This window comes from Pongo pygmaeus, chromosome 1 (genome assembly GCF_028885625.2).
Source record: "Pongo pygmaeus isolate AG05252 chromosome 1, NHGRI_mPonPyg2-v2.0_pri, whole genome shotgun sequence".
NCBI lineage: Eukaryota > Metazoa > Chordata > Mammalia > Primates > Hominidae > Pongo > Pongo pygmaeus.
In genome coordinates, this window is record NC_072373.2 from 134451916 (window position 1) to 134740273 (window position 288358).

General features: G+C 38.6%; 1 long non-coding RNA gene across 1 annotated transcript; it reads right to left on the reverse strand.

The window, feature by feature from the left end:
- Positions 1-154305: 154305 nt before the first annotated feature.
- LOC129012787 (uncharacterized) lies at positions 154306-158914 on the reverse strand. Its single transcript, XR_008493719.1, has 4 exons — positions 158476-158914; positions 158281-158341; positions 156676-156912; positions 154306-156317 (listed from the first exon to the last, which is right to left on the reverse strand). It is a non-coding gene; the product is annotated as an uncharacterized LOC129012787 (long non-coding RNA).
- Between the last annotated feature and the right edge of the window lie 129444 nt (positions 158915-288358).

Here is a 288358-nt window from a genome sequence, read left to right on the forward strand (position 1 = left end):
ATTTCTCCCCTAATAGCCAAATCATACATCTACTTGCTACACTAAAAATCATGGCTTTCTCCTACGTTGTTCTACCTTTGGCTTCTTCCCAGTTTTTCTCAGGAACTAGTAACAATCACACTTTGAAATATAGATGGGAAAATCTTCATCACTATTCCGAAAACATTTTTACTTTGGTGAGTTCATAAGCAATCTTTTTCTCACTAGTGTATATTTTAGAATTTAACTCATAAATAAATTGGGCTTATTCTAGTCATTTCCACAAAGATTCTCCTCTTGGTCTTCATAATACAGAGTTTGTATGTTGGAAGACAATCCTAATGCTCTCCTGACCAGTCACTTTATTTGCAGATAAGAAGTTCTCAGTTCTTATTTTGCTTAATATCTAACCGAGAGCATGCATGTTAACCTAATTTATATTATCCCTGCTCTGCCTAACATAAAATTCTGAAAATAGACATCACTCATCAAGTAGTTCAATCAGGGTATGCCATTTATGTTCCCAAGTCATTTGATTCCACTGGGCTTTCTCTTGCAGCTGTCAGTCTCTTTAAATCCTTTCTCACTTTCACCCTTGTCCTTACTTTTTTTCTTTTTATTTCATCTTAAAATTTTTTTTTTATATATTACTTAAGTTTCGGGATACATATGCAGAATGTGCAGGTTTGTTACACAGGTATACATGTGCCATGGTGGTTTGCTGCAGCTATCAACACGTCATCTAGGTTTCAAGCCCCTCATGCATTAGGTATTTGTACCTTATTTTCTTTCATATGTAGTCACACCTGACCTTCTCAGTCTTTTTTATTTCCCCAGAGCAACTTCCATTAGGTTCCCCAGCTCTCTATGCCATATTTTCAGCTGCCTTCTTAATTTTTGAATAATCTCCTACCCTGAGGCCCTTCTAGCTTCATCTTCAACTAGCTTCTGAAAGCCCCCTTCTGCTGGGAGCTTCATTATGCTTATTCGCCTGCCAGCTACACTCTCCAGGCCTCATTCTCATGAATGCTGTCCTGGCCAAATCAAAGTGCTGGCACTTTAGGAGAAAGGCGCTGTCTGTTTCTATCTCTTCTAAAGCACCATGTCTGGCTCTAAAAATAACATCTCCCTTCAAAATAATATTCCTTAACTCAGTGTCAGAGCCTATCACCCACGCCATGGCCAGATCTGCCAAGTCAGCTTCCATTTTTCCTTCAGATTCTTTTTTTTTTCAAGTTTTCTAGAAATTCTAGGGCCAAAAGTCTCCCAGAAGGTGAAAAGGAAGGAGAGATATTTTTTATAATAAAAGGATAGGAAAAGCCATTGTGAACATTGTAGGGTCATTTTGTGCTAGCAGCAAAAGGGCTGACTATTCATATGATGTAGAAATGAAAAGATGGGTGATTTAATAAAAAGTTCTGAGGCTTCGCTGGTTTTATCTCCCATCTCTTTCATTTTCAGAGATATTTTGAAGGGAGTTTACGCAATAGTAATGATCTGTTATTAGTTTTGTTCCCTAAAAATCTCAAGTTATCCAAAAGGTTTTTTGTTGTTGTTGTTGGCTTTTCATCTTTAAAAGGAGTAATTACTCAAATATTTTTAAAATTTCTAATCATTGTATAGTATGTGAGCAAAGTGAAATGTGGTATTTTTTATGTTTAAATATATATATGTGTAGAGAGATTGTTCAAGCTAATTTTCATTCCATTTACATTCAGAAAGGAAAAGGTCTCTATATTTCAGGGGTTGTCTATAGTATTTTGTTTTTATGGAAACATTAGAAAGAGGAAGCAAATTATGCAGGACTCCATTTAGTTTTGATTGCCTCAAAATACAAACTGCTGAGGTTTTATAGGCTTGCACTATGGAAAGAAAAATACTTACCACCTAATTCCAGATATTTTGTGACTTATGAACCACTAGACATAAAATCATTGAGTCTCCAGGGCAAGAAAGAACCTAAAGTAGAAACAAGGCAATCAAGCCAGTCAATAATGAAGATCAAAAGTAAAACTTTCATTCCTGAATAAGTCTTTTTTGAAGTTTTACAATATTTGCCTTTTTTTATTTATTTGCTTTGGGCCTGCATACATCTGGTCAGAATCTTCCTATTCCTCATTTCTAGTGGTTTTCCTAACCCAATTAACATTTAAGGTACATTATTTACAAGGTAATGGTAGCACTTGATTTTTTTTTAAAGTTAAAATAATTATGTGTTATTTATTTACTAAACAAAGGTCACACATTCAAATGTCTTCAGGAGCTAAACGGATGGCCTATTGCATTGCACAACTCCAAGGTACTATTAATTTCTGATGTATTCCACATAAATGGTGGAATGCTAATAATACATAAATGGAGCTGGAAAACCCAGTGGACTGCCTACAATAGGTAAAGTAAATGTGTAAAATGGCCCTGAACCAAACTGTAGGAAGCAGAGGGGTCTGTTGCCAAAGGAGGGTGCAGGACCCTGCAAACAAAGCAAATGCATATCTGCAAACTGAATTTTGGACAGTAGGTCAAATGTTTAAGATTTCATTCTATAAATAGATTAGGGAAGTATTTGTCTATGGATAACTAGATTGTATCTCCTATATTATTAAAATTATTCTAGTGCCATGTCTGATTTTCAGTTTTTTTAAATTCTCTTTCAATTACCAGATTTTAAGGAGAATTTAAAAATCAAAAGGCAGTATAGCAATGGGGTCCATGCTATACCACAAGCAGATCGATCACTACTTATACTGTCTATTACTACAGGAATGTAATGACAAATCTGTTTCCACAGCAACACATAATTTTTAGATCCAAATGAAGTTATTATTTAGACATTCATTTATTTATTTGTTTTGGGCCTGCATACATCCTGCTTCTTCGCGTCTTCATCCTGTCTACATCTGTCCAATGATTGTTCAACAAAATTTATTTTTTCTCAATAAGTGGGCAAGGTACTCTGCAAGGCGGCACAGTCCTTAACTACAAAAAGCTTACCGTTTAGAGAAGTAACAAATATGTACACAAAGGTATGTGGAATTGCTATATATCAGTTGTTTTTAAAATGCAGCAGTTGGTACAAAAAAGGGAAAAATTGGGGGATATAAGAAAGGTAGTGAATGTATCAAAGAGATATCTGCACTTCTGTGTTTATCACAGCACCATTCGTAATAGCTGAAATATGGAATCAACCTAAGTGCTCATCAATAGATGAATAAAGAAAATGCGGTACATATACAATGAATTGGTCCATTCTCATGCACTATGAAGAAATACTGGAGACTGGGTGATTTATAAAGAGGTTTAGCTGACTCACAGTTCCGCATGGCTGGGGAGGCCTCAGGAAACTTACAATCATGGCACAGAGGGAAACAAACACATCCTCCTTCAAATGGCAGCAGGAAGGAGAAGTACAGAGCGAAGTGGGGAAAATCCCCTTATAAAGTCATCAGATCTCATGAGAATTCATTCACTGTCATGAGAACAGCATGAAGGTAACCACCCCCATGATTCAATTACTTCCTGCGGGTCCCCCGCCATGACACGTGGTGATTATGGGAACTACTATTCAAGATAAGGTTTGGGTAGGGACACAGCCAAACCATATCACACAAAATGAAATATTATTCAGCCATAAAAAGAATGAAATCCTGTCATCTGTGGCAAAATGGATGGAACTGGAGGCCATTACGTTCAGTGAAATAAGCCAAGCACAGAAAGACAAATATCACAGGTTCTCACTCATATGCAGAAGCTTAAAAAGTGGATCTCATGGAGCTAGAGAGTAGAGTGGTGATTACTAAAGGCTGGAAAGTGGGAGGGGTTGAAGGGGAAAAATAATATAAAGGTATTTATTAACACTAAACTGTACACCTAAAAATAATAAAGATGGTAAATTATATATGCATATTTAACCTCAAATATTAAAATATTTTTAAAAGAAAGGCATTGAAAATGGTCCTTAAAGATGGACCAGTTCAAAGTCATGTCAGAAAAAAGTAGTTGGCATCATGCCACACATAAAGCATTCCATTAGAGAGGATATAAAGGCAAGAAAAGCTGTGACCAATTTGAACCATGTGGGTGGATCCCATGGAAACTGTGGAGGAGTAGATGGAATAATAAAATTATGAGAAAGATAAGTTGAAGTGTTACCTTACTGGCTGCTCCTTTTTAGGCTATTTTCCTTCTCCAGGTCATTCCCTCTTCTCCCCTTTAAATAATACAGCTCAGGCCTTGGACAGCTTCCATTTTCTATTCACAATTGCATCCTTTATGATCTCATCTACTCTTGTGGATTTAAATGCCATCTTTATTGAGATGACTCTGAAATTTGTGTCTCCACTGAATACCCTGAACTCAAGACTTGTACATCCAATTGCCATCTATACATAGAAGCCTAATGGGCATCACAAAATTAAGAGTATTATCTTGGTCTATTTGGGATGCTGTAACATAATACCACAAACCAGGTGACTTATAAAGAACAGAAATTGACTTCTCACAGTTCTGGAGGCTGAGAAGTCCAAGATCAAGGCACATTCAGTGTCTGGTGAGGGCCCACTTCCTCTTAGACAGTGCCTTCTCACTGTGTCCTCACATAGTGAAAGGGACAAAGAGTCTCTCTGGGGCCTCTTTAATAAGGGCATCAATCTTATTCATGAGGGCTCTGGCCTTATAACCTAATTACCTCCCAAAGGCCTTGCCTCTCAATACCATCACATTGAAAGTTAGGATTTCAACACAGTAATTTGGGGAAGACACAAACGTTCAGTCTACAGCAAATACTAAAGCTGAGTTCCTGGTACTCTCCACCAAGCCTATTTCTCCTCCACCCTTCCACATACAAGTTGATTTTCTTCCAGATGCTCAGACCAAAAATCTTAAGGTTACTCTTGACTCCTCTCTCTGATGTCAACAAACAATTATTTTAAAAACCAAAATTTGACCATTTCTCATCATTACCTTTGCTGCCATCACTCTGGACTGAGTCACATCGTCTCTCACCTGGATTTCTTCAATATCTTCCTACCAGGTCTCTTTGCTTCTTCCCTTGCCCTCTGCACACAGAATTCCCAACAAAGGAACCAGAATGGTTCTGTTAAAATACCAGGCAGATCATGTCTTTCCTCAGCACAAAATACTAAACCAGCACCCATCTTGCTCACAGGAAAGTCCAAATCCTTACAAGGACCATACGAGCTTTCCTTCACTCAGCTTCAACCAAGGGTGGCCTCTTTATTTTCCCTGCAGCTTCCACCTCGAGGCCTTCATGGCTAGCATTTGTTCTTCCTGGAGGCTTTCCCTGTGGATACCCATGCAGCTCCCTCACTTTCTTACACCTTTTTGGACATGTCACCTTCCCACTGAGACCCACTGTGGCCCCCGTGTCTAGAATGGCACCCTCCCTCCCCTGATTCCCACACATCCCCTTCTCTGACTCATTGTTCTCCTTAGCCCTTATCACTGTCTGACACATGCATTCTGTATATTTATCTTGTTTATTCTCAGCTCCCTCTCTGATGTAAGCTCCAAGAGGGCAGAGATGTTTGTAGATTTTGTTTACTTTTGTATCTCCAGCATCTAGAACAGTATCTCCTAGGTAGTAAGAACTTAATAAATACTTGGTGACTGAATTAATAAAGAAGAGCCTTAAATGGTTGCAGGCAATTAAAAAACACTGAAGATGTTTGAAAGGAATCTGAAGAAACAGTAATGAGCAACAAATCCCTGCCCAAACCCTGAAAGGTATATGGAGGCAGAAATGGCATTTTGGGAAAATTGTTGAAAAGCAAAATGTCAGAAAAATTCTGATGCTCATGTTCCTTCATGATAATTCAATCTCTGTTTATTTCTGACTTGATTTTATCAGGTCAGCTTGGCATTATGGAAGAAGTAAAGGTATTGGAGCAAAAAAAAACTCTAAGTTTAAATTCTAATTTTTTAAATTTTTTAAATTTTTAATTTTAAAATTCTGATTCTGATTGTGAAGGTCAGTTTCATCCATAAAATGGAGGTTGTAATTAAAATTCATTTTTATGGGTTATAAGGATTAATAATTATTAGTAATGTACATAAAATATACAGCAGGAAACAGGTATTCATAAAATCTTAATCCCTTTGCTTTAACAATTAGGAAAAGCAGAGCATAGCTAGTCTTCTAAACTTATATGCCTTTGCATAGTTTATTCACTAAAATTCTTGCTAACGTTATGGGTAGAAATTATCAACCGACATTTGACTAATATGCTCAGCAGCAAAATGTGCCTGCTATACATGTCTTCTTCTGTGTATCATTAATTTTTCTATGGTCCAGGCTTTCAAATTCCACACCTGTCTTCTAACTATTCCATCAACGCTCAATGTCTTTCAGTATGCCCCATCAAAATAACTTTATTTAATTTAAAATGCATTAATTTTTTTATTCTGTACTTCTCTCATAAAAAAGCTTTGAAAATTAATTTTAAAACTGATTTAAACCAAAAGAGGTTAGGATCACTATATCCCACTCCAAATTGCCTGTATAATTTCTGTATTAGGTAAAGTAGGACTAACTAATCTAGTGGTTCTCAAATATTTTGGTCTCAAGATCCCATTACATTTTTTAAAAAGTTATTGAGGACTCTCAAAGAACTTTTGTTTATTTATGTTCTACCTATTAATATTTATCACATTAGAAATTAAACAAAAAATCTTTAACACAAGAATATACAAGGATACATGTCATTAGCTGTAAGAGCAATGACATTATCACATATCTTAAATCACCTGGAAAAACTCTGCTATATAATCATGACAGAATGAGAGTGGCAAAGGTAAACAACATCATGGCATTATTATGAAAATGGTTTTCACTTAGCAAACCCCACACAAGTATCTTAGGAACACCTGGGGGTTCCTGGACCATACTTTGAGAACCACTTGCTGAATCTTTGTTTAGTAATAAGTAACTCCAGGCCAGGCAGTGTGGCTCACACCTGTAATCCAAGCACTTTGAGACCCCAAAGTAGGAGGATCCCTTGAAGCCAGGAGTTCAAGACCAGCCTGGGAAACATAGCAAGACCTTGTCTTTACAAAAGCAAACAACAACAACAAATAACCCCCGAATTCTCAGTGACAGATAGGCATTGTCTATCTTATAGCTAGACCATCTGGAACATGTGGCTTTACCTCAATAAGAAAAGAGACAGATAAGACAGGTAACTAACTGGCTGTTAACTGCTCAGACTCAGAAGTACACATGTCACTTCCAGTCACTGTTCATTTGCCAGAAGCCGTCACTCGGTCCCAACCCACTGCAAAGGAGGCTGGCAGACTGGAAATCCACCATACTGACCTCCTTTAAAACTTATGACTAACCAGCCTTCTCCAAGTACAGCATAGAGAATCATCAAAGTTGTGTTCCCTTCAGTCTGCTGAGCAGAACCCAGAGTCATGGTGTTTAGACAGGCAGTGACCAGCAGAGAAGTGGCAAACAGATTCAGGATAAAGTTCACTAAGGGAGTAAGTAAGTGATTGGATCCAGTTACAACATCCTTGCAATCTAAGACTTATCTGATTTATATACCATAGTTTCTTTATCCACTTGTTGATTGATGGGCATTTGGGTTGGTTCCACAGTTTTGCAATTGTGAATTGTGCTGCTATAAACATGAGTGAGCAAGTATTTTTTTCATATAATGACTTATTTTCCTTTGGGTAGATACCCAGTAGTGGAATTGTTGGATCAAATGGTAGTTCTACTTTTAGTTCTTTAAGGAATCTCCACACTGTTTTCCATAGTGGTTGTGCTAGTTCACATTCCCACCAGCAGTGTAGAAGTGTTTCCTTTTCAACACATCCACACCAACATCTATTATTTTTTGATTTTTTGATTATGGCCATTCTTGCAGGAGTAAGGTGGTATCGCATTGTGGTTTTGATTTACATTTCCCTCGTCATTAGTGATGTTAAGCATGTTTTCATATGTGTGTTGGCCATTTGTGTATCTTCTTTTGAGAATTGTCTATTCATGTAAGACTTGTCTGATTTAATGAACACTTAATACATACGAGCCAGAGGCTGCATTTTTGGTCTCATTTAATTTTCCTGAAAACCTGATGTGTTACACACAATCCTCATACCAATTTCTAAGCTGGGAAATTGAGACACAGAAAGGTTTAAATAACTTGTCCAGGGTCTTATGGTGAGCACAGAGTGGGCTGAGATTTGAGTACAGATCTTTTGGACTTAAGACTGTATTTAAATGGCTTGGCCTCACAGTACTGCTTGCCTGAGGCATTCTTTCCTTGAGGAAATCCTTCATTATCATAAAGGCCTTTTTGGAGTTTCCTCAAGTTGACTTCATCCCCCAGACTGGGTGAGGAACATGTGACCCAACTGTTACAATCCAACACCATTAGTGTCACTTGGTGAATCAAAATATCTATAAAGGTTGTCTTTGCTAAATTTCATTCACTGTGTCTTAACTATCTCCTTGAGAGTTCCAATGTAATGTACAGGACATGAGCTACTGGGTTCTAGACCCATCTCTGCATGGGATGAGTCATATCACTTTCCCAATTTGTATAGATGAGGAGGCATAGGTGGTGCAGAGATGTGGGAATCAGACAAACCGACTGATGCTAGGATCCCTGAAATGCCATGAACTGTTGCTGCAATCTTGGGCAAGGCATTTAACTTGGCCATGCTTCAGTTTCTTTCTCTGTAAAATGGAAATAGTGATGTGATAATTTAAATACCACAGTGAAATGAGAAGTATATGAAAAGCACCCTTGAAGGTCCATGTACCAGGTACATGTCATCCAACACTTCCATTCAATCCTTCTACCCTGTACCAGCAGAATGTACCAAAAAGAGCCCCAAGATCTGTCCCAAGACAAAAACTGTGATTCTGTTTAAGTCTTTTAATCAAATTAATGCATCTGCAATCCCTCACCAGAGCATTCACCTTTGTAAATATAAGAAAAACCCATTTATATACAACTGTTATATAATATTAATACCTCATTTTATATAGGGTTTTATTCTTTCATACTTTTCAAACACATTGAAACACATATCAAGGCAGTTTTTTCTTAGATGAAATGCATAAAATTTAGTCTGGCAGAGTTTCATTTTGATTTGCTCAGGTTGTCTGCTTCCTTCATTTACGAAGCAGGTATGGGGTCTATATACTACAGTACAGTGTTTAAAAAGGCAGAATGCCAAGAACTGGTGCAAACATTTTGTAAAGCTTTTCAACAATATGTATCAAAAGCCTTACATTACTACAGAAAGTTAATCCTGACTAAAGAAAATGTGAAATTATAAATATGAAAAAGGCTTTATATACAAAGATGTCCAACATGGGATTATTTAAATTAGTTAGAACATTGGCATAATCTAAATTATCCAAAATTGGAAATTAGATATGTAAATTAGGATAAATTCCAATTATGTTATTTTATGATATATATGAAAACTTATAATGATATGATATATAATTTAGTAACACACTCTGCTGAAAATAAAAGAAAAATCTGGTTAATAGTGGATTGAACAAGGAAAGGTTTGTTCTTCTTGCCTAACAAGAGGCCAGGGGACGGGTGGTTGCTGTTTTTTTGTGCAGCTGCTCTGTGATAACGTTAGAACGTGGGCTCTTTCGTATGGTTCATGCTGTCACTGACAACTCTGCGCTTTTTGTCCGTACGCTCATTGCCTCATAGTAGCAAGATGACTGTGGTGGCTTCAGGTATCACATCTGTTCTCAGGACAGGGAGAAGGGGAAACGGCATTATCAGAGATGTCTCCTCTTGCACCTATCTGTTTCATCAGAAAGTGAAATATCTTTCCCAGGCATCCCCCATCAGATTTCCCTTTGTGTCCCATGGTCCAGAGCTGCTTCCGTGGACACCACTAGCTTTCACAGAGATTGAGCAGTGAATTCAGCTTTCCACTTCTATAGTGGAGACAGTAAAGGCAGAAAGCAGTAGGCAAGCAGTGGTATGTAAGGGAGAGACTGAAGTCAGGTTGGAAGAGAGAAAGCAGAATGTGAAAGAGCACAAAGCAGCTATCCTGAAATGTGGCAGCATGCTGTGGAGGATGATTTCACAGTCCTGTCCCAGCAGCATGGTCAGTGTTCACTTCCTCCCAAGGTTGGGTGCAGGAGGTCAGGCTGCCTAGGGGAATGCAGGCTGAGCACTGAAGCTGATGGGAGGCTGCTTCTGGTGCCAAGAAAGCGCTTAATTTTTACAGCACTTTCAGTTCTGTATTTCACTGTGTTGAAGTTCTCCAATTTGTCATGTATCCTGGAAGTGGGATATGGTATAACATGGTGGTTAGGACTAGGATTGGAGTCTGACATAGTTGGGATTAAATCCTATCTCAGCCACTTACCTGCTGTATGACCTTGGGCTAGGTGTGTGACTTCCCTCATCTTTGATTTCCTCATGTCCAAAATGGAAAGACATCAGTGACAACAACAATAACTTTTATTATTGTATTAGTAGCAGTAGTAGCAGGATATTAAAACTTGCCTTACTCTTTTGTTCTCAGAATAAATATAGTCAAGAATGCAAAGCACATACATAGCTATACATTACAAGTCAGCTGATCTTATTTGAAGTGGGTATCAATGTATCAGATGTCAGAGAAAAGTAAAACAGCAGTCTAGGAAGAAAAATGATATTGGCAAATCATACAAATATTAGGAAATAATGAACTGTATTGAGATGATATTGTGTATCAGGAAGTGCTTTATTTGTGTTACCTTACTGAATTCCCACAGTTGATATGGTGGGACATTAGTGAGGATCAGTTAGGTTATGCTTTGGTGACAAAAAACTCCAGTGGCTTACAAATTTCTCACTCATGCAAAGTCACTCTCCAGGTCTGAGCCTTTTGCAGCAGCACTCCAAGCTGCTTTGATCAGCTAGCATCCCCTTATCAGCACATGCAACCATAACCACCGAGGCAGGGGGTATTAACCATGTTTCTAGCTCTGAAAACTTGATGTTTTAACAATGCCCTACATGCATATGCTAGAGATGCCTTGCCCTAGACAACCCAATAATGTGCCTCAGTCACCTTGCCTAAGCCTCCTGCTTCCTTCATCGCCCTGTCCCCAGTCTTAGTCCATTAGAGCTGCTATAACAAAATACCACAAATGGGGTGGCTTCCAGACATTAGAAATTTATGTCTCACCATTCTGGAGGCTGAAAATCCAAGACTAGCGTGCCAGCATAATCATTCTGGTCAGAGTTTGCTTTCTGGTTTATAGATGGCTGTCTTCTGGCTGTGACCTCACACGGCAGAAGGAAATGAAGGGTCTCTCTAGGGTCTTTTTTTAAAAGGACACTAATCCATTCATGAGGACTCGACCTTCATGACAGAATCACCTCCCCAAAGCCTCACCTCCTAATACCATCACTCTAGGAGTTAGGATATCAACATAGGAATTTTAGGGGGCCACAAACATTCAGACCATTGCACCCTCCCACCACTCTCCTCTGGAGTTCTCCTCCTCCCTGGGGGTTACGGTTTCAAATACAAACCCACCAATCCAGAGTGCACACCCTAAAGCACTTCCTTTATCAGGCTTACACTCTGGGCCACTGTAGACTTGTCCTAATCACCCAGGGCCAGACACCAGACAACTAGGGACAGGCGCTGTGCCCCAGAGCCTGCCCAAATCATTCAGAGTAGCCAAGCCTAACCCTGCCTGCCCTGCCTCACCTTTCCTTCCCACCCAGTTCCTTCTCTCCCTGTGCCTCAAGACCTACCCCAGTGCTTCCCATATGCCCCCTGTGACATGGGGTCCCCTTCTTGGGACCTGGGAGTAATAAACTATCTTTTCTATGGCAATTGTTTCCTGACCCTTTGGCCTTAATACAGCTGAGATGATTTACTTATACACTACAGTTTTAAAACACAAAGGAAGAAAGAAAAAACCATGGAGAATCAGCTTTTGTATGCTTCCACCTAGACACACAAGCACCTGCTCATCTGCATTGGGAAGGGAAAGTTCAGTCTTCCCCGTGTGTACTCAGAAAGAAAGATAAGGGGAAATATGGGTTCTCTACCACTGGTGGAGTCATAAAAAGTGAAGTGGTACACAACGGGAGGGGGAGGTGGCAGTGGGTGGATGTCTGAACCAGGGCCCTTAGAAGCCCATATTTGAGCCAGTGGGCAAGCTGGCCCTGTGTTGGTCACTTAGCCATTTTGTTAGCTTCACCAAAATTTACCTGCATCCCAAGAAAGCCCACCAAATCCATGTTTTCTCTGTGACCTACTTTAACACATTTCATCAAACTTTTAAAAATAAAAATTTTGAGCTGCCTTTCCCTTTTCAAATTCCTAGGAACCAAATAGTCTTCCATGAGGTTTAAAAAATAATTGCCAGCTGGCCTGCAATGCCTCTATTCTCTTCTTTTGTGTTCTGCAGTGATTTTCCTACCCTGGATATTCTGAAATGCGCCGCTTCTCCACACGGCCTTTCCTCGTTGACTGTTATTACCTTAAGTATTCTTTTTGCTATTACGCTTTGTCACCAAGCCTGGCTCATAAGACAGGCCAAGCCTTCCTTCCTTTTTCTGTAATTTCATATTTGCTCTTTTCCCCTATTAAGAAGCCAGCCCACCTTTTCCCTTTGTCATCATTTTTTTTTTTCTTTCTGACATACTTCCAAAATGTTATTTATCTCTCCTGTGACTTTTTCCCTTTTACCAATAGCATCTATTTTATGGACCCACCTTTACCAAGTTTATCCTCACCTGTCTTGCTTCTTCTCTGCCACAGTAATTTCTCATGAACATCTTTTCTATGATCCACTTTTCATTTTTATATCGTTTAAAACATCACTCCTGTCTCCACTTATGTTTCTATTAGAAATTATGATAGCATTAAGTCATTAAAATCTGTATCACTTAGCTGTGTCATTTTACTGCCACCCTGCCAGAGACCTTCCAAAATAACAATATAACAGAAAATCACTCTTATGCATGCAGTGAAAAAGGCAGGAGGAAAGTGACAAGAAGAGAAAATGGAGACTGACCATAAAAGTCAATTCCAAAGGGCCTGCACAAAGCAAACAGAAGAATGGAACTGTCAGTCAGTGTATTTCTTTAACCAACGTAGATGGTCAATCCAAATTATTCTGTAGGAAAAAATGGAAGGGAAAAAGAGAGGAAAAAGAAGGGAGAGCAGAAACTTTTGCCCTTTCCATTCCTTTTCCCTTCTGACATTCTTTTGAGATTATTTTCCTGACTGTATCCCCAGAATTATTTCTGTATTTAAGGAGTATTTACTGTGCATTTACTGTGTGCTGAGCATAAATGAGACATAATATCCATTTGCATGGACCCTAGAGACCCCAGCTGAGGTCTTGGCTCCAGCTCCTAGAGGTTATATGGGCAGTGAGGTTCAGAATTACATTCAACTGAAATTTCCAAAAATGATTTTTTACTGGGAAAGCTGTGAGACTGATAAGAGAACTGCATTTGTCAGTGGCCTCCAGGTGCTTCCCTTTGTAGAAAATCAGGAGTCTGGCTTGGTGGGATGGGTGATATGGCTTCCTGGTCCATTGGGCTCCTCCCACAGCCTGGCCAGGCCAACCACTGGGCAAAACCTCACAGTGCTCCTTCAACAGGGGAGGGAGGATTGTTTAACTCACGTTTGTGGGGTTTCTGGAGCAGTTTTTGAGCAAGTGATGGGAGGAAAATAGAGAGGCTTGCAGAGTAGCAGCTGCAGTCTATGTAAAATATGCTAAGAAAGGAAGCAGTGGAGGAAGATGACTTTAGCCATGCATTAAGAATGTACTCTTCTCTTTGTCACTTCCTTGAAAGACCAAAACTGGATTCAAAATACGTGTAATTACTTCTGGTTTCTAGATTGTGTTTCCTTGCACAAAATATACAAAGATTTGATCACACGGGGTTCCAGAATTTATTTGGGTTACATTTAAGTTCTGTGTGACTTTAAGCAAATCATTCATCTCCCTTAGAAATGGTTTTCTCATCTGTAGAAATAGATAGTGAGATGACACATGAGGACTGTTGAAAAGTAATTATTTAATTCATAGATGGTGAAGGGGAACTAGTGGCTGATATCACCACCCACACATCTCTTTGGGCAAGGCTGATGTATTCAACTCACTGGCTGCCCTCCATTGAGATTGTCTGGTGTTCACAGTGTACAGGGCGTTAAATATTTTTAATCCTTGCCTCTGATGATTATTACATATAGCTCCCTGAGCAGGGTGAACTGTCCAGGTAACTACAGAGGTAACTGTATCTAACCTTACAGACAAGGATTATGGCAGGCAAAACTGTTTCAACAGAAGCTTTTACACAATTGTCACAGTAAGGCTGATTTCTGGCTGGAAGTGCTACATATAACACGATAGAATTATTTATTAGTGTGTATCATCTCTGCAAGTCACTTGGATTTCAGAATCAGAGCAAGACAGCCCACAGAAAAGGAATTTGTTTGGAATAATTAGATGGAGTTCAGTCCAGAGCTAGGGATATGCTCTCCAGGGGATGAAGTCTTGAACCCTCTACCCTGACATCTTGGTGGTGAAAGAATTGAATTATGTACTAAATTAGAACCCCTTGCATGACTCGTGGAATATGATGATAGGTTCATAGGTAGAGCTCACATGAAAGTTACTATGTGCCCTTAGCAACCAAAACATCCTGAGTAAAAGTTAACAACCAGCTAAACAACACTGTGAATTTTAGCCTTTCTCACAAGAGAGCAGATATGATTTTTTATCCCTCCCCTGAGGCCACCCAGAGCAGAATATTTACCTGCCAGGGCCCTTCCCGGACTTGGCCTTTAACTCTAGTGCTATCAAGGTTTGCTTTGTGAAGAAATTGCTTCGAAGGTTCATGAGCCATGCTACTCAGGCTGAATAGCCACTATAGAGAAAAGAGGTAGGTTTTGCCCTAAACTGAGGAAAACATCTTGCTTTCAAGTTGACATCAAACTGCAAATTGTCCTGAGAAGCTTGAAGGCAAGTGCTTCTAGATACCCACTGGCATGCTAAGTGGGCAGCAGAGAACTCCTCTAAGACACAGTTAACTCTTCCAAGCCCAGAAAGATCTTGATCTTGCCTGGATGAAGGAGAGTTTTGCAGCCCTGATGATAGAACTGTGCCTTCCATATATCCCTCTATTCTCATTTCCAACCAAGTGAAGGGATTTCAGGAGCCAAGAAACAAACCTCCCTTACAATGTCTTACTCAGGTTGGGGTTACTGTTATCTGCCTACAGGAACACAAAAGCTACAGGTACAAAAATCCCTGTGGAACGATATTTTAGAAACAGAGATTTGAGTACTATATTCAGTTGTCAAAAATCAGATCAATCAAACTGCCTTAGCAAATGGCCATAAAGTACCTGGTCAAATTCAAATGTTTATTTATACAATCCATTCATTTGTTAGACAAGTACTTATTGAGCATCTACTATATCCCAGATACTCACTAAGTGCTTGGGATATGTCAATGAATATAACAAACAACAAATATAACAATAAACACAGCAAACATTAAATTTTGTAGTATGGTAAAAAGTGTTAAGGGCTATGGAAGATAAGATAATGAGATGGGGTGGGGCAAGCTGTAATATTAAATAGTGTTAAATTGAGAAGGTTAAATTGTGAATAGGAAAGTAGATGAGATTGAAATCTAGCTAACGTCTCTTTCAAGACCTGAGATTTTATTTGGAGTCCCAAAGAGGTTCACTTATAAATGACATTTTTAATAAAGGGCAGTTAACTTTATTTAGGGTGGGATTGCTGGAATAAGACATTTCACATGAACAAGGAGTCCCAAGGTGGGCCTCTTGTCCACAGCCCCCTTTTGTTTGCTTTATTAGCAAAGATGTGTTGAGTTGCAAGTAACTGAAAACTTTTTGTGGTCTGTATAAGAAGATGGATTCATTGGTTTACATCACCAAGGGTCCAGAGCAGAGGAATGGTTTGATCTGGACTCTAGGTCTGTTACTCTGGAATTTTCTAAACTCTGACAGAGAGTTGTATGCATATCACAAGTGCCTTATTATCCTGAAAGCGCATTATATATGTGTGTGTGTGTGTGTGTGTGTGTGTGCATGTGTGTGTGTGTGTTTTAATTAGAAAACAACAGAGATATGTATCTGCTAGGCACTATGAAAAATTTGGCTTGAGACTCATGGTTCCAGCATGAGATAGCCCTTTGTAGTGGACAATATCTGTTTTCCCAGTATCTATCTATTCTTGTCTTGGTAATATCTCCAAATTTTACACTGATGTCCATCTTTCTGCCATGCAGTCTATATGTTTTGGAGGAGACTAACTTCACCTGGCCCAGAAGCTGAGCCTATGACTCAGGTCCAAAGCCAATCAGCTTTACCCCATGTCCTGCTCAGTTATGGACTCATGGTGTGCCCTTGGTATAATCAGAACAATGGGGCTGAAGATGCTATTTGGTAGGAATTTCTTGAATAGATCATCCTCATTTTCTCGCTTTCGTATGGCAGGCTGAAATAATCTGGTTAATTGCTTCGGGCATTTTGCTAGAGTGCAGAAGCTGGCCTGAAGACTATGTCAGTTCTAAGAGGCCAAAGCTTAGAAAATTCTAGAGGAACAGACCCAGATCCCAGATCAAATTATGGCTCTGCTCTGGACCCTTGGTTGCATAAGCCAATGAATCCACCTTCTTATATAGACCACAAGAAGTTTTATGTCACTTGCAACCCAAAGCATCTTTGCTAACAAAACAAATAAAAGAAGGCTGTGGACGAGAGACCCACTTTGTGACTCCTTGTGAAACATCTTATTCCAGCAATCCCACCCTAAAGTTAACCTCCCTTTATTAAAGATGCAATGTATAGACTGGATCAACATTTTTTGTGAGTCACGAAGAAGCAAGTTCTTAAATCAGTAAAAGAGATACTTCCAGAAAACTAAAAATAGTAGAACATATTGAATTAGAAATGAAAGGTGAAGATGTTAAGGCAGGCTCAGGAGGATCAATTCTAAGGTAATTTAGGGGAAGGAAATGACAGACTCTCTCAACCTCCAGCATAGTAAATTGTTTCTTGATTCTATCTTAATGAAAATATTGTGCATTCTCTCTTCTCTCCTGCAGTATCGTCAGTGGATATTTTTGGCCTCTTTTTCTGCTTTTACTTTTTGCATAGATTTGGTATTTTTGTTTTTAATAAAAGTGGAGGTGCTTCTGAGAATTTCTATTGCAACAGCAGGGCTTGAACTTCAGGTCAGCTGAAAGGAAGAGTGTGTGCTGTTTCCATGGAAACCATAGCAGTATAATGTCAGGTACTAAGAGACATCAAGAATGAAGGGATAGAATCCGTGCATCATTTTAATAAACACATCCTACTTACCGTTATTTAACCACAGTCTGAGTACATATGCTCTACCCCTTAATAGCCACTCTTCATAAATTTATTTTGACCACATCTAACCTTTCTAAGTTGGTCCTGATTATGCTGCTGAGTAAAAAGATGAAAAGAATGCCCTTCATTAAAGTATTACAAATGCCTTATTATTCTGTAAACTCATTAGACATATATATGTTTTAATTAGAAAGCAATATGATGGGGACTCACTAAGAAGGGTTAACTTAAACCCACAGAGACAGACAGATAAATTAAGAATCAGGGCTTATCTTTTGTCCTTAGTTCCTCATCTTATATGACAAGCCTCATTCTGGGTTATTTGTGGTAGAAAAAAAAGTAAAGAAATAGTTTTTATGTTAACCGTCTCCTCTACCGATGTCTCTCCCCCAAAGTGTATTGCAGAAGTACCATATCTGTGGAAGCAAGAAAACTACCTTCCCAGTCTCTCAGGTAGCAAGGGGATGTAGTCAAGTGCTTTTCAACTCCATCTGAGGGAATTCAGTGAGAAGGTCTCACAGAGGCAACTTGGGAAGAAAATGTCTGTCAACACTTCTCTGTACCATCCTTCTGTTCACTGTCCCCACTTCCCCACAAGCCAGGGATCCTTTGTCAACTGTTCCCTCCTGATCTTTCCTCCATACATCTATCAGTAATCGAGAGGGAAGGATGAGAGAAGGGAGGAAGGAAGGGAAGTAGAAAAAGTAGGAGGAAGAAAGGAAGAAAAGAAAGGAGAGAGGAAGGAAGTCCTGATAGCATCATGAATCAACTTGATGGAAGAAAGATTTTCCATTCAATCAAAGACCCTGAAAGGAATATTGGTTGGGAAGAATGGTTTGTGTGCAGTTCCTCAATTTGGTGTAAGAGAAATTGTGCCAAATTCCAAATAACCTAAAATAATAGTGTCCTAGGGCCAGTGAGTAGAACTCAGAGAGCAAAGCCTCTCTGTGCTGTAGCCTAAGAAATTATAAACACTAAAGGCAAATGAAGACTTTTCTCCCTTCAGCAACCCATAATTGGAATAGAAAGTGGTAGAGCTTGCTAATGTCAGCGAAGTCACAGAGCTGCCCAGGACTAGCTGCCATGGCCAGAGGGCCAGTGGCCTCGTGAGCCACAAGATAAGGGGACTGGAGTGCCAGAAAGGAGCAGAGAGGAGAGGAAGCTTCACAGTAGCAGTTAGGACAGTCACGGGCACTCATTCCTCCTGGGAACTCCCAGGGTTACCTGGACCAGAAAAACAGTGCATGGAGCTGAGGTCCAGCAAGTCCATGATTGAGCAACATGAGCCAGAGCCTTAGACTTGGATCTCCCTTTCTGAAGCATTTCCCTTCTGAGGTAACCCAGCAAAAATAGCAGGCGCATCACTAAATCATCACTAAATCCAAGGAAATCTAGACTGAGAAGCACAATCTCACCCTCAGGAGGTAACAGTCAAGATGCCAACAGGAGAATTCCTTGCCTGATCAGTCAGCACACACACACACACACACACATACACACACACACACATGCACAGCAATCATTTAAACTTACTTGCCCCAGATTTTAAATTTATAAATGACATAAAAATACCAAGACAGCAAAGGTCTACCTACAGCAAAATCCCTAAAGATGACCTGTAATAGTCATCATCATCATAGTCATAATCATCACAGTCAATCTTGTGAAATAATCTCACTACTCTTAAAAGAACAATGAGCTTACATTTTGTGTAATCATTGGATTCTGGGTACAATATTGATATGCAGATGCTAAATATTCCTTTGAGTTTATGATGCTCTTACATCTTGAGCTTATCATGCTCTTGCATCTTGACACCATTTACTGCCAATCGATTCAGACATCAATAATCTAGTCCTTTCATTTGCAATAGTGGCTAATAGTTTGGAATATGCAAATGACCTTCAGATGGGCTTCCCTTTCTACCTTACAGGGAGATTCCTTCTAGAGAGTCAAAAATCTGACTACAGCAGAATATAGTCACAACTCCTGGAGAAAGAGAAAAGATAGTATTCCAGGAGGGATGGAGCCAGCTAGTTAATTGTAATAGCACATTTTTAAATGCCAAGACTTCATTAGAGTTTAATATTTGAGTGAGCACTTTGATTTATCATATTCCCCAATCTGATCTGCCTCAGACAAAAGAGCATGGATTCAAGTACAGACTTTACTAGCTCAAGGAGGGCTCTGTGGGAGAAAAGGATTCAAACTCATTGACTACAGATGCAGAAAATCTTAAATAAATATTTTACATGAAGCCATTTGGGACAGGTCTCCTGCTCCCCACTGAGTCTCAGAGAATAACTTGAGTAGGAGAAAATACAATCTGTATGACGGCTTACAGATAATTCATGGAATTTTATCTTGAAGATAATTTAGAGAGTACCTAGTCCAAGTGTGGCCTAATCTTGCCTAGGGACATGTTAAGATTTGGCATCTAAAACTTAAAATGAATAAATGAAGCCATTTGAATAGGCCCTCTGGGATGTGCACTATAAGTTTTGCTACAGGATTTTAAAGTCTAGCTCTCCCCACATCATTCATTTATTTTATTACCTGCCCAGCCTTTGAAATTATTCACTGAGCTCCTGAGAAAACCAGAAAATTGAGACCTGCATCTGTTAAGTAACTTGCTCAAGATCACAGAGTGATAGAATTAATGAAGACATGTTTGTGGGGATAAGGATGGAGATGGATGAAAACAGGACTGTATCCAAATTCTGTTAGTCCATGAGCCAGATAGATTTGAGGATGGGAGGTCACAGACTAAGGGAAGAAGCATTTCTCTCTCTCTTTCCTTTTCTGTACCATTCCCCCTCAAGCTTCCACAAGCTGATTTACACCAAAATCCTAAAGTTAATGCAAAACCAAACCAGTCTGTCACACTCAGAGTTTAGTAGAAACTCTGTTGGTGATGTGAGAGTCCTCTTTTATTTTTTTTTCTGAAGCAGTGTTTTTCCATTGCAAATATGTTTCTTCACCTCTGGACTCCTCTTTCATGTTGAGGCCAATGAAGGCATAACATAATAAAACCTTCTTTTTAGCCATGGTCATTATATTAGTTTTTACAACTCAGCTTTTTTCCCAATATAGGAAATATTCTGAATCATAGATTATATTAGAGATTTCCAAACTAAAGATGAAAAACAGATCTAAAAGAAATTTTATTGTAAGTACGACCTTAATGGAATTTGCACTCTGACCTCTAAAATCCAAAATTTGGCCTATCGGACTATGCTATTCTTTCTTATTCCACATAGACTTGTCTACAGACTGAAATCAGCTCTCCAATTGCTCTTTCAGGAGGTTCTCCAAGGTCCACAAAACCTGAGATTACAAATAAAAAATTAATTTAAGAAATCAAATAACAAGTATTGCTGGGGCCAGGACAGAGTCTTCCTTTGACAGTCAGGTCTATATGCAGGGCAAATTCCATGCAAAGCAGCCTCTCTGTACCATTAATCTAGTGTGTGTGTGTGTGTGTGTGTGTGATGTGGTATGAGAGAGAGGGAAGCAAGAGGGAGCTTGGATTTAAAAAGAGGGAAATTTCAATTTACTTGAAAATTGTACTATCAATAACGCACTTTTTAAAATACAATGACATTTGCAAGTTTGGAAGAGTAGAAAGAATGGACATGCAGTACTGGAGAATGGAAAACCAGGAGGCTTCAGATTCATTTCCAGTTTAACAATATAAATGCTGTACTGTTTGGGGCAGTGACTGGGCTGTCTCACCTCAGTAATCAGCTTTCTTTCAAAAGAAACAACTTTTTATTTTTACTCTTTACAAGATGTTTCTATAAGAAAAAGAAAATCCAAAATTAAAACTTAAATGAAGACTGAATCAAGTATGAAGGAAATATTTAAGAACAAGAAAAAAGAGTCACTGTTAACAGCAAGTCAGCCCCTCTCCATGGTGGTTCCCACCATGGAAGGTTTGCTAAAGCTTTCCACTTCTCAAATTATAGCCCACATTACCAGCACTTATTTTTAAGTAAGCGTATGTCTTTATTCTCATTATAAATCAGTATTAATAAAAAGTAAAATAACAAGTGAATCTTACACTTCTTGAATCCGCTTAGGGCTTCCCTTATGAGCACGTTTTTTAATATGTAAAGTGACCCATAAAGGCCAAGATTTCATTTTCTTAAATGAATGCATTGTTTAAAGAACCTCATGTTGGTACATAATTGAAACCCAAATGTAAAATTGTTCTTATAAAGGTTTTTCATAACAATGAATCACAACTTAAAAAAAAAAAAAAAAAACCTACCAGAGAGAAGTGGGTGAAGGGTGAGTAGAAACAACTAATAGTCTCCTTGAGCCTTCCCCACATGTAGGGCCACTGTAGAAACAAGCCAGTCACTGGGGTTCCTCTGGATCTCCATCTGACCCCACTCCTTTACTTGAATGACAGCCCACATTGTGGCAAATATCAAAGAGAAACCAGCACAAGTTTGGTATTAGGATTTGACCCAGGAGACTTACAGTATCCTGAATCACATGCCAATTTTATTTGCAGTACTTGGAGTGAGCATCAGATTCTTATCAACCCTTTCTATGAAATGTTCAACATATTATTTATTCTTATATCACTCTGGGTTCTTTATTCGTGTTTTCCTTAAAATTCAAAGTTTGTGATTTTTTTTAAAGATGTAGAGAATAGTTAGCATAGTGGTTTTGATATCAAGCACAGCAGGCTTCAGATCCTAATTCTGCTACACACTAGCTATGTGCCCTTGGGAGACTAATTTCTTCTCTAAGCTTGAGCTGACTTATCTAAAAAGAGTTGGCGATAAAAACCATTGTTATGAGATTTAAATCTGAACAAAGTGGAGAATGCTATTTCCCGGTATTTTTTTCTTTAAAGATGCCTCTTCTGCTGCTGATGGCTCTTCAAATACTGGGGTTACCCAAGCTTCAGCCTGAGCGCTTCTTTTTTCCTCCTATGCAGACTCTGGACTCAAAGATGGTAATTATAATGCAGCTTTACTTTGGTCACCCACTGTCTTGCCAAATTTCCTCTGTGGCACTAGTTCTTCTCCTCTCACTGGAAGACTATTCCAACTACAGATGCTCCTTGACTTACAATGGGGTTACATTCTGATAAACCCATCATAAGTTGAGGATATTATAATTTGAAAACGCATTTAGATGCCTAACCTGCCAGACGTCATAGCCTAGCTTAGTTTAAACATGCCCAAGCCATTTACATTAGCCTACAGTCAGGCATAATCATCTAACACAAAGGCTATTTTATCATAAAGTGTTGACTATCTCATGTAATTTATTGAATACTGAACGCGAAAAACAGAATGGTTATATGGGTACTCAAAGTACAGCTTTTACTGAATGCATATCGCTTTTACACCATTGTAAAGTCAAAATATCATTAAATTGAACCAATAAGAGGGACTGTCCATATTCTCTTGTTTCTCTCAGATAACAAAAAGTCACAAAGTCACTTACATAGAAAAACTCAGTCATATCTATAATTAAAATATCCCATATCGTCTAGTATTCAATGCTCCAAACTCAATTTAGAGTTGCAGTTTCTCGCCCCTCTTGGCTGAGACTTGCAGCAATTTAAAAGCAAAAGGAGGCCATGGTCAACTTTCTCTCTTTCCTCACCTGGCACTTCTCCTCCTCATCCCCTTCTTACTGACCAGGACATCTGAGGGAACAGAGAAGCATGAAGAAAGCAAAGGAGCTGTCAACTGCCTGGCACTCTGTGCTGGGATCTAGCGGCAGGATTCTGTGGACCTGGAAGCTGTTGACTACCCACAGACACCTAAGACTTAGCATGTCCTAAACCAAACTCATGACCTGGTCCCCAGCACATGCTCTTCTTAACAGTTTTTTCTGCTTTGTGCTACCATTTGCCAAGTGAGCAATCTGATCAATCTAAAGTCAGTCATTCTTGTCTCCTTTCTCCCCCACCATGATATTCTATCACCTGGGTTAGCAAATACCATTTAATACAATGGGAACCTCCACCTTCTCCAGTCTCACAGTGACTGCCCTGTTCAGGTTTCTCTTATCTCTTCTGTAGATTACCTTCATGGAATCAGAGCTGGTTGTCCACTACTTCCCATACAACTTCAGAGCAATCTCTTTTTTTCCTTTTGTTTTAATGTTTTGCTTTTTATAAAGTGATCCTTCCTACTGTTGCAGTGATCACGCCATGCTCAAAAACAACCCATTACTCCTTCTGCCAAAGGAACCATCTTCTTTATTTACTTGGCTTATAAAACTCTTCACTTTCCATTCCTTGCCTACCTCCCAACCTCATTTCTCTCATTGCAGCCTGTCTCTCAAGAAACCTCCAACTAACCACATTTCCTCCACCTTCCGGGATCATTCAAGCCTCTGTGTCTTCGCACATACTGTTCCTTCTGTTTAGCATGCTCTTCCCTTGCGTCTTTACTTTGAAAACTCATTATCTCCAAAACAAACTCTCTCACTTCTTGAGCAGCTGTATTAGTTTTTTTTCTTCTTTGTGCCTAAAACACTTTCTTCAAGCACCTCTCTGACAGAAACTAGTGAAATGTTACAATTTCCTGTTTATACTGTATCTTTCTCCTCCACTGGACAATGAGGTTCTTGATTTGGGTAATAAAAATTCAAGAAAATTTAATGAACAAATGAATGTATCAATGAACTGAACAGTTGCATATTAAGAAAGTAGAAAGAATAAACAAGGTTAAAAGGTAGAATGTTCTCTAAATATGACTTTTTGCCTAATACAAACAGGATAAGACTTTATTTAATTATGAGCTCTTTTTCTACAGAAGAACGTTCTGTTCTCAGTTCCTAAGCAAAATTTTATTTTTTTAAATGCTACTATTTATGCTCCTTAGGTTGGAGGACGGAGTGTTCTACATGTTTTTTCTGGTAATTTGGGGTAAGGGAAAGGAGGAATTATACAAATTGCTTTGCAAACAAATGAGCTAACCATTACCCCACAGTGTAAGATCCTGGAGGACAGAGACTGGATTTTGTTAACTCTGTACTCCAAGCAAAGCTCCTGATTCCTTGAAGGTGCCCCAATTTTTAAAAAAATAAATACAAGCAAATCATATATCTCTAAGAATAAGCTCATAAATACTACATTCATTATAAAACTTAGAGCTCCAGGACACATACAGCATAAAACCTAGTTTTTTAAATATGTTTCTGAAAGAAGTGGGTCTTAAGATTAAAGAAAAAATAAAATTACTTATTAGAGGAATAGATCAAAATAGAATAGCTGTGAACAGCTATTTTCTTTTCTATTTGTCTATCTTCCAAAGGTTTCTTCCAATAGTGAATGTAGAGAAGGATGAGAAGAGTAGACATGGTAGAGAGGGTATTGCAGTCTCTGGAGTATTCATATCACATTGGAAAAGGGTGGCCCTCTGAATACCAGAACTATTGGGAAACAAAGGCTGTCCCTAGACATTATGATAAGTATTCTTGTCCTTTGGGTTTGCCCATCACATTTTGTGCAATAGTATTTCCACTAAATGGCTTCCTATAACTCCTCCCTTATATCTCTCCATACACATTAAACCCTGCAGCAATGTGGCACTCAAGAGGTTAACATCATGGGCAAAGTAGCCTCGGTTCCTCCCTTGCGGGTATCCTGGCATTGCTAAGCTAATGTTCTACATTCTGCTAATGTGAACGACAACGGTGGAATTTCCCAGTGCCCAGGAAGGAAAAGAATATCATCAAACATTCCAACATCTCCCAATTCTCTTTCCCATTCAGTGTCTCTATTGCTATATAAATGGCCTCATTTTTAACAGAAGTATGACAAACACAACAATAGCATCATTTTACAGAAGCACTAAAACACATTTTTAAAATGCATTTCATTTCAAAGCCACTCTAATTTAAGCCTTTTGGAGTCTTTATTCTTCTCTCCAGAAGCAGCCTCTGTCCCTGAATGCCACCAGGAGAGCTGAGGAATGTGGATAGCATCTGCCAGGGACAAGATGTGGCCTCCCAAGTCTTTAGCGATTCACAGGTTGTAAATGTACTTTGATTGTGCAACTGTGCTTTTACACCAGAAATTTGTAAATGGGCATTTGCAACTTTCAAATGGTTAGCATTTAATATCACTCCATTTATCATATAGCCACAAATGCCAACATCACATTTTTTTTTAACCATACCATTGTTGATAGGCACAGTTCAAAATTTTTTCTTAGTGTTTCCTTTTGTCTAAATATAAGGAGTAAACACAGTTTTGCTTACTTATACCTTCCCTAAAATCAATTTTAAATAAATCCTTCAGTTACAAATGAGTGTTTTTAGCCTATTTCAAATTACCCCGAAACACTTCCCACATAATGGACATACTTACTTTATAGAACATGCAGTTTTAAATCGATTTTGCATGAAATTTGGTCAAGCTGACAGCTATGAGCAAAATGCTATACAGGAGTTTCTTGTGGCTATTCTTATGACCAAATATCTACTACACACAGCCTAAGGTATCATAAGGATTATAGCTCTAACTGCCACTTTCAATTTTTAAAATATCTCAGGGCAGAAGGACAAGCTGACCTAATGAGAAGGTCATTTGAATAGATTTTTTAGTGCAAGGCACCACTAATGCCTGGTTGACATTCCAACCCAGAGAAATTTTTTTCATCTGCGATTAATGGACCTGACATCCATTTTTCCACTGCTTTTGAAAACATGTATTTCAGGAGTTATTGTTAAATACCACTGAGATCATAGGATACTAAACTCTTATGACTGAAAATATTGTGCCAGAGGCCATAGTTTCTACAAAGAGTTCTGGATCATACTAGGAAGTGTAAAAGTTCATGGTCTTTGTCCACTGAATATCACAATTTCTCCAATATGAGAAACTTTTATTAATGGAAAATAATTGCATGAGTGAGTAATATGGTAAACCCATAATTAGGTGATGAAGTTTAAAATAAATTTTAAAAGAGGAAGAGAACAAGGAGAGAATGGGATGGAGGAAGAGGCTATCTCTTCCTCCAAAGTTTCATGAATAATTGACTCTCCACTTGCTCTGCTTCTACTTAACATGCCAATAGTCAGAAACTGTAAGGATAGAACAGAAGTGTAAAACCCAAAGTGCTGCCGGGCGCGGTGGCTCATGCCTGTAATCCCAGCACTTTGGGAGGCCCAGGTGGGCAGATCACGAGGTCTGGAGATGGAGACCATCCTGGCTAACATGGTGAAACCCCGTCTCTACTAAAAATACAAAAAAATTAGCCAGGTGTGGTGGTGGGCGCCTGTAATCCCAGCTACTCGGGAAGCTGAGGCAGGAGAATGGCATGAACCCAGAAGGCGGAGCTTGCAGTGAGCCAAGATCACGCCACTGCCCTCCAACCTGGGCGACAGAGCGAGACTCTGTCTCAAAAAACAAACAAACAAAACCAAAAAAACCCAAAGTGCCCTTCTCTCATTTCACTGACTTAAGTGATCTAGAATTTTGCTAGTATAGACAAGAGATGTCCCCCTGGTTAGTCTGCCACTACCAGGACATAATGTTAGTTCCTGATGCAGAGCTGTGTGGACTTAGGCAAGTTATGTAACCAAATCACAGATTCCTCATGTATAAAACTGAGATAATTATATTTAATAATACATTCTTAATTGGGTTGTTGAAACAATTAAAAAATAACACTCAAAAGAGCTAAGTACCTAAAAAAAAAAAACTCTCAACAAATATTAGCTATTATGTTTATCAGGAAGTTGAAATCGTTAATTGCTTTTAGAAAGTGAATAAAAACCTACCTGTTCACAAGTCACATTGGACCTAAATATGATTTACCAAATCTGTCCCTTAATATATGCAACAAGTTGGGTATATAAAAACAAATTCATTATGGGTTGGGTATATAAAAACAAATTCATTATGAATTGAGAAAAATTGCAACCCTCACATAGTAGTAAAAGGAAAGTGACAAGGTCCATCTTTTCGTTCATTTGCTACTCTTTTTAAGTGGAGTAGATCTTCTGGATGAAGCCTAAATACTGGTTAACAGTGACAGCAAGGAAGAACAATGAACCAATACATGAAGCTGAGTTCAGGCGATTGTTTTATTGCAAAGGGAAATCAACTGTTACTAAGTTAAACCACCATGTGTGAGTTACAGGTGTCACTGCATGAATGTGTTGACTGTGTCTCTGCTAGGAAATGAAATGTAAAATTTAAGCATAATTTTGGAACAATACACATATTTTTGTTTACGTGCACATTTTTATGCTTCTGTGAAAGCGTAGCATCTTACTTAGAACATTTAAATGATTAGTATCAAAATTAGACATGTAAACACAATGTGGGTTCATTAATTGTTCATTATTTCTGCCTGTTGCTGAATTAGCCTGTGACCAGGTTCTGGCTGCAGCATATATCACATGCACACTACATTAGTCCTTCCCGCCACTCCTGTCCTGGGATGAGGGAGTCCAGAATGGGCACCATTAGCAATTCCTAATGGAGGCTCTAATTCCTACTTAGAGGCAAACAGTAGGAAATTAAATCAATTCAATCTAAAAACATACAGTGGCAATGCCATTTCACAAGGGATGCTGTTTAAACAGTTAACTCAGAGTGAACTCTTCCTGTTCTTTGATTGGGAAGCGTTTCAGACCTTAATTACTGTGTTCTGTGAGTCTGTGACAGATCGTCCCTTTTTTACAGGCTTCTTGCCAGCATAAAGCTGGCTTTTTTTTTTTTTTTTTTTGCTTTTAAGAAGACTACACTTAATTAGTGCTAGCGTAATTAACTCTTTGTGAGTTTGATCTCATTTCACCATTAAATTTTGATTCTAGCTGGAATTATCTGCTTCCATTGTCTTTGTAGTCATTCTTAAAATAAAAACAATTTGAAACATAAATGTATTATCCGTATCAAAGGCAAAACTTTAAGGGTTTTTTTCAGTACAATAAACATGGTTGTAAATTTAACCAAAAACATATAACAGCTTATATAGGAATTGGTAGAAATATAAAGGAACTTATAGGAATTTGTCCACAGCAGCAATAGAAGCAGAGGGAAGAGCCCGGGGAAGCTCAGGCTTCATCATCAGTGTTCCCAGTTAACCACATAAACACAGGCAACTCATCTCACCTCTCTCAAATTTTTCTTTCCTCGTGTGCACAATGGGATTAGTAATACCCGAGAGGGTTGCTGTGACCATGCCAGGAATACATCAGGTGCTCAATAATTGTGAGCCGATTTTTCCTGTCCTCTCCATCTTCCATCATAAAATAAGATACTGTGCGTTTTAATTCTTTGACTCTCTATTGTAGTACACGGCAGAATGGCTGTCAATCTGACATACTTTCAAACCAGTAGCACCCCACCGCCATCCTGCTCCTCAGAGAGTGTCCTTTTGGGTGACACTGTCTGTTCCCACATCTAAGAAGAAGAGATGACAGACTTGACTTAAAACAGGGAAGGCTGGGATATGAAAGGTTATGCTGAATGATACTGAATGCTAGGAGTTGCAGAGAAAAAGGATTCACTCTTCATTAGTGAACCCCAAATAAAAATTGATCACATTAGGCTCACCATGACAAAGAATAATTCAATCAGTAGCTTCTTTTAAGATAAAATATAAAGTTTCTTTCTAAAAGTAAATTTAGAAAAAGTTGAGAAAAATTTTTCTAGCTAAAGATGGCTCTATCACTGTCTCTCTAACTTTTTTAGAAAAATTACTACATAGATTATGTAAAAGTGATACATTCTCATAAGAAAAGCAAAAGTAACACAATAAGGAAAAGAACAATGAAAAGTAAAAAAGAATTCACCAAAACCTGACCATCCTCAAATAGCTGTAGTTAACAAATAGAAATCACTCTTTCAGACATCTCTTTCCTGGCATACATAACAGTAATTTTGCTTATGCTTGAATTAACTGAATGAGAAGTAAAAAATGAAATAAACAAAATTGTTGAATTTCAGATGTTTCTTCAGTGCAAGCAATATTAATTTTTAAAATATCTCTGAAGTTAATTAAAAGCATTATGAAAAATATTGAAAGGTTGGAATTATTATGCATTTCAAACCAAATATTTTAATTTTAGATGGATTCTTTTGACTCCTGCTATAACAGCATAAAATCTGTGCACTTAAACATACGCCTGCTTCTGATTACTTTATTATATTTGTGTATTGTTAAGGTTTACAATATTTGCATTTCATTAAGACATATTTCAAATTTTAGTCATATCTAAATGGATTAAATGCTCCTCAGCTAAGTTCTCATATAGTATTTTTATTATATTTTCTTCATTTCAAAAAATGTCATTTTGATTTATCTCTTGGTCAACTGGATTATGTCATCTAATCAAAATTGGTTTATTTGTTTAGAAATACTATACTCCTAAAGTTCTTGTGCACATTTTTGTTCGTTATGCTTCAAGGATAACCTGTTTACGTGAAAATCATTGAGGCACACATTTTCCCAGAATGCCACACATACCGTTTTCTAGTATTGAGTGTTTAGGGAAAAATCTAATATAAACTTTACATTTTTCATTTGTACGTGACTTGAGTTTTGCCTCAATGGCCATTTTTTTAGCCTTCAAGTTCAGTCACTTCACTAGGGTATATATGAACTGGTATTGATTGCTATCTAATGAGGTTTTCCATAACACCAGTTGATATGAAGGCTCAAATCTTTATATTAGAAAGAAATGTTCTTTTTTATTTCTGTGTTATTATTCCTGGAAATGAAATTAATGTTAGAATCAGATGTAAAGTAAAGAAAATGTGAGACAATGTACAGGAGTATTCATTATACCATGCAAACACTAACCAAAGAAAGCTAACATCGTGGGACTAATATCGGACAAAGCAGATCTTAAAGAAGCATTATTAAAAATAAAGAGGGATACTTTGTCATGTTCAAAAGTTCAATACCCAAGAAAAATAAAATAATTGCATAACTGTATATACTTAATAAAATATTCTCAAAATCTAAACAAAAATCTACAGGAAAGAACTAGATAAATCCATGATCATAGTAGGAGATTTTGACATATCTTTTTTAATATCTGAATGAACAAGTAGATACCAAAATATCATAGAGACATAGAAGATTTGAACATTATTAATAAACTATACCTATGTGACATATGTAGAATGCTGCTTATAATAACTATAGAATGCACATCATTTTAAGGCAAAATGAACACTTACCAAAATTGACAATACACTTGGCTATAAAACATATATAAACACACTGAAAAAGATAGAAATAAAGGGAGAATATACTCTGACTACAGAGGAATTAATATTGAAATCAATGACAAAAAATAACTAGAAAATTCTCAAATATTTGGAATTTATGCAATGTACTTCTAAATGGCACATGGGTAAAAAAAAGTCACAAAGGAAATTAGAAAATGTGTTTAAGTAAAGCAAAATCATCAAAACTTGGGATTTGTAGCAAAAGCAATATGTAGAGGGATATATTTAGCCTTAAAGTATATGTGTATTAGAGAAATAAGGCAAAAAGTACTAAATGATTAAGTTCCCTTTCAAAAAACCAGCAAGTTAAAGGAAAAGAAATCAGAAGAAAGGAAATAATAAAGGTAGGAGCATAAATTAATGAAACAGAAAATTCACACATAATAGAGAAAATCCACAAATCCAAAAATTTATCCTCTTAAAAAAAAGTTAAAATTGATAAACTCCTAGCAAGACTTATCAAAGTTAAAAATAAAATGGGGGAAGAAGGTAAATACTACCAAATCTAAGAATGTAAAAAAGGCATTTCTGTAGTCCCTACAAACATTTTAAAAGGAAGGTATTATGAACAAATTTATGTAAATAAATTTTGGAATCTAGAAGAGATTTTTCTTTAAACATATAGCTTATCAAAGCTGACATAAGAAAAAATGAAAAAAATGAATAATCCTATCTACAAAATATGTTGAGTCCTTTAAAAAATTTTATCAGAGAGAAAATTCCATATGGCTTTATTGATAAACTCCTCCAGCATTTAAGAAACACAGAATAGTAATCTTACATCTATTCTAAGAGAGAATAAAAAAAGAGGGACCACAACCCAAAGTGATTTCTAATTTGGTCAGCAAAACCTTGTTACCAAAGCTTTACAGGACATTGCATGAAAGAAAAACTGTATGAATCTCTTTTAAGAATATAGATGCATGAAACCACAAACACCACAAAGAGCCAAAGCAACCTTGAGAAAGAAGAACAGAACTGGAGGCATCACACTTGCTGATTTCAAATTATATCACAAGCTTTCTAAACAAAACAGTGTGATACAGGCATAAAAACAGACACATAGATGGATGGAACAGAATCAAGACCCCAGAAATAAACCCACACATATATAGTCATCTAATTTTTGACAAGGGCACCAAGAAAACACCATGGGGAAAGTATAGTCTCTTCAATAAATGGTGTTGGAAAGCCTGAACATTCACATACAAAGAGTGAAATTGGACCCCTATTTTACACCACTCACAAAAATTAACTCAAAATGGGTGAAAGACTTAAATGCAAGATTGAAAACAATGAAACTCCCGGAAGAAAACATAGGGAAAAGTTCCTTGACATAGGCAGTGACTTTTTAAAAAATTTTCTACCAAAAGCACTAGTAACAAAAACAAAAATAAACACATGGGACTACATCAAACTAAAAAAATTTTGCACAGCAAACAATCAACAAAATGAAAAAATAACCTACAGAATGGTAAAAAACATATATATTTATAAACCATATATCTGATAAGGAGTTAATGGCCAAAATATATCAGGAACTCATACAACTCAATGGCAAAAATACAAAAAGAAAACTGATTTAAAAATGGGCAAAGTACCTAAACAGACATTTTTCTAAAGAAGACATACAAATGGCCAACAGGCACATGAAAAGATGGTCAATAGCACTAATCATCAGGGAAATGCAAATCAAAACCACAGTGAGATATTACATCACACCTGTTCAAATGACTATTATCAAAAAGACAAGAGAGAGCAAGTGATGGTGAGGATGTAGGGAAAAGAGAATCCTGGGGCATTGTTGGTAGGAATGTAAATTGATACAGCTATTACAGAAAACAGTATAGAGATTTGTCAAAAATTTTAAAATAGAACTACCATATGATCCAGCAATCCCATTTCTGGGTATATATCTAAAGGCCATGAAATCAATATGTCAAAGAGATATCTGCATTCTCATGTACATTGCAGCATTATCACAATAACCAAGATGTGGAAACAACCTAAATGTCCATTAACAGATGAATGGATAAAGAAAATGGGATACATGCACACTCACATACACACACACACACAGACACACAGAGATAATATTCAGCTATAAAAAAAGAAAGAAATTCTGCCATTTGAAACAACATAGGAAAACTTTGAAGGTATTATGCTATGTGAAATAAGTCAAACAGAGAAAACAAACATCTGATCTCACTTATATGTGGAATCTTAAGAAGTCTCATAGAAACAGATAGCAGGAGGGTGGTTGCCAGGGGCTGATTGATGAGAGAAAAGGGAAGATGCTATATATTTTCAGTTATAAGATTAACAAGTCCTAGGGGTAGGGATCTAATGTACAGCATGGTAACTATAGCCAATAATACTGTATTATATACTTAAAATTTGCTAAGAGAGTAGATTTTAAATGTTCTTGCCACACCAAAGAAAAATGATGATGGATGTGTTGACTAACTGGATTGCGTTAATGATTTCACAATATATACATATATATTTAACATCCTGTATACCTTGAATATATGTAATTTTATCTATCGATGATACCTCAAGCTGGAAAAAAGAACATATTGAGCAAACCCAACAAAGTACTCATAATATATCAAAAAACTCTACAAATCAAAAAGACAGACCCAATAAGAATATGGACAAAAGACTTGAAGATGTTTCAATTTCTTATTGCTGCTATAATTGCTGCACACTTAGTGGATGAAAGCAACATAAATGTATTATCTTACAGTGCTGTAGTTTAGAAGTAGGAATGAGTTTCACCCTGCTAAAATCAAGGTGTGAGCATTCCTGCATTGCTTCTGGAGGCTTTAGGGGAGAATCCATTTCCTTGCCTTTTCCAGGTTCTATAGGCTGCCTGCATTTCTTGTCTCAGAGCCCTCTTCTGCGACCTTCACAGTCAGAAATATTGGACTGTGTGCTTCTCACACTGCCATCTCTGTTTCTCTCTTCCAATACCCTTCTCCACTTTTAAAGACCTTTGTGATTACTCTAGACTCACCTAGATAATCCAGGATAATCTCTCTGTTTTATGGTCAGTTGATTAGCAACCTTAGTTGATTAGCAACCTTCATTCTATCTGCAACCTTAATTCCCCTTTGCCGCGTAACTGGACATATTCACAGATTCCAGGAATCAGGAAATAGACATCTTTGGGAAGACATTATTCAAATGACTACAAAACATATTACAAAAGAAGACATACAAACAGCCAGTAAAAATATTAAAAAGTGTTCAACCTCATTCGTCATTAAGGAAATACAAATTAAAATCATAATGATATATCACTATACTTCACCAGAATGGTTAATATTTTAAAACCTGGAAAGGATATAGAACAACAGAAGTTCACAAATATTACTGGTGGGATTTTAAAATCGGTGCAACCACTTTGAAAAACTAACAGTATCTAGTGAAGTATAAAATATACTCTCATATCAGGCAATTTTACTGCCAGATATACAGCCCCTAAAAATGTATACATACATGTACCAAATGACATTTACACAGATATTCAAAGCAGCCACAAAGAAGAAGCAACCCAAATGCCTATATAAAATAGGATGAGTAAGAAATAGATGGGATATTATATAGCAATAAAGATAAACTTCTGCTATGCAGGAACAACAGGGATGAATCTCATAAACATAATGTTGAGTGAATAAAATCAGACACAAAAAGAGATATAGAATTCTGTTTCTCTACATATATAATTCAAAAGCAGGCAAGATTAATCTACTTTAACAGAAATCAGAAGAGCTGTTAGCCTTGCAGATGTTATACTTGAAAGAGGGCATGAATGAAGCTTTGGGGTATTGGTAATGTTCTATTAAAAATATACTGATTTTTACAATACTTTATGTATGTTACATTTCAAGAAAATGTTCAATAAATCTGTATTGTATAGAATTGTATATACTTTGTGTCAAAAACTTGGAAATTTCTTTAGCTTTCAGGGATATAATGAAAACAGATTCCGGATTAAGCAGGCCATAGCACTAAGACAAATCTCACAGTGGACAGACACTTCCTGTCAGAAGAGCCAAATACCAAAAGGCAAGAGGTTAAAATGAATTAAAGTTTATCCATTCTTGAATCAAATGAAAATGTTACAGACCCCAGAGATTATTCTTATATTTGGACAGTTTCAGTGACCTAAAAGTAGCCATTTGAAATTAGTTAAATAACATTATTTTCAACCTTTTGAAATGAGGGTTTTTGCCTTTTTATGAGAAATTGGCATTTTCATCATTGAGGAGGTACACAACCTTCTTGACACAATGATTCATTGGAATGAAACCATTTCCATTTTTGAAAAATTATGTGCTTACCAAAAGCCCAGCCATGATCTGCAGACAGAAAAAGAACAGGGGAAAAAGACAATGCCCGCAGGGGAAAAAGACAATGGAAATTTCAAAACTGCAAAACCAGAAATCAAAAGCATTATAATGAGAATTTCCACAGTAACATGACTAAGCCTCTAATTCCTGTCTTGGTTTTGGCTTTGGTCTGTTTTTATATCATCATATATAGGTGTGGAGAACAATAATAATAAATATTATTTTATTTTTATATGGCACTTCTTATGTTTGTAAAGAACTTTTATATTGACATGTTTTCTTGGAAAATCAGTGTCTTTTGAATCAGATCCACCTTGGTTCAAATCCTAGTCAAGCCCCTTATGAGTTATTTAACTTTGACAAGTTTTTAAATTGTACTTCAATTATCTTACGTGCACATTGGCAGTAACTACCCAAACAGATTTATGAGAAGACTGACTGAGGTAATAAGTCCATGGCATATGTATAATGGAAATAATAATGTAAAGTTCATGGCACATAGTAGGCACTTAATAAATGATAACAATTGGTATGATCGCCTCATTCGACTTCTGCAACAACCTATGAGAGCAGGGACGGTGTTGGTTACCTACCGAAATGCCGACCTCGTAGTAGGCATTCAGTAAATATTTTTTTAACTTTTATTTCAGGTTTCAGGGGAACGTGTGCAGGTTTCCTGTATAGGTAAATTACATATCATAGGGCTTGGTGCACGGATTATTTTGTGACCCCAGCAATAAGCATAGTACCAGTACTATAGGTAGTTCTTTAAGCATCTCCCTCCTAGGCCTTGGTGTCTGTCATTCCCTCCTTTGTGTCCATGTGTATTCAATGTTTAGCTCCCATTTATAAGTGAGAACATGTGGTTTTTGGTTTTCTGTTCCTGCATTAGTTAGCTCAGGATTATGGCCTCAGCTCCATCCATGTTGCTGCAAAGCTCCATCTCATTCTTTTGTATGGCTGTGTACTGTTCCGTGGTGTATATTTACCAGATTTTCTTTATCTAGTCTACCATTGGGTGGGCATTTAGATTGATTCTATGACTTTGCTACTGTGAATAGTGCTGTGATGAACATACATGTGCATATGTCTTTGTAAACCCAATAACATGATTGCTGGGACAAAATGGTACTTCTGCCTTTAATTCTTTGAGAAATCACCACACCGCTTTCCACGATGGCTGAACTAATTTACATTCCCACCAGCAGTGTATGTGTTCCCTTTTCTTTGCAATCTTGACAGTACCTGCTATTTTTTGACATTTTAGTAATGGCCATTCTGACTAGTATGAGATCCTATCTCATTGTGGTTTTTGAGTTGCATTTCTCTAATGATTAGTGATGTTAAGTATTTTCTTCCTATGCTGTTGGCAATGTGTATGTCTTCTTTTGAAAAACGTCTGCTCGTGTCTTTTGCCCATGTTTTAATGGGGTTGTTTTTTGCTTGTTAATTTGTTTAAGTTCCTTATAGATTCCAGATATTAGACTTTTGTCAGATGCATAGTTTGAAACTATTTTCTCCTATTTGGTAAGTTGTCTGTTTATTGATAGTTTGTTTTGCTGTGCAGAAGCTCTTTAATTTAATTAGGTCCCATTTATCTATTTTTGTTTTTGTTGCAATTGCTTTTCGCATCTTCCTTATGAAATATTTGCCAGAGCCTATGTTTGGAATAGTATGTCCCAGGTCATCTTCCAGGGTTTTTAAAGTTTTAGGTTGTACATTTAGGTACTTAATCCATCTTGAGTTGATTTTTGTGTATGATGTAAGGAAGGGGTCCAGTTTCAATCTTCTGCATGTGGCTAACCAGTTATCTCAGTATCATTTATTGAATAGAGAGTCCTTTCCTCATTGCTTGTTTTTGTTGAGTTTGTCAAAGGTCAGATGGTTGTAGGTGTGCCATTTTATTTCTGGGTCTCTATTCTGTTCCATTAGTTTATGTGTCTGTTTTTGTGCCAGTACCAAGCTGTTTTGGTTATGGTAGCCTTGTAGTATAGTTTGAAGTGAAGTAACATGATGTCTCTAGCTTTGTTCTTTTTCTTAGGATTGCCTTGGCTATTCAAGCTACTTTTTGGTACCATACGAGTTTCACAAAAATTTTTTCTAGTTCTGGGAAGAATGTCATTGGTAATTTGATAGGAATATTATTGAATCTGTAAATGGCTTTGGGCAGCATGGCCATTTTAATGATATTGATTCTTCCTATCCATGACCATGGAATGTTTTTCAATTTGTTTGTGTTATCTCTGATTTCTTTGAGCAGTGTTTTGTAATTCTGGTTGTAGAGATCTTTCACCTCCATAGTTAGCTGTATTCTGGGGTATTTGATTCTTTTTGTGGCTGTTGTGAATGGTGTTGCATTGTTAATTTGGCTCTCAGTTTGGATGTTGTTGGTGTATAGAAATGCTACTGATTCGTGTACATTAATTTTGTATCCCTGAAACATTGCTGAGGTTGTTTATCACATCTAGGAGCTTCTGAGCAGATGCTATGGGGTTTTCCAGGTATAGAATCGTATCATCTGTCAAGTGTGGTTGTTTGACTTCCTCTCTTCCTATTTGGATGCCTTTTATTTCTTTCTCTTGTCTGACTGCTCTGGCTAGGACTTCCAGTACTATGTTGAATAAGAATTGTGTGAGTGGGCATCCTTGTCTTGTTTCAGTTCTCAAGGGGAATGCTTCTAGCTTTTGCTCATTCAGTATGATGTTGGCTGTGGGTTTGTCATGAATGGTTCTTATTTTGAGGTATGTTGCTTCAATGCTTAGTTGTTCGAAGGTTTATAACATGAAGGATGTTTAATTTTGTCAAAAATATTTTATGCTTCTATTGAGATGATCATATACGGTTTTTGTTTTTAGTTCTGTTTATGTGATTAATCACATTTGTTGATTTACATGTGTTGAACAAATATTGCATCCCAGGGATAAAGCCTACTTGATCATCGTGGATAGCTTTTAGATGTGCTGCTGGATTTAGTTTGCTAGTATTTTGTTAAGGACTTCAGCATTCATATTTATCAAGGATATTGGCCTGAAGTTTCCTTTTTATATGTGTCTCTGCCAGGTTTTGGTATCGGGATGATGCTGGCCTCACTAAGAAAATTGCTTAAAATCATACAATTACGTGGAAATCAAACAACCTTCTTCTGAGTGACTTTTGGGTAAACAACATAATTAAGACCAAAATCAAGAAATTCTTTGAAACAAATGATAATAAATACACAACACATCCAAGTCTCTGAGACACAGCTAAAGTAGTGTTAAGAGGGAAGTTTATGGCACTGAACACACGCATCAAAGAGTTAGAAAGATCTCAAATTAACAACCTAACATCACACCTAGAGGAACTAGAGAAACAAGAGCAAACCAACCCCAAAGCTAGAAGAAGACAAGAAATAACCAAAATCAGAAGGAAACTGGGACATGAAAAACCACACAAAAGATCAACTAATCAGGAGGTTTTTTTTTTTGAAAGAATTAACAAGATTGGTAGACCATCAGCTAGACTAATAAAGAAAAAAAATGCAAATAAACACAATCAGAAATGACAAAGGGGAATAACAACCAACCCCATAGAAATAAAAAGAAACCCTCAAAGATGACTGTAAACACCTCTATGCATCCAAACTAGAAAACCTAGAAGAAATAGATAAATTCCTGGAAATATACAACCTCCCAAGACTGATCCAGGAAGAAACTGAAATCCTGAAAAGACCAATAATGAGTTCTGAAATTGAATCAGTAATAAAAAGCTTACCAACCAGAAAAAAACCCAGGACCAGATGGATTCACAGCTGAATTCAATCAAATGTATGAAGAAGCGTTGGTATCATCCCTGCTGAAAGTATTCCTAAAAAAATTGAGGAGGGAGTCCTCTCTAACTCAGTCTATGAGGTCAGCAAATATTTTTTTGTAAGTGAATGAAACCATAAATGAATGAATACAAGAAAATAAGGCATGAATCCATCGTGCCAATTTTGTATGAGAAAAGCAAGGTTCAGGTTTATCCAAGGTTCCACTGCTACTAAATAGAAAAGTTGAGTGGCAGACCCACTTTTTCTCACTCCAAGCCCAATGCTCCTTCCTCTATTTCAGCAGCGCTCATGACAATATTTACTTGCCTTGCTCTGAATGTTGGCATTTTATCTTCATTTTGCATGTGCAATTTGTTCTAAGTTAAAGAGTGTCTGGACTCAGCTCAGGAAGAAATTCAGTAAACAAGTTTCACACTTACATTGATAGCATGTGATATTTTAAATATACCTAAACTATGATGAACTGAGGAAGGACTGAATTTATATAGTAGGTATATTTAATACAAAATAAAAATATCACCACAGAAAGTATTGAGCAAATAAATCCTCTTTCAGTATTTTTTATTGAAGCTATTGCCGTAGAAAATTAAACATAGCCAGATAAATGTCTTTCCCAAAGGCATTACGGTAATTCCAAAGTAGCATGTTAGGTCATTTAACTAAGGTTTAGAGAGTTTCCTCAACTAGCTAACATCTGGGCTGTCCATGCACCATGCCTTTACTGACAGAAATGTGTTCGCTGTGGCCAGCATGCTGAGAAACTGATGTACACGTCCATAAAATCATAAAATTGCATTGTAAAATGTCAATATGTTATCTAACACAATATGTGCAGAATGGAATGATCCAGAAGCACTGGGAAGAAAATAATCCTTTGAATAGGAAGAACTTTAAAAGGTAGGAATACGGAAAGTACACGAATACACTGAAAATAAAGCCAGCAAGATTAAGAACACGGGTGTCAGGAAAAAAGAACCCAAACTCGGGCAGCCACTGCTCTTCCCCAAAAATTGTGGTAGGAAGGCCCTAGCCCTAAGTACACATTCAGAGATTCTGCTGCTGAACTGCACATCACCAGGCTGTCTACTGGCTGGAGCTAAGCTAAACACTTGTCTCCCTTCTATAAGTGCAGGAAAGATGGCTTGGGAAACCTACAGAGAGAGAAAAGTGTTTCAACAGAGTTACGATCACACAGTGAATGAAGTTTCTAGAAACGGTATAATGCAGTGAAAAGAGCACAGAACTGAGAGAGTTAGGTTTTGCAGAGTGACTCAAAAGAGAAGCTTTGGTACCAGTCATAATGCTTCATATGTGTTCACTGCTACCATCACTATTAATATTTTTGTTCACAATTTTTTTCTCAATTACATTTAAATAATCATTGCTAATATATAGGAAATCTGTTAAAAAAAAACTCTTATATTTCTTCATATATATGCCCAGTAGTCTTTCTCAGTGCTCTAAATGTTTCTTCTCACTACCCTTAGGACATATACACTCGTTTATCCATAGAGAAATTCTTGTATGTCGTCGGATGAGGCATGTGCTTTCTTACTTCCAGCTTTTGGCACATGCTCGTTCCTATGTTTAGAGAACCACTACCTCAATCTTTCCAAGTACTAACTCCTAAAAATTCTTTAGGTCTTAGGTTAAATGTCATTTCTGGATCATCGTCCTTACCTCTCCCCACCACCACCATCATCCTCCCTGCTGACAAAATCAGATTAAGTGCCTCTACTGCATGTTTGCATAGCAACCACTTTTCAGCATAGCTGCCCTATCATAGAGCTTTTTATGCTTTACTAAAACTGCTTTTTAAATTATCTCCCTGCATAGACTATTGGGTTCTGTGAGAGAAGAGTTCTGTCTTTCTCATTCACCATTTTATGCCCAGCACCTAGCATATAGACCTGAAAACTATTTGTTGAATGGACAGAGGAATGGATAAATGAATGAATGGGTTAAATCTAAATTCCTCAATATAGTTTATGAAGACCTGAAGCCTGCTTACCTCACTGGTTTCTTATCTTGCTATTTAGTACATAACACTCTATCTACCAGCCATTTTGAATTTATTTCATATCCTCAAAAACACCATGGCCTCTTTGCTGGCAAGTTTGTGTATGGTATGCTATTATTTTGCCTGGATTATTCTTCCTGATTACCCTTTTCCTGAACAATTCCTACTCACCCTGCAAGGCTTAATATTGTGGGCTGTGTTTTCATTAATCTTTCACCTCCTTTTTCTCACTCCACCTGGATTAGGTACTCCTTCAAGATAAGACCCTAGAAGTCCTCACTTCATCCATGCTAACAACTGTTAGATTTTTCTGGAGTTTCTGGTCATTAGTTAGCATCTTCCTCTAGACTACAAGCTCTCAGAAGGCAAAGGCCATTGATATCCAGTTTATCATTTTATCCTGGCACAGAGCAAAAATGTAATAAATATTTGTTGAATGCATGAATGAACTAAATAGTTAAACTATCTTTGAAAATAGAAACCATAAAATGGGAAGCATCGTTCAGGCACTGCCTTTCTCTCTTTTCCCACTATGGAACCAATGAATCTTTAAGAAAAATATTCATGTCCTGATTCTGTCTGGGACCTCTTTTTCTTCTGTCAGCAATTGTTGAATGTTTACACTGTAAGTTTCAAGTTTTCAATAACTATATCTCCGTAGCTCCAGCTCATCCTCTTCCTACCAGCTATTGTTCAGACCTGCAAAAGTACTGAAGCAGGAGATTTCTTCTCCTGTCTGTCTTTAGAATGCCTGCTGCCTTTCTGCCTGCAAATAGTTTGTCCATTTTCATTGTGCCTTACCCCTCTGTTAAGTGAATCCGGCCTGTGTCTTTAAGGAATGAATATGTTTGCTAGTCAGTGGACTCTTCAGTTCCCATATTACTGGGATAAAGAGAGTGTTATCTAAGTTAAGCATAATGCTTGGTGTCTCTCATTTTTCAAGCATCACAACATAACCACAGACACTTGGGATTAAACTTTATTTCATGCCCATCGTAAATGGATTACATTATACCTTTATAAAATAAGGTCTAAGGAAGGAGAAATCAGTGCAAACTACCATTTGAAGATGTTGTCCAAGATGCATACTGAAAATAAAGAAGTTGTCTCATCTCTGGTACCAAAAGGTCCTATATCTTTATGCATCTAACAACATCTGTGCTGGTTCCCATTGTCCCAATCATTTGCCTGTATGTTCTCTGACAAATTTACTACCTTTTTCCTGCTCTTCTGGAAATCACAGCAAACAACATTTCTAGGACTCCTTTTGATAGAATCTCTAATGGGGACTAAGTCTTCTCTGTGGCTCTGGAGAAGCTAGATTCTACTAGATAGTCCCTCCTTGCTATGGTTTCACCTTCCACTAGATAGCCCAGCTTCTAGATCCTGGTAACACCAACTTCTTCTGTTGTCCCAGGCCTAGAGACAGTAGTAGCTCCTTGTTCTTATTACTACTTGGGATGCCATACCATCGCTTGTGTGACGTTTGAGCCCTTCTATAATCTGTGAAAGCAATTTTCAAAATTAAATTCTTTCTGTTGAAACACCTAGAGCAGGTTCTATTTTTCCCCCGACTGACCCCTAAGTGATAAACTCAGAAAAAAAAAACAAAACATTCAACCAATAAATCTTCTGCAGTATATAATAGTTTTAACATCTTAAAATCCTTGATACAAAGAACTGTAAATCACTGATATTAAATTTCTTTTTCTCTTCTAACTCCCAGTATCCATTTGGAATCCCATCTCTGTACACATTTTTAGTTAAAAATATGAAAATAAAGTAGTTCTAGTTTATATTTTAATAAAAATCCCAATGAAATTCCATTAAAATGGAAGTCACCAGATTAATCAGGAGAATTTGAGGATAAACAGGAAAACTCAGATTGAAAACTCACTATAACTTGTATCAGAGAAACTAAGATATTATTTTAAGTAGAATGTGATTAGATCTTGACAAAGTGGTTCTGAGCAACTTTCAAATATCTTAGACTCGGTCAAATAGCAAAAAATGTTTTTTCCCCAATAAGCATGTTGGGAAATTTAAGAATCTAGGTATGTTTTAAAGAAAATGCTTTTATGCTTCAAATTTCTTTATATTTAATTTTTTTTATTTTACTTTAAGTTCTGGGATACATGTGCTGAACGTGCGGGTTTGTTACATAGGTATACATGTGCCATGGTGGTTTCCTGCACCCATCAACCTGTCATCTGCATTAGGTATTTCTCCTAATGCTATCCCTCCCCTAGCCCCCTATCCCTGACAGGCCCCAGTTGTGATGTTCCTCTACATGTGTCCATGTGTTCTCACTGTTCAGCTCCTATTTATAAGTGAGAACATGTGGCTTTTGGTTTTCTGTTCCTGTGTTAGTTTGCTGAGAATGATGGTTTCCAGCTTCATTCATGTCCTTGCAAAGGACATGAACTCATTTTTTATGGCTGCATAATATTCCATGCTGTATATGTGCCACATTTTTTATCCAGTCTGTCATTGACGGGCATTTGGGTTGGTTCCAAGTCTTTGCTGTTGTAAATAGTGCTACAATAAACATACGTGTGCATGTGTCTTTATAGTAGAATGATTTATATTCCTTTGGGTATATACCCAGTAATGGGATCGCTGGGTCAAATGGTATTTCTGGTTCTAGATCCTTGAGGAATTGCCACACTGTCTTCCACAATGGTTGAACTAATTTACACTCCCACCAACAGTGTAAAAGCATTCCTATTTCTCCACATCCTTTCCAGCATCTGTTGTTTCCTGACTTTTTAATGATCGCCATTCTAACTGGCGTGAGATTGTATCTCATTGTGGTTTTGATTTGCATTTCTCTAATGACAGGTGATGATGAGCTTTTTTTCATATGTTTGTGGGCCACATAAATGTCTTCTTTTGAGAAGTGTCTGTTCATATCCTTTGCTCACCTTTCGATGGGGTTGTTTGTCTTTTTCTTGTAAATTTGTTTAAGTTCCTTGTAGATTCTGGATAGTAGACCTTTGTCAGATGGATAGATTGCAAAAATTTTCTCCAATTCTGTAGGTTGCCTGTTCACTCTGATGATAGTTTCTTTTACTGTACAGAAGCTCTTTAGTTTAATGAGATCCCATTTGTCAATTTTGGCTCGTGTTGCCGTTGCTTTTGGTGTTTTAGTCATGAAGTCTTTGCCCAGTCCTATGTCCTGAATAGTATTGCCTAGGTTTTCTTTTATGGTTTTTATAGTTTTAGGTTTTATGTTTAAGTCTTTACTCCATCTTGAGTTAGTTTTTGTATAAGGTGTAAGGAAGGTGTCCAGTTTCTGTTTTCTGCATATGGCTAGCTAGTTTTCTCAGCATTTATTAAATAGCAAATCCTTTCCCCATTTCTTGTTTTTGTCAGGTTTGTCAAAGATCAGATGATTGTAGATGTGTGGTGTTATTTCTGAGGCCTTTGTTCTGTTCCATTGGTCTATATATCTGTTTTGGTACCAGCACCATACTGCTTTGGTTACTGTAGCCTTGTAGTATAGTTTGAAGTCAGGTAGTGTGATGCCTCCACCTTTGTTCTTTTTGCTTAGAATTGTCTTGGCTATATGGGCTCTTTTTTGGTTCCTTACGCAGTTTAAAGTGGTTTTTTCTAATTCTGTGAAGAAAATCAATGGTAGCTTAATAGGAATCACATTTAATCTATAAATTACTTTGGGCAGTATGGCCATTTTCACACACACAAAAAAAGATATTACATTCCATATAGATTAATATTTAAATAAACGTTGAATAAATTTAAAAATAAATAAATAAAAATAAAAACTGGACAACCATGCCTGTTCTCTTTGAGGAAGTACATTTGGCATTTCATCATTAATAATAATATAAGCTCTAGAATTTTTTTAAATTGCCTTCGTTAGACTGAGAATTTTTCCTTCTTTTTATTTTGCAGAATTCATATCATGAAGTTGAATTTTGATCAATGCTTTTTCTGCACCTGTTGAACTGTCATACAATTTTTCTCCTTAAATTAATATGTAAATCACATTGTTTGACCTTAATGTTCAACCAAAAATGTATTATTCTTTTTCTATATTGCTGTATTTTATATGCCTATACTTTGTTGAGAATTATTGTGTATATGTTTATAAGAAATGTTAATTTGTAATTTTTTTTTAAATTTTTTAATTGCTATTGAGATGGACATAATTAATCATATTAATTGTGTTGATTGTGAGCTCCATTCTGTGTGAATAGAAACCATATCAAACAACATCAGTACAAATGTGTTTTTATCAGACAGCTTTTGAGGTACTTCTACCTTATGAATAAAGGCTTTCTGCAGTTTGCAGCAAAAAAATAATAATAATAATAAGCTTTTCTGTAGATAACTTGAGGTCTTAACTTCATTGATGATCTTTAAAGCATCATCTTTTAAAAGGAAGTTACATTTTCTAGTATTAAAACCACAAGGAAAAAATGCTGCTAGCAGTAAGCCAAAAGCCCTATAGGTTGTAGTCCAGGGCAGGGGTGTCCCATCTTCTGGCTTCCCTGAGCCATACTGGAAGAAGAATTGTCTTGGGCCATAAATAAAATACACTAACACTAATGATAGCTGATAAGCTGAAAACAAATTGCAAAAAAAAATCTCATAATGTTTTAAGAAAGTTTACAGATTTACATTGAGCCGCATTCAAAGGCTTCCTGGGCCACATGAAGCCCACGGGCCATGGATTAACAAGCTTGGTCAAGGGAATGTAGAGTACTAAAATTAGGTAAACTGTGTTCCTTAAACTAACTTTAGTGAAGGGGCCACTTGTTTACTTATCATATACAAACACCCAAAAGTCATCAAAGGTGGATTTATCTTGAGCCCTGTATAAGGGGAAAACTATTGGAAGTCCCATCAAATACCATCATAACAAAGCTAAGGCGACAAACACACAAATTGCATTGAAGACAATTTTTACCCACTCTCCCAGCCTTCCCCGAATAACCACTCCCTTCAAAAAGTGCTTCCTGGGATGTTAGCTAAATGACCACGCACTGTGAAAGTCCTTCCCTGTTCCTCTGACAGCAGAAGGAATCCTAGGGTTAGAACTGAAGAAGTCAGGGGGCCATGACAAAGTTGAAGAAAGACACCCAGGTTCCTTATTCTTCTCTTCACCAATTCCTTCCAACAATGCCTGGACAGGTCGAATACTAAGTATCATTCTAAAGGGAGCATCACAGCTAGTCTCCCCACTCTGGGAACGAGATTCTTCTCTGAGTCCCACCAATTTCATATATCTACCATAAAAACTATCAAAAAGTGTTTGTTTAATTTCAGTATTTTTATTGAGAAGTTTAGGTGGGAATTTCTCAACTCTTCATATGATCTATTAAATAATGGAAATCTCTACATTGCATAGAATTTCCCTCTACTGCTTCCCAGAGAGATAATGATTTGGCCTTGTTTTCAATGCCTTCAATGATGTGGAGCCCATTTCATTGCTAGGCAGTGCTAATACTTGAAAGCACTTTCTTAAGCTAAACAAGTTCTGTCTTACTTTTAATAGCAACCATTTCTAGAGTCATCATGATGTGCCAGAAACTGTTACTTGAAACAATACTTGTACCCACACTTCACAAAAATCCTACAAGGTAGACATTATGCCACTTCTTAGCTGAAGAAAATAAAGCTCAGGAAGCTTAATTTTTCTGGCTAAGATCACAGAATACTAGCATTTACACCATTCTGGTTTTTCCTAATATGCCACACTGCTTTCTACTTTGAAAGAAATTAAATTCTTAGAAATCTAAACATTTACAATTAAATAAAGTGTCATCCTTTGAAGTGTCATACCTTTGGGATGTTTGCATATGGCCTCTCTTCACACATCTGGAACAGCTGCTTTTAGGCAACAGGGCAATAAATTTTTTGTCCTCCCAGTAAATATGGGTGGTTTGGAAGAAACAGACAAGCTCCTGAGTATTAAAATCTGTCTACATAAAAGGATACATAAATCTGAATAAGGCTTTATATCTCCCTCATCTTTTCTATGTACAAAAGTGTTTACACACCTAGACACCCACACAGCAAGAATTAGGAAGACCTGATTTTTTTTATCCCCATGTAAATAATAAGGTTTCCTACACCCACTTTCCATGGGAGACAGACAGGGTAAACTCCAATGGCAGGGGTAGGAAAATGAAGATGGAGAGGAGGGGGAAGTGAGGAGGAAGGCGTTGCAACTTTGAGGTTCTTATATACCAACACCCACTGCCAGGAGGCTAGGCAACCCCCCAAGAAGCCAAAAGACTGCCCTACACCACAAAAGCCACTAGGTCCCAGGGAGAATGCAAGGTTGAATGAGGCCAGATTCTTGCCTCTAAGGGAGTCATGATTGACTGGGAAAACACGAATCAACAACTCCAATAAAAGTGAGTACACTTTAATCACCTCCATCACTGTTAACTGCAGAGTGCCCCTTAGCAGAGTGGTTAGAAACAAGGCAAGGACATTGGGTTTGAAACCTGGCTCTACCACTAAGCTGTCCTGTCCTCTGACAGAAGAGAACTGCCGACCCCACTCTGCCAGTCAAGCTGTAGTTCCTAAGCTAGATCCTTCTTGTAAACGGATTCTAAATGTGGTTTGTGAGTCTGAATGGAGCTTGTAAAGACCACCAGGTGGGTGATCTCTAAACTATACAACTGTCATTTTACACATTATTATTAGAAAAATCAGAAGCATATCAGTCCTTCTCAATCTTCAAACCCATGTAACTTCCAGGAGTTCAGCATTTACCTGAAACCCAGAACAACATAAAAGTCCAAGACCTGAAATATCAAGTGCCAACTATCTCTGCTTAGAACTCAGGGATTTCCAAGGATGTGGAAACTTCAGTACAAAAATTAGTACAGTCCCTGGGCAAAACAGAATAGTTGGTCAACCTATCAAGACCCCCTCTTGATTTAGCAACAGACTCAAGCCCTTTCCACATATACCGATCCACACCTCCCACTCAATAGGTTTATGAAAGAAGACCAGAGAACTCACTCAGATACATTCAGAAATAAAGCAGCTTACCAGATAAGGGAAAATGGAAGAGGAGAGTGCTATCAGTGCCAGGGGACACCTCAGAAGAAACATTTGTTCCTGGTGCCCTCCCACGCACAGAAAAGAGAGCCCTGCCACGAGGCCTGATTGATGCAGTGATATTCCCTTAGCTTCAATAAGCAGCAGCAATATGTTTCTATAAAGTTTCAACCTTCTCTTCTAAAATGAAAATACAACAATAAATTTCTGAAAAGTTAAGCATATATATCATTCTAGGGCACAATTTTGAAATATAACTACTTTGTGTCCAGAGAACACTGCAAAGGCAAATTAAATTAACTGTCAAAGATGAATATATAAATATTCATCCCTTGAGCAAAATGTATGTTGAGGGCCTACTACATGCAAGACTCTATGCGGGGCTCTGGGGACCCACAGAGAAGTGAAGGACTCAAGTCTTGTCTGTTAGGCATCTTATTTAAATCCTCCACTATGTTCATAACATTCGCTTCCTAGTTTGTGGCTATTCTAACCTGTGTAGACTTGTTCTCCAGGGCTTGGGCCATGCACAGAAAACATTCAGTAATTCAATTGCCTCATTTACCATCACTCCCTGAAGAAGAAACCATAGCCAATGAATTTTTAATGCGTTCAGCTTACATTTTCTTCTTTGGGAGCTTATTTCTGTCTACCAATATAGCTTAGGCATCAGGTAGCACAGATATATTAAAGACAAATGAAGGTAGAAACCCCAACAGGAGGAAAATTATTGTTTTAGCCATTACCTAGCACTTCTTGTATTGAATCAGTACTGACATCATTTTTCCCCTCCTAATTCATTATCATTACCTTAGCTCTAAAGTCTTTATGGCTTTATTCTGCACCTGGAGTAGGAACCACCCTCTCAGAATTCAGGCAGAGAACTGCAAGTGGACCAAACCACACAGATCAGAATAACACACTCCTATCTTTTATCTGACATCTCCTTCTTTTCAGCTAAACTCAGACGCCACTCTATTGTTTTAGCTGATGCTGCCTGACAGGGAAGATGACTGATTCAAGTGACAGAAGGGGTTTCAATAGAGAGAGAAGCCTGTTTAAGCTCTGGCCTGTCTGCTCCAGTAAATCTCTGGTTTTATCAGCTAGGTGCAACTGGCTCATTTCCACTAGATCGGTGGCAGTCCATCTCTTTCAAGCCCCTTGTCAGGGAAGCCTTCAGGTGCCACAGCATGCCAGGGTTGATATGAGTCAAACCTGGTGTGAACAAGGATTAACCTCTAAGATTGCATGAGACTCCCTTTCAGTCTATTCCAGGCAGGGACACGAGAAACTATAAACTCGATTAAACAAGGTAAACTTTCCTGTGTTCTTCTGCAGCAAGCATCTCATTTGCATTCCTTCAGCAGTTTCAATAAACATAACCATTGACGTGGGCAGCTCTTCCTGAGAGAGCCCAGAGCTGGCACACGGTGCGAGGAGGAATAATTTCAATGTCGTCGTGGCAAAACTGGACAGCCTGTCAGAAACATGAAAATGGCTTTTGAAATCTGCATGTCTGTGTGAAGGTATAAAATATTTATACCTCAGATTAAAATATTTTATTGAATTAATATTGATTTACTATTAATTTTTAAATAGATTCATATTTCATGAGACACTCACAATGAACCCACCAATTGGGCCTCAGTGAGTGAAACCAATTACACAAATCGTTAAGGAAACAACCAAGAAAGCAACTCTCAATGCCTGGGGAGAGACAAAAGGAATGTGAAAATCTGGCTTTATGATAAAATAAACATAATGTCTATATGCAACTGAAAGAAATACCTCATCACACTGCTCACTTTTATGTAGGCTTTTTCTTTGTAATGTATAGCAGTGGGGTAGCCCTTGGCCAGTTTTTGTTTTCCTTTTTCAAGAAAGTGATCTACGTTTGGCCTCACATTTGAAAACTTCACGCAGTGACTGTTTTTTTTCAAAATAGCAATTAATTCTTTCCTTCCAAAAGGAAACTGTAATAATAATAGCTACTGAAAAGTGAAGCTTCGTTAAGAGTTTCTCCCTCTAGTATTGGGCAAAGCCCTTCAGGAAAGTGCTGACAGCTAAAAACAAAAGACATTGATTGCTGTGCTCAATTAGCATCTTCAGACACAAAGCGATGGCGGCTGAGATGAGGCCTCCCAAGTGCTTTTGTACCTGCTCCATTTCAATCTGAGTCCAGAAACTTAACTGTTCCTCCCTCAGCTCTGCTATTATGCTTTCCATAATCATACCTGTATTTTTGTTTTGAAAACTCATATCACCATCATTTCACTAAGTTCCCTTTTGGTAGGAAAATGTTTTCTAATTTATACAAGGCCTTTATACAGCCTAGGCAACAGACCCAGTTCATCTTTATTCATCCTTTTCTTTTTATATCTCATTCATGTTTTCCTTTTCTTATTCAACCATTCTAAATTGGGCTGCACTTACACACTTTATTGCAGTTAGTCCTTTTTTTGCACAAAACACCAGTATGTACAGTTACAGGACAAAATAAGGATTATTCTTCATTTTGTGATGAAGGGTTTTACTGTGAGCTAGAAGATTTTAAAAGGCATGGGAAGTCTGCAGGAGATGCTAGGCTGGGTTAGGATAGCCGCATGGGGCTAAAATGATGCCCAGGGTCTCCTAATTAGATAAAGCCATTGTTTAGCTTCAGACAATACCTGTTTACAGTTCAATAAACAACTTGTCACAGTTGCTTGCTCAAAGCAGACCTAGATGTCAATGCAAACAGTTAGTACAGAGGTAGTGAAATAAATTGGTCTCCTGAGTAAATAAATTGAGCAGCAATGTGAAACTGCCTCATCAGTACTGAGGAAGATAATCATTTATAAAGGTTTAAAATGGCATTTCATAAGTATTGACATTTAGAGAAATGTCTTTCCCCATCTAAATGACTTACCCCCCACCTTTTCCTATTTCTACCAGCCACTAAAAGAGAAGAAGAAAATAAAAAGAGAAGATAAAGTATTTCTAGGGTCATTCCATCAAAGTTTTTTTAATGCTTTTATATAAAATTTAATAAACATCTAAAAGATGCCTGGTCTTGAATATAAATTATGAATAAGTATAGCACCTGCCTTCAAGGATTTTCCATTCTGTCATCACAGAATGAAATCAGAAAGAAAGGTAAGACAAGTGGAAAGGTCATTTGGTCAAATGCCGGGGTTTTGTTGTTTCTTATTGATGAGCAATGAAGGAGAAACCAATAGAAGCAAGAACAGAACGGAGGTGTGTGCCTAGAAACCATTGTCAGGGAGGTGAAGCAAGGGTGGTGAGAAGAAGAAATGAGGTGACACTGTTTGGTGACTTCTTTTATGGGGATAATGACTGCACATAATGGCATTCCCTTTCCCAAAGATCTTTGAAAGTCCTGGGAGATTCAGCTGAACAACTGAATGCAAAGATTTTACAACAAGTTATACATACAAATTGAGATGTCTCAGAGACCCTGTCAGAGACCCCCATGCACACATAAACACCAGGAAGCACAGTGGCAAATTCCAATTATTTGAATTTTGTAAGAGAAGAAGGCATTAACATTTACTCACAGGCAGCTTACAATCTTGGCTATGGTATACAACATACTCCAGCGTATCAGAGCAACAGAAAGACTAATCCAAAGGGATCAGCCAACTGACATGGCATTACATGGTTGGGAAAGGGAGAGCTAAATTTATAAATATATTAGAAATCAGAAATCTTGTCTTTACTACATTCTTTCTTCTTCCTTCTCTTTGTTCAACCCCACCTTTGTACCCTACCCCACAGAGCCTAAGTGAAAGAGTTCTTGCCCCCAAAATGGTAGAGCACCCACCCTCAATTAGACTCATGTAACCCTCAGAGCACTTATTTTCCAAGAATTCACTTTACCTGGCCCATTATTAAAGCCTACTGAATTCTGCCACTATGAATAACATTTATTTCCCTTTAACACTGAATTTTTTTAAATGTACACTTGGAGTTTACGGCAACAGAAGCCTTTTTTTGAATTGAGAAAATAAAACCAGAGTGCGGTCAATACTATTATAAACCCCAATGATCCTGTCTTAAGATGCATATTTAACATCTGCCCTTGTAACTCAAACTCCCTGTATTTCTGGCTCTTTACAACTACACCTGCATTTTCAAATGGAGTTCACAAACTGACTGTAAGATTTCTTTCACTGGCATTTATGTTGTGGTCACAGGACTGAGAGCACATAATGCCAGGATGACTGCTGACCTGTCCTCCATGGAAATCTGAGCTCAGTAGTGTTTCTATAAGATGTTGGCTTTCAAGGCTACTCTAGACAAAATTGACAGTCGATGTAGTTTTTCACTTCTATTCCCAGCTTCCATGTTCTGAGACAAAACCTCATTTACTCCATGCTTCTCAGAAGGGCCCAGTGCTCTTAGTCTTCTCCCCTTTTAGAGCCTTTTTATGGGGTGGGCGAAGGGGAGGCTCACCAATACAGAGTGAAAAGGGAAGGAATTGGTATGAAAAAACACAGGTTCCATCCCTTAACGGCTGTGTAACCTTGTTCGAGCCATGAAATCTTGTCAGCTCATATTCCTCATGTGTTAAATAGGGATAATAAAGAGATTTACTTCCTAAGGAGGATGCACGTGTTACCGTCACAAAATAGATAAAGTATTTTGAAACTTAAAGGGTCAATCAGGAACTACTTTCATAATGATTATTAATTCACTCAAAAATTTAATTGAACATCTACTATTTTTGATGTCGATACAGTGATGAATAAGATGAGGTCTCTGACCTCACAGACATAATCTGATAGAGAATGTCATGGAAAGAATAATATGAATAGCATTACATCAGAACCATAACAGAGGTATTAATCAAGTGTTATGGGGCCACAGATATCGAAGTAATTATTTTGGTGGCAAATCCTGGAAACTGGGTTATTATTAAAAATATATATAATTGACAAGATATTAAGCCCTATCACTTAGTAAAATATAGATATTAACTATAGTCAAAGTCTGAAGCTTAAGGAATAAATTCTTACACTTGAATTTTAAGTCTCAACCAGGAAAGAAGGGAAGTGAATGAGGACTACCAAGTCCTAGTCAGCTCTTGTCCCATGCCTTCAAGTCATATGGAGATGGTCACTTCAGCTAAGGCAGACTCCCCTGACTTTTAACTATGGGCTTGACTGGTTGGAAGCACCTTACATCATTTTACATCGTTCCCCTTTCTTCAGCTACATTTTTTGGATCTTGATTCAACCATACCAACTGAAAAAAAGATTCACTTCAGATGATGAACCAATTTCTGGTGTAAAGGTTTGGGAAGTCCTTCAGGGAAGGTATCTGAGCCGACTTCTCAACATCTCACTCATATGTCAGTGATCTCCAACCTCTTCCGATTTGTAAACACCTTCTACCTGAGCTTACCAATGCCTGTGAGGTTAACTGCTGACCACTTATGTGGGTGAACTACCTATGGAGCTCTAACCAGACCACACAGTCAACTCCAAAGCCAAACTCATTTCCAAAACGGCAAATCTGCTCTCCTCCTACCTTTCCTTCTCTCTGTTGAAGACACCATCACCTACTCCTTTACTAAAGTCAGAAAGCAAAAAGTCACTCTTTAATCCTCCCTTTATCTTACCTCCCTCTATCTTACCTCCCTCTGTCTCCCAGACCCATTAACTAAGGCTTTTCAATTTTATATCGTTACCATTTCTTATACCTACACCCTCCCCTCCTTCCTCCTTTTATCACCAGAGTTCAGCCTGCATTCACCTTTTCTCTAAACTTGGAAATAGTCACCCAACTGTCTCTTGAGCTCTCATCTCACTTCCTCTAAGTCATTTCCCAAATGCTACCAAAGTGACAGTGATCTTTAAAATCCAAGAGAGATCATGTAACCTTCCTTCTTAAAATCCTTCAAAGGTTTTTCATAGTTCACAGAGAAAAGATTAAAATTCTTAAAATGACATAGAAGACCCTAAATTATCTAGCCTAGCAGTTGTCTTGACCTCAAAATTTTTACAACTCTCTGACTCTCCTGTGTGGTTTCATAACTTCCTGGCTTTTCTCTTAGTGGATCGCTTTGTCTGAAAAGCCGACCTCCTATCCCCGACCTCCTATCCTAACAAATACCCACTCATTTACCAACACTCATTCCAGACACCCCTTTCCCTAGGAATTCTTTATTTTATCAGACTCCAGAGACAAAACTGAACATCCTTTTTGTTCTCCTCCTGCACTTTGTCCAGATATCTAAAACCTGTTTTCTTCCTCCTGGAGAGAAAGTTCCTTAATGACAAAGACCATATCACTGTATTTCACATCTACAGAACCTAGCACAGTATCTGGCACACGTCTGGTGCTTAATCAATGTTGACTGCATGAATTACACAACCCATTCCAGGAAAAGGAGTTTCATGTATCAAAAATGCCTAGATTATTGTCTGGCATATGGTAAGTACTCAATAGATATTTGTTAAATGAATAAATAGACGAGTCATTTTATTCTTTGCCAGTGAACTGAAGATTTGGTCACTATTCTCAATGCAATCCTTCTTTATATATTTTTTCTCTAATATAACAATGCCCACAGCAGGCTAAGTCACTATTATTATACCACTATCAAATGCTGACACAGATAAGAGACGGCCTTGCTGGCTAATTGTTTCAATACTGAGAGCTCCTTGGGGGCTTCCTTCTTAGTGTCAACCTTCTAAAATATATTCCTAAGGACTTAAAACTAAAAACTGCTTTTTTTTTTTTTTTTACTCAACTGCTGAACAACAACTAAACTAAGGCAGAGAAAATTCTACTAACCCAGGGAAAAAACATCACACAAAATCTATTTTTAGTATGTTTAGATCTCTGAGATTTACATAAAATTCAGGTTTCACCTTATGAGAGTGCAGAACAGACATACTTTCTGCAGGTGAGATGAGTTGTCAAACATTTCCTACTACTGGCATGCTAGAATGCTGAAATTTCTATTCAAAAATGATAACCTTTGACTTCTCAATTTTTAAGAGAATCCTTTTAAAATGCAAATACTCCTAGGTAGAAGCAGGGTTGGTATCTTGCTTATATACATGATCAATAAGGCCAGGGTGGTTGTTTATGGCTGGCATTGGTTTTGATTATTCAGTTCTAGTTTATTACCAGATGTTAAATATATAGCCTATTACCACAGCCCAGAAGGAACCCCACCTTGAGCCTCACCTTCATAGATTTAGAACTGAAAGAGCTTTATAGATCATCTAGTTCAACTCCTACATTACATTTATGAGCTTCATTTTTTCATGCATATATTTATATATTCATTCATTCAACCAATGCTTACTGAAGACCTATTATGCACCAAACACCCCTTTAGGAATTTGGGGCACAGGAATAAACTAAACAGATGAAAATCCAACCCTTCATATAGCTTACATGGTAATAGAGGGAGACATGCAACCAACAATACATATGTAAAATGTGTTTTTACCTGATTGCTTGGGTTTGCCAAATGCTGATTAGTGCTATGAATAAAAATATAATAGGGAAGAGGGATAAGACTTGCTAGGAAGGAAGTTGAAATGGTTGCAGTTTTAATATCAGTGATCAAGGAGGTCCTCATTGAGAAAGTGATATTTGAGAGAAGACTAGGAAGGGAAGAAGCAAACTGTGCAAATATCTGAGCAAAAGGGATATCCCAAGCAGAGACAAAAGTAAGTACAGTGATCAATAATTTGTCTGATTTGTAAAAAAAAAAAAAAAAAAAATGAGTACAGTGAGTTAAGTATAGAATGGGGAAAAGGGAAGAGAATAGGAGATAAGGTTTTCAAAGGACAAGTGAGGGACCAGATCATCACAGAGCCATTGTAGCCACATAAAGACAGGTGTTTACCATGAGTGAGATGGGAAGAAATTGGAAGGCTTTAAGCAGAAGAGTGACATGCTCTGCTTACATTCTTAAAGGATCACTCTGCTTCTATGTTTAGAATACACTGAAGTTGGGGAGGATAGGAGCAGATAAAACAGCAGGAGGTTATTGCATAAATCAAAGTGAGAGGTGACAGTGGTTTGGACTAGAGAACTAGTCATAAGAACTGATGAGATGTGGGCAGATTCTGGATATATTTTAATAGTAGAGCCAATAGGATTTGCTAGCAGTTCAATTATGAGAAATAAGAGAAAGAAAAAAAATTAGAAGAATAACTGTGGGGGATTTTTAGCCTGAGCAGCTGGAAGGATGGTGCTTTCATCAACTGAAATGGGAAAGCTGAGGAAAGAGTACGCTTAGGGGAATGGTGATAATCTGGAGCTCAATTTGGGGCATTTTAAATGGGAAGTACCTATTAGATATCCAAAGAGAGAAGGGGACTAGTCAGCTGAATAAGCAAATAAGGAAATGGATACTCAGAGAAGTTTGAATTTCATCAGGTTATCCTATCACAAAAGCGCCATCAGAGTGGGGTACAAAATAGCATCCACTAGGCAGGGAAGAAGAAAGATCCCTAAAAGGTAAAGTGAGACAGAGACAAAAACAAGTTCTGCCTTCCTCACAGTTTGGCCAGGAAAAGGAAGGCAGACCAGATGAAAGCTCATAAATCAGAAGATAATTGAAAAATGCTGCCCAATTGCTAGTTGCTAATATGTCTCCCACTAAATTCCCAATTGCATCTACTAATTTTTTTTTAGCTTCAAACATTCTTTAAATGGAAGTCTGGTGAGAATGTAAAGAGAGAATGAGTACAAGCTAACATAGCAGAATCTAGTTAAGCTGCTCTACCCACATGGCTGCAGACACTCCCTGGATACCAAATCTCAGAATAGCTTAGAGTTCCCAGTGGTGGCTCTAAGAGTCTAGACTGGGAACAAAACCTGTCCAAGATGTGCAAAACAGGTGGGATTGAATGGATGATACATGAGGGAGCTGGAAGAACTTGCCCATTTGGTGACCTTTGCCCAAAGCATATCTGGGGAAAAATGAGGTTCTGGACTACTCATGTGATGACAATATTCTTTTACAGAAATTTAAGACTGCCCAATTCCAAAGCTGCAAATCTTTAGGAAGTCACTTGGTCCAGCTCTGGCCTGGAGCAAATCTTATATAACGACTATAAACTGGAGCATATTTATCAGATTTGCCAAGCAAACAGGGAAGAGGGGTAGAAAGAGAGAATCCTATGTAGAGCCAACCTATATACAGCCTCCATCCCCACATAGTCAATTGGTCTCTGGGGGTCCAAAGTAGATGATCCCAAGTGATTTCAACTTTCAAGCCTTCTTCCCATTAAAATCCATCAATCAAAAATCTGCATATCTCGGGTACTTTTAAAATACTAGAATATCCAATTCATACCAGGAACCAGCCACTTACAGGGAAGAGGTAGTACAGGGATCTGAACCAGGTATGATCACCCTCCTCATTCAATGGCAAGAATTTAAAAGGGTGATTTAAGAAGTGGTGTCTACAAAAAAAACCCATAAAACAAAATCATGTTGTGCCAGTTTGTTTACCTATTGTCGCTCAGTGCCAAGTCAACCCATCCATACTCCACTCCTTTGTACTATATTTTCAATATTCCCTTGCCAGATGGATTCCTGTTAGCCTCTGTCAATGAAAGGGACTGGTGTAAAATTGAAAGGCAGGAGGAGGAAAGAATAAACTCCCCTTCTATTTACAGTTCCTGTACTTTTCCCTCCAACCACAGAAAACAGCCACAGTACCAATGATGCTTCACTCCTTAGAGGCACAACCACCAGCCTGCTGCGCCTCTTCAGTGACAGAGTACTAGTGACACCATGCCCTTTTCACAGAGCACCAGCCTTATATCATCTCTCCATCAGAAGTCTGAACGCTAGCCACATGGCAGCCTCATTAGAGATCCCCCCAACAGCTGCAGGATACCTGTCACTCTGAGGTCAAAGCACTGGCACACAGATCAATCCCCTGAGCTCCTAGATATACCAGCACCCTTTTATTCATTCAGCCCCAATAGTAACTACTTTCCACAGATACCAATATTGGGCTTACAACGGCATTCCCCTTCTGCTCTTTCAGCCTCCCAAAACCAGTGTGTGATGGTTTTAAAATACATCACAAAATTATTGACATTCTTCTCTCCAAAAGATGGACTCTAATTCATCTCTCCTTGAGTATGGGCTGGACTTACTGACTTGCTTCCAATGAGTAGAATACAGTAGAAGTGATGGTATGTGGTTAGGTCATAAAAGATATCACAGCTTCCTCCTGCTCTCTCTCTCTTTTAGATCACTCTTTTTGGGGGAAGTCAACTGCTATGTCATGAGGACACTCAAACAGCCCTGTGAAGGGGGCCATGTGGCAAGAGACTGGAGGCCTTTTGCTAACTGCCAGCAAGAAACTGAGGCCTCCTGCCAATAGCCATGTGAGTGAGCCACCTTGGAAGCAGATCCTCCATCTCTAGCCAATGCTTCAGATGACTCCAGCCCCATCCAACAGCTTGACTGCAACCTGATGAGAGACTCTAGCCTGCTCCTGGATTCTTCAACGTGAGGAACTGTGAGATAATAAATGTTTCTTGTCTTAAGCCACTAAATTCTGATGTAACTGGTTATACCACAACAGATAATAATAGATCAAGTAACCAATTCCTTCAATTAAAGTCCTCCTTTGAAATATCTATCATGGTTGGTTTCTGGACCTTGATTGATAGAGTACTTGGTACCATGAATGGTCCCAGGAAACTGATCCTCAAAGATAGGATTCTGTAATTAGGTTACTTACCTCTTTAACTTGAACATAGCTATAATCTCCTTGCTCATAGCAAATGGGATACTGTTAATCTGTAGCAAGCAATTGTATCAAGATGACTTCAATTATTACCTGTGGCTGCTTGGAATGAATTGCCTATTGAAGGCAAGACTTTGAGTGACAAAGTGGCTGAAGAACTTGACAGTTACAGTAATAAGCACAACTACAAGAACTGAGATCAGTCATAGAGTACCAGAAAATGTCTTTGGTAACTGTTAAGAACCTCTTATTTTCTGGAGTCATAAAGCAGATATGACTAAAAATCAAACCCAAAATATAATCATGTGAATTGCAGGATTACAATATAAGATGAATTTACAGATGGATTAAGTTTCTGTGTGAAAGTTCAGACGTTATTTGGAAGGAATAGGTGCCTAAGACTTGAGAGGAAGACATTTTGTTAGACTCAGTCAAGTTTGAGTATTTTCAATCTAATATCCCTGTGCCTCACTTATCAGCAGAAGCGGCCCCAAATATGTTGAAAAGAGTAGCTTCCCCTTTCTTGAATATCCTGTGATAACCTCATGTAAGGTTGCTGCCTTCACAAAGGGTGCCTATACTCCCCACTAACTTCACTGCCTGAAGACCTATGACAGTCAGATCTCAACCTGCTCCAAAGAGACAAGTGGCGTGTCATAGCCGGGGGAAGAGAGTTTGTACTCCAAAAGAATAGCAAGATTTTCAAAATATACATTGGCCAAAACATAAGGAAAATCCCTAAAAGGAAAAGTAAGACAGAGACAAAGACAAGTTCTGCCTTCCTCACAGTCTGGCCAGGAAAGAAAAGGACAGACCAGATGGAAGCTTATAAATCAGAAGAAGAATTGAAAAATGTCACCTACTTGCTAGTTTCTAATTTTTTTCCATTAAATTCCTAATTGTGTGTACTAAATTTATTTTAGCATTAAACATTCTTTAAATGGAAGTCTGGTGAGAACATAAATAGATGTGAGAGTGGTTTCTACAGGTATGAGACCCAGAAGGATAAAATATAATGTTGAATCAAATCAAATGTATTATTATGGTTTACCTGACCAGAGAATAAAGGAACCGTGTGGGTTTCCAGCAGGCTGGCTGATTATCTGACATGTAGACTGAAAGGCAACTCAATTCAATTGTGATGAGATGTCAGAACTTCCTCGGCATAAAACAGAAGAAAGGACTGAAAGCTTAGAAAGATAGGCACATTTCAGAGAACCTGAACACCCACCCCCACTGTGTTCCTCGAGAGAGTCCAAGTACAGTCCCTCCACTAAGGCATTAATGAGGGTGTGTTAACCTCCTGGAAGAGCCCTGTGGCTGGTGGCTGCCTTTGGTAAGCTAGGCATAGTAGTGGGAAATGCCACCATTGAAACGGGCTTCCTGATTTTAAAGTAGATAGTAGAATTCCGGAACGTTAGGGGCCAAATAGCGGCATTTAACCACTAAAAACAAGGTAAGCATAATTACCATAATAAGCAATCATGTTTGACCCGCAAGTATCTTCAGTAGTGCCTAACTGATCACGAGGTTTCAATAAAACAAGTAGGCAACCTACTAAATCATGATTATGTACAATATAATTATAATCAGAAGAGCTGCCTATAGGTTTAGTAAGCAGAAATCTGACATGGATCACCACAGTGGTGAAGCACAACTTTTCACCCAGCTCAGCCCTAAACAAGCTCATGAGATCAGAGTTCTTAGTCTTTGCAAAGGTTCATTCAACACTGCCAAAATGATATTCTGGAATAGTCCTCTAAGCCTTCCAGAAGGGTGGGTCCAATTTAATTCTCCTTTTTGGCCTGTTTAATAGGCAAAAGGATTCTCTTTTTGGCCTGTGTAAAAGGCAAAAGGATTCTCTTTTTGGCCTGTGTAAAAGGCAAAAGGATCATGGGTTCTTGTAAATTTAATCAGGAGGCAATTCCAATTACAGCGGCTGCACAAGATATAGTATATTTAGAAGGATACATTAATATCGCCTCTGGATTCTGTGATGTAGCTACGGGTCTGGCAAATGCCTTTTCATCTCTATCAAATTGCAAGTCCCACAAACAAGTAATTTGTTTTTACCTAGCAGGGATAACAATGTGCCTTCACAATCTTGCTTCAGGGCTAAGTCACTATCTGACACAACCTAGCACACAAAGGTCTTACTCATCTTTACATTTTAGAGAATATCACAATTAAATTAGATTGATTAAATCATGCTTATGAGCAGAAACTGGTAAGAATTTTACATGTCTTAGTAGCATGCATCCCCAAAGGGGAAAAAAACACACACACAAATTTTCAGGGATCTGCAATTTAACTGAATCTTTTAGATACCCAACTGGCCTACTGATACCATTGACCACAGAGAATCCATCAAGTAGGTCGGAAATAGATCATCCCAAGTAACTTCAACTATTCAAGCCTTCATCTTATTAAAATCTCTTAGTCTGCTCAAGCTGCTATAACAAAATACCTAAGGCTGAGTAATTTGTAAGTAATAGAAATTTATTTTTCACAATTTTAGAAACTGAGAAGTCAGAGATCAAGGTTCCAGCAGGCACATTCAGTGTCCAGTGAGGGCTCACTCTACTATCCAGGATAGTGCCTTGTTGCTACATCTTCTCATGGCAAAAGGGAAGGAGGGCAGAAGGGCAGAAAGGACAAACTTACTCCCTCAAGCTCCTTTATAAAGGCATTAATCCCATTCAGGAGGTCAGCGTGCTCATGGCCTAATCACCTCTTAAGGGCCCCATCTCTTAATACTATTGCACTGGGGATTAAGTTTCAACATGAATTTTGGAGGGACACAAATATTCAAACCATAGCAAAATCCATATATCCCAAATGTGCATATCTTGGATGTCCTGTATATACAGAGTGAGTCACTAATTCCTACCAAATACCAAACATTTGCTGAGATATGGTAGCTCAAGAACTTGGTCTGCGGGTGATTTGTCTTCATGTTACAATATATAGAATGAAGAAGGGTGATTTGATTGGTAAATTGCAGGGGATGGAGATCGCACCACCAAAGTAAATCAATAGGCTTCATAAACTAAACAGAAGAAAATCTGTTTAGTTTATTTTCATCTGTTTAGTTTATTCCTGTGCCCCAAGTTCCTAAAGGAGTGTTTGGTGCATAATAGATCTTCAGTAAATATTGGTTGAATGAATGAATATAGAAATATATGCATGAAAAAATGAATCTCAGAAATGTAATGTAGGAGTTGAACTGGATGATCTATAAAGCCCTTTCAGTTCTAAAGTTTGTCTTCTCTGCCCTTCTGCCATGAGACGATGTAGCAACAAGGCACCATCCTGTGTAGTAAAGAGTGAGCCCTTATTGGACACTGAATCTGTCTACTGGCACCTTGATGTCTGACTTCCCAGTCTCTAAACTTGTGAGAAATAAATTTCTATTACTTATAAATTACTCAGTCTTAGGTATTTTGTTATAGCAGCTTGAGCAGAGATTGATGAAAACCCTCATCGATTTGGTCACTCCACTCCAGTCACAGCAGCCTCCTTCGGTTCCTTCGCAAGCCAAATGTGTTCTTACCCAGGATTCCTACATTCATTTTTTCCTTAGCCTCAAGCACCCTTTCCCCAGCTTGGAATCTTTTTCCTTCAAGTCTTTACTTTAAGTCACTTTCTCAATTAAGCCCTCTCTGGTCATATTTAAAAGTTCAGTCCCCTGCCTTGCTTTGCTTGTTTTCCTTAGCACATATTGCTATCTAATGCAGCAATTTCTTTTACCATTTTCTTTCCATTGTCTAGCTCCTCTTCCAGACTATAAAATCCACAAAGACAGGAATATTTTTTCCATTACTCTATCTCCAGCCCTTAGAAAGGCATCTGGCATATAGCAGATGTTCAATAAATATCTGTTGAATGAATAAATGGACATGCAATCATGCTCAAAAACATGAGATGAAAAATGTCAGAGAGACATCTTACATAGCCTCAAATCTTCTCCCTTTCTTCCTGAGTCCTGGCAATATTTTACCTTGATCTTAAAAACATTAGATTTTATAATTTCATTTTAAGAATACCAGGTTGTTCTGAGTAAAAAGACAGATAGACCTGATAAATTATGAATGCCCTGGAAATTTCAAAAATTCTATTCCCTGCATTGTTCATAATACATTATACTTTGACATTTATTAAAATGAAAAACAAATAGAAATTAATCCAATCTTTAAAATATGAATCCTATAAATGTTATTAGACTATATTTACATCACACATTTTAAAAGTGCATATAATATTTAGCTTTAAAGTCTACTACTATTTCACAATTTAGAATTTTTATATGAATGGATATTTATTTTTGATAGTCATTAATATTTCTGCAACCAATACATTTGCTAATCTAATAATACTCTTTTATTCTTTGTCCACACTACAAAAAAATTACTAATACTCCATTTTTAACTTCCTCCAAAGGGCTACTTTCTGAAAATAGACTAAGAAATTACAGCAAGCTGTTCGGGGGATAGGATTAGGGAAGTTGGAGGACATTTAAGCCATGTAAATAACCAAAAATATATACTTTTAGTCAACATCGCTGCTGGACCAAAAATTTTACCTGCATGCCTACTGACTACATGCCTGTTAATGAGCCCTTATGGACAGAGACCCTGAGAGGAGATTGAACAAAATTGCCACAAAGAACTCCATGTATGTGCCCCATCTGGAGTGGATTTTGGGAAAAGGGTATAGTGAGAGGACTATTTTAACATTTCAGATGTAGAGCATTTATGGGAGAATGGGGAGCAGGGCTCAAGAAAGCAACGATCAAACCAAATATGTCCCAAGCAATTCGCGGTACAAACATTATCTCCTGGTGATATAAAAATTCAAGTCAAGAATAAAATTTCCTCTTTAGCAGTTTTCAGAGTTGCATTAAGTCAATCTCTGTGGCTCAAAATAAATCACAGATAATTCAAATCACATTAGAGGAAGTCCAAATTCATTGTTTGCTAATTATTTCATGTTAAAACAATGCAATAATTTTCTTTCTCTTTCAACCCCACATGGTTATTCTTTGTTTGAAAACAGACCAGAGAATCTATATCTAAACATAAGATAAGGCAAATGTCTTTTTATAAGATTTTGAGGAGCTAATGCTTACATTTTAATTAAGCTACTGAGGCTTTTATCTCCTTCAAATTTGAAGATCCTGCTTACATATATGACTTCCTAACATATATTTTATTTATTAAATTATTTTTTCTCTGTCAACCCCCCAAAAATGTAGGCTCAAAAGGGTCAGGGATTTTAGTTATTAATGTAGTTTTATTCTTTTACGTATCCTCAGCACCTAAAGCAGTGCCCAGCACATAAAAGGCACTCAATAAATATTTATGGAATAAATAAATGAATGAGTCAGTGAATTATGCTGTTAGTCTCCTAAGTATATACATATACATAAAAAAGCTTAGTAATATTCTTTGTGTAGCTACATAAAGACTGAGCATCATTAATATCTTCTTAAATGCCTGGTTTACACCAACATTTCTTAGAAGACATGATAGGTATCCCTGGCTCTCAGAAATTTATAATTCTATTACAGCAGGAGCCCCCAAGTCCCAGGCCACTGACTGGTAGTACTTGTGGTCTGTTAGGAACCCAGTGCAACAGCAGAAGGTGAGCAGCAGGCGAGTAAGCATTAAGGCCTGAGCTCCACCTCCTGTCAGAACAGCCCGGCATGAGATTCTCACAGGAGTGCAAACCCTACTGTGAACTGCATATGCGAGGGATCTAGGTTGTGCCCTCCTTACGAGAATCTAATGCCTGACGATCTGCATTAGATCCCCCATCACTCCCACGCTGTGGAAAAACTGTCTTCCACGAAACCAGTCCCTGATGCCAAAAAGGTTGGGGATGATTAGAGAATCAAAACTAAACCATGAAATAATTACAGAATAAAGAAATATAAAATAAACCATCAAAATGTTACTATCTATATACTGTTAAAGTTCACAGAAAGAAAAAAAAGAAAAGCAATATGACCTTCATGAAAAGCTTCATAGAGAAGATGAAATCTGAAGCAGGCCTTAAAAGAAGTATAATTTCAGCATAAAGAAAGAAAAGAGCTTACGTGAAGTTTCAAAATCATGATTCATGGTAAGGTACAATAGGAAGATAAGCTTGAAGGGAACTCAGGTGTTCACAGTGGAGAAATTACGGGACACCAAATTATGATACATTCTGTCAGGCTCAGGATTCATGCATTCATTGATTCACCAGAAAATACTTATGAAGTATTTACTATGTGCTAAGAATTATGCTAGGTGCTGAGGATCATAAAGTCAAAATAAATACAAAATAAATACACCCCTGCCCTCGTGAATCTTATGTTCCAGTAGGAGATACAGACAAGCAGTAAGCACATAAATAAGACAATTTGGAGAGCTACAGTGTTTTGTGAGACATAAAACATGAATGTTTAGGATACTTCAATATGTGTTAGGATAGTCAGAGAAGGCCTTCTGAGGCAGTGACATTTGAGTTCAATCCTTTATGAGCATAGAAAAGGGGCAATTAGTAGGCAAAAGATTTCAGCTGATTTGTGACTATGAATAGTGAAAGGGCATGCAGAAGTGATGACTGAGAGAAAGGGACTAAGGAAGCCACATCACAGAGGCTGCACAGAGGGAGTTATAGGTAGTCGGGGAACTGACCTGCTCTGAAGAGGTCTCGTGAGTCCCAGAACACAGACGTGGCAAGGATGAGAAAGACTGAGAGGAAATACGGACGAAACTATGGCGATTAAATGAAACTCAGGAGATAGTATAATCAATTCCAACACACACAGAAAATAATAGCTAAATTTTTCCAAATTTGTTGAAAACCATAAACCCACAGATCCGAGTAGCTCAACAAAAACAATGCAGAAGAAACATGAAGAAAATCACATCAAGACACATCAAGTTGCTAAAAACTAGAGATAATAAAAAGTCATAAAAACAGAAAAAGGAAGAACAGATACATTATGTAGAGTGAAGGTAAAAAAGAATGATAGCTTTCTTCTTATCAGAAACTTTGTAAGACAGAGATAGCGGAGAGAGATTTTATAGTACTAAAAAGAAAGAAACAAAAATGGTCAAACTAAATTCTTTACCTCAACTATCTTTCAAAAATAATGCTTTTTAAGACAAATGAAAAAAAAATTAACACCTTAGATGAAATGAATAAATGCCTTGAAAGACACAATGTAGTAAACTTCACTCAAGAAGAAATAGATTAACTGAATAGTCATCTATTCAGTTATATATATATGTTATATGTTAAGTTATATATGTTATATATTCAGTTATAAATATGTTATATATTTAGTTATATATATATATCTCTCTCTTAAAGTTTTATAGGTAAAACACTTCCCACAGAGACATACCTGGGCCCAGATGACTTCCTTGGTGAAATCTACCAATTATTTATTAAAGAAACAAAAATTTTACACAAACTCTTCTAGGAAGTAGGAAAAGATATTATCCAGTTCATTTTATGAGTCCAGTATTACCATAAATACCAAAACCAGACAGAGACATTATAGGAGAAATATAGAAAAATGTATGTCATGAACATAGATTCAAAAATTCTCAATATAACTTTAGCAAATTAATTATGACCAAGAAGGATTCATCTTAAAAATGCAAGGTTATTTTACCACTAAAAAAATCAGTTAAGGTCATTCACCATATTAACCAACAAAAAAGACAAATACCATCATCATCTCAATAGATTCATGGAAAGTTTTTGACAAAATCCTATACTAATTCATGAGAAAAACTCTCAACCTTATATAAATACTTCTGTCACTCGATAAAGGGCATCTACAAAAAAACTACAGGTAACACTGTTCTTAATGGTGAAAATCCAAATAATTTCCCTCTATAATTAGGAACAAGAGAAGTATGGCCATTCTCAGCACTCATATTCTTATAAGTATTATAATACTTATATTGTACTGAAGGTTTAACATGGTGTAGAAAGGAAAAAAATGAGAAAATGTTTAAAATAGAAAAGTAAAACTTTATTTTTACACAAATGATATGATCATCCATGTAGAAGGTTCTAGCAAATAGAATAAATAGGTAGATTTTAGTAAGTTCACAGGATATAAAATCCTATAAAAATTTATTTTATTTCTATATACTACCAGCAAATAATTGATTTAAAAAAAAAAACAGAGACACTGCCATTTGCAATCGCTTAAAAATATGAAATACTTTGGGATAAACTTAACAAAATATGTGTAAGAAATGTACACTGAAAACTATAAAACTTTGCTGTGAGAAATTAAAAAGACATAAGAAAGAAGAGAGTGATACTCATGCTCATGAGTCAAACAACTCAATATTAACACGTCAATTCTCCCTTAATTGATCTATAAATTCAACACAATCTCAATCAAAATTCTAGTAGGCTTTTTGTGGAAATTAACAAGCTTTTCCTAAAACTTACATGGAAAATCAAAGAATCTAAAATTGCCAAAATAATTTTGAAGAGAACAAATTTGCAGGATTCACATTACTTGACTTCAAGACGTCATTTGAAACTATAATAATCAAGACAGTGCAGTAGTGTTAGAGACAGACAAACAGAGCAAAGAAATCAAATAGAGTGTCCAGAAATAGACTTACATACACATGGTAAATTAACTTTTGACAAAGGTGATAGTAATTCACTAGGGGAAGGATTGTCTTTTTAACAAATGATTTTAAAACTATTAGATATTCACGTGCAAGAAAAAACAAATAAACCTCGACCCATATTGTATATCACACCAAAGAAAAGCTAACTGAAAATGGGTAACAGACCTAAATGTAGGGGCTAAAACTATAATATTTCTATAAAACAATTTAAAAGAAAAATCTTTGTGACCAAGTTTAGAAAAAATTTCTTGCATAGGATACAAAAAAGATAAACAGTTTTTAAAACTGCTAAAATAGACTTCATCAAAATGAAAAACATTTGCTCTTCAAGGCCAGGTGTGGTGGCTCACACCTGTAATCCCGGCACTTTGGGAAGCTGAGGCAGGTGGATCACCTGAGGTCAACAGTTTGAGACCAGGCTGACCAACATGGTGAAACCCAGTCCCTACTAAAAATAAAAAATTTGCCAGGCATGGTGGTGCATACCTGTAATCCCAGTTACTTGGGAGGCTGAGGCAGGAGAATTGCTTGAACCCAGGAGGCAGAGGTTACAGTGAGCTGAGATCGCACCATTGGACCCTAGCCTGGGCAACAAGAGCAAAACCCCATCTCAAAAAAAAAATTGCTCTTCAAAATATACCATTAAGAAAGTGAAAATTTATGCCATACACTGGGGGAATATATTTTCAAAATATATATCTGATAAAGGACTTTGAACTGCTACAACAAGAAGACACACAACCTGACTTTTTTTATTGAGCAAAAGAATTGAAAGGACATTTCCACAAAGTAGATGTTCAATGGTAAATAAGCGCATTAAAAAATGCTCAACCCCATTAGTCAGCAGGAAAGTGAAGATTACAGCAACAGTGAGATACCAAGGCACCTCCACTGAATGTGACACTATTGGGTGATGGCAGTAGTAGGGAGCAACCGGAATTCTCATACATTGTTGGTAAGAAGAGAAAGTAGTATTGCCACTTTAGAAAACAGTTGGGAAGTTTCTTATAAATTTAAACACTTATTCTAATTTCCAGAAATCATTACTGCTAGGTATTTACCCAGGAGAAATAAAACATAGGTTCACACAAAACCCATATATGAATGTTTATAGAAGCTTTATTCGTAATAGCCAAAAACTGGAAACAACCCTAATGTCCATCAACTGATGAATAGATCAACAAACGTTAGCACAACCAATTTAAGTAATACTTATCTTCAATAAATGAAAAAATTATTCACAGTTGCAATAAAACTGATGCATCTCAAAAACAAGCTAAGCACAAAAAGCCAAACACAGAGACTATATACTACATGATTCCATTTACATGAAATTCCAGAAAAAAAAAAAAAAAAACTCTTGTGACAACAAGTTGAACAGTGATTCCCATGGGCATAGAGTGGATGGGAGGGGATCAACTGCAAAAAGGAACTGGAGATCTTTCGGGGCTACAGAAATGTAGCTGTATCATGATTGTAGTAACAGTTACTGATGTAGTTTGGATATGTGCACCCACCCAAATCTCAGGTTGTATTGTAATCCCCAGTGTTGGAGGTGTGGCCTGGTGGGAGATGGTTGGATCATGGAGGAGATTTCTCATGAATGGTTTAGCACCGCCCACTTGGTGCTGTTCTCATGATAATGAATGAGTTCTTGCAAGATCTTATGTTTAAAGGCGTGTGGCACCTCCCCCGACCTCTCTTGCCCCTGCTCCAGCCATGTGACGTGCCTCCTCCCACTTTACTTTCTACTTAATTGTAAGTTTTCTGAGGCCTCCTCAGAAGCCAAGCAGATGCCAGCAACGTGTTTCTTGTACAGCCTGCAGAACAATGAGCCAGTTAAATCTCTTTTCATTATAAATTACCCAGTCTCAGGTATTTCTTTATAGCAATGTGAGAACAGACTAATACATAGTATACAGTTACCAACTTATATTGTACACTTAAAATTGATGAACATTATTTTATGTAATTTATACCTCAAAAATACACTAAAAAATATAGTTCATGTGTCTTTTGTTCAATGCTCTGAACCTCTTGATTGCCAGGACTATGTATCACTAATGCTTGTCATAGTCCTCGAAACATAATAGATATTTAATAAAAAAAGAAATAAGTGAATGAATGAATGAGCAATTGGCACAGAACTCAATGTCCTATGGAACTCAGTCAGAAACCGTAAAAAGAATGCTCTAAAAAAACCCTATGTTTGCCTTAAATCCTGAAAACACTTCTACACTAGGATCACTGAGGTTCTTGGAGGACATTTGGAACTTCATACAATGTCTTACTTTCTTGCCAGTCAGTTCTTTATGAGACATTGTGCTGCCTGATGACAGGTTTTTTCCTTAGCTTTGGCTTCTGTCCAGTAACAACTCCTGGTAAGACTTTACACAACCTAAAGTATATAGATATCCTTATTAAACTCCTAAAATTTCATTTCATTTATTGGTCAGTTTTCTAAATGACAGTCTCCAGGAACTTGTATCATCATGTTTCTTTGGCAATTTTAGATACTTGTTTGGATGACCTGGGAATGAAGTTTGATTCCAAGGTGAATTACTTCATATGTAATTCAATTTTTAATAACCCCAAATAAAGTATTTTCGCTACTTTCTCCTCAAAAAACTAATTTTGGTTGTCAACAAAGCCTGAGCCAGCAACATAGAATCTAGACTTTACTTTGTTTTTTATTTTAAAAAACTTTTAAGCCTTTTTCCCTCACAACAGCGATATATATGTTGCACAAATATAAATCAAAGTTCCAAAGGAACAGCTTCTTTAGACCTATGATATTCTGCCTTTTGAGAGTGATGCACATCACGTGCGCTACTTGGGCTCCTTCAGCCATTTACACCACAGCAATTATTAATGAAGAACTAAGCTGCCAGCAGCAGATCAAGCATTAGTGGCCATCAGATCCATAACCAGACTTACTCACCCCTGGGCTCGTGGCTGAGCACGACTCAACTCAATCCTGCGGGGAACCAAGAGGATGTGTTTTCTGTGGTCACACCCCGATGTATGAACCACAACCATGCAGAAGTGTCCATTAAATGGCAAGTTATAGTCACCGAAATATTTGTTATTAGAAAATCTCCTCTTTTACATCAAAAGAGTAGAAAGCCTGTCACAGATATGGGAGATCTACTCTGGCATAAACTCACATGGTTGTTCACAAAGAAATGCCTTGAGGTCACCCAAAAACAGGTAGAGTGGTCATTTGGGCTGATACTCTCTCAAAGGGGTCATTAAAGTATTGGCCTGTTATCTACCACAAGATACACATGGAGAACCGTGGGAACTGATTTCCAAGAGAATAAGTCCAGGTTTAGTTAACAGGTCTATAAACTTTAGAGGTATGTAACTGAATTGGGGAAGAAATTTGGATCTGTTGAATTGTTCAATAAACATTTAACAAAACCTTTAATTGAAATAAATATGAGGTCCATATAAAATACCCTCCACCTGTAGCTGCTCGGGAGGTTACAATTTGCATATTTCTCTTCCAGGGACATGGGCACTGCACCGTCTCATTACACATGACCTTCTTCGTGGGCCTGAATATTCTTGTATGCTACCCAAAGAAACTAGCTTGGAATGTAATGAGAATCTGGATGCCCAGAAACTGAAGGAGAAAGCAGTAGCCCTTTCATTATTTCAAACTTTCTTAGAAAACTTGGAGCTTTTTACTTATTGGCTGATGTGAAAACAGACTGGACAGCCAAGTACAGCATAACCTCAGCCCTTGAAAGAGCTAAGCTGAACACCTGTTAAACCTCCAAATTTAAGAATGTGAAAATGTTTGCACAGTTTCCTGGAATTTTTCCAGATCGTATTGCCAATAGAAAATTCTAGGTTTCCTGTGTTTCTCCCCAAAATACCTTTTCAACTTTTACTACATTTTTGAGCAATGTTTGCACCAGCTTAAATACTTGCCAAAATCGCATCATGAATCACTGTTTCCATGTGGAGCCTGTGAATAAGATAATTCTCACACTATAGATTCAATCTTCACCAACTTCAACATTCCACATACTAATTCATTTACATCTTACATTTTCTGGCTAATTGCTAACGCTTTCCTATGTCTTTGTAGTTTTTATTTGATTCCAGAATAAGTTCTTATTATTTCATGAGAATTACTCTTTATGTAATAATGCTAAATAAATAAGGAAGAGAAGGCCACTCTTTTAAGAAAAAAAACAATTTGTGTCACGTTCCACACTGTGAGAAGACATATTATAGAACAAAAGGTCACTAGAATCTGAATAGCTGATCATATTTACTTAGTGTCCACTTAATCATTTAGTGTCCACTTAATCATTTTCTTAACGTAGAACTACAGATAGGGACATTGGTTATTTTCCTACAGCAATCACATTAACTTACTGTATAAACAAATATGTCCTCTCAAATGTGTCTTTCAGTTTATGCAGTTATTTCTTCTATTACATAATTAGTTCAAATGTAAAGGTGTGCTGAAAATGAAATCATTAAATTGCATTTAAATGTGTTACATAAAATCTCTCGTTACCTCTTATAGAATTATTTTTAACTTCTAAAGGAAAAAGGGAAAAATAATTTTTAAAATAACTGAGATTTTCATGAATAAAGAAAATTGTTGAGCCACAGCAAATCCACTGGTGGCTGAATTCTGTAGAATTTGCTCAGGATACTCCTCAGCTTAGGAAAGTACAATCTCACTGTTTCAGAACTATTTATGATAAGAGAAAACAAGTAGATTAAAACAACTTAGATCAATGAGCTCCTACAGAAACAGTGCTATTGTTATTATAGCTCTGAAGCAAGACACCAAGCAAATTTGACAAACTGATGCTCTTATTAATGTGTGTTTCCATTATATGAAGGTGGAGCAAGGAAGGGAGGCTCTTTAGAAATTAGTCTCCATTTGTCTTTATTTTCTAAAAGTTTAATTTACTGCAGTACAATTTATATGTTAAACCTCTGCTCTCATAAAAGTTCTGCTAACATCTATTCCTAAACTAGTCTACTCCATGCTTCAACCTAGTAATTGATGAGGCTTAGAATGTCTCCATTTCTACCAGATGCCTGAGATCTTGGGTTAACACTGGAAATAATTGCACTGGAAAACACGCATGTGCATACAAAGTAGTGAAATACAGCAGGTGGGATTATGCTATGACTGAAGTACTCTACAGCCCAGGGCTCCATGTTAGGACTAAAAATTCTTTCCCCCAGCTGTTGTGAAGGTTGTGAATTAAAAACTTTCAGCTGTACAGATCAGCCTCCCAGGAGGTCTCATATCCAATGACTAGCATAGGCCGGCCTATACAAACACAACTTCTTCCCCCAACTAGGTACAATTCTAAAAGGCCAGCCAGCCATGAGCTACCCATGGAGTTGACTGAAGGCTTACTGTGACTATTCCGTAGCCCAACTTATGCCTCCACTCAGGGCTTTGTCCTTCCTTTCAGCCACAACTGTTCATCTTGATGGCGCTCACTAAGGACTGTCTAACATGGAGTCTCATCTTAGAGTCAGTCAACTTCCTAGGGACCTGTGGTAGGCAGAATTCTAAAATGGTCCCCAAGATTTCTGACATCTAATAACCACACCTTGTGTCATCCCTTCCCCTTGAGTGCTACGGGAATCTGTGAGTGTGATGGACTGTTATTCTCATAATTAGGTTATGTTATGTGGCAAAAGTAAAGAAATTTGCAGAGGCAATTAAGATCCCTAGTCGGTTGACTTTGGGTTAACAAGAAGGCATATTGCTCTGTGTAGGCCTGGCCTAATCAGGTGAGCCCTTATTAAAGAGACATTCTCATGTCACTATGCTGTGAGAGAGGCATGTGGCTAGGGCATGAAAGCACCTCTAGGAGCTAACAGAGACTCCCAGCCAATAGCCAGGAAGATAACGGGGCCTCAGTCCAGAGCAGTCAGCCACAGGGCCCTGCCAATAACCTAAATGAGCTCAGAAATGGGTTCTTCCCTAGTCAAGCTTCCAGATGAGAACACCTAACTTTCCAGATGATCAACACCTAAATTTCATCCTTAACTTTAGCCCAGAACCCAGATTTATGACCTACAAAAACTGTGATCATAAGTAGGCATTGTTTCAAGGCACTAAAACTTTTGTAATTTGCTATGCAGCAAAAGAAAACTAACATGGGAACACAGTCTATGAGATTATATTGATAGGAAAAACAGAATAAAGATAACCAAAGACTAGAAAGAGAGCTGAAGATGGCTACAGTAATATATAAAACTTTTTTCCCATAAAACCCCCAGAAAGGATTCAAATTTGAAATCAATCAGTATATAGAAGAGGAGAGAGCTTGAGGCTGAAATCAGGAGGGGCCTTAGGGAAAGGGCTTTGAAAGAGCTGGGGCAGATAGCCCCACCCCTTTCCTGTGTATATAAGACAGCTGGTAGCAGCAGTTTGCCCCAGCTGAATCCTCAGAAGTAGTCTCTAAAAGAGTGTGTTTCATCTAGAAAGGACACAAGATGAGCTAAAAATAGAGAGAGATTATCAGAGACTGCAGTAACCCTGGGCCTCTACCATGGACTTGACCAAGGAAAAGAGAAGACCCCTCCACTCATGGAGAGAGTGACTCACATAAGTTATGATCCAAATCAGTCTCCTTTAGAGAGTAAAAGGGGACATTATTAGTAATTATGATATAACAACAGGAACAAACTGGGAAGTGTGGTCCCCCTACCAGAGAGTAGAATGGGCTAAAATATTTGAGCCCACAGCAAAGTTTTCCTCTGGCTGTTGTGAAGGCTTCTGTCTTGTTAATCCATTCCTCATACTCTACTATCTTTTGACACAATCTGCCCACATATCCAGAGTCTGCAAGCAAAGTCATAGCACTCATGGAAGACTTTGAGTAAAAAGACCTAAAATGAGCAAAGGAAGTACATGTAAGCTACATTTGGTAAAGTCAACACAGTTCTTTATTCATTTATAAAGGAACCAAAAATATTTGTTTTCATGGAAAACCAAGGGCATGAAAAAAAAATTCAAGATGAACAAACATAAGCACTGTCTTATATGAAACAGAAATGACATAATAACAGAAGAAAGTGTTGAAGACATTCTAATCTCAAAAAGATTTAAGAAGCTCTGCCATGAATGAAACAAGAATAAGCGATTTACAAAAAAGGAGCAAGCCATGAACAAGAAAGAGTGCTTAGAAATTAAATACATTTGTGGCCAGGCGTGGTGGCTCATGCCTATAATCCCAGCACTTTGGGATGCCAAGGTGGGCAGATCACCTGAGGTTGGGAGTTTGAGATCAGCCTCACCAACATGGAGAAACTCTGTCTCTACTATAATACAAAATTAGCTGGGCGTGGTGGTGCATGCCTGTAATCCCAGCTACTCAGGAGGCTGAGGCAGGAGAATCGCTTGAACCCAGGAGGCAGAGGTTGCGGTGGGCGGAGATCATGCCATTGCACTCCAGTCTGGGCAACAAGAGTGAAACTCTGTCTCAAAAAAAAAAAAAAAGGAAATTAAATGCATTTGCTAAAATTAAAAGCTAAATAGAAATGCTTACTAAATTGAATGGTTATGAATGACATAGAAAATATAAACAAGGAAATCTATTGGGGGAACCCACCCCCAATATTTCAACATAGGTTCTTTCTATTTTCCATAAGTGTTGGCCAGCTGAGAAATAGAGACAATACAAAGAGAGGAATTTTACAGGGGGCTGCCGGGGGTGACATCACGTATTGGTAGGACTGTGATGCCTACCTGAGCCTCAAATCAGCAAGTTTTTTATTAAGAGTTTCAAAAGGGGAGAGGGTGTAATAACAGAGAGTAGGTACAAAGATCACATGCTTCAAAGGGCAAAAAGTAGAACAAAGATCACATGCTTCTGAGGGAACAGGACAAAAGGAAAAAGCAGAACTACTGATAAGGGTCCAACAAAGATCACAAGGCAAAGGGCAAAAACAGAACTACTAATAGGGGTCCAACAACAGTCACAAGGCAAAGGGCAAAAGCAGAACTACTGATAAGGGTATATGTTCAGCAGTGCATGTATTGTCTTGATAAACATCTTAAACAACAGAAAACAGGGTTCGAGAGCAGAGAACAGGTCTGACCACAAATTTACCAAGGTGGAGTTTTTTTCCTCACCCTAGTAAGCCTGAGGGTACTGCAGGAGACCAGGGCGTATCTCAGTCCTTATCTCAACCGCGTAAGATAGACACTCCCAGAGCGGCCGTTTATAGACCTCCTCCCAGGAAAGCATTCCTTTCCCAGGGTATCAATATTAATATTCCTTGCTAGGAAAAGAATTTAGTGATGTCTCTCCTACTCGCATGCCCATTTATAGGCTCTCTGCAAGAAGAAAAATATGGCTCTTTTTGCCCAACCCCACAGGCAGTCAGACCTTATGGTTGTCTTCCCTTGTTCCCTAAAAATCGCTGTTATTCTGTTCTTTTTCAAGGTGCACTGATTTCATATTGTTCAAACACACATGTTTTACAATCAATTTGTACAATTAACACAATTATCACAGTGGTCCTGAGGTGATGTACCTCCTCAGCTTACGAAGATAACAGGATTAAGAGATTAAAGTAAAGACAGGCATAAGAAATTATAAAAGTATTATTTGGGAACTGATAAATGTTCATGAAATCTTCACAATTTATGTTCCTCTTCCACGGCTCCAGCCAGTCCCTCTGTTCAGGGTCCCTGACTTCCCTCCCGCAACAGAAATCTCCCAGAATATTAAGCAAAAAGGTAAAGTGGGAAATTATGAATAAAAAATAAGATTTATGGGCTGGGTGTGGCGGCTCATACCTGTAATGCCAGCACTTTGGAAGGCCAAGGTGGGCAGATCGCTTGAGCCCAGGAGTTTGAGACCAGCCTGGGCAACATAGACCTCTATCCCTACAAAAAATGCAAAAATTAGCGGAGCATGGTGGTACACACCTGTAAGTCCCAGCTACTTAGGAGGCTGAGGTGGGAGGATTGATTTAGCCCAGGAGGTCAAGGCTGCAGTGAGCCCTGATGGTGCCACTGCATTTCAGCTTGGGCAACAGAGTTAGACCCTGTCTCAAAAACAGAATTGTGGAGGGATAATTCAGAAGTTCCAAAAGCTATCTGATAGCAGTTGCAAAAAGAGAAAACCAAGGTAATAAATAAATAAGGAGGAAAATGTCATTGAAATAAGACAGTGTCCCTGAGCTTAAATACATACTCTTTTCATATTGAAAATGCAATCTGAGTGCCAAGCACAAAGAGTACATATTCATCCTTAGAAATCTTCTGACAAAGTTTGAGAACTTCAAATGCAAAAAGAAAATCTAAAGTTTGGTGATTTGAGGGTGGAGTAGGTTTCTTTACACATGAACTCCAAATGCTTGAAACAATGTTGCAATTCTTTAGAGGTTCTTAAGAAAAATGATTTTGAACCTGCATTTCTAAAACCAGTTAATTATTAATCAAGTGTGAAAACAAAACTTAGACATTTTCTGACAAGCAAAAAATTTAAAAACTTACCTCCCACATATACTCTTTCTTAAAAAACAATTACTTGCATATGTATTTCTGTAAAAAAAGAATGCCATGATGAAAACATACATCTCTTCTGTCAGTAACAAAAAAAAGGAGAAATTCAGAAAAGGAAACAAACTGATTTATCAACAAGTCATTTAAGTATGAATAAAATTATGAGTTTATGAGTTATTGACTGAGTTTAAGAGACACCACTTTTTCTTGATGCTTGGAGCATTCACCACTAAATGTCACATATTTAATGACACAGGATTAAATTTTTTTTTCTTTTGGGGTAAAACGACTCAGCTCTTCAGTAGAAGATAGGTACATAATAAGGGCATTTAGCTTTTCAAATTGACTTATACATAGCACATAGAAAAATTATAGATGAGAAGGTAAACGTTTTAAAATCTTAACAATATAAAAGTAATACAGAAGTCCAGATATCAGAACTGGAAAACAGGATTAGTTGGGGCCTTCCTACAAAGATATTTAATTAAGCATTCTTTGAGTCATTGATTTAAACCTTATTAATTTCACCCTCCCTTGCAACAAATAAGGACAGCCAAAAGTAAATCCAAGTCACTAGGGAGCCCCAGCTGTGGGTACTTGAACACATGGAGAACCAGAAATGTTATTGCAGAAATGATTTACTACACCTCGAATGCTCCCATCCACTCCCAAGACTCTTCCATGACCTCATTTCCTTTCCCTTTTTCTCATACTTTTTTTAAATCATAGCTTCTTTAGTAAACAGCAGTGAATAATTTTTGATTCCTAGATTTCATGGCAGTCTTCATTTGTACAACCAAGTCCATACTTAGCTTTCATAATGATGTATTTCAAGTATGAGCTTTATTTTCTCATATAATAAAAGCACCGGGATCAACTCCCTAAGTTCTTTAGTGTATTAGTTACCACAACCCTAGAATTTGTAACAGATAAACCCTGAAATCTTGCTGGCCTAACATACATAGACTTATTTCTTGTTCAACAGAGGGTGATAGGGCAGCCATTTCACCTTCACTCAGTCATTCAGGGACCTAAGCTAACTGAGCCTCTGCCATCTTCAGTATTGACTCTCAGCCTCAGGCATAGACATCTAGTCAGCAGATGGTTTAAGAGAGAGAGAATAGAGGATTGTGGGAAGATTTATGGAACAGATCTAAAAGTGAGATACATCAGTCTGTCCACACTCCATTGGACGAGACTTAGTCAAATGTCCACACCTAATTGCAAGGGAATCTGGAAAATATGAAATATAATCTAGCTTACTGCACAAGGGGATGGGGAGAACTGGTTTGGTGAACAACAAACCAGTTTGTCACAAAGAATGCTATTTAAAATGTTAACCAAAATCTGAAATACTTGCAGTGTGGTTACCACTGACTCAGCCCAATCTCATCAATTAGTATGTAAGTAGCTGCAGGACAGGATACATGGTTTAAACATCTTTGCTTTCTTAGCACCTTCATTTGCACAACTAGGTGTTAGAGAAAGTCTTGGAGGAATTAATTCACTTAATTATATTCTAGTAGCAAAGACAAATTAATGCGGCTACCAGAGTGAAAAATAATCTCCTTTCTCAATGAAAAAATCAAGCCGAGTATTTCGAACTGATCATATTTTTATTAAAATAACTATAAGACAACAAACCCATAATTGGTTATTCCAAATAATAGCTGAGTTAGTGATTTTCAATATTTGTTTTATTATTGAATGCAAAAGCAATGGTAAAGACTGCAAAATATAAACATTCTCTCATTTTTCTTAAAGGAACAAAAACATGCAGGAAAAATTTAATGATACAATGAATTGGTAACTTCCTAATTTGCTACAAAAGAAGCATTTATCAGGTGATGTTTACATGTGTATGCTGCAACAAGCCATTAAAGTAATACACCCAAGTCTCGTAAATCAACCAAGCAAATAAGTCCGCAAATATAGCAAATGTTATAGGGGTACCTCAACCTCTGATTTGCAGATCCCAATGAAAGGATAAAAGACAGTAATAGCTGGAGATAAAATTTCAGATATAGGGATTTTAGAAATGTATAAATTGTTGGGTGCAGTTTGTGAATCTGCAAACCAAATGAGGGTGGAGTAGCAGTGGAGAGAGCGATGCAAAAGCGATTCCAAAAAACATTCACTGTCTTTGGTAGTTTAATTATGAGCCATTATGGTATCAATTAAACAGAACCAAAGAGCATCAGAAGAAGTTTGATTATGTGAAGAAGTATGTGGGTACAAAAAAATTACCTTTGATAGATACATAAAACAAACACCCATTATCAAACAGTGATTATTTAAACATGAATATCATAAAAAAGATATCAAAAGTGAGGGCCAGGGAGTAGAGTTATTTAAAATTTCAGTGGAGAGTCACAGTTACTAGTAAAGACAAGGTCTATGATATGAGCCTGGGGTGAGTGGCTGAGATGGCATTGAGGACAAGATGGTTGAAGAGGAAAAGACCAGGAACTCAGAGGAAAGGATTACATATGAGAATAATCACATCATCAAGAAAGTTGACAAGACTGATGCTGAAGGACTGACATTGAGCCAGGTACTAAAAATCTCCAAACACAAGGGACTCAGGGCTCCACAGATAACCACAACTCGAAGAGATAATATGTGGGTGGTGGAGCATCAGATCCAAAGTTCGATTTTCCTTTATTGGGGACGGGGTGAGAATGGTTTGCAAACACCGATAAAAACACAAGGGGGTAGAAAAGGAATGTGAGACAAAATAGGCACCAAATGACAAGGCTGGGAGGGAAAGCAGTGTCCCCAGGGAAAGCTAGGAAAATGTAGCAGATTTTGCTAATGATGGACTGTTGTGTTCTCTTCATGTGAATAGACTTGAGTTGATGGAATGCATTCAGTAAAGGTTGTTTCATGATCCTTCCATGACTGAGCAGTACGTTCAAAAGTGCTAACAGAGCAAAACACATGTGGGTCTGCTTTCCTCAAGCTCTTTTGTCCTCTGAGGAAGAAGAGCCCTATAAAATTTGAAGCCTGGACACCCAGGCTTGTAAGTCTAAAGAAAGAAAATGGCATTTCAGAGGCCAATGGTGACATATCACGTTTTAAATTTTACTTGCTTTTGTTTTACATTTGGGAAGTGCTTAGCTTTTTGAATGGAAGTGTGGGGCTCAAGTAGTGATTAGGCCATCAAATGATGACACTTAAATAGATCAGCACACTAGCTGGACTGCTGGATTAAATCAGGCAGATTTCATTAGGATTTCAGAATGAGGCTCACATTTTTGTATTTGAAATGTGTTATAGTTTGCACTGTTATAAAAAGAACCTTGCCAGATTTGAGAATGTGAAAGGGGATGGGGGAAAATTCCCTAACACATTATTTTTTTACCCCAGAAACCCTATAATACAATTTGTCATCATTTTTAGTACTTTGTATCCCTACAAGTTAAATGTGGTTTAGAACATTTCTAGAAAATGATCTTCAAGAAAAACTCAACTCAGGTATACCTTGGGGTATAGGGTCTTTCACAAGTTGAGGCCCATATGCATTTATGCATAATTTAAAATTATGACTTTCAGACTTTATGACCACAATTCAGAGTAAGAAATGCATTTTATATTTTTACCCATTATACATATATATTAATAAATGTATACATTAATAAAGGCACATACTACACACATGAAATAAGATTTTAATAGAAAATATTTATTCTTTGGAATCAAATGCACTATTGTATTTTTATTTTATCTCCTATTTTATATGCTGGTCTAGTAAACTGACTTCGTGACCTACTAATTGGTCACAAATAACAGTTTGAAAAACACGTTTTTAAACGGCAATATGGAATTGCTCTATGCTTTGGTTTTTCTCTTTATTTCTTCAGTCTCTGAAATAGAACAAATGGCACTCTCTTTTAAAAAAAAAAAAAACCAATAACCAGAATAAGTTAAAATTGTACAGTAAACAAAGCAGCTGCTATTTAATAAGGGCTGAGCAGAGAACTAAATTTTTGCATTCATTATCTTATTTAATCATCACAGCAACCCTATAAGGTAGGTGCTTTTTTCAAGGTACACTCCCCATTGTACAAATGATGGAATTGAAGGTGTTAATACAACAGTACACTGTGTTGCCCGTACCACCCCATATTTCCTCACCACAGTTTACTGGGTACTAGTGAGCACAGCAGGGGATAAAACATGATCTACACCTTTAGGAATTTCTGTCACACTATGTTTATCCTCCCACATGAAGCACAGTGAAAAGACTATACAGTGTATGTCATATATTCCAGTTGATCAGACATTTCCATGTTCATTATCTTTGCAACTCAACTTCTTAAGGTAGTACAGCTTGAACTTCAGAAAACTCACACAATAGCTTTCAGAATTCTCATGCTTTTATCTATTTCTATTTTCTATTCTCTGGTATCAGATGGTTTCCATCTCCTCAAAATGCTGCTGCTAGTTATCTAATTTAACACTGTTAGTGGCAGCCAGGGAAACTTTGAGATATAGCCATTTCATCAATTATCTCCAGCTGGGAGGATTTAGTGCTTTTTAAATAGGGCCACAATATCAAGTTCATCTACACTATTAGTGAGGTCTTTATCACTGCCAAGTTCAGAAAGTGCTAAAGCATTTAAAGTGTTTTTTGCCTTTGTATTTTGGGTACAGTTCATTTTCTTGCTCTTGCAGAACTTGGGTTTCATCTCCAAGAGAACCACCATTCAAAATCAAGTCAAGGCAGAACTATGGAATGAATATACCCCAGGTCAAGCAAAGAGTTAGCATTTACTGATTTTCCCCATGTTCAAAGCTCTATACTAGAACCGATAGGAACCTTCAAAGGGAATAGAAGTCTTATGTGATCATTAGTGCTGTTGATGAAAGACTTCTACACTTTCCAGGTATACAGTAACATCACACTTCTCTACCCTTGGAAGACAGGTGTGGCACAATGACTTGCTTCACAGATGAGCAGAGTCACTTCTAGGTAAAGTTTTAAGAGCCAGTGTATGATTCACTATGCTCTCCCTTTCACTCTTTTCTTTCTGTTTATCAGAGGTCATCCAAACAGTAGCTGCTTGGGCCCCAAAGTAAGGCAAAGTGGAAAACAGCCCTGACTGACCCATGCTACATGGATGGTGTTAAGTAATATTAAAAAAAAAAAAAAAGTTTTTGCTGTAAGCCACTGAGTCTTGAGAGTTGTATTAGTCAAGGTACAACTGACCCTTGGCAAACTTAAATCTCTAAAGATATTCTAAAACACCTTTAAAAACACACCAAAAAATGTAAATAAATGGAAAGTACAAATGAACAATGTAAATTATGTAAATAAAAGATAAAGGAGGAAAAAATGACTAAATAAATGAATAGTCATATAGTGGCTGAATATGGGTAGGAATTTCCACTTGAATTGCACAAGAGGCATGGGGAATAGGAGGTGTGCATGAAACGCTGTGTGTAAAGGTGCAGAGGGAAAAATAAAGTCACATGAGCAAAGCCTCAGTTGACTTATTTAGTGGAGCAAAGAACTAAGAACTGAAATACCTGAGAGCAGGAAGAAAAGCCAGTTGGGAGGGGACTGCAAGGACCAGACAAAGGTGTTCAGGCACTGATACTAGCTCATTTATTCTTCACTCCTTCATTCATTCATGGATTCAATAACGATTACAAGCTAGGAACTCTGCTAGCCAGATGCTTGGAAACTGAAGATGAGTGAGTTTGTGATCACCAGTCTTAGATCTCATCATTTTGTAAGGTTCACATAAACAAACAATCGCAACATATTATAGAATTTCATACCAGACATTTGTGCTACCAGAAACACAAAGCCAGAAAGGAGTTAATTTACATGTAGGTTGTTGTAGGGTATAAATAAGAAGATGAAAGAATCTGGCAAGATTTTAAAACAAAACATGGCATTTGAACAGATTCTTCAGAAAGTACTGTTGATCATAAAGATAAGGGAAAAAAAGACATTTCAGTCAGGGAAAAGAGTATTCAGTATTCATTGGGTCAACATGTTTTATATAGGTGTTTTCTTAAAGTACTCTGTGTTTTTGTCTCACAAGAAGACTAATCAGTGTATATTTATCAAACACACACTGTCTGCCAGGCACTGTGCTAGCCTTAGTATATGACAGTAGGGGAGATAGTCTCCCTTTCCTCACACTCTAGCTGGGGAAATGTGAAAGGCTTAATTGAACAAATAATTAAAATAAATTATGATCAGGGCTCTAACAGGGGAAAGCAGGTTGCTATATCAGCACAAAGCAAGGGCACCTAATATGGTCAAGACTACCTGAAGGAAGTTACCTTTGGTTGAGATTTAAAAGTTAAATAGGAGTTAGACAGATGAAGAGGGAGGGGAGTAGAGTTTTGGTGAGAGGAACCAAGCTGTGGAAGACTTGGACATAGAGAGGGTATGTACTACAGAAACTGGAAGGAGTTCAGTACGGCTGAGGCTTAGAGGAGGGAGGACAGGGCAGAGGAGAGACTTGCAGCTGAGAAGGGCAGGAGAAAACTTCAGAAGTTTACATTCTATCCTGAAATCTTAGGAGAGCCTTTGAGACATTCTAAAGAGGAGGGCATGGTAAACTGTGCATTCTAGAACATAGCGAGTGTGACAGACAGCAGAATGGAAAAGAATCAGGGCCAGACACAAAGAGACCAGATAACAGGCTCTTATAGGAGCCCAGGAGAAAGATAATGGCAGTTTACCACATTAGAAACTGTACAGACAGAAAGTCTTGAGTGTATTTGTGACAAATATGTAGGGTAATGATGTAATGTGGCTTTGGGTTATGTATGAAGGGAAAGAAAATTGAGGATCCCTGCAAAGATTTTGGTTCCTAGTCCTGTCAAGTAGACATACAGTAGTGTCATTCAGTGACAAAGGAAACAAGAATTTGCAAAATCACTAAAATTTTTTCAAAAAAATCTGTATGTAGGGAACCAGGTTTACTCAACATCACAAGAAATGTAGTTCTACCTGGAGGGAGGTAAAAGTAAAATTTGACTTAAGTTCACATTATAAAGGCATTTCTATGTTAATGCTAAAGCAGCTAATTGAATGACAGAGCCTGCCAGATTATGAGCAGAAGACAGAAGTGATCTGATTTCATGTAGAAAGATTACTCTGGAGAAAGTGTGAATGGGGGATTGAAAGAGAAAGTGGCTAAGATGAAGCAGGAGATTATTTCAATTGTCCAGGCAAGTGATAATAAGGTCATAAACTTAAGTAGCCATGATGGGATTCAAGAGGAGGAAACAATAAAGATTTAGAGGAGAGAACCAATAGGTTTCTATGATAATTACATGTGATAGGGTGAGGAAAAGAGGGATGCTGAAGATGAGCCAGATATTCTACTTTGGGAAACTGGAGGAGTGGCAATTCCATCAATGGAAAGATATTCTTTAGAGGAGGAGAAGTTACAGGAAAAACAACAAATTTGGTTTGGACATGTTGAGTGTGACATATCTGTGAGACATAGAAGATACTTAACAATGTTTGTTGTAATTATGTATCTGGAGTTTAGGGAGGAGGTTGGGTCGTGGAAGTTGCAACATATATTAGAGTCAAGGGAAGGGATGATAATTGCCCATAGAAGAAGAAAAGAAGAGAAAGAGGAAACCCTAGGGGAAGTCTTACATCTAAGATGTTGATGGGTGGAGGTAGAAATGATTGAGAAGCAAATCACCCTAAGCTCTGAAGTTGGAGATCCACTCAAAGACAAAGAGATTTCAGGATGCTTGACATGTATACACACTAGAATTGGAAAGTAAGAAGCTGGGGAATGGCAGACCAGCTTGAAAATTATAGCAGCAGACCAGGCCCCCAAAATGGTAGATTTCAGCAGCAGTATATTGCAGTATTTCATGCCAGACATTTGTGCTACCAGAAACGCAAAGCCACAAAGGATTTCATTTACATGTGGAGTTGTAGGGTATAGGGTATAAATGAGGAGAAGAGAGAATCTGGCAACACTTTTAACACTTATAAAGATATGAATGAGGATAAGCCTTTGACTATAATGAATAACACAAAAAATACATGTCAAATTAATTCTTCACATAATCTTTTTTCCCATAAATCTGACAATTTTGATTGAAAAAAACCCACTAGATTAAAAAGTGACTGTTCAGTCACTAGTGGAGTCAAGAACTAACAGTAACTATTATTAGTTGGGTGAATGGGCCAGAAAGAATGGAAAAATAACTAATAGTAGTTTGGCTGTTTGAGTACTCAACTGAGAACCTGTCATAAGGCATCAATTTAAGGGTGCCTGCAGCAGTGTTCAGCTCCAAACAAGGTCAGTAAAAAACAGCAAGTGCAGAAGCAAAGAGGCTCCACCTATTTAGGCATAATACTCCCTCCATTTCTATTTGGAGACTCTTGAGACGGCTCTGGTGTTTTTGTTTTACAAGTCCTGACCAGCATATGTATGACATAATGACATGTCAGTGCCTACCAAGTGTCAGTGTAAAGTATTAGTTTTGAATTTACCCAGTCATCTCATTAAAATGAAAAACACAGTGTAAAATTTCAAATGAACCTAAGCCTCTGTCTGGTTTGCTCATAATTCAGGAAAAGCCATAAATGGAAAGATACTTGTCTCTATCCATAGCCAGGGCCCCAACTAAGTACTGCATTGTGAAATGAGTCATTTCCCTGTAAGCAATGATTTGAAATGTGCTATAATTGCTATGCTGCCCATGTCACCCAAGGAGAAAACAAAACATCTAAGTAACATCACTATGCCTTACAAACTGTCAAACATTCATCAATGATTTCATCTCATACTGGTGATGACCCTTCAGTGGTTTCTTTTACAATAACAGACCTGCCAGCTTGGTCTAAGAGAAGAGGAAACTCACAGAAAACAGAGCATTGGGCTCATAATTAATTTCATCACTACCATCCGGGCAAAACCCAGAAGCCTATATTTTAATTGGCTTGCTAATATATTTGAAAACGACGTTTCTAATGAGGTTATTTTTTTCCACATTCAGAAATAATGAGAGAAAAAAGCAACACTTATATTTTAAAATATCTTAATACTTGGTATTGGGAATTTAGAAAGCTATTATCTATTTAGCATAAGTCAACTTGACATTCCACTGAAACTAAGATTTCGCTCCGGTTAAAAAGCACTTGGAGGCCCTGGTATGAACAGCTGGATTAACAAAATGGAATACAGGAAATGTTTGCATTACTTTTCTAGGGCTGCCGTAACAAAAACCCACTAACTTGATAGCTTAAATAAAGGAAATGTATTGTCTTATAGTTATGGAAGCTAGAAGCTCAAAATCAAGGTGTCATCAGAGTTGACTTTTTCTGAGGACTGGGAGGGGAGAATCTATCCCAGACCGCTGCTCTTTGTTTGTAGATGGTCATCTTCTCTCTGTGTCTTTTCATATCATCTTCCCTCTATGTGTCTAGCTCTGTGTCAAATTTCCCCTTTATATCTTTATAAAGACACAAGTCATGTTAGATCAGGGCCCACCCTAATGGCTCATTTTAACTTGATTACTTCTGTAAAGACCTTTATCTACAAACAAGGTCACATTCTTAGATACTGGAGGTTGGGACTCCAACGTATCTTTTTTGGGGAGAAACAATTCAATCCATACCAATAGTTAAAATAATCTTTCTGCGAGTGCAAATGAATTGCTTTAATTCCATCCATTTACATGTTTGCAAATGTTTGCTATCAACTGTCTCAGCTAACAAGATAAAACAAAGGCAAATCAGAGCTACATTGTCACAAAGGTTCATTGCTGAGTGGTTGGTTTGGTAATGCCTGTCCAGTTCATTAGAGACAGATATATCAAGAGTAATTTTCTTGCAGACTCCCACCATTATTGTCACAGTAAAACTGACTAGTGAATGTCTACATGCCTATTCATCCTATATCGTTTATAACCATTACCATTCACCACATTTTTAAATTCCAGTAGCATGGAACCCTAGAATTCTACATTTAAATTTATCTATCACTGACATTCTTAGGGAGTCTAAGTATTATCTCTAGCAAAATATCTTCTTCTCTAAAGCTGAACAAAAGAATACTGCAATGTGACAAATTAAGATGAATTTGGGCTTTGCATCTGAGAAAGTCTATAGAGACTTAGACTCACTTGCACTGACCTGGACTCACAGACAGTTTTATTCTGTGAAGAAGCAAGAATGTTACCACGATATTACCATCATAGAGAACCAAACAGGCCATTTCCAACCCCACTGCATCATCCTGATCAAACTCAGAAAATGAACTATCTTCTAAAGAAATAATTCAGTATATATAAAAAGATATTCATCCAAGAATTATTTCTAGTAGCAGAACTTTAAATGTGTACTCAATCATCAATCAGTAAAGATACCATTAACTATGTTATGTTTACTCTATGAATGATTAAAGTGGCAAACACAAAGATTATATAGCATCATGACCATGTGATTCTACAGCAAAATATACAGCTGAGAGCTCTGTTCATGCCTACAAAGTTTTCAATCAACTTTTAAGGGCCTTCCTCTTAAATTTAAGGAGAAAACCAAGGATAATCAGATAACTGAGGAAAGGTCCTAATGTAAAAAGCAGAGCACAAAAGATGGGGATGTGAAGGAAGCTACTTGGAGGCGAGAGACTATGTAAGAAGAAAACTTCCAAGGAAAACTATCATCTATATCAGTGAGATATGTAAAGTATCATACATGAAATAAGAACAAATATTATTTAAAAATTTTTAAAGAAAAAAATCAGAGTTCAAAAATTTTTGAAATTAAATATAAAGGAGAAGAAATAACAAATTCAATGGGATAATTGGAATACTGAGAAAATCTCCAAAAATTAAAGTAAAAAAATGGAAAATAAGTGGGAAACATTAAGAAAATTGGAGGGTAGTTCAGGCTATCCTCCTGGGTTTCTGAAAAACCCAGAAAATGGAGGGGAGAATATTATTTTAAAAATCATAAAAAATATCTCAGACTTGAAGGGTGATAGTTTTAAGACTCAAAAAAGCTTTTCAGGTACCCACCACAATTTTTAATGGACTTACGGGGGCATATAATTATGAAATTTTGGAATGAAGACAAAGATATAAAAATTCAAGAGAGAAAAAACATTCAGTTACATACAAAGGATCAGGAATCAGAAGGATGCTCAATTTTTCAAAAAACAAAAGAAGATGGAATATAATAGAGCAATGACTTCAAATTTCAAATGATTAATTCCAACTCAGAATTCTATATCCAGCTAAATGAGCAGTTAAATATGAGGGTCAACTCTAAAGACCTTCAGACATGCAAGGTGTCTCCAATTTGGGTTTCCCCAGAAACAACTCCAAAAACAAGGACTTTAATGCAAATAGTTGATTTGGGAACTGCCACGGAGCACTGGCAGGGGAATGGAGAATTGAGAACAGGAAGAGAAGGAGCCCAAGAAAGGATGCTTTATTGGATATGTCATCTCAATGGACAACTGGGATTCAATCCTCCTGAAGAACTGCAGGAGACAGATAGAACATGCATCATAACTATCTTTGCCAAGGGGTGAAAAAACTGTTCCATCACTGGCTGAGAGCTTCTCCTGTGTATGAACCCTGAGAAATTGTCATGTGGAGTCAGAGGTGCATGTAGTCATGTCCACTAACATAGAATTTTAAGCATCAAAGGAATCTGAGAGGACAACAACAACATCTGCTACAGGTCTCAAAACATTTACTTTCTCCTTAAGTTATGCAAGGAGATGTTTCATGGAAATGATGTAGCAAACCAGAAAAGAATACGATACAATAAGGCCAGGAAACAGAGGATGCAATTCAAAAGACAGAGGAAGAGCACCCTTGGGTTAATGGTAAATGGAGATCCAAGGTAATGACCAGACAGCAACCAGGTGAGATTTAAGGAGGTCAGTAAGCCCCAGGAAAGATGTCCCCAAGAACATGAAATGTATAGAGTATCTGATGTGTTTCAATGTATGAGAGCAGATTGAGACAACTGAGGGAAACATCAATGTTGAATAAGTGATAAGTACGAAGAGAATTAAGAAAACAAGCAAGACAATTAGTAACTCAAAGGAAAAACAAAAAGTTGTGTAAAAAAGGAAAAAAATCATAGAATACTATATGAATAATGTAGTGTTCTGAATTTTGTATCTTGACAATATATCGTATCTGTACATACAGATCTACCATATTTTAAAAGCCAAATAATAGCTCCTTAATAAGAACACATTGTAATTCATGTAACAGTCTCCTAATGATAGGCATTTCAGTCATTTCCAGTTTTGTTTTATTACAAATGATGCTGAAATAAACATCCTTGAAATTTTCTGGAGGACATAGTCTTAGTAATGAAATTTCTAGGTCAAATGGTAAACACAAATAAAGTTTTGATGACTTTTTTCTAAATTCTTCTCCAAAAAAGTTTCATCCATATAAACTCTCACCAATAGTGCATAGTCATTTTCTCCCACAATAGATACTATCAATTTGCTTTCTGTGAGTTTTTTTCTTTTTGACAATTAAATCTACAAGAGTAAAGAGGGAGAATTTCATACTTAAAATAATTATATCTATGCATTATTTTAATTTTGTTTCAATGTATTATTTTTAAATTAGACTTAAATAATTGATTAATTGCTTTAATCTAACTAATTAAATCTTCATACTGCACTGGCAAATTTTTCAAAACAAATAACGTCCTAAAGACATGTAACATTATAGTTGTCCTTAATGCTAAATTATTTTCCTCTATAAAAATCCAGTCTATTCTGCCATCTATAAAATAGCTGTCAAAAAACCAATGTAGTTATTAAGAAATTATCTTTAATATTTTTAAAGGATTCATATATCTTGCACTGTTCATTAATCTCAAAACACCTGATGTAAATTCCAGATCTTTTAACCAAGAAGGATGTGGCTGTAAGGAAAAGAAAAATACATAATTCCCATTTCTTAAATGAAGTATAGGATAATTAATAAAAATTAGTGACAACAAATGGGAAATCATATTAAATTATGTGGACGGATGCCTACTCCTTAATTTGCACAGCCTCTTAGCTCTCTACTAAGACATTCTGCCACCCACAGATACAGATCTAACTGTGGTATAAGAATTTTACATACCCGCTCCTAAATTTCTAAGCATTTCTACTCTTAACTTTCTCTGGTGTTAAAAATCTCCTTCATTAAGACAAGCATTGATTTATTTGGACTGAGAATATTTCTGACAGGATTTGAAACTAATTATTTTGTCCTAGATACACAAAAATAGATTCTTATGTCTTACCAACTTCACAAAACCATGGACCATCCTCCACTAAAAAACAAAAAAAACCCAAAAACTTAACTGAGTAACTTAACAGCAAAATCTTATAATCACGAAACGAGTTTAAACCATAGTCCTTTAAACAGCTATTGGCTATAAAAGTAAATAATTTATGCAAAATCACATGAATTTGGCCTTTTTTTCAAATTGACTATTTCAAAATTTTAAATGTCAAAAATCCTAACAGAGACTCTGAATTCACCAACGTCCCAGTTGTGACTTTAGAATAGTTACGGTTCCAATAATTCTTCTAAATTGTATTCTGTTGAAAACCTCCTTAACACAATTGAAAGTATAATCTGGGCAGTGTTTGTATTTGGTATGTGCTGGGAATAGAGGAGCAGAGCAACCTCTCTGCCCATGCAGCGCATTTTGCATAATTTCATTATTAAAGTGTTGCTGATGAGTAAAATGTCATAGATACGGAGGACTGAGGCAGGGAAAGAATGTAAACTGGAAACCTGGATACTGCAAAGAATCACATAGTACATGAGGGCCAGAAGTCCTTTCCCATTTTCTATACAATCAGACCCCTGTTTGAATATTCATTCATCCTGAGCTCCACAGGAATATAGAGATGTTGGAAGGAGTTGGGAGGTGAACGCTGAAGATGATTAAGGGTTGGACTAATAAAGAAATGAACAGATTGCTAAACTTGGAAAAGGAGGGATCTCTATTTAAAAAAGGCTTCTGAGTAATGGGACCAATTAATAAACAAAAATAGAATCTCAGCTGTTTTCATTCCCACTGTGAACAGAATAAGAAAACAGGTGGAACTAAACATGAGAGTGAAGGCTGCCAACAGTTTAGCAAGTCAGGAGCAGCAGTGTCTACAGCAACCAGTTGTGATATTCCAATCCACACAATCTGTAAAGTAGGGCAGTGGTAGAGGTAAATGTGGTCACTGCCACAAGAGACTAAAACAAATGAGTGCTTGAAGGAGGGAGGAAATATTTCTAAAAGCACCAAGTGCAAGACCCCACCTCCAGACTAGCTGTCAATAACTTGTATGGCAGTCGGATGTGTAAATTAGAATAGCCCTGGAGCTGGGCAGCCTGGGTTTGAATCCTGCTATTCCGTTTGCTAGCTTGCTGTCCTTAGACAAGGCACTTAACCTATCTGTTCTTCCATTTCTCTATGTATAAAAGGGGAAAATCAGTGTTAACCTAGTGGATAGTTGAGAGGATTGATGAATTAAGTTACGCGTGTGTGTGTGTTCTCATATATTTGTTATTATTATTCCTCAATCACTAAGTTGTGAGTTGGAGGAATGTATTTTGGCAGAGGATTAATTAAACTTGTTTCAACATCCTAATGTCCAGAATCCTCTATGAACCATCATTTGCAGTAAGTACACTAAATGTGGACACTCATGCTTATGATGACTGAGGCAGCAGACACCATGAGACCCTGAGGTATGAATCATGCAAAATAGATTCACCTTTATCCAATATTGAGAATTTAAAATTTAGTCATCTACATGCATGCAGCTGGAGGCCATTACCCTAAGGGAATTACGCAGGAACAGAAAACCAAATACCGCACGTTCTCACCGGTAGACCCCGGGGACTACTAGTGAGGAGACAATGGGAGAGGGACAACGATTTAAAAAAAACTATTGGGTACTATGCTCACTACCTGGGTGATGGGATCGTCTGTATCCCAAACCTCAACATCAGCCAATATACCCATGAAACAAACTTGCACATGTACCCCCTGAATCTAAAATAAAATATGAAATTTTTAAAAAACAAAACTGCTAAACAAGAATGTCAAAAAAAATCAATTAAAACTTCATTATCTAATTATTTAAGACTAGGCGACCTATGTTTATCTTACACAATAATTCTTTCTTTATAAAATACTATATTAGCCAGAACATATTAATTTCTAATTACCTTACGTAACAGAAACCACTTAATACATAATACATATCACTGAATCAATGAAGGCACTAATTGATTAATTAATCAAAAACTGACTGCAGATCCAGAGACCTCTGGCTAGCTAGCCTGCGTGTTCCCTTTTGCTGGCTTGTGATTTGGGACAGGTCGTTGCAAAACTTAATTTTTGATGTATTTATTTTTAAAACTACAGATAGGCACTGCTTTAAAAAAAAACAATTCAGTGCCTCACCTCTAAGCAATCATAATTTAAAATAAAAGATTATAATCAAAATTACTATATTGGCTAATCAAAATGTCTTTAAGATTCTTGATATTTAGAACTTTAAAAAGAGAACAAAAACAAATCCCTTTTTTCTGTCAGTTTGCTGTGCAATTATGTCAGTTGTTCAATCTCGACTTAAATAAATCATGTTTTACTACAAACTACTCTGTACATAGAAATGCTTTATTCTTCCCTTTCATATTATTATTTAAAGCCATTCCACTCATATGCATGAACACATATAAGATTCTCTATTACAATTTTTCTTTTTTATAATTATATGAAAAAATAAGTTTAATAAAAGTGTCATACTATGATAAAGCAAAAATGTTGCATAATTAGAAGTAATTTCTGTAGACAGATTATCTGAATAAGAGCTGTTGTATCCAGGGTTTTTATTTTTAGGCAAAACAACCCTTTATGTTTTTTTCAGCTTTATTGCGGTATAATTGATACACCCAAAAAAATCTGTACATAATTTATAAAGTTTGATGAGCTTGGACATACATGTATCCTCTTGATATCATCACCATAATCAGGGTAATAAACATACTCATTACTTCCAAAATGTTCCTTGTGTCCCTTGGCTATTTTATGGTTTTGTTTTATATTTGTTTGCTTGCTTGTTTGTAAGAACACTTAACATAAGCTCTAATCTCTTAACAAAATTTTAAGTATATAGCACTGTATTATTAACTATAGGCACTGTGTTGTACAGCAGATATCTAGAACTTACTCAACTTGTACAAATATAACTTTATACCCATTGAGCCCCTGGCAACCATTACTCTAGTTTCTGCTTTTGTGAGCTTGACTATTTTAGATACCTCATATATATGGGATCCTGCAGTATTTGTCCTTTTGTGACAGGATTATTTCACTTATCACAATGTCATCCAGTCCCATCTACATTGTCATAAATAGATTTCTTTTTTAAGACTGGGTAATATTCCACTGTATGTATTCACTGCATTTTCTGTATTCATATGTCAATGAGTGTTTGGGTAGTGTCCATATCTTGGCTATTATGAATACTGCTACAATGAACATGGGAGTGTTGATATCTCTGCAAGATCCTAGTTTCAGTTTGCTTGGATCTATAGCCAGGAGTAGGATTGCTGGATATTGGTTTCTGTGCTTGACCAAAGTGGTGGAGCTGAGCTGCTTCAGTGACAGATGACGGCTTGTGGATGAAGGGGACTGGGTTTCTGTGTGTTCGAGCTCCCATCTCTCCTTGAACAACATATAGCAATAGAGAAGCCAGGAGGTGTTCTATTTACACACCCTGAATCATGTAATTTCTGAATATGAGCATTTTAAACATAGAGATGAACATAACTTTCAATAACGCTTTCACTCAGTGCTCTCAGATCAGTGAAATTGTGATTTATTTCTACATTTGGAATGGACTTCTTCACAGAGCTTAACACATACTTTTAAAAAATATAGCATGATATAATAAGTAAGGCCAACTAAGCAACTGATGCAAAAAAGATTTGCAACATATAAACTAGACAAAAGATTAGTATGCTTAACGTACTCAGAGCTCCTACAAATGTAAGAAGATAAGCAACACAATAGAAAAATGTGTAAATGATATTGTGATATTTCATATAAGAATAAATGCACAGCCGGGTGTGGTGGCTCACGCCTGTAATCCCAGCACTTTGGGAGGGCAAGGCAGGCGGATCATGAGGTCGGGAGATTGAGACCATCCTGGCCAATATGGTGAAACCCCATCTCTACTAAAAATACAAAAAAATGAGTTGAGTGTGGTGGCCGTGCACCTGTAATCCCAGCTACTCAGAAGGCTGAGGCAGGAGGTGGAGGTTGCAGTAAGCCAAGATCATGCCACTGCACTCCAGCCTGATGACAGAGCAAGACTCTGTCTCAAAAAAAAAAAAAAAAAGAATAAATGCATATAATAAAAGATAAAGTTATGAAAAGATATTCAATCTCACTAGTGGTCATTAGAATGCAAATTTAAACAGTAAGATATTTTTCAAATACCAAATCAATTTTTTAAAATTTGCTTTAATAACCAGTACTTAAGAATTGCTGATGAGATGAACTGTGATCAACTACAAGAAACTTTTTGAGAAGTGTACCAACCATACTTACAGAAGTTCTAAGAAGACAAATATCTATCCCAGCAAACTACTTGAGGAAAATATGAGTTTATGGTAGACATTAGTTGTCTCAAGCTCTTAGTATTTGTCTCCTCTTTTAATAACTGCTCGGCAATTATCCTTGGGTAATCACACTTTCATACTTTCAATCCAAATGTTTTGGTAAGGGTGGCCTCATGCTCCAGAGTCCAGAGGGGAGCATGTGGCCTAAACTTGGCAGATAGAGTACTGACGCCCTGGTACAGTGACTGGTTCAGGGATGGGCAACCAGGCCAGCAAAAATCATACCCAGTATCTCAGAAAAAACAACTGGGAAAGAACAGCTTTCTTAACACTGTAAAATGAGATTTAAGACTGGAACTGATGATGACTGTTTTGTCAAAGAGGAAAGACTGCTTGAGAATTAAGCATACAGAGACAAATGCTGAACCAAGACTCAAATGTAGACAGGCTCCTGAGAACATCGTTTCTGTTTCTGAATCTGACAGTATCTGAAGCTTACATTCCTCTTGGCTTTTCAACTACCTGAGCCAATAGAGTTGAATCAATGGTGCATATACATTCTATGGAATATTATGCAACTTTTTAAAAACAATGAGACAAAGCTACACATGTTGAAAGGATGGCGAATTTTTTCTCTAAAGGACCAGATATTAAATATTTTTGGCTTTATAACTAAAATGTGTCTGTTGCAACTACTTAACTCTGCCTTTGTAGTGTGAAAACAGTCATAGACAACACATTTAGCATGGCCAGAGTCAGCCCATGAACCATGGTTTGCCTATCCATGGTACATCATTAAATGAAAAATGATGCCATTTTTATGAAGGAACTTGCTTAAAGAACAATTTATATATAACCATATATTAAAAGTATAATGAAAACAATGTAATAACATATAGCATTGCTGATTACCTCAGGTGGAGTGGTTTTGAGAGGTGAAGCCAGCTGGACTTTCTGGGTCAAGTGGGGACTTGGAGAACTTTTCTGTCTAGCTAAAGGATTGTAAATGCACCAATCAGCACTCTGTGTCTAGCTAAAGGATTGTAAATGCACCAATCAGCACTCTGTAAAAACACACCAATAAACACTCTGTAAAAACGCATCACTCAGCACTCTGTAAAAATGCACCAATCAGCACTCTGTGTCTAGCTAAAGGTTTGTAAACGCACCAATCAGCACTCTTTAAAAACAGACCAATCAGCACTCTGTAAAATGGACCAATCGGCAGGATGTGGGCGGGGACAAATAAGGGAATAAAAGCTGGCCGCCCAAGCCAGCAGCCGCAACTGGCTTGGGTCCCCTTTCGCAGCGGGTTTGTTGTTTCGTTCTTCACAATAAATCTTGCTGCAACTCACTCTTTAGGGTCTGCACAACCTTTATGAGCTGTAACACTCACTGCGAAGCTCTGCAGCTTCACTCCTGAAGTCAGAGAGACCATGAACCCACCGGAAGGAAGAAACTCTGGACGCATTTGAACATCTGAAGGAACGGTCTCCGGACACACCATCTTTAAGAGCTGTAACACCCACCACGAGGGTCCACGGCTTCATTCTTGAAGTCAGCGAGACCAAGAACCCATCAGAAGGAACCAATTCCAGACACAGTTTTAGAGGAAGATTGAAGAGAGATTTTTAATTTTGAATCTTTTTCTTTCAATATTTGTGTTATTTGACTTGTTATAATGAACATGCGTTACTTTTTTATTTAAAAATATCTAATAACCTTAAAAAAAGGGAGGTGCATTTTTTTTATGTAGTCCCTAAAATTTAAAAAAATTTGCATTATAACCAGGCTAGAATTTGGGGAAATCATGAATATTCAACCTGCCCTGATCTTTTAGCACCTGGAGGCCACACTCAGTTTAGTAGACCTATTTTATAGAGCATGCCTAACGAGGTATTGCACCTTACTAAAGGTTACAGAGCTAATTAGTGGTAAATCCTCATCTAGAAATAAGGCCACCAGATTCCTAGTCCAGTCTTTTTTCAGCACATATTACAGGTCCATAGATGTTCTTTCCCTTCCTCATTTGAGAATTAATGCATAGAAAATAGATGCCTCTCCAAACATATCATCATGAATATGTTTATAGCATCCAGCTCCAAGCAGCTCTGCCTTCAAAGATTTTTACACCACAGTCAGATTTTCTCTTCTGTAAATTGTTAGCACTATTTTTAGGAGGCCTTTTCTCTGGCAGATCCAGGCATTCTCGCATTTGAGCCCTGTCATCTCTTCAGTGTGTATTTAGTAGTTTCAGCACTCTGCTCACTGTTTGCATATCATGACACCAGGCAGAGTTCAGCAATACAGAACGTCTTATCCATTTCCTCTTAATCCAGTTTATATTCATCCTGAGCCCATCAGAGCAGGAGATGGAATGAGAGTTTTATAATTACCTTTTGCAAACAGAACATTAAATTATTATACAGTAGAATCCTCTAGTTTCTTGGACATAAGACGGCATTTACTTGCCAGTGAACAGATCTGCCTGTCTCTATAAGTACACATATGTACTTTGGAAATCAGCCCTGTTAGCTTGAAGTTATTGATCAGTTTTGGTAGATTACTGCAATAGATTCTTAAAGTGTTTTAAGATTAAGAAATGTGCTTGGCTTTCTTCTGTCATGTATCTCAAAGGAAAACCATGAGATGAGACACACAATGAAAAACAGCAGGTAATACCATATGAGACTCCTTATTAAAAACATAAAGTGCCTTTCACTCCTGCTTTTATTAAGTCTACTTTTCAAGCTAAATGGGGGGTTAGGTGAGACGATTATAATACAAGTCACATATAACTATTTCATTATCCATGTCCTACAGCAAGATAGTCCCCAGAATGCCTTTGAAAGCTCCAGAGTGATGGCAGCAGGTTGAATATAATGAACAATGTTACAAATGGGAACATGAGACGGCAGGTCTGGTGGGGACGGAGTCTCCTAGAAACTGGAAGGCTGTAATTACTGAACACTGCCTCGGTTTCAGTTGACTTTGAACACTGGTAACCATCTTTGGCGGATTATATTTTTCTCAGCTAGTTAAAATGAAGCCAGTCAGAGAACCTGAAATTTATAAGGCATAATACATAGGCAAAGGCATTGTCTGCTTTTATTACTCTAATTTTTGTCTGGTTTCCAAGCTCATTCCACTATGCACTGTGCAACTGAATTAAAATTGGGTTAAGAAATAGATTTATATTATTATGTCTGAAGGCTGAATGGCTAGAAGTTATATTTTTAAAAAGAATTGAACAGCCTAATTTTTTGGTGGGAGAAAAGAGGCAGACGTGGGATTCCAGCTTTATGTGTCAGCACTTTTTCTTAGTATGTTATTTGAAATAATCACTAAATTAAGAACGGAATGAAGGAAAGTGAATGAAGAGAGACAGAATGAGCGGGAAAAGGGAAAAAGTATAAATGCTAGTTACGATGAAACATGGTAAATGAAACCAGCAAAACCAGTTCCAGTGATTTGATTTGCCTTACACGTTTAACCCAAAACAACAATAAAATGAAAATTGCTGACAATGCCCACTTTAATCTAGTTTGATTTCTAGTCCAAATTTTAGGGGGCAAGAGAGTTAGTATAAATTTATTAAAGAGCTTGAGTAAACTCTGGTAGCTGACCTGCTGCATGGATAAGCCAGAATCCAGCTGAGCATATGCCTGCTTTCTTGTCTAGAACTACCTGAATAAAATTCAATTCAGTCCAATTCAGAGAACACAGCACAGGCAGGGCTAAGCCCAGCAGGGCAGACACAGGCCCAGTGGTAAATCACAAAACAGCCTCTATCCTTACTACCTGTTCTTTGTTCTCTCTCTCCCTGGTAACACAGGGAATCTGGTTAAAGGGAACATCGTGGACACATCGACAGAAAAAGGAAAGAGAGCTATGTCACAAAAGCACAACCTGAGGGGGATGTATGGGAGATGTCAGGATGCCATTGCCCGGCAGTCAGCCTCTGGCCACCAGCCCTGTGCTGGACCCGTGAGCAGTATGGTAGCTGTGAGCTGAAAGAAAAATCACTGCCTCCATTTACCATCTTGGTTTTGGCATCCCCTGAGGGTGTCACCCCACCTGCCGCAAATCCTGAGATCCAAGGCAAGACTCAATGTGCCATGCCCCTGAGATGCATTCTGCCTCTGTTAGCTGCAGTGACAGCTCTCCTGCCTCACATCCATGCAGAAGCAGAAGGCAAGTGAGCGTGTAAGAGTGCCAGCCTGGTTTCACAGAGGATGTTGGCACCCAGATGACCTCAGCCCATCCCAGAGATCCCCTGTAAACAGTCTCCATGCAGGCCTACAGCTTCCTACATTCCTAGCTGAGGGTGTTCTCAGGCTGCGGCAGCAAGCTCAGTCTGGACTCAGGACAGGCTGGGCCACCCAAGAGTGACTTCCAGCAAATGAGGGGCAGGAGTCAGTGGCTAACCATGCCAGCTTCCTCGGCCCTCAGGGGAGCTCTGAAGTTTGCGCTACACAGTCTCTCAGGAGGTCCACGTGCAATTGAGCCCATTTCCCACAACCCTTTGTTGACTTTTCTCTCTTGCCTCATGGTGTGTCCTGGGATCATCTCCTAAATAAACGACCTCACTCAAACCATTGTCTCCAGATCAGCTTTTAGAGGAATGCCTTCTAAGAGCCTTGGCATTACAGCTATGACCAACCAGACCAGAGCTGCTCCTGATGCTACCTGGTTCTGTCTCTCTAGACACTCATACTAAAAACAAGACACTCAGAATAAAAACAAAACCAGTTTGTCTTCCGCATGGTATCTAAAGGTGGTTATCATGGGTGCCCCTCCCCAGGACAAAGCCTTCTTGTCTCTAAATGTTCTCAGCTTTTTTACGTTTATTCTGTTCTATAATTTCTAGACCCACTACCATCCTACTTGTGATCCTCTGGTTGGATTCCATTTTATTAACCCTCCTTATAAATGCCCTGTCTCTTCACTCTCAACTTGACTCTCTAGCACATCTGCCTCTTAAGGCTCCATGTGACGGTCATCCCCACACTACTCTAAGGAAGACGACTGTTCACAGAGGTCCTGACGTTACCTTTTTTCAGATTAGTCACAAATATCCACCTGACATTTGTTACAATCATCTGTAAGAAATCCTAGGGACACCGTCTCTTAAATTTTTCAAACAACCATTAGAATGTAACTTCTGAGTACTCTGAATTAGAGGTTCTAATTCTTGTAGGAGCTTTGAATTCCTTTAAGAATGTAATGAAAGCTGTGTACTCTGCCAAAAAAAAAAAAAATACATATATGTGCATCCACAATTGTGTATGAGATTTGGATGGATTTAGAGATCTTCTGAAGTCCATCTCTGGACCGAGGCTTAGAGGCCACGTTTTCATCTAAACTCTTCCCAAAGCATCCCTCTGCTCAACCCAGAAGCATATTGATTCCATCACTCTCAAGTTCCATTACTCTCCAGGCACAGAACTAAATTCATGACTGTCATACAATTGGGACATGGAGAGACAATTGTATTTGCTCTAAGAGAAGATTCTGCTTGTTGACCACTGTGTGATGAAAGCCTAGATCTTTTTGGTAGAAAATGCTGAACAAAGTCACTCCCTCCTGCTTTTTTGTTTCATGCTATGCAACAATAACCCCCATACCTAAAATGTCCTGCTACATAAAGTGACCTTTCCACAGCACCTCAAGGTGTTCGAATTTTCCTGAAAATTTTCCAAAGTTCCAGTTGGAGTATAGGAGGTTTTTATTATGGAGAGTTGGGTGAACCTGCTTTCAGAAAAAGCTGTCTTTCTAGACAAGATCATTCATCTGGAATGAAAGCTTATCAAGTCTGTGGCTATTGTGCCATTTCTTTTACAGAACTAAAAAACCAACTGATTTCAATCTCCAGTACCTAGACGGGATATTAAAATAAGTTGAATGACAAAGGAGATTGAAAAGTATTTTGGACATTGGTGAAGCATGTGTGCTATGCACAATTGTATAATGTTTTAGCCACCTACATTCATAGTTGCTTATACACATAGACTGGAGGAGACAGAGAAGCTATGATTATTGTTAATGGTGTGGCTTGGCTTTTTTTTAATTTGCAGAACATTTTAAAAGCACATGTGTAATGCACGTTCTTTCTTTTTTAATATTTATTAAATGCCTACTTGGTCACTGTGAGGTATGCAAAGATAAATTAATCTGTGATTAGTGATAATTTTTATATTATCATAGGGGAGATGAGACTGTAAAGCAGTACAATTGCTTCAAATCAAATGCTATAGGTATTTCAAGAGCTCTTTCCCATGAGATTTACCTAATAAATTTGAAAAGCAGATATTATTCTATGTGTGATCTGCAAATACATTGTTTCAAATTCCTTTCTGATCAATCAAAAGCTAAGGTTTTTTTCAAACAGTTAATTTGGGGTACAAAACAATAAATAAAAATAAAATTTACCTCTTCTCTAATTTTAGTAAAATACCCCACCTACATGTCCTAATGATGAAGTTAAGATTCCTCAGCTAAATAAACCAAAATTTGAAAATAAGTAAAATCTACATATTTAATAATCATCTGCAAGCATTGGCAGAAACTATATGAGAACTAAGATCTATAACTAGTCATGTTCATGGGGGGTACAGTTTTTGCCAAATTCATTTCTAATGATACTTGGTTGAATACAAGAAAATTGCAGCAAAACCCCATGCAAACAGAACCCACAGAAACAAAATTTGTATACAATGTGATTGACTCCTTCCTTCTATCTAATCATGTTTTCAGATCTGGTGGGGTTAAAGTTTTTATATGGGAGGTAAGGCATGAAGTGAAATGTGAAGGGAAAGGCAAAGCTTGGTGGAAGTGGCAAAAAATACAAAACAAAACTCTTCTTGGGAGGTACAGGGGAAAAGAGTGGGTCCCTGGTCTCCAGAGTTTTCCTGGCTCAGTTTCCCCCAAGTAAGGCCAATGAAGTGGGCACAAATTAACCAGGAGATTCATGGACTTGCTGCTACCGTCCTAGAATTCCCAACCTTCCCTGGGAAGCTGGATCAATGTCAATGGCACTTAAATCAGAAAGGACAACCAACACCAGGTGACGTTACACTGCAACTGGGATGGAGGCTGACTGGGATCCTCAGACAAACCCCAGAACTGTGGCAGATAGCTGAACAGGCTCACCCCCACCCCATTCCATTAACCTCGTAAAATTGTGAGCTTGCATTTTATAGGACTGGGTATTTTGGACCCCACTTATCAGGTTTTGGCAGGGGTTCACTTGGTGAAATATCTTCTAGGTCATCGTTTTTATCCAAAAACAAATTTATGGAAAGGTCAGCTATAGTTTGAAGGAATGATGAACAACTCAAACAGAAACTGAAATCTGCAATATTTTATGGAAGCGATTTGGAGGCAAGAAACAATATTGAATGAGAAGTGTACAAATATGAAATTTTTCTCAGTATATTTTTGCTCAGGTTTTTAAACCATATCTAAGCACTTCATAAGTTTACCATTTTAAGCTCAAAATAATTAAGAAGCAACCACTGTCTAAAAACACATTAGAATCATGGGGCAATTTTAATTCAACAAAACCAAAATCCCAGATGTCCAAAAGAGATTGTGCTCAGGGGATATACACACAATCAAGCCAGAATTCATATGATCATGAAATGTGACTTCCTGACTTCTGAAATTTCAAAGCATATATTTTGCCTTAGTGATATAACTAGTTAATTCAAAAAATATTTAGGTAGCAGCAATCAAGCTATTAAACATTTTCAGGAATTTTCATAGGAAGATTTTTTAAAAGTGAATGAAAATAAAAGATTATCACTCATGTCAATCCCAATTTGCCTATTGACTGCATGGCATTTCATGTAGATTGCTTCTCTGTCTCCCTCCTCTCTCTCTCTCTCTCTGTCTCTCTCTCTCTCTCTCTCTCTCTCACACACACACACACACACACACACACATGCACACAACAACAATGATGGCTTGCTGCAATAGGCAAAGAAACAAAACAATATCCGAGAATAGATATGGAAAGTGACTAGAGTTCTTTATAAAGTATTACCTCTGGTTTATTTTTTTAAAACTCTTCTGTTATCAAACAATGGCGCCTCAGAGGTATAAAGAAGGACTCTGCTAATGCACAATGAAGGATTCTGCTAAAGTACTAATGAGCACTTTTGACATCGTTAATAAAGACGTCAAATTTTTAAAGAATAGAAACATTTCTTATTAGGGTTTAAAATGAGTGTTTTGGGCAACTGAAACATTTGTACCTCCTCACTAGTTTCCATGGTTCTTGTGACTATGTCACTCAGTCAAAAGCACTGCAAGAAGTATGTGACCACGCTTTTTGCACCATATGTTATACTGCAGTTCTGGGGAAGGGGAGTTAATTGGCTATATCTGAGCAGTCACAAGATTTATAGGTTTGATTACCCAAAATAGATGCTTTTACCCTGATATATATGGAGTTTTTGCTGTTGTATTAATAATAATAAAAGCATGCCAAATGAATGAAAAAGCATCATTATAAAAGGGATTTGTGTGTGCAGTGAAACAGCATGGGTGCCTCGTGGCTTCCACAATGAAGATGTAACTATTTTCATATACAAGTTATCAGCTCAAGTTGTTCTTTATTACACCATAACTTTGCTCCTATAGCAACATGGTTGTAGCAGAAAAATAATTACGCCTGGATGTTACATGCCAGATGTTTTTAAAGCAAAGGTGGCAGTTTAATTCTAAGCTAGTTTAAATGGTAGATATAAGAAGTACCAGAAAAAATACAAATAAAGGCGTTACAGAAAAGTAAGGTGAACTTAATTAGAAGCGTATATTCCTAGATACCTTTTTTCTAAACCAGCACTACCCAATAAAAATATATGCTAGCATGTACGTAATTTTTAATTTTCTGATAGCCACATTTTTTAAAAGTAAAAAGAAATGAGCTTAATTTTACCAATACATTTTAACCCAATGTATCCAAAATATTATTTCAACATGAAACTACTATAAAAATGTATGATGAGTTATTTTACATATTTTTCTCTTGGGTTTTTTTAATCTCCTGTATAATTTATACTTACAGCACATCTCAATTCAGAGAGCTAAATTTCAAGTCTTGATAGCCACATATGGCTGGTTCGTGGCTCCCATAATGAACAGCCCTGTTCTAGACTTTTCTCTTGTCTGCATTTAGTACTATAGCTAATCTCTCCCATCTAGTTTATAATAATACTTAGAGAAGATGACCCTGGGAAGGCTCTCCGGAATCATTAATCACTCTGAAACATCTGCATGTGTACTTTTCACAGAGGGCAGCTGAGTCCTTTCATTCAATCAAGATGATCAGAGTTCTAAGTTCAACCCAGAAAATATTTTTGAAAAAAGCTTCTTCAAAAATCCTGAAGTCCAAAAATTGTGGCTCAATTATGCTGTCTCCCTGTGGAAATTAAAAATATCCAGAGATAGGAGGTGGCAAGCCTGTAAGTGGTGCAGTCCACATTCTTGCCTAGCTGTGGGAGTTGAGGGGATGGAGGTTGCATGCACTTATAGTGAAATTAAAGGAAATAGTATACGGAAAGCATCAGGGCCTGCAATGTTTTCCTAGCAAGGAATTACCAAAGAAGAAAAGACTCTGTCTCTGCCCTCAAGCTCTAGGTCTACCTGGGATCCAGGGTAACAGGACAGAAGCCATGACATGAGAAGAACACAGGCAGAACCCAAGAAGTGGAGGAAATGGGATAAATCACAGGATGGTTCTGAGTGTGTATTTGTGTGGTGTAGTCAGCCACCCCTCCCAATCCTAATCTTCACTTATCCTACTGTCCCTCCTTGAAACATTTGTATATGGATGAAATTTACATGTTTTTTTGTTTGTGTGTTTTTAAGTGAACATCAGCCTTAAAAAAGCAAATCACAAAAGAGCAACTTGCAGTGTAAGATGTAAAGAAAGGGAAGCCACAAGAGAGAAAGAACAGTCCTTTTGGGGGGCCAGGGAGGAGACATGGTACTAAGTTCGCCAATTGTATGTGTATTTTCTTTTTCTTTTTACTTTACCTGACAGTCATCTCTTAGTCTCTGTCTATTCAACTGTCACCTATGAGGGCCGCACGCAAAACACAGTATTGGGGGAAAGGCCCCAGCTTGCCTGCTTGGAAGACTTCTCTGACGGTGATGCAATGCAGAACAAAGGGAGTGTTTGCTGTAGTAAATGGTGCAAATTCAGCTGAGTTAATAAGATAAGGCAGTGAAAGAAGTGAGTCAGGTAGGTTTGGAAAGAAGTATTGGGACCAGGCTCTTGCTGGGTTCTATTATAATTGCATTTCTCCCAGCTACCTGTCTTCTAGGTTAGCTCACAGCCAGGTACTATTGGGTTCTCCCTGGTGGGACAGAACTGATGAGAATTCAATCAATTCCAGTTAGAACATGGCCAGTGGGGTACCATCAGTAATCTCCCAGAAAATAAACTTCATGAGGAGCGAGCCTCTGTTTTGTTACATAGAGCCTAGACTAGTACCTTAAGAAATATTTAAAAGATACTTATTAGTAAATTTAACAAATATTTGTTGAATGAAGGAAAAGAAGGGAGACCAGCCGCTGCCAGTTTGGAGAATCAAGATTGGCCAGCATTGTGATATCCCCAGAGACAAGACAAGATGGCCAATGAAAACCTACCAAGGCCAATTATGAGAACACATGGGAGAGAGGTCCTGGGGTGCTGCAGAAAGAAAATAGAGAATAAAAGAAATTTGGGGGCAATCATTCCTCAGGTTTGAAGTATAAGTGAAGTCAACTCATTTGTGGATCAATTTTTTTTCTACCTTCATCTGTATTGATTTATCACTTCTGTTAAGAGTACCCTGAAACCTAATCACTTTACTTTCAGTAGGCTAATCCTAGATTCACCCTAGAAGTCATTTTTAGTTACTCTTAATCATTACTGTCTTCTAACAAGCCAAATAATTTCTCTCCATCTTTGATGTTTATGCCGTTCAAATATTTGTAGAGCATTACCACATCTCCCATCAATTGTTGCTGAGCTAGGCTTTAAGGATTAAGCACATTTAGATCCTTTAAACCTAGTAAATGCCTCAGATCAATCCTTCCATTACTCTAACCATTTCTGAGGCTCTTATTGAGAGCATCTTCAGAGTCTTTGTACATCTCTACACTACCGAGACATCTGTAGCTCAACTTGATATCCCCAAAAGAGTCTAACCAACATCACATCATGACATATTTTTCTTAAATCACCTGCATCAAAAAATCCCAAAAGTGGATTATTTAAAATTAGATTCTTGGGTCATACAATTAAACCTAGTGAATCACTGAGAGACGGGTTCAGAAATTCAAAATGGTAAATTAACAAGATACCCCAGATTATTCGTAAGCACCTAAAACTTGATGACCAGCTGCAGGAAGTCATTACTGAGAAATCCTCAATATAAACTTTGAATACCTTTTCTATATAGGCACGTAGGCCTGAAACTTTCAAAACATTATACACTATTATTTATGACTGTCCCACAAGTGAAGTCAGCATTGAGAAAGCAGCAAGGAGACATGCAAGAGGAGACAAATGTACCAGGTGCATTACTGGTTCTTTTCTCCATTGTACTGCAATGTCCAGATATTATTTACTTCAAGTTCATAGAATTAGGGTAACCATACCCTTGATTTATGGTACACTTTCATCATTAGTCCATACATGGCTCTTATTTATTTATTTATTTGCTTGCTTGCTTGTTTAAAATATAATAAACACCAGTGATCTCACTACCTAACACAGAAATTAAAATATTCACAATAACTTACACTCTCCTGTGGGATTTTTTTTTCTGTTGTTCCTGTCTCAGCTCTTCTTACTACACAATCTACAAGTGCAAATTCTGGGGCTGGCAGGGAACCTGCTGGGATATTTTATGGGATATTTTACAAGGTTCTTCCTACTGAAAAGAAACATTTTGAAAAACACAGCAGTATGTAGACACAGGATGAAATGAGGAGAAATAATAAATACACTGACTAAGCAGCTGTTTGTTCAACAAATGTCCATTAAAGTCCCTACTATGTGCCAGGTGCAATGCCAGGCCTTGGGGCTACAAAGATAGATGGCTCCTGTCCTCAAAGAACTCACAATCAGTTAGAGAGACAAACAAATAAATTCAGTCAAGTGCTACAGGGGTAACGAGAGAAATCCGTATGAGGGAGAAGTGAGACCCAAAAGATAGAGAGTCAGTTCTACTGGTGAAAAAAGAAATATCAGGAAAAGATTTTACAGAGAAGACAATCATGAAGCTGAGTCTTGACAGATGACTTTGAGAGAACTTTAACTACAACCAAAATTTTAGTCTCAGAAATGAGACTGGGAAAAGACAGGTGTCAGTACCTTTAAATTCAAATTTTACTCAATGTTCACTTGGTTTCCAGAACTTCACTATCATCTGTGTAAGCCTACTGACACCAGGACATGTGATTCAGCCTCAGCAGTGCACAGTCGGCCAAATACTGTTCAGCAACCTGAGTAATATCAAAATTGCTCAGCTATTTTGGACTGTGTTTGAAGAAAATGCATAGCCCACAGTTAATGTTTTTTAAAACTTTCATTTTTTTTTCTCCCGTTTATTTTCTTCAAATGTTGGAACTTGTCTGGTACCATTCTCCTCAAAACTTTCTTAAAAACAAAATAAACAAACAAAAACCTCATCTACATCAGGACTGAGCATTCCAGTTATTCTGTACTTTCCACCTATCTTTCTTATTCTGTATCAAAACCCCCCAAAATCTGGCCTGACAATAGCAGAACACTCCTCAGGGGCCAAGAAAGGCAAAGAAACTATGCAAGGAAAACTAACACCATGCTTTTTAAGATTAAGGGATGCAAAAATCTGAGAACATTCATTGGTTATTTTTGTCTTCAAATAATTATTACATCCAAATATCTACTCTTCTACAACAGTAGATTTGTCAAAAAATATGTATAACTGTGACTTCTAATCAACCTGCTTCCTGAGAAGTTGAAGACTTAAAAAAAAAAAGAGAGAAAATTGTGGGAAGACAGATAAGAACCAGATTGTGGAAGGCTTTGAATCCAAGCAAAGAAACTTGTCTTCATCCCTTTAAGCTGCTATAACAAAATATCTTAGACTGTATCATTTATAAAAAACAAATTTATTGCTTACAGTTTTGGAGGATGGGAAGTACAAGATCAGGATACCAACAGATTCAGTGTCTGGTGAAGGCTGTCTCCCCACCTCATAGATGGCGCCTTCTCACTGTGTCCTCATATGGCAAGAAGGGCAAACAAGCTCCCTCAGGCCTCTTTTATAAGAGCACTAATCCTATGATGAGGGTGGAGCCCTCATAACCTAATCATCTCCCAAAGACCCCATCTCTTAATTCTACCACAATGGGGATTAAGTTTCAACACATGAATTTTGGAAGGGACACAAACATTCAGTCCATAGTATTCTGATCCTGATGCCCCCAAATTGATGTCCTTCTCACATGCAAAATACACTCATTCCACCCCAGTATCCCCAAAAGTCTTAACTTATTTCAGCATCAACTCAAAAGTCAAAAGCTCAGTGTCTCATCTAAATATCGTCTAAATCAGACATGGGTAAAACTCAAGGTACAGTTCATCCTAAGGCAAATCACTCTCCAGGTGAATCTGTGAAATCAAACAACTATGTGTCTCCAAAATATCATAGGCATAGGATTGATATTCTCGTTACAAAGGAAAAAAAATAGGAAAGAAGAAAGAGGTAACAAATCCCAAGTAAATCCAAAATCCAACAAGGAAAACAACATTAAATCTTAAGCCTGAGGAATAATCTTCTTTGATTCTATGTCCTGCCTTCTGGGAGGGGGTGGTTGGGCCCCCAAAGCTCCAGGCAGCCCCATCTCCATGGCTTTGCTGAGCACAGCCCTCACTGCAGCTTTCGTGGGTTGATGTCACCTGCCTATAGCTCTCCCAGGCTGGAGTTGCACTCTGGTGTCTTTACCATTCTCATTCTGGTGTCTTGGGGATGACCCTGCTTCTATGGCTCCACTAGACAATACGCTAGTGAGGGCTTTCTGTGGTTGCCCTACTCCTATGGCAGTTGTCTGCCTGAACCAGGAGGCTCTATGGGGCACCCTATAAAATCTAGGTGGAGGCAGCCATTATCCAACAGCTCATGCACTCTGAGCACCAGTGGATATGGCACCATGTAGATGCCACTAAAGTTTACTGTCTATGCCCTCTGGAGGAGCAGCCATAACTGCACCAGGCCTGCTGGAGCTGAACCTGGTGGGGGGCCAAGGAGTACTGCACTGGAATGCATGCAGCAGAGCCTTGAAGTGGTGCTGGGCAGTAAGACCCAATGTCTCATAGACCCCTTCCTTGAAGTCATTCTGCCCTCAACCAACTGGCACTCTGACCTGTGATGGGAGTGGCAGCCCCAATTATCTCCAAAATTCCTTTAGGGTCACACTTCCATTGTCTTGATGAACAGCACAGGGCCAATCTATACTGATCTTCTTATCCACACTCTTGGTGTTCTTGGTCCCTATTATGGTTTGAATGTATGACCTCTCCAAATTTAAATTGAAAAGTAATCCCCATTATAGTAATATGGAAATTGGCTCAACTTCCCCAAAGAACTGATGGTTACAGTTTTTGAATAAACATAGAGTTGACTGTCCCAGTCTTAAAGCTGGAAACTTACATTTGTCTTATCTGAGTTCCTTTCTCAAGAAACCTCAGGCCTCCCGGATAATATCAAGGAACTGAAACTCACCAGAAGACTGCATCTAGACAATGAGACACAAGGCCCCTCATTCATCATGATTGTGTCCTTATCCCTCAATAATTCCTATTTTCCTGCACGTAACTACTCTCCTTCCCCACTATATAAACCCCCAATTTTAGTCAGTTGAAAGGGAGATGGGTTTGAGGTTTGGCTCCCATCCCTCCAGCTGACATCACTCATAATATAATAAGGCCTTCTTCTCTGGCAATACTTATTGTCTCAGTGATTGGCTTTCTGTGCAGTGAGCAACCAGACCTAGACCAAATGCCCAGCATTTTGGTAATAGTATTAAAGAGGTGGGACCTTTGGGGAAATGGATTAGTGCCTTATAAAAAGGACAGAGGAAACCAGCTTCAGTCCTTTTTTAGCTCTTCTGATCTTCTGCCATGTAAGAACACCTAGATGGTGAGGAACAAGCTTTCACCAGATGCTGAACCTGTTAGTGCCTCAATCCTGGGCACCCTAGTCTTCAGAGCTATGAGAAAATAATTTTTTTTTCTTTTTAAGCTACCAAGACTCAGGTATTTTCTTATAGCCATACAAAAAGATGAAGACAGTCATAAACATGCATTCCTATTTGTTACAATATAGTCAGGATGAGAATTTTCCAAGTATTTAAGTTCTGCTTCCTTTCTGATTATAAATTCTATCTTTAATTCATTTCTCTCTCCTAATTTTTACTGTAAATAGAAAAGAAATGTTATGCCATACCTTCAACACTTTGCTAAAATATTTCTTTTACTAAATATCTATTTCATCACTCAGAAAGTCTATCTTCCAAAATGCATTAGGATTCACACAACTCAGCCAAGTTATTTGCCACTTTAAAACAAGGATGGCCTTTCCTCCAGTTATCAATAGCATGTTCCTTATTTACATCTGGACCTCACCAGAATGGTCTTTACCATCTGTATTTCTATCAACCTTTTGATTACAGCTACTTAGATAATCTCTAAGAATATTGAGGCTGCTCTAAAGCTCTCTTCTTCCAAGCTGTTATCAGAACCATCCTTAATGCACTATTTACAGCATTTTAGGTTTTTTTAGCATGAACTTCCAAACTCTTCTGGTCTCTATTCATTACCCAATTCCAAAGTTGCTTCCACATTTTTGGGTATGATACAGCAACACCTCATTTCTTGGTACCAATTTCTGTCTTAGTCCACGGTTGCTACAAAAAAATATTTGAGAGTATGTAATTTATAAACCACATAAATACGTTGCTCATGGTTCTAAAGGCTGGGAAGTCAAAGATCAAAGTGCCAGCATATTCACTGTCTGGTGAGGGTTCTCTCTCAGCTTCAAAATGGGTGCCTTCTTATGGCATCCTCACATGGTAGAAGAAGAAAACAAGTTCCTAGGCCTCTTTTATAAGGGCATTCATCCCATTCATGAGGGCTCCCAAAGGCCCCACTTCTTAATACTACCACATTGGGGATTCAGTTTCAACATATTAATTTTGGGGAGACACAAAATTGACACATTTAGACCATAGCAGAGCTTAAATTTTATACTTTTATCAGTGAATTAATCAAAGTGTTTTTACAGAGAAACATCTTGGGAAGACAATGCATCAAAAAAAATTAGAGGAGAGGATTTGTATTAGTCTGTTTTCACACTGATGAAAAAGACATATGTGAGACTGGGCAATTTACAAAAGAAAGAGGTTTAATTGTACTTACAGTTCCATGTGGCTGGGAACCCTCATAATCAAGGTGGAAGGCAAGGAAGAGCAAGTCACCTCTTACATGGATGACAGCAGGCAAAAAGAGAGATTGGGGAGGAAACCTGCTCCCCACCCTTATGATACTGTCAAGTCTTGAGAGACTTATTCACTATCACAAGAACAGCATGAGAAAGACCTGCCCCATGATTCAATTATCTCCCACCAGATCCCCCCCACAACACATGGGAATTCCAGATGAGATTTCGGTGGGGACACAGCCAAACCATAACAGTTATTAAGCTACTAACAGTTTATTATTTGTCTTCCTTAGTGTTAGGTATAAATCCAAATACTTCAGGGTGAGATTATTGCTTCTTTTCTCAAAGCATTTGAGTTTGTCAATCACTGCAAGGAAGGACGGACTCCATATCTTGTTTTGTTTCTTAACTTCCAAAGCTATCTTCTACTCAACACCCATTTTACCTCCTTCCTACACTAGGAATATGCTTTTTTCCACACAAGTTGACAAACGAGGCTCCCTTTCTTTGAAGACTATCTCAAAACCTATTCTTTCTACATTCAGAGTAAATAATGGGCATGTACAGACTCTGCATCTTTCTTTTGTTCTTCATGTTTCCATTCATTTCATGATGTCAACTCTTCCTTTTTACATCTCCTCCACTGTTTCTTAAATGTAAATTTGCCTGAAATGTTGATGCCATGTTTCAGAAATACTACTTGGCTGGTTGATAGTAAAAAGAAAAAAAGAAAAGAGAAGAAAAAAACCTTTTCTCTTTTGGGAATATTCATTCCAAACTCGATACCATATTGTAGCTGCTATGATCCAAATGTATCCCCTCTACAATTCTTATATTGAAAACTGAATCCTCAGTGCAACAGTGTTGGACAGTGGAACCTTTGGGGAGTTATATAGGTCATGATGGCTTAATGCTGCCATAAAACGGGCTTGTGAAAATGAGTTCTCTCTCTTCTGCCCCTCTGCCTTGTAAGGACACTGAAAGAAAGCCCCACCAGATGCCAGAGCCTTGATCTTGGACTTCCCAGCATCCAGAAATGTCAGAGAACAAATTTATGTTTTTTATAAATTATCTAGTCTCAGGTATTATGTTACAGCAGCACAATATGAACTAAGATAGTAGCTTAGCCCCAAATATATGAGATTGGCTTTTATCAAAATATAAAGATACAATTATTAAAATTTTTAAGTTTGAAGCAAAAGTGGAACTGATAATTTGGGATGAATTAGAATTCAGTCATCAATACAATAATAAGCTCTCCCTTCTGAGTGAGCTGGAGATGCTTACTTTACTTCTTCATGTGCTCTAGATGTACACCTCACTACAAGCTTCTTTCAAATCTATTGTGACAGTCTCTGTCTTTTAATTGGTAAGTTTAATTCATTTGCATTAAATGATTATTGATAAGGAAGGAGTACTTCTGCCATTTTGCTATTTGTTTTCTATATGTTTTATATATTTTTTGTTCCTCAATTCTTCCAATACTATCTTATTTTGTGTTTGATTCACTTTTTTCTAGGGTACTATTTTTATTTTCTCCTCATTTCTTTTTTTGTATATTTTCAAAGTTCTTTTCTTAGTAGTTACCATGGAAATTAAAACTAACATACTATATCTATAACAATCTAGTTTGAATTGAAACCAATTAAGCTTTAATAGAATACAAAAACTCTGTTACTATACCTTTCTGTCTCCACCAAGTTATTGTCACAAAATTTATACTTATATATTTCATGTCCATTAACATAGAATTTATAATTACTGTTTTATGTATTTGTCTTCTAAATTATATAGAAAAACCAAAAATAAGTTAGAAACCAAAAACACGGTAATCCTGGTGTTTATGTTTACCTTTATGGTTACCTTTGCCAGAGTTATGTATTTCTTCATATGGCTTCTAATTTTTGTCTAGTTTCATTTTATTTTAGCCGGAAGGACTCCTGTTAACATTTCTTGTAGGGAAAGTCCATTAGTAATGAATTTCTTCAGGTTTTGTTTATCTGGGAATATGTTAAGTTCACTTTCATTTTTGAAGAATAGTTTTGCCAGAAATAGAATTCTTGGTTGACTTTTTTTGCTACTAGCACTTTAAATATGTCATCCCACTGCCTTCTCTCCTCCAAGCTTTCTGCTGCAAAATCAGCTGTTAATCTTATTAAGGACCCTTGTATGTGATAAATTACTTTCCTTTTGCTGCTTTCAATATTCTGTCTTTGTCTTTGTTTTTGATTGTTTACTTTCATGTGCTTAGTTAGATTTAGGTTTGTCTCTAACAAGGTGATCCTATAAAAGGCTAGAAGTAAGTGGACTGATGTTTTTAGTTTGTTCATCTTTCATTCTGTAGCAAACAGCAATTCCCTTGACATATACCTGTGTTTCTTCCTTTCTACACTTTTGTCAGAATGGGCCTAAATACTTGATCTTTACCAGTTTCCCCCTAGACCTATAGGACAGCATTTGTAAAGTATGCCAAAATTAATGTTGACAAAAAAAAGTAGTATGATTCCTTTTTCTTTCAGTATTCCAGTGGTTCCTTTTGAGGATTAATGAGTTAAATCTTGCAAACCTCTCTAAAGTATTAGGATATTAGATATTACTGAGAAGAGGCAAGAGCCGTATGTTAAAAATTAATTGCAGGAAACCACTTGCAGATTGTAATAACGAAACATCCCAAGTTCCAAGGGCACTGGGGACTTCAAGTAAACAAGCCCTCATTAATTTGGCTAATTAGTCACTTGCTGTATTTGCTGGTTTGTAAGTAGCACCCTTTTAAGCAGAAAATTGAGCTGTAAATTGCTAACAGCCATATGTGTGGTAAAGATGGTACCAGTATACTTTGGATTTCAAAGCATATCTCATATATTCAAAAATATATTTAGGATATTTGGACATTTCAGACTCATTCACATAACCTAAATGGACAGAGAGAAGCTTCAGGAAAGCAGGCCCTGCTCTATTGGTGGCAAGAAAGAGCAAAGGTTAGGAAAAAACTGAAAGAAGTAACTGTTAAATTTTTTTCTCCAAGGAAGACCAACAGGTTTTTTCAGACAGGACCTCACACACACAGGCAGCACCTTGTGATGGATTACTGTGGAATCAAGAGAAAGAGAAGAGACATCCCTGTGACTGGCAAATACACAGCTCCATATATGTCAACACCTGGGAACCTTGTCCCATAATGATAGTGGAGGAAATTACATATCTCATGTACACTGTGGTAAAGCCTACTGAACCATTCTGCCACCAAGCAGAGCCTCAGTCTAGTGAACTGAATGCTTATGTCCACCAGCTACAAGGTCTTCCTTCCTTAAACTGGCCTAAAAAATACAGACAGTCCTCAATTTCCAATAGCTCAGTTTACTATATTTCTATTTTATGATGGGTTTCCTGGAGTATTAAATTCATTTTCAACCTATGATATTTTTGACCTATGATCAGTTTATCAGTACATAACCCCATTATAAATTGAGCATTATCTGTACTGGCAAAGTCTTACTCTCCATTTCTTTCCATATCAACTTACAGTAGCATCATCAATTCCATGGCTTGCTGATTGGCAGCTGGAGACTCTGGTTCAGATAGCATCACATTTACAAGCCAGCTCCCAGGGTGGGTCAGACCTACAGATGGCTAATAGCATCCATCATGTGTTCAATTTTATTAATTTCAATCATTGAAAATTTTTCTTGAACTGGTTCTCAAGGTAATCCATTAATTAAAATTCAATTTAAACATCACTGAACACATGTTATATACAAAACCACTAAATTATAGATTAAAGAGTACAACGATGAATAAGGTATTTTCTATTTTAAAGGGCTTAAAATTTGCCTCTGCTATGACCAGTTCATCTGCAAGACAAAGAGCATGTTACAGGTAGTCAAATACAATGGCTGACTTCTTGTCATCTAGGAAGCTGAAAGGTTCTTAATTCTAGAGTTACTTTGAAATTCATGATTCAAATGCATTAATTTAAATGATTTCTCATACAACTCTCACACCTTCCACCACTGTGTTTGTCCCAGGACAGCTCTCCATCTGCTTTCAAAACACAGTTCAGGTGGACCAGAGCTGCAGAGAAACTGTAGGCATAAACAGGGCTTATTTAGTTGATACAAAGAGCAAATGTAAATATCCCTTTCAGCAGGCAAAGAGCTAGAATATATTTTTGAGTGTTGCTAATGAGTGGAAGAAGCAAGCTGCTTTTATCATGCAGTGGTGCAAATTAGATATTTATGGGTTTCCTGTGGTGTTCAAGGTGTTGCTCCTTGCCAGTATTTTAGGAAGGAAAGCTTTGTGTTCTAAGAATAGCCTCATTGATGATTCTCCCTTGGGCACAAAAGTATTCTAATCTGGAAGTAGTAAGTTTTATCTGAAGAGCCTGAATCTCTTAGGTAGTATAAAGTGTACCTTAGGCTTTGGGAGCTTTTTTAGTGTTTTTTTTAAATAACTTTATTAAGATACGTTTCGCACACCATACAGTTCACCCATTTCAAGTGTACAATTTAATGACTTTTAATATGTTTACAGATTTATGCAACCATCTCCACAGCAAATTTTAGAACATGTTCATCACCTCAAAAAGAAATCATGTACACTTTAACTACTACCCCTGTATTCCCATCCCCCACCACCAAGCAACTACTAATTTACTTTCTGACTGTATAGAATTATCTGTTCGGGAAACTTCATGTGAATGGAATGATATATGTGGCCCTTTGTGACTGGCTTCTTTCACTTACCACCATGTTTTCAAGGTCCATCCATGTTGTAGCATGTATTAGCATTTCATTCCTTTTATGGCCAATTCCATTGTATGGATATGCCACATTTTGTTTGTTCATTTATCAGTCGATGGTCATTTGAGTTATTCCCATCTTTGGCTATTATGAATAATGCCATTTGTGTACAAGTTTTTGTTGAGGCATATGCTTTCATTTCTCTTGGGTATATATAGGTAGAAACAGAATTGCTGGACCATTTGACATTTAAAGCAGCTGCACCGTTTAACATTCCCATTTACATTCCCAGAAGGGTATGAGGATTGTTTTCCATATATCCTTGCCAACAACTTGTTATTGACTTTTTAAATTCTAGCCATCTAGTGGGTATGAGAGAGTATTTCATGATTTGATTTGCATTTCTCTGATAACTAAAGATGAAGAGGATCTTTCCATTTGTTAATTGGTCATTTATATCTCTTCCTTAAAGAAACATTTATTCAAGTCTTTTGCTCATTTTTTAAATTGGTTTATTTATCCATTGAATTGTAAGAGTTCTTTATATTTCTGGATACAAGCCTCTTATCAGATACATGATTTGCCAATATTTTCTCCCATTTGGTGGGTTATTTTTTTACTTTCTTGATGGTGTCCTTTGGAGCACAAATATTTTTAAATTTAATTAAGTTTTGGAGAATCTTTGTAGCCTGGTACTTTTGACAGCCTAGCAACATGGGTCAGCTTTTGACATTACCTAGCTCCCTCACCCTCCTCTGTGAAAAGACCATGTTGGAATCTTTCCACTCACCTCCACACCACTTCCTTTGCCCCTTCAGCCTCAAGCCATAATATCCATCTTTCCATTTTTCAGGCAGGCAAAGCTTTTTCCTACATTTAAAACTTGACATTTGAGTCTCAGTTCCAGTGTCACTTCCTCAAAGAAACCTTCCTGGGCACCTAAGCAAATTATCCCATTTCATCATTATCACATCTCTTTAATGTTCTTTGTAACACATATCTTTATTTATTTATTTATTTATTTATAGAAATACTAAAATATTCCATCAAAATATAAGCTGCATTAAAGAAAGAATCATATCTACTTTCTTCACTGCTATGTCCTAAGTACCTAAAATAGTGACTGCCACATAGTAAGTTCTCAATGAATATTTCCTGAGTGATCAAATGAATCCTCTAGCCCAGACATTGTGCTAGGGACTAGAGGAAAAAGAGTAAATAATACTGATTCCCCAAACAGGGCTGGAATCACTTTAGAAATATACTTTGTGATTAGTGTTGTGGGAGAGGTATTTGGTTGTTAGCAGAAAACTCATTTGGCAGGATGAGTTAACTATTTATCTTATTAAAATAAAAATATCTTTAAAGCAGTTGAGACAGATGAACAAACTTGCTCTGCAAATACTCAGAACTCCTTTAATTGGGTTTATTATGCCCCCACACACATTTCATTGCATTTCACATCTGCTAACTCACCTTGCAAGGATTTTTCATGTATTCACTACTAGTAGGGAGAAATGAAGGAATCTGGCTGTACTCTCTTTCTTCACCCCTTGCTATCTGATAATAGTAATAATCATCATAATAAAATAATAACAATAATGCTTTTTTTTTTTTTTTTAGTTGACTGCTCTGGGGAAGAAGCAGGAAAAAGCTAGCCCCTCTCTGATCTGGTTGAAAACACCACGGTACTTGCCAGGCAGCTGGGTTCCAGTCCCAGCATTCCTAGAGTTAGTTGTGTAAACTTAAGTCTTGTGTACTTTTTTAAAGTACTTTTTTTAAGATTCCCTCTTCAGTGACTTTTAGTTATTAAGCTGTTTCTTATCTAATTTATAAAATTTGTATGAGGATCAAATAGGGTAGATGTAAAAATGCTTCCAGCTTCTCCAGGACAGAGAATGTGCCATAATCAGCTCAGCATTTTCAGAAACACCCACATTTGATCAGGTGTTAAGATAGTTTCTAAAAGAACCCATGCTCGTATACACCATATTCTTGCTTCAATGATTTCCTCAGCCTAGGATATTCTTTCCTTTTCCACCCCCACCCCACTGACTCTTCCATGCCTTAATGTTTGTGTAAACATCCTTTCTTTCTGATAAATGCTGGTTTTGATACTCTGCACTCTAACATCCTCAATGCTAACAGCGATGTAGGAACCAAGAGCATCAAGATTAATTGAGATGACTCAAGATACACCCTGTAATAAAAACCACACATAACAATCTATCAAACAATGAGAAAGCAATAAACAAAATGTCAGTAGTAAGTCCTTATCTACTAATAATTACCTTGGTTGTAAAAGGATAAAGTTCTCTGATCAAAATACATAAAGTGGCTGGAATGGATCAAAAAGAAAAAAAAAGAGCCAACCCAACCATCTGCTGCCTACAGGAGACTCACTTTACCTATAAAGACACACAGACTGAAAACGAAGGAATAGAAAAAGATATTCTATGCAAGTAGAAACTAAAAGAGAGCAGGAGGAAGTATACTTGTATTAATATCAGGCAAAATAGACATTAAGTAAAAAACTGTAAGGAGAGACAAAAGGAGAGACAAAGAAGGCCATTCTCATAGAAAAAGGAGTAAAATGGTGGTTACAAGAGGCTTTATTATGGGTTGTTTGTGGGGTGGGGTTAGAAAGATGTTGGTCAAAGGGTACATAATCACACTTAGACAGGAGAAATTAGTTCCAGAGATCTACCATTCAGCATGGTGACTATAGTTATTATCCCATATTCTTAAAAAATGCTAAGAGAGTGAATATTGTGTTCTCACCTCAAAAATAGTAACTATGTGTTGTAACACATTTGTTAGTTAGCTAGATTTAACCATTCCACAATGCATATATACAGTCATGCACCGTATAACAATGTTTTAATCAATGATGGACCTCATATACTATAGTGGTCTCATAAGATTGTAATACCATATTTTTACTGCATCTTTTCTATATTTAGATATGTTTTGATACACAAATATCACCAGTATGTGACAATTGTCTATAGTATTTAGTACAGTAGCATATTATACAGGTTTATAGCCTAGGAGCAATAGGCTGCATCATGTAGCCTAGGTGTGTAGTAGTTTATACCACCTAGGTTTGTGTAAATACACTCTATCGTGTTTATACAATGACAAAATTGATGGATTTCTCAGAACATATCCTTATGACACAGGACTGTACTTCAAAATATTGTGTTATACATGATAAATACATATAATTTTGTAAGTCAATTCTTTAAAAATAAATATTTTTAAGAGAAAGAAGTACATACACATACTCTATAACAAACCAGGAAGAACACACAATGTGTTTCCAAGTTTCCAAATCCTAAAGAGCTGATGATAATTCTTAATCAGTGTGGCCACTATGAGCTGGTCTGGCACATTCTTCTTGCAGTCTCTGTGATGCTTCTATCTGCCCATGCTGCTCACCTCCTCTGCCATCTGCATTAACATGCTCCCTCTTTGATTCAGAGTTTGTTTCAGAAGCTGTTAGTCTTTGCTTATGCGTGTTTGCAAACCACATACAGTTGTGCAGGTTGTGCACGTAAAGAAGCACTGGGCAAGGGAAGGGAAAGATGGGATTGAAACCCAGCCTTCCCTCTGTCAGCCATGCCAGGAGGGGAAAAAAAATGTCTTTTTAAAACCTGTCCACCCAGAGGCAGTAACATTTTGCAATTCACAGTATATAAGCTTACAGTGGCTCTCTTCTCAAAATACCCATTGAAGAATTCAGTCTTTATTTAATTTCTACAGAAGACTGTATCCCTCCAAGACCCTGGATAAAAGGACTGGTTCCACGATGCTGGCTTTGCTTCTCTCTACTCTCAGTGTTTCTGGTACAGGGACCATGGTCTCCATGTAATGTGCACTCTCTCCTTTTAGTCAGTGTTCAGCATCCTGAAAAGGAAGCAGTTTTGAAACCTTTGGTGAAAAGCTCATTTCTTCATAGGAATCTGAATTGAGAAGTAGGCTTTCTCCAGGATAACACTTCTTCTGTTACACAAGTCACTCCTCTCATTGGTAGCAACTGAGGTTTATATAGTTAAATTATGTAATGCTCAACATTATATAGGCTACATATGCATTACAGCTAAAATCCAGCATCTAAGGAGGAAGGCTGTGATGAATTTTGCCCCTATTTGTTTTTCTCTATTTCCTTTTCTCTGAAATGCATCTCACAATGTTGGGGTGAGTAGTAAAATAACTATATAATGTCTGACTGAATACCAAAGAGGAATAAAACCATTTGCAATGTTTTTTCAATATTTTTCTAAGATCTTAATGAAATTTTAAGTTTAAAGGAGTTCAAAACAATTTAAGTAATACAATATTACACAAGGAAGTTTTCATTGAAGCCAAAAACTTCATCATTATTAAAATTAAGTATGTTGTTACTAAAAGAAGTTTTCATAGAAGCCCCAAATTTTATTATTATTAAAATTAAGTATGTTGGTATTAAAATAAGTGGGCTTCTTTTAAATGAACTGAAATGTAAAAAACTTACTTCAAATTTAAGTCCAAGACAGCATGAAAGAAGAAGAAAATAAATGCTGAAAGGATTAATATAAGAAATGACAGAACTGTTTTATATCTATCATTCTTTGTGTTTTCCCCCTTCTTCTTGAAAGGAAAGATACTATAACAAATAAAAGTTTAATAAGTAAAAAATACATGTTAAATGAAAAACCATGATTAACTTATTAAGGACCATTAAGTATATAATTACAAGGATTCTATTACATTAAGATACCAATTTCTTTAAAGCCAGAAATAATACCTACTGAAACTTTAATTATTTAAATGAGAAGAGAAAGAGGCATGTTATCTTCTCTGACAAAGATTAAAATCAATTTAATTGCTTCTCTGCTGCCTTGACATGATTCTTGCTGTGAGTCAAGCAACCAAAAAGGGAAATTAATACCGCAGCTGTTAATCAAGTGATATCCATGCACTCCATTTGATTACATCAGGGAGAAAACCATTGCTACTTGGCTGACTTGTGTGTCTATACCCCTTTTTTGCTGTAGTTGGGTTAGCTATGAGAAATGCTGAGGCTGGACTTAATTTTTAGAGCCTGTGATAGTGCTAGGTGAGGCACAGCCTCAGGAAATTGCAGGTTGCTGTGTTTGAGCCCGGGCAAAGGCAGTTCTATCAAGACAGAGGTTTGTTCCAAATTAAATTCACCCTTTGGTGCCTGATTCTACTGTCCATGGTGTGAAGTACAAAGAAACACAAGGGCACTGGCAGAGCTAGAGAATGAGAAAGAATATGAGAGTGTAGCTAAGATTGATGCTTTTTTGCCCATAGAACATAACAATATATTTTTCAAGGTAGACAGCAGCAGTTTCTAGAGGTCAAATACCAACTCCTTCACTCAAATTAGGACATGCAATTGAAAGCCAGGTACAATAACAAGTCATGCTTACCTCGAGGACCCCCAACTCATATCCTCTGATTTTAAAACCGGGCTTTTGTTAAACACTAGTGCTGAATGAACATCCAGCAGCATACTTGGCAAACTAATGTATCTGATTGTAAAAAAAAAAAAAAAAATGGTATTGTGAAATATTTATGAGTCTGGAAATACAAACCAGTACCCTGCCTCATCATCTCTTATCAGCCCTTGTTAACTTTACAGATGATGAGAGACACTGGAATAACTGGGGTTGCCAAAACTAATAGATCTCAGGCACTTTGCACCCACAGAGTTCAGTTTCATCAAGGGCCCTTTTTTCAGGAACTTTTAACTCTCTCCCTTCCTGTTTGCCTTCTCTTATGAGAGATAGAGATAGATAAGAACAATTCTCAATCTCAAACATATATACTCAGGAAGAGAAAACTCTTCTGAGAACCTTATCCTTTTCCTACATAGGAAAAAAACTCAAAGCAGGGATTGAGAAATTTGGTTCCTAGGGAAATGTTTTGCATTTGAGCTTTCTAATATCCCTACCAGTACTGTGGAAGGATCATAAGGAAAAATGCCCATCCAGACCAGTTGCAGGAAATGCTTCTATATAACAGGATACATAGAAAGGCAGAAAAAAAATATTCTGTCCTCCAAAGATAACCCAATGTTTTTTTACATTTCAAAAATATAATCACTGGCTCGGGTCAGCCCAAGGGATAGGTTAAGATGCCCATCAGCTTTTATTTTATCTGAGCCCAGTTCACCTATCCCCAGGACCTGTAGATGACTTTGCCTGGCTCTTTTTCATCAAATACAACTCATCCTACTATATTGGATCACCTTGCTGTTAGCCTGGCACTGTCCCTCCCCATTTCAATTTGACCAAATTGAAACAGATGCCCAGAGGCCGTGAAGATCAAGACTAGTATAACAAAATTTGGAGCCAGTTTCCAAGCTTAAATCAATATTTAACGGTAAGCCTGCTTTTATTTATTTATTTTTTGGCAGGCTTTTACTGGCAAATATCACTTTAAACTGAAAGCCAGAAGCCTTAATTATAAAGGATGCCATTCAGGCTACATTTTGAAAAACAATAACTCATTTGACAAGACAACCTCGTAGTTTACCGGATTGCACTCCCCAGAAGAAGGCAAGGAGGAGGGTGGTGTTGTTTTCTATATCCTTCAAAGATATATTTAATTACCTCATCTTCAAGCAGGCAGAGACAATTCAAATAGGGTAGAGGGAGAGGGAAATGGGGGAGTGAAATCAATTCACTGTCTCAGTCAAATCAAGCAAAAGCCCCGTGACTACCTGCAACATGAGAGGCAAACATTTACGGAGATGGGGAAGGATCACCCAAAGAGCTTACACAGATGGACCCCAGCTAGAATGAGGACCAGTGAGGATGCTATTCCTGGGTGACCTTTATTTCACCTCACTGCTCTCCAACATGTATGCTAAATCTCCTCTAGATGAGTCAAACAACAGGACAATTGGGAAAGAAGTGACATGACATCAAAATATAAGCCCCCCTGGGCTTGCCAAACTCAGCAAGACCTACCTAGAGATCTCACTTCTTCAGTATAACTTTTGGAATGAGTTTCAGGGGCCAAAAGTCTCTTTTTGCCTTACGTACTTTGAACAGTCATAGCAAAACAAAAACAGGTGATCCATGTAAGTAGTTGCTAAATATAAAAGACAAATCCACACACAAGGTTTACGAAATGAATCCACATCCAACTTAGCAAGCACCACGTCAGAGCTAATAATTGGTCACTAATCTCAAAGAATCTATTTCAAAATGTGCAGTCAGAAATTAGCAAGCAGGAGCATATGTTCCACAACTACAGACTCTACGAGTATATCTTGTAACGCTGCCATTTACCTTCAAGACAAATTTGCGATTTTCTGAAGAAGAAAGTTGTCAATCACTTATGTACATAGAATTTAGGGTGGGGGATTGGGAGAGAGATTACAATATAGCTCACCAAGAAACAGAAGGGACTCAGAACAATCATGTAAAGGAGAAAAGAAACCAGTTCCAGCCCTCACATGGGCACTGAGACTGTTTCTGCCCTGACTGCCAGAACACAGAATCAGGAGGGCTAGTCTTTCTAAACATTGCCTCTTTCTGTTGTTACGTTGTTTCACAAATTCAGACAAGCCTCTAGGTATCATTCTCTTTTTTTTGTGAAGTAAAAATCCCTAAAGACTTCTTCTCCTTAAACCTTTACCATCCCCCTACCCCCAGCCCAGGCCTTCTAAGAGACAACACTTGCCTTCTGCTTTTCCTCCAGCTTCTGGGCAAAATAAAGTGCCTTCCATGGGATGTCTTCCAGACCGTCCTGTAGGATCTCACACCCACCTCTGTGAGCAAACTGAGGGGGGCACCCCATCTACATTGACACGAACACGATTGTAGGGCTTTAATTTTATTTCGTCGACTTCCCTTTGCAGCTTGCCTGTCTCTCCCATGTCTGCCACCCGCAGCAGGAGATTAAAAGAACAGAGGAGGTAGGAGCTCTTGTGAGAACCACGGGAATTTTGGCAGAACCTTTATGGGAACCATATGGCAGCAACTCTGAAGTACATGAAACATTTCTAAGGGAGAAGACTCTATTATTCCCAAAGAATGTTTCTCATCTGTCTCAAGTGCACTGAGCACCCCTGCCAAAGGATGGGAATAATATTTTCTGGAAAGACTGTATGGATGCAGATTATATTTGACCTCAATGTATCTAATAGTAGCAGATAAGCATTATACCCCACAATCTATTAATAAAGGGAAAAGATAATACGTGTGTTGCTGATATTCCCTAGCTATTCATAACCTTCCTATAACACATTTTACTCATCTTTTGTAATGAAGGGACTGGATAAGATAAGTGCCCTTCAGTTTTTTATCTTTGTAGCAGTCTCCTTTGGTCAATGGAGACCTCATTCAGAACTCCAGTGCACAGAAAAGATTATGATGGATCAGATATTGTTGAAGCAAGGGAAGAAGGTCTGGCTGCTCTTTTTTGGCCTCTCCCTCACTTTTTTCTTCTTTTCCTTTCTTTTCTTTTTCTTTTTTCTTTTTTTCAGGTTTCTTTCCCAGACTATCACTCTTTGTTAACTTTAAACAGGTAGAACAAGGAGAGACATCTGTCCCCTCCAGTTCTACCAGAGCCAGATGTGCCTTGCTCTTTTGTTCAGAAACACAAGACAGTGAGTTCACACTGGCTTCAATGGGTCCATGACTTTCCAACCAGCCCTGCAGTGTAGAGACTCTTCACATAGCCATCCAGTGAGCAGCAGTCAGCTAATGACCAAAAGCAGTACTCCTGGGAAAGAACTCAGAACACTGCCTTGGGACTGGGCAGTAGAGGAGTCCCAGGTAATGGATGAGATGCAGACAAGGAGAAGGGATGTGAAAGTGGCTGAAGAAGGTTCTTCCAGGCAGGAAAGAGTCCTGGAGATGATTTTTTTTCTACCTCAAGCCCTAGAGCTCTATAAACAAATCTAACTTCCTCGCATAGAGGGGTCACAAAGAGAAGTCCCAGAAAAATCATATGTGGTAGTATTTAGAAACATAAATAGCAAGAAAAATAGCCGTATAGTGGTTAAATTATGGGTGGTTGAGGCAGAAAATATGCCTGCCTTGAATTCTAACCTTTTAATCAACCAAATAGAAAACAGATGTTAAGATTTGGAAAAAACAAACAAACCAGTTTGGACCGGAGAAGTGAATAATTCTGTTCAGAAACACTAAGTCAGGATGAAGGAAGATCTCTAGAATACAACTGGATATCACCACTCCCAAACCATTTTTGATTTAGGATTTCAAGAATCTCCTAGTGAAAAGAGATTGGAGCCCTCACACCACACTCATGCCTTTAGATGGTGTGAATTTTTAAAAATATACTTAAGCTTCAGTTCACTGTGGATGTGTATGGTTTCTTTCCTAGGTGGTCTTGACTTCCTCTCCCATGAACTTTTAAGGAGCTTATAAAGTCCTAAGCAAAAGAACAATTCAGGCACTTTCATGGAAGTGCACCTGGACCAAGAGGACTCGGCTCTTGGTTAGCTGGAAGCATGATAGTATTCCCTAATGCGAAAGAACATAAAAGCACCCTTGAAATGTGGTCACTAACATGGATGGATCTGGAGGCCACGATCCTAAGCAAACCAATGCAGGAACAGAAAACAAAATACCACATGTTCTCACTTACAAGTGGGAGCTAAACACTGAGTACATATGGACACAAAGTAGGGAACAGCAGACACTAGGGTCTATTTGAGGGTGGAGGTTAGGAGGAGGGAGAGGATTGAAAAACTACCTGTTGGGTACTATACTCATTACATGAGTGATTAAATAATCTGTACACCAAACCCCCATGGCACTTAATTTACCTGTATAGCAAACCTGCACATATACTGCTGAACCTAACATAAAAGTTTAAAAAATGTGATCACTAAAGACATATATGTGTTTATTAACATTTTCTGACAACACATTCTAGAACAAGAGGCAAATACTAGTAGTATTTGCTTTCTCTGGACATAAGTCAGGATACTTTTAAGAAATATGTATTCCTAGCATACTAAGAAAAGTTTGCAGAGGAACTCTTTGACAGGAAACACATAAGACCAGCTCCAGTCTTCTATGACCATTGTTAGATTTTTTTAAATAGTATTAGTTTACCTTAGTGTGTGCTATGTAGGGATCATGTTGTAGTTTTAGAAGCCATTGCTTCTTCCTAGATAAATGGCCTTGGGTATTTCACTTTCAGAGATCCTCATCTGAAAATGCGATGATGACGATGATGATGACAACAACACCTACATCTATACAAACCCACTTTACAGGAGTAGGAAGGGGCTGGGCTTGAGTACTAGCCAAGGAGTTTTGTTCTAGCATCTAGGTTCTGAGGCTGGTGGGGTCAGGATCAGAATGAGACATATTGGTGACATAACAAGATAACAATTTGGTAGTCCTGAAGCAGGTGCCTCTTTGTTTTGTTTAAATATCTGTTCGACATTATCTACAGGAGATGTTGAAGACTAAGACGGGAAAGAGCACCTTGGGCTGCAGGCTACCAATTTCTATCTTCCTTCTTTTTCTCAGCAACTTAGCTCTTGCCAGCTATTGCTACTCAATAATTTACCTTGGGTGTCTTGTCACCCTCCCCTCCAAAGTAGCTTATTTGTGTTTTTCTTACACGATACACAGTACTCTCCCTGAGAGGAGTTATGGAAATATCATCTTTCTCCATGTTTTTATATTTCCAGGTATAGTTTAGACCACAGGTGTATTTTGATGCTGTGAATTATTGGCACTCCAGGAAATGGCCCTACTGATCTCCCAATTTAAGTGGCGTCTCGGTAGGATTTCCTCCCTGGCAACTATCCAGCTGAACTGACCTTCCAATTTAATTTGGTTCTAGGTAGGTTATCCTGCCAGATCAGCCACATAACTGCAGAGTGAAGAGCAGCCAAAGTCTTGGCATTGTGGGTCCAGCTGGGATGAACAATAGCAATTAACAAATTGAAAAGACAAAAGTAGAGTTGAAAGTGAAAGACAATAGTCTTTGATGCTGGGACTGAGGAAATATAATCAAGCAGAAGCAGGTCAGGAAAGAAAGATGTGTGTTGCCATACCTGGGTTTTGGGCAATTGCGATTGATGGTTCAGCAGTGTCCTGGGCTTGTCTGAACTTACTAGTGACTCCAAGGTGAATCATTGCATTAGGGTGACTTAAAGGTTGAAGAAGACATGTTCCAGGGGTGTTGTGGGAACTAAGTAAGATAGAAAGAAAGCAAGCAAAGAAAGGCTCTTGTAATGCCTACACCACTGAGCAAATGCTATGATTACTACCTCAACTGTCCTAATTACTCATGTCTCTCAACTCCAATTTGCTCAACACTTGGTCCTCTTACAGAATACAATTAATGAGAGAGAGAGAGAGAGAGACGAACAAGCATCACGGGATTGGGATTCAGATAGAGCTGGATTCCAATCCCATCCTCAAAATCCAAAACTATGAAAACCATAGAAGACAGCCTAGGCAATACCATCCTGGACATAGGAACAAACACACATTTCATGACAAAGGTCAAAAGCAATCACAACAAAAGCAAAAATGGACAAGATAGGATCTTTTGCATAGCAAAAGAAACTATCAACAGAGTAAACAGACAACCTAGAGAATGGGAGAAAATTTTTGCAAACTATGCACCCAACAAAGGTCTAACATCCACCATCTATAAGAAACTTAAACAAATTCACAAGTGAAAAACAAATAACCCCATTAAAAGGTGGGCAAAGGACATGAGCAGACATGTCTCAAAAGAAGACACACATGCTGCCAATAAATGCATGAAAAAAAGCTTAACATCACTGATCATTACAGAAATGCACATCCAAACCATAATAAGGTACAATCTCATACCAGTCAGAATGGCTATTATTAAAAAGTAAAAAAATAGATGCTGGTGAGGCTGCAGAGAAAAGAGAACCCGTATACACTATTGTTGGGAGCGTAAGTTAGTTCAACCATTGTGGAAAGCAGTATGGCGATTCCTCAGAGCTAAAAGCAGAATTACCATTAGACCCAGCAATCTCATTACTGAGTATATACCCAGAGGAATACAAATCATTCTACCATGAAGACACATGCATGCGAATGTTCGTTGCAGCACTATTCACAACAGCAAAGACATGGAATCAATCCAAATGCCCATCAGTGACAGACTGGATAAAGAAAATGTGGCATATATACACCATGGAACACTATGCAGCCATAAAAAAAGAGATCACGTCTTTTGCAGGAACATGGGTGGAGCTGGAAAACTATTATCCTTAGCAAACTAATGCAGGAACAGAAAACGAAATACAGCACATTCTCACTTATAAGTAGGAGCTAAATGATAAGAACTTACAGACACAAAGAAGACAACAACAGGCATTGGGGTTTACTTGAAGAGGGAGGGTAGGAGGAGGGAGGAGAGAAAAAAAGATAACTATTGGGTACTGGGCTTAATACCTGGGTGATGAAATAATATGTACAGATCCCCATGACACATCTTCTAGGTAACTCACCTTCACATCTACCCCCAAACCTAAAATAAAAGTTAATTAAAAAAAAATCCCAACCTCATCACGTATTAAGCTTTGTAAAGTTAATCAATTCACTTAACTCTGAGACTCAATTTTCTATGCTTTAAAGTGGGGATAAATAATAGTAGTTTGAAGGGATGTTGTGAGGTTGAATAGAGCATTCATAAAGGGCCAGGTCCATAGTAGATAGCCGATGAATGGCATTTTTTATTGTTATTATTTTTATTATTGAGCTGTTAGCTTGGGGCTCTTTAAAGGAGACTCCCTCCTAAGAATTACCTTTCCTTAGCATAAAGGACAATTCTTCAGGGCACTCCAGCCAGAGGAGGAGGTCCTCAATTTAAATTCACTGTTTGTAAAACGATGGACTTAAAACAATCCAAAATAAAGGTATTTTAAAAGTGTTTGGATGATAGCAAGAAAACTCCAGGGTCACCACCATAAAGTATTAGGTTAGTGAAAAAGTAATTGTAGTTTTGGCCATTGAAAGTAATGGCCAAAACCTCGATTACTTTTGCACCAACCTAATAGCTTCCGCTTACTCTTGCTGTGTCCTTAGAGGGGAAAGGAAGTGAGAAAAAGGAAGGGAAAAGACTAAAATGTTCAGATAATTTAAGGAATTGTTTTTGGTTTTGTTTTTCTCAGTACAACAAGACTTTTCTGTTGAATTAAGATTTTTGGATCTTAAAGTTCTGAATTGCACATCAATGTCTTCAAAGATTAGGGAAGAATATTTGAACTTCCCAGATTGTGTGAACAGTTCTGAGAATTTCTGTGGTATGAGGAGAAAAAAAAATCTCAGCAAAGATTCATTCCTTAGAGACTGATTGAAACATGCTGAAAAGTCTGGTTGAAGTCAACAGACCCCATGCAGTCCAGACACATAGCAGGCTTCCCAGAGAACCTTAGGAGAGCAGGTTTTGAGTCACTTTCCTCTTGGCTGCAACCAGGAGGCTAAAGTACGTATGAGCCAAAGTCTTGGGAAATTTACATCAGGTGAGCAATTCAACAGGTCTTGGCCACACACAGATCCAGCTTCTGTGAAGAGTTAAGCACCAAGGATTCATAGAGACCGCAGCACAGATGTTTTCAGGCTCGGTTTCCTATTGTGTCCACCCACCCCAACTTCCCGCACCCTCTGCCCAGACCCACAGCCCCTGCCTTTCTATCCTCTCACGATTCACTTGTTCGACGTGTCTCCATTAAGTGTCTCTATGAGCCCCACAGCTGCATCCCTACTCTTATACTCCTCTCTCAGAAAGAACAAATATTTGGATAAATTATGTATAATTTCCCTGCCCCATGCAGCCCTATAGGCTTCATTTACAATAAGTTGAAAAATACGCTTCTCAGAGACTGTACTTCTCTGGGAAAAGAGAGCAGATTGTGCTAAAGACGGTAACCGTGGTCTCCTAAGAACTCCTCATCATGTTCCGTAGCGCATGGGAAACCAAGGTTACTATTCCATCCTCTGCTTGCAGCAGCAAAACAGATGCCTCCCCAGCCCCCAGTGCTAAAAACCTAGAGCGCTGTATCCCAGGAACAGATTACAGTGGTAGCTGGAAGCATACCCAAGCCGAGGATTTACAGATGTTCAATAAAACCTGCAGACAGCCCACCAAAATCCCTGCACAGAGCTGCGAGGGCACACATCCAGCTCAGTTGGAAATGGGTCCATAGTGAGGGAAAGCAACAAGAATCATAGCTGCTCCAGATGCATGTTAGTTACAAAGGATGCTGAGGAGCTCAAGCGCATCTTTCAAGAATAGCAACTATGTACAATCCATCTCAGGCTTTTTTAAACTTCAGAATTCTCACTTCACCATTAAAAGTGTTCAGTTTAGTCAGAGCGTATAACAGATATCTTGCTGCCAAGAAACGGTAAGATGCACAAGTTGAGACAAGCTTGGTGTGAGGCAGAGAACACAAATACCCCAAAAGCCACTGAGTGGCCAACCAGAGGGCTCGGCACCAAACAGGCATTCACGTCTTATTAATATTATCCTTCTCTTGATTGCCCTATTTGGACACATTTGTAAAAACCATTACTCACTCCACCCTTTATTCCCCAAATACAGCAGATGGTTTTAGCACAGTGTTTCAAATCAGATGTTAGGCAGAGAGACCAAGCTGGAGCCCAGAGCATCTGGATTTTCAAGAAACAGCACGCAGAGCATGTGAGAAAGCTAGGAGGGAACAGAGGGGAGAGATTGTTCAGGGTACTTACCAGGCCATTTTTAGCCAGATGGAAAATAACCCCCAAGTTGTGTAATTATTCTTTCTTTAAAGAAAGGTACAGGCTCACAGAGCAAAGTAAATCTATTTACTAGCTTACTTCAGGAGCTAGACACTTTAGGTAAATTCTTAAAGACACAGACAAAATGCTATCACAATTTTTCTCTCCAAATTTTTTTTAAATCAGGTGTTGAAAAGAGATTATAAATGAGGATAAAAATAGAAAAATGAGTAATTCAGCTCAATGCAGTATCCATGTGTTTCCAAAACCTAAGTGGGTTGCATTCACAAAACACAAAAGGACATGTTTCTGAAAATTAGACTTTGTCTTGTTTAAAGATTGTCAGGTATGGAATTAGTTAAATTGTGAGGCAAAGACACAATTACTTGTTTGTATCAATAACTGAAAAAGATTGAGAAGACCGAGTGATTTCATAGTGTCCAGTTGCATATTTGTCAGCCTCATTGCGTTGCCAGCTTGTTAGTAACAATAACTCAAGATGAGATCTTGGGCAAGCTATTTAATCTTTTCCATGGCTCCAGTTTGCTCATTTGCAAAATGAGAAGGTTGGACCATATTAGCTCTGAGGCCCTTTCTTGCTCTAATATTCTACAGATAGATGAAATCCCCCCTAATTAAGTAATTCATGTAAAATATATAATGCAATGTCTTACATGTAAGTGGTGAATAAGTGTTTATTAATAATAATATAAACTTCTGATATCTGGCACTATTGTTCTAGCAATTATTCTTGAACACTGACCATTTTAATGTAGAGAGAAAAGCAACACTGAACAGCTCCCACCTAAAACTTGACCCAGGTTTGATCCACAGAGCAACAGGGAAAAGCAAGTGCTCACATCCGTCCCATGCTGCTAGGAAGCAGACTACGTGACCGATTACCAGCTCTTCTGGCAGCATTTTCTGATTTCACCAACAGTTTCTCCTAGGCATTGCTTGGAACAGGAATATGAACCCATAAACGTTGCCTTTTTCCCACTCCTGAAGTATTTTTCTAATCTACCTAGTTATCTGCTGTTCTTGGCCCTTAAAGTTATTTAAAAGTAACACGCATTTGTGGATTTCACATTTTGAGAGATAATGGCTACTTGAAAAGGTCTAAAAAGAAACCAATAGAAATTATAACATAAAGCTTGAACATGTAAGTTCCTATTCCCTGCTTCTCTTACTGTATTTCCTTTAGTGAATGGCACTCATTTCATGGTGTGTCCAAGTCAGAAAAGTGAGTTATCCCAGACTTCCATTTTCTAACTTTTTCTTTCTCCTTCCTTCTTCCTTCCCTCATACTTAACCCAATAGCTGTGCAGTGCCTTGCCCAGTTATATGCATTTGATGAATATTTGTTGAATCAACACCAGGAACAGCTAACAATTGTATAGTACTATATGTGCCAGGCACTCTTCTAAACATTTCATATGTATTCACTCATGTAATACTGACAACTTCATCATTCCCATTTAACAGATTAGGAAACTGAGGCATAAGAGATTAAGTGACTTGCTCAGAGTCACACGGCTAGTAAAAATGCTTTTTAAAACCAGGCAGTTTGGTTTCAGAGTCCATGCACTCAACCACTATTCTTTACTGTCTGTTTCTATCTTGGGACATTTAGGTTTAATCTTACCATCAGAGTAAGGTATATTTATTCCAAGCTAAATAAAACAGGCAGTATATTGCTTGTGCTCAGCAATTATTTTCCTTTCTTTGTCCTATAGACATTATTGTTCTTTTTAAATTTGTCTTACCTTCCCAATTTAACAGTGTGTCTTGGAGCTTTAGAGTGACCAGGACAACACTCCAAAGCAGTATAAAGCAACTCTTTCATTCCTCTCTAGTTGCCTAATGGCACCCCCATTCCTTGCCTGCACACAAGTCAACAGGATGGGAAGCAACAGGAGGGAATAATTGAAGGGTAAATTGAGGGCAACATAGAAAGGGAAAAGAATAGAGTTGATTGAGTAACCACTGTGAAGATTCAGAAGTCTGTAAGCAGGGTGTTAGGTGATCCATGCTGTGTTTTAGGAAGGAAAATTTGTCAACACTGCATGGGACAGACTGGCATGGGGACGGACTGGGATATCACCTTGTCAGCTCTGCCCCTAAGTGCTGCCTAGACATCAGGAGGGCCTCATGCTGAGCAGTGGGGACGGGGATGTTGAGACAAAGTCCAGAGATATTTTGGAGGTAAAATTGGCCTCTGTGCCTGATTAGATGGAGAGGGTGAAGGAGAAAGGAGAAAAAGGCATCCTCAGAGCATGTGGACAGAGATACAGGGAGAATGGTAACATTTATAGTTATAAATGTGCACCAGTTATAGTGGTAAACAAGACGGAAACAGGCCTTGCCTTCCTGAAGCTTATAGTCTGCTGGAGACACATAATAAAAAAGCAAAGCTAATAATATCTGTCAAGTTCTACAAAAGAAACCCAGACATAGAGCATGAAGGGGAGAAGAAGAAAGCATGTCTCCTTGGAGGTAGGCAAATAAGCAGTAGAGTCTTGTGTCACAGGAGTCAAGAAAGCAGTGAATTTCAACGAGAAGGGGATGTTCAAGACCAGACATTAGGAGGTCGTGTGAGTTGGCATGAGACGGCTATTAATGGCTCAGGAAAGCAGAATCTGTAAAGCAGTTGAGGTAGAAATTGTGGGCCACTGGCTGAAAAGGAAGTGAGGCATGAGGAAGCTGTGAAAATCAACCCATACCAACCCTTTTGAAAGTTTGGAAGGTAAGAAAGTTGTCAGATTCAAAATGGAGTCACTTGTGTCAAACCCTGGCAAAATGGAGCTGGGAAAGGCCATGAAGAGGGAGCTCTCACACATGATTTGCCTGATAACAGGAACTATGACAACAAACTTTTCCAATACTGCAGCTTACTACATGAGTCACCCAAGGACAGCTAGCAGTACAAGGACAGCTAGTGGCTGATACAAGAACAATTGCCTGACACACTGTCTCACAGGCCTAATCCAAAACCACAAGGGCCTAACTAGAACTCCAATATTCTAAGTCCTACCTAGCAAACACTGATCCTCGCTGATCAAAACTCACCAGCCCTTAGAAGACACTGCCAGCATCAATGGACTTTCCTTCAAATCAACTTGTATAACCTCCTCTTTCCCCCTAAAAACTCTAACCATTTTCCTTTGTTCTTCCAGACATACTAGAGGCCACCCTGTTCTGAATGTATGTCCCAGATTATAATCCTACTTCTCGCATATTCTTAAATAAAATCTTTTCATTTGGAGATTCATCTCTATCTATTTTTTATGTTGGCAAAGAGAAGGAAAGAAATAGGAGGTTAGCTTGAAAGGGAAGCAGGTTTAAGAGGGCTTTTCTAAAGATAAGGCAAAGTTAACTTCTTTGTGGACTAAGTGGGAGAAGTTCTTGTAGGCAGAAGCTGAAGATTCAGGAGAGAATCTTCTGAATACACAGCTGAAAGAGAAAGCACAAAAGAAAGAGAAGAGAGGTCTAATAGCAGAGATGTATGAGTGAGCTATGGAAGACAGAAATAAGAAGGCTTCATCCAGAAGAGAGCATGTATCACTTGGGGCAAGAAAGGGAAAATAATGAGGTGACCTTTTCTAAATATTGAATAAGGTCAGGAAGCTGCTCAGGAAATATTTTCACCTCCAAGTGTGAGGCTGCATCTGAAAGGCACCACCACTGTTTACAAAGAGAGACCTGTATACTAGGAGAGGATCCTGAAATAGTCTGTTATTACGAATTCAATACACAGACGGTATTTGCAAAGTCACACCAGCATTTACCTCAAGAAATCAATAAAAAGTATTAAGTGGCTCTGATTTTCCTTTTACTATCAGAAACAGGAAAAATCTAGTAAGCTGTTTGGATAGACATCACTTAAATCAATTACCTACAAATAATTGAATTTATTTTCAAGTATAACAAAATAGGAAAATCATTTTAATTGCTTCTTTTAAATGCATATGCTTCTATAGTAAATAGTGCATAAGCAGAAGGGAAAGAAAAGCAAAAGGCAATTACATTTATTGCACACATACTATGTTCCAAGTATCTTGGACTAGCTGTAAGATACCTTTTCTCACTTAATTCTAATACCTGATAAAGTAGACATTATCACCTTTTTATAGATGGAACTGGGGCTCAAATATATTAAAGAGCCTTCTTCTGAATGTTCTTGCTTTCATACAACTACCTAGAATGTTCATGTCTAGATGCTGGCTTGGCACCAAACTCTAGAGCCCTGGGTTTGGCACCCCTGCCACCATGGAAGCCCTGGGCACTAACAATCCTATCCCCCAGATTCATTGTCAGAGGACCTTGGCATTTCATCATTTCGTTCACAGCCATTTGCAGCAGATAGGATCTCAGATGCTTTCTTGCCCACCATCTTTCTAGCAGCTCCACAGCCCTTAGTCCCTGATGAAGGGGCAGGCCCAAGTGGTTTAATGGGACCCCTCTGCCCCGTAGTCACATCTCAGCGGATGTCCCAGGGTGAAAAAGCTGACCCAAGGCCAAGTGCCAGCCAACCATTCTCTAATAAGAAGCCAACTAAGACACATAGAATGCACCACTTTGCGATGGGCTCTAGAACTAAAACCCAGGCAGGTTTGGAGTTGGAGCTAATACCAAACCAAAGCTATACATAAGCGCTAACGTGGGCCCTGAGAGAAGGAAGCAAGAATAGAGAGAAGAAGCTGAGCTGCAAAGAGGAGCATGGAACAGAAACACGGAAAATCAGAGGTAAGAAACCACATGGCCCTGGGGAAAGAGAGAACATCTCCATTCCTGACTCCTGTCCCTTTGGGGCCCACCTGTACTTAATATTGGACCCTCTTGCACATGGTATTGTCTAATATAGCCTTGTAACAAACCATATTTTTGAGACAGTGTCTACTACTTGCAATCAAAGTTGTTGACTAATCATTCATTGAACACAAATCAATGTATTAATAATATAATAACATTAACATCTAGTGCTTTACATTTTAACTGTTGTGCACTCATTAATTCATTTGATCCAAACAACAGTGTTAATATTATTCTCGTTTTACAGGTAAAGAAATAGTGGTGTAAAAAGTTAATATTTAAATGTCTTCAAAATGCCACTACAAATTCATTCCCTAGAATCCTACTTCTACTTCCACTCCCAAATAAGCTCTACTTTGCCTGGTTTCAACTAGAGTAAACTCAGGTCTTAAATCCAAGAGGGTTTTCTAACCAATTTAATTGATGGGATGAGAGTAATTCATCTCTTTTTCAACTGTAGAAACGAGTTAAAAATAGCTTCAGAAAACAAAATTTATTCCTGAACCAAAAATTAAAACTTAATAATGTGCAACCAAATTGCATTGAGCTTTTATCACATTTTGCCCTTGCTGAACATTTTTGGCTTCAGCAGCTGCTCCATGAAATGTAACTGTCACTACAGTGAATAAATAAGCAACTATTGCTGTGATACAGCTGCCCCTTGTAACAGCATTAGGGAAAAGCCTTTAGTGGAACCACAGGCCGGAAGAGAGCTGCATTCTTGCTGAATACGGATAGGATTTCATGCAGTCTACAGAAATTCCCCTTAGACTATAGTACATGTAGAAGGGCAAATGTGCTTCAGAGTGGACGTCTGCTGTTTAGCTTACCCAGAAGGCTTTCCTTCTTCTGGGAATTTTTCCAAACCTAACTCCACTCTGGCTATGTGATTCCTGTGGAGGAATTGCCATTTTTCTATACAATGCTGCCACGCTGACCACAGCCAATTGGTCCAAGCCAGGCCAACCAGAGTCTTCTCTCAAGGTGTTGCCCACTGGAACAAAGAAAGAGAATCAGTGTCTAGAAACAAAAGATTTAAAATGTACAACTTGGGAGCTATCAGTAGGCCATGTTCTCTGCCGCACAGAAGAAGGCAGCCTTCAAAGAGAATGAAGCCAATACAGAGAAATGAAAGCATTTGAATCCCTGATTGCAGCTGTGTCTGGGCTCAACTGTATCACTGTCCTCCCTGTATTTGATTGCTCAGTCCTTTCCTGGATTATCTAGGCCAATAAAACCCTTTGTCTAAATTGTTTTGATTTAGGTTTCTGTCATTTTCATCTAAAAGTCCTATACAATCTTATCATTTATTCTCAATTTCTTGGGCCATTTGTAAGAGAGGCATACTTTCAGTTTTGCACAGAAACTTGGGTAGTCAACATATATTTCTTCTCTTCCTATTGTCTTTCGTCTGACTAACATTTTCCTACTACGCAGATTAGCCTCCCAGCTCCATTTTTGCAAGTACCTTGGAATCAGAGCCACTACACTGTAGAACCTTAGGAATGCCATTTACGTATGTGAATCCCATCCCCTGGAGTTGCACAACACATAGTCATATTCAGCAGCCCTGTTGATAGTGATTCAGGATTGTTTTATCCTGAAGAGAGCTGGACTGGCTTGTTCACTTAGCAATGTTAGCTTATAGTTTATGGAGAGAAAAATGGTAGATGTGGTCCCCAAATGAACCAGCGTGATATAAGAAAGGAAAGTTATGTTCCATGACTCACTGACTCTGTAGCAAGGGCCAGCCACCTCAAACATCGAGTATTAGCAGCAAAAAAGCGCTGGCAAGGCCTGTGGGAGAATTGAGTGCACTGAAGGCAGGAAAAAGCCAAAGCAAAGTTCAATGGGTCATTCAGGCCCTCATCCCCTGGTCAATAATACTAATGGAAGGGAGTCTCTGTCTTTATTCTCTGATTCTGCTCATTAGCAGTAGTCTATACAACATTCCAGACATATCCCAGTGCCAGGGCCCTCCGCCCACCCCGCATTTACTGCAGTCTGTCCAAGTGGAAGGGTGGTCCCAGAGTTCCCACTACCAAGTCTCGGATCACACCTCAATAAAAGGTCATTGTTGAAGTCTATCACACCAGGACTCATGCCAGGACCCTCCCAGGAAGGGCTTGGAGGAGCTGTTGTTATAGCCCTTGCCTGTATCAAACAGAGCGTGCTCAGGAATTAGGGTAAACTGAACCGTCATGTGGAAGTGACAGAAAGAGGGGTAGGGATCAGGGTTCTATATGGGGATACCCCATGCAGGGAAGCACACATTCTCTTTCTGCAGGACTCCTCTTAAGCAAAGTCTTCTCTCTGTCCTTAATGCCCCATTCTAGCTCAATTCAGTGGTTCTCACATTCAGGGAGAAAAAAATCTCTAAAGCCTTGTGTTCAAAGTACGGCCACTGACCAGTTGCATCATTGCACTTGAGAACTAGTTAGAAATATGGAATCTTGCTTCACCCAAACCTACTGAATCAGCACCTGCATTGTTAAAAGATGCCCACGTGATGCACGTAGAGATTACAGTTGAAGAAGCACTGACTTGGCATATTTACCGAAAATATAAAATCCCAGGCATTGCCTCTAAAGATTCTGATTTTTCATATCTAAGGATGGGCTCAGGAATCTACACTTTCACCAAGCACATTTGGCAATTTTTAACCAGGAGGTTCCTGGACCATACTTTGCAAACTACTGGTTTATTTTATTCCAAAACCAAAATTCCCCTCAATACTTGTTAAAACAATTTCTTTTTTAAATTATAGATTCGGGGATACATGTGCAGGTTTGTTACATGGGTATATTACATAATTCTGGGGTTTGGGCTTCTAGTGAACCTATCACCCAAATAGTGAACACAGTACCCAATAGGTAGTTTTCAACCCTTGCTCCCCTCCCTCCCTTAAAGCAATTTCTTATTTTTCTAGAGTCTTTGAGGGAGTAAGGGAAAGAAACACAGAAAGGCATAGTTCCATTATTTCATAGGAAGCTAATGGTCAAAGCAAAACAATCATCAATTTCTAATTCTGCATTTCCACCATCGGATATGTCCTCCTTCGGCACTAGAGCCAACGTCGAAAGGAGCAGATGGAATGACCAAGAAACAGGGAGCCAGAAGTGGAGGAAAATGGTACCGATTGGGGCAAACACATGGAGCAAACATGGGGAGGCAGAAGTAAAACAAATCAGAGCATTGCCACAGAGTCTCTTTATGGTTGTTGCTGAGAATTCTAATTCAAGCAATATAAGAAGGACCTATCTAAAAGAACCTTAAAACTCTCCTGAAAGACTTAGAAGAAGATTTGAATAAGCAGAAAGCACATATTATTCTTGGATAGGAAGGCAGCATTATAAAGATATCAGTTTCTCCTAAGTTATCCTGGAAATAAATATATTGCTTCAAGTTGGCAAAATGGTACTTAAGTTCATCTGGAAAAATAAATATGTGAGAATAGTCAGAGGAGAACTAAGGGATTATAACTGTACTAGATACAAAAGCATAATATAAAGCTATTGTAATTAAAAAGTTTGCTACTGATGCAAGTATAATCAGATCCTAATAAATATAGATATCTGGTATATTATAAGGAAAATCATAAATAATGTATTAAGTATATTTTTGAAAAAAAATAAATATTGAGGAAGTATTTAATAGTGTTGGACCAGTTGAATAATCATTAGCAAAAATAAGTTGCTGCTAATACAGCAATTCATTGCAGATGGAACAAAAATTCAAAGAAAGCACCAAAATACTAAAATAATAGATAGGTGAATAGGTTTTCATTATTAGCCAAGAATGGAAAAAGCCTTCCTAAACATGAAAAAAAAAATTAGCCATAAAGAAAGAGGTTGCTAAATTTGAATACTTAAAATCAAAACATTCTTTTTAACAGAAGTCAAAGTAGAAATTTTTAAATTGGAAAAAAATTGCAACACATGAAACCGAGGAATATCAATATGAAAAAGAGAATAACTCAACAGAAAAATGGGGAAAAAACATAAGCCAGCAATTTATATTAAAACAAATATAAATAGCCTGTAAATATGTGAAAAGATAGTCAATATCACTCATAATAAGTGCAAATTAAAACAAAAAAGTATACCATTGTTTACAGATTAGCAATGACTTGAATAATTTCATAATACAGTACCTAATTTTGAATCTTATGCATTGTCAGTGAGACTACAAATTTTAAAAACTCTGGGGCAACTTTGACAATATTAACTCAAGTGAGAAATTCTATGCCCTTTGATTAATGGAGTCAATGTATATGGATTTATCCCAACAAAAATATTTGATTATGGGTGTAAAGGTATCTGTAGAAGGATATTTTGTAATGGTAAAAATCTGAAGACAACCTTCAGCAGGAGTTAGGTAAATGCTTATGGCACATCCATACCATAAACTATTACGCCAGCCATGATGAAGAACAAAGTGGATCTACATGTACTTTTATTATTATTATTATTATTATTATACTTTAAGTTCCGGGGTACATTGCAGAACATGCAGTTTTGTTACATAGGTATACACGTGCCATGGCGGTTTGCTGCACCCATCAACCCGTCATCAACATTAGGTATTACTCCTAATGCTATCCCTCCCTTAGCCTTCCACCCTCCGATAGGCCCCATGTTCTCACTCATAAGTGGGAGCTGAACAATGAGAACACATGGATCTACATGTACTTCCATGGAAAATGACTAAGAAACATAAATGGGCAGGGATTACGAGCATGACATCTGGAAATGGACATCCCCAGTTTACAAACAGCTCCTCAACTAATAAACTACATGAACTTAGATCCTTACCTTCTCTGTACCTCAGTTTCAGTTTCCCCATATTTAAAATGGGAATAGTAACAGTATGTACTTCATAGGGTTGTTGTGAGGACTAAATAAAGTAGTCTTATAAAGCATTTAGCACAGTGCCTGACTCATAATAGGCACTACACACAGAGATTATTCACAGTGCCTCTCTTTGGGAAGTGGAGCTGAGTTTGGAGCTTGCATATGACTTTTATTTCATACTTTTCTACACTGTTTGGTTTTCAACTTAAATATATTACTACTTTTATAATAAAAAATTCTCAGTTTAAACTTAAAGAATCCTATCAGAAACTTATTTTAAAAGACTATTCCATGAGCATTTCAATATTTGACATATTCTTAAAGTTAAATTCCCCTCAAAATAAATGTCTATAGTCTTTCCGCAAAGAATAAAACTAAATGGCAGCTCTCCAGCATCTGTAAATCTCACACTACCCATCCAGACAGAAGGGCTGAATTTGCCTGGTGAAGGATAACAGCATTGAGTCGTGAGGCTTTAGTTGACTTATTTGTTGTTATAATAAACCATTATTCATTCATTCTCCAAAGTATATAAGACAGACTGACCTTGGCAGCATTTTTTAGGCGTGAGAAGACTATAAGCCAAATATCTAATCATCAGAATCAAAATCTGATTTCTGGATCATCAGAAAAATCAGCCTCTTCTGCCACCAAATGATCCTCCTGCTGACCACATTTTCAGTCAATCAGAATATAATCCTATCATGGGCAGTGAGCGAGTGTGAGGATTGCATTTTGTTTCATAGCTGGTCTAAACATGATTACTGCTTTCATCACACAGCCATATCATCAAGTCAATAAGGATTTTCTACACTGACTTTTCATGTTGCACAGACTGTATAGAGGAACTTGAGTAATTCCAATTTGCTGCACAAAGCCCAGCTCTGCAAAGAATAGATCGGTACCTGTTCACCTTGGCTTGTTCAGGATAAGCCCATGATACTACTCCCTAGCTCATGAGTACATTTCTTTTATTCCAAATATATATATTTTTAAAAAACTCATAAGCTTTAGTTCTACTTCTAAAATAAACTTTTAAGACACATCTATTATTCAAGCCACGGATGCTATGAAAACCACAGTACTCCATTCCATTCTTTATACATCTTTACATTCCTTTAAATCATACAAGTCTCCATTTTGAATCCAGAGTCACTAGGCACAGTAACTACTAGCCCACCAGGGTCATACAGACAGAAAGCACATTCAACTACTAAAATATGCTTCCAAACTCAAAATGTAGCTTAGTCCCAGCAAGAAATGGAACAATCACTTTCTGCCCAAAGCTTTATGGCTGTAGATTTGGCTATGAAGAGATACTACAACAATGCAGGAAAATATTTCCTTGAAAAGTCTTGTAGTTTGTTATGGAAGGTAGAAAAAGTCTTAAACATTTCCAGAACAACAAGAAGAGGTTTACGTCATAGTTATGTTTGCAAAACTAGGTAACCATTTACTTATACAAGGAAAAAATGTCTGGAAAAGAAAAAAAAATGGATCAGGTGCCATCCCAGGAACTTTCCTCCTAACACCAATATTTCCCTTGCTCTAAGAAATAGATAAATATACCCAGGAAGCGTGAAAATCCTCCATAACGAATACCATAAACAACAATCTCCTCTTGATTCTGCTTCTGTCCAGCTATTGCTCTCATTTCACAGCAAAACGTCTGGAAAGCTATCAATGGTCATCATATCCATTTCCTCACTTCCCAGTCTCTCTTCTTCCTACCTTAATCAGATTTCTGTTCCCACCATTGCACACTGACTGCCCTTTTCAAGGTCACCAGTAAACTCCACATTGCCAAACATAGTGATCATTTTTCTGACCTCATCCAACTCAACTTCTGAACCACCACCTCACTAAAATAAGCTCTTCTTTTGTCATTTATGACACCACATGATATGATTTGGCTCTGTGTGTTATAATACAGAATAGCATGGGGGCAGTTTCCCCCATGCTATTCTCGTGATAATGAGTCAGTTATCATGATATCTGATGGTTTTATAAGGGTCTGTTCCCCTTTCACTCTCTCTCCCTTCTGCTGCCATGTAAGATGTGCCTGCTTCCCCTTCCGCCATGATTGTGAGTTTCCCAAGGCCTCTCCAACAATTCAGAACTGTGAGTCAATTAAGCCTATTTCCTTTATAAGTTACCCATTCCCGGGCAGTTCTTTACAGTAGAGTGAGAACAGACTAATATGCCACAATATCCTGGTTTTCCTACAAACCACAGATGTCTCCCTTCTGATCTCTTTTGTCAGCTCATCATCCTCAGCTTCCCCTCTAAACCCTGGCGTGTCCCACACTGGGTCTAAAGACTCCTCGTTTCTATCTTTCCTCACTCACTTGGGATCTCATCCAGTTTCATGGCTTCAAATGCCATCTATAGACTGATGACTTCCAAGGGAGACCTCCAGTACAAATTTCACCCTTAAACCTTAGTTGGCTGTCCAACTGCCTAGTTGGCATTTCTACATGAAGCTCTAATCAAAATCCCAAATATAACGTGTCCAAACAGAGTGCTTAATTTTCTACCTCCTATTCTGCTCCTCTTCCAGTCATCCCCATTTCAGCAATGGCATTATTGTGTACCAAGTTTCTAAACCAAAACCTAAAAGTCATTCTTCACCTCTTTCTCTGATCATCCCCTATAACAAATTATGAGGTCCATCAACTCTAACTCCAGAGAATGTCTCAAATCCATTTATCTCCATCACCACTCCGGCCACTCTAGTTCACGACACATTCATCTATCACCTGATCTTATGCAATAGCCTCCTAATCGTTCCCTTTGGCTGCCAATGAAATATTTTAAAATATTATCAGATCATGTCCCTTTCCTGTTTAAAACTTCCCAATGGTTCCCCATTTCTCCTTCTGCTGCCTTTAAAACCCTGTATAATTTGACCCCTGACATGTATGAGCTCATTTCTCTGACTTATGAAAATTCAGGCACACTAGCTTTCTTTCTGTTTTCTGAACACACTGAGATTTGTCTCATTTCAAATGTTTGCACTAACTGTGTGTTCTACCTGAAAGGTTCTACTTCTGGATCGTCCCATGTTTGGTTTCTTCTGATCACAATGGGTCTCAGGTTAAATGTAACCACCTCAGAGTAACTCCTCTGAACTCCTACCTAAAATATCTCATTAATCCCACCTCCTCTATCACTCTCTCTAACAACCTCCTACTTTCATTCCCTCATAACATTTATAACCATCTGAAATTGGTACTTTTATGTGTTTGTCTATTTTCTGCTCCCTCTTCTTCTTTTAGAATATACATTCTGTGAGAACAAGAACCATGGCTATACTGGACACCTACCACCTAAAACAGGGTCTGGCACATAGCAAAAACCCTATATATAAATTTGTTAAAAAATTAATAAATGAATGAATGACACAAATAATACAAGTGGGAGCTTTGCATCCGTTCATTTAATCACTCCAAACATTTGTCAGATGCTTTGTTGTGATGTTCAGTTTGGAAGCAAAAATAGGTAAGTACGCCCCTGTCCTTGAGAATGGGCATCCCCAAAGCAAAATTTACTAAGAACTGCCAAAGAGAAGCCAAAAGAAGTCAGTCAACTAAAATCAAAGTGTATAGATCTTTGTATTTGTGGCATCGAATAATTATTAAATATCTGTGGTTATGTAGAGAGCTGAAGGTAGGAATACTTCAAAGAATGATGAGGAGGAAAGTCAAACTGGAATATTCAAGAGGTAAATATTACAGAAAATGAAATCATTGTAGTGATAAAGTAACCCATTTGTTTAGAAACTGAGAACAGAAGAAATAAGAAGGATAAAGAAGTAATAGAATCAAGAGATATTTCTTTGAGCATAGTAAGGGCATAAACTGATAAAGTAACCCATTTGTTTAGAAACTGAGAAGAGAAAGAATAAAAGGATAAAGAAGTAACAGAATCAAGAGATATTTCTTTGAGCATAGTAAGGGCATAAACTGTGCATGTGTGAAAGGAGAAGAGGAAAGACAAGAGGGAGAGAGGCAGCGAGAAAGAAAAGGATGAAAAATTAAAAAAAAGATGGACAAGAGAAAGAGAGATGACAAGAGTAGCATGGAGAAGACAAAAGAGAAAATAAAATGAAGAAATGTGAATTAATAACCAGAGAGAGAGGACTAGGGCAACCACAAAGGCTGATGGCAGGAAGACCAAAATTAGACCCATGAGTCGGAAGCTCCACTGGACCTCGAGCTTCCTGAAGGCACAGAATATAGCTTACTTTATGTGCCCAGCATCATACTAGAAATTACTTTGTATTCCTAGTGTAGTAGATTGTTAAATTGGAAGTTTTTGTTTTGTTTTGTTTTTTACTTTAAGTTCTGAGATACAAGTGCAGAACATGTAGGTTTGTTACATAGGTATATATGTGCCATGGTGGTTTGCTGCACCTATCACCGCATCACCTAGGTCTTAAGCCCTGCATGCATTAGCTATTTGTCCTAATGCTCTCCCTCCCCTTGCCTCCTACCCCCCTGACAGGCCCCAGTGTGTGCATTGTTCCTATCCCTGTGTCCATGTGTTCTCATTGTTCAACTCCCACTTATGAGGGAGAACATGTGGTGTTTGGTTTTCTGTTCCTGTGTTAGTTTGCTGAGAGTGATGGTTTCCAGCTTCATCCATGTCCTTGCAAAGGACATTATCTCATCCTTTTTTATGGATGCAGAGTATTCCACAGTGTATATGTGCCACATTTTCTTAATCCAGTCTATCATTGATGGACATTTGGGTTGGTTCCAAGTCTTTGCTATTGTGAATAGTGCCGCAATAAATGTGTGCACAATATGTGTGCATGTGTCTTTATAGTAGCAGGATTTATAATCCTTTGGGTATATACCCAGTAATGACATCGCTGGGTCAAATGGTATTTCTAGTTCTAGATCCTTGAGGAATCGCCACACTGTCTTCCACAATGGTTGAACTAGTTTACACTCCCAACAGTGTAAAAGCATTCCTATTTCTCCACATCCTCTTCAGCACGTGTTGTTTCCTGACTTCTTAATGATTGCCATTCTAACTGGTGTGAGATGGTAACTCATTGTGGTTTTGATTTGCATTTTTCTAATAATCAGTGATGTTGAGCTTTTTTCATATGTTTGTGGGCCACATAAATGTCTAATTTTGAGAAGCGTCTGTTCACATCCTTTGCCCACTTTTTGATGGGGTTGTTTTTTCTTGTAAATTTGTTTAAGTTCCTTGTAGATTCTTGATATTAGACCTTTGTCAGATGGGTAGATTGCAAAAATTTTCTCCAATTCTGTAGGTTGCCTGTTCACTCTGATGATAGTTTCTTTTGCTATGCAGAAGCTCTTCAGTTTAATTAAATCACATTTGTCAGTTTTGGCTTTTGTTGCAATTGCTCTTGGCGTTTTCATCATGAAGTCTTTGCCCATGCCTATGTTCTGAATGGTATTGCCTAGGTTTTCTTTTAGGGTATGATTTTCTGATGTACATTCAAGTCTTCACTTGATGTTGAGTTAATTTTTGTATAAGGTGTATGGAAGGGGTCCAGTTTCAGTTTTCTGCATATGGCTAGCCAGTTTCTCCAGCACAATTTATTAAATAGGGAATCCTTTCCCCTTTGCTTGATTTTGGCCAGTTTGTCAAAGATCAGATGATTGTAGATGTGTATTGTTATTTCTGAGGTCTCTGTTCTGTTCCATTGGTCTATATGTCTGCTTTGGTACTAGTACCATGCTGTTTTGGTTACTGCAGCCTTGTAGTATAGTTTGAAGTCAGGTAGCGTGATGCCTCCAGCTTTGTTCTTTTTGCTTAGAATTGTCTTGGCTATACAGGCTCTTTTTTGGTTCCATATGAAATTTAAAGTAGTTTTTTCTAATTCTGTGAATAATGTCAATGATAGTTTGATAGGGATAGCATTGAATCTATAAATTACTTTGGGCAGTATGGCCATTTTCATGATATTGATTCTTGCTATCCATGAGCATGGAATGTTTTTCCATTCATTTGTGTCCTCTCTTATTTTCTTGAGCAGTGGTTTGTAAGTCTCCTTGAAGAGGTCCTTCACATCCCTTGTTAGCTGTATTCCTCAGTATTTTATTCTCTTTGTAGCAATTGTGAATGGGAGTTCACTCATGATTTGGCTCTCTGCTTATCTATTGTTGATGTATACAAATTCGTGTGATTTTTGCACATTGATTTTGTGTCCTGAGACGTTGCTAAAGTTGCTTTGGGCTTTAGCAAAGAGATTTGGGCTGAGACGATGGGGTTTTCTAAATATACAATCATGTCATCTGTGAACAGAGACAATTTGACTTCCTCTCTTCCTATTTGAATACTCTTTATTTCTTTCTTTTGCCTGATGGCCCTGGCTAGAACTTCCAATACTATGTTGAATAGGTGTGGAGAGAGAGGGCATCCTTGTCTTGTGCCGGTTTTCATAAGGAATGCTTCCAGGTTTGCCCATTCAATATGATATCGACTGTGGGATTATCATAAATAGCTCCTATTATTTTGAGATATGTTCCATCAATGCCTAGTTTATTGAGAGTTTTTAACATGAAGGGATTGTAAATTTTGTCAAAGGCCTTTTCTGCATCTATTGAGATGATCATGTGATTTTTGTCATTGGTTCTGTTTATGTGATGGATTATGTGTATTGATTGGCATATGTTGAACTAGTCTTACGTCCCAGGGATGAAGCCAACTTGATTGTTGTGGATAAGCTTTTTGATATGCTACAGGATTTGGTTTGCCAGTATTTTTTTGAGGATTTGTGCATCGATGTTCATCAGGGACACTGGCCTGAAATTTTCTTTTTTTGTTGTGTCTCTGCCAGGTTTGGGTATCAGTATGATGCTGGCCTCATACAATGAGTTAGGGAGGAGTCCCTCATTTTCAATTTTTGGAATAGTTTCAGAAGGAATGGTACCAGCTCCTCTTTGTATCCCTGGTAGAATTCAGCTGTGAATCTGTCTGATCCTGAGCTTTTTTTGGTTGGTAGGCTATTAAATACTTCCTCAATTTCAGAACTTGTTATTGGGCTATTCAGAGATTTGACTTCTTCTTGGTTTAGTTTTGGGAGGGTGTATGTGTCCAGGAATCTATTCATTTCTTCTAGATTTTCTGGTTTATTTATGTAGAGGGGTTTATAGCATTCTCTGGTGGTAGCTTGTATTTCTGTGGGGTCAGTGGTGATATCCCCTTTACCATTTTTTATTGCATCTATTTGATTCTTCTCTCTTTTCTTCATTACTCTAGCTAGCAGTCTATTTTGTTAATCTTTTCAAAAACCCTCATCCTGGATTCACTGATTTTTTGAAGGTTTTTTTTGTGTGTGTATGTCTCTATCTCCTTCAGTTCTGCTCTGATCTTATTTCTTATCTTCTGCTAGCTTTTGGATTTGTTTTCTCTTTCTTCTCTAGGTCTTTTAATTGTGATGTTAGGGTGTCAATTTGAGATCTTTCTAGCTTTCTGATGTGGGTATTTGGTGCTATAAATTTCACTCTTTGCACTGTTTAGCTGTGTCCCAGAGATTCTGGTACATTGTCTCTTGGTTCTCATTGGTTTCAAAGAACTTCTTGATTTCTGCCTTAATTTCATTATCTGCCCAGGAGTCATTCAGGAGCAGGTTGCAATTTCCATGTAGTTGTGTGGTTTTGAATGAGTTTCTTAATCCTGAGTTTTAATTCTATTGCACTATGATCTGACAGACTGTTTGTTATGATTTCAGTTCTTTTATATTTGCTGAGGTATATTTTACTTCAAAAGATGTGGTAGATTTTAGAATAAGCATCATGTGGCACTGAGAAGAACGTATATTCTGTTGATTTGTCGGGGAGTCTTCTGTATGTGTCTATTAGGTCCACTTGATCCAGAGCTGAGTTGAAGTCCTGAATATCCTTGTTAATTTTCTGTCTTGTTCATCTGTGTAATGTTGACTGTGGACTGTTAAAGTCTCCCACTATTATTGTGTGGGAATCTAAGTCTCTTTGTAGGTCTCTAAGAACTTGTTTTATGAATCTAGGTGCTCCTGCATTGGGTGCATATATATTTAGGATAGTCAGCTCTTCTTGTTGAATGGATTATTTTACCATTATGTAATGCCCTTCTTTGTCTTTCTTGATCTTTGTTGGTTTAAAGTCTGTTTTGTCAGAGACTAGGATTGCAACTCCTGCTTTTTTTTTGCTTTCCATTTGCTTGGTAAATATTCCCCCATCCCTTTATTTTGAACCTATGTGTGTCTTTGTATGTGAGATGGGTCTCCTGAATACAGCACACCAATGGGTCTTGATCCTTTATCCAATTTGCCCATCTGTGTCTTTTAATTGGGCCATTTAGCCCATTTACATTTAAGGTTAATATTGTTATGTGTGAATTTGATCCTGTCATCATGATGCTATCTAGATACTTTGCACACAAGTTGATACAGTTTCTTCATAGTGTCATTGGTCTTTACATTTTGATGTGTTTTTGCAGTGGCTGGTACCAGTTTTTCTTTTCCACATTTAGTGCTTCCACCAGGAGCTTTTGCAAGGCAGGCCTGGTGGTGATGAAATCTCTCGGCATTTGCTTATCTGGAAAGGATTTTATTTCTCCTTCACTTATGAAGCTTAGTTTGGCTGGATATGAAATTCTGAGTTGAAAATTCTTTTCTTTAAGAATATTGAATATTGGCCTCCATTCTCTTCCGGCTTATAGGGTTTCTGCTGAGAGGTCTGCTGTTAGTCTGATGGGCTTCCCTTTGTAGGTGACCCGGACTTTTTCTCTGGCTGCACTTAACATTTTTTCCTTCATTTTGACCTTGGAGAACCTGATGATTATGTGTCTTGTGGTTGATCTTCTCATAGAGTATCTTAGTAGCATTCACTGTATTTCCTGAATTTGAATGTTTAGGCCTGTGTTTTTAGGTTGGGGAAGTTTTCCTGGATAATATCCTGAAATGTGTTTTCCAACTTGGTTCCATTCTCTCAGTCTCTTTCAGGTACTCCAATCAGTCATAGGTTTGGTCTTTTTACAGAGTCCCATATTTCTCAGAGGTTTTGTTTGTTCCTTTTCATTCTTTTTTCTCTAATCTTGTCTGCCTGCCTTATTTCAGCAAGATGGTCTTCAAATTCTGATATCCTTCCTTCCACTTGGTTTATTCAGGTATTGGTATTTGTGTATGCTTCATGAAGTTCCCAGGCTATGTTTTTCAGCTCCATCATGTCATTTATGTTCCTCTCTAAACTGGTTATTCTAGTTAGCAGCTCCTGTAACCTTTTATCAAGGTTCTCAGCTTCTTTGCATTGAGTTAGAACATGCTCCTTTAGCTCAGCAGAGTTTGTTATTACCCACTTTCTGAAGCCTACTTGTGTCAATTCATCCATCTCATCTTCCGTCCATTTCTCTGCCCTTGCTGGAGTGGAACCGCGATCATTTGGAGTAGAAGAGGCACTCTGGCCTTTGGGGTTTTCAGCATTTTTTCATTGATTCTTTCTCTTCTTTATGAGTTTGTCCAGTAGTGGTCTTTGAGGCTGCTGACCCTTGAATGGGGTTTTTGTGGGGACTTTTTGTTGTTGTTGTTGATGCTGTTGTTGCTTTCTGTTTGTTTGTTTTTCTTGCAATGGTCAGGTCCCTCTTCTGTAAGGCTGCTGTGGTTTTCTGGGGGTTCACTTCAGGCCCTATTCATCTGGTTCACTCCCACACATGGAGATGTCACTCGAGGAGGCTGGAGAACAGCAAAGATGGGTGCCTGCTCCTTCCTCCGGGATCTCTGACCTTGAGGGGCATTGACCTGATGCCACTAGAAATGCTCCCATATAGTGTGTCTGACAACCCCTGTTGGAGGGTCTCACCCAGTTGGGTGGCATGGGGAGCAGGACCCATTTAACAAAGCACTTTGGATGTCCCTTAGTGTCCCTTCACTGGGGGGAAACACATTTGTCTGAGCTGCCTGGATTCCTCAGAACTAGCAGAAGGAAAAGCTAAGTCTACTGGCCTGGGGAGACTGTGGCCACACCTCCTACTAGGGGCTCAGGCCCAAGGAGATCAGAGTTCTGTTCCTGAGTCCCTGGCTGGAGTTGTCAGAGTTCCTGTAGGGAGGCCCCACCAGTGAGGAGGGATGGGTCAGGGTCAGGCCTGAAAAGGCACTCTGTCTGCCATCTGCCACAGCCAGTGTATTGGGCTGTGAGGGATACCTCTTGGGATGAAGCCATCCAGCATCCCCAGTTCCAGCAGGGGAAAAGCATGGTCTGGAGCTACAGAGAGGGCTGCCATCCTTCCTCTACCCTGGAAGCTTAGTGTGTTAGGCAGCTATCAGTCCCAGTGTTGGCTATCACCCTCCCACCCTGCCAAGGGTCTCAAACAGCTTAGACAGCAGGCAGCCACCGCTGTGGTGCTGGTCGCCACTCCCCCCAGGAGCTCAGCAGGCTTAAGCAGATTCTAGCTTAGTGGCTGTTGAGAATCTGCACGGCTCTGTGGTTGGGACCCTTGGCCACAGTGACATGGGCTCACTAGTGGGATCTTCTGATCTGTGGGTTGCACAGTTCTGTGGAAAAAGCATGTTTTCCCAGGCTGGGTAGCATGCTCACTCACTGCCTCCCTTGTCTGGGGGGTAGGGGCTCCCCTGCCCCATGTGGTTCTCAAGTGGGCCAACACACCACGCTGCTCTTCCTTCTTCTCTTCGGGTTACACCAGCTGCCTAGTCAGTTTTGATGACAGAACCTGGGTACCTCAGTTGCCAGAGCAGGATTCATATGCCATTATAGTTCTTTTCGATGGGAGCCTCCAATTGCTGCTGCTTCTAGTCAACCATCTTAGCCCCCTAAATTGGAAGTTTTGACTGAGCTTCTATGATACAATGGAAAATTCCAAAGTGAAATACCAGAACACAAAACAGAAATTCCAAAGATGTGCTAACAACCAGTTAGAAGGCTCCAAAACTCTCAAAGGGTATGTAAATGTCTTCTCACTCAAAAGAGTGAGGAGGTGGAATTGAAAAGAATACTTGTGAGAAGGTATTCTTTGGGAAAAACTCTGCAGTTGATCTCTTGCTCGCTGTCCCAAGGGTAGTAGTGGGGCTGTTTGATTTCTCAGCTCCAGCTTAGCGAAAACTTCAAATGGACCACTGAACGGCCTCTGCCTTGTACATATCCCCTGAATGTCTGAGAGAGGGATCAGAAGACTGGTCTTGATATATGTCTGAAAAATCTGGAAATGAGAAACTGGGCTTATCAGCCTCAGGTGGTGCTAAGGTAAAGTAGACTGCCATGTTTGGGAAGTAACTGTACTCCACCAATATCAAGGTAAAGAATACAGGAGTATTTCCTACCATGGAAGAGATACAGCCTGGAGCCATTTTAAGTGTTGCCCAAGAGAACTGCCTAGATGACTGAAGGATGTCAATAGACAGTTTTGCCTATAGTGGATTCCTGGAAAACTAGGACCAAAAGAGATACTGGCCACCAGAAAAAAAAGAAGTGCTACTTCTCAAGCTTCTGATTAGCAGGTCCCAGCAGAGAGCCTCCTAAGAATCCATGGAAACCAGTGCATGGGAGTTAGCTTTGAACGCCTGTTTATCCTAGAAAATCCAAAGCCATCTTATGACAGTATCACTCAAGTAAGAACTTTCTGTTTTCCCTTTTCCACCTACTCCTTTGTGCTTTAAAAGGAAAGAGCCAGAAACTGTGACTAGCATCCTGGCAGGGGGCAGGGAGGGAGGGGGGGAATAAAGGGCAAAGGAAAGAAAAAAGTGGCCTTTGCCTCTTACCAAGGTAGCTCCTGACCTACCAGAAGCTGGGAAAGAGGAGAATGTTTCATTTGAAATTGAGTTAGGTTTTACACTGGGCTGAGGATTCTAGTCATAGAACTGAGATTAGAAAAGTCATCGAGTCTGCCAGTTCTCATTCTGTTGCAAAAAAAACCCCAATATTCTTATCTAAAAAAAATTAAAGGGGTAGTAGCAGGAAAACAAAGGGGCATACTGATCACATCTTGTAAGTCATGCCTGTTTAGGGTCTTGGTTATGCTAGCAAAGGACCTGTTACATAAGGCATTCAATATGCTTTCAATCAAGTAAATAAAATCATTTAAAATACCATCTAACTCACACAGTATTCAATATGTGTCACTTTTCATATATTTTTATGCTTCATTTAATGCTTACAACAACTCTGTGATATAGGGACTATTATTATCTCTGTTCAAAAAAATGGAGAAACAGGCACAGAGAAGTGCCTCAGGAATAGAATCTATGAATTGGATGCTCCACTGACATTCAGTTTCCAGAAGGAATAGAACACAGCTAGTAAAGAGGACAGCTAGGATTCATAGCCAGGCAGTGTGGCCCTCAAGACACACTATTTGCCTCCAGGCTATTCTGCCCTCTCAAATTAGCAAACATTTATGGATAACTACTATGTACCTTATGCTGGATATTCAACCGTGGGCAAGTCAGATATTGTCTTTCTATGGAGTAATTTACATTCTAGAAAGGAAAAACAAGTAATAAACAAGTAAATTAACAAATGCAAGATTGAAAGAAATAAACAGGGTATTATGATGAAAAGCACAAGCAAAGACCAGAGGTGACACACAAACAGACCTAAAGTGTGGGAAGGGGTGAACCAGCCAGACCAAGAAGGGGATTTTAGAAATAAAATAAAGCATTTAGATATATCACTTATCTTATAAAATGTGACTTAAATGGAAAGACGGTTGACAGGTTAAAATGTGACATGCTTTGTCTCATATGCTTTATAAAATGATGTGCATTACTTAGCATTTACTGAAGTAACTGCAAGAATGAACCTCCACATGCACACACCTGTTCCCCAGCCACCAGGCAGAGACTCAGATGGGAGATTACCTGGACTTAAGAATTTAACAAGCCTTTATGAGGCTTTAGCAGGGCCCTTGTACTTCATCTGGCTAGGGGAGCATCCACAAACAAGTATGTGGCTCATGGGTAGCTCTGTTTTTTATTCCTTTTGGGCCTAAGGAAATACAGTTTGAAGATGGGAGTAGAGAAAGAGTGAGATGAGTTAAACTACTGTTATGCTACATAAAAATGTGAGCGGTGCCATTGTGAGAACAGCACCATGCAAAGAACCAGGCTGTTGTAAAAGTGTTTCGTGCTATGATTTTCAGCTGGACTGTCTCTAAAAATTGATAGTGGCCTTGGAAAGTCAGTGTGTGTGTGTGTGTGTGTGTGTGTGTGTGTGTGTGTATGTGTGTCCAGTTTTTTTTTAATTTTTAGAAAAATAAAGAAGCATATTTACATCTCACACTGTGGGACAACCTTGGTGACCAGAATTGGTGTTCAGGTCTACCCTGGATGACTCTGCAGACTCAGTGTTGTTCTGTGGGCTGGGGATGGAAGCTGAGGGGAGCTTTCTGGGGAATTTTCATTCACACTGAGCAACACAGACTTTGAAATTGGGGATGGAGAATAACATCTACCTCTGTGGATAAAGACGCATAGAGAGTCATGTGGTGGAGATTAGAAGGATACATACGTTCTTGCTGAAAGGGCTAACTTAGAAGTGGAATGCAGGCCTGGGCACGGTGGCTCATGCCTATAATCCCAGCACATTGGGAGGCTGAGGTGGGTGGATCACGAGTTCAGGAGATCAAGACCATCCTGGCTAACATGGTGAAACCCCATCTCTACTAAAAATATAAAAAATTAGCTGAGCATGGTGGTGGGAACCTGTAATCCCAGCTACTCGGGAGGCTGAAGAAAGAGAATGTCATGAACCCGGGAGGTGGAGCTTGAAGTCAGCCAAGATTGTGCCACTACACTCCAGCCCTGGGCAACAGTGTGAGACTCCATCTCAAAAAAAAAAAAAGTGGCGTGCGAAGTTAACAACTATGGCAATTGTGAGAGGACTCCCATTAAAATTTCTCTTTTCCGGTGAGTTTTCCATGGAATGTGGGGAAAGTCATAATTTGAACAACATTAAATATCCCCCCTCTACCCTAAACCTTTTATTCAATAACATACCTGTACACCCCTGTGAGAGGGTACTGGGGAATAAGAGATGGGCAGTCCAGTGTGGGTGAACCACATCCTCAGTCCTCTAATGGCTGCCTGGAGGGAGCTGCAGCCTATGGAGGTATCATGGGGACCATGGGCAGGAATTTCAGGCAGGGTAGGCCTGGGGGCTTGAAAGGCATTGGGAGGAGTGTATGAAGATGGGGTGGACAATTTGGGGACAACTCCTATTCTTTCCTAACTCTTCAGAGGAAGAGAACCCTATAGGAGAAGAAAAAGTGGACATTTGAGTAATACCACCTGTATTAGTCTGTTTTCATGTTCTGATAAAGACATACCCAAGACTGGGCAATTTACAAAAGAAAAAGGTTTAATGGACTCACAGTTCCATGTGGCTGCAGAAGCCTCACAATGATGGTGGAAGACAAGGAGGAGCAAGTCACTTCTTACCTGGATGGCAACAGGCAAAAAGAGAGAATGAGAGCAAAGTGAAATGAGTTTCCCCTTATCAAACCATCAGATCTCATGAGACTTATTCATTGCCATGAGAACAGTATGGGGGAAACTGCCCCCATGATTCAATTATCTCCCACCAGGTTCTTCCCACAACAAGTGGGAATTATTGGAGTACAATTTAAGATGAGATTTGGGTGGGGACATAGAGCCAAACCATATCATTCTGCCCCGACCCCTCCCAAATCTCATGTCCTCACATTTCAGAACCAATCATGCCTTCCCAGTAGTCCCCCAAAGGCTTAACTTATTTCAATATTAACTCAAAAGTCAACAGTCCAAAGTCTCATCTGAGACAAGGCAAGTCCCTTCCACCTATAAGCCTGTAAAATCAAAAGCAAGTTAATTACTTCCTACATACAATGGGGGTATAGGCATTGGGTAAATACAGCCATTCCAAGTGGGAGAAATTGGCCAAAACAAAGGAGTTACAGGCCCCATGCAAGTCCAAACTCCAGCAGGGCAGTCAAATCTTAAAGCTCCAAATTCCTTTGACTCCATGTCTCATATCCAGGTCATGCTGACGCAAGAGGTGGTTTCCCATGGTCTTGGGCAGCTCCACCTCTGTAGCTTTGCAGAGCGCAGCCACCTTTTCCAGGTGAAGCGTGCAAACTGTCAGTGGATCTACCATTCTGGGGTCTGAAGGACGGTGGCCCTCTTCTCACAGCTTCACTAGGCAGTGCCCCAGTAGGCAATGTGTGTGGGGGCTCTGACCCCACATTTCCCTTCTGTGCTAGCAGAGGTTCTCCACAAGCACCCTGCCCCTGCAACAAACTTCTGCCTGGGCATCCAGGCGTTTCCACACATCTTCTGAAATCTAGGTGGAGGTTCCCAAACCCCAATTCTTGACTTCTGTGCACCATCAGGCTTGACATCATGTTGAGGCTGTCAAAGCTTGGGGCTTACACCCTTTGAAGCCATGGCCCAAGCTGTACCTTGACCCCTTTTAGTCATGGCTGGAGCAGCTGGGATGCAGGGCACCAAGTCCCTGGACTGTGCACAGCACGGAGACCCTGGACCCAGCCCACGAAACTATATTTTCTTTCTAGGTCTCCACACCTGTGATGGGAGGGGCTGCCAAGAAGACCTCTGACATGCCCTGGAGACATTTTCCCCATTGTCTTGGGGATTAACATTCAGCTCCTCATTAATTATGCAAATTTCTGTAGCCGACTTGAATTTCTCCTCAGAAAATGGGATGTTCTTTTCTATCACATTGACAGACTGTAAATTTTACAAACTTTTATGCTCTGCTTCCTTTATAAAACTGAATGCCTTTAACATCCCAAGTCTGAATTAATGCATCCCAAGTCACCCCTTAAATGTTTTGCTGCTTAGAAATTTCTTCCACCAGATACCCTAAATCATCTCTCTCAAGTTCAAAGTTTCACAGATTTCTAGGGCAGGGGCAAAATGCCACCAGTCTCTTTGCTAAAACACAACAACAACACATATCTTTGCTCCAGTTCCCAACAACTTCCTCATCTCCATTTGAGACCACTTCAGCCTGGACCTTATTGTCCATATTGCTGTCAGGCTTGTGGTCAAAGTCATTCAACAAGTCTCTAGGAAGTTACAAACTTTCCCACATTTTGTTATCTTCTTCTGAGCCCTCCAAACTGTTCCAACCTCTGCGTTTTACCAGATCCAAAGTTGCCTCCACATTTTCAGGTATCTTTTCAGCAACACCCCACTCTACTGGCACCAATTTACTGTATGAGTCTGTTTTCTAAGATAAAGACATACCTGAGACTGGGCAATGTACAAAAGAAAAAGGTTTAATTAGACTCACAGTTCCAAGTGGCTGAGGAGGCCTCACAATCATGGTAGAAGACAAGGAGGAGCAAGTCATGTCTTACATGGATGGCAGCAGGCAAAAAGAGAGAATGAGAGCCCAGTGAAATGGGTTTCCCCTTATCAAACCATCAGATCTTGTGAGACTTATTCACTACCATGAGAACAGTGTGGGAGAAACTGCCCCCATGATTCCATTATCTCCCACCAGGTTCCTCCCACAACACTTGGGAATTACGGGAGTACAATTCAAGATGAGGTTTGGGTGGGGACACAGAGCAAAACCATATCACCACCCCATGCTCATATCTGAAACATAAAACTTTACTTGCTATCTACTTTGGACCTTTCAGGCCAGTGTGGCTATTCCTTGTGTATATAGGTCTTCTCTAGTAAGAAGCCAAATATTTAAACTCACCTTTTCCCAAGGAGAGAAAAGCATGGGTCAGACCTCCAACATTGGCTGGCAACTACCAGATGGAGGGACCCAGTCAGGGGAAAGGCAGTGAGATGGCCTGGGGGGCTCCAACTGCCCCTTTTCTTTGGAACCAGGCAGGAATGAGGCCAATAATTTATTGCTCCCCATTCTGTAGTATCTCTTTGTGCCCGTGTGTGTTCATGTGGGTGCGTGTTTCTTCTGTTGTGTACTCCTCTCCTGTTAAAAATGTAATGAACTCAGTCCAGGTACTTTTGTGGATTGTCATGCTATCCCTGTAGTTGATTCTAATGTCCAAACGTTTCATTATTTGCCAATGGTGCAATAAACACTGCTATGGCTAAAAAGTCTATATTTTCTATGAATAGGCCCATCTCCCACAAAAGTATACTAACAAAGGAAAAGTAGACCTATTAGACCTATTATAATAACATAATCTGAATAATCTGGCAGCAGAGCAAACTGAGACTTCTATATATAAGTATTATTCCTTTTTCAACAAAGAATCATACGTCCTGATATCTTGCCAATTTGTTCTCACCCCCTGCCCCTGTCTCATATGGAGCCCTGTCAAATTCTACCTAAAGCCTTACACTCCTCTGCTTTTGGGGCTTCTGTGTCCTCACATGACTCCTACAGTGCCGGGTGCTCTGGCACCAGCAAAAAACATTACAGACTTAACGGTATTTAGATTTTAATTTCATTACTTTGGAGTTTAACCTGTCCTCTAATTAGATGATGAACTAAGGAAAATCTAATTACTTTTTCAATATTCCTTCAGTGGCATTCTTGATTATTGCTGTGTCCCATTTCTACAACTCACAGGGGCTTCCTGAATGTGGATAACAATCACCTCTTTCCCAACAAAAGCTGAAGTAACTCCCTTTGTTAAAGAGTTGGAAATCGGTTTGTTGGTTTGTTATGTGTCTGCTGTTTTATATTAGAATTGGCTCTGTAAGTTTCACCCCTACCATGAGATTAGTCAAGTTTGGGCACTGAGGTAGCCAGAGGCATTTAAAACATGCTACAATTGGCCTCTGTCTTGAAACAATTCTCTTTTGTTTTGCAAGACAAGCGTATGACCTTTCCTTCAGCCAGGAGCCAGTGGGTAACGGATTACTTGATTGACTGGGTATGACACTGCTGTTGAGAAAAGTACTTTGAACATATTTGGCAAGTTGAAAGTGGCATAGCTCATTAGGATACTATTATGTTAATTTGAAATGCCACTCAAGCAAGGAATCAGTTCTGCTATAATGGTACATTGTAAAGAACTGCCTGGATCCTTCAGATGGAAATGGCCTTACAGTGGTGAGGCCAGCTAGATGGTGTGGATCCCAGGACAATGTAATATGCTGTGCTACCTGCCCAACTCCTATGACTGCCTTTAAGAGGAAGGCAAGAAAAGAGACTGGAGTATCCTTATGTTGCCTGATTGACTCTCACTGGCTTCATGGATTCAGGCAAATGAAGGAAACAAGAAAATAATGGGCTATGTCTAAGCTTTTGTCTTTTGCCTCCGACCCCACATTTCTCGGGGGGGATTAACTCGCCACCAATTAACTTGCCCCATTCCTCCAGACTCACCACAGTCACCACAACTACTGGAGTGAAAATGAAGGTCCTCGTGCTTCTTTGCATCAGATTCCTGGAAGAGATTTCACAAAGAGCCAAACAGACAGTATCCTTAAAGATTAAAAACAAACACTAGTAACCCCAACCAAGAATTGTAATGGCAACTAGGGGAACAAGAACAACAGCAAAAAAGACAAAATTGCTTACCAAATGTTTACAGATACTTCATAGCCTCTCTACCTCATTTTGATTAAACTATTTAATACGTTGCATTTACTTTCAGTGTATCGGAGATAAGGTCCTGTGAGTTTGAAGTCTGTGACACACCAACAAACATATTTTGCAGTAAGAGGTTTTCTTGTGGAGAACAGAAAAAATGCTGAGCGAGAAAAGCTATCCTACCCAGCAATTCAAAGATATTTCCCCTTCTCTGCTTTTACTGAGATGCAAGATGACTCTTCTGCTTCTGGGAGGGTCAAAACACAGAAAGAAAACCAGTCCAGAGGAAGGATTATCTTGGATACAAACCCTTTTCCTGGGATACTAGATAATCCAAAAATACAAGCTGGTGCAAGATAGCTAAACATCAGTCCAGCTCCTCTTTGTGTCTGTAAATGTAGCTCCATGTAAGTGACTTGGAACAATTAAACCACAAAATCCCAACAAGACAAAGTGCAGACAATTTATAGCCCAGCTACAGCAGCTAGGGAGGAATATCTAATAGTCTTACCTAAGAAGCAATTACAAATGAAAGGGCTTCTCAGTAGTGGAGATTTTTTTTTTTCAGGAGGCACTCTGCCAGAAAATTTTTTCACCGAAAGGCAGAGATCCATAAAACCTCCCTTTTATAAACTATATCATTAATAGATGTACCAGGCATATTTGCAACATTGGAGGAGAGCATGTCTCTAGTAGAAAAATGAGTAAATAGCTAGAGCTAAATATATATGGTTAATGAAGTCTGTACTCTTTGAAGGCCTTAACCATCGACAGTCCAGGGAGTACAAAGACTGTTGGTTTCAAAGTCCAATGAGTAAGAATTCAAATGGAGTTCCAACACTTACTAGCCCTAGGATTCGGGCAAGTTTTTAACCTCTCTGAGCCTTGGCTTCCTCAGTTGTAGAAAAAGGACAGTAGCATTTGCAACCCGGAATTACTATGGAGCCAGTGCATAACAGTTGCTCAACAAATATTATTAAATGCCTGATCTTTTTTTGCACAATTATAGAATAAAAATAGGAATAGTATAAATTTCTACCTTTTATACAAGATAGTGCATGATGAAAACAAAGGAAAGAATATTTAATGTCATTTAAAAAGACAATACCCTAGGAGGCAGAAGACCTGAAGTCAACTCCTGGCTCTGTCCATTTCCATATCTATAATTCTGCTCTTCCATCTCTCTGGGCCTCCAACTTCTCATCTGAAAACTGGAGAGATCTGACCAACTTGTTGCTCCCTAGGGTTTCTTCTGGCTTTGAAATTCTTTGATTTCACTAATGACTGTCCTTGTTGATAATGTGTAAGCCACTGAATAGATATGTACTTAAAGCCCAATCATTTTGTATTAGAAGCAGCAGTAATGAGAAGGTTCTAAAACTGGACTGCTTTGGAATTTGAATTCCAGATTTGCCACTTACTAACTCAGGGACCTGAGAAATTTAATCTCTCTGTGTATTAGTTATCTTCTCTGTAAAATGAGTAAAGTCATAGTTACTTGGGTCATGAAGATTTAGTGAGTTAGCCGTGGAGGGTGCTAAGAACAGCATCTGACACAGAGTAAGCAGTCAGTGAATGACAGCAGCTCTTTGCTGTTGTTGCTGTTATTGTTGTTGTAGTTGTGGTTAACTACTAAGGAGAGATGCAATAATCACTACAGTGGTTTGGCCAACTTTGGATTTAAAACATAGTGATTTTGTCTTTGTATAAGTGAGTTTTAATCGATTATCTTTCTATGTGCCCATCATACATTCAGTCCCCACCTGCTTCATTATAAACACCCAGAGCAACGACTGTCCCTACTTCTGTAGCCCAAGTGGGCAGATGCAAGACAGCTCTGAGTTCTTTATATATGGAAAGAAGACCAAGCCCAGAAAAATGTACTGTTAAGCACTGCCATAATTTGTGAAAAGGTCAGACAGTTACACAAGCATTTTGCTGAGACCAGAGAAAAGCAAACAAAGACTGATACAAGTGCAAAAGACTATGATTTCAAAGTAAAAGACACATTGAAACTTTTTAAAGAGTCACTTTCTGAATATTATGAAACTTGAGAAAAATCTGTATCAGCAATTTATAACATGTATAACATGACAGCAATATTACCCAGTTAAAACAAGTGATTGATCCAGAGCAGATTTTTATGCCAACTAATCTAATTTGTGTTGGCAGCAGGTACCTTCTAGAAGTTTTATATTCATTTAATGGCATTTTCATTGTTTAGTGCCTATGACACTTTGATCTCACCAACCATAATCAGCCACAGTACAATTAGGTAGAGTGAACACCTGGGATTGTTACTACAAAGAACAGACTCTCTGCCTTCAAAGAGCTTACAGTCTAATATAAGCAATTATAACCCAGCACAAGATGTAAAGAGTGACACTGTGTAGTTCAGACATCAAGAAAGCAATAAGGATTGAGGAGATGGGGATAGTGCTCTTTGATAATATGTTTCAGATGCCATTTTATTGATAATGTTTCTCATTTTACTTTTACCTAGACCTGGCCTCTAGTTCCACTTTTAGTTTTCTCTACAGATTCTTCCAGCCTCAACTATTTCTAATTCCACTAAAAAAGGCAGTTTGCTACTGATTCACAGAAAACATTTCAACCCCCCTCACACATTTTTATTGACTTTCATCACACAGAACTTAATTTTCTCAAGTTCAAGCATTGGTAATACTACAGTTTAAAAGAATTTCCTAATGTAGCCCTTCTGAATCTCCTAATAAAATATTGTTGAAGATAAAAGAGCAAATTCAAACAGAAACTCAAGAACAGCTAGAAAATAACAATAGTGAAAACACAGTATATAAGACCTTATAGAAATAGTTAAAAGAGAAGACAGAGAAAAAACAGTAGCCTCAAATACTTCTCTGAATACAAAAAGAAATAGGAAAATGTGTAAATTAGGCACCCAAGTTACAAAATACAAAATAAGGCTAAGAAAAGCAGAAAGGTGAAGTTAATAAAGATAAGGAGAAATGAATGACTTAGAAATGAAAAAAGGTGCTAAACAGTGAAATATAAAATTGATTAAAAACATCAAAAAGTAAACAACTTATTGTCCACTCTGATAAAGAAAAGAGAGGAAAAGCAAAAAATAAAAAAATAAAAAATACAAAATACAAAATACAAAATAAAGATCTGAGGGTGAGGCAAGATGGTGGAATAGAAGGCTCCACTGATTGTTCCCCCTACAGGAACGCCAAATTTTAACAACTATCTGCACACAAAGAAGCACCTTCATGGGAACCAAAAATGAGGTAAGTAATCACAGAACCTAGTTTTAACCTCATACTGCTGAAAGAGGCACTGAAGACATAGGAGAGACAGTCTTGATTCACAGACAACACCTCTCCCTCATTCCTCCCAGCAATGGCCATGCAGCACAGAGAGACAATCTGTGCACTTGGGGGAGGGAGAGCACAGTGAGGGACTTTGCATTGAACTCTGTGCTACCCTGTCGCAGCAGAAAGTAAAACCATGCTGAACTCAGTCAGTGCCTGCCCACAGAGGGACCCATTTGGACCAGCCCTAGCCAGAGGGGAATGGCCCATTCCAGTGCTTAGAACTTGAGTTTCAGCAAGCCTCACCACAACAGGCTAAAGTGCACTAGGGTCCTAAGTGAACTTGAAAGGCAGTCTAGGACATAAAGACTGAAAATCTTAGGCAAGTCCTGGTGCTATGCTGGACTTAGAGCCAATGGAATGGGGCAGCATATGACCTAGGGAGACATCAGGCAGGGTGGCTTAGAAGTGTTTACACCACCCCTCCCCTAACCCCAGACAGGGAAGCTTAGAGCAACAAAAGTGACTCTTTCCATTTGCTTGAGAAGAAGAGACAGAAGAGTAAAGAGGATGTTGTCTTGCATCTTGGATACCAGATAAGCCACAGTAGGATAGGGCATCTGGCAGAATTATGAGGCCCATATTCCAGGCCCTAGCTCCCAGACAATATTTCTAGACACACATTGGGCCAAAAAGGAACACTATTCCTTGAAGAGAAGGACCCAGTCCTGGCAGGATTCACCACCTGCTGAAAGAATTGTTGGGCCCTGAATAAACAGGAGCAATACCCAGATAGTATGCTATGGGCCCTGGACGAGACTCTGAGATGTGCTGGCTTCAGGTACCAGCTCAACCACAGTGAAATAGAACACCAAGCAGGCTCTTGGGTTCCAAGTCCAGGCTTAGGCTCTTGGACAAAAGTTTTGGATGTGCCTTGGGCAAGAGGGGAGCCCACTGCCCTGAAGTGTGAGTCCCAGGCCTGGCAGTATTCACCACAGACTGACTGAAGCACCCTTGGGCCTTAAGTGAATATCAGCAGTGGCCTGGCAGTGTGATCTCCTTATGGGCTAGAGGTGGTAGTGGCCATAGGGAGAGGCTCTTTTGCCTGTGTAAAGGGGAGGGAAGAAAGAAGGACTTTGCCATATAATCTGAGTGCCAGCTTAGCCAGAATAGAAGAGAATATCAGGTAAATTTCTAAGGTTTTTGACTCTGATTCCTGGCTGCCAGACAGCATCTCTGGACCCGCCCAGGGCCTAAGGGAACTCATCAACCTGAAAGGAAGAACGCAAACTTGGCTGGCTTCACTACCTGCTGATTGCAGAGCCCTAAAGCATTAAGTGAACATAGGTGGCAGACAGGTAGTGGTTACATCGGGCCTTTGGAAAGACCCAGTGCTGGCTGGCTTCCAGTCAGAGCCAGGGCAATTCTAGGTGTGATGGCCACAGTGGGCCTGCATCACCCCATCCCTACCTCCAGGTAGTAGCACAAAGAGAGAGACACCATTTGTTTGAGAGAATGTAAGGAAAGAGAAAGAGTCTCTGTCTGATAATCCAAAGAGTTCATATGGATCTTATTCAAAACCACCAAGGTGATACATCTACAAGTCTGCATGAACCACAACATTACTGGGCTTGGGTCTCACATTTCTTCAAATACCTGAAAAGCCTTCCCAAGAAAGACAGGCACAGATTGAGAAGCCCATGTTGTGAGAACTACAATAAGTATGTAACTTTTCAATGCCCAGACACCAAAGAACATCTACAAGCATCAAGACCAGCCAGGAAAACATGACCTCGTCAAATGAACTAAACCAAGCACCAGGGACCAATCTTGGAGAAACAGCCATATATGACCTTTCAGACAGAGAATTCAGGGTAGCTGTTTTGAGAAAAAAAGAAATTCTAGGTATCACAGAGAAGGAATGCAGAATTCTATCAGATAAATATAACAAAGAAATTAAAGTGATTAAAAACAATCAAGCCAAATTCTAGAGTTGAAAAATGCAATTCACATACTGAAGAACACATCAGAGTCTCCTAGTAGCAGAATTGATCAAGCAGAAGAATTAGTGAGCTTGAAGATAGGCTATTTGAAAAGACACAGCCGGAGGAGACAAAAGAAAAAAAAAGAATAAAAAACAATAAAGTACACATTCAAGATCCAGAAAATAGCCTCACAAGGGCAATCTAAAAGTTATTGGCCTGAAGGAGGAAATAAAGAAAGTGATGGGGTAGAAAGTTTATTCAGAGGGAGAATATCAGAGAATTTCCCCAACCTGGAGAAAGGTATCAATATTCAAATACAAAAATGTTATGGAACATCAAGAAGATTTAATCTAAAGAGGTATTGAGGTGTTAAATACCTCAAGACATTTAACCCAAAGAGGTTTTGAGGTATTAAATACCTCAAAGCATTTAATAATCAAACTCCCAAAGGTCAAGGATAAAGAAAGGGTCTTAAAAGCAGCAAGAAGGAGAAAAAAAAATACACAATTGAGCTCCAATACATCTAGCAGCAGACTTTTCCGTTGAAACCAGGAAAAAGTTGCATAACATATTTAAAATGCTGAAGGAAAAAATTTTTACCCCATAAGAGTATATTCAGTGAAAGTATCCTCCTTCAAGCATGAAAGAGAAATAAAGACTGTCCCAAACAAAAGCTAAGGGGTTTCATCAACACCAGACCTGTCCTACAAGAAATGCTAAAGGAAGTTCTTCAGTCTGAAAGAAAAGGACATTAATGAGCAATAAGAAATCATCTGAAGGTACAAAACTCACTGGTAATAGTAACTGCACAGACAAGCACAGAATATTATAATCCTATAATTGTTAGGTGTAAGTTACTCATATCTTAAGTAGAAAGACTAAATAATGAACCAATCAAAAATAATAACTACAACAACTATTCAGGACACAGACAGTATAATAAGACATAAAGAGAAAGAACAAAAAGTTAAAAAGTAGGGAACAAAGTTAAGACATGGAGTCTTTATTAGTTTTATTTTTGTTTGTTTGGAACAGGGTTACGTTGTTATTAAATTAAAATAATGGATTATAAGATGGTATTTGCAAGTCTCATGGTAACCCTCAAATCAAAAAACATGCAATAGATATACAAAAAAGAAAAAGCAAGAAATTAAAACATATCACCAGAGAAAATCACCTTCACTAAAAGGAAGACAGGAAAGAAGAAAAAAAGGAAGAGATAAACACAAAAAAATCAGAAAACAAATAACAAAATGGCATGTGTAAATCCTTATCAATAATAACATTGAATGTAAATGGGCTAAACTCTCCAATAAAAAAGATACAGAGTAGCTGAATGAATGAAAAAGCAAGATCTAATGATCTGTTGCCTACAAGAAATGCACTTCACCTATAAAGATAAACAGAGGCTGAAAATAAAGAGATGGAAAAAGATATTGCATGTCAATGGAAACCAAAGAAAAGCAGGAGTACCTAAACTTATATCAGACAAAATAGATTTTAAGACAAAAACTATAAGAGGAGACAAAGAAGGTCATTACATAATGATAAAGGGGTCAATTCAGCAAGAGGATATACCAATTGTAAATATATATGTACCCAATACTGGAGTACCCAGATACATAAAGCAGATTTTATCAGAGCTAAAGAAAGAGTTAGAATTCAATTCAACAATAGCTACAAATTCCAACACCTCACTTTCAGCATTGGGCAGATCTTCTAAACAGAAAATCAACAAGAAACATTGGATTTAATCTACACTGTAGAGCAAATGGACCTAATAGGTATTTACAGAACATTTCATCCAACAGCTGCAGAATACACATTCTCCTCCTTAGCAAATGGATCATTCTCAAGGATAGACTATGCATTAAATTACAAAACAAGTCTTAAAACATTCAAAACAATTGAACTAATATTAAGCATCTTCTGTAACCACAATGGAATAAAACTAGAAATCAACAACAAGAGGAATTTTGGAAACTATACAAACACATGGAAATTAAGCAATATCCTCCTGAATGACCATGGGTCAATGAAGAATTAAGAAGGAAATTGAGACCAGGCATCATGGCACACATCTGTAATCCTAGCACTTTGGGAGGCCAAAGCAGGAGGATTGCTTGAGGCCAGGAGTTCAAGATCAGCCTGGGCAAGATGGCAAGAGCCTGTTTCTATTAAAAATTTTTAAAAAGAGAGAAACTGAAAAATTCCTTCAAACAAATGATAATGAAAACACAATACAGCAAAACCTGTAGGATACAGTGAAAGTGAAAGCAATACTAAGATGGAAATATACAGCAATAAGTGCTTACATCAAAAAAGAGAAAAAACCTTCAAATAACTTAATGTTGCATCTTAAAGAACTAGAAAAATAAGAGCAAACCAAACCCCAAATTCTGAAAAGAAAAGAACTAATAAAGATCAGAGCAGAAATAAATGAAATTGAAACAAAAAGAAAAGGCTAATGAAACAAAAAGTTGGTTTTTTGAAAAGATAAACAAAAGTGACAAACCTTTAGCCAGACTAAGAAAAAAAGAGAATATTCAAGTAAATAAAATCAAAGATGGAAAAGGAGACATTATAACTGACATCACAGAAATTCAAAGGATCATTAGTGGCTACTAGGAGGAACTATATGCCAATAAACTGGAAAATCCAGAGGAAATGAATCAATTCCTAGACACATACAACCTACCAAGATTGAAAAACACAATCTCATGAAAAAACCCAAAGCCTAAACAGACCAATAGCAAGTAACAAGATGAAACAGTAATAAAGAGTCTCCTGGTAAAGAAAACCCCAGGACCTGATGTCTTCACTGCTGAATTCTACCATTTAAAGAAGAACTAATACCAATTCTACTCAAACAATTCCAATAAATAGAGGAGAAGGGACTACTTCCAAACTCATTCTGCAAAGACAGTATTACCCTCATACTAAAACCAAAGACACATCAAAAACACAAAGAAAACTACAAGCCAATATCCCTTATTAATATTGATGCAAAAATACTCAATAAAATACTAGCAAACCAAATTCGACAATACATTAAAAAGATGATTAATCATGACCAAGTGGGATTTATTCCAGGGATTCAAGAATGGTTCAACATACGTAAAACATTTACTGTGGTACATCATATCAACAGAATGAAGGAAAAAATTTATATGATCATTTCAATTGATGCTAAAAAAGCATTTAATAAAATTAAATATCCCTTCATGATTTTTAAAAAAGAAAACACAAAAAACTGGGCATAGAAACATACCTCAACATGATAAAAGCCATGAATGGCAGGCCCATAGCAGATATTATATTGAATGGGGAAAAACTGAAAGCCTTTCCTCTAAGATCTGGAACAAGATAAAGATGCCCACTTTCACCACTGTTATTCAACATAGTACTGAAAGTTCTAACTAGAGCAATCACATAAGAGAAAAAAATTAATAGCATTCAGGTTGAAAAGAAAAAAGTCAAATGATCCTCATTTGCAGATGATATAACCTTATAGTTGGAAAAACTATTAGAACTTATAAACTATTAGAACTTATAACTATTAGAACTTATAAACAAACTGCAAAAAAACTATTAGAACTTGTAAACAAATTTGGTAAAGTTGCAGGATACAAAATTAACATACAGAAATCAATAGCATTTTTATATGCTAACACTGAACAATCTGAAAAAGGAATTTAAAAAGTAATCCCACTTACAATAGCCACAAATAAAATTAAACAACTAGGAATTAATTTAACTTAACCAAAGACGTGAAAGATCTCTATAATAAAAACTATAAAACGTATGAAATAAATTGAAGAGGACACACAAAAATGGAAAGATATTCCATGTTCATGGATTGGAAGAATGAATATTGTTAAAATATCCACACTACCCAAAGCAATCTACAGATTCAATATGATTCCTATCAAAATACCAATGACATTTTTCACAAGAATAGAAAACACAATCCTAAAATTTATATGGAACCACAAAAGACAAAGAAGAGCCAAAGCTATCCTGAGCAAAAAGAACAAAACTGAAGAAATCACATTACCTGACTTCAAATTATACTTCAGAGCTATGGTAACCAAAAGAGCATGGTACTGGAGTAAAAACAAATGCATAGACCAATGGAATGCAATAGAGAACCCAGAAGCAAATGCACATACCTAGAGAGAACTCATTTTGGACAATGATGCCAAGAACATATATTGGGGAAGACAGTCTCTTCAATAAATGGTGCTGGGAAAACTGGATATCCATATTCTGAAGAATGAAACCAGACCCCTATCTCTCACCATGTACAAAAATCAAATCAAAATAGATTAAAGATGTAAATCTAAGACCTTAAACTATGAAATGTCTGTAAGAAAACATTGGGGAAACTCTCCAGGACATTGGTCTGGGCAAAGATTTCTTGAGTAATATCTCACAAGCCCAGGCAATCAAGATGAAAATGTACAAATAGAATCACACCAAGTTAAAAAGCTTCTGCACAGCAAAGGAAACCATCAAGAAAGTGAAGAGACAACTCACAGAAAGGCAGAAAATATTTGCAAACTATCCTTCTGACAAGGGATTAATAACTAGAATATATAAGGAGCTCAAATAACTCTATAGGAAAAAAATCTAATAATCCAATTTTTTAAATGAACAAAAGATCTGAATAGACATTTCTCAAAAGAAGACATACAAATGGCAAACAGGCATATAAAAAGGTGCTCAACATCATTGATCATCAGAGAAATATGAATCAAAACTACAATGAGATATCATCTTACCCCAGTTAAAATGACTTTTACTTAAAAGACAGGCTATAACAAATGCTGGTGAGGATGTGGAGAAAAGGGAACCCTCATACACTGTTGGTGAGAATGTAAATTAGTACAACCACTATGTAGAACAGTTTGAATGTTTCTCAAAAAAACAAAAAAAAATAGAACTACCATACAATCCAGCAATCCCACTGCTAGGTACACACCCCAAAGTAAGGAAATCAGGATATTGAAGAGATATCTGCACTCTCGTGTTTATTGCACTATTCACAATAGCCAAGATTTGGAAGCAAACTAAATGTACATCAACAGATGAATGGATAAAAAAAATCTGTTATTAATACAAAATAGAGTGCTATTTAACCATAAAAAAAGAATGAGATACTGTCATCTGCAACCACATGGATAGAACTGGAGGTCATTACAATAAGTGAAATAAGCCAGGCACAGAAACACAAACTTCACATGTTCCCACTCATTTGTGAGAGCTAAAAATTAAAGCAATTGAACTCATGGAGATAGAGAGGAGAATGATGGTTGCCAGAGGCTGGGAAGTATAGTGGGGGCATGGCGGCAGTGGGGTGGGGATGGTTAATGGGTACAAAAATAGTTGGAAAGAATGGATAAGACCTAGTATTTAATAGCACAACAGGGTGACTATAGTCAATAATAATTTAATTGTACATTTTAAAGTAACTAAAAGGCTTTATTGGATTGTTTGTAACACAAAAGAAAAATGCTTGAGAGTATAGATACCCCATTTACCACAATGCGATTATCACATATTGAATGCCTGTATCAAAATATCTCATGTATCCCATAAATATATACACCTACTATGTACCCACAAAAATTACAAATAAAAATAATTTTTAAAAAACAATGAGAAGAATGAAATAAATAACTCAGATTCAAAGAAAAATTGAAGAACATAATGGACTATTTTTTCAATTTCATATAACAGATAATTTTCTAGGAAAAAAAATAGCTTGCTAAGGCTTCCTAACAGGGTATCCTTGATAGCCTGAAAGAAATTAAGAAGGTACTTTATTTTTCCCCTACTCGGTACTGTCCTCAAGCTCAGGAATGGAGGTTCTGTATCAACACAAAAATGAAGTCACCGGCTTTCTAAAGCACAGGTGCCACCAGTGGATGCCTAGTGACCAGAGCAATTTCTTTTTGCAGAGACTACAGCTCCACAAAAATGATACAGCAAGCTGAAGGTATTGAAGGGGGGAAGAGTGACACTGGTTCATTGCATTCTACCAGGCAAAGCCTTTTAGATGGTGTGGAGGCAAAAAGAACCCTGACAAAATATTGTTTACATTTTTGTTTTCATACACTCTAACATTTCAGAGTATAACAGAACCAGAAAGATCAAGTCCAGAGGGATTCCATACCTCAGCCCTGCAACAACACATTATTGCCAGGGTCAAGGAGTTAGGTTACATGAGATTTCCAACTACCTGCTGATCTGAGAAGTTGCTGTCAGCACTCAGAAAAGGGGTGAACTAGACCAGGGACATTTCAGATATTATATTGGCAAACATCAGGTATGGATGTAAATCTCAGAAAGCCTCTTGGCTCAAAATTCATGGCTTCTGCACAAGAATTAATGCTGAAATGAAGATCTTGCCGAGCAAGAGAACCCAGAGCAGAGCTTGCTCTTATCTTTAGAAATTTCAAATGCCCATGCTCATATATCTCCTCATTACAACCTTCCAAAATTGCTTTACTGATGAGTTATTAAAATAGAAAAAGTCACATGGGGTTTTTAATTTTGGTATCTGAAAAGATCCCACTCCTACTTCTGTCATTTATTTTACCAGGTAAATAACTATATTTGTCCAATCTCAGGACTTGGGTCCTAAAGTCAACAAGTTTCATCCTGCAACACTATCCCTACAGAAGATATCTATGGCATATTAATAAACAGTGGCATTTGATTCACCCAAATCTAGATGGTCCTGCTATATAGCCTAAGTATTTGTATCCCTTCCCCCCACCAAAAAAATCATATGTTAAACCTAGTCCCTAATATAATGTTGTTAGAAGGTGGGTCCTTTAGGGAGATAATTAGGTCACGAGGTTAGAGTCTATGTAAATGAAATTAGTTTCCTTATAGGAGGACCAAGGGAGCTTATTTGCCCCTTCCACCATGTGAAGACACAACAGCATGGCATCATCTATCAATCAGGAAACAGGGCCTCACCAGATACAGAATCTGCCAGCATTTTAATCTTGGATATTCCAGCCTTCAGAACTATGAAAGATAAATTTCCATCATTTATAAGCTACCTGGTCTATGGTATTTTGTTATAGCAGCCCAAATGAACTAAGATAGGCCCCTTAATTCATTTCTATCCACAGGGCACAGATATCCGCAAAGCAAAAGCAGCTTTAAGATGTCGAGCCATCTCAAAATATCTGGTAGCTACAGATAGGCCTCAAACAAGGCAGACATATTTTGCTGTATATTTTCCATTTTCCCTACCAGATCCCCTGTCTGCCTTTCTTTACTCTGCCCTCTGTCCTGAGTCATCTGTATGGAGCACATCAACTGTTTCCCAAGCCCTCTGGCTTTCACTTGGATTGAGCCAATGTGAAGCATTTGTAGTAGAGTGAAGGGAGGAGAATGGTGGCTCCCTCCCTACAAGGTCACTGAGAGATAACTGTATTCATCCACCAAAAGTCATTGTTCCACTCAAGAAGGCTGACTGTATAAAAACATTCCCACCTTGGTCTTTTTGGTTCTCAGCATGGTAACAGCTCAATCACTAACAAGACACTGAATTATTGCACCATCTCTTGTGCATATCATTACAAATAGTTCTTTTGTATACAAACCTTCTCTAATTATTTCATATTGAAGGTGCCATCTGTCTTCCATGAAGGTAGGAAGATAGTCTCAATTGGGGAACTTCTAAAACCATAGACAAGACAAATTTTATCCATCAAAATGGAAGTTATCACCTGCCTGTTTGAAGTAGAATTGGTCAGAGAGCATTTACTCCCACATCAAAAGCCAATAAATCTCTAAAGCAATTGTTCAGATGGGAATAACAAATGTTGATAGTATGCTTACTGGTGTCCCTGAGAAAAAACCTTCTATCCTGGTATGTGTGGGCCCACAGCCTATGAACTGATTCCCCCTGGCTCATCATAAAGTAAACACTGATATGCTCTGCTTTGCCCCACCCATCCCACACAGAACTCCCCTTAAAATTCCCATTCAGAGAAGATACCTTAGGGAAAAGAGTCCTACCTCTACAACAGCAGAGTAAATTCATACCAGTATGCAGTCCTGCTTTCTTAGATATGAAGACATAGCCACTGATGACCAGAAACATGAAGAGAACAAACAGTATGAAAGAGAAATAGACAGAATGACTTCAAAATAAGTCAGGTAAAAAAGAAAATGATTTTTAAACCCTATAGTAAATAAAATTATTGCCTTCACAAAACAAAATGAGTGCTATGACAAAGAATTAATTAATAAGAATTGGAAATAAAGATACTAGATATTTAAAATCACTCCTGAAATAAAATACTTAGAACTAAAAAAAAGTCAAGTAAATTTTCTAGAAATGAAGCAAAGAAACAAAGTCATGAAAAAAGAAAAGAAATTCAAAAATTAACAACAACCAGTTAATAAGCTCCATAAAGAGAAACCTAAAAACAATACAAACAAATAAAAAAAAACTAAAAGGGAGAAAATTATCAAAGAAATAATACAAGAAATTTTCCCAGAGCTTAAAAAAGACATGTCTTCTGATTAAAAGTACGAACAAAATGCCTAGCATGATAACTTGAAAAGAAAAAAAGATGCATACCTAAACACATAATTTTGAAATGTCAAAATTCTGAGTATAACAAAAAGATTTTAAAAGCCTCCAGAAAGAAAAATGAGTTACCTGCAAAGGATGCCTTCTCATCAGCTTAGCAGATAGTAGAAGCCAATCGGCCAATGCTTTTAAAGTTCTCAGGGAAAATAATTTTCAACATAGAGTTCTATACCCAGCCAAATTATCAATTAAATGTGAGGGCAAAGTAAAGATATTTTAGAGACGTAAAAAGTCAAAGAGCTTCTCTTTTTTAATGCAATTTTAATAAAAATGCTAGTTTGAATTTTTATGAGGAAGTTGATAAATACATTATAACATTTACAAGAAAGAATAAGTATCAACAAACAGAATCAGCCTTGATAAAAAGAGATGGGGGCAAGGAGGTACGCTCCATATAAGCTTCTAATGGATACTATAAAACTTCAGAAAAGAAAGCATATAGACACCTATTGGTTCACTGGATGGTGGTAGGAAAAGAATTGTACATCCCTGCCTAAAACCTCCAGAAAGTTATGATCCAGATAAATTAAAGTCTTAAAAATAAAAGAGAAAGCAATAAACAAGCTTAAAAGACAAAAATGTAACAGAATATCTACATATTCCAAAGACTAGAAAGAAATTTGGGAGTTTTATTTAAAACCCCCAAAAGCATAAACTATAGAACTAAAAAGAAATTTATAATTTGATTATATAAAACTTAAGAGTTCAACTTAAGCTCAACTTGTCATCATGTGAAGCCATTGACAAAGTCAACAGACATACAAAAGATTGATATAATACATACCTGTTTAAGTCAGTCACTACTTAGAATATTTAAGGGATTCCTGAAAACTAGTATGAAAAAAAACAACCTCAGTAAAAACGGGTGAAGGATAAGATAGGCAATTTGCAAAAGAGAGAACCCCAAAGACCAACAAATATGTGAAGTATTTTTTAAATAATTAGTTCACAGAGAAATTCAAAATAAAACATCAAGGAATTACCACTTTATGTCCATTAAGCTGGCAACAAGTATAAAGTTGTAGAAGTGTAGATACAGACACCCCAGAGAACAATCTGGTGACAAAATGATTATATACATAACCCAGAAATTTCACTGCAGTATCTGTATCCCAAAGTAATTCCCATGTGGGTCCTTATGGGTACATATATGAGGATGCTTATTGCAGCTCTTTTGTAGAGTAGGGAACTGGAAGCAGTCTAAGTGTCCATAACAAAGGGAGAGGTAATGTTAAATGTGGCAAGGGTACACCATGGAGTACTGTTGTTGGGGTTCAGAAAAAGATACCCCAAAATATGGCACTTTAGCATGCTGAGTGCTTTGAATTAAAGAAATTGAAAGGCCTCAGACCTAAGCCTCAGAACCAAGGTCTCCCTCTGACCCTCCCCCACCCCTCTGTTTCTCTGATCCTCTTTCGTTTTTGAAGTGCAGCAAGGGACTCTCTCTGGAATTTCCTTATCTGACTAGGGAGGCTTCTTTCCAAAAGAAATGTAACTGTCTTAAGACCCCCTCCTTAGGAATCTCATCAAATAATTAGGAAAAATTAACCACAGGAGAAGAGAAGAGACTCCGAGTCCCCACTATACCCAGACAGGCTTTTTTTTTTTAATCTATAAATGTTTACCATTCAAACTATATTTATTGAGATCCTTCAAAAATAATTCTTAGAAATTTAAATTCATAATCAATTCATCTACCTTATTACACCTGTGCTTATTTAAAAACAATGCATGGAATCACCTATATAGTTTTATATCTATTTATATCCCCACTATTTTGACCAGGATAGGGTAGCTTACAGCATATGAATGTACCACAATTCTTCATAAATTATACACACCTATACACATATTCATATGTAAATGCTCTAGAGAGTTGCTGAGGCAACTAGGACTTAAGGGACCAACATCCATGAAAAACAAGAATATAGGCAAGTAAGTCAATTTGATTTGAGTACATCTGTAATCTGTGTCTTTCTTTTTTTTAATTTTTTTTTATTATACTTTAAGTTCTGGGATACATGTGCAGAATGTGCAGGTTTGTTACAAAGGTATACACGTGCCATGTTGGTTTGCTGCACCCATCAACCCGTCATCTATATTAGTTATTTCTCCTAATACTATCGCTGCCCTAGCCCCCTACCTGCTGACAGGCCCAGGTGTGTGATATTCCCCTCCCTGTGTCCGTGTGTTCTCATTGCTCAACTCCCACTTATGAGTAAGAACATGCCATGTTTGGTTTTCTGTTCTTGTGTTAGTTTGCTGAGAATGATGGTTTCCAGCTTCATTCATGTCCCTGCAAAGGACATGAATTCATCTTTTTTATGGCTGCATAGTATTCCACAGTGTATATGTGCCACATTTTCTTTCTCCAGTCTATTATTGATGGGCATTTGGGTTGGTTCCAAGTCTTTGCTGTTGTGAACAGTGCTGCAATAAAAATACATGTGAATGTGCCTTTATAGTAGTATGATTTATAATCCTTTGGACATATATACAGTAATGGGATTGCTGGGTCAAATGGTATTTCTGGTTCTAGATCCTTGAGGAATTGCCACACTGTCTTCCACAATGGTTGAACTAATTTACACTCCCACCAACAGTGTAAAAGCGTTCCTATTTCTCCACATCCTCTCCAGCATCTGTTATTTCCTGACTCTTTAATGATTGCCATTCTAACTGGCATGAGATGGTATCTCATTGTGCTTTTGATTTGCAATTCTCTAATGGCCAGTGAAGATAAGCTTTTTTTCCATATGTTTTTTGGCTGCATAAATGTCTTCTTTTGAGAAGTGTCTGTTCATATCTTTTGCCCACTTTTTGATGCGGTTGTTTTTTTCTTGTAAATTTGTTTAAGTTCTTTGTAGATTCTGGATATTAGCCCTTTTTCAGATGGATAGATTGCAAAAATTTTCTCCAATTCTGTAGGTTGCCTGTTCATTCTGATGATAGTTTCTTTTGCTGTGCCAAAGCTCTTTAGTTTAATTAGATCCCATTTGTCAATTTTGGCTTTTGTTGCCATTGCTTTTGGTGTTTTAGTCATGAAGTCTTTGCCCATGCCTATGACCTGAATGGTATTGCCTAGGTTTTCTTCTAGGGCTTTTATGGTTTTAGGTCTTACATTTAAGTCTTTAATCCACCTTGAATTAATTTTTGTATAAGGTGTAAGGAAGGGGTCCAGTTTCAGTTTTCTGCATATGGCTAGCCAGTTTTCCCAATACCATTTATTAAATAGGTAATCCTTTCCCCATTTCTTGTTTTTGTCAAGTGTGTCAAAGATCAGATGGTTGTAGACGCATGGTGTTTTTTCTGAGGCCTCTGTTCTGTTCCATTGGTCTATATCTCTGTTTTGGTACCAGTACCATGCTGTCTTGGTTACTCAGCCTTGTAGTATAGTTTGAAGTCAGGTAGCATGATGCCTCCAGCTTTGTTCTTTTTGCTTAGGATTGCCTTGGCTATGTGGGCTCTTTTTTGGTTCCATATGAAATTTAAAGTAGTTTTTTGTAATTCTGTGAAGAAAGCCAATGGTAGCTTGATGGGGATAGCATTGAATCTATAAATTACTTTGGGCAGTATGGCCATTTTCATGATATTGATTCTTCCTATCCATGAGCATGGAATGTTCTTCCATTTGTTTGTGTCCTCTCTTATTTTTTTGAACAGTGGTTTGTAGTTCTCCTTTAAGAGGTCCTTCACTTCCATTGGAAGTTGGATTCCTGGGTATTTTATTCTCTTTCTAGCAATTGTGAATGGGAGTTCACTCATGATTTGGCTCTCTGTTTTTCTATTATTGGTGCATAGGAATGCTTGTGATTTTTGCACATTGATTTTGTATCCTGAGACTTTGCTGAAGTTGCTTTTCAGCTTAAGGAGATTTTGGGCCGAGATAATGGGGTTTTCTAAATATACAGTCATGTCATCTGCAAACAGAGATAATTTGACTTGCTCTCTTCCTATTTGAATACCCTTTATTTCTTTCTCTTGCCTGATTGCCCTGGCCAGAAATTCCAATACTATGTTGAGTAAGAGTGGTGAGAGAGGGCATACTTGTCTTGTGCTGATTTTCAAAGGGAATGCTTCCAGTTTTTGGCCATTCAGTATGATATTGGCTGTGGGTTTGTCATAAATAGCTCTTATTATTTTGAGATACATTCCATCAATACCTATTTTATTGAAAGTCTTTAGCATTAGGGCTGTTGAATTTTGTCAAAGGCCTTTTCTGCATCTATTGAGATAATCATGTGGTTTTTGATTGCGTTTATTGATTTGTGAATGTTGAACCAGCCTTTTTTCCCAGGGATGAAGCCAACTTGATCATGGTGGATAAGCTTTTTGATGTGCTGCTGGATTCAGTTTGCCAGTATTTTATTCAGGATTTTCGCATTGATGTTCATCAGGGATATTGGCCTGAAATTTTCTTTTTTTGTTGTGTCTCTACCAGGTTTGGGTATCAGTATGATGCTGGCCTCATAAAATGAGTTAGGGAGGATTCCCTCTTTTTCTGTTGATTGGAGTAGTTTCAGAAGGAATGGTACCAACTCCTCTTCGTACCTCTGGTAGAATTCAGCTGTGAATCCATCTGGTCCTGGACTTTTTTCGGTTGGTAGGCTATTAATTATTGCCTCAATTTCAGAACTTGTTACTGGTCTATTCAGGGATTTGACTTCTTCCTGGTTTAGATTTTGGAGGGTGTATGTGTCCAAGAATTTATCCATTTCTTCTAGATTTTCTAGTTTATTTGTTTAGAGGTGTTTATAGTATTCTCTGATGGTAGTTTGTATTTCTGTGGGATCAGTGGTGATATCCCCTTTATCATTTTATATTGTGTCTATTTGATTCTTCTCTCTTTTCTTCTTTATTAGTCTGGCTAGTGGTCTATGTATTTTATCGATCTTTTCAAAAAACCAGATCCTGGATTCATTGATTTTTTGAAGAGTTTCTTGTGTCTTTATCTCCTTTAGTTCTGCTCTGATCTTAGTTATTTCTTGTCTTCTGCTAGCTTTTGAATTTGTTTGCTCTTGCTGGTCTAGCTCTTTTAATTGTGATGTTAGGGTGTTGATTTTAGATCTTTCCTGCTTTCTCTTGTGGGCATTTAGTGCTACAAATTTTCCTCTAAACATTGCTTTAGCTGTGTCCCAGAGATTCTGGTACATTGTGTCTTTGTTCTCATGGGTTTCAAAGAACTTATTTATTTCTGCCTTAATTTCGTTATTTACCCAGTAGTCATTTGGGAGTAGGTTGTTCAGTTTCCCTGTAGTTGTGCAGTTTTGAGTGAGTTTCTTAATCCTAAATTCTAATTTGATCACAATGTGGCCAGACAGACTTTTTATCTATTCTTCTGAGGACAGCTTGAAGAAATTGCCTGAGAAAGTTTATTTGCATAATAGACAACCTTTGTTCACAGTAAAGCTCTGCTCCACACCTTCCGACCACCTCCCCAGAGCTCAGAAGAACTTTTCTCAGACCACCATTTTTGGGCTCTTTTACTTCCCTTGAAAATCATTTACTTTTTTACCCCTCATTTCCCCTTCTTCTGTGAAGAAGTACCATATATAAGCATCTGGACCTCGCTGGGTTGTTAGGTAATCATTCTCCACCATGCTTCTGCATATTAAATAAATGTAGATGACTTTTCCTCCTATTAATCTGTCTATTGTCAGTCATTTCAGTAAGCTTTCAGAGTGGGTAGAGAAAAAGCTATTTTTCCACCCCTACACTAGAAACAATGGATTGGATATACACATAGCAGTATGGATTGACCTCACAAATAAAATGCTTAGAGAACATTTTATCTAACAAATCTAACAGATCTAACAAATAGATTTGTGTTTATTTGTTACATCTGTTTTATCTAACAGGTCCAACTAATAAAATGCTTAGAGAGGATAAAATATAAAAGACATGAAATACATAGCTGTGTCAGTAAGAATCCTTCCCAGAAAACAGAACTTATGCCAGGTCATTAAATATGGGTTATTTAATATAGAAAATTAATTCAAGATTCTAGAAGAGCTTCAAAGAGCAAATAAAGGAGTGTAAGGCAGTACAGAAGCCAACAACTGATGCAGTTTCTTTACCTTTTTTTCATTGTTTTTCCTCTAAGACTTTTCAGGTATATTTTTTCTAATCATCTCCTACCATGATACACTGAATATCTATCCATGCACTGTTAGTATATCTGTGCTTTCTACATAAAAAGCAGGATTCCCCTCCCCCAAGAACAATATTAGCCCCTTTAGTGGCAAGATTCCACCCTTGAAAATGCATGTGCCAGAAGAATAAAGACAAAAGTAAGGGGACATCACTGGAGCCTGGAATCTAGGCCACCTGGCTGGTGCTAGAAGCACAATGGAGATGTAGCTACCATCAAAGTCACCACTTAGGCAAAAGCTAGGATAGAGGGAATACACCAACCTTTTCCTTCCTCCTTTATTCTAATCTCAGTGCCTCCTTTTGCCAAAATTAACCAGAAGCCAGGCAAGTCTGAGAAATGCAGTTTTTTGGGGTCATCCCGTTATGTATGAAATAGAACAGAGCAAGAAAAATGCAGGAAATTGATCTGAGAAGTTACAGGTAAATGGCCAACACAGTAGTGCATACCATTTACTTACATTAAAAAAAAAAGTATACAAACAAAAGAATATACAGTTTGCAAGAACATATCGCAAGAAGAGCACATTAAGCACATTGGAAATGGTTGCCTAAGTGAGGGATAAGAGTGGATCGGGAATAGAGAATAAAGATTAAAGAGAGTTTGAAAAAGAAGAGAAAATTACTTTGGGGAATAGTTTTCTTAAGGAGCTACTCCAGCAAAACAAAGGCATAAACAAAGAAAGAGGACAATATAGGAACCAAGAGATAGAGGTATAACCTAGGAGAGGAGTAGGAGAAAAGCCAGGATGACAGCTGTACAGCAAACAGAGGAAACAACGAGTCCAGATTAGAGCCAAAGGACAGAAAATTGTAGGAGGAGTAGCAGCAGAAGGGGCTGCCTCTGGGGAGTGAAACCTCATCTAAGTGGGAAGGAACAGAGCTGGGGACTTGTTTTCATGACAGCATAATCTATTGTGGTTCAGTTGTTACCAGTGTTCACTTAACTCCTTCACCAAAAAAATTAAAATTAAAAAGAAATCTTCAGTGCAATTCACTTTTGCTTAATAAAATTTTATTGAGAGTCTACTCTTGACAAAGAAAAAGTTTCTTTTGCAGTAAAAAAACCATACTCTTTAAGTTGGCATAAAATGCCCTGCATGATCTGACCCTGAAGAATCTGCCTAACATTATCTCTCTCCTTCAGCCAGTCTAAGTCCTTAGAAGTCTCCAAACCTGAGATTCTGTTTCCTGCCTGCCTATCTTTATACAGGCTGCTTCCTTTACCTTGAGTGGTCTCCTGCCTTTGTCTTCCTCGCCACCCTATGATCCCTTTTCCACCCTCTGAGGTCTTCACATTCCAGGGAGGAATGCTCTCACTCTCTCCCACCCACCTGCTATAGGACTTACCACATGGCCTGTCATTATTTACTTTATCATTTCTCCTCTTCTAAACATTAAATGTATTCATCCTTGTATTCACAGAAGCAACTATAGTGTTTGACACATATTAGATACTCAATAAATGCTTCTTTAGTGAACACTTTCATCAATTAATGAATAGCAAATGAATGAAAACAATGAAAATGCATTAGACAAATTAATTCGGTGGTATTTTATATTGATTGTGTATTACATATATTAGTTTGGTGCAAAAGTAATTGCGGTTTTTGGTATTAAAAGTAATGGCAAAACTGCAATTAGTTTTGCACCAATCTAATATATTACTACACATGAATACTCCCCAAACAAAAATGTTATGGTATTATTTATTTATTTATTATATTCACGTGCATTTATTTATACCTTCTCTTTCCAAAAGAATGATTTGAGAAAGACCAAAGTATATAAATATCCTTTATATTCACACCCACTTTAAATCAGGTCAGCAGGAGTTTTTGTTAGCTGGACGTTTTCAGGTTAAGATCTTCCTTATCTTCCTTATCAATAAAACTCCACATTGCTAAGGATTTGACTTGTTTCTGAAACAAATCATCAGAATTTTTTTTAAGTCGGAAACAGTGAAGTTTCTTTTGTGTTAATTCTTTTAGGGCAAAGGTCTAAATGGGGGCCAGAATATTGAGAAGCCCAGTAGCTGCCGTCTGGCTGGACAAGGGAGGGCCACCTTCTCTTCTGGACTCTAATTTCTTCTCTGAGTGGCGCATCTTTTTCACAGCACCAAGCAAATGGAATGATGGCTTCAGGAGGGGGATGGGGAACAGATGTCATTCATTGACTCCGGGTAATGAGATTTCATATTCCGTCAAAATCCTGAATCGGACAGGAGAGGTCTCATTAGTGGTTTCATGACTGAACAGGTGTAGAGGTCCCATGCGCACAGCAGGTAGAAAGAGGCCATTTAAATTCCATGTGTGGACGTATCTAGGAAATTGGAAAGAGGGAAAAAGTGCTCTACCACAACTGCCACTTCAGGGAAATTGTTGCTTTTAGGAGTCAAAACAATATTAATTCAGACCACTGGTACAGACCTCATCCAGGGGCCAGGAAAATGGCTGAAGGCAGGAGACAGGTGATATTCAGTCCTAATGATACAGTGCAACAGAGGTCATCTCCTTATTTCTTTGGTTCCATATGGCATGTCATAAAATTTTAGCATTCTTTAGCCAACAAAGTAATAACCCTCTTAAGGCCAACAGTCAAAAAATGAGACTACAGGGCAGAATGAAATTTTGTCTCCAAAACTAACGGCAGAAACCTCTTTAGAAGATGGGCCACATTAGAAGCAGTGTGTGAATAAAATGTTCCAGAGCATAGATAAGCCTGTCTAGCAATTTGGCAGCTGTCTTCTGGACAAGTGTCCTTTACTAGAGATAACAATTAAGAAACTGACCCCACTGCCTGTCTGCTGAAAGAAATCCACACTATAGCAAGAACCAGGTGACCCGGACATACAGTCCCAACTGGGACTGCTACTTGGCAGGCCCAAAATAACTAAGATGTAGACAAATAGCTCAGCATGTTTTCATGGGGAATATGTTTCTGAAGCCTTCAATATGTAGCAGTTACTTATGACCCTCCTACCTAAACGTTCAAGGTCTTTCTAAATGGCCATCCACCCTGGAATCACAATCACAGTGTCAGACTTACTTGTTAATTCTTCTTCAGTCAACTTCATAGAACTCAACTCCTTAGTAAAATCTCAGTAACATCATTTAGAATATGTCGAGGGCAGGTTAGTCACATTATAAATGTAAATTTTAAAAATACATTTTATCCCAGCTACTTGGGAGGCTAAGGCAGGAGAATTGCTTGAACCTAGGAGGCAGAGGTTGCAGTGAGTTGAGATTGCCCCCATTGCACTCTGGCCTGGGAGACAAGAGGGAGATTCCATCTCCAAAAAAGAAAAAAAACACATTTTAAATACATTACAAATTTTTTGTTATGTTTCCTATTGGTTCCAATTTGGCAGCCTTGTCCTCTTAAAAAAGTCTGATTTCTCCAACCTTTTCAAGAAAGTGGTCATATAGTTATTATGAACTCATCATGTGTCAGTTACCCCGTTAGGCACTTGATGTGAGCTGTTCCATCCATCCTCACATCAACATTACCAAGTGCTGAGGCTTTCACAGGCCAAGTCATGTGATCAGCGTCACAGGCTAGTAGACAGTGAAGGTACAATGAAAACGCCCGTCTCCAGCACCAAAGCCCAGGCTTTGTTCATGGCATTATACTGCCTCCTGTGGTCACAGAGAAGTGGCTCAAAACATATTGGATGAAGGTCAAATCTTGCCAAGGAAAGCTAACAATAGACCTGTTTTAATAAATAAGAACCATTTATAATAACTATTAGCATATTTTTGGCTTTTAAGTGGCTGATTCTAAAGTGGCTTGGGAAATACTGAAAAACTATTCACTTCCTTAAACAGACTAAGAATGTCTTCCATGAACTTACATGCTCTTCTACACTCCCTTTTATTACTGAAGTGGTATAGAAGGTATATCTCAACCCACTCCATGTCTACAAGATCTCAAAAGCTGTGTTGCTACAGTAGTAAATATGCCTTTTATGCGTAGTACTTTCTTCTCATCAGTATATCATTATTCAGAAAAACAATTTTTCAGCCATTTTATGTGATCAAATATCCCAACATGACTTGGATCTCTGAGACCGTACACACCATGTCTTCTTTTCCTTTACCCTGTACTCCCTCTTACCCTCACTCACTACAGCACTTGGGCTGCATGGTGCCCCAAACAAACTAGATGTTCTTTATGTACTGTCAACTAAATTTCAGTTCTGTTTTGGAGAGAGTATATTACAAAAGCAAAAATATATATAACATATTTTAGCAAACGTACTGCTGTGGTGCTGAATGCCGATAGTGGGGAAAGGTGTGCATGTTGCAGACAGGGAGTATATAGGAACTCTTTGCACATTCCACTCAATTTTGCTGTAAACCTAAATGCTCTAAAAATAGACTTTATTAATTTACATATGCATAAATTATATATTTGTAGTTATATATAATAGATATAAATTATACATAATATGTAAAGTATTGTTTATATATAATTATATATAACATGTGTGTATATATGTGTGTGCATGTGTATGTATGTATGAAATATTACTGTAGTAGGAGGATAGACAGAAAAATCAGGGAAGTCTGCATCCACCTCACTTACAGACAATTTCTGAGCAGAGGTTTTCCAGCTCATTACCTCACCCATGATAGATAAAGCCAGAGTCTTAACTCCATTGTAGGAATCAGTCTATGCATCATAAGATAATCATATAAGGACTGGACATTAGGAGAAACAGCCACCTTTGAGGAGACTATCATAAACACTGCCCTATGGGGCTTTCCATCTTTGAATTTGCTTAAACCACCCAATCAGAGTGGTGGTCTATGCAAACAACAAGACAAACAGTTTAAAGACCATCTATGAAAGATGGAGTTAGGAGGTGGGAGGAGGAGGCAGAGCAAGATAGCCAAGTATTGTCATCCAGTAATTATTCCCACTGCAAGAACACCAAGTTGAACAACTATCCCCAAAAGAAAGCACCTTCATAAGAATCAAAAATCAGTTGAGTGATTATAGTACCTGATTTTAACATCATAGCTAAGAAGGAGGTGCTGAAGAGGGTAGGAAAGACAGTCTTGAATTGCTGACACCACCCCTCTCCCGTTTCGCAGCAGCAGTCATGTGGCATGGAGACAGAATCTGCATGTTTGGGGGAAAGAGAGCACAGTGCTTGAGGGACTTTGCATTGGAAATCAGTGCTGCCCTGTCACAGTGGAAAGCAACATGAGGAAGAATTTAGCTTTCACCCATGGAGGGAGCATTTAGACCAGCCCTAGCCAGTGGGGAATCACCCATCCCCGCAGTGGAAACCTGAGTTCTGGCTAGCCCCACTACCCTGGGTTAAGGCCCTCTAGGGCTCTAAATAAACTTAAAAGGCAGTCTAGGCCACAATGACTGCAATTCCTGGGCAAGTGCTTGTGCTGTGCTGGGCTCAGAACCAGTGAACTTAGGGGGCACACAACTGAGACACCAGCCTGGCAGCCAAGGAAGTGCTTGTGCCACCCTTCCCCCAACCCCAGGCAGTGTAGCTCACAGCTTCAGGAGAGATTTCTTCCTTCCACTTGGGGAGAGAAGACTGGAGAGTAAAGAAGACTTTGTCTTACAACTAGGATACCAGCTCAGCCACAGTTGAATAGGGTACCAGGCAGAGTCCTAAGGTCCCCATTCCAGGCCCTAGCTTCCAGATGACATTTCTAGACACACTCTGCAACAGAAAGGAAACTGCTGCCTTGAAGAGAAGAATCCAGTCCTGGCAAGGTTCTTCACCTGTGTACTAGCCCTCAGGCCTTGATGGTCTCCAGGCAGTACTCACTGGGGGCCTTGGGTGAGGCCCAGGGCTGTGCCAGCTTCAAGTGTGACCCAGTGCACTCCCAGCTCTGGTGGCCATGGGGAGAAACTCCTTCTGCTTGAGGAATGGAAAGGGAAAAGTAAAGGGGAATTTGTCTTGTATCTTGGGCACCAGCTGGGCCACAGTAGAGTAGACAATGAAGTGGGCTCCCGGGGTCCTTGATTCCAAGCCTTGGCTCCTAGACAACATTTTTGGACCCACCTTGAGCCAGAGAGGAGCCTGCTGCCCTGAAGGGAGGGACCCAGGCCTGGCAGCATTCATCCCAAGCTCAGTGAAGGGCCCATGGGCCTTGAATGAACATCAGCAGTAGTCAGGCAGTGCTTGATGCAGGCCTGGGGTGGTGGTGTTTACAATGAGAGCCTCCTTCTGCATGAGGAAAGGGTACAAAGAACTTTGTCTTGTGGCTTGGGTGCCAGCTCAGCTGCAGTAGAATATACCACTAAGTAGATTACTAAGGTTCCTGACTCCAGCCACTGGCTCCCGTGTGGCATTTCTAGACCTTTCCTGGGCTGATGGGGAGGTTGCCACCCTGAAGGGAAGGACACAAGCCTGGCTAGATTTGGGTCTTGCTGACTGAAGAGTGCTTGAGCCTTAAGTGACTATCAGTGGTAGCCAGGCAGTAGTCACCATGGGCCCTGGGTGAGACCCAGTGCTGTACTGGCTTCGGGTCTGACCCAGCACAGTCTCAGTGGTGGTGGCCACAAGAGTCCTTATGCCACCTCTCCCCCAGCTCCAAGCAGCTCAGCATGGAGAGAGAGACTCCATTTGTTTGGGGGAAAGTGATGGAAGAGGACAAGAGTCTCTGCCTGGTAATCCAGAAAATTTTCCTGGATCTCACCCAAGACCACCAAGGGGGTACGTCTATGAGTCTGCAAGAGTGACAGGGTTACTGGACTTGGGGTGTGCTCTAAGGGAAGATGCTGCAGTGACCCAAGATTTAGATCCTAGCACTCAATTCCCTTTGAATACTTGGAAAGACTTCCCAAGAAGGACAGGTACAAACAAGCCCAAACTGCAAAGACTACGATAAATACCTAACTCTTCAATGTTCGGATGTTGATGAACAATCACAAACATCAAGAACATCCAGGAAAACATTACCTCACCAAACAAACTAAATAGGGCACCAGCGACCAACCCTCAAGTGACAGAGATATGTGACCTTTCAGAGAGAGAATTCAAAATAACCATTTTGAGGAAGCGCGACAAAATTCAAGATAACACAGAAAAGGAATCCTATCAGATAAACTTAACAAAGACATTGAAATAGTTTTAAAAATTCTATCAAATTCTGCAGCTGAAAAATGCAATTGACATACTGAAGAATGCATCAGAGTCTCCTACTAGCATAATTGATCAAGCAGAAGAAAGAATTAGCTTGAAAATACACAGTCAGAGGAGACAAAATAAAAAAGAATGAAGATCTCCTACAAGATCTACAAAATAGCCTCAAAGGGCCAAATCTAAGAGTTATTGGCTCCATTTATGAGAAGAGAGAAAGAGATAGGGGTAGAAAGTTTTATTCAAGGGGATAATATCAGAGAGCTTCCCAAATCTAGAGAAAGATATCAATATTCAGGTACAAGAAGGTTGTAGAACACCAAGCAGCTTTAACCCAAGAAAGACTACCTCGAGGCATTTAATGATCAAACTCCCAAAGGTCAAGGACAATGAAAGAATCCTAAAAGCGACAAGAGAAAAGAAACAAATAACATACAAAGGAGCTCCCTTACATCTGGCAGCAAACTTCTCAGGGGAAACCTTACAGTCCAGAAGAGAGTTGCATGACATATTTAAAGTGCTGAAGGAAAAATGCTTTTATCCTAGAAAAGTATATCCAGCAAAAATATCCTTCAAATGTGAAGGAGAAATAAAGACTTTCCCAGGCAAGCAAAAGCTGAGGGATTTCATCAACACCAGACCTGTTCTAGAAATGCTAAAGGGAATTCTTTAATCTGAAAGAAAAGGATGTTAATGAGCAATAAGAAATCATCTGAAGGTACAAAACTCACTGGTAATAGTAACTACGTAGAAAAACACAAAATACTATAGCACTGTATTTGTGGTGGGTAAACTACTCATATTTTTAGTAGAAAGACTTAAAGATGAACCTATCAAAAATAACAATGACAACAATATTTCAAGACACAAACAGTACAAGATATAAATAGAAACAACAGAAAGTTAAAAACCTGAGGAAATGAAATTAAACTGTGGGTTTTTTATTAGTTTTCTTTTTGCTTATTAGTTTGTTTTTGCAGTGTAAAGTTGTTACCAGTTCAAAATAATGGGTTATAAGATGTTATTTGCAAGCCTCATGGTAACCTCAAAAAATATACAACAGATACACAAAAAATAAAAAGCAAGACATTAAAACACACCATCAGAGAAAAATCACCTTCACAAAAGGTGAAGTGAGGGGTAGTAGGAGGGTGGGGAGTGGGGATGTTTAATGGATATAAAAATATAGTTAGATAGAATAAATAGGATCTGGTATTTGATAGCAAAATGGGGTGACTACAATTAACAATAATTTACTGTACATTTAAAAATAACTAAAAGTATAATTAGAATGTTTGCAACACAAAGAAATGATAAATGCTTAAGGTGATGGATGCCCCATTTACCCTGATGTGATTATTACACATTGTATGCCTGTATCAAAATATCTCATGTACCCCATACATATATACATCTACCATATATTCATAAACATTTAAAAATTTTTTAAAAGATAGACTTAGTGAGGCAGGTAAGAGTTCAGGCTCTAAGATGCAGAAAAGCATTCAGTCTAGTATATACAAATGCTACAATTTGTGTCCTTAAAAAAGTGGGAGTATATGCTCATATTTATTCATGTGTGCATTAACATTAAAAACTCCGTACACTTATAAAGAAACTAAGAGTACTTAACTGGCTTGGAAGGGGTGGGAGTGGCAGATGAGGTGGAGATAAAAAGATCTTTATATTTAAGTCTTAAAGCCAGTGAATGCCAGTGAATCATTTAAAAATTGACATACACCCAAAACACAAAATAGCTCAGAGTCTGCATTCAATCTACTTGAATTCTAATCCCCACTTAAAAACTGTACCTTGGACAATCATTTGACTTCTTTGAGTCACCATTTCATCTATAAAATGAAGATAATATGTCTATATTACAGAGTCACCATGAAGAATAAACTACATAATCTCTGTAACATGCATAGCACATAGTAAGTACTCAATAAATATTAGCTATTAAGATTATCATTATTATTGACATATTATGAGTACTTAAGAAGCTTATTGCACATCACAGAGTCCAGGAAAACTGATACATGAAAGAATTCACGTTATTGATATATCCTTCTAGTAATCTTTCATTATGGAGGCAGTGAATGTTTATTCTTGTAATTTTCAGGGCCTGACTGGTGCAACAAATACACCCAAAAGCTCTAATCTTACACAGTCTAGTAGAAATATTAATCATGCCAATTTTTGAAGAATAATAATCAGCAGAGGTTCAAAGATCTCATCTTAAAACCAGGAAAAAATACCTACTTCATTTTTATTTTTTCCTTAGGTAAAATTTTGCTGAGAAATAACAAAGGGAATAAAATAAAGTACATGGTTTTTGAGAGGTGGGGGTAACCTGTCAGTTTTACCAAGAGGCAGAATTGAAGCAATAGAAAATACCTTTCTGACACAAAGCTATCTACAAATTCAGTGCAATCTCTATCAAAATACAAATGACTTTCTTCACAAAATGGAAAAAACAATCTTGAAATTCCTGTGAAACCAAAAAAGATCCAAGATAGCCAAAGCAATCCTGAGCAAAAAAAACAAAGCTGGAGGCATCATACTACCCAAGTTATAACAACCAAAACAGTATAGTACTAACATAAAAACACATAGACCAATGAAACTAAATAGAAAATCCAGAAATAAGTCCACACATGTATAGCCAATTCATTTCAACAAAGGTGCCAAGAATATACACTGGGGAAAAGACAGTCTCTTCTTGGAAACCTAGATATCCATATGCAGACAAAAGAAACTAGACCCTTATCTCTCACCATATTAAAAAAAAATCAAATCAAAATGGATTAAAGATTTAAATATAAGACCTGAAACTGAAACATCTAGAATAAAGCACAGAGGAAATGCTTCAGGACATTGGTCTGGGCAAAGATTTCTTGAATAAGACCTCAAAAGCATAGGTAATCAAAACAAAAATTGACAAATGGGATTACATCAAGTTAAAAAGCTTCTGCATAGCAAAGAAACAATCAGCAAAGGGAAGAAAATGAAGAAAGAAAATATTTGCAAACTATCCATCCAATAAGGGATTAATAATCAGAATATATAAAGAACTGAAACAACTCAACAGCCAAAACCAAATAATCTGATTAAAAAATGGGCAAAAGATCTGAATAGGCATTTCTCAAAAGAAGACATACAAGTTGGGTGCATCATGAGAAAAGTGCTCCACATCACTCACCATCAAGGAAATGCAAACCAAAATTACCAGGAGATATTATCTCACCCCAGTTAGAATGGCTGTTATCAAAAAGTCAGAAAATAACAAATGCTGACAAGGATGCAGAGAAAAGAGAATGCTCAGGAACTGTTGACAGTAATATAAATTAATACAGTCTCTATGAAAAACAATATGAAGTGTCATAAAAAAACCAAAAATATAAATATAATGTGATTCAAAAATCGCACTGGATCCCTCTATCCAAAAATAAAGGAAATAGTATATTTCTGAGATTTCCAAGGGCAAGAAGCATCTGCACTCCCATGCAATCAACCTAAATGCTGATCAGCAGGTGGAGAGAGACAATGGGGTGTATATACAAAATGGAATATTATTCAGCCACAAAATACTGAAATCTTGTCATTTGCAACAACATGGATGGAACTGGAAGACATTATGTTAAGTGAAACAAATCAGACAAAGAAAGACAAATATCACATACTGTTATTCATATGTGGGAGCTAAAAAATTGATCTCACAGAGATATTGACTAGAATAGTGGTTACTGGAGGCTGGGAAGGGTAGTAGAGAGAGAGGGATAAAGACAGGTTGGCTAATGGGTACAAAAAAAAGTTAGATAGAAGGAATAAGAACTAGTGCTCAGTATACTTAAGAATAACTTACTATATATTTCAAAATAGCTAGAAAAGAAGATTTGGAATGTTCCCAACACAAAGAAATGATAAATGTTTGATGAGATGGATATCCCAATTACCCAGATTTGATCATTATGCATTGTATGCTTGTATCAAAATATCACATATATGCTATAAATTTGTACAACCACATATTTACGAGCTGCAGAAGGTCAGCTCAAGGAACCATTAAGAAGGTTTTCACTGGCTCTCAGTTCCCTGAGAACAATCTTAGACTGCCAGCCTTTTCTGGCTGTTTTTCAATTAGTTGATAAAATTAGTCTTATTATTTGATGACAATTTTTTCCAACTACCTGATTGGCACTGCAATAATCTTTTCTTGGAACATCAAATTCTATAATTTTTTAATATAAAAAAATTTATATATCAGTAAAAAAAAAATTTTAAAGAAAATATCTCTCTGAACTACTTGGATTAACAGGGGTCTTTATTGAGGTAAAAGTTTTTTATGAGAACCACTAACTGTAAACAAAAAAAAAACCCCACAATACTACAGAGAATAAGGAAAACCGGTTAAGTCTGCGAAATTCCATAAAGACACTGAACACAGCATATTAGATTCAGTACTTAAATATATTATTCAGTAGCTAGAGGTTTCCTCATTATTTTTGTAAAGCTCCATATGGGATTCTTCATTTATGTAATAAGATGCAGTATATATTTAAATGTCCCCAAATTAGTCATATTTTGTGAAAACAGAAGGTAGATTCATGATCATGTCATCTCAGTAGGGGGTTGCCCAGTTACAAGTGACTGAGACAACCAAATCCCACTGCCCAATGCTAGCAGCCCTTTCCCCATTTCTCAGCTGGTCAAGCCAGACTGAGGTGAGACAGAGATTCCTAGGAAATACTTTTAAAACTTCCCTACCATTTCCTCTCAATACCCTCTAAATGAATGGCATCAACTCTAACTCAGAATCTTACATACAGTAACACACTATAGAAGAAAAGAAACGGATGATCTGGTTGCCCGAACACTGGCAGATATTTGGGTATGACAGAGTAGACTTTAGAAAACCTTTTAGGAATGACCTAGCCTATCTCATCTGATTCTGTTTGCCCAAAAATAAATAAAGGCAAGTACATACAAATAAGCGAATGAAGAATATCATTGAATGAACTGAAACAATGGTGGTTATGCCTACATTTTATTTTATTAAGTATCACAAGTAAATTTTCAATCCATACCAACAATAAATTCATAGCCAGTACTTTATCATAAACATCCGAACTACAAAAGGTCAGCTCAAGGAACCATTAAAAAGGTTTTCATTGGCTCTCAGTTCCCAGAGAACAATCTTAGACTGCCAGGCTTTTCTGGCTGTTTTCCAATTAGTTGATAAGATTAGTCTTATTATTTGCTGACAATTTTTTCTAACTACTGATTGGCACTCTAATAATCTTTTCTTGGAACAATCAAATTTTATAATTTTTTAATATAAAAAGATTTAATTCCAGAGGTTCTGATCAAATTAAACAGAATCCTAATTAACTAGTAATCAAATTGTACAGCAGGTAATGTTTAAGTTACAGTATGGAAAAATAGCCATACTTGTAATAACAGCCTCTCTCTAGGGACTTAGCAAGGCTTGTTGGGATTGTTCAAAGCTCTCAGGACAGGGTCAGAGGTTACTGAAAAGAAACTGAGGTACTTGTGCATGTAAAGAATGTGGTCAACAAGACCAAAATGTAAATATGATTTCCTTATATGTATGTAGGGTGAGAATTTTATAGGGAAAAAAATGTAAAGCTGAGAAATAGGACTATTCAATGAGTCCTGGGCTTGTCCTGGCTTCCCTACTTACATAAAACACCAAAACATAAAATACTTTGTACTTAATCAAAAGTCAAATTATTTGGGATCAAGTCTCATTCTCTCTGTAAATCCAACTCCATTGACTTCAACTAACTGCATTGAACACCATGTATTTGTAAGGCACTGCTAATAATAATAATAATTAATAAATAAGCGATCTTTGGGCATTGATTAATTAAAAAATTATCCAAGGGCACACTTCTCCATCTTCTCTCTCACAGCCCCCTCTCAAGCTCTATTTAATTAAGACCTTGCTGTGACACAGCAACCATTGCCCACACCTCACAGTTCAGATTTATGCTATCTCTAGGCTTAAAATGAAGGTTAAGCTTTTTAAAGGGTTGATGGAAATTTATGAGAAAACATCTAGTTTCTCGGCACAGGAAAAATGTTGTAATTCATCTGTACAAATCAAATGAAGTCATTACAAATGACCCTGATCTTCCTCAGATGCTGCCACATTAAACAGTAACCACCACATAAATTTTGACAAATCCAATCTCACAGCTAATCTCTCACCAAAACTGTGACCAATTAAAAATTCATCTGTATTCTCACAATAATGATCAGAACTCGACCTAACTTTGATACCCTAGGCATTCTCTATATGGAATGAAGACATCTGCCCCGGCACACCAACAGAGATCAATCCTCCATTGCTTAACTCTCCCCTCTCTGGGATTAGAGGAGAGCAGTCTACAGCATTCTGAGGGAACTTTCATGAAGCCTTAGACACCCAGAAAGTCTGAGCAAATTTGACCTCACTTATGAGACTACATTTTAGGTGACAACTTCACTCCTCGGTAGCAGTTCAACTCCTGTCATCAAAAAAGAAGAAAAAGAAGGCACACATCTCTTCTTCCAAAGAGTAAACAAAATAAGATACCAAATGATCCTTTAGTCCTATGCTCATGGCAGAAAACACAAGAAAAAATAAAACCTCAAACTCAGAGACCCAGAGCTTTAAACCTCCCTGCAACTCTCATCAGGGCAAAGCAACAAATTGTGAAGAACTCAAAAATGAACAACACTTCACAAGAGCATATTGATTTTCAATAAAGCCATTTACACATTTTTGCTTGGACTACAAGTAGCAAGCTGCTTTCTCAAAGCTTCTGCCACTAAATTAAAAAGTGTGGACAATGTCCTCATTTACTACATAAAGTCATCTTTGGAAATATTCTTGATGAGAAGAAGGTTCTCATCAGAGAGGAAAGGGGAAATAAAAATGGACAAAACGACATTTGGTATTTTTTCCCTGACTGGCTTAATTACTTGGAAAAGAGAAAAGAATACACAGACCTCCAGAACAAAAAGGCATTTGTTTGAAATATAGCATGGCTCATATTGGCTCTGCACCAGTGAGCCTTCCAACAGACGGAACACAGGAAATTAAGAAAAGACTGCCTTGGGAAAGTATTTAAATCCTAGGTGAATGATGATTTCTCTTTATTGTAGTCCTTCGGAGTAACGCCTCAGTATCCACTGAAAAACAAGAGACATTTTTGATGAAGAAATTAAACTGAAGAAAGAGCCAATGCAATTCATTCTGTTGCTAGCCTACCTCCTGTTTTACTGTGGTTTTAGTGCCACAAACAATTGGCCTTTCAATATAAATAATAATAATAATAATGACTGGGAAGGAGAAATATAGGACAATAAAAAGGTAAGAGGAAGAGAAAAGGAAGCTTCTGTGACACTACATGGATCTGCTGGTTTACAGGTTGCTGTGGATCCAGCAGTCTACCATTGGCATGCATTCTGTCCCTCCCTCTGTGTCGGTACTTCCGGTGGAGGGACTGACACGAAGGTGTAGGGATGGGCAAAGAGGATTATAAGCCTTATAAGCCAATCATGGCAAACCCATTGTCCCTTGACAGGGATTGGTTTAAAAACCAAGGCCAGTCCATCAACTGATGAAAAGGTATTAAATAAAATGTGGTACATCCATGCACTGGAATGTTATTTGACAATAAAAAAATGAAGTACAGTATGGATACATACAACAACATGGGTGAACCCTGAAGACATTATGCAAAGTGAGAGAAGCCAGTCACTAAAGACCACATATTATATGACTTTATTTAATTTATATGAAATATTTTATATGAAATACCAGGGGCAGACAAATCTATAAAGGCAGAAGGTAAAGTGGTGGCTGCCTAGGGCTGAAGAAGATGGAAAAGTTGGAGGATAATAGCTAAGGAGTGGGAAGTTTCTCTTGGAGGTAATGAAAATATTCTAAAAGTTTTTGTGGTGATGGATGCATAATTTGTGAATATACGAAAAGCCATTGAGTTGCATACTTCAAATGGGTGAATTATAGATATATAAATTATATTTCAATAAAACTGTTTTTTAAAAAGGCCAAAGGCAACAGTCCCATGAAATCCCCCTGCATGTTCATGTAAATCCAACTCAATTTAGTTCAACTAGCTGCATTAAGCACCATGTATTTGCAAGACCGTGCTAATAATAATAATAATAAATTAGTAAGTGATCCTTGGGCATTGATTGATCTATTCAATCAATAAATATTTATTAGGTGACTTCTAAGTCAAGAACTGTTCTAGGGACTGGAGATACAGCAGGAAACAAAACAGATAAAATCCCTGTACTGCAATATGGATGGAACTGGAGGTGGGAGGGAAGGATGAAGAGAAGTTGGTTAACGGGTACAAACACACAGTTAGATAGAAGAAAAAAAGTTATAATGTTTGATAGCAGACTAGGGTAGCTACACTTACCAACAATATCTTACATATTTCAAAGTAACCAGAAGAGAGGACTTGAAAAGATAGCAGCACATCGAAATGAGAAAAACTCAAGGTGATGGATACTCAAATATCCTGACTTGATCATTACACATTCTATGCATGTAACAAACACTCTCATGTATGCCATAAATATGTAAAATATTTTGTATCAATAAAACAATCTCCGCACTTAAGAAGATTATGAAAAATAAGCAAACAGAGAAAACAGTAAAGTGCATCGTTGCTTAGATGACAGTAAGTGAACTAGAGAGAAACAAAGCTACCAAGCTGGACTTGTGATTTTAGACTCAGTCATCAGGGTAAGCCTTACTGAAATGAAATTTGAATAAGGGCCATAGGGAATTACTGGTTCAGAGATGGGCATGTAACCAACCCAATTTGATTAGACGCAATCAGATTAGAACAAAAGAAAGAAAAGAAAAGGCCTTTTGTTGAGTGGTTGGGGATCTGGTACTGTCTCTTACTCTTACTCTCACACTCTTGCTCTCTCTCTCACTCTCTTGATCTCTTGCTCTCTCCCTCTCTCTCTCTCTCTCACACACACACACCTGACGTGAAAAACGAAGCACATAGCCCCCAAAACTACCTGCTGCAACCACAAGGACATCCTGCCCTGCAGTGAAGCCGGCACAAGACTACAAAGCAGAGATACAGAAAGAATATGGATTTTTATCACATCATCAATTAATGACACTGAAACCACCCCCTTACCTCTCCACTTCCAAGCATGTAGCCCAACAAATTTTCTTCCTGTGTGGACCACATTAAATGTGCACACATATCCTCCACAGGAGATACATCAGGATTCCTTTTCAAGAGATTCCTCACTCTTTCTCTCATCACCCCCTGTGGAGAAATTACTGTAAGGCTGAATACAACGCTGGGAGGAGAGCAAGGGCATTGTGTGTGAACTCCCAGCATCCATTAAACACAAGCAGCTAAAAGGGGAAGAAGTGGTCATAAGCAAGAAAAACATTGTCTTTGAACTTCCACAACTCCTTTCCTTTTCATCAATTAACTGAACCAAAATTTACTGAATATTTCCTGTTGCAAAGCAGTGCACTATATGCCAAGAATACAGTAGCTCACTCACTCATAGAGAGTAGAAGTCCAGAGATGTGGGCAAGCAAATAATTGAAAAAAAAAAAAAAAAAAACTACTAACTGTTACAAGTGGCACGAAGGAAAGAAACTGGGAGCTGAGAAACAGAACGGTAAGGGAAACTACTTTGCAGAGCATAATTAGAAAAGTCCTCTCTAAGGAAGTGGCATTAGCAGCTCTATTAGAGTCCCCAGTGGCTCTTATATCAATGTGAGCAAGGATGAACACCAAAGAACTGAGAAAAGAGAGAGAGAGAAACAGCGTTGCAATAATATACCTCCAGGCTCTTTTTAAGAAAATATCACAGAGAATCAAATTCTCCTTTTCTGAACGTTTTAACTTAGTTCTAGTCGTGCTGAACAGACAAACCTCCCATGGCAAAAGCAAGGTTAATTTCCTAGAAGGCACGTTGCCAAACATCCGGGGCCAGAGAGCTACAACACTAGAGTAGGGGGCTGGCTTAAGACCACAGGGAATATAAAAACTATGTGGCTCACTTAGAGAAGTAAAAATGCAAATAATAGTTAAAAAATACTCTGGCGGTCTGTGACTAAACTGGCATAAGGAGATTGTTGGTGACTTGTCTTCTAACAGTTCACTTCTTAGAAGTGAAACACCTGAGGGCATTTTATACCTTTGGGAAACATTTAAAATAATAAATTACCATTTTCAAAAGTGAAGGACAAAGATGCAGAGCTACACCAATGGAATACTGGGAGAAAAAGCCAGAAGAGTGAAATCATGGTCAGAAGTTGCAAAGAAAAAAATAATAATAATTCAGCATGCCTTTATTGGAAATATTACCTTAACAGGAGGATGGGACAGGACAGCGGAGACAAAGGGAACCAGTGTCATCATTGAGACAGGGGGCCCCAGCAGGGGTGGGGATGGTGATGCTTTGCAACGACTAAGCTGATTCTTGAGGAGGAAGAGTCCAGCAGGTGGCAATGGGCATGACTCATGCCCACCCATCCCCTGTGGAGCACACTGGCTTCTATATTATCTCCCCTGCTGTTCAACATTTAGGAGGTATCGCATGCACAAAGAAAGCAGAACTACATGCAGGAGCTACATGCCTGATTTAGACTGTTACTGTGCTATCAATGTCAGCATTTCTTTTTCCATTTCAATGAAAGATTTTGGAGTTTTAACACAAGAGAAGAATGGGACCAGACTTGGAGTACAAGATAGGAAATGTCTCATGAGAAATAGAATTCACACAATGTACCCTTAGCCCATTTGTCTTGATGAACCCTGAACCAATAACTAAATAGTCATAGATTATTAAAGCCACAAGTGACTTAGAGAGCCCAGTTAATGCTTTTGGAGCTCAATCTGAGTTTGCCTTCCAGAGGAGCAACCTAAGGCTCAAATGATAACAAGTCCAGGGACCCTAGAAATAAAAGAGTCCAGGGACCCTAGGAATACAGACTAAAGTCATTCACCAAAGCTGCAATTCTTACATTTCACATCAACAGCTATTTCTATAAACCTCCTATTCTTTGATTCTGAGGTATCTAGAAAAAAGAACTCAGAAAAAAGCAAGAGAGGGTGCAAAAGGAGGAAGAGAGTATAAGGACTGTCTCCATTCAAATTGCTGTGACAAAGTACCATAGAACAAGCAGCTTATGAATGTCAGACATTTATTTCTTACAGTCTGGCGGCTGGAAGTCCAAGATCAGGGTGCCAGCATGGTCAGATTCTGGTGAGGACTCTCTTCCCGGTTTCAGATTGCCAACTTTTCAGTGGACAGTAGTCCCCTCTTATCCTTAGGGGATATGTTCCAAGAACTCCAGGGATGCCTGAAACTGCAATAATACCAAACTCTATATGTGCTGTTTTTTTCCTATACGTACATACTTTTGATAAAGTTTAACTTATAAATTTGGCATACTAAGAGATTAACAGTAGTAACTAACTGCAAAATAGAACAATTATAACAATACTCTTCACAGTTTAACAGATGTGTTCTTACAATAGATCTTAACAGACTCAGCATGTTTTTTCTTTGCTTATTAAGCTTGAACTTTCACCTTTTCACTTAAAGGAAGCACTTTACAGCTTCTCTTTGGCATCCCTGAATTGCTAGCATTGCTATTCTTGTGCTTTGGGGCCGTTATTAAGTAAAATAAAAGCAAGTTCAACACAAGCACGGCAATACCTCCACAGCGGATCTGATAACAGAGACAGCAACTAAGTGACTAAAGGGTGGATAGGGCACGCAGTGGGGATAGGCTGGACAAAGGGATGATTTTCATCCCAGCGAGATGGAGCAGAACCATGCAAGAGTTCATCACACAGTACTGAGAACAATGCAGTTTACAAGATATGAGTTATTTCTGGAATGTTGCATTTAATATTTTTGTATGGCAATTGATCACAGGCAACTGAAACTGTGGAAAGTGAAACTGCAGATAAGAGGACACTATTGTACTCTCTCATGACAGAAAGAAAGCTAGCTAGCTCTCTAGCCACTTCTTATTAGGGCACTAATCTTTTTCCTCAGGGCTCCACCCTCATAGCTAATTATCTCCCAAAGGTCCCACCTCCAAATATAATTAACACTGGGATAAGGGTTTCAGTATATGAATTTGGAGGGGAAACAAACACTCAGTCTATTGCAAAAACCAAATAAACTTAAAAACATATGACCTGTGCCTTAAAACAAAAAAAAATGTTGAAAAGAATATAAAAGTAAGATGCATGGAACCCTTTAATAAAAACAAACAACAATAAATAAAGAGCCTCGACCTTATTAGAATACCACGCATCATTCTCTTCTTCTGTTTGCCACATGTATCAGAAACGAATAGGCCCCTTCATGAACTGCAGTCAACTTCCAATCATCTGTTCCTGGAACTGAGTGGCAAGGAGTCAAGATTATTGACATCCCAGCCACTGCATGAAGCAAATGCTCACTGGGAAAGGATGACACCTCTACTGTTTTATATTTATTCTAAACAATGTTCACTACTCAATCTCAAATGCACTAAGGAACATAAGGAGACCAGACAGAGTTAACACAAACCAAGAACAATAGCTAAGAGGAAGAGACATACAGGGGCTCCAGAAAATGGAGTAAACTGTCACAGACTTTAGTTATGCTTAGAATGTTCCAGGAGACAAAAGACAAGTTTGAGAATTTCAGCAGAGATGCTTTGGAGGGCCTAGCCAGTACATTAAGGCCAGAAAAAAAAGATATTAGGATTGGAAAGAAAAAAATAAAATTTATTGTGTTGCAGATGACATGATCGTTGGTGTTGAAAAAAAAATGTATAGGTAAATTATTAGAAATAATAAATGAATTGACCAAGATATCTGGATAAAGCTTAATGTTTAAATATGACTGATTTATATATATTAGCCTCTAAGAGTTTGAAAATGACATATTACAAAGATGTTACTATAATACCATCAAAATATGATAAATATGAATAATTAACCAAAGATCTGTAAGACTTCTGCATAGAAACTATAAAATATTACTCAGAAAAACATAAGAAAACCTAAACAAATGGAACCATTTATCATAATCATGGAAAAATTGAAAACTCAACATTGTGAAGATAATTCCCCTCAAATTTATATATAGATGTAATGCAAATCCAATCAAAATCCAGAAAGATATATTGTATGGAAATTGATGAGAGAATTCCAACTTTTATATGGAAATGCAATGGATCAAGAATAGCAAGGACACTGTAGAAGAAGAGGAGAAAAAAGGTAAGAGTACTTACTCTTCCAGAATTATTATTTTTATGTATCCTATTTATTTATTTATTTATTTATTTATTTATTTATTTATTTAGAGATAGGGTCATGCTCTGTTACCTAGGCTGGCGTGAAGTGGTGCAATCACAGCTCACTGCAGCCTCAAACTCCTTGGCTCAAGCGATCCTCCCACCTCAGCTTCCTAAGTAGCTAGGACCACAGGCACATGCCACTATGCCCAGCTAATTTTTGTATTTATTTATTTATTTATTCTTGTAGAGACAGGGTCTGGCTATGTTGCCCAGGCTGGTCCCAAACTCCTAACTCCTGGCCTCAAGCGATCCTCCTGCAAATTAAATCCACAATGAGATACCAACACATCAACACACAATGAGATACCAACACACAACGAGATACCAACAATGAGATACCAACACACAGGTACCTAAAATTTAAAATACAGGAAAAGGCAAGGATACCAACACACAGGTATCTAAAATTTAAAATACAGGAAAAGGCAAGGATTGGGAAGATGTCAAAATTCAAGGATGCTCATATACTGATAGTTTTTGTACAACCGTCTTGGAAAATATTTTGTCATTATCCGCCCAAGTTAAAAAATGCACACACTAAGATCTAATAAATCCTCTTCCATACAGAAATGTATACATGTACATCAAGATACATGTAGAAGAATGTTTATGGCAGCATTATTAGTAATAGTCAAAAATATATACATTAGCCGTAGGATGGCTAAACATGGAATACTGTATAATAGCAGTGTCCAAAATATAAGGTGAATTACATATGTAATTTTAAATTTTGTAGTAGGCACATTAAAAATAAAAAATAAACAAGTAAAATTAGTTTTAATAATATATTTTATTTAATCTAATCCATCCAAAATATAACTTCAACATATAAACCATATTAAAAATTATTAATGAAATATTTTACATTCTTTTTTGTACTAAATATTTGAACTCCGGTATGTACTTTACACTTATAGCACATCTTATTTCAGACTAGTCACATTTCCAGGGCTCAATAGCCTCCTGGGGTTAGTGGCTCTATATTAAATAGCATATCTTTATCACAATTAAATGAGCAAATCACAGCTACATGCAAAATGGATGAATCTCTCAAACATAATATTAAGCAAAAGAAACCAGATACAAGAGAATGTATATTGTATGATTCCAGCTAGCTCAAAAACAAGCAAAACTGCCATTCTGTTAGATGTGAGAACAGTGCCCTGCTCCTCCAGGGAGCAGGGAGAGGGTAGTGATTGGAAGGGGGCAGAGATGAGACTGCTAGGATTGGGGCAATGCTGTATTTCTTGATGTGGAAGTATCGCAGTTGTTCACTTTGTGAGCATTCATTGAGCACTTTTCTGTACATGTGTTGCAGTCCTCAACTTTTTTAAGTGAGAGAGAAAAGAAGGAAGGCAAGAAAAGAAAGCTACAACTGATAACCAAGTACATGCTAGAATTTATGAGAAAGTTAAAATCACAGAAGGGGGTTCAGCAATCACTTAAGCAGAGAACAAGTAGAGAACAGGAAAATTCACACATCCGTGATTGATTTATTTAAGGAAAATATACTATAGGTCAAAGAAAACACCATTCTGAAGGTTCAGAAGAGAGTGCCTCTGAATAGAATCAATTATAGGTTCCAGAAGGAAATGTCAAAAAAAAGAGACCCAAATTGTATCAAGTTACACAAAAGTAAGGGATAGAAGTATCCAACTAAAGCCGTGTGGGCTAGATCTTGCCCACAGACCTGTTTCATTTGGTCTACACACTGTTATAAAAACTAATACTCTTTGAACCAAGCTTTTAATGCCTAGATTTTCTCCCAGAGAATGGCAGTGGGCTCTCACTGGTCAGCACTTTTCCTTTAGCCTGTGCCACTCATTTACTGTACCTGGGTAGTCACAATACAAACCAAGATTTCAACTCAGGCCTCTCTGGTTTTAAAGTCCTTTTCCTTTTCAAAACCAGAAAGAGAACACAGGTGCTGGGGCTGAAAAGAATGGAAGAACTAAAACCTTACTGTTAAGACTTACTATTCCTCCTTTTCTCTAAACTCCAATATTATTTCTCCAATTGGAAGGAAGGATGTCTTTACTTTTTTTTTTTTTTTTTTTTTAAAGACAGACTCTCGCTCTGTCACCCAGGCTGGAGTGCAGTGGCGTGATCTCGGCTCACTGAAACCTCTGCCTCCCAGGTTCAAGCGATTCTCCTCAGCCTCCCGAGCAACTGGGACTAGGCACACTCCACCATACCCAGCTAATTTTTGTTTTTTTAGTAGAGACGGAGTTTCATCATGTTGGCCAGGATGGTCTCGATCTCTTGACCTCATGATCCACCTGCCTCAGCTTTTTTTTTTTTAGACAGAGTCTCACTGTCGCCAGGCTGGAGTGCAGTGGCACAATCTCAGCTCACTGCAACCTCTGCCTGCCAGGTTCAAGTGATTCTCCTGCCTCAACCCACTGAGTAGCTGGGATTACAGGCATGCACCACCATGCCCAGCTAGTTTTTGTACTTTTAGTAGAGACAGGGTTTCTCCATGTTGGCCAGGCTGGTCTTGAACTCCTGATCTCATGCTATCCACCCACCTTGGCCTCCCAAACATCTTTACTTTATAGTGATGCCTTCCTCCATCAGTTATTTTTAGAAGTTGCTAATTATTATGTATGATAGAATTGCCTGAAAGCCGCCCTTTCTAGGAACCACTTAAGGGAAGTCTTAGTAACTTATTCAAGAGTGCAAGCCTGTTTCCCAGGTCATTTCATGTCAAAGTCCCTGAACAAGAGATTAATTTAATGCATCATTACAGTGACAGAGGAGTTTTCAGAATACCCTAAGGTGTGTACACAGTAATGTGGACAGAAATGTTATGTGGGATTCCATAAGGCAATATGTGCAGATGTGCCTTGAAAAGTGTAGCCCACTGCATTAAATGCAAAAGTGTGTTAATTAAAATAACCTGGAAATTTACTGCTAGAACTGGAACAAGAAGCTGGACACTGTTTCTGAGGTAACATTCAACTGACGGTCAGCAAATCAATATGCTATAGCACAGCACGATTTAGGAGTGATTAAATTTACTTTACTCTCCTTAATGTAAATGAAAGGTTCATACCCCTCATCCCTGTTTGCCCTAGGCCCCAGGGCAAAATATCTTTCTGCTAATGACTAGGCAGTGACTCAGAGAAAGAGAAAAGAAAATAGGAACCTTCAGGCTGTACTAAAACACAACTCAGACTGTTCTAAGAACAAGCAATTGAGCCCTAAGACCACCAACAACTCCAAGTACAGGTTAGAGAACCACCCTGTCTTCCTTGGGTCACTGCTTTTCATTTCTCCCCTCTAGGTAAATCCTCAATAAATCTGATGCATTTGTTCACCTATGGAATATTCCAAAGCACCTTTGTTATCCAAAACTTGGAGACTAAAGGGAAGTATGAGATTTATAGACACCTAAGTGATTTATCTAGTATACTTAAGAGCAATAAATACATTTAAAATGGTACCACTTTTACAAAAAAAAAGATCTACTGTCTCCATAATCTATGATATTTGTCATGTGCCTGTTGCATTGATTCTAAAATAATAACACTGATAATGAAGAAGCAGTATCAACATATAGGTTAGTGTGAAAATTAAGTACTTGGCTTTTAGTTTTGACTGTCCTGAGGTAAATAACATAATTGTTCAGTGCTTCAGTTTATCCCACTGTGAAAGAAGTGATTTTGTTTACCCTCTGTACTCTTCTCAGAAAAGACTATTGTTGACCAAAGCCTTTAACTATGGAGGGAAATAACACATGTATCAAAAGGTATTGATGCTAGCCACGACATACACAGCTGTGAACACTCAAAGACACCAGCCTGGGAGAACAATTCATGACATCCACACATGACATGTTTCTCCCGCAGATTGCCAAGGCTGACTCTCTCACACTGGCCAACTATGTAGGCGTCCCTTTCCTCTCCTACAATTCCCAGAGCTATAAGGTAGACCCAAGAAGACTTTTCCAAAAGAACAAGAGTGCCTCTCTGATAAATATTTGAGAATAGCTGTATTTCCCTTCTCTAAGAGAAAAAAACAATCTACATTACATAACCACTGTGCTTCAAATGTATATTGATAGCTCACACGAAAGTGAATTAAAATAAAATCTGGAAGAAGCAAAGAGCTCTCTTCCTTTCTTACTAAGAAACAAATTTACTTTTACTTCCTTGACTCCATCCAAGATTCTTACTCCTTCCACTGCCTGACCCACATTCTATCTTCTCTTCAAAAGGAAAAAAAAAATCCTCAACAAAGAAAAATTAGTTGCAAAAGTTCAGTTCCAAAGCATTCTCAGGGTTTAGTAGCCAGACTGATTTGATCTAATGTCTAGGACACCAAGTTAAGGACTTAACAGCCACAATTTGATAAGTCAGCTGAATCTTGTCCCTCTACCAGAACCAGTGGTGAGACAGGACAGGACTGGCAAAAAAAAGTCAAAGGAGGGTGTTCGCTAAATGGAGATGTAAACACCCAAGCATGTCCACACATTGACAGTGGCAAAAGTCCCAGTCCTACCCATTTATGTAAGCTATGTTTCGATCTGAGAGAAGAATCAACTTAAGAGTAATAAAACAATAGTAGCCACTGCTTATCAAACATTTAACTCCATACCATTTACATATGCTATCTCAGTACCTACATGGATATTTGTTTTAGTCTATGTAGGCTGCTATAACAAAATATATTAAACTGAGTAGCTTTTAAGCAACGGAAATTTATTTCTCATGGTTCTGAAGGCTGGAAAGTCCAAGATCGGGGGCCAGCATATTCAGATTCTGGTGACAGCCCTCTCCTGGCTTGCAGACTGCTGACTTTTTGCTGTGTCCTCATAGGGAAAGGAACTCTGTAGCTCCCCAGTATCTTTCATAAGGACATTAATGACATTCATTAGGACTCCACCCAAAGGCCTCACCTTCTAATGCCATCATCTTGGAGGTCAGAATTTCAACATGAATTTTGAGGAGACACAAATGTTTAAAACATAGCAGTACTATTATTATTATTGTTAACCCCATTTTGTCAAGAGAAAGCCATATTTGTTCTCTATCACTATGTTACAAATTACTCCCAAAATCTAGAAGCTTCAAACAACAAATGTGCTACCTCACAATTTTCAAGGGTCAGAAATCCAGGAGAAACATAGCCAAGTAATTCGGTCCCAGTGTCTCACGAGGCTGCAGTCAAGATGTTGGCTAGAGACACAGTCCTGTGAAGGTTTGATGGGCCTGGAAGATCTGCTTCCAAGTTCACTCATGTGGCTTTTAGCAAGAGGCCTCAGATCTTTGCCACATGGGTCTCTCGGGAGGGCTCACAGCACAGCTGCTGGCTTCCACCAGAATAAGTGACCTAAAAGTGACAGAGGTACCAAGATGGAAGTCTCAGTCTTTTATAACCTGATCTCAGAAGTGACACATCATCATTTCTGCATATTTTATTGATCACACAGACTAACTGGTAAATGTGGGAGATGATTACATAAGGGCATCAACATAAGAAGGTGGGGGTCACTGGGGCTATCTTGGAAGCTGGCTACCACAAAAACCGATGCATGAAAAGGTCCTAACTTGCCACATAGAGTTAGTACTGGATAATCCAGATGTAAACTTGGGGGTGTGATCCTATTCAGAGCCCCCATTCTTTAGAACTATTAAGCTATTACAGAGCCAATAAAGGGAGAACTGAGAAAAACGTTCAACATGCAGATCTAGAGGACAACCCTTCCCATTTGAAAGCCCACCCCAGAAAGGGGTTCAGCCTGAGAGTCCTCACTCCTTGTGACTCCGGCGTGACTGGAAGTCTCATCAGGACACTGATATACTTTAGCGCAGGACCCTCAGCCTGTTTGCTGATTCTTCTTCCTTCCACCTCTATCACGATGTGAGAAGCTCTGTCCAAATTCAACTTTTTGTCCCAAAACAGACTTGGGCTGGAGTATAGGACACAATTCAGAGGTTGTATCAACTTGGCAGCTTTTAATAACAAAACAGAATATTGTTTTCTTAAGGTCCTTTGTAGTTTCCCTTCCTTGAGCATAAATTCACATGTTCTCTCAGCTAAACACTGGGAAGAAATAAGTTCAGCTAAACAAAGGAAGAAGAAAGTTTTAGTGACTTTTAAAAATATTAGTAGCCATATTTCTTTAACAGACATTCATTTCCTGGATTAGACACTAAGGAACTAACATTATCATTCTATTTTATTTATTCTATGCATCTGTGGATTACAGAGTAGATCATGTTAAGTATAATGCTTTGAAAGGACCCTTCAGAGAAAGAAACTAAATGAATTTTCCCATCTATTCTTAATATTCTCCCTACTGAATGCAGACAGCAACAGGAAAATTCAAAGCTATTATTTTTAATGTCAAATGCCTTTACTAGTCCAATAAAAGGGGAAAGATATTAAACTTTTTATACAAGAAGCAGATAGCACATATCTTCAAGAAACACATCTTAATCAAATTGAACATAGGAAATTAAAAAGTGGATAGATGAGTGAAGGTATCTATCCTCACTTAATTAAAAAAAAAAAAGCTCTGGCAATTCTTATGAACAAGAGAGCATGTCTTTTCTCCCCTTTGTTCCTTTCAGAGGAATAGTGTGGATTAATTTTGGTTCAGAAGGTTCTGAAAAAAAACACCTGAGAAATTGCCATACTCAGTCTTCAGATGAAAAGGAAATACCCCCTCTTTCAGGCAAACTCCTCTTACATTACGAAACAACACCAGTGAGAAAAAGCAGACATGGACCTCAAACTCAACTACACAGCCTTGGCCAAGGCAAGCTCAAATGCTTTCCTGATGACCTTCCAGAGTAGCTGTAAACATCAGATGAGGTAACTCAGTTACAGACTGCTGGGAAAAATAAAGCCCTGTCCAAGTATAAGGCAGGAAAAGTGGTGTATGTTTGTTAAAGTTATCTACATAAAATACTTCAAAATTAGGCTTATAAATACATAATTCAGCCAAACCACCATAACCCAAGAAAAATCATAACAAATGTTTATCAAGTATTTACTATCAGCCTGACACTCTGCATATATATATACATATAAATCCTCACAACAAATCTGAACACTATGTATAGTCCCATTTTACAGATTAGCCAACAGGTTTCAAAAAGTTAAACAACTTTCCGAAGGTCATGAAGCCCTATAGAGCCAGCATCTGGATTTGGATATAAGTATGTCTGATTCCCAGCCACAGAGTTACTCTACCACACTGTCTCTAATTCTGCAGATACTTTTTTGTCCAGAGTGAAGAATTACCCTGCTCAACTTTGGAGCACAAAAGGAACCTCACCGTAATAGCACATTCACAAATATACAGACGCAACACACAATCACATACACACTGAGATTTAACATTACACTCTGCAAGTTAGAAATACTCCCTAACACTAAATATGTTGTAATTACATTGATTATAAAGCTGAGCCAGATTTGAAAATATCTGGAGGCATACTTCTATTTTTCACTTCACACTTGAGCATCAGTAGAGAAGAATTCAAATAAGGATGTTACTGGTTTGACATGCTAAATGGAGATGGAAAAATGCCATGGATTCCGTGATCATGTGCAAGGGGAGAAATGGAACTTCCTGTAGAAGAGTGCATTCTATGGCTGTAAAATGATGTAATATTTTTAAGTGTTTCCTTAAAGACAGGGACTTAACAGAGAAATGCCCCGACTGCTAAAAATTGAGTTTGTTATTCTAATATCAAGAACCCATTATTGGGCATGTACTACATGGAATGCATTAAGGCTGTCACAAAGTGTTGGAAGACACCATTTCTGTCTTAAAGGAGTTGCAGTCTATCAGAGTAGAAGAAATAAACACTAAGCAAGATAATCAGCCACATGAGCCTGTGAAAAAGAAGCTCCAAATCGCCAGCATGGAAACAAGTGATCTATAAACAAACAATAGCTTATTTAAGCAAAAAATAATAAACAGATTTTAGTAAAGGAATTGGGTGCTGACTCAGAGACAGAATTCTGGGTTCACTACTAAGAAAACAGGGACTAGGACTGTGCTGGTCCTGCACACCCTAAGATCCATTCCTCACCCTGCCCCTGCTCTGCACTGCATAGCCAGAGGGCTGGGACAGCCAGGAAGGACACTTTGCCCAATCTTTGATAGCTGGCTTCTGCAAGAGACTGGTAGTGGCACTTCAGGGGAAGGGAAAAACCGAGGTGTTTTCTTTCCTCCCTTTCTGCTTCAACTCTGCTGTGTCTTTTCCATGTTTCTGCTCCCATCCAACAGTCAATGTGGTTTTAACCTCTAGTTAAGCCCAGCCCTAGGCTCCTGTCCTTTGTCCCCCAGTTTTGGATAGCAGTAGCTTCCTGTTGTCACTAATCTCTGGGTTGCCTCACTGTCCCCTAATTGATGTCTCAGCTTTTTCTATCATCTGTGTAACTAGATCCCTGCTTTAAAATCCTACTAGTTTAAATTTTCAGTGTTTCTGTTTTCCTGGTTGGACCCTGTCTTAGGTCTTAAAACCCTATCTTAGAAGCAGACTCTGAAACAGTCTTGTGAAAGTGATGTATGGAGGGAGTGCTCTCAGGGGCCAGGGAAGGAAGCCAAGCCAGGACATGTCTCGTTTGGAGACCAGCTTCAGGTCCCACGGAGAGCTGTAGTTCACTCTCTGCACCAGAGTTGGTCCCCTCTTTAGGACAAGAGGGTCACCAACCACCCCAGTTTTCCTGGGACTGAGGAATGCAGAACTTTCAGCACTGAACTGGGACAGTCCCAGGCACACGAGGATGTTTGGCCATGCTATAAGACAACCGGTATTGGCTCCGATCTTGAGTGAGGAGACCTCAGGGTGAGGTAGAGAGTGCTGCTTCTGAGAAGGAAAGCTGTAAACATTGGAAGCCCACACTCTCAGAAGACAGGATCAGGTCTTGGCTGACTGACACGATCTCCTTCCATTCTACATCCAGCCTGTTATATTTGAATATTCATCTAATAGGTTTATAGCTCTAAAGCTCCAGCCAATTTCCCCATTCAAACTAAAAGATTAAATTATCATCAATCATTCATCATTTGTTTTTTTTTTCATGACCTATTTTTGTTCCTTTTTTGTAAGACAAAAAGAAGAGGTTCTGCAATAAGTGAAAGTTAAATTTGATGCTGATATAGTTTGGATATTTGTCCCCTTCAAAAAAAGTTGTTTTTGTTTTTGTTTTTGTTTTTTTTGAGATGGAGTCTCACTTTGTTGCCCAGGCTGGAGTGCAGTAGTGTGATCTCAGCTCACCGCAACCTCCGCCTCCCAGATTCAAGAGATTCTTGTGCCTCAGCCTCCCAAGTAGCTGGGATTACAAGCATGCACCACCACACTTGGCTAATTTTTGTATTTCTAGTAGAGATGTGGTTTCACCATGTTGGCTAGGCTGGTCACAAACTCTGACCTCAAGTGATCCACCCAGCTTGGCCTCCCAAAGTGCTGGGATTACAGGTGTGAGCCACTGTGCCTGGCCCTCTTCAAATTTATGTGAAACGTGATCATCAGTATTGGAGATGGGGCCTAGTGGGAGGTGTTTTGTCTTGGGGGTAGATCCCTCATGAATGGCTCGATGTCCTTCCCCCAGAAATGAGTTCTTGCTCTATTAGTTCACTAGAGAGCCAGTCATGTAAAAAAAGAGCTTCACACCTCCTCCCCTCTCTCTCTTGCTCCCTCTCTTGTCATGTGAAATACCTACTCCCCCTTCACCTTCTGCCATGACCGGAAGCTTCCTGAGGCCTAGGTAGAAGCAGATATCGGCACCATGCTTCTTTCAGAGTCTGTAAAACCATGAGCCAAAATAAACCTCTTTTCTTTATAAATTACCTAGCCTCAGGTATTCCTATATAGCAATGCAAAATGGATTAATACAAATGCTTTGTCATAGTTCCAAGTTCCTAGGTAGCCTAAACTCTCTAAATAAAACCCTCAATCAACATTTTTCAGCCCCGTAGGTGACACCTGTCAGCCAGTGGAGACACAGGCTCTGAGGCCAGCAGATCAGGATTCATCCTCTGCTGCTGCTTTTCTGAAAAAGGTGCCCAAATCCTGGCCTCACAGAATAGCTGGGAGGATTAAACATATTAATGTTTGTAAAGTCACTGGCACAAAATAAATGTTCCATGAGTGGCAGCTTTTGCGGATAATGGTTGTACATAATCTGAAAGCCTGATTTCTAAACCAATCGGCATTGTAAAGTGTGATGAGAGACCTCCGCTAATTACAATCTAGGTAGTGGCCAGAAACAGAGGGCCCTATCTGCAGAAACTATAGTGGTTCATATTTGTCCTAGATTATACTTGAACTGCTGTTCCAAAAGATTTGTATCTTGGACTTTGGTCAAAATGACTGTAAGATATTAACTAAAGTATTTACTTTAGAGAAAGTCAAAGGGCCGCTAAAAAAAATTAAACCTAAAGCAAATGTTGAATCATGTAACGTGTGTGTGTGTGTGTGTGTGTGTGTGTGTGTGTGTGTGTGTGTGTGTGTTTAAATAAAGCTATAGTATGTAATTAAATTTGGGAGCAGGAATGAGGGGGATAAAATTATTCCAGCTGCATCTCAACTAGGCTCCTTACATTGCAAGCATGGTTCAGTAACTGTACTTACACATAAATGGATTTATCCTTATAATTCAAATAATCACTTTAATATTTTCAGCATCAACCATGTATGAAATCTCTGTATAAGAGCTGTAGAAATTTCCCAGGGGAAGAAAAGTATCTACGGGTTGCATATAAACCTGTATACCATCCCCACTTTCTTTGCCATGTATAAGGAAAAAAAAATAGGTATGCTGAGTAATATCCATTTCCAAACCTTTGGTAAACTGTAAAGGCCCTTATAAACATAAGGTTTTACTATCATAAGTACTATGAAATTCAGAATAACATCACACACACACACACCCCAGAGCTGCAGCCAAATGTGCAAACCATAGGAGTGGGAGGGGGAGATTGGTTCTTCTCAGCTTTTTGACAGGAAGGCAAATTTTCTTCCCTAAAATAAACTTAGCTTGAGATAGGATTGAAAAGATTTGGCAAATGCAAATACCCACTGGTAACCAGGAGTGAATTATAAACAATACCTACTCAGGGTTATAAGCACTAATGGGGTTAAGTGGAATTTCACACTTGAGGAATTTCATATGCTCAGTCTTGACCTAACTTCAGAAAATATGTGGCTTTACTGTAAAATGCCCTAGAGACTCAAGTGGCATGCTGTTAGTTTGTGGGCAACACACAGCAGAATTTCAATCAGAATGGAAAATTAAACACATGGCACTCTCCCTTGGCCTTCTGTTTCTCTCTAGGGGGTAAAGAATCTTACAAGACTCCTCCTTCTTTCTAACCGTCACGTCTAATGAGTCTCCTGCCTGATCCAGCCTCAGAGAGTTTCTTATGACCACTCCTTCCTCTCCACCCTACACCACTGCCTCAGTGACTCAACACCTGGACATTCTGCCACACTCCTTTCTTCCACACCTATGTCCTAAAGAATCTCTTCAGCCTATAGTCTCTTCTTAAACCAACCATCTTCTTCTCGGCCACCAGATCAATCCTCCTAAAAGAGGAGGTGCAAAAAATAATAGACCTACCAAACATTCCAGGAAAATAAGAGTGGGAAATGCTACTTACCTTACATCCTCCTTGGAGCATCACTTTAGCAAAGTAAAGGTCCTGAGACGTCTTGAAGTAAAGATATCAGCTTAACTTATTTAATCCACGTTCTTCAAACTGGATAATTACAGTGAGCAACCCCTATAAGGTAGGTACTATGATTATTGCCATTTTACAGACTACAAAACTGAGGACGTGCATGGTTAGATAACTCCCGAAGGTTACACACCTACTGAATGTAGAGTCAAGGTTCAAACCAGGGAGACTGACTCCAAAGCTAAACTTTTTTTGATATCCCACAGAACCACACATTGAGAAACATTCTCTTGGATCTTAAAGTGTCTATTGTATCTTGTGCTTCTGATAAAAGGTTCACAACAAGTCTCCCTAAACACACTTTATAGTCTTTAACTTAGTGGGCCTTGCTACTCAAAGTGAGGCCCAAGGCCCAGCAGCCCTGGCATCATGGGGCAGCTTTCCAGAAATGCAGAATCTCAGGCCCCATTCCAGCCCTTCCATGTCAAAATCTGCATTTTAACAATGCAGAATCCCCAGTTTGAGAACCACTGCCCTTAAAGCATTCAAGGCTTTAGAGCATGATCTAGCCTCAGCTCATGCTTTTAGCCTCTTCTCTTATCGTTCCTCCACTGTAAATTTGTCTTCAGCAAACCATGTTTCCTGAACTCATCAGCCTGACATTAATATAGGGCAGAATCAGCCAGCAAAGAGTATCTGTCTGAAACAGCCCCCTATCCACTCATTGTTACTCCTCAAATTCCCCCCAAGTGGCACTGAAATTCCCCGCATGTGTCTCCCATGTGTCCTGGGGTCTGAAATCCACTATTTTCCTCCTCCTTGATTCTGTGGTCATCTCCTTTCTCTGCCAGCCCCAAAGCTGGCAACTATGCCACCAAACCCTACTAGGGGCAGTACCTGCCCCAATGCCTCCAATGCTGGCCCAGGCCTGCCAACACCAGAGGTGCGGGACATAGGAGGGCTGCTCTACCAAAGCCACTCTCCACCCTGCTCCTCGAGGACACAGATCATGAATGATCCCTCCACACAGCCACAGTAAGACATGGACAACAAAGAAGAGAAGGATGGGTAACCAGGCAATTAGGTCAGAAAGACTTTATTTTCCAAAATGATTTCTTACAATGATTCCTCAAAAATACATATTTCTAAAATAATTTTATCCAGTATTTTCCACACAGCTCACCAGAGAATGACTGTTGCCCACAGTGAGATGCATACATACACTCTTTTGGAGGCAAGTGTGTTCCCTGAGGAGAGAACATAGAGAACAGGGAGGAGAAAAATCTAAAGGCCTGACCCAAAGCAAAGACTCACATGAGCACCTGGAAGTGACATCTGGGAGATCCACAACTTAAATGGACCAAATTGAGGAAGAGGGGTGCAGACATCTCCTGGACTAAAGAACAGGACTCTGGGGGAGGGAAAGCAGTGTAGGAAAGAAGGAAGGTGAATCTGTGGAGAGACTGGTTATTCAATGCCAAGGAAGCTGACCAGTGATGGCTTCAAATCCCAGGTGAGGAAGTAAAAGATGACATCTCTCTCCTAAGTGCCAAAGTAAGGAAGACAGCCAGGACAGGAAATTGTCCAGAGAACTCTAAGCCATCCCATTCCTTACGTAGATGCTCCTTAAACAGATGCTCAGCTTATGAAGGAGTTACATCCCAATGAACCTATAGTAAGTCAAAATTATCTTAAATCAAAAATGCATTTAATACTTCAATAAACCCATTAGATCCACAGTAAGTTGGGAACTGTTTGTACTCCACAAAGAGCCATGTGTATAAGATGTGAGACAATGAAACAGATTTTTGCAACAACCATTTGGATCCAAGGACAAGACACTTTACAAGAGCTGGTAGTTGGCCTGACCACTCACCCAACCTTCCAATTAATCACAGGGTCCAGTTGAATTTTGTATATATTTATCTACCTTTTTCCTACCTTCATCACACCCCTCTTTGCCTATGTTATCTTACACTATATTAGTCAGGGTTCTCCAGAAAAACAGAACCAATAGGAGATATATATGTTCCAAGAATATAAATAATTAGATTTATTAAAAGGAATGAGCTCATGCAATTATGGAGGCTGAGAAGTCCCAAGATTGGCCGACTATGAGCTAGACACCCAGGAAAGCTAGTAGGGTAGTTTGAAGGCCTGAGAGCCAGAGAGCAAATGGTATAGATTCTAGTCTGAGTTTGAAGGCCCAAGAGCTAGGATCACTGAGGACAGGTCAATATTTGAGCTCAAGTAGTCAGGCAGAGAGTGGATTCACCCTTCTTCCTGAACAGATTAGAAGATGCTCACACAAATTGGCCATCTGCTTTACCCAGTCTGGCAATTCAAATGGTAATCTCCTCTAGAAACACTCTTACAGAACACCCAGAAATAATGTTTAACAAGATATCTAGGTACCCCATATCCCAGTCAGGTTGACACATAAAATTTACTATCATACTCGTACTAGCCTCCTATCTGCTCCCACAAATTTAATCCTGGCCTTTCTCTAACTCACTCTTCACACTGCACCAAGTCCATCTTTGAAACATACCAATCTGGTCCTGTCACTCTTCTCTGTAAAACATTTGTGACTCCCCATTGCTCTTGAGGCAGTGCATTAACTCTCTATAGGACCCCAGCAAAGACAGCTGATGTGATCTGCCATCTTTACTACCCCACTCCAACGACTGCTCTGTCCCCCTTGTTCTCTGTTTCTACTTCTTGGATATACCAGTCCTTCTGCCACAGGCTCTGCATATGCCTTTCTTCATCCCCATCCTCTTCCTCACACACATCCTGTTAACCACCAAATTCTCAGCCCTTTTTCTGTCTTCCTTCTCTTTAAAGCTCAGTTTAAATGTTACTTCCTCAGGACTCCCCATGACTACATAGGAGGCTCCCAGTGTATTCCCCCAGCACCCCAAACTCTTCTAATAACATGTATCATAATTCTATTTCACTAATTACTTACATACTTAATATAATTGGTTTCTGAAAGTGCCAGGATGGTATAAATCATATTCGTTTTATTTATTACTGCATTACCAGTACATAGTGCATATGCCTAGTATTTAGTAGGTGCTTAGAAAATGTGTCTGGAAGGAAGGAGGGAAGGAAGGAAGGAGGGAGGGAGGGAGGGAGGGAAGGAGAGAGGGAGGGAGAGAGGGAGGGAGGGAAGGAGGGAAGGAAGGAGGGAGGGAAGGAAGGAAGGAAGGAGAGAAAGTAGGAAAGAAATGAAAAAGGGCTATTTTCCAGGCATTTTAGGCAATCAGGAATAAGTTGTTTTTTTAATCAAACCTCTTAAAACAGTACTGTAAGACAACGTAAACCATTAACCAACTTTGTCATCATCCATCCACTTGTAATGATACAAACAGGCAAGACTTTATGAAAGTCAAGATCAGTGTCTATCACCTAATTCTATAAGCAAAGATATATTATTTAACTCTTAACTCACACACTAATGCTAATTAGAGAGAAAAGTAGCGTTGAGCAATGATGGTCAAAATTGAAGTCTTCAAGTCTACTTATCCACACAGAGAATGTATGGATCACCTCTCCATTTATCCTCATAAATCACTAACAAAGTATATCTAGAGACTATAAGTGTGCTCATATATACACACATAACACAAGAAATTTTGCCAAAATAAAACAATATTACTACATCTGTTTAAAATATTATATTTTTCCTTCACAATGTGAATTTGGTGTTCCAGTGGAACATGGTTTTAAGCAGAGGAGCGAAGTTTTATCTTGTGTGACTTGCATTTCAGAGCATCTCAGATACATTTAGAGGCTCCTCAAGGCCAACTCACAAACACTCGATGACACACTGGGGGTTGGAGCAGGGAGACAAAACAAGAAATGACACCTAAACTTCATTTTAACCTCCCTCCACCAGTCCCACTAAGAGCTTCCTATAGAGATTTAATCCATAGCCAATGATGATCTCCACCTTATCTTGCTCCTCCACCCTGTGGTTAGATACAAATGAACAGAGAAATGTCAAAAGCCACATCAGCAGTGGAGCGGAGTTAGAGGCTGAGATAATCCACTCATCAGAAACAGAAATTTTGATAAGTCAGTTGGTCAAATTTGTTAAATTGAAACACAACCTCCTGTCACTGAGGATACATTTCACCGAAGGCTCTCTTTCTGGATTTCTCGTGTAAACTCAGTACCACAAAAGTATCTTAAAGTCTTTGAATAATGTTTGCTGCTTAATTACATAGATACAGCTGCTTTTCTGCTGTAGTTTCCGGATGTTAATTCATGGTTGCTCACTACTGAAGTTCTGACATACCAAATGTCATATGTTGTTTGGATTGGCTCCAAACATGTGACATACCGAATGTCAAATGTTTCATTTTTTATTTATTTATTTATGTTGAAACAGAGTCTCACTCTGTTGCCCAGGCTGGAGTGCAATGGCAGGATCTCTGCTCACTGCAACCTCTGCCTCCCCAACTCAAGCAATTCTCCCGCCTCAGCCTTCCAGGTAGCTGGGATTACAGGTGCCCATCACCATGCCAGGCAAATTTTTGTATTTTTAGTAGAGATGGGGTTTCACCATGTTGGCCAGGCTGGTTTCAAACTCCTGACCTCGAGTGATCTTCCCACCTTGGCCTCCCAAAGTGCTGGAATTATAGGCATGAGCCACTGCACCCAACTGCTTTCCACGTTTAGAAGGATGCTACTAGTCTCAGAATAGGATCTTGAGCATGTTAATTTATCTGTTCCTTAATTTCTTCATCTGTAAAATCGGTTTATTCAATACAACCTAACATGGTTTGGCTGTGTCCCCAACCAAATCTCATCTTGAATTGTAGCTCCCATAATCCCCATCTGTTGTGGGAGGACCCGGTGGGAGGTAATTGAATCATGGGGGTGAGTTTTTCCCATGCTGTTCTCATGATAGTGAATAAGTCTCACAAGATCTGATGGTTTTATAAAGAGCAATTCCCCTGCATATGTTCTCTTGCCAGCTGCCATGTAAGAGGTGCCTTTGCTCCTCCTTTGCCTTCTGCCATCATTGTGAGGCCTCTCCAGCCATGTGGAACTGTGAGTCCATTAAACCTCTCTTTCCTTTTTAAATTACCCAGTCTCTGGTATGTCTTTATTAGCAGCATGAGAACAGACTAACACACAACCACATTCTTTCAAATTGAACTGTAAAATCTATTCCCCAAAGTACAGTTTTGATATGGTTCAAAATACATTCTAGTAAACTGAATTCACAAAAATTGGACAGGTACAGTCCCTAAAGGACTTACTTTAAAGAATAGTTAAGCATGGTTATTCATAAGCAGTATACAACAATTCTTTTAATGTAAATAGATGTTTCATACCTAAAAGCAGTTTCTTATTTTAAGTAGGTTAAATATTCCCCTTGGAATTTGGTGTAGGTGATCTCTTTTCTTTTCTAACACATAATGTTCTACCAACTGGGCTGCCAATGTTAGCCTAGTCTAAGCAAACACACCTGTAAGGTTTCGAGTACACTTTCCTATTCTTACCCATTCCACACTCTCTGATGCCCAGTATTCATGATTTGCAGGGTGACTGCAGGGCTGGTACCACCTACTGCCAGTAGCTGTGCTCTGCTACTATCACCTCCCACCTCCCCAGCATAATTGGAGCCCCAAACCACCTTCTGCAGCAGACAAATATGTTTACTTCATTATACAGAAATTCTCTTAAGGACAATTTTCCATTACTTTACTAATAACATAGGGAATCCATTTAAATCACCAAACAGAAGTCCTTTTACCTGATGACAGGTTAGTGCTAAAAGGCTATTCCTAAATCCATTTATTTGTAAACACAAAAAGACCCCACTTCTCATTTTTGTAAATGCCTTCCTGAGTCTGCTATAGTCATCTGACTGGCAAAGCTGGGACATCTTTCTGTGAGACAAATTTTGTTCTTATTTCTCTGAAAGTTCCTAAAATTCTCTGTCATTTGTAAGTAGAGAAGTTTCTGAATTCACAGTCCTGTTTTATCAAACGTTCTTGCTTCTCATATTTTAGAAGATGGGATTTCCAATTATTTCCACATGTGTGTTCTGACAAGACTTCTCTCCTAAGGGCTGCTCATTCATTCTCTGTTGCATTTGATGCTTTGCCTCTGCTGTTCAACATCCTCTTCCTTTAGCCAGGATCATCACCCTCAAGCTGACAAAGTGCTGGGAAACAGGGTCTGAATAACCACAGAGAAATGTGTCTTGAGGAATGCCTGATAGATTTAAGAAGCAAGGTGGGCTGGCTCTGTGTTCAAAGAGGCTCTTCCTGAGTTTTGTTGTAGTATTTTCTATAGAGCTTTAGGAAAGTGTGTGACAGAAAAGTAATCCACAGATATTCTGCACATTAGAATTAAGTTGAGAGTTTTCTTAGAAAATAACATCTGTCCTTTAGATATGAGACGATACAAAGGAAAACAATAACCACTATTTGTGAGTGCTTGCAGTTTTCCAGGGATGTTCTGGGTGTTCTTCTTATATGTCTTATTTAAACCTCAACATCACCACATAAGGTAGCTACTGTTATCTCTATTTTCAGATAAGGAAACTGAGATTTAAAGTAATGAAGTAAATTGCCCAAAGTCTGAGAGAATTAAGACCATATCTGTCTGATATCATCACATATGAATAAACACACTGTCTCCCTGGGCTTTTTTTTTTTCACATTTCATTGTCAATATTCAATATCCCTGGGCTTTTGAAAGGTTATTTTTTAATAATCAATATATATATTTTACCTACTCTAAGTGCTACTGCATTAGTCTACCACCAGGTCTTGTGCCCTCTAAGCTCTCCTCTCTTCAGCCCATTTTCCATCCAGCCATCAGAACAGTGTCTCCAGAAGGGTGACTGCCAAGCCACCTGCATCAGAATCACCTGGCTGCTTGTTAAGACTACAGCTCTCAGACCAACCCTGGAGATACGGAATCAGAATCACTGACATATTTAATAAGCACCCCAGTTGATTCTCATGCACACTAAAATTTGAGAACCCCTATATCAGCATATCACCTGCTTACAATCTTCAAATGATTTACCAGAAACTATGAGATACCATTTATGGCAGGCTAAACAATGCCCCACCCCCTAGGGATGTTCACATCCTAATCTCTGAAACTTATGGATATGTTACTTTACATGGCAAAGGAATTTGCAGATGTATTTAAGTTAAGGCTCTTGAGATGAGATCATCCTGAATTTTCCATGTGGGCCCAATGTAACCACAAGGCTCATTATAACAGGGAAGCAAGAGCATCAGACTCATAGAAGGGTGGTGAAATAGCAGAAGCAGACATTGGAATAACGGAGGCCATGAGCCAATTAATGCAGGAGGCCTCTAGAAGCAGGAAAAAACAAGGGAACAGGTTCTCCCCTGGAGCCTCCAGAAGGAATGCAACCCTGCAGACACACTTCAAACTTTTTACCCCTAGATCACACGGGTCCAACCTTTTGGATTCCCTGGGCCACATTGGGAGAAGAAGAATTATCTTGGGCCACACACAAAACACACTAACAGCAACGATAGCTGATGAGCTAAAAAATAAATAAATAAATAAATAAATAAATAAATAAAGGTTGGAGGGGGGTGTTCTGTGCATAATTTTCATGATATCCACCACCAAGGATAAACAGAAAAGGTCCTTGATTCAAAGACGGGTTGGGTACAGCTGCTCTAGACAGTAAGAGAATATATCTGTTGCTTTAAGCCACTAAATGTGTGGTAATTTGTTACAGCAGCAATACGAAGCTAATGCACTGCTCAAAGTCCTCAGGAGGCCCTCCATGAGCCAACACCTGCTTGATTCACACTCCCATCCCTCTCGTTTCCCCCCAGTAATGCTGAACCACATCCAATTACCCAAATATGTCAAACTACTTAATACCACACTTGGATATTTTCTTCCCCCAAACTTGTCAGCTTGAAGAGCACCAATTTAAGCCCAGATGTTACTCCTTAACACCAAAAGATGAAATTAACCATTCCCTCCTGTACAGTGTAATTGATGAGATGATGAGGACAATGATATACATGTCATGTATATGTGCATAGGTGACATATATATACATAGTTGTCCTCATAATATCATATATATATATATATATATATATATATATGCTGCCTTTAAAGAAAGCATTTAAGAAAATCTTATTTTATAACTTTCCTCAGATCCTACATCACTGCTGGTTTTATACTCATCCTCAGACCTTTATAAAACATTTTAATTTGGTGGGGTAGGGAAGAAAAATACTATATGGACCTACCAGCCAGAGAGGATGATCAAGCTATAAAGCAAAAATGAATCAGAATTACCAAATGGTATGGCTCATAAATGGCTTTGATAACACTATAGGTACAAAAGTTTTGGTATTTTCATCTGCTGAAGTCTAAAAAGAACTTACACTTATATTATCAAAGTATACTGTTCAGACAAAAAGGCAAAAAACATGATTCATGTGAAATAGAATGAATCCATGTGAAAGAACTTATTGAACTCATAAATTAATGAGGAAAACAGTAAGATAGAAAAACTGATTTGATGAATAGTTGAGGAGCTGAGTATTTACAGGAAATTTAATAATGGAATGTTAAAATAAGATTGTTATATTAAATATAAAACTGGTCATGTCCCATAAGGCATTAATCTTTGGAGTTACCTTATCTCCTGAACAGAAATCATTTCCATCAAAACTGGATACAAATTCAGATATTAACAACATATAATTTCACATAGCCTAAGCCTTTAATGAACAACAAATAACATAGTCAATGAATAGCATATTCTCTCAGAAAAGTAAATAAACCCTGAGCAAACGTGGTTATTCTCTTGGTCTGATTTACAGATTATGGACATGTGGGGGCAGAAAGGTGTTACACATTTTCTCACCAATCATAAAGGTCAGGGACAGCGCTCCTGCAAAAAAAGACAGGTTAACAAGAGAAAAGCATACGGACTTACTTAATCGAAGTTTCACATGACACAGAAACTTTCAGAAATGAAGACCCAAAGACTCAGAGAAAACTGTCTATTTTTTATGCTTTGGTTCAATGAAGAATGGGCAGCCATGTGGAAATATGATTGGACCAAAAGGAAATGATCTAATGCTAATAGACTGAGTGGGGAAACTCAGCAAGGCCTGACTGTTCAGAGTCTTCTTGGCCTCTCTGCATAGCATTCCTGTCTCCTGGGTCTAGGATAGGACCCCACTGCAATGAGGGCCTTATAGCCTACTGTCAGACAAGGTAGGTCAGAGAATTTCTTTATGGCCAGCTCCTATACAGAAAGGCAAGGTTAGAGTAATATTTCTAGTTTCTATGATTTGTCTTGGGGGCAAAAGGGGAGCAGGAGATAGAAGGGCAGAAGGGTAGAGACCTTGGCTCTGAGGTCTTCCAATGTGCTTTGGGTCACAGTACTCAGCATTCCAAAGCACCATACTTTGGGGTACCCCACGTACTTTTTCATAACTGTACATATATATTATTTTTTTAATTACAAAGATGGAATCCAACTACTACTATGAAATTTCAGAGGAATATAGATTACTGGGGAAATTTGGAGATTCACATGGAACTGGGCCTTGAAAGAAGAAAAGGATAAGCGGACATTGGTAGACTTTAAGCATTATTTTCCAATATGTTAAAACCAATTTTTCCTCCAAAGAAATGCCTCTCATATTTGTTATGAAATTCAATTGAAAGAAATTTAGAAATTCACTTTTCTCTTTCCAGAACTATATCTATTATCGAAATTAAGGTGCAATTGTAGCTCTTGTTTGCACACTATGAATTCAGAATTCTCTTTGGCCTTAGTACAGCTCTGTTAGGTCTCTGTCACCAGCCCTAGCCCCTGCCTATCTTCCACCCTGTTCTCTCCTATCGCCCCTGCACTCTAACCAGGCTTTTCACTGCCCACACATGCCATGGCCTCTTTTTACCTCTTTAACTTTGTGCAAACTATTGTGTGTGTACATCTTCTGTTTATAAGAAAACCTAGAATAAATGCTAGTTGAACATTAAAGGAGTGATCAAGTAGACTACGACATTAAAATGAAGTTTTAGGGAGATTAAGATGAACAGAAGAAATAAAAGAATGATTGAAGTGGTGGGAGGGGGTGAGGGTTCAAAATACTGAAGGGTATAATTCAAATAAATACCTAAAATGTGAATAATCCACAGACTGTAGTCGATGTGAAGGAACACAGGGTAGGAAAAAGGCTTTGCTCATCAGTGAACCTGTATATTGGCCTCACACTCCACATACCTTTTGTTCTGTGTGATCCATCTCTGACTTACCTAATTATGAGAAGACAGTCCTCAATTTTGTTGCCTTTTCAGTAATGACCAAGTCACAGGGATCGCCTTTTGACAGTATTCACTTATAGCTTCTGAAAACTGAGTGCAAATGACTATTCCTTGCCCTCTCCTGGGTTCATTCAGATTGGATTCCTTAAGTATGAACTCTGAAAAAAATAATGTTAAGTGTGTTTACAATTAAGTAGGTAAATAAAGTACATTAATATTGAATTAAGGACTATTAAGATCTGCTAAAATGGCAGAAATTATATTTTGTTCTACTGGGAGTATTAGTGTTTTCGGTATTCATGTTTGCTGTCTCACCCACTGGTTATAATCTAGTTGTATAAGGTTGAAGATAAGGAGATTTTTTAATTCACTTTTGTAATCCCACTGTGGACCATGATGTCTGGCACGCAGTAGGAACATGCAACAATTAACAGTGTAATGTCAAATAAATGGGATAAATGGGAGATTCTGAGAAATTCACACCTATATATTATTTTTTTGAGTCACTATGCATATTGATAGGAATATGCTATAGTTGGAAAAGGGCAGGGAGTAAGAAAAGAGGAAACAAAGTTGGTAACAGAAGGAAAAATTCTGTCAATATCAGTCAAGGATGGTAATAGCACATAATAGGCACAATGTCATATGGTGATGTGTGAGAGACCTCACAAAAACCACATCACAAATATTTAACTAACCAAGATTACAGCAACTTTGATTTCTAATTAAAGTCCAGATACACAGAAGAAAAACAGAACATTTGATATTCCAAACATTTATTAAGCACATTCTATACATAAAGACATTAGCTGGATGCGGAAGGAGTTATTATGGTGAAAGAAGAACATGAAGCATCTTGGTGTTAGAACCTAGCTGGACAATTTCTTATCTGATAATTTATTTAAAGACAGACAAGACTGCATCTCTGGAATGAAGAGTTAGAGAGTCAGTAGAGGAGACAGACCTGATCACAGGAAGAAGGCAGAAAGAGTGAAATGTAGAATAGGGATGTGGGACTGTAGGGGACCAGAATATGCCACCCCACAATATGCCTTATTGGTATAAGGATTATTTTGGGGCGAAGGTAAGGGAGGAGACAACCCCTCATATTGTCTTATCCCCAATTTCTGCCTCCAAAGAAAGAAGAAGTAAAAACTAAAAGGCAGAAATGGAATCCATAGGCAGACAGCCCAGCATCACATCCTGGGCCTGGTAGTTAAAAATCAATCCCTGACCTAACTGCTTGTGTTATCTATAGATTTCAGACATTGTATGGAAAAGCATCGTGAAAATCCCTGTCCTGTTCTGTTAAGTTCTGATTACCGGTACATGCAGCCCCCAGTCACATACCCCCTCTGCTTGCTCAATCGATCACGACCCTTTCATGCAGACCCCCTTAGTGTTGTGAGCCCTTAAAAGGGACAGGAATTGCTAACTCGGGGAGCTCGGTTTTTGGAGACGTCAGTTGGCCGATTCTCTCAGCTGAATAAAGCCCTTTCCTTCTACAACTGGGTGTCTGAAGGGTTCTTGTCTGTGGCTCATCCTGCTACAAAGGCAATTGAGAAGAAGCAGATACAGGAAAAGCTCTCTGTCCTCTCCCATTTGTTTAAAAACAGGACATAATTGTACAAAGGCAGAGACATCCCTCCTCACTCCTCTACTGGGAAGAACAAAGGTTGATCACTGAAGATAATTTTAGGTCCTTATCAGCCTGGAGACAGCACTGGCAAACCATCTAACATGGCAGATTTTACCAACCAGCCTTTATCTACCATATGATTGCCTTCCCACAACTGGCCACACCTAGGGACTCAAAATCAATTTCCTTTGTCTTGCTACTTCTCTAAAAATTTACTGTTTCTTTGTTGGAGGTGTTATATGAGCCTGAATTCAATGCTACCTTTTTGAGATTTGAGATTTACTCATTTCCTGAGTGTTTTCCATGTTATATAAAATATACACGTTAAACTTGTTTGTTTTTTCTCTTGTTAATCTCTATTTTGTTACATAAGTCTGTCCTAGCTAAGAAATATGAAGGATAGATAGAAAATTATTTTCCCTCCCCTACAGGACCACAGAAAGGAGAAATCAATTCCAACTTGGAGTATAACAAAAGACTTCATGGTACATTTTAGCAGAGTTGAAGACAGAACAAGCACAGTGGCCACCTGCCCAAACTGAGCCAGCAACGTAGACCTGAGCCACCTGACCCTGGGACAGAGCAGGTACAGCAGGGCAGGAGGAGTGCACAGAGCCTCAGCATGGGAGGGTCCAGTCCTCCGACTGTTCTCAGAGCCAATTCTGGAAGAATACACACTGGAATCTTGATGATCACCATAAATAGCAGGCTGAGGGATGAACAGCAGCAAATGTTGTTCTTTGATTTTCAAACTTTTCTTGAAAAGTGAAACTGCTTTAAATATGTATACAAAAATCCCTACACATAGAAGAGATAAAAGTGGAGTGGCTCCAAGGAAAGCGGAACAATAATAGTAAGGGCGTAGATGTCTTCCCATTCTTCTCTACCTTCCGCCATCTTGGCTCAGGGAAAAAAAAAAAAAAATCACATCAGAAACATTTTTCTGACAGACCAGGTAGAAAGTGACTGTTAACAAGAAAATTAGCTTGAATGCTTTCTCTTGCCTTTTTTTTGTACTCCATAACAACTCTTAACAAAGTAAAGCAAGACTGTATATCATCTCAAATTTTGTTTGCCAGGTCTGTGATCTCTCATGAAAATGTGTCAGAAGTTGTCAATCACTTTGGAAGTGAAAAGTTCAACCAGATAGCATATTGCTGGGCTTTTTTCTTTTTCTTTATTTCTTTCTTTTTTTTAAATTCATTGGAATGCTCAAAAAATCATTCTATTTCACAGGCATCTGTGATGGAGCAAAAGTACTGACTTCTGTCAAGTTCACATGAAACAGAAATTCACAGAAGTCAACACTTCCAATCGATGCAAATGATCCTGATGGAGAAATTGACAAGAATTACTGAGGGCAGCATCTTGATTCATTCTCCTGTCAGGCCACAGGAGGCTGAAGCTCTGCTGTCATTAAACCAATTGGGGGACTCAAGGAGGGGGAAAGGGGGCCAGAGCCGGAGCAGACTTTTTTTAAAAGTTTAAGACAGGATAAAAGAGCAATTTAAAAATCATTACTTTTTAACCATGAACACAGCTATTATTCTGAACTCCAAATCAGGGATGTAACAGTCAAAAAGACAAAAGAATAGCAGGGTAAATTGTTGAAACAAATCTCTTTGTAGTCACTAGTAAAAATCTCATTGCAATTCAAAAGATAAATGGCAATTAAGTAGTTTCTGTTAAGTGTTTATTGTTCACCTTTTATGTGGGTGGCCTTTTAAGTGATTTTCTTTTTACAGGAAAAGAGAAAGTTTGTTCTCTTCAGCGTTTGAACTAAACCTGATGCAAATGCATGCAACCATCAATTTTAAAATAATAATCGTCTTGATTTTCTAAGCCGATAAACCAACTACTACACATAACTTCCTTTTCAGGCTGTTGTTTGCTTGGCTTATCACAGTTAACTATTGCACTGTGACTCTGCATGAAGACACTAATGTAATTAAATCCTATTAACACATCAGGAATAAAGCCCTTTAATGGGCACACAGGCTTTGAGAGGCAGCTCGTTCCTGAGCAGATTTAATATCCTTAAATTAAGCAAGTGTGAATGGGAAGATGAATCTTATTAAAAACTTAAATCTGATTATATTTGAAAATTATTGGTTCCTTAATGTAATAAATTATCCAATACAGACTAGAACAAATAATATGTCCTAGCTTCACATAACTCCACTCTATAACAAGTGACAAAAGAAATTATGTGTGACTGTGGGGCAAAAAGAAAGGTCTTTTTATAAAAGTCATTTTGCATAATGAAATACCTAAATCATTTTAATAAACATTTGGGGAGGGGGGAGTGCAAATGACACAGTTGGAGAGGGAATCATTTACCCTATTCAGAAAGGGAATGTGGAAATAGTGATGCTAATGTTTTTTTTTAAATTGCCATTCTGGCCAATTTGTTGTAAATTCTGAAAAGAAAAGCTGCAGCTTATGTTGTTGGTAGCAAATTCCTTCTCCAGAAGGCTAATGCAAATGTAAGCCATCTGCCACGCATTCTGCTGAGAAGGCTGGAGTCGCAAACAATGGGCCAACAGTCTCTGAATACTAACACACACACTCCACAGGCAAGAAAAGTTTGCATTTTCCCCAAAGGTATACTTTACGTTGCCTCCCTTCCCATCCTCACCAGGACCACAAGGCACCCACCCGCTCTCTCCTGATCCAACTGGCACTAGGCGCGCTTCCACATGATTAGTCTGATGATGTTCACGAGGACAACCCCCAGAGAAGCGTTTCTGTTGAAACTGACTGAAACAGGAATGCAAGACCTGTTAAATTATTTAAGCCAGACAAATGCTTTACAGTGTATGTTTTTTAACTTAATCCTATTTTAGCAAAAACTGGCATCGCCCATTGCACTACACATCAGAACATTGCTTGGGTTTTATCCTTTTATGACTGGACTCTTTCAGAAGGCTCGGGAACACTGTCCTCAGCTCATGTGAAAGCCGACGTCTCCCTAGCAGATGGACATGTTAAACAGAAAGCACCGGGCAAGCAGACGCTGCAGGGAACTGTCATATCTGAAACCAGGGTCTGCTCACATACCTTCAAGTAATTCTTCCTGCTCCATTCGAGGAAATTCAAATGCTCAGTTATTTGGCAAGTGTGCCCAAATGGCTCATTCAACAACATGATGAAACATTTAAATATTCTTGGTGATTGGTGGTGATAGGGCAGAAGAAGAGGCGACCTTCAGTGAAAAGCTATCCCAGGAATTCTAACATCATTTCCCCTTACCCCCACCCCAGCAGGTTTGGCCACTGCCATTTTTCATTCCAGTCTCTTCTGGCTCTGATTACCATATTCCCTCTGGCCTCTTACTGGAGGTTCCTCAGACTTGCCAGACTGCATCTTATCTTCTCTCCCACTGCTGGTATACAGCTGCTTTCACTGCCTTGCATGCCTTTTTCAAGACCCCTCTGTTCACACATTATCTAAGGAAGAGTCTAGTGTACGCTCCAGAGCCTGATTTCCTGGCTTGGAATAGCAGCTTCCTAATTTACTAGTGGTGTGGCTATGGACAAGTTGTTCAACTTCTCCATGTCTCAATGTTCTCAACTGTAAAATTAGCATAGTAATAATATAACCTACACCAAACAGTAAATAGGATGAGGCATGTGAAACACTTAGCACAGTATCCAGTAGAACATGTGCTCAGTAAGTGCTAGCTATTATTATCATCTCTATTGTGGAAATGCAACAATCCTGTTTGCTGTCCCCTCCATCTTTCACTCCTTAGTATTATCCTTTCTCTGTATCACCATGTACTTCAGCAAAAGTACATGTTTACGCTGTTGCCTTCATCAGATACCTGTGTTATCTGCTAGACTATCAGTTCCTTATGAGTTCATCTTTGTACCCATAAGGCTTAATACAATATCAGGCACAATAATAATTGTTTAATGCATATTTATTAACTAAATACAAAAATTAATAAATGAATAAATTTAATAAGTGCTGGATTAAGCATATAACCAAAATAGGGAGAAGATAAATGTTTCCTACCACAAAGATAATAAAATGGCTTTGGAGGATAGAAAAGGACTACTTTCAAGTGTTGAGAAGGATGTGAAACAATGTTACAGTAGGTAATCAGGCAGACATAAACAGTGCAAGAGAGAGCTCCCTCCCCTACCAGAAATGTCAGGTGACCATCAGGTGATGGTCAGGCAGTTGTTAAACTGTCTCTCTAGAATAATAATTGGTCTCAGCCAGTGCCAAAGAAAGGCAATCTACCAGTAAAAAGAAACACTTGAGATGGTGACTAGCCGCTTCCCAACAAGATCTCAGGAGTTGAGCGAGTAGGCTCAAACACACACATTAAGAGGCAACATGGTGAAGTTTAACTGGTATATGACCTTTTAGGGACATTCAACTGGTAAAGGAAGAACACCTCAAGTGAGCACACGTACAACACCAGTAAACACTGTGCATGCTCCCCTCCCAAGGGCTAGCAGGCCACTGCGCATGCGGACAGCCCATCCCAAGGGAAGAATCAGGGGAATAGTAACACAAGACCCTGGAAGTATGCCAGCGTATAAAACCCCAGGTTGAAAGGTCAAACCGTGCACTTGATCTCTCAAGTCACCTGCCTGACCCTCTTCCAGGTACATTACTTCCTTTCATTCCTGCTCTAAAGCTTTTTAATAAACTTTCACTCCTGCTCTGAAACTTGCCTTGGTCTCTCACTCTGCTTTATGCTTTATGCCACTCAGTTGAATTCTTTCTTCTGGGAGGCAAGAATTGAGGTTGCTGCAGACCCGTGTGGATTCACCACCAGTAACAGCAACAGGAAATTTTAATATACTGCTGAGAATAGTGTAAACTGCCTCAATAATTAGAAAAACTATTTAGGAATCTCTAATAAAGCTACTTATATCAATTCCACAATTTAATATATACCCAATAAGAATGAATGAATATATCCAGAAAAAGACATGTGGAACAATATTCACAGAAACTCAACTCATAATGGCCTCAAACTTGAAACAATACAATTATCCATCAGCAAGGAAAACAGATTTAAAATCTTATGGCACATTTAGATAATAAAATACTACCCCAAAATTTAAGAAAAGAATACTGATATAAAAAACAATATGGATGTATCCTCAAAATATTATATTGAGCAAGAAAAGTCAGGCATATAAAGGTATATATTATACTATTCCATTTCCGCGAAGTTTAGGAACAAAGCTAATCTATAATGGCAAAAGTCAGAATAGTGGTTGCCTCAATGGGCAACTTTCTGGGGTAACAAAAATGTTCTGTATCTCAATCTGAATGGTAGTTACACTAGTCTATTCTCAAACTTCTATAAAGAACTACCTGAGGCTGGGTAATTTACAAAGAAAAGAGTTTTAATTGACTCACAGTTCTGCAGGCTATAAAGTATGGCTAGGGAGACCTCAGGAAACTTACATTCATGGCAGAAGGGGAAGGGGAAGCTGGCACTGGATGGCCAGCAGGAGGAAGAGAGAGCAAAAGGAGAAGTGATATATACATTCAAACAACTAGATCTCATGAGAACTCTATCACAATAACAGCAAGGGGGAAGAGGGGGAAGTCTGCTCCCATGATTCAATCACCTCCCACCAAGCCCCTCCTCCAACACTGGGAATTACAATTCTACATGAGATTTGGGTGGGGACACAGAGCCAACCATATCATTCCATCCCTGGCCCCAACCAAAGATTATGTCCTTCTCACATTTCAAAACACAATCACGACCTCCCATCAGTCCCCCAAGGTCTTAACTCATTTCAGCTTAACTCAAAAGTCCAAGTCCAAAGTCTCATGTGAGACAAGGCAAGTCCCTTCTACCTATGAGCCTGTAAAATCAAAAACAAGTTAGTTACTTCCAAAATACAATGGTAGTATAGCCCTTGGGTAAATGCTCCTGTTCCAAAAGGGAGAAATTGGCCAATACAAAGGGGCTACAGGCCCCGTGCAAGTCCAAAATTTAGCAGGGCAGTCACCAAATCTTAAATCCCCAAAATAATCTCCTTTGGTTCCATGTTTCACCTCCAGGACACACACTGATACAAGGAGTGGGCTCCCAAGGCCTTGGGCATCTCTGCCTCTGTGGCTCTGCAGAGTACAGCCCCTGTGGCTGCTTTCATGGGCCGGCATTGAGTGCCTGTGGCTTTTCCAGGTGCACAGAGTAAGCTGTTGGTGGATCTAGCATTCTGGGGTAAGGAGGATGGTGGCCTTCTTCTCACAGCTCCACTAGGCATTGCCCCAGTGGGGACTCTGTGTGGAGGCTCCAATCTCATGTTTCCCCTCTGCACTGTCCTAGTAGAGGTTCTCTATGAGGACTCTAATCCTGAGGCAGACTTCTGCCTGGACATCCAGACATTTCCGTACCTCTACTGAAATCTAGGCGGAGGCTCCCAAGCCTCAACTGTTACCCTCTGCACACCTGCAAACCCAACACCACAGAAGCCACCCCAACACATGGAAGCAATCAAGGCTTAGGGTTTTTACCCTCTGGAGCAGCAGCCTGAGCTTTACCTGGGCCTCTTTTAGCAATGGCTGTAGTGATCACAATGTAAGGCATCATGTCCCAATGCTGTACAGAGCAGCAGGGCCCTGGGCCTGGCCCACAAAAACCATTTTTCTCTCCTAGGCCTCCAGGCCTGTTACGGGAGGGGCTGTTGTGAAAGTCTCAGACATGCCCTAGTGGCATTTTCTCCATCGTCTTGGCTATTAACATTCATCTCCTCTTTACTTATGCAAATTTCTGCAGCCAGCTTGAATTTCTCCACAGAAAATAGGTTCTTCTTTTCTACCACATGGTCAGGCTGCAAATTTTCCAAACTTTTATGCTCTACTTCCCTTTTAAATAAAGTTCCAATTTCATACCATCTCTTTGCAAACACATATGAGCTTACACTGTTAGGAGCAGCCAGGTTACATCTTGAATGCTTTGCTGCTTAGAAATTTCTTCCACCAGATCCCTAAATCATCTCTCTCAAGTTCAAAGTTGCACAGATCTCTAGAGCAGGGGCATGATGCTGCCAGTCTCTTTGCTAAAGCATAGAAAGAGTGATATTTACTACAGTTCCCAGTTAGTTTCTCATCTCCATCTGAGACCTCATCAGCCTGGCCATCTCTGTCCATTTCCCTATCAGCATTTTGGTCAAAACCATTCAACAAGTCTCTAAGAAGTTCCAAACTTTCCCTCATCTTCCTGTCTTTTGAGCCCTCCAAACAGTTCCAACCTCTGTCCATTACCCAGTTCCAAAACCGCTTCCACGTTTTCAGGTATCTTTACAACAATGTTCCACTTTTCTGGTACCATTTTTCTGTATTAGTCCATGCTTGCACAGCTATAAAGAACTACCTGAGTCTGGGTAATTTATAAAGAAGAGGTTTAATTGACTTGCAGTTTTGCAAGCTGCACAGAAAGCATGGCTGGGGAGGCCTCAGGAAACTTACAATCAGGAGGGGAAAGGGGAAAGGGAAGCTGGCATGTCCTACATGACCAGCAGGAGAAAGAAAAAGTGAAGGGGGAGGTGCTACACAGTTCCAAACAACCAGGTCTCATAAGAACTCTATCACAATAACAGCAAGGGAGAAGTCTGCCCCAGTGATTCAGTCACCTCCCACAAGGCCTCTCCTCCAACACTGGGAATTAAAATTTGACATGAGATTTAGGTGGAGACAGAGAGACAAACCATTTCACACTGGTATGTACATTTGCAAAAATTCATTGAGCAGTGTACTTCAGGTTTATGCACTTTACTTTGTATAAATTATTCCTCTAAAAAATTTTTAGTAAGGTTGCTGGCAGGCATGTCCATTGGTACAACCTTTCTGGAGTGTTGTCTGGCAATATACGTCAAAAGAATCCCAAAACCATTGATTCAGAAATCCCACTTCTAGGAATTAATACAAAGAAAATCAATGAACAAATGCACAAAAATGTATCTGCAAAGATGTCTATCAACCTGATGTTTATAATAGCAAAAACTGAAAACAATATAAGCCCTTATTGGTATGGGGATGATGCACAATGAAACACTATGCAGACATTCAAAAAGAAGATATAGAGCCACAATTACTGACATGAGAGAATAACCATAAAATATCATTGAGTGAAAAAAATTACAAAGCAGTAAATTTGGTATGGTTTTATTTTGTTAACACAAATATGCATACACATACACAAATACATCTTTGCCTAGGAAAAGATCTCCAACTATATTTAATGAAGTGCAATGGTGGCTTACTCTGGATGAGATTTTATATGGTTTGGTTTGTTGTGGTTTTGTCTATTGCTTTTTATTTGTTTATTTTTCTATGGTCATTTATCATTTGTGAAATTTAAATAAATATACATGATAACTAGATACATACCCATTGAGCAGAAATGAGATATTGTGACCTAAAGCCATATGTGATAAAAGACAGGTGCAGCCTGTAACAGGTTGAACTTCATAAGGCAAGGAGAGTATAGCCCACCCTTTACAAGACAAAGGTAAGTCTTGCCTGGCTGACACAAACAGGAACAGTCTCTGCTGATGGTTGCCATTTAAAAAGACTTATTTCCCTGGAAAGGCTCAAATGGGAGACAGTCTCTACTTAGGCCCCCTTTAGTAACATGTTTAAGTAACTCATGACCTGCCAAAAATTAGAGTGTCCACTTAGACATTTACATTTTAAATGGATAATAAGTCAAATCTTCCCAGTTCAAGAATGTGGTTTTACATACAAAGAGGGTTTTTTGGGGGATTGGGAGGGAGGTTACATCAGATTTTAGAAAGAAACAAAAGGCTGGGAAGGGGAAGGCAGAGATGGAGATGGGAATGGAGAGACAGAGGGGTAGGAATGGAGACAGTGAGAAGACAGAGCTGTCCTTTCCTAATCATTGCCAGTGAAAAGTAAAACCTTATTTCTGGCATTAGTGTTTGATGACACTTTGTACAAATTCATTTTTTCTTCATTCTCTTTAATTTTCTACTGATTCTCAGTGGTTGGATGCAGTCACTAGGAATCTTTCTGCATTTTTCTCAGTGTGTAGTTATTACGATTCAGTGACTTAGAATCTCCCTGGCCCTGTACAACCCATTTAAACAGCCTTGCCCCACCCTGGTACTATGTATCACCTCTTTCCACCTTGTTTTCAGAACCTAGATGCCCTATCCAATCCATAGCTTTATATTTTTATATAATTCTTTTTATTTTGAAAAAAAAACCCTGAAACTTATAGAGAAGTTGCAAGCACAAAAAACTTCTTCCATGAATAACTTAGAGTAAGGTAATGACCTGATGCTCATCACCCCAGAAAATTTTAGTATGTTTTCAACAAACACAGTCTCCTGTATAACCACAAAATCAGATTAACATTGATTTATAACTATTGTCTATTCCTCAGAACCCCCTTCAAGTTCCACCAATTGTCTCAATAATGTTCTTTACATCAGAAGAGTTCAGTTAAGAATCATTCATGCCTTTTAATTTTCATGTCCCACTTGTCTCCTTCAGTCTAGAAAAACTATTCTTCTTTCCTTGATGCTTATGACCTCAATATTTTTGAAGATACCTGGCAGTTATTTAGTAAAATGTCCCTCAGTTTGGATTTTTCTGGTGTTTCTCATGATACAGGTTAGGCATCTTTGGCAGGAATATCACAGAAGTGATACTGTATTCTCACTGCCTCCTACCAGGTGGTACACAATCTTGATTTATCTTATTAATGATGTTCACTTTGATTGCTTGATTAAGGTGGTATATGCTAGGCTTCTCCACTGAAGTAACTCTTTCTCACTGTGTAATTAATAAATATTCTGTAGAGACGTATTTTGAGACTGTATAACTATCCATTTCCTCATCAAGTTTTGAATTATTCATTTGTTTATTTATACATATATGAATCCATGGTTTCTTATTTTATGCAATGGGTTATAAACTGTCACTACCATAATTTATTTTGATGCTGAAATTGCCCTTGGGTTGGTCATTGAGGGCCCCTACAAGCAAGTGCCTGTGTTTTTGGCAAGTCTCCATCATTCTTTGATCATTTCCTCACTTTCTGGCATAAAATGTTCCAGCTCATCTTATATTTTCCCTCCCAAGACCTGGAAACAGTCATTTCCCCAAGGAGCTCTGATTTCTCTTATTAGAGAATGGTATTTAGAAACCAATATTTGGCTGCTAACTGTGCTCACTGATATTAGAAGAGCTGCTGCTCCAAGATTCTTACAATGCACAGAGATAGGGAATATACAAATGTATGTGTGTTTGCATATGTGTATATGCATGTGTGTATGTAGTACATGTGTACATATAAGTAGTATATGTGTATACACATGTCACAAATACATTTAATATTTATATTATTTTTATATCTGTTATCTGTCTATAATCATAAGTTCACACTAATATCTCCAAATTAAATACAACACCACAGGGTTCATTTTAGTCTTCTCCCCGCCACATGTGTATCTCTTTTCTCCAAAAGTAAGAACTTGGATCCCATTAATGTTAATATATTTATTGTTTTGATCTATCACTCTAGATGTAACCATTCCTCCATCTCTGCTGCCATCATCTCCTCTGCATGAAACACTCTTCACTCAGCTCAGACGTTGATACCCCACATAAGGCGTCTGTCCATGTGCATGCCTCCAACACTGTGTGGATTCTGACACCACACTCTAGGCCTCTCCGATTCGTGACACCCTCTTCACTCTGCTTGAGCTCTAAGACCAAACATCAGGTCCCCTCTCCACATGGACACCTGTTATGCTCTGCCTACCTACTGGCTTTAAGAAACACTTGTTCAGGAATAGATAAGAAAGGAATAAAAGAGAAAGAAGGGAATGGGAGAGGAAGAAGAGTCATGGGTTATAGTTTAACCCATGTATTTTTCTCCTCATTCTTCCATTTCATACTTCAGTTTAAATGCATATTTTAACATTGCCTGCATACGACATAAATTTATCCCAATTGAAATTCTGCTTTTAGATCTAGAAGCATGTCTCACAAATTGAAATTCCAATTTTTATGAAAATCAAGCAAGGCTGCATGAGGTAGAAAACTAATTTAACTGGAATTCAAGGGTTCAGTGATGAATGGTTATGTATATGATTCTGGGCAGCAGGAGAGAAGTCTAGTTAAATACTAAGATTTTTGAGTTATAGACATGGAAGTTGTAGCTGAAATCACGGGAATGAATGAAACTGTCCAGGAAAGATAAGTGTAAAGTTGGAAAAAAAGGAAGCCTAGGGTATACTGGTATTTAAGGACAGTCAAAAGAAGAAAAAAAATTGAAAGCTTAATCAAAAATAATAAGTAGGTGAATTAGAAGAAAATAGTGTCATAAAATCCAATGTAAATAAGAAATTTTAAAATGTTTAAAAATTTGTAAATGAGAAATTGATGATTTAATCAATCATGCAATATGTTGTGAAATGAAAGATCTAAAGAATAGCCATTGGATTTTGCAACTATACAGTCAGTGGTAACATTGGCAAAATACTTTCAGTAGAGAGTTGTAGTAGTTTGAGAAGTAAAAGGGATAGATCAAGAGGACATGAGGTAGAGTGACTTTAGTCTTGTTAATCCAAGTCAAGAGGGAAGATGAGGATACATGGAGTTAGAACAAGGAACAGTGAAACTGTGAGAACGTATGCCTTCCATTTTCTCCAGGAAGATGTGTCATTTGTTGATGGAAACAAGGCAGGGATGAGGTAGAAGCTTGAGAAGGATGTTCAAGATGACAAAAGCCAACTATAGAGGTTGGTAGAAGGAGCTTCCTAGGAAATTAGGCTGCACGTATGCTCTAGAGTAGATCTTTCTCTTTGGCCATTTGCCCCTAAAGATAAGCGTTTGGTCTCTAAGCCCCCTAAGCAATGTTTCTAAATTAAAATTTTACTTCCAAATCCTGAATTCTCAACATTCTATGTCTTGGACCTAAAATGAAAAGATGGAAGAAAGAATTAAGTCATAACCATAGTTACTGGTGAAGGTGGTGAAGAGAGATGTATACCACGTAGGAGATGATAAAAAAAATATGTCATGGAAGAGATGATTTTTTAAATAGTCCTATGATATTAAATCAACTTCTAGTTTTAAGAAACACCATGTTTAGCCATATTCTTAGTGGTCACAAATGCCTTTTGGGCCTTGCTGACATCTCTGCTTACTCTTACACTTTTATCCAGATATATACACTGCACAGACTCACCTCAGGCCAGTGCTGGCCTCAGATCAATTGCTGAACCAGAAGTCTGAGCTCTCTTCAGGATATCCCACATTGCAGATTTCTGGGCTCTCTTTTCCCATCTGCTTATCTTTCACCATGGTTCTATGCAAAAAGGGACAGCTTTTAGGCATTGTGCTCCTGGAACAGCAGAATCCTTCTCTATCGTGTTTTCTGTATTCAAACTTTAAATCCTCTTTCTTTTGGTCAGAATTGTCATATTATGTCCATACATGTGAAAAGTTATGCTATTGGTAGCTATAAAAAATCCTTACAATTTAAAAATTCACCGGCACTCTTTCCTGCCATCTATATCTCCATAAATATAGACATAGATATAGAGGATATAGACATAGATAAGTATGTACGTATGCATGTGTATTTGTGTATATAATACACATATGATATACATATACCAACAAAGTTGGTAAGCGGATTATTCAGGAAAAGCACAAATCTATCAGCAAGCTTGGGAAAAATGATCCGAAGTATTATTCACACATATATATGCATGTATATTATATATATATAATATATACCACATATAATTATGTCTATATTTATATATGTATATATAATTATATATTATATATACATGTATTATATAATATATAATCATACACAATTTTATGTGTATAATTACATATAATATTAACAATTATATATACATATATTAAACTTATGTAATATATTATATACATATATAGTAAATATATTACATATTTAATATAAATTTATGTATATATTATATATTTTATGCATTTTATATATATACATAATTATATGTATATATTATATAGATATGCGTACATACATTTTTCCCAGGCTTGCTGATAGATTTGTGCTGTTCCTGTCATGCTGAATAACCTGTTTACCAACTTTGTATATTCATAAGCAGTTAACAAGCCAGGAATTAGAATAGTATTAACTAGAGCAATTGATGATTAAATATATACAGTCTTAAACTAGTTACTACTGTGCTCTAAACACCTGAGTCCTTGGCCAGAGTGTCTGAGCAGATTAGTTACACACATTCAGCCCCATTTAGGCCTAATTCCTTTGTGGCCTTTAAATGGTGCCTGAAAATGCTTATTAAACCTTGTTCTTACATAAATATTTCTATATCCAGTGTCACGGTGGAAACACATTTGCATACGTTGGACATCATTGGCCATCCATAGATTCTGGGGCATGGCTATTGCTCTCTCAGCAACTTTATGTTAGCTGTAGATTCTTTATTTTACCCTGTGTGAGCCATAGATCTTTTATTTGTGGCAGAAACTAAAAACCTCTATAGGACAACAGGCCTGAAAATGAGCTTTAGAGCATAGTAATTTACACATATATCATCAAGGCAGGCTACAAACATAATCTATGGGAACCTTCGGGCCTCCAGCTTTTAATAAGGCAAGCAACAAGTCAAGTTTTATGTGAGAGATATTCAGTTTTAAAATGTTGATAAGAGACACTGTTCTATATAGGAAGCACCCCACAGAAATACTGTGCAAAAGTGCCCACAGATTCCCAGCTGGCAGAAGTGTGTCTATAAGTTTTCTCTTTGCTATGTAGCACTCTGGGAATTAAAGTCCACCAGCCGTAAAGCTTGCTCCTGTCACAGCCAACCACAACTGTCTCTAATTAGTTCTGGCTTGTAGTTTCCAGACACAAGTATCCAAACACACAATCAGTCCAGTTTCCCCATCTGGTTCTGCAAAATGCAATGCATAATGTCCTTCTATGATGATAAGGGAAATAAATCACATATACACACACAAAAATACATACACACACACTTATCTGTTATAACACACATACATATGCCATTTTCTTGGAAGGAGGGAGATGCATTTTTCCGTATCAGTAAAAACTACTGAGTTTTATGACAATCAACCCCTAAGAAAATAGTAGATGAACCACAAATTCCAGAACAGAAAAAAGCTACTATTCTCATAATGAACGCCACGCATTTTATGTTTTGTTCATCTAAATAAGTCTATATCATGATGTCACACTGGCCAAATCTAAATAATGAATAACTCCCAATATGTGAGCCTCAACCAGACTCATGCCCTCTAAGGTCACATCTCACCACCAAGGACATACCCTACCTCTGTGTTTCTCATATACTCCATTCTACCTTGTTGCTCTCACTACTCTATTCAGAGATATCACTTGGAGCTGGCACATTAGCATGATTCTTCAGGTCCTGCACTTTGGAGGGATTTAGAACCACAGTAGGAAGAAGCAGAGATAAAGAACCAGTGTCTGGTAGCTAAGATCTCAGCATGCAAAAATAACTTAACTTTGGCTGTCTTTCATCCTTAGGAAGACCTATTCCTAACACCTCTGCCAACTACCAAATGCTTTTCTTGATCCTCTTATATCTGTTGACTGAGAATGTTTTTTGTGTTCATTTTAATCAAATTTTACCTTCAGAAAGATATGAAGGTAAGGGAATATTTGGCTATATCCCAGTCTCCACACCTCCTAAACATGGACATGATCCTCCTCACTATCTCCTTCCCACCTCCCTTTTGTAGGGTTGACAGCCAGGCTCTCTCAAATGTGCCTCCAACACTGTAAGCTCCCAGACGTATCCCCTTGAAGTCTAAAAATCTAAGCATCCAAGGAAAAGAAATATAAAACAATGCCAACTTTAACACATACATTGATAAATGCCCTTTTTTCTCTCTCTTCTTATCAAATATAATTATTTAATTATATGTCTGTGCTTAGACTAGACTGAAGGCACAGTTCCTGTTGTATAGACATGAAATAAATGTTATGTGAAAGAAAACATAAAGTAAATGAATAGCTGGTTCCATTAGCCATCATAGTACATTTGTCAGTGTTGACAGCATCCACTCCTGGGTAGTACATTTCTCTTTGCACTTCGCACCTCATCCCAATGCCTTATCTTTTTCTTTACAAATCTCCACCCTCTCTCTACTAACATTTAACAATTAAAATTTTCAAAATCATCAAAATGTTCTTTCTCACCTGTCTGTCTCTTGATTAATATGGCTTAGTCAAGCTAACTTTTCTTTCAGCTCTCTGAGCATACCTGTGCACATATTGCCTATATTTGAACAATTTTAAAATGTTGATAAGAGACACTGTTCAGTTTTTAAATGTTAAGAGACACCATTATCTCTTAACTACATTTTAAAACTGAACAGTGTCTCTTATACTTGTACAATTGCATATACTTGAAATGCAATTTCTGCACCCCAGTGTCATTTCTTCTAGCCAATCACTATTTACCCTTCAGGTCTCAGCTTAAAATTGCTTTCTTTAGGGATACCTAAAACAAAATTAGGAGCCTCAATTGCCATAGTACTTCCATAGTACTTATGATAATTATAATTGAATAATTATGATTAGGTTTATTATTGGTTTCTCTCATTGGACAGTAAGCTCTTTGAGGGACTTCCAACAGCAGGGTTGAGTGAGCTGATGTGGACAATCTCCACCAACTATAAACTACAGAATGGCTGGATTAAATTTTAACTATATATTCAAACTCAAAAAAAAGGGAAATAGAAATCCATGAGCATACAAAACAATGAGATGTTAAAGAGCAAAAAAAATCAGAGCATTAAGCAAGAGTTAACCCCTCCAAGAAGAAGTAAAGTGATGACAACAAAAGCATAAAGCCTTGGAGGAAAGACGTGACAAAAACGTTGTGCAGTTCTTATTCTATACATGAGTTAGTATAATATCACTTAAAGGTAGACTATGAGTTCCCTAAGTTAAGAATGTGTACTACAAATCCTGAAGCAATCACTTAAAAAAAACAAAGTTGCAACTTTAACATGCTTCTTTATGCCAATAAATTGTAAAGTTTAGATAAAGTTAACATATTTCTTTTTTTTTTTTTTTTTTTTTTTTTGAGATGGGGTATCATTCTGTTATCCAGGCTGGAGTGCAGCAGTGCAATCTTGGCTGACTGCAGCCTCGACTTCCCAGGCTCAAGCAATCCTCCCACCTCAGCCTCCCAAGTAGCTAGAACTACAGGCACATGCCACCATGCCCAGCTAATGTTTGTATTTTTTGTAGAGATGGGTTTTCGCCATGTTGCCCAGGCTGGTCTCAAACTCCTGGGCTCAAACAGTCTGCCGGTCTCGGCCTCCCAAAGTGCTTAGATTACAAGCATGAGTCACCATACCGGGCCAAATGGATATTTCTTGAGAAACACAAGCTACCAAAGCTCATTGAAGAAAAAAAAATCGATCTTTTGAATAGCCCTATGTCTATGATAGAATGTGAATGTGTTATTTAAAACCTTCCCACAATGAAAACTACAAGCCCCAAATCCTTCACTGGTGAATTATACCATGTGTTGGAGAAAATAATAAAAGTTCTACATAAACTCTTCCAGAAAATTAAAGAGGACAGGATACTTTCCATCTTATTTTATCAGTATTAGCCTGATTACAAAACCTGGCAAAGACATCATGGAGAACATGATTATCCATGTAGAAAATCCAAAAAATGATTTAAAAAGCTATCAGAACTAATAATTGAGCTTTTATAAGGTTATAGGATATAAGATCAGTCTGAAAAATCAATTGCATTTCTACATACTGATGATATAGTAGTTTCTTAAAATATTAAACATACATGCCATATAACTCAGACTTTCCACTTCTGGGTATTACAAATATAATCATATAACTCTACAAAAACTTGAAGGTGTATAGCAGTTTTATTTGTAACAGCCAAATACTGGAAATAATCTAGAGCCTCATCAATAGGTGAATGGGTAAGCAAACTGTGGTACATCCATATAGTGGAATACTACTCAGCAATAAAAAGTAATAAGCGATTGTTACACTCAAAAATGTGAATTTCAAAATCCCTTTACTGAAAGAAGCCAGAAGAAAAGAATACACATTGTATTTTTATAATTCTATATATATTGAACTCTAGAAGATGAAAAGTATTCTATAATGACAGAAAGCAGATCAGTAGTTACTTAGGGATCGGGGGGAGGAGAAGTAAGGGAGAGAGAGAGGAATTACAAAGGAGCAGAAGGAAATTTTTGGAATTTGCAATGAATATGTCTACTATCTTGAGGTGATAGTTTAATGGATATATACATTTACTAGTTTTATCAGAATGAGTATTTTATATATGTACAGCTTATTATAGGTAAATTAAACTTTAATAAAGCTATAAAAAATAATCAAAGGAATGGAAATGACAGTTTTGTAAAAGTTAGTAAATTTTAAAATACCTAGATGTGAACAAGTACCAAATAGAATTTTTTTAAATGAAAAACATAGTCATCAAATTTAAAAACTTAATGGATGAGTTATAAAGCAGACCAGCTCCATCAGAAAGCAAATTAATAAGCTGTAAAAAAGATATAAGTATATTATCCAAGTGGCAGTTCACATAGCTAAATATATGAAAAGTATAAAAGAATCATTAAATGATATGAAGGGGAAATGAGGAGATATGACATATATCTCAAGAATTCAGAAAAGAAGAGATATAATGGGTAAATGATAATATTTGAAATTATAAGGCTGAAAATTTTCTAAGATTTGAGGAATAAGTAAATTTAAAATTGATGAATCACACCAATAACAAGAAGTGCAAAGAGAAAATAAATGTCAATCTAGAAAATTCTATAGCTAGCTAGCTAATCATTTAAAAATCAAGACTAATGAAAACCTTTCAGACCAAGATTGAGAGAAAGTCTTTGGTGAAAGAACTACTAAATAGTATCCTTCAATAAGAAGGAAATCAAATACAGAGGAAATGAGTATGTTGCAAGAAGCAATAGTGACCAAAGAAACTGGTAAATGTGTAGGTAATTCTAAACAAGCATTGACTGAAATTGGGAGGAAAAAAGGAAAACAATACTGATATTAAGACAGTTAAAAACAATTTAAATAGTAGGTAATAATCGCATGAAAATTAGGAGGGCAAAGGCCATCAGTAAACTATGACAAATTCCATATGCTATTTTGGAGGAGCACAAACATGTTTATGAATTTTGGGCTTTGTTAAGTGAAGCATTCATATTAATATTTAAAGATAACTGCCCAAAAATAAGCAAGTAAAAGCAAAGTCTGATACAGTTGACACAGAGAAAATTTTTGCTAAGTAGGATTAAAAATAGCTGAACTGAACTTCAATAAGGCTATAAAAATCATCAAAGGAATGAAAATGACAATTTTTTTAAGTTAGTAAATTGCTAACGGTTATTTACTTTCCAAAGTTAGTAAGTAAATACATTGCTTGTTATTTTCTATATTTCTCAAAGCATACCTGTATTTTCTTAATGTGATATTACTTCTGTTATTGAGCTTCCTAAGCATAAGGATTCCCAGAAACAGAACCACTAGGATATGCAGTTGGATTGCGTGATCTTGGGACTGTCCAGTAGAGGCAATGAGGCAGTACAGGGTAATGCCTGTTAGCACAGGCTTAGGAGTTGGAACTCCTGAGAATAAATTCCAGCTCTTTCACTGATTAGTGGAATGGTCTTGAGCCAGTTACTTAACCTCTGATTATCATAGGTCCTTCACCTAAAATGCTATTGTCCTTAAGTGTTGCCACTATTTAATGATATAATTCATTGAGAAAGTGCTTAGTAAGGTATCTGGCATATAGTAGGCATTCAATTAATGGCAGTTTCTGTTATTTCTGCACCTCTGTGTGTTTCCCAGGACATGTTGATGATTTATGAGAACAAGTGTCTGATCACTTGGTGAGAAGAAAGGGCTAACTTCCCCAGGACTGATCCCTTTTATTCATGTCTCCCAGAAAAAGAAGCTAGCTCCTGCAAATTTCATGGATGCTAACTATGGCTTAGGACTTAAGACAATCAATCCAGGCCAACCCAAATCTCCCATCCCACACACAATGTGTCAAGGGAAGGGCTGGCATCAAGGAAGCTGATGTAAATCCTTCTCCCAGATTGCCCTGACATACAGATTCAACTCCATGGCTCAGAACTCAGCTTTCTGACCACACAGGGGAGAGGCTGGTTCTCTATCTAACACTATCACCAAACTGGCAAGACAGGACTAGAGTTAAGGTTCTGCCATGACATATTATCATGGCATCCACACCACTGAGCTCGTCAAAGCAGAGCCCAATGCTTCCCTAACCATGTGGTTTGTAAGCCTCAAAGCCCACAGCCTCACCCCTGGTCCTGCTAGATCCCCATGTGCCTCCCTGGGATGCAATGGACAATGATGAACCTGCACACTGCTACTGTCCTACCCTCAGAAAGTTTTCCCCAATGAACACTGCCCTAACAGGCTGTGTGTGAGTACTGCCTAGCCATTTGCCCCTGTCTATGTGACAATCCACTAACCAGACCTAAGACACAGATGTTGAATTATATAGATTCTACTACCACTGGCTCTCACCTACCTTCCCTGAAACACTTCAAGCAATCACAACCCTGGATATCTCTTCAGGAATCAGCTCTGATGTCTTCTTTGTTCTGCCTTAGGCACAAACAAGTCTTTACTCACCTTGTCCGCATCAGTTCTATGGCTGCCTAGTTTGTCCTATATCCTCCACTTCCTTTCCCTGGCTAATTACATTCATAACTTTATACTACAACTGAGGTCTTATTTGGTATTGAGCAAGGAAACTAAGGTCTTCCTCATTCATTGGGGAAGTTGGAAAGCAGGGATCAGATGGATTGTCTACTACGTAATCACAATACAGCTATTTGAGGCAACTACCATGAAAAGCAGGAAAAGGTATATTAACCTCAACCTTCCAGTCTCTAAATACCCAACATAGCATGATAGTGAACCAATTAATGAGTGATCAATAAGTATAAAGTGGTATTTGAACAAATTATGTAGAAAATAGTCAGAAAGGCAAGATTCATGATATTGGTCTGGGCAGTAATTTCTTGGATATAACAGCAAAAGCATAGGCAACAAAAGCAAAAATAGACAAATGAGATTGCATCAAACTAAAAAGCTTCTGCACAGCAAAGGAAGCAATCAACAGAGGGAAAAGACAATCCACAAAACAAGAGAAAAGACTTACAAATCTTACATCAGATAAGGGATTAATATCCAAAATATACAAGGAACTCAAACTACTCAATAACAAGAAAACCACACTATTTAAAAATGGTCAAAGGACCTGACAGATAGTTCTCAAAAGAAGACACATAAATGGCCAACAGATATATTTCAAAATGCTCAGCATCTCTAATCACCAGAGAAATGCAAATTAAAACTACAATGAGATACCACCTCACACCTGTTAGATTGGCTATCTATCATAACATAAAAGAAACAAGTGTTGGTGAGAATGTGGGGAAAAGGGACTTCTTGTCCACTGTTGGTGGTATTGTCAATTAGTACAACAATTTTGGAAAATGATACAGAAGTTCCCCCAAAAATCAAAAAATAGAATTTCATATGATCCAGCAATCTCACCCACTTCTGGATATATATCCAAAGGAATTGAAGTCAATATGCTGAAGAGATGTCTACACTACCATGTTCGTTGCAGCATTATTCACAATACCCAAGATATGAAAACAACCAAAATGCCCAACAATCAATTAATGGATTTTTTTAACGTGGTATAAATTCACAGCAGAATACTATTTGGCCTTTTAAAAGCAGAAAATTTGTGACAACATAGATTAACCTAGAGGACATTATGCTAAGGGAAATAAGCCAGGCACAGAAAAACAAATACCATGTGATCTCATTATATGTCAAATCTAAATAAGTCCAATTCATGGAAGTAGAAAGCAGAATGATGGTTAACAGAGGCTGAGGGAGTGGGATAAGGAAGGGGAGATGCTGTTCAAAGGACACAATGTTTCATTTAGATAGGAGAAATAAGTTCTGGTGATCTATTGCACAGCATGGAGGCTATAGTTAATAATAAAATATTTTATATTTCAAAATAAATAAAAGAAAGAATTTTAAATGTTCTTGCCTCAAAGAAATGATAAGTATTTGAGGTGATAAATATGTTTAGCCTATTTTGATTACTCCACAATGTATATATATATACCAAAATAGTATATTGTAACCACTAAATATAAATAGTTACTATATGCCAATTAAAAATAAAATAAAACATTTAAAAAAGAAATAGGAATTCTAAAAATGCAAGATTCATGTTTGCAACAACCTGGGTAATTCAAATAACAGGCTAATCAATCATTTATTTAACCCTGGATGGTATAGATTGCTTTCTTTTTAACCAAGAGGTCGAATGCATATAGCAGATTGGGGCCTTTTAAATGCAGGAATATAGAAAAATCAGACATCATTACACAGACATGAGTTTAGTTCCTCTGCTTTCTACCTCCATCTTCTATTCATTCAACAAATACGTATCATGCACTAGGCTAGCCTAAACGACCCATAAAAATGGAGTGGAAATTCTGAGGTACTTTTTAAATCTTTGATGCTTCCATATAAGAAACACTAAGCAATATCTGTATTACCACAAGAGAAACTCAGTCTGGAAATATTGACTTCAGAGAAGAATTTTGCATAAGTCATATCCAGTGGGGTTTCATTAGTGATGTAGCAGAAGTTGCTCAAGGTGGAGGGGTCTCTCCCTGAGGCAGCTTGGTGCTGCAGACCCCAAAGGCAGAGTTACAGCAGAGCTCTGCTGCAGAACTGTCTGGAAGGTCACTTCTCTGTCCACCCAAACCTGTGTGCAAAGAAACCTGGTGGCTATCTTTTCAGCTTGAACAAACCTTTGACCTGATGGCCAGAGGAGCTCTTTCTGTAAAGCTTTACACCCAAACAAAATTTACTTGTTGACTTGCAAGGAAACAAATATTTTTTAAGTGCTTTAAAAAAATTAACTAATTCATATCATGAGAAAATTCTCACCTTAATTCATCTGAGGGCTCATCTATTCAATTCCTCAACCCATTCTATGCTCCTTATTAATTATCAAAAATTATTTATGCACTGGTTATTTAGATAGTCTGCTAAGTTCTTATGAAACAAGAAAACACATTTTTTTTTAAATTTGCCAAAATCTGCTGTTCCTTTTCCCTCAGAAGCACAGAAAGTGAGTTCTTGTGGTTTCTTAGATGGATGACAGATTTCTATCTAATTAATCCAGAGCCCTGTGTATAGAAATGACTGCAAAGCAAACATGTCTATTAACAAAAAGCAGTGATTACTGGTTGGCACTGGGCCAGCCACTCTACATAAGCAATGAACTGATGCGTACAACTGTCTCCGTGCCATATGGGTTCTGCTGTAGCAGTGAATTTGATCCAATGTAAGGTTAAGAGATGTCAAATTTAACTGGGTTTAATTGATACTGGTAAGAGGTTCTAAATAAAGAAACAGTGTGTGCACCATCAGAAACAGGCAACACGTCAGGCTATATCCTCCCAGTTTGTTGGCAACTCAGTTACTGCCAGACATTCAAATTAGTTTTCAAATTCAACTTTCTCAAATACGATTTTTTGTGGAAGTTGGGTTAACAGGTTTCTCAGCAGCTAATTGGAGCTGAATATTATGTCATAATAAAATTATGTCTGCAGTTACTTCTCTCTTTATCACAAAGTTCTTGTTTACACAAACCATGTAGAAAACTCAAATTCAGCATGCCCATTATGAACTCACTGTTCTCTCCAAACTCACTCTTCCATCTGTATCTGCTATTCAGATAAGGGCCCCTTGATGACCAAAGAGAAAGATCTTAAAGTCATCTCGACTCCTCTAACTTTCTTATCTTCCACTAACCCCCATAAATTCAACTTCACACATCTTGACTCCTCTAACTTTCTTATCTTCCACTAACCACGATAAATTCAACTTCACATATGTCCCTTACATGAGTTCATTTCTCCCCACTACCAACTGCCACACCTTCATCATGTCTCCCCTGAGTTGTAATAGCTTCCTAGTGGAATGCCCACTATCTAACCATTCCTCCCGACTGCTAGACACTTCCCTGTTTAAAACCCCCAATATTTGTTTTCTGTATCTCCTAAGATAGAAATCAGACTTTAGACAGTCCCTTTTGCTATACCTGCACCTGCCCACTCACTATCTACCTCCAGCATCCCCTTGCTCCAGACACCCTGGCTTCTTATCCTACCCTAGGCATGTATGTGCAAGCATTTTTGTGCTGTTGCCTCTGCTTAAAACACCACCGTTAAGTTTTTTCTGAAAATTAAGAGAGGAAAAGCTCAAATCTTACTTTTCTGAGAAGCTTTTTCCACCCCAAGCAGAACTCACCGCCCTTTTCTGTACTCCCACAGCTCGTTGTTCATAACTTTATTATAGCACTGATGTGACGCATTAGAGCTGCGTTTATGTCTAACTATCCATCTCGATTACGAGTCCCTATGACTCCTATCCATCTCAGTTATGGAAAATCATGCCGTTTATCTTGATACAGCTGAGTTCCCCACAGTGCTGGGCCTGCCTCTGTGATGGCGGAGTGAGGAATACACAGAGGGGCACATCCAAGCCATGTGGACAGGCTGATTGAACCCACATTAACAATCGTGTCTCACCCACAACATGACAGGAGGAGATACCTCCTCTCATCTAGGGGATGGACTCCATTTCAACCAGGTGCATCTTACCAATTAACAATGACAACCACAAATGTTTATTGAGCACTACATTTTGCTCAGCACTTTACAATCATTACTTCATTTATTATTCACGAGTGTCCCATAGGGTGAGGATTTCTCTCTGCTTTTTTGTTCTTTTGTCTAGGACCTGGCACATGTAAATATTGTTAATGAACAAACAAACTATGTAGTATATTATTACCTTCATTTCACTGAGAAAAAAACTGAGATGCAGAGATGTTAAACAACTTACCCAAGTGCTGTGGACCAAACTGTGTCACCCAAAGATTCACATGATAAAGCCCTAACTCCCAATGCCACCATATTTGGAGATAGAGCTTTTAGGAGGAAATTAAGGTTAAATGAGTCCTAGGGCTTGATAAGTTTAGTGATCTTATGAGAGATGAAGAGAGAAACATCTGTCTCCACTTGCATACGCCAAGGACAGGTCATGTGAGAACACAGCAATAAAGCAGCAATTGCAAGCCAGGAAGAGCACTGCACCAGAACCTGGCCATGCTGGCCTCCTGATCTCAGGCTTTCGGCACCCAGAAGAGCAAGAAAATAAATTTCTGTTGTTTAAGCCACCTAGTCTATGCTATTTTGTATGACAACTCAAGATGATTTAGACACTAGTTATTTAGGAAAATTAGGAAACAGAAAACTCAAAATTTTAACCTAGATTAACAGATTTCAGAAGCTTTATCCAGTCACTATGAAGTATTTATCAAAGTATGTGTTGTGACCCACTAGTGGTCCTGAATGCAATCTATTGAACTACGACCAGCATTTTTTCCGGAAGTTAAATAGACAGATATAGAATATAATTGAATAGAATAGAAAATATCAAAGTGTGTCACTGTTTAAAGTAATATAAGTAATCCTTAAAACACATGTCACTTTTTTTTGAGATGGAGTCTCACTCTGTCACCCAGGCTGGAATGCAGTAATGCAATCTCGGCTCACTGCAACCTCCGCCCTCCAGGTTCAAGTGACTCTCCTGCCTCCGCCTCCCAAGTAGCTAGGATTACAGGCAAGCGCTACCACACCCAGCTAATTTTTGTATTTTTAGTAGAGATGGGGTTTCACCATGTTGGCCAGGCTGGTCTTGAACTCCTGACTTGAGGTGACATGCCCACCTCAGCCTCTCAAAGTTCTGGGATTACAGGCATGAGCCACCACGCCTGGCCCAAAAGTCACTTTTTAAAGTAAGACTTAAAAAACATAAGCATTACTTCATAAAACTTTTGTTCCAGAAATGTGGAGGGGAGGTGTAGAGGAGCATATGCACCCCAAAGTGATATGTATCTCTTACTGTGAGTTTTAGTCAAAAATATTTTTATAAACACTGTTGTTCTTGCCATCCTGTCTCACAAATAGCCCATCCATCCTATCTCTAGCCAGATCCCTTCTGATATAAGGAAATATCACATACCCATAGGTGAGACCTGATTTTCATACTGCTTACACAATTTTCCTCTGGGTCATAGCTCATCTCAGCATGACATGGTTAGACATTTAATCTCTACATGTCACACCTATATGTTTTCTTACTTATTTTGTGCCCATGTTTTTTTCTTGCAACAGTAGAAGCTGAGCACAGCTTGACTGTCCATCCTTACTCCCTGTTTTCTACAATCCTTAACTCAGTCTGTATCCATGCAGCACCCTTCTAAGGGCTTATGTATTACAAATGTACACTAAATGTATGTGCAATACTTCAACTAATTGATCCAATCAAGTAGATTATATCCTTTTGAGAGCTTCTGTTCAGTCCCAAAAGAGCCCAGATTCAGTCACAGAGAAATCAAGCAGGCATTAGCTCTGATTCTGGAAAACTTGGATTTTTAATCCTAGAATCAAAACATCAGTAGGTTTTTTTAATACTGAGACAATGTAAACATCTATAATTTTCTTTCTGGCTCAGTCTTGATCTCTATATGGTAGTCAGGCTCATTGTGGTGGGGGAGGGTCTGGTATACTCACCCAAGTGATATAGGCACAAGTGACAGTCACCTCAAGGACCATATCTGGGTATGGGCCATTTGAGTAGCTGTCACCACAAAGACAATCTTGTCTGGGTCCTTAGTAGTGAGACCAGACATTCTGCAGGACAGGCTTATGGGGGTGCCTGTCAGCACCACGGACAGTTCCAAGGGCACCTGACTGACTTCAGAATAGCAGGAATCCCTTTGATGTGTAGTCAGCCCCAGCATACTTGGCTTATTGCCTCTCCAATGTACAGCCCACTCCACACAGGTGCCTCAAACCGCAATGAACTTTTCAGTGTCAGGGACCATGTGGTCCTAGGCCCAGGAGTCCGTTTTGCCAACGTCTGGAGATATTGCTTCCGCCTCTGGGTGTATGTGGACCCCTCAAATGAGGGAAGGGAAGAAGAGGTGGGTTCAGCTCTCCCCCATCCCTTGATTTAACATTTTTTCCAATGTCCTATGCCTTCTGTGACCCAGATCATAACCTAACAGCCTAACACAGGTAGGAGTTAGGGGAGAGAGTGTCTGGCCTATCTGTGAAGTGTATTTATTGATTTTCTGATTGCCCAGCATCTCTTCCAACTTAATTTAGTAATATATCCCAACTTTTGATGAGCTACTTCTCCCCTCACAGTATGCTATGTCTATTAATCAAGATGGCTCATCATCCCCAGGCAAGATGGCAGACATGTGACTCACCTTGGACAATCAGATACTTTCTTCCTAGAATTAGAACATAAGAATAATAGTAAAATAGTTAGAATTTCCTTATTATTGGTAGATTCTTGACCCTGACAAGACAGTTGACTAGTTCCTTCTATCAAGACCCTCTGAGGCTTCATGTTTCCTGTCTGTTCCAAATCTGGATCTTTAATCTCATAAGCAACTTCCCTATCTTTCTACAGACATCTCTTTTCCCTAAATTAGCCAGTATTAGTTTCTATTGCTTATAACCAAAAATTCCTAACAGTTTCATCTACTAAGAATAAAGGTTATGCCTGGAGTACTGAGACAGAAGGCAGAGAGGATAATAAATTTATAATTTGCAGTTAAGCCCAACTAAGAGACTATGAGCCAAAACTATATGAAATTTATTTCTAAATCCTTACACATCTTAGCACATGCTTTATCCATAGTTGGTGTTCAAAATGTACCTGTTAAGTTGGGGCATATATAAAAATCTATAAAGTGAGCATGACTAAGAAAGACAGATGGATGTTGGTTAAACATTATTGTGAATAGCACATATTTTGGAGGCAAGAAACAGCTCTCAAAGAAGTTACCATTACCTCTTCACCTCTCTCTCTCTCCCTCTTCATATCCCTCTCACTTTTAACAATAAATACAAACTTCAAAGCCTCATCTTAGCCCTCTCGTTTGTTAGGGCATCTGTTATACCATGGAGTAAAGCATCAGAGCAAAGTAAAATAAAATTCATGTAAAATAAAGGCTTTTTCAAAGAATTCCTAAATTTTGATCCTTTCTGATATTCCCCTGACTCCAGTTAATAAAAATAGCTACAGTTAATAAAACATTCTATCCACTCCTTTTCAATGCTGCCTATTATTCTTGAATGCTCAAAAGCCCCAGGCTCCCAGCCGGGTCAAAAGGTTTCACAAAACATCCACGAATTATTTCGAAGCAGTGAGACTCCCACAGCATGCCTCCCCGGAAGCTGTAAGGCAAGAAAATCCATCCTCTCGTTCTGAACGAAAGTCAGAATTCACTGGAGGAGATATAAAGAAACCACCAGATAAAGGTTTATTCTTATGTTGCACTTTTAGTCTGTAATCCCAGGTACACCCCTCACCTAAGTAGGAGCATTCCCTCCCAGGAGAAGAATCCCAGTGCACTGTCTATGACAATGTATTTTCAACATTTTTTATAACAACCACAAATTCTATTTTTAAAAAAAATTCCATTCTTCAATATGCTAGAGGGCATTCACAGTTTTCTCTCCCAAACACTGAAGGGAGAAAATTCTCCCACATTAGCCCTTTGGTCTTTTCTCTTTCAATCAGACTTTAGCAGGTTCAAGTTGAGACTGCTAAAGGAGCCTCTGTTCACTCCCCTGTCAAACCAAACCTTTCTGCACAGCCCTTTGGTTTTGCTGGATGTTGTTATAAGACTCAGTCCTTACAAGCAACACAATATTTCCAGCCTGAGCCATCCACAATTTGATTCCTCATCCAAAATGTAGTATACTATAAGAGACATACCATGGCTATAAGACTAATGATAGCCATAGGGTCCACTCATACATCTCACAGGGCCAATACTATGTGTCACTTAGCAGTATGATGTAACCTGGCCTGGGGAGTTCCAACTCTGGCCCAAAGATTACCCAGTCTCTATGACAATGGATTGCCCTAGAGACAAGGCCACCTCAGTACAGATGCAACTTTCATGAACCTTAAAACAAAGCTCACCCTTGAAAGAACAGTTTAAACTCCCTTTATGAAATAAATACCTAGTAACTGGCCCAGATAGAATACAGGTATAAGAAAGGGGGAAGGATCCCCCAAACTCTGAGAATGGTATCCAGAGGAAAACCTCCCCTTCAGGGGGTCATCTGACCCCTGACTATATCTGGTCCATGCCACCATAAGAGTGCTCCAGAATAAACTGCCTGAACACCAGATGATGCCTTACTCTTATCTTTGATGCAAATACGACCAAATAAGGAAAAGTCGTCCCCAGGGAAGCTGGTTAACCAGCCCACCTGACAGCCCCAAACACCACATAAAACTGATTCTTTGTGTGTGAATTGCGACTTTAGAGTCATACCCTTAAACCCCAAACTCCTGTATCTGCTAATATACATAATTCCTCCCTGGTTTAGTTCTGACCCACTGGAAGAGTGGGCAATAGATTCCTCACTGACATTGCCAACAGCAAAAAGGCTACGAAACACAAAAGATGACAAGTTACAGGGAAGAACAACAGAGCTGTGCAAACCACTCTGCTGTGATAGTTGCATTTTAAAATCATATCAAGTTATTTAGCAAATAGAATCCACACTCTCCCATGATCTCAAAACACTAAATAACTAATTAATATTTTCATTGCTCTGGCTACGATGACTTCAACAAGTTTGTGAGAGTTTTGCCAGATCAAGTATTCAAAATCTATTTGCTTTATAGATTTTTTAGTGAAATTATTCTTTACCCTGGTCTGAAGAATCCTAAAAGTTGGGGAAAATGGTGGGATATTTTTCTTCTTTGTTTCTAACACATCATCTTTGTACATAACAATTTTTTAAAAACAATTTTAAGCCAAGTAAATATTACGAGCACTACTTCCCAAGTCCAGAACATTTCACATTCATTCATCTACAAGATATTTCTTGAGCACCTGCTTTCTGTCAGGAATGGTACTAGGCTCTATCCTGGAAACGGTAAAATACACATAGGATGAATTTTTAAATTTCTGCCTTTTTGAATGTGTTACTGGCCACCTTTGCCTTGCAAAACAATCTCTTTTATTAGCATGAAGTCTTTTTGTAGAGATTGCTTTGCTGTCTTATTTATTTGCAAAATTAGAGCTTTGTGAGAGTCCGCACTTCTACTAAGGTTTCTATTAGACTTGGGTTTTTAAGAATTATGATCTTTTATGGCAGCACAATTGAGTCCCAAGGCCTAATTTTTCTACAGCTGTTTCAATTACAACAAAAACTTTAATATAACAAAAAGCACGCCAAAGTCCTGCTGATGGCAGATCTAGAGGCAGTGTTCAGTTGACCTCTAAATGCCTTCCTGCTGGCTGTGACCAGGAGCCACAGGAGCTGGTAGATCTCCATGGCAGGTTTTGCAGCTGTGGTCCCTCCCCCACTGTGATGGTCAATACTGAGTGTCAACTTGATTGGATTGAAGGATTCGAAGTACTGTTCCTGGGTGTGTCTGTGAGGGTGATGCCAAAGAGATTAACATTTGAGTCAGCAGACTACAAGAAGCAGAGCCACCCTCAATCTCAGTAGACACCATCTAATCAGCTGCCAGCAAGGCTAGAATAAAGCAGGCAGGAGAATATGGAAGAGCAGACTTGCTGAGACTTCTGGCCTTCATCTTTCTCTTGTGGTAGATGCTTCCTGCCCTCGAACATCAGACTCCAAGTTCTTCAGCTTTTGGAATCTTGGACTTATATTGGTAATTTGCCAGGGACTCTCGGGCCTTTGGCCACAGACTGAAGGCTGCACTGTTGGCTTCCCTATTTTTGAGGTTTTGGGACTCGCACTGATCCACCACTGGCTTCCTTGGCTCCTCAACTTGCAGCCAGCCTATCATGCGACTTACCTAGTGATCACGTAAGTCAGTTCTCCTTAATAAATGCCTTTTAATATATACATATATCCTATTAGTTCTGTTCCTCTAGAGGACCCTGACTAATATACCCACCATCACAGTTTGCAGCTTCTCTTCCAGGAGAGATATTTGCTGTGACTACATACTCTATAACCTCCCCTCCAGTTTTTTCCTCAGGATGATCCAAGACACCAGAGAGGTGAAAATTAGCTTCCTTTCACCAAAAATAAAGGGAAGGGAATTGTTCTCAATTCGCCAAGTACAGCTCAATCTCCTTCACTGGGGAATCAGAATTTGACTAAATCATGCCCTAACTTTCCCATCTCATTTCCTTCCTGAGGGAATTCTGGTCAACTACTCTGCTTACTACATCCCAAATGAGCCCTAAGCTTTCTCATCATGATTTCTTCACTTAAAACATCCTTCCCACCTACAACACCCTTCAAAATTCTAACTTGCCTTTAAACCTAACTAAAACTTCAACCCCTCAAAACAGCTTTTCCTTAACTGATTTAGACTGAAATCATCATGCTTACCTTTTCACAAATTACAGCAATTTCATGTTGAGGGTCTGAATTGAGACAGTGGCAACAGGAATGCACATGCGAGAATAGACTCAAAATCCATAATGGTAGTCAAATAAATGGTCAGGGCTTGGTGGATGTTGGTGGATGTTATTATGGATGCCTTTTGCCAGAAAACTGCTTGAGAGTGAGGCTAGCACCATGAAGGGAATATAAGCCTTTTCCCCTGCAATTTCTACTAGGCACAATATTTAGAATGTGAGGCAGAAATTACTAATGGTCAAATTTCTTAAGATGTTATACCTTCCCCAAGGAAGTAGAATGTAAATAAACATTTTCATAGCACAGAGATCTGTTGCCGACTCTAATTACAATAATCTCCCATTCTGAAATTACTTTTTTCCTCACTGGTTCTTTCATCACAGACACCCAATTTGAAATCAAAGATAACTGACGTCACCTCTAAAATTTTCATTACTTGAAGTATGGGAAACGGAGGATGTATGTTTCATGCCCTTTGCGCCACACATGTGCATGTCTCAGTCTGTATTCCCTGAAATAAATTTGCTACAATCCTGTTTTTACAATATGCTAAAGATATATTACCAAAATAAGCTTGCTCCTCCACAGAGTAAGTGAGCCGAAGGCATTGTGTTCCATCTTTACAATGAAATGCAGATTTCTCATTGAAAGACTAATCTTCAGTTTCAAAAGATTGAACAAAATGGTGCTTAAGAAGAATTATAACTGGTTAAATATAAGCTGCTAAAAACAACCAGGACAAGAATATTCTATGGGTACCAAAGCATTTTCATCTGCTTATGATTTAAACAAATTCCTTTCTGCGGAAGATCTTATCCCAGTATTTTCTTCTGAGATCAGCAAACAAAAATCAGGAAGTATACTGACCCAGAGCCTTCTTTATCTAAATGATCTTATTTCTCTACATTTGTATCAGTAAGAGATTGCCTCATATTAGCATGATTGGCCCCTCGTCTGGCCTGAACCTACTCATAGCAGAATGGAAGAGTCCCACAGAGCTCCCCGTGCTCCTGGTGGGCCACACATGGTCACATTTGCTCAGCATCTCCTCTCAAACGTCTACTCACTGGCAGATACCAGTCCAAGGTCTGCTTAAAACTAGTGACCCGGCCGGGCACGGTGGCTCACGCCTGTAATCCCAGCACTTTGGGAGGCCAAGGTGGGCGGATCACGAGGTCAGGAGATCGAGACCATCCTGGCTAACATGGTGAAACCCCGTCTCTACTAAAAATACAAAAAATTAGCCGTGGTGGCGGGCGCCTGTAGTCCCAGCTACTCGGGAGGCTGAGGCAAGAGAATGGCGTTAACCTGGGAGGCGGAGCTTGCAGTGAGCCGAGAATGAGCCACTGCACCTCAGCCTGGGCGACAGCGCAAGACTCTGTCTCAAAAAAAAAAAAAAAAACTAGTGACCCATTCCTTCCTTAGAAGACGTAGGGACCAGCTTCAGTACCTTCATCCCTGTCACCTTCACAGCCCCATATAGTTTTCTCTATCTGCCAATCTAATCCCATGTCCTTTTCCTTCACTGCCCTCCCAACCCTTTTCCGGGTCCTCTGGAAGTCATGGTGTGTTAGCAGTAAACATACCTAGAGGCTGGGTGCAGTGGCTCATGCCTGTAATCCCAGCAGCTTGGGAGACCAAGGCGAGTGGATTATCTGAGGTCAGGAGTTCAAGACCAACCTAGCCAACATGGTGAAACCCCGTCTCTACTAAAAATACAAAAATTAGCTGGACATGATGATGGGTGCCTGTAATCCCAACTACTCAGGAGGCTGAGGCAGGAGAATTGCTTGAACCTGGGAGGCAGAGGTTGCAGTGAGCCGAGATCCGCCATTGCCCTCCAGCCTGGGCAACACAGCGAAACTCTGTCAAAAAAAAAAGAAAGAAAAAAAACCTAGAAACTCAATTTCTCTGAATATATCACCTTCTCACTCCAGTGAAAATCTCCAGTAGATCCCAAAGGCACAGTTTCCCCCAGTCACTACACAGGTTGTGTTTTTCCTCTGATAACATTTGTCCTAAAGAAGCGGGGAGCTCTCCTCATTGCCTCTTCCAGATTAACACTCCTGACTCCATCCTGTAAACCCAGCCATACCATCTGATACTTTGCATTGTTGCAAGAATCTACCTTCCAATCTGCTGATCACTCTCATTAAATGAAAGAATGTATGTTTGCTCACTGTCTTCCTCTCCACTTCTGTAACAATGGGGGGTGGTTAAATAATCACATAGATCTCACAGACTTTCGTTCTTTTTGCTGAATTTATACCATACCCCACCTCAGCCACTTGTTTTCCTGGTCATACCCTGTCTCTTCTCATTGTCAATAACTTCACTCCTCCAAAATATTGGTTTTAAGTGTCCCTCTGATTACAACCTCTGAGCTTTACATCTTGATCATTGTTTTTACCACAATTCCGGTAACCTCAGGATATTCAAATCTTGGACCTACCACCCTTTTGCTGACCATCAGGTTCTCACTTCCCTCCTTCCCCAGTTTAAATTCCACGGTCCATCTCTAACATCACCTCTCATATACCCTCTCAGCTCTCATCTGCTCATCTTGCCCCTTATGTACTCAGAAAACAGAACCGCAATCCTAATTACATTCAGCTTTCTGTCTACTCCATGCCTACACCCAAGCCAATTCTGAAGGCCGGAGAAAAATCCCACAATTGTTTGGACTAATCACACTTTAAAATCATGACCACAAACCTTAACAATGTCCTCAACCTTAACCAGGAATTCTGGCATATTGTCCTTGCCAGTTCATTCTCCTGCCTTCTGAGACAAGTCTCTCTCTCACACACTCACTCTTCTTCACTTGAAATTTCAACACATCCTACACATTGGTGTCTCAAGGACATCATATCTTATTTTACTAAGAAAGAAGGAACACCCCAAAGAGAACTTTCTCATCCTGCAACCAAACCTGGCATCCTTTCTGCTGCTATGCCTGCACCTTGCCTGCCCTCCTATAACAGGGCTTGAACTGTCTGTCCTCCTTTCTAAAGCCAGCCCCTCCATCTGTGCAGTGGATCCTGTCCCCTCTTGCCCACATAAGGATTTTGGCACAGCAATTGTCTTCATTCTCTCCTGGCTTGTTACCTGATCACACATCTTCCTCCTTTTAGCATTAATTCCACTATCCATTTCTTGGCTTCCATTCACTGTAAAACTATTCAAAACCTTGCCATGCTCTCTGCATCCACTTCCTTGCTTCTCATTCTTTCCTGAACCCCTTCCATTCAGGTTAATATCCCCCCATTTCACTAAAACTGTTTTTTCAAGGTCGTTAATGACCTCTGTATTGCCAAACTTAATAGTCTTTTCCCAATTTTTGTCTAATTTGACTTCCCAGTATCATTTGATTATTTAATATCATCATTTGATAACTCCCTCTTTGGGGAATATTTTTTCTTGGACTATAGAACATCATATGTGTCTGGTTTTCTTCTTACCTCATTGTCTGTTACTTTCCAATCTCATTTACTGGATTTCTCACTCCCACTTGAGGCTCAGCCCTCAGCCCTCTTCTCTATCAGCACTCATATCCCTTAAGTCATCTTATCTCTTCCATTGCTTTCCATACCATCTGTGTGCTGATGGTCCCAAATTTCTATCACCATCCCCTGACTTCTCCCATAAACTCCATATATATCCAACTCCCTGCGTGACATCTTCACTTAGATGTCTAATAGGAATCTCTGCAGGTGTACTTCAAAACATACTAAGAATCCCTGCCATGATGACCAAGAACCATGAGAAGATTCAATATCAATAGTAATCAGACAGTGACAAACAAAAAACACAATGTGATTTTTCCATCAACTCATTATTACCAATTATATTGCTAGGAATATTCACAAACATGTCTTGGGTGCACATTGCACACACTTTTGTTGTTCAACTTGAGATGATGCCAAACTTTTCCAAAATAAATATATATTCTCAGCTGTTTCTGCAATTTTTAATTTTTAACATCACTACTACCAGTCATTTTAAGTTTTGTTATTCTGCTGTGTGTGTGTGGTGTTATTACATCATCCTTTTAATGTGTATTTTCTTGATTACTGGCAAAGTTGAACACCTTTTTATTATTGACCAAGCAAACTGAACTATGAGATTTAGGATGCAACTTAGGTGCCTAAACTATAAAGAAAGCCATGGAAATGATTACCATAAAAATCAGGGGAGTAGTTACCCTCCCGAGGCAAGGAAGGTAAAATCACCAGAAGAGGACATGCAGAGAGCAAGGGGCTTTCTGAGTGCTGATGAATGTATTTTTTGCTCTGTGTAGTAGTTACACAGATGTTCACTTTGTGATAAAACACTGGGCTGTAAACTCTTGTTTTGTACAATTTTCTACATTTGTTTTATTTCACAGTAAAAAAAATTAAATAGAAGGTTAAGTGAAGTAAACAAATATTATTTGAGTACTTACTACATGCTGGGCCATATGACAAATACTAGGGACCCAAAGATTAATAAGAAAGGTTGTTTCCCTCAAGGTCACCATGAATCACACGACTAATTGGTGGCAGCCAGAATTGCACCTGGAGCACTGAGAACCCATGAAAGATGTCAAGAAGGAGGGGGATTTGTGGCAGGCCTCGAAATGTCAGTGGTATTGGATAAGCAAAGAAAAGGAGCGGCATGATGGCCATCTTTAGATTTATGGCCAGAGCAACTCCCCGTCTACACATACATTGACATTGACACTCAGATGCCCACAGTCACACACACACTCATGGTGTACATTTGCTGGAGCAGCTGTAACAAAGTACCACAGACTGGGTGGCTTCCACAACAGAAATGTGCTGTCTCATACAGTTCTGGAGGCCAGAAGTCTGAAATCAAGGTGTCGGCCAGGTTGGTTCCTCAGAGGCTGTGAGGGAAGGATCTGTTCCAGTCCTCTCTACTTGGCTTGTACATGGCTGTCTTCTGCCAGTGTCTCTTCACAACCTCTTCCCTCTCTGAGTGGCTCTGTGTCCAAATTTCCCCTTTTATAAAGACAACAGCTAATGGGATTACAGCCCACCCTAATGTCTCCTTTGAACTTGATTATCTATACAAAGACCTCTCTCCAAATAATGTTGAATTCTAAGGTATTAGGGGCTAGGATTTCAACATAAGAGTTTTAGGGAGACACAATTTTACACACAACACTCAACATATATACATACTCACAAATGTACACACATCCATGTTCTTCCATACACAGTCACACATACACACATACAGTCATACACACTCGCATAGATATGTACACATCTACATAAAGACATACACACAATCTCACAATACACATATGCACAGCCCTTTACCCTTTCTCATTCATATCGACGCCCTCACAGGCAGGCAGGCATCTGCAGGGGAGTTGCTCCTTTCCCCCACGCTGCCGCCCGCAGCACCCTGTCTCCTTGGATGGGAATGTGAACCAAGCCAAGGAAAACAGAGTCTCTCACCAAGCATTAGCCAAACTGGAAGTAAGGGAAGACAGCCCCCCACTGCCTGGTGGCAAATTTGGGAAGATAAACACCCAGTTGCTACTGGAAACACTGTTCCACTGTAGTACACGCCAAGGCCTGTCTGCTGGACAATGAAGGAGAACCACAGGAGAAAAAAAAGAATCTCGATGCCCATATCCCCGGGCCCCAGCCATCCATTGGTCAGCTGCACCCTGACAGCTCACAGTATGGTAATTCCCCTTCCCTGCTCAAGTTAGTTTGGTGTGGGTTTCCATCACCTGTTAATTCCAAGAGGCCAGGGCTTTCCAATGGAAGTCTAGAAGGCCTGAAGAGACCATGAAGATAGAGGGTGAGGGATCAAAATGAACTTGTCACCACATCTGATGACAAGCCTTCTCTTTTCTTTTGTTCCATTTTGTTTCATTGTCACATTTGTATATTGTTCTCCAACCACACCACTTTCTTTCAGTACTTCCCCAACCTCTCTATCCACTGCAAACTTTAAAATCCTCCCTGCTCCTTGCAGATCTCTGTTTATATGTTAAGTCTGTCCAAAAAACATTTCCTGACCACCCTAGGAAAGGCAGTTTACTCTCATGTTACCTTCTAACTCAGAACTTTAATTGCTTTCTTCAAAGTCCTTTAACACAGTTGGCAATTATTTTATTTGTATGCTATTTACTTGGGTTTATCTCTCTTCCCCATTCTACGCTAAGCCCCCTAAGGACAGAAACTGGGTGCATATGTTCCCCATTTTATCCCCTCAAGCCCAGCACCCAGTGTGGCACTGATGGCTGATACAAGAAAGTTAGGAAGGAAAGAGATAGACAAAGAGGGAGGCTGATGGATTCTCCATCCCGCAGTAACTTCCCAGCTGTGCTCTCTAAAATCCCAGCATTCTGAGAAGACTGTTTCACTGGCAATTTCACCCTAGACTTCTGTGCCTCTTGCTCACTGAATGCTGTTTTACCTCCTGAGTGATTCTTCTCTGTTAGTCTCCCAGGCCGCACACCCACAGGAATGCCCCTGCTGCGTGACCTGCTTGCTTTAAAGGTGGGGCATCTGTGCCTCTTATTTTTAGCATGGTCACAGGTGTCTTGTATTACCTTGTTTTGTTTTTAGCCAATGAAAAAAACATGTTGAGAATTCTTAAGTGACTGTTACAAATTGTAATACTCCCCCACCTTCATTTTTGTAATTTCTTTACCCCAAAGGCTTTCCTCAGAAGGTGTGCCATAGGCAATGCTGGATTTCTTGGGACAGAGCAATGAAGAACAGTATCATACTCAAAAACACGCACCGGGACATGCAGGCAACTTTCTGTCTGGAGAGCCTTCTTTGGGGCCAAGGATACAGGAGTGCTTTATAGTCTCTATTCACAAAATCCTGTTTGGAAAAAAAAAAAAAAAAAAAAAAAAAAAAAAAAAAACCTGTTATTTGTTGGCTTGTTTTTTGTTTTTTGGGTTTTGTTTTTGTTTTTGTTTTTTGAGACAGGGTCTCGCTGTGTCACCCAGGCTACAATGCAGTGGTGCAATCACAGCTCACTGCAGCCTCAACCTCCCAGCTCAGGCGATCCTTCCACCTCAGCCTCCCAAGTATCTGGGATTACAGATGCTGGCCGCCACACCTGGCTAATCTTTGTATTTTTCATAGAAACCAAGTCTCACTATGTTGCCTAGGCTGGTCGCCACCTTCTGGATTCCAGTGATCTGCCCACCTCAGCCTCCCAAAGTGCTGAGATTACAGGTGTGAGCCACCGCACCCAGCCAAAAAACCTTTTCAAACACTTGAAAGAAATGACTACGGTTTATTAACAGTCTTAGAAACCAAAGCCTTCATTTACCACAATGACTAGCCCAGGGGAAAAAAATAGTTTACTGTGGTGTTTGTAAGGTGCCTGAAAACCACATTTCCTCCTCCCTTTCCTTTCAGATACTCAATCTCAAGGAAACCCAATTGACAAGTTTCTGGCAATTCAACACCATGTACTATCGCACGTCAGAAATCAGTATGGAATGTTACACTCACTTTTCCTGTAACTTCTTACAGCCTTTAAATTGCCATCTCTCTAACTACATTTCTTCAAACAATATTGCCATTTGAGTGGTATCAATCAGACAGGATTGCACTTTGATGTCAAAATTCTCAGTCAGCCCACGTGAATAAATTCTGATTACTTCTGTATTCTGGAAAGAAAAAGTATTTTTTCAGATTATGGTCATGAGCTGTGAGTGAACATTTAATAAAAAATAATATTGACTTCTCATCTGCAGGTGTCTGGTGCTAAATTTAGTGTCTTTTGCTAACAGAACCACCCTAGGCCTAGCTTGTCTTTAACCATGGCCTTAACACTCCACTGCTTTGCCTAATTCCTAATTCTAAGCAACTCCCATGGCCTAGTTGGTTTTGTTGATTTAAAAATGCGCCAGTTTAAACTTCACATTTCAGGTTTGATCGCTATGGGACAAACTGGCTCATAAATCTTCGCTCGGCTACTAGTAACTAGGGAGAAGTCGCTTTCTTCAGTAAACATCCCCTGCTTCTCAGTAATAGGGTGCCTTCCATCACCCAGAGGTTTTTTCCTTTTAATTGAGTGTTTGTTGAAGCATGACTCTGAGATAGGAGGCCTATTCAGGAACAGAAATTGCAGCCCAAAGTGCCCATTACTTACCTGAGACAGGGCCTGAGACCAGCTGCACCTTGCAGAGCCTGGACGCTGGGGCGTGTGGATTCGGGCTGCTGGGCCGATTAGCGACATTGCCAAAAGTGACAGGGATGCAGGGAGATCAGGAGAGCCTAGGTCTTGGTATTCTCTCCACCACCTACAAACCTGAGGGATAAAAATAATAATAAAGTAGGCACTCCATCTTTGCTCCCCCCTCCCCACCAAAAAAACCTCTCCCCAAAATGGAAAATTCAACTTCTCTGCACACCAGAAACACACATCTGTGTTTCCCCGTTGGTTTTTTTTTTATTTTTCTTCTCCAGCAGTCAGAAGTCTGCTTCCAAAGCTTCCCCTGCCTTCCCGATTTGAAAGGAGAAGAGAGCTAATATTTTTTTCAATCTCCATTTTGAGCCAGACATTATATTAGCTGCTTCAGTATATCATTTCCTTAATTCTTCCAACAGGGCAATTAACTTGATCCGCGTGTTATGGACAGCTACTGGGAAGACCTTTGCTCTGTCTTAGCTCTCCCAGTCCTGATCTCATGGGCCCCATTTTTCCTAGCCCAGAGTTCTTCTTACACATCAATATGGATGAGGTTTTACTTTGAACTGTTCATTCTTCCAAGAATGACAGATGTCGGATTAAACTGCAAAACTCCCCAACTTTATATTCACTGCATTCACCTCCAATCAATAAACGCATTCTGGTGCTTCCCAGCAGGAAGACAGTCTTCATTATGGCCCTCCTTGGCAATGTGGGGAACTGCTCCTCCCAGCCCTTCAGAGCTTACACTATTTTGCACATACCCTTCTCACCCCTGATGGAAAGCACTATAGTGTCTGCAAATGTGATTTATTTGAATTCTAGCAGAAACATTTGTAGTACGTCTGGGTGGTCCCCTGTCTTGAGCTGAACCTCGCAATGCTACAGAAACGGGTTATTACTGATACCTGGGAATAGCTACAGCTTCTTTCTTAGCTGGGATAAATTACAGTATGACCTCTCCGTGGTATCAAGTACGTAGTGAGCCCTTAGCCTTCAGACAAAATGGCGCCAAGATCACAGGTATTTGTCCTGCAGAAGTACTTGAAGTTTGCTCTCCCCTCTATTCTCTAACATAAACAAGCCTCTGCTTTGATCCTTCTCATTGCCCCGTTCCTGTACACACCCCTTCTCTGTTGCTTGGCTCCCATTACCCTCCCCTAACTGAAAGTCCCTCTGCTTCCTTACTCTGAGCTATCTATTCTTCAATAAATAACTTAAAACCTTCCACAAAAGGGGACTGACTGCTGAGCTGGGTTTTCAGAAATGAACAGAGTGAGCTGGTGAACAGAATGTGCAGAGTTACTGCAGGCAGGAGAAATGTGTGCACAGGAACGAAACACATTGTGTTAATATTTGGGAACACTCTGATCAGGGATTGTTTGTCTATGAGAAGCAGACACCAGCTCTAAGAAGCTCAAGTAAAAAGTAAGTTTACTGTTAGTATTGAAGGGTATAGTAAGGAAACCAATTTCAGGTAGTAAGGCCAAGAACTAGCACCACACAACCTCCCATGTCCACTTCAACCTGAACGTCTGCCCCATTCTCCTTTCTGATAATCAATTTCCTCTACCTGCCTATTTGTTAGCCCTAATTTCACAGCCTTAACACTACCAGCTCTCCTAGTTCAAACTACATAGGGGAAGGTCATGTGATTAGTTCGGCTTGGGTCAGGTGATCACTTCTGGCCCAATCAGCTGTGGCCAGAATAGTCCACTGTGAGCATGGCTATTTGGAGCTGTCTCTTTAGCAGCTACTGTGGTTGGAAGGCACATCCCAACGGAAAAAAGCAGGCTGAGCAGGCAAACTGTGTCTGGACAAGACAACTCTCAGCAGCTCAATTTCTGAAACTTAAAGAACAAGGCAAAGAATAGTGGAAATGAAACCTTGTTCTTTGCTGGCTGATGAGTGCCTCTAGACATGGCTCTGTAAATTGTTGGTTAGGTCATTTTAAAATATATTTTTATGTGCTTTCAACCTTTTTTAAAAATTAGATTTTACTAACCTTTTTCTCCCATTACTTAAAAACATTTTCAACTGTTGGTATCTTAGATGAGAGAGAAATACCTCAGTCAAGCCTTTCTCCTCAAGCAGTTCCCCATGACTCTACGAAGTCCTCTTTCCCTGTTCAAGACAGTTACTTTCTATGCCAAATACCTAACAATTCCCCTGCAGTCTTTTTTTTTTTTTTTTTTTTGTACCATGGATTCTGGCATTGGTTTATGTAGTATTTATTTCCCAAACTAGATTATAAGCTTTTGAACAGAAAAACCTGCTGTTTCTATATTCTTGCTTCTATATTTCCTTGACTGTCATATATACTCATTGGAGATGGATTATCTGGATATCTATTATGATGGACTTCAACACTATATTACAATGTAATAAGTAATCTCTTATGACATGTATTAGTCGTGACTCTTTTGGTCACAAATTGCAGAAACCAACCTAAACTAGCTTAGGCGACAAATGGGAATATATCGGAAAGTTATTAGATACCATCATATCTAAACCATGGGAAGGGCAGAGAGATAACCGGACAAAAGGGCAAGAAGATTCAGAGACTCAAAAGAAAAATCTGTCTCTCTTCCTGCCCCCACTTCTCTTCCTTCCTGTCTTCCTCCTTCTTTCCCATCTCCTTTTTTCATCTTTACTTTCTCTCACTTTTAGACGGTTCTCTTGGTGGTTTCTAAGTTTAACATCTTACATTTTCCACTGCTAGAGAGAAACTGACTGTCTTTCTTGGTTAGAATTTTAAAATTCTGTTTGGTTGGCTCAGTTTGGGTCAGTGAGCCACCCCTGAATCAATAAAGTGTATGTGGAAATGGGGTTGAGACATGGACTCTAAAAACATGGCTTTGCCTGCTGAATCTACATGAATGGAGAAAAGCAGTTCCCAAAATAAAAGGTGTTTAAGTAAGGGTAATACTAATTACTGCAAATGGATAAACCCCTAGCTCTCTGTGGCTTAGCATAGTCAAAGTTTATTTTTCACTCATGACACAGTCCTGATCAGGTGGCTCCTCTCCACGTGATGCCCAGGAGGAAGAGAAAACAGGTTTTGGTGGACACGTACAGTCTCTGTCACAGAGGCATGCTGTCCCCTAATGAAGAGAAAGGAGGAAAGGGAGTTCTTGGTCTCCCAAACATTAGATGTCCATTATGCCAGACATAATACATCAGCTCATAACACAATCACCCGGGAACAATCATGGAAAGAATGCTACAGATGGACAAAAAAGTAGCGGATATAAAAATGTATCTGTATCCATAATGTAAAACAAAGTTGAACATGAAATTATAAAGAACCTCAAAAAACATGCTAATAACTCAAAAACAGGAATCGTGGGGTTTTAAGAAACTGTTTCTTTGCATTTCATTCATTCAGAGGGACCATCCTGAGTGCTGTCCTTGTTTCACGAGATTCTGGTCTAACAAAGTAGTAGGTTCTTGCATCCTCCCCCACTACCCCAAAGAATGATAAAATTGTTTTATTTGGAGGCAAGTTCTCTCCAAAGGCTTTTTTATTTAGTGCCAGAGATTACAGTACATTAATACAGTAAAAGCTGGAATCAAGACCTTTGTTCGTTCCAATTCCTTGATCCCAGGCTTAAATACGTCTCCTCATAGGATCTTTATTTGCCACAAAGAGACTGCAGCTGGTTCCTTCCATTTTCCAGGCCTACTCTCATCATTTCAATTAAACAGACTCTTGGAACAATGCATACTTCTATCATGATCAGTCTCTTTTAGTTATCTCTAGGTCAAATAGATGCCTCCAACTCTCACTTGCAGGTTTCCATGATGCCTTTGTGCCCTGTTCCCATTCATCCTCCTCTTTTCCTTCTCCTTGTGGAAGAGCAAATAGCTGTACCATTTCTTCATGTTACTGGGTGAGAATCCACTCCATACCCCAGCCAGCCAGGTTCCTCTGGCTGCCTTTATCACCTTTGTTATCTTAAACATTATAGCAAAGTAATTGTTAGGAGAGTCCTTGCGGGGGAGGGTGAGTAAACAAGGTAATTATAGAGGAAGCTAAAAATTGTAGGACAGAGAGAAAATCTACCTATGTACAATGACAGGTCCAAGAAAGTTTTCAAGACTGATGAGTAGACACAAACATTTGCAATTTAGAGAAAAATGCACGTCAAACCTTTAAGCTTATGAAAGCATCCCAAGTCACTGCCTCTAAGTCATAGTTCACTGCTAGGACTCTTAAACTCTGAGCTCAACCTGAAATAGGGCACAATAGGTGTTAAGCAGAGTTCCTCCCAGAATCCTCTACATTCTCACAATGCCTTTATAAAAGTACCTGCCAGATATATCATCCGCTTGCCTCTGCTTGATTGGAAACATTGAAGCATGGTAAAGGTGGAGTGAACTACCCACCACGTGACAGAGTAGCAGAGAGAGTTCAGGGAACAAAGCTTGGGATTTCATCCCTGGGTGCCTACCTTAGCATACGGCCATTCTGCTGCACATGTTTTTCATAATGTACCTCCGAGGGTTTGAATTATTGCTGGGTTTTGCTGTTTTAGGTGGATAGGGAGAATTCAGGTGGAGAATACTAGTAAAATGCAAGAAGTTAAAGCATTATTGGTATAACAAATAGAGAATGTTTTGTTCCAGTCGAGAGAGCTCCAATATTTCATCCCAAAGTCATCTTCTGGGAAAACCGAAATGTAAGGAGGCTGACACATACTGAATAAGATTTAGTAGGCACATTTCCAGGGTATGCACAGAGCCTGAGTTTTGCTGATTTTACACTTCCTCTTTAACCTTAGGTCTACCTGCGTAAATATCTACAACGTCTTATGCTAGTGAACTTTCAGGGCAATGTAGTCAATAGACCACAACACTTTTATTATACATTAGTTTCTCTTTTCAGATGCTTATGTTCGCAAGGCATACTCCCTGATCACAGTCAACTCTCTCTTTTAAAATCACATTATGCAAAAAACAGTTTCCCAGATAGTTTTCCCATACAAAATAAAACCTGAGGAAAAACGCCCAGATATTAATAATGATCGCTACATGAAGGTTATTACTATGAGTGATTCTGAAATCTCTTCTATGAATTCATACTACTTTTTAAATCAGAAACGAAAGATAAAATTAAAACCCTTAACTGTTTTAAAGGTTTAAAGACACACCGTGCAGCTCCACGTGAGTCCGTGTCACCTCTAGAGGGCAAGGCAAAGCCCTTGAGGGAAAGTGCGGAGCAGCTCAACTCTTTCGGCTGCTTTGTGAGGCTGTGATCAAGAGGCAGTGTGGTACAGTGGTCAACCAGAGCACCTGGTTCTCAATCCCACCACAGCTACTCTGTTGTTTGACCTTGAGCTCAACACATCATGCCTTAGTGCAGCAGATGCCTCATTTCTCATCTGTAACCTGGGACAATTAAGCATAATGCCTACTTATAGGGTTATATGAATCATAAGGATTAAATGAGGTAAAATAAATAAAATCCAGAGCACTGTCCAGTACATGCTGATAACTCAATAAACACTAGGTATTGTATCAGCAAAGATCCAGTCAGAAAGAAGATACTACTCCAGATATTTTTTTTCTTTTTCAACTTTTATTTTAGATTCATGAGGCACATGTGCAATTTGTTAACCGAGTATATTGTATGATGCTGAGGTTTGGGATACATATGATCCCTTTACTCAGGTACTGGGCATAGTACTCAACAGTTAGTTTTTCAAGCCTTGCCCCCCTCCCTGCCTGCTCTAGTAGTCTCCCGTGTCCACAAGTACCTGATGTTTAGCTCCCACTTATAAGTGAGAATATGCAGTATTTGGTTTTCTGTTCCTGTGTTAATTCACTTAGGATAATGGCCCCCAGCTGCATTCATGTTGCTGCAAAAGACATGATTTCATCCTTGTTTATGGCTGCATAGTATTCCACAGTGTATATGCACATCATTTTCTTCGTCTAATCCACCACTAATGGGCACCTAGATTGATTCCATGCCTTTCTATTGTGAGTAGTGCTGTGATGAACATGTGAGTGCATGTGTCTTCTTGGTAGAATGATTTGTTTTCTTCTGAATATATACCCAGTAATGGGATTCCTGGGTCAAACAGTAGTTCTGTTTTAAGCTCTTTGAGAAATCTCCAAACTGCTTTACACAGTGGCTGAACTAATTTACATTCCCACTAACAGGGTATGTGTTCCCTTTTCTCTACAACCTCGTCAACATCTGTTGTTTGTTTTTTTTTTTTTTTTTTTTTTTTTTGACTTTTTGATAATAACCATTCAGACTGGTGTGAGATGGTATCTCATTGTGGTTCTGATTTTCATTTCTGTGATGATTAGTGATGATTTCTTTCATCTTCTTTGGCCATTTGTATGTCTTCTTTTGAAAGTATCTGTTCATGTCTTTTGCCTATTTTTTAATGAGGTTGTTTTTTGCTTATTCAATTATTTAAGTTACTTCTAGATTCTGGAGATCAGACCTTTGTCGGATGCATAGTTTACAAATATTTTCTCCCGTTCTGTAGGCTGTCTGCTTGCTCTGTTGTTAGTTTCTTTTGCTGTGCAGCAGCTCTTTAGTTTAACTGAGTCCCACTGGTCAATTTTTGTTTTTGTTGCAATTACCTTTGAGGACTTAGTCATAAATTCTTTCCCAAGGCCCATGTTCAGAATGATGTTTCCTAGGTTATCTTCTAGGATTCTTATAGTTTGAGGTTTTACATTTAAATCTTTAATCCATCTTGAGTTGATTTTTGTATATGGTGAAAGGTAGGCATCCAGTTTTATTCTGTGTATGGCTAGCCAGTTATCCCAGCACCACTTATTGAATAAGGAATCCTCTCCTCATTGCTTACTTAATACAGGGAATTGATTATACAGATAATGGAAGAGATTAGGAGTCAACAGAGAAGGGCAGAGAAGCAACTCAGAGATTAGCAACAACAGGAAGCTGCCACCACCCCTAAATTGGAGGGACAAAGGGAAGAGGTAGAACCACCTGGCAGAACCTGGAACCATGATGGGTCTGTTGAGTAAGAACTGAAGCCATGGCAGAGACTCAGTTGCTGCCAGGGGAGCTGCCCAAAGAAGAAAGACGGGAGAGATGCCCTGGCCCCCCTCCTCCTGCCCTCTGGTCTTTTGCCAGTGCTGCTCATTAGCCAAACCTCTTTTCAAACTGAAAGAGAAGGGAGCCTGGGAAATGTAGTTCCCTGCAACAGAAAGCAAGGCAGAGAAAAGCAGGGAATGGAGTGGAGAGCAAATGGGCAAATAACTGGCATAAGCATTATCCTTATTTTCCAAGAAATAGCTCTTTAAAGGAACTTTGCATTTGCCTAAAGGCACACTAAGTAGTTTTTCATAATGTCACCCTTTGTAGCTTCCTCCTAAGCAAATTTTGAGAATTTTTGCAGCCCAAGGTTCAAGTCCAGTGACTATTGCCAAGCAAAAGGTGTATCTTCCATCCTCATGTGAGACCCATGCGTCTTATTTCTTTGACATGCTGTAAGTGAAGTGCACTGAGTCTCTCCTGAGTGTTCATCACAAGTTTCTAATTTCTCCATGCCCTCCACAGCATGCATAGCATAGACATTCTTATGCATACTCGAGCTTTCTGTACTTCAGTTTCCATATCTGTGACATGAAATGCTAATACCTACTATACCCTGAAACCCAACCTTTTTTAAAAGCACCTTATAAACTGTAAAGCACTTTACACAAATGACTTGTCATTACCTTTTGATTTCTGGCCTGGTGCTCTTTTTGCTACCCCATGCCAGTCCTCCACCAGAAACAACTTAATCATTCTGACATGTTAAAAGACATCATGAACCTGTGTACAAAAAAAGTGACTGCCAAATATAATAGCTTCTGCTAAATTTCAGATGTGGTCCCAAATCAAATCAGCCTTAGAGCATGCTGACATGGAAAATGAACTTGTTCACATGTTAGAGCTCTTAGTCAGGCTTCCCTACACAACTACAGTCTTGTTTGGGATCATCTTCTAAAATATAACAACTGATGCACGTAAAAGCATATTTAAGCACATTTTACATATCTCAAAAGCATGTTTAGGCACATTTTAAAACACAAGATATTGGGCAAACAGAAAATCTAGCCAATCCTAAAAGAGAACCACAAACAGCTTCCCTCTTATGGAATGGCTGCTTTGTGGCAGGCATTTGCAAGGCACTTTACAGACCTCATCCTGCAAGATCAGTGTTATTAGTCTCATTTTATTAATGGGAAACTGAGGTTGAGAGGTCCAAAGCACCGTTCTTGAGGCCGTGCAGCCAGTCATCAGCAGAGTTAAAAGTTGGACCAATAGCATTCTGCCAAACATCTTTCTACTACATAACACTGCATCCCACAGTAGAATGTCTGTGTCTTCATTTCCCTTTTGGCTGCTCCAAACACATGCTGTGACCCTGGCAGCTCAATCCCACACCATATGGCCCACACCTGGCAGGAGCTCCAAGCAGCCTTTCCTTGTCTATAGAAAACAACGGCATGACAGTGCATCCCTCAGATCTCTGCTGGCAAGGTGCAAAATTGAGCAATAGGTCCAGTGTCTGCTCTCTGTAATCTATCACCACATTCACATGGATGCCTCACTTCCTACCACCTTCTCCCAGTCAACAGCTGACCACAGCAGGGACATTAAGGCAGGGCCATCCCTGGAAGATAGTAGATTCTTCTGACAGGCACTTTCGACTCTCCTTCAGCTTAAGACTCTTCCACCCAGCTTTATTTCCTTCCCTCTCTTATTCACAAGGTTCAGACCTACATCATAGTCTGATGGCTCTCCCCGCTTCCTATGTTCCCTCATAGTCATTCCCTCTAATAAATCTCTTGTCTGTCTAATCCAGCCTGGGCATCTCCTCCTCAGAGCACCCAGACTAAACAGCATCTCCTACCCTGTCCTTGTTCTCTCTCCTCACCTTATATCTCCTGGTCTCAAGTTCCGGTCTCAGGGCCCAGCACCCAGCTGCAGCCTCAGTGGACCTGGCCAATCAATCTATTCCACCCACACCACTACTACTGGGCTCCAAATCAGAGGTGGGACTAAACTTTTTCCCCATTTTTAACACCTCCCACTTCAATACCTTTTTGCTGCTTGAATGTCCCCTTATTGGGGAAGAAAAAAATGTTATAAATTTCTTGCCTCTAGGGTGTAATTATTAGTAGTTTAATGTGCTATCTCTCCAGGGAGTCTGCATTTTAAAGAGGTCAAATAAGGAGGACAATCCCTTGACCTAAAGAAATGAATACATTTACAAATCTTTCTTGAGTACCCACATCAGGGAGCTCAAGACAAACTGGATTCAAATTTAAAGAGTAGAGCTCCTGAGTGGGATTTAAACAGTTCTGCCCCTTGTCTGGAGAGATCTTTTCTCAGAGCAACTATGCTGCTCAATAACACTGAAGGCAATCCTGGATAAAGCCTTCCCTACCCCAAACATGCCATTCTTTTTAACAGTGACCTGGAAATGCTCTTCTTCATGTGATGATAGAAGTGTTTCAATTCAGCCCGCTGTGGCCTGGGTGGAGGAGGCCACTCAAAATCCAGCAGGTGGGAGAAGAGTTCCTTGATGATTTTAACCTGGTCTTCTACCACCTTCTCTCAAGTTACAACCTCTTACTGTAATTACAAGCAAGCCAGGAACTCTGTGGTGGCATGTGTTATCACAGAGGTTACTCCCTCCTGGGCCTTACAAAACACTGGCCGGATGTTTCTTGGGCACCGAGCTCCTTGGGCAAGGTGCTTTATTTACATGGGCTTGCTCCCCTATACATAAAAATTAAGTAGTAGCACTTAGGAGATACTCCTCCATCTTCCTATAAAAGCCAAGAGTGGAGAATAAGGTACTATCTTCAAAGTACTTGATACAGTAGTTCCCCCTTATTTTCCAGGGATACATTCCAAGACCGCTGTTGGATGACTGAAACCTGGATAGTATCAAACCCTATAGAAGTATGTTTTTTCCTATCCATAAATATCTATGATAAAGTTTAGTTTATGAATTAGGCACAGTAAGAGATTAACAACAATAACTAATAAAATAGAACAATTATAACAATATGCCAGCATCACTACTCTTGCACTTGGAGCCATTATTAAGTAAAATAAGGGTGACTTGAACACAAGCACTGCCATGCCACCTAGACACTCAATCAACCTAATAACCAAGACAGCTACTAAGTGACTGGCAGGTGGGGGCATAGGGTGGAAACCTGAACAAAGGAATGATTCACATTCCAGCCAGGACAGAGAAGGACCGCATGAGATTTCAGAACAGCACACAATTAAAAACTTATAAATTATTTATCTCTGGAATTTTCCATTTAATATTTTCAGGCTTCAGTAGACAGCGGTTAACTGAAACCACAGAAGGCAAAACTGCAGATAAAGGGGAACTGCTGTATATGACAAAGTCAATAATTTGTTATTGTCAGCTGGGAGGTGTTATGGGTGCTCAAATGTTAAAACAAAATAAAAACCTCAGAGCACTTAATAGAGGGAATAATTAGTCAATCATTCAAATGAGTGTGCTCAGTGTGTAGCCTCCAATTCAAGCATATTACATACACTCAGATCTGTCTTTTTGCACTCAAAAAAACCCTCACATATGTATACACACGTGCACACACAAAAAAGCAACAAGAAAGTTAACCTTGTAATGCAAAGTTAATGCATCATTACTTTTCTGTATTTTAAGCACAAAAGTCTAAAAATTTGCAGTTACTATAAGCCATGGCCTTTGACTCCATGCCAACTAGCATAGTCTGGCAGATAGCACTCCCAAATTATTAATATACAGATCTGCTTCCACTTTGGTCACTGACTTAATATATGACACTAAAGAAGGCACTTATCCAACCTGTGCCTCCATTTTCCTATATATAGAAGCAAAACAAGGCATTCAAGTAATTTCAGGTTTCCCACTAGCTGCATAGGATGGTCGTAGATACTCATGAATATAGCTCACAACTCTTCCTAACCCTCAGAACAAAATCCCACTGCTAAGCAAAGACATTCCAAAACCATAGGAATGCTGTGACCTCTGAGATAATTCATCCACCGCAGTCAGACTGCTGAAGAACATTGGATGGGTGGAAAAGGAACATCTCAACCAGGAGAGAAGGAACTGAGTCAAGAAAGGGCTGCATCTGGTGACCATGTCTCTCCTAGTGATGGAACCCAGGGCTGCTGCAGCCAAGAGCCTATTACAGTGGTAAGTAGCCTTATTCAAAGGCAGAGAGACTGCACCTTCTTTCCCCCTAGAACTGTTATTCTTCACAGATATACAGAAAGTTCCTCCAGTGGCACAAGGTACAGTTCTATGCCACAGGTGTTTCTTTTGTACATGGGATCACCTCCTCCTGGAATCATCTCTGATCAGACCTGTCCATCCTCCAGTTCCCCCATTAGGCACTTCTCTCTATGCTTCCATAATATTTTTCCTACTGTGCTAAAATGCTGCTATCTTTGTGTGTCTTCCTGATAGATGATTTCCTTGAGAGGAGAGGGCTATGATGTATTTAATAAGGGCCTAGTCAATAATAATGTGTTTAATAAGTGCCTTGTTCCTGGCACGTAGTAAGTGTTCGATAAATTTCTAATGAATAAGTGAATGAGTGAGATTACAAAGGACAGTCAATAACAGCTGTGCCCTTAAACAGCTAATAATCCAATAAAGGTTGATAAGACTAGAAACCAAACATTTACAACAAAACAGAATGTAAGAAGGTGTGACCAAATTATATAGGAATTTAAATGAGGAAACCATCTCAGAAGTGAAGACAAAGGACTTTAAACAAGGTCTTAAGTAGGGAATGACATCTAAGAAGAGGCAGGGCCTCTGCAGTCTGTATAATAATCCACAAAGCCTCTCTGACCTTGTTTCCTACCAAATCCCTGGCTCCCTCTCCAGCAGCCACAACAGCCTCTTACCATAATCTCCAACTCACCAGCAAATCTCTACCTCAGGACCTTTGCACGTGATACTCCCTCTGTCTGGAATGCCCTTCTTCCAGATATTCACATGGTGAACTCCCTCACCATCATCACATCTTTGCTTAAATGTTACCTCCTCAATGAGGCTTACTCTAACCACTCCATGCTAAATTGCAACCCACTAACCCCCGTCAATGCTGCCAATTGCTCTTACCCTGCTCTGGGCTCTCTTGTTTGCTTTTTAAGAATAGATCTTACCTAACATGCATTAAAGGCATTTTTTAGACTGATTAATTGTAAAGTCCAGTCCAAGTTTTATTTCAAACTCGCCACAAGAAAAAGGGCTCCTGAGAACACCAATTCCGAGGTTTCTCTCTTGTTAGACATGTTTCTAGAAGGAGGGAAAGTGGTTAGATAACATTGTTAGACTAGGTACAATGAAGGAATGTCTGGTTAGAAGTTATTAGGCCTGTCACAAGACAGATGATTAGCTGGGCAGATAAATTTAACCTCCCAAAAGGGAATCTTAATCTCATTCAAGTTCAATGATATAACTAGTGTATTTGACACTCAGAGCAGATCATTTTTTCTCTCTCCTCCTTAAAACAGAATTAGCTTTAGGAATAATCACAAAATTAATAATAATAATGGCCAGAAAAGAATCAGAGACAGTGAAATTTTTCTGTAATTGAATTACATGTTCATAGCATGCTAGTACTAAAATTTAACAATGAACAAAGAAAAAAATAAAATAAATGTTATAGCACAAAAAAGGAAACAAAGCAATGGATCAATAATTTTCATCACATTCATGGGCGGAAAACTTATATCTACCTATTGTTTGCCTCAGAAATGTACAACACTGCCATTTAATGTTAAATATTTAATTATTAAATAATTGCATAAGACTTGTTTTAAAATGAATTTCTATTTCAGTGATATTATTCAAATTTGGTAAATATCTTCTGTATGAACAAAAATTTTCACTTTCCAAACAAAAATATGACACTTGGCAATTCTTACTTTCATTTTTTTAATTGTAAACAAATAAACATACAGAATGATGGCAGTTATGTAGTGGCCACATAGAATGACAGAATTGAGCCAGCTGCTGGTGGCTCACACCTAGCCAGCACTTTGGGAGGCCGAGGCGGGCAAATCACTTGAGGTCAGCAGTTCCAGACCAGCCTGGCCAACATGGTGAAAACCCATCTCTACTAAAAATACAAAAAAATTCACCAGGTGTGGTGATGTGCACCTGTAATGCCAGCTACTCGGGAGCCTGAGACAGGAGAATTGCTTGAACACAGGAGGCGGAGGTTGCAGTGAGCTGAGGTCATGCCACTGCACTCCAGCCTGGGCGACAGAGCGAGACTCCATCTCAAAAAAAAGAATGAGAGAATTGATATAGCCCAAGTTCAGTTTCTGTGTCTCTACAATCACTCTGCTATTGTTGTTTATGTCAAAACAACTATTTAAACTCAAGCACATATACTAACCCAGGGATAGGAGACACGTTCTGTTCCTGAAGCAAGCACTAGCGATTCTGAATGTGTGTGTGAAGGGCAGGTGTGGAGGGAGGGAATTTATAACTAGGGGTTGTCTGAATTAATTTTCATGTAGAATAGAGTTTTTATTAAAGAATAGATAATAAAAGGTGCTAATTTGAAGTGTATGTGTATATTAAAATGTAGCAGTAACCATAATAATTGTTTAAGACTTAGACCAACAAAAGAAATGAATGAATTTCCTTTATCAATGAAGTTGTCACTGGTTCATGGTGACAATAACAAGCAGACCACTTTTTGCTGGTTGTGTTGCTGTTTGGTAACTCCCTGCAGACAGCGCACTCCTCACTGCTTGCACCCAACGTGGTGTCTGTCCATTGTCCCACCCTTGGTAGGTTTCTGCTATAATCTAACAGCATTTTCTTGAAACATTTTTTCAGAAATCTAACAATTCTGGATTGGGATCATTTTCTTTCTCATATAACACATAGTTAATTATTTCATTGATTGTTTAACTCCTCCTTAAGGGCAGGAGTACATGTCAATTTTACACACTGTGTTATCCCAAACACCTAGAACAGTGGCACATAGGAAGTGTTTATTTGATTAAATTGAAAATTTCTCAACTAATTCTCAACTATCATTACTTTATGGAGAGAGTCTCATCTACCTAAATTAACTATAGTTCTCTCCCAAGATCTATGCCAAAGATCCAGCAAACTGCTTCCTCAGTGTTTAGAGTATCAGAACTGAGAATCCCTGCCCCGTCCCCACAAGCCCCATGTCCCCTCCAGACTCATGGGACTGTGTCAGCTGATTCTCCAAGTCTGTTCTGAGGACCCTAATTCTGAAGAATGATAATAGCTGTCTGGTAAAAGAGGGAAGAGGAGGAGATACCCTGTTATTAAATTATTTTAGGAAATTTTTGGTTAACAAAATTAGGGAAGACTTATTTGGGTTTGTTTTTTTTCACTACAACAATTTTCAGGGTTGTTTTATATTGTCATTCCATATTGTATAATATGCAACATTTCCAACATTTATATGACCATAGTTCTGAGAATTTCTGAGAAACTCTGTACTGCAGTGGAGTAATTTCCTGACCTCCTAGCCCTGCACACTCTTAATCTGAACATGAATATGATAAAAGTGCCTGCTTCATGGGGCTGTTGTGAGGACCACATACATTAACCCACCGGCAGCCCATAGAACAGACCCTGACACTTGACCAAGTCATTAAATGTTGGCTACTGTTCATAGAATTTTGTATGTGGTTACTTTAATCTGAGAAACTCAGGTTAACTATAGCATTTTTCTCATCCCACTTTGTAAATGGACAAACCAAGGCACAGATTTTTTAAAAGAGTTAAAAAGAAATGTGAGTCCTGTCTGTAATCCCAGCACTTTAGGAGGCTGAGGTGGGCGGGTCACTTCGAGCTCAGGAGTTCAAGACAAGCCTGGGCAACACAGCAAAACCCCATCTCTATGAAACATACAAAAATTATCCAGGCATGGTGGCTCGCGCCTGTTGTGCCAGCTGTTCAGGAGGCCAAGGAGGTCAAGGCTGCAGTGAGCCAAGATCTCGCCACTGCGTTCCAGCCTGAGCAACCAAAGAAGACCCTGGAAAAAAAATATAAATACCTAAATCTATTATCAGGAGCATAACTATAAGAATTACTAAGGCTATGAAATTATAATTTGTCCACAAATTTAGCATAATACCTTAAAGTACTGTTTATCACCCTATGTTCCCATTAGAGAAAACTGACAAAATGTCAGAATAACCAAGATCCGTCTTCTCTGGAAAACCAATTTTGCTTCGAGGTTTTGGTATTAAAAAGTTAAATAATTTAACTAGTAAGTAATTTAAGCAACATATGTATATTCTTAAATGTAAATATCTCAGATTAGAATGCAAATCCTATGAAATTTGAAAAAAAACATGAACATTTAGATAAATATTTTCTTCCTGCAGGAGACGCCTTGACCAAAGCCCCAGAGCCCTTGAGTTGTCTGTCCCCCTCCTCTGACATGATAGGTAATCTGATGGAAGCTCTGAGAGGCACTGCCTAGAATTAAGCCCTATGTGTAAACAAACCAAGGAAGAAAGAACATGTGCTATCAAATATGATTCATGATTCAAATATATTTTAATATCTTATTCTTTTCACACTCTGAGAAACTATTCTGATAATGTGATTGTTTTGTAAAGGAGTGTATCTTCGGATAATATACAGATTTTATAGCTATTGCACAGTTTTAATAAGCAAAAGACTTGCTAGGTTGAACTGGGTTCAACCCAAACCACTGTACAATTTAATTCAACACAATATTCCTCTGTTTAAAGTGCATGTAATTGCCAATTTATACAGTCACCAAGACCAAAGGTTTGCTAAATAGAGTTCTGCAAACATAGTATGGAATGCTTTATCCTCAAGTACCATAAACGAAGAATGAATGAAACTAATCATTAATCAATCATGTATCTAATTCATTTCAAGGGCTTCTTTCAACTGTACAATTATCCAATGAATAAATTCAAATCCACCTGTGTTAGTATTTTTCTAGACCTTATCACCATAAGTTTTTAAAAATCCTTAGAAACTCAAGGAAATGTGTAAAATGAAATTGACATTATCTTAAACAGTATTAGATTGCTATTCCCTCTTCTTTCATAAAGATTTTCTTTATGGAGAGTTATTCTTAAACAGCACTGATATTTCTGAAAGTTTCCCCAAGTGCTCCATTCTTAAAGAAATTTTTATTTAAAGGATGAACAATACATAACACTGCTTAGTGTGTGTGTGTTTCAGTGAAAACCGTTATACTGTAAAAACTCATTCTACAACTTTTTTTCCCTCTAAATTGTAATTTTTGAGATGTAGTAAATATATTGCTGTGTGTAAATAGATCTAATTCTACTAACTGGAAAAAATGCTCAACACTCATGACAGAGGTTATTTCCAGGGACCTAGGGAGGGGAATGAGGCTTGGAATGCCAGACAAAAGGCATGTGAACTTTATATATAATGTATTTTTTATTTTATTAAATATTGAAGTAAATGTGGCAAAATGACAACAATCATTGGATGTTTTCTTTGTGCTTTTCTGCAATTTTAAATTTTTTCTAAATTAAGTAAATATATTAAGGATTTGAAAATATAGTCTTATTTTCTCACTAAAGTAAATGAAGACAAATTTTCCTTTTATATGTGAAGAACTTTTTACAAAATTCACAAAGAAAGATTTCTGCTGGCTGTTTAATGTCTCCTTTCCTCTTTACCTGCTTTGAGGGCTCTGGCCCCTCATGCTCATCTGCATAGCAACATGGGTCCAGTTAGCTTCCCAGAAACCTGCATTGGACATTGATGCATATCTTAGCAGGCTCTTCAGGCACCCTGTTCTGTTCTCTGCATCCTTTCGTCCCACGCAACCCCTCCTTAGTCACCCTGGGAAGAGGATGATCTTTCTGAAACTCATGACTATGGACATGCACTCTGGTATTATCCAGTGCTCTTTGTGGGCTCTTGATCAACAATCGACCTTGAATAAGATCTTTCCCGGTGAGGGATGAAACTCCAAAGTAAAAGCAAGAAATCTATGTTTACAAGATGGCAAAGCCCCTGATTCTATGTGCTTCTTCCCTCCATTCATTCAGTAACTCTTTTTAAGAGGCTGCTCTATGGCAGACACTGTCCTAGATGCTGGGGATACGATGAAAAGATGAAGATCTGTCCTTGGAGTTTCCTCCCTTATTGGGGAGTTGGTAGACAGGCAATGGACAAATTAAGTAAGTAAGTATCTGGTATACGAGAAGGTGGAAAATACTATGGAAAGTAATCACAGATACAAAACACTTAGGGGTGGGGTGGTGGAGGAAGGCTTCACTGCAAAGGCAACACGTGAGCATGTTGAAGGAAAAAAAAGTTGTGATACCTGTGAATATCTAGGGATAAAAACATTGCAGGCAGAAGAAAAAGCAAGAGCAAAGGCCCTGAGGTAGGAGTATGCATGGGATGCTCAAAAAACAGCACCCCCGTATATGAGGAATGCAAGGGAATGGCTAGAGAGATACCTAATTGCAAAGTTTGCTCTCCTGTCTATGTGAATGCTACTCAAAGTGTAGTTACCAGAACAGCAGCATTGGTCTCACCTGAGAATCTGTTAGAAATGCAGATTCTTGTGTGTCACCCCAGACCTACAGAATCAGAATCTCTGGGTTTTTTGTTTGTTTGTTTGTCTGTTTGTTTGTTTTGAGACAGAGTTTCACTCTTGTTGCCCAGGCTGGAGTGCAATGGCACAATCTCTGCTCACCGCAACCTCCGCCTCCCAGGTTCAAGCAATTCTCCTGCCTCAGCCTCCTGAGTAGCTCAGATTACAGGCATGCGCCACCATGCCAGGCTAATTTTTGTATTTTTAGTAGAGACGGGGTTTCTCCATGTTGGTCACGCTGGTCTTGAACTCCCAACCTCAGATGATCTACCCACCTCGTCCTCCCAAAGTGCTGGGATTACAGGTGTGAGCCACTGTGCCCGGCCCAGAATCTTTGGGGGTATTTTAACTCTCCACCTGATTCTTATTCATGCTAAACTTCTCCAACACTCCTAATAACAGAAAGAAAAAAGCATCAATTTTTGGCTCAAAAATCCTAAGATGAAAATGTAATTCTGTCCCTTACTAACACTCCAACATTGGATTCATTGCACAATTTGTCTAGGCCTCAGCTTCCTTGTATATAAAGCAGACAAATCCATGCCTGCTCATTTTAACCAAGAGAGTTGCTTTAAAAAATTTAAATATCAAATGTGATGGCAAATGTTAAAGGAATTAGGTAACTGTAAATCTCTTGACAAATGTGGGTTTTTATTATTATGAACATAAGCCCCCAAGCCCATCCACCCTCAGGCATTTGTACTTTTCTGTACCCTCTACCCCCACCCCCTCATCCACTACAACTACCACCAATGCTATTGGGCTGGTAAAGACTTGCCCACGGAAAGCTTACGAGTCAGTCTGATCTGGTTTTGTTCAATTTGGCACAGAGCCTTGGCATTGGAGACTGCAGCTGGTGTAGTGCTGTCATGATATATATGATACCTGTCCTCATTTTGGCAGGCAAGACTCTTGCCACCAAGCATTTCAGACTAGGATAATGGCACAATAGAGATGCTTGTGACACTTGGCCCAGAACACTTCCATCACTCTCTCTATCCCAAAGTATTTGTTATGTTTTATGCAAACAATACATGTTTGCCTGGTGTATGCAGTGGAAAGGACATTGGATTTGGAGTCAAAAGAAAAGGGTTCCAGCCCCCAAGTTCACTAGATGACCCAGAGAGCTCACATTACCATTCTGAGCTTGCCTTTGCTATCTACTTCCTAAGTGGGTGAGAGTTATGGAAAATAACATACATGAAAGCTCTTTGTAAAAAATAAAGCACCACATTGTTATCATAATCCAGTTCCTCAGTAGGTCAGTCACTCAGTAAACAGCTGACAAATATTTACTGAACCCACAAAGTACCTGGCTCTGTGCCAGGCTCTGGGACACAGCAGTAAATGACAGAAGAAAACCACACCGCATGTGGCACTTATATTCTAATAGAAGAACAGAGAAAACAAACAGCAGCAAAAGTAAAATATGCAGTCTGTCCAATGGTAATAAGTGCTTTAGAGAACAACAAAGAAGAGGAAGCTGGAATGCAGGAGGAAGGGGGTTATAAGGTCAGAAAGGTTAGCTACGAAAGGCACTGCTGAGAAGGTGCATTTAACCAGACCGAAGGAAGGGATCGAGTCTGCCTCAGTGTCCCAAGCTCAAATCATGCTCAGAACATGTTCAGACCAGTTTTAAGTCTGTTTGGCCTTCTGGATCTGTGGTCCAGAATACTTGCAGAATTTTCCTTATTTCTAGCCTTTTGTGCCATATTTGGGATAATTCGCTGAATATCATCCGTGCCATGGATAACTCATACAAAGGCACAAACCCAAGCCATGTGAACGGCCTATTTGAAAACTTTTTTTTTTACTGAGGCGTATGGGACAGTAGCTGTTGAATGAACTCCTCTTCTACCAACGCCAGAATCCAGTGACATTTCACCAGTATGAAGATGGGAACCATATGCTATACTTACAGACTAGAGATAAACTTCATGTCTTTCTTATTTTTATTGTTAACATTACTGTTTTGATTCTATCATTCACTCCTATTTGCTGAGCATCTATTATGGGCTTAGTATTTTGCAGCTATAATGAGAAGAGGAATTATTTTTTTAAAAGATGACTATAGCACTCTCATATTGTAGAGGGACAGGATTCATATTTAGATATCTAGGTGAATTTTTCATTTCTGCAAAGGTGGACTCCAGAACCTAGTGTGAAATGGGAATATTGAGTATGCTATGTAATCAAGTAAGAGAATGTTTTTATTTTCCAGTGGCAGATGTGCGGGTTGGGGTTCAGGGAACACAGAAATAGAAGGATCTAAGAGGTGACAGGGACTATGGGAGCAGGTCCCAAGAGATGGAGGGTAGCCAGAGTTGAAAGAGCAGGAAAGTAATGAGAATTCCCTGGGGCCAGAATGGGCAAGAAGTTTAGGAACAGTAAAAACTAACATTTTATTTTAAATGTATTTTCTATTCCATGCTGTAGCTCTCCTCCATCATCAAAACCCTCAATAAAATCTGCTGTATACAACAACTTTCCTATTGTCTTTAGGGAATGAAGGAGAATGGAGCTAGATCTGTAACAGGAACTACAGAAAACAAGATGGCAAACAAGGTCCCAGCAGAACCCAGAGTTGAAAACAAGAGAACCAGGTGAATGTGAGCACCCACCAGACCCACCCACAGAGAATCCTAGGGACTGAAGTCATTTTATGTTTGCTTTCAACTTAAGATAAGTCCCAGATAATTGGAGGATATGGGGACCAGGATGCCTCATTGCACAACTCCAGGAGGCACATTACAGTAGGTGTGCAAAAGGACATGATACTGAAGTTACAGACACATCATCTTATTTAATCTTCACAACACTCCTGGAAGAAAGGCATATTATCCTTGTCTTACAGATAAACAAACTGAGACTCCAAGAATATGTCATATGTCAAAGTCATTATGTTTCTAACAATTAAGGGGAATCAGTGTTAAGACTCAGTTCGTTCCAACCTCAAAATCCATTCCAATTTGTATATGACCTATTTCTATGAAGCGGTGAATGCAAGCGGGTGCCCCACAGACAGTGCTTCCCACAGTCTCTTCCCTCTTCTCTAAGATCCTCATGGTTCTAGGTTCCCCACACCTCAATCTCCATATCTGCCACTAGAAAATGGAAACATTATTTTATTTTATTTTATGGCATATTCAATACCTCCATTTCACACTAGGTTCTGGAGTCCACATCTGCAGAAATAAACGTAGTATTGCGACTTCAGAACTATACTTCTCCACCTCAATTCAGGCAGCAAGAACCTACAGAAACTTAAAAGGACCCCAAAATCCAGTAATTTTGAAACACCACATCATAGCTTACCCAAAAACTTTGCCTGTTTTTTATTCAGACCTATGTGCATGCAAATATATACACATAGGTCTGAATAAAAAACAGGCAAAGTTAGGCAGAAGCGTAGAGGAATTCATAAGTGAAGGGAAATTATGGTGCATGAAATACTCTGCTTGCTTCTTTTGGCCTTAGTCTCAAATCCAAACCCCACTCGATTTTAAATATATAATTCGGTTCCCTAAGACAACTCCAAAAGATCGTTGTACTCTCCTGTTTCCCTTTCCCCTATGAAAGCTACAAATGCAATCAATTTAAATTATCACCAAGGCTGTAGACTGTAGCCAATCAACTGTCAGCACCAGAGGAGTCCTGAAAGCAAGTCTTATTTCCCTGGAGCTTTTCCACCTTCTCCGTTATCTTCTTCTCTCCCCAGTAACATCCTCAATATCTTCCATTCTGCTCACAGTCAGTGCATGTGCTCCAGGCATCCAATACTAGCCTTCTCAACATTTTCATTTTCATGTTTATATCTTCATTTCCATTCAGTCCTTAGACTCCTCTCTATGTGACTCAACCTTCAATCAGGACAAATGTTTCTTTGCTTCTTTGATGCTGTGAGTCCAGTGGAAATCAAGTGACTGCAAACAAGTGTTCTAAGGCTTGTCCCTCTGACCAACCAACAAAGAATTTAGGCTTGTGACAAGCTGATTTAAGATAAATCAAATCCCACCATGTGCCAGAGTACTCACTCTGAAGGGGTCCCTGTCATTGGTTCCAGAGAAGCTTGTCCAGGCTTTAGTCATGATCTAAAAGACTCTTCATCAAGCAAAGACAGAGGATGCTATTAGTGGAAACTGAGAAGGTGGACACATCCTTCCTCTTGCTAGGCTAGCTCAGTTATTCTTAGACCACTCAAATAAAAGTACCAGATCTTATATAAGCCCTGATACCTCTTCTCCAGAGGGAAATCTGTTTTTGATCGTTCACGTTTCCCCAATTAAAATTTGCACATAAAAACAAGCAAGTGGAAAGAGGAGAAAAGAATGCTTTTCTTTTCACACACTGCTGTTGACAATCTAGTTATTTCTCTGCTATAATAATCCAAGCCATGATGTATCTCCCACACCATGGTGGCATTACTGCAAGGCCCCTCATCTTGATCACCTGCATAGATCTTTTCTATTTTATTTCAGGTTGACAGGGAAGTCATTATACCACATCTTTAAAGAAGCTGCATAATGAAAAATACACGAAGCACTTTGGAAACTGAAAGAGTTTCTGTCTCCACAATTTACTGGCCCTCTCTTCTGTGGACTGCAATCATCCCAGAGCTCATCAGAACTTGTGAGGAGTTGATCTGTTAGAAACAAAAATACTTAAGGCAAAAAGGAAATATATTGGTTCATGATAGTGAAAAGCCTAAGGTAGCTCTAGACTGGCAAGGCTGGATTCAGGTGTTCCAACACTGCTGTCAGAAAGCTGTCTCTCTCCAATTCCATCTCACCACTGCACAGTGAGAAGGCTGCCAAGAGCTCCACATCCATTTTCATCATCTCATAAAGCCTACTGGAAAGAGAGCCTCTTCCCAGAAGTTCCAAAGAAAATCTTAGGATTGTGTGTCATTGCCATAGCTTCAGGAGGTGAAATGGCTAGACTTGCGCTCATTCAGGAGCTGACAGTGAGGTTGTAGACTGAATGACATCAGCTGCAAATCACAGAGAAATGTTCCCAAATGTAATCGAGTTGTTGTTACCAGAAAATGAGTGAACAGGTACTGGGCAAACAAAGACATGAATGAAGGTGGACAACCGGCCAGCCAACAGGCACTGGCTCATTTCCAGCTGACCCTAGAATTCATCAAGTGTTCCATGCTCAGTGTTTTAGAGGCTCTGCAGAACCAGATCACTAAAGAGAGGAAGGAAACAGTGTACACTACCAGCTGTGATAGAAAAGAGTGGCATCTTTTGTTGAGGAGCAAAATTGCACACCCAGCGCCAAACCCCACCACCATTCCACTGCCTTTTCTCCTCTTCCCTCCCTCCAGTCCACTCTCCAGCTCACTCTCGTTCATCCCAAAGCTGCCAAGTCGGGGCTTTTTTTGTTGCTCTTTTCTTTTTCCTTCCAATATGTCCTTGAAAATCATCTAAATCTGACATTCTTTTAAAGTAAGTAGCCTCTTATGGATGACTGCTGGTGAGTTCAGCTATACCAATAACTAACAGAATTTTACATTCCCAAGTATAAAACAATACACATCTGAAACCATTCATGTCAAAATAAAGTTTTACTTGCAGCAACACCAGAGCAAGGATCAAGAATCAATGGGATAAGCCAGATTTCTAACTGTATAAAATTGGAAGAGGCAGGAAAAAAACGCAGCAATTTGCTTCAGATGCTATATCTCCTTAAAGAGGACCCTAGATCTCACATTCCCTGGAGGATGATCCCAATGGCCTCCTGTGTTGGATACAAAAGAATCAGAATGTTCCTTCCTTCAAGGAAGGCAATCATATATTTGTTGAATGGTTACTAAGAAAGTCCAAACCCTAAATGACAAAAAATAGAGTTGGCTATTATGGTGAAGATTCTAGCTACTATAGCCAGTTAAAGAAGGAAGCTATATCATAGGACTACTCAGGAAGGTCTGTCTCACACTATGGGACAAATGTCAGTGTTATTAGTTATATCTGATAGGATTCTTTGAGGACAAACTACTGAAATCCACACTGGTTAACTTAACCATAAAGGGGGTTATCAAAAAAGCTACAGTGTGGTCCACAGAATTGAAAGAATAGCTAAAGAATGAATGAACGTAACAAGGGCAAGACCTCTCCAGGGATCAGTGCAGCAGCAGAAAATTGATATCCTAGCAGGGTGCAGCTTTTCCATCCAGATATTACTGCTCAAGAGTTTAGTGCCCCAGAAGAGAAACTGATTGGCCCAGACTGGGTCACATGGCACCACGTGGTTGTCAGGGGTGGTAGTATGTGGGGTGTGGAGAAGAAGACACTTAGACACCTTGATTGACTATTCAACCAAGGCTGCACCCGATGTGGAGAAGGGATTCCAAATGTTATTGGAGTACTATTACTTGAATAAAAGGGCAATGGTGCTCAATAGAGAGGAAAGAAGAGGGAAGGAAAGACACGAGGAAGGAAAGAAGTGAGGAAGGAAGGAAGGAAGAGAGGGAGGGAGGGAGGGAAGGAGGGAGGAGAAATGGGAAAAAGGAAGAAAAAAGAAAAAAAGGAGAGAGGGAGGAAGAGAAGAAGCAGGGAGAGATGAGAAGGATGGGAGGAAGGTAAGGAAATTACTTAACCTCTCTATATTTTAGTTTCCTTTCTATAAAATGGATGTAATTACTGCATCTACTTCCTAGAAGTGTTATGAATACCACGTAAAGCACTTAGCACAGGGTCTGGAACATGGGAAATGCTCAATAATTTTAGGCATTTATCCCAGATGGGAAGCCACAGAAGGGACACTTGTCAAAAAGAAACAAACTATGTGCTGCTCTGAAATAATTGCCAAATTATTTGTTTATTATGAACTTACTGAAAATCATCAAAAGATTAATTATCCAAGATATACAGCAGAGCAATAGAAAGAGATACATAGTGCAGTGTGTCTCCAAACTGGAGAAACTCAAGAGCATCATGGCATATAAGAAACGTAAGTTGATAGAGTTGTCTACCCATGAAAGTGGGGTTGTTATCTGAGTTTTCACCAAGTATTTTAATGCATTGGTGAGTACTTAGTCCAGGGAGAAAGTCCTAGATGACAGACATCCCTGACATATCCAAAGAATCGCTGCACATTTAATCCCTCAGCCTCCTTGCATTACCCATTAACATGCCTGCTCTGCTACACCAGCACAAGGTTCCAAGTCTGTCACACTTGGCTTCTGCTTAAGTCTGTTTGGAGTGATGACAATCAGGGTCCCATACTGGCTGGCAATCCCTTCCACACAGCTGCACTAAAGGAAATCTCCAACAGAGTAGGAGTGTTATTAGAGGCAAACCAGCCCTCAGTTTGCTCTTTTGTTAGGTCCCAATTAGGCACAGGCAAGAGTCAATTATGATGGTGTGGGGAGGAGAAATATCTCAGGTAAGAACTCCAAATTACATATAACCTCCATTAAGGCAAGCTGACCTTCTAGGAACAATGTTCCTGTGCTGGTACCTCAGCCACGCAGACTGTCAACTAGCCAGTCCTTCCTACGCACAAACCTATGCATATACATGATATGCATCTGATGACCATTTCTCAGTAAACAAGTGTATTATTGAAAATGGAGAACTGGGTTGAGGTGAAATGAGAAAGGGGGAGGCATCCCCATCAGGCTGCTCTGTTTCCATCACTGGTATTGGCTGTTCTATTCCATCCTAAAGGGGAACTGCTCTCTTCCGCATCGTCATGTCATTTTTATTATGCCAGCAAATGATAAGGCAAAAACCCATCATCACAGACCAGCCTGTGAAAAACTAACTAACAATATGAAGTTGAAAATGAAGAAGAAAGTCTTGCATTTCCTTTCACCTGTAGGGGAAAAAAATGAAGCCCAAGGCAAGCTCCTCACCATTCAGCAGTCCATTTTACTTTAAGATATACGCATACAGACTGAACAGGAAGATTTCTGCTATGCACGGCAATTGTTCCATTTTCTGTATTTCATAACCTGCAATTTTGAAGCCATGCTTGGTACACACGCTTGTAAAATAGTCATATCAGATAAAAGCAGAGGGATGCTAAACTATTGGAAAATAAATCAAATTCTCAGCAAGCCGTTATATCCATCATGTTGCAGCAAGTGCACGTATAGTTTAAGCTGTGCGCGCACAGTCTATCCATTGTAATGATTTGGGGTCAGGATCCTGCCACATGCATTTAGCATTCACTAAGAAGTAAACCCAGGAGTGTAGCAGGGAAAAGTGCCGAGCTGTAGCTTTTGGTCCTGGAAGTTGCCCTCAATGTATTTGTTTGAATATAGCCATTGTATCTAAATAGCAAGGCAGAGAAGAATTAACACATGCATAGAACATGACTATTTACAAGGAGCTTGCATGAACATTATCTCACTTGATCCCCAAAAGAAACTCAGAAGATGAATGGAGAAAAGCACTCGCATGTTACAGTAGCACGAAGACCTTTGGAAACATCTGTGAAATGTTGAGTAAAAAATCTGAAAACCCATCCACACCCACCCCCATTCAAAACTAGGGTGGGAGTGTTAGAGTGATGTTTCAGCAGTGTCTTGTCCTAGAACCAACATATTCACATTTGACCATAACAAATATTCCATCTCTTCGATTTTTTTCTCTTAACACAAACATAAGACTAGTTTATTAGACAATCGCACAAGATTTTGTGAAGCCTTATGTAAGCACCAAATATGAAAATTATTCAGAGAGAGAAATCAAAACTTATAAGTATCATTAAACAAAAGAACTACACATTACACTGTATACTAATATGGAATATTAAAAATATTTCAGAATGTTCAATGTAAAAAAGTAGAAAAATTTAAAAACCACAGATTTTACTTAAAAGAAAACATAAAGCTTCAAATTCCATGTCTGAATGTCACAGAAAAGCCAGTTTGTTCACAAGGCTACTTAATAAGTCTTAACCACATCAATATAGCACTCTCCCAGAAACGAATGTCCAACAATTAGCCTCCAATTCCCTCAAACCTCCACATCCTTGCAAGATGAATTCTTCCTGGTTCTTTTCTTCCCTGCTTGCCAAGACCCCAAATTTGATCATCCAAAGCATTTTCTTTCCCCTGCTTTCCACTCCATAGTATTTGTCCTTCCCCTTTACCATTAATTGAAAACTCAACCCTGGAACCATGCTGTAAACCACACATTTCACCTCTGGAGAGGATCACAGGATTCCATAATCTGGCCCCTGTATTAATCAGCTTGACTGCTACAA